Source organism: Ambystoma mexicanum, chromosome 12, assembly GCF_040938575.1.
Source record: "Ambystoma mexicanum isolate Mex_15411 chromosome 12, UKY_AmexF1_1, whole genome shotgun sequence".
Lineage (NCBI taxonomy): Eukaryota > Metazoa > Chordata > Amphibia > Caudata > Ambystomatidae > Ambystoma > Ambystoma mexicanum.
This window is the reverse complement of record NC_090936.1, coordinates 945,957,447-946,245,804: the sequence shown is the minus strand read 5'-3', so window position 1 is coordinate 946,245,804 and position 288,358 is coordinate 945,957,447. Positions and strand designations below refer to the sequence as shown.

Sequence of the window (288,358 nt, the reverse complement as noted above, 5' to 3'; positions counted from 1 at the left end):
TCCACATGGAAACAAAAGTGATAAATCTCATTAACAAGCCCATCTTCTTCTTTATTTAAAGTTACCTCATAGCATGTTTTCTATTTTGTCTGTTTCATGTTGCTTCATGTTAATAAAACTAGATATTAATTTGAGCCAAACCTTGTTAATGACCAAATATAAATACACAAATATTTATTGTATGAATTTCTTTATCTTTATTTATTTACAGTTCAAAATTAATATGCGTATTCACATTCATATTCTTATTCCCATTCGTATTCTTAGTTCCATCATCATCATTATCTCAAGTACCAGCTACAATGTTGACAAGAAAATTAATAATATCCTTAATAATGATGATAATGTTAGTAACAAAGAGTGTAGCGATGATAATGATGAGAGTGTTCTATCTTTGTAAGTTCCAAAGTACAAATACAATTGCCTGTTTCACCAATGAAGTCAAATTATGATAGAAACACGCACACACATCACATTAATATTATTAGGCTTAAAATGCTAAAAGACAGCTAAAAGTAATTATTGCTCTTTTAAAACATATAAACCATTTAGAGGATTAAAACAACAAAAAATGTCTAAAACGCCTGAAAATATTTCCAATCTAAATTCAATTCTAAAGCTATATCATATATAAATCCATCTAAATAGCACATACGCCGACAAAATGTTTAACAGAAGTAAATTTGAATCCTAAATTCAAATTCTAAGAACCCTACACATAATTCATAAATATCTAAAACAATTCCACAAACATTCCTTATGTCTGTACCTACGTCTTCAAACTCTTTAATGTCTTACATTTAAAGTTTTGAGTTATTTCCAAAGTTTTCCCATAGAATTCCAACCCCATACAGTGCCATGCGCAATTTTTCGATTCTGATTTGAGAATATATATCCAAAATGACTCAGATCTAATTGTGTCATAATTGTACACTCCCTCTTCTAATTAACACATATATGTCAGACCCAATACCTTACACTCAGCCATAACATGCTTCGCTGTTTACAAATGAGTGAGTAATTTGCATGGTGTTAGTAATGAAAGCTGGTTAGTTCTTAGCCTCAACAGAAAAATGAGTACCAAAGGACTCGAACCTTGGAGCTGGTATGTCTGTGTTTGGATATATCTATTTGTCACCTGTGCTACTGTGTTATAATTTCATAAATAAGCTACAAGTGGGTATACTTGTTGGTCCAGTCCCACAGGTTTGCTTTACTGCCTTCACTAGATCAAAGTTATTCCAGGATTCTGGTTGCATTATCCAATTGAAAGTTTGGAAAAGATCTACATTTGAATCTTCAAAAATGTTCTTATGATCCCCGCATCAGATTCATAATTGTTCCCCAACTTTTTCAGCAGTGGCAATGATGGGGTCATTTTGGATTATACATATAATACCCCCCTCTTCTTAAACAATTGGGTACTTAATGAGACAATCCCTAACTTACGTCTTAAATACTTACATTGGAGTTGTGGTCGACAAATATAAAGCCTTATGACAAAGTATACTCTCCAGAAAATTCAACCAGCCAAGAACCTTCATAGATAATGCCTTAGGCCCATATAAGATTATAGGCCTGCATATAATTAACTTTACTTTATTCATTGTGTTTTAGTTCATACAAACCTTTACACATAATGGATACAATATGAACAAAATATAAAATGTAAGTAAAAAAGCATTTACATGTTGTTCATGACTAAAAAAGCTAATGAACCATATTAAAATCCACCAGAAAATACATTGAAAGCCAAATACATAAACAGAACACACAGTTGAATCGTTAATTTGCAACAATAAATAGGATCAATGCATATAATACAAATCTCTCAAAAGGTCTCAATGAAAGACAGAATCAAAATGCCAGCCTTATTCCACACATAATAAACTGCTCCAGTATTAACAGTGCACTCTGCACTAATAATTGCTGACCAAATTTGATTGCATTTGATATGTGAAGAGTCCATAATAAAATGAGTGTAGCGTTTTATATATTACCTTTTCAGTTGGCCACATGGAGTTAAAATATGTTGGGCATATTCCACATCCGTCATACATAAACAGCATAATCTGTCTTCATGTGGAATCTTCTTCCATCTCGCTGTATGTTCAAATGTTGGCAGTATATTAAATCGTAAATATATAATAAATCTTTTCATTTTGGTGGAGCAAATTCTTGTACGATAAGTACAAGGTAATCTTGGTTTAAAGCTTTGCATTCTATATTCTTTTATATATGTTTAAATTAGACAATCAATATTTTCAGAACAATAATAATCTCTAGATTTATTTTTCAACAATGCAGTTGTGTTAGGATTAAACATTAGAACTTCAAATCCAATGTTCAACTGAGAGGTATAATTATTAACTGTATCATATACATCCTTCAAAAGCATTTTTTTGCTTCATTTGGCATATTGTTCCTCCAATAAACTATAAATTGTACTGTCAGCCGGAGCAGATGACACCGTAGCAAAAGAGAGATTACACGTCTGTAGCAATCGGAGCGATCTTATCAATGGAATACCAAGTTCAATTCGAAGTGCTGCGCAGTATAACTGCTTCAAGCTTTTTTATTCTGGTCAGCATTTTTTCGGGCAGAACAGTCAAACCATGTAATATACTCAAAATTATACTATTACTATATACAGTAATAAGTCCCTCAACATTGTTTCCACCTCTCTTACGAATAACATTTCGTTGCTAAAAATATATATTTTAAGACTTTCAAACGCATATTACTACAATGAGAATGTTTGCTGGGCAGATTTTTCATAGGGAAACCCAAATAGTTATACCTATCCACCACTTCGAGCTTGATGCCATTCATAAACCAAGAGGGGATGCACGTTTGTATTTTGGTCCCAAATATTATTATTTTGGTTTTGGTGCCATTAATTTTCAAACGATTTGTCATGGGCATATTTAGTAATTGCAGTCAAGGATTGTTGGAGCCCAATAGGTGTACGGTCCATTAACCGTCCCACTAAACTGGCATGCTACCTATTGTAGGTGGAAAATTACGAACTGTGTTGATGTTCTGGCTGATGTCACTGAAATATGAATTGTATAGTATCGGTGCCAAGACACACCCCTGTTTGATACCAATATTAGTGTTAATGTCTGGTGTAAGGTCACCCTCTCTATTAACTCTAATGGCTACAGTAGTCTTTGTACACAATGCAATGATAAAGTGTAGCAAATGTAGACCAATACCCCATTTCTTCTTCCAAAGCCGTTTTCTTGAGACTGCATCAAAGGCCTTTCTAAAATCTATAAAACATACATATAATCTATCTTGCCTCCTCTGATTACACACTGCTATAAAATACTGTAGTAAACTAATATTAGTTGAGTGCTATTACATGTCCCAATACCGTTTTGAAACAAGGAGAGGATTGTTTCTTCTTGTGCCCATTTGTTTAATTTTCTAAGCAAAATGGTAGTGAATACCTTTTGGCTTGCATCAACCATAGCAAGTAGTCTAGAATTTGCTGTTTTAGTTTTATCTCCACCTTTAAACACTGGGATCATAATAGATCTCTGTCAACTACGAGGTATACTACCCTCATGCAGTATTTTGGAGAACAATTGTTCTAATATGCAAAATGTATGATTCTCTTTCAATACCTTATTAGACATCATATCTGGGACATGGGCACGTGAATTATTAATGGTTTTGATAATTATAAGGATATACTCATGTGCGAACCCTTCTAAACAGCAACTGTTTAGGAGGAAACCATTAGATTCTTTATCAGGGCAGTCATGTACAAAATATAATTCATTAACTGTGCGTGTCCATTCAGGTTCACTAATGGAATTGGTCTTGATCTTAGTCAATAGATTGCTGTTCTTTCTGACCAGTGCATAAAACCTCCTGTTTCTTGAGCAACTCAAATATGTAATGACAATCAGCATTATTAGTAGAAGATTTATGCATCTCGAGCCAATTCTTGTATTTGGTGGTCAGCTTTTAAGCACAAGCTTTTTGGCCCATGTGAGGCACTGATCAGTGTTAATCCACCTATGCCTAGAATGAAATCTGCTCTTGGCTTGCTGTACCACCTTATCAAAGCGACCAATATGTGTCTCATCGTCTCTTTCCTAAGGCAGTAATTAAAATATACGTGGTCCTTTAATACCACCATCAATCTGGCTAAATCCCATTGGTTGGACAAATGCCAATTATAAACCCAATGGCTATTTGCCTGTACCAAGTGGTTAATTTTATCCCGATTTTTCTTGTTCCATATGATGCGGTTTCCGGAAGATTTTATTCAGACCCGCTCATTATAGTATCCAATTGTATGGACTTGGGGTAATGTGTCTGTCCAAGTAAATGCTGCATGATCACTTAATGCATTAAAACATATCCTGATAGGGTCACAATTATGCCAAAGGTCATAATCAGCATATACAAAGTATAGGCAAGAGGAACGAATCCCATTCAACCATGTCCTTAAAATAGAGTCAATCTTCCCTGTGTTTCCATTGAGACAATACAGGTCACCCATTTGGCATCAAGCTCATCTACTACAAGTGAAAGGGATTCAGTTTCAATAACTTCTAAGAAGTCTGGGTGCATCATGTTATACTTGTTTAAGTTAGGGGCATTTAAGTCCCCAGCTATTATGATGTTACCACCAGGGCAATAATATGACCACTTGTTTATTATTTTATCAATAAAATACAATATTTCACTTGCACCTTCCCTACCAGGGGGAGCGTATATATTTATTTTCAGTATGTCATTCTCAAACACATGTGAGTATAACTCTTCTGATAGTAAGAATATTGAATTTTCTTCTGGACAGAATAGACACATAGAAAGAAAAGATTGAACACCTATCGCCAAAACTTTCATGGGTCTGCCACGCAAACCATGTGAGGCATGTCTACAAATAATAATATACCCATCCATGGGAAGGTATTTAAGTGCCCAGGTTTCCTGGAGAATAAAAATGTGGCTTGCTCTAATGAGAGCGTTGCCCTCCGAATGATTAATAAATGTGTTAAAACCACTGGTGTTCCAGCTGATCCAATTTAAGGACAATCATTTATAATATGGTCAGTTGTCAGTGATGGCAGTGCTGCCCTTAGATCCATTTCCACAATCAGTGTCAGAATGACCATAATTGCATTTGATAATGGCTAGTTTTCAAGAACTCTGCAAATGCCTTAAAGCCAATTGCTTTCCTAAGAGAATATGATGCTTGTACTTAGCTACAAAGTTGAGACCCATATGCAATAGTACATCAGAGCATGAGCATAGCACATTTTTTATTCCTGGAGAGGCCAGCTCAATCAGTGCCCCATTAGATGAACTATCCCATGTGGGTAGTCCGCCTCTTATTAGGTCATTATTAGTAATTGCTTAGAGCCGTGGAATGTGTTCCCAGAGTGGTAGTGTAGGAGTTCAATTTAGAAATAGACTATCATTTGTGGGATTTATTTCCTCAAGCTTAACCAAATTGCTCAACACATCCACTTAATTCCCTCAGATATAATAATAGGTTTGGCCATATCGCAATTAGGTCCCTTATTGAGAACATTAAGTGGAGCTAAAATAACACTGGCAATGCGTTTCCAGTGCTAAAATCAGTAGTTGTTTAAGACTGATTTAGAACGTTATTACCGGTCGGGTTGTGTGGTTGTACAGATGGACAAGAGGCCGTATTCTAGTGACCCTCAGGACCTCTCTGCCCTTCCTCATTTTCCCATCACCAATATCACGTGTATTGGTTGTATGTACTGATGTTGATGGAACAGTTGATTTTATCGAGTCCAATTTCTTCTTTGTAAATTCTACCCGTTTTAAACATGAAGGTGTATTTGAATTAGCAAGTCTCTTTGATTTCTTATTAGTTTTGTCTGTTGTTTTCTTTGCCCCCGAACTTTACAGCATAGATATTTCTTGATAAAGAATGTCTATAGCATCTTGATCATTTTCAGCAAAGACAACCACTGAGTCTTTGTAATGCCTAGCAGAATTCTGTATTGAAAAATCACTCAAGATTGTGTTCTTTGCATGTTCAAAACCAAAAGTACCCTGGATAAATGTACAAACCTTACAATGCGATTCAATTAGGCTACAGTGATCGCGTTACCAAGGTCCTTGACCCCCAAAGTACCAGTGAAATCCGCCACGCTCTCTGAAGAAGATTTTATTCCTTGCTGTTCCTCAGCAAGTCTAGTGCAGAGTTCGAACAATGCCTCAATTTTTGTCAAAGTGGATAACATTGTAGAACAAAGGTTGGCAATATTATATTGAGGTAAATGATCTTTCGCTTGCTGCATATTAATCTCATTCTCTCTCTCATTGTATGAATATTCAGAAATGGATACCAGCCCCACCAAGTTAGGACTTGCTCATAGGTTTGTCTGCTTAATGTAACCTGTTTCAAAATGTCCTAGTCCAAATGAATTGCTCTTTAAATTATTGCACATATTTAAAAGAGAACCATCATTATCAATACATAGGAATGAGGCGTGTCACTCATGGTGAATTTACTCAGAGTGTTCCCCGCTAATATAATACTATGTGGATCTCGTTTTAATACCAGAGGTTGTGCTTTCAGGTTAAAAAAGCTGGTGATCATTGTCTAGAGTTTGTCAGAATTTTCCAAGATACCACCAGAATCTGGCTTACCCTTTTTTGTACAAAGGGCTATTTTTCATCTATCAAGATTCTTAGGGGGGCTTCTCAGTCGTTTGACAGGTTTTACCATCTTGCTTCACAATCCAGCTCGATGCTGTCTCTTTGGGTGTATTCTCTGTGATGTAAGGAGGCAGAGATGAAAATCCCTTGCTCAAGTAAGGAGAAGACCAGTGAGAACAAAGGAGAGCTGAGCAATAGGTGGCTGCAGACACAAGGAATCACAACTTTAACCCAGGTGGCCCTAGAAAACAAGCTCAGCCGGGGACAGTCTATCCTGTGGAACAGCCCCACTCCCCCAAAAGAGGCTCTGCCAGTGAAAGTTGCTTTTATAGGGTACCCCTCCAAAATCTTCTTGTGATGGCCACAGTAAACAGACTCTAGCTGCTGAGATTAGCAGGTGCCAAGCATGGGACTGTAGGACTGCTTGTAAAAGTGTTAAGATGCCCTCAATCATATATCCTGCTTTCCTTGTGGCAAACCTTTGGAGAAGGAGCCTAAATTGCTGGGCCTTTCTTATTTTGTCCTCTCTTACACATGAGAAATTGTTGTTATTACTCATTTCTAGCCCCAGGTAGGTATAGCTTTCGACATAATCAATCTTGCCCAATTTGGTTGTCATGTCCATCTTATGCACCTTTTTCCCAGTTAGCAGCATGCATTTTGTCTTAGTGAAGTTTATAACAAGTTTATTTTCGTGTGCATAATCACATAGCTCATTTAACATGTTTCTCATACCTCTATACCCATGACCAAAAATCACTAAGTCATTGACATACAGCATGCTTCTGATGTGTTCAATTCCTAATTTGGGTGGGCAATTGGACTTTGCTAGCAAACGGGCAGGGAGGTCTATCAGGTAAAGATTAAACAGCAGCAGAGCCAGCACTCATCCTTGCTTGACTCCCCTGCTGATGCCTATCACTCCCAACATGCCCCCTTTGTTATCCAAACGTGCTCTAGCTTGAGTGTTCTTATGCAACAGATATATTGCATACACCAACCATTCTGGGCATCCTACCGTCTGTAACTTTTGCCACAATCGCTCACGGTCCACCTGGTAAAAAGCAGCTTTGTAGTCCACAAAGGTTACATATAAGGATGGTCTATCTTTACCAACTCTCCCCCTCAATAGCATATCCAACATTCTTATATTATTAATTGTGACTGAACCGAGTCAAACAACTGTCTGATATTTAGAGCGGACTGCTGTTGTCTCGACCCAGCTTTGCAATTCCTTTAATAGGAAGGTTCCATATAGCTTTCCTGTTAGATCCAACATGGACAGCAGTCTGTAGTTGTCCAGAACATTTCTGTCCCCTTTCTTATAAATCAGAACCAACACAGACTGCTGCCATGAGGACGGTACACAGTGCTCAACACAGATGTTCATAAGCAGTACTAAGAGGATTTTTGGCCAAGACTCAGGGAAATTGTTTAGATTGCCCAACCCATTTGGGCCTGGAGCCCTTGAGATTTTTAATTTCACAATAGCCCCGACCATAAGTTCATATGTACATTTCACAGAGCACTGATGCTCGGGACTTCGATCTACTAGTATACCAGAGAGGCCTGGTTCATCCACTGATTTTAGATGGCACCCCCAAACTTTTATTGGATTTACAATCATCTTATCCCAATCGCCCTTGGCTTCGGATAAAATTTGCGATATTTACTTTACTTTCTTTACTTTAAGACATTTTTACCATGCACCAAATGAGTGTTTTGGATCTGAGGGCCCTTTTGCTGCCACTGGGCGTTCTTAATAGAAAATCTTCAGTGTCTGAGCCAATTTCGGTAAACTTTTTTTTTCCCTTTTTACCAAAACTAGCACGGTTTGCTTGGACTGTCTAATACTCATTATTGTACTTCCTAGTTTACTCTTGGCATCTTGGAGACTTTTCAAAGACAAGAAAACATAATGTATAGTTCCTCTATACATTCTGTTCTCTTGTATTTTGAAAGCCAGCTGGTCAAAGTCTGTGGGCCCTTTGTGTCATATTCTTGCGTCCAGACTCCCTCCTCCTCATTCTCTGTGACTTGGGATGAGTTTCATAGTTTGTGTTTGAGTTTAGAGGCTCATTTATTCTGGAGTTATGAAGATATGATAGACCAGCAAGTTTCTTCCTTTCTATTTGCTTCCTTGGCCCGATGAGACAGTGTTTAGCCATTCCTTTTGTTTTTGCATCTGAAAGATGGTTGATTCCTTCGATATTTCCAAGCCAGCAGGTTGCCCTATTTGTTGCAAGCCGGGTTTATCCACCAACATATTTGATGATCTACTTGTATCCTTTTGAAGGCCTATTTCGCCTGCAGCCTTATTTTTAAGTTGCTCTGCTACAGTTTCAATTACTGTGCTGTGCAAATTTAACTCCTGTAATATTTTGTCACATAACTTCAAAGGTATCTTAACAGTGAACTGTAATGTGCCAGTACTATCCGTGTTATCGATAAGGCTTTGAGAAATTGAGTTTAAATTTCTTGAAATTCCCATGTTCCCAAAGACATCTAATGGCAGGTAAAGCATGGGGGTTGTTGACATACTTGGAGATCGCTTTGGAGCCATAGGCCATTGGCAAGCTGGCGATGTGGAAGGCTCGAGTTGCGGCAAAGAAGTGACTTGTTTTGGTTTTAATAGACCAACATCCACTATCGATTTTGATTGGAGGAACCCTGATTTCAGTGTGTGATGCAGGGCGCAGCACAGATCAAGCAGGGAATTGTTGTCTATACTATCAAATTCCATTCAATAGTGTTCTAATTTGTTTTCTGTGCTTACTCCTCCTTCACTGGTGGTTCCGGGGCCTTACCAACCAGGCTTGCTTTGGCCTCTTGGTGGAAAAAAGTGGTAATCATTCCTTGGGTATCAGTACCCTCTGTGTTATCTCAAATCTGCTCCTTTCCCCTTCCAGATCGATTACTGTGTGAGTCTCAGTCGCTATTGCCCACGACTTGGCATCTTAATATAGGGTTTAAGTTGCCGCTGTCTTACAGATTTACGTTTCCCAGGCATTAACTGATGATTTATGAAATCAAATAACGATAAAGATAAATATTCTGTTGATTGTACAAGGTTTTAATCACAGATGCTATACCACAACTGTCCTGGGGTCAGTCAACCCCAACATCTTTCCTATATGCCCCGTGAATTACCCACTTTGTAAGCAACAAGGGTAACACCATTAACAGTTATTGCAAGAGTACATTTCCGGAAAAGAAGCAGGGGGGAGTGGAGTGCTACCATAGACGGAACAGGCAGGATAAACGTGACATAATATTTCCTGTTGGTGGGAAGATCACAGCATCACAGTGTCCTCCCTTTAACAATGTTTTAGTCATTAACGTTACTGGTAGACCTCAACCGTCAGCCTCTCCCAGGCCCGGGTTTAAAACGCAAAGCAAAATGTACAACACAATGCCTGCTTAGCCTCGACTCCTCTCAGCAATGTTGTTAATCAGTAACATCAATCAATAGGAGCAACCGTCATCCTCTCCAGAGCCCGGTATTCAAATAAGAGAGACAGTACTTACAGCTTGATGATAACCTTAAGCCCCCAAAGCCACTGGAAACACGGGTAAAACACACACACCCCACCAAAGTGGGGTGGGTTATCCAATTGGTTCCTCCTCCAAGTGTATAGAAATGAAAAGCAGACCAATCCAGTCAAGTTCGGCAGCAGAAACAAAGCAGAGAAGAAGTTGCACTGAACACTGGTAACAATGCTGCACACTCTGCCACGCTCAGCTCTAGTGTTTTTTTTTTAAAATAAAATTGGTTCTCCTTCAAGTGTATGGAAATGAAACACAGATCAATCCAGTAAAGTTCAGCAGCAGAAACAAAGCAGAAACTGAAAACTAGTAACACTCCTGCACACTACTCAGCCTCTCCAGAGCCTGGTATTCAAATAAGAGAGAGAGTACTTGCAGCTTGTTGATAACCTTCAGCCCCCGAATCCACTGGAAACACAGGTAAAACTCACACACACTCCACTATAGTGGTGGGGTTATCAAATTGGTTCCTCCTCCAAGTGTATGGAAATGAAAAGCAGACCAATTCAGTACAGTTCAGCAGCAGAAACAAAGTTGCACTGAACACTAGTAACACTCCAGCACACAACTCTCTAGTTTTTTTTTAAATTAAGTTGGTTCCTCCTCCAAGTGCATGGAAATTGAAAGCAGACGAATCCAGTAAAGTTCAGCAGGAGAAACAAAGCAAAAATGAAGTTGGGCGGAAAGCTGGTAACAGTCACACATTTTTAAAGATGTCAACATTAAATATAAGAGACACATCTACTTGATAACATTTCTTCATATTTCCAGCATCTAGAACATATAAAAATAATTGAGAACCAACTATAATACGTTGTGAAAGCTACATCAGCATGATAAGAATAATGAATAAGAATGAAATACAATAATATGAATTATTCAGTACAAGGCAAGTGCAATATTATATTTCAATATAAAATTATAATGAAGCAATAACAGTGGAATGAATCACAATGATTGATTATGCATAAATATAACTTCCAGTGAATTTAGATTGACTGAATTGGACTAAAGATTAATTTTCAGAATATACTGGACATATTTGAAATAATAAATATTAAGACTAGAAAAACTGCACTTGAACTCATTCTTGAACAACAATTAAAGTACAGGTGTGGGATACGCCGTTTATATCTTTAAACATTTGAGGCATACATGTTAATGTGAATTAAGCAAAATGAATGAGTACTTGGCAGAGCTATAAAATTAATATTGAGTTAAACATTTACAATAGAATATTTATATTTTTGATATTTATTAATTACATTATGAGTAAGGCAAATGCTTCTAACCAAAATCAATAACTATTTATTGAAATCTTTTTTCTTCTTTTTCTTTGTTGTTTTTTTCTTCCCATTAACTGTCTGTTCACACTGTTTATACAGAATAGAGCCCCGAAGAAGCTCACAGTGGGTAAATAGTAAATTAAGTAAATGAACACCCACTCTGTGAAATCAGTGCTTCGGCAAAGTGTGGGCAAGTGTGTTGGCTGTGTTACAGTACTGTAGAGGTGAGCAGTCTGTCCACTGTGTTTTCCTTGAGGAGGCGGAGTAAGAAGCTTAAAATACTTCTCCCAACGTAGATCCTAGCAGAGTGTGGTCGAGTGTGTCGGCCGTATTAGCTGTGTGAGATGGTGATTGTGCCTCTGAAGTGATTGAGGAGGAAGTGCGCAGTATGGACGCACCGGCAGAAATGCAGGAGGGCTGTCACCAGAGGACTAGGTGCCATGCTTGTTTGCAGTTGCTGGCGAGTTTGATCCACGCTACACAAGGAAATTACTCCCCGGTACTTTTTGAGTGAACTTTGCAAGGCTCTGCTCCCCAAAGAGGTGGGGGAAATGGAGGGGGCCTTGATGTTACATGGTGTCCAAGGGTCAGGGCCGACCCCGACCCATGGAGCGACCCTGACTAACTCAAGTGATGGTGAAGGGTAAAAATCATTAAGACAAGGTCCTCGTGAGAAGGCGATTGCCGAGGATGAACACAGAAATATTTTGAGAAGTGGAGGCTTCAGTCGCTCTGGGGGCCGTCACTTGTGATATCTACCCCGGTCCCCCCAGAGCTATCAGGGGTCCAGAATCCTATGAATAAGGATATTAATTATGGGATGTTTACTGAGAGTGGGGAGTGTGTGGGGGAGGTGTGCATTGTGGTCAGTCATGACTGGAAGGAATTAACGGACACTAACTTGTTGGTGGGCACCTTCCATGAAGTAAATTTGACATCTGCAGTTGCCCTTGGACCCCCGTCCCTGAAGATAAACCACTGATTGCTGAAGGATGAGATCTTGTTACAGACATTTCCTAAAAACATATTGTCTGGCAACGAGAGAGATAGTGTGTGCTAACCCTGAGACATTCCGGATGCCTACCTTGAATATGATTTTGGAGCTCCCCATTACGGGACACCCTCCTCCCTATCATGATGCTTGCATTTGTATACAGCTTCCTGGTAGAGGCAAGCTCATAGAAGGTCTGGGGACATTTAAAGGTCTGACCCTAACGGCTACACTAACCCGTGATATAGCAAATGTAACCTTGCAGTTGGAGGCAGGTATGGGAAACCATGCAGAAAAAGGACAGTGGAGAGGAAAAAGGTTGGCCCAAGCTATTGGTGAACCTGTGGGTTTAAGTACATCTACCCCCACAAAAAGACATAGGAGGGAGGTTAGATTGTTAGTTTCTTTGAATGCCAACGCCCAATGGATACCAACAAACACCAACCCTAATCCTAAACCCACTCTCCCATGTAGTCCTAAAGGGTGCTCGCCTGAAGGCCATATGGATTCTGCTGACTTGTCCTACTTGTATTCCTCCTGTGTCTCGAATGCCGCTCTGGGTGCAAAATCATCTCACATGCCCAGAATCATGTACCATCCGGTGAGCGGCAACTCTATTGAGAGTGTGTTGGGTTGACCATTTACCAGCCAGTCTTATGTTGGCCCTAACAATAATGGTGGCTCCTTTTTAAAAACTTTATGAAAGACTGAGCGATACCTATGAAGATCAGGTGACTTTAATGCCTCTGATGCACAGTAAACTAATTAACCTGGAGTCATTCAAGCCTTGAAAGAGAATATATTGCTGAGAAGGACAAAGAGGTGATGATACTAAAGACTCTCATTGATCTCACGATGGAAGCAAGTGACTAACGTTGACCCTTACGGAATTCATCCCTGTCAGGACCACTTTCTACCAACAAGTCTTTTAGTTCAGGATGGTCATTTGGATCAAATACTTCAGGTAAAACCTCTACCTCATTAGGTCAAGGTGTTTGACCAACTACCTCCTCCTCAGTGGTAGGTGAGTTAGGGGCAATGTTTTATGTCCCTCTTTTATCTTTCTTGACTCCTTTCGCAAGACCTTTCCTGGGACATCTCTCTGAATGCTTACTGGAATCCTGACTACTGTACCATTTATAGTAGGATTTCCAGGTATAAATGGGAACTTAAGAGGTGGGCCACCAGCCAACTTAGTGGGCATCAGAAGAGCTCTGGCAATTTCTTCTGGGTATACCAAGGTAGAATCCACTACAGTTCTGCTGCACCCACTATTCCTAAGAGCAGGAATATCTACTCCATTAAACAGCACACTGTCCTTAAAATAGTGCTTGGTATTGTCTGGAATCCTAGCATAAACCTCTGAGACTTAAGTCTCCCAGGAACCCAGGGAAACTAAAACTACATCAGAATCTATCCCACTGAGGAAGGAATCTGAAGAGAAGGATACCCCTGTAATCTCTTCTTCCTCATAGGAGGAGAAGGCCAGATTAGCAGAGTGGACCCCCCATGGTTTTGACCTTACATATGGGGTCCCGCTTCACATGGTCACTTGCTCCACAAGCCACACAAGATCCACTGAGTCTCTTGACATAGGGTAGCTTACTGTAACCAGACTTCTGTTTTTGAGGATAACCTCCACTACCTTGTGTGCTATCTTGTGACTTACCCTTAATTTTCTTTGTGTGACCCTTCTAGGAGGAAGTTTTATCAGATCCCAAACCCTCTTTATCTTTGGACTTTTTCCCCTCCTCCTGTTAACCAGGATGAGTTTTGTCCTTATGGGGCACCCTATGTGACACCCACAAATCTGCTGCAATGGCCAGCTTCTTAGGATCTTACTCCTTTGAATCTGCCAAATGCTGCTTAAGATCAGGGGAACACGATGCAAAATATGTTCAAGCATGACAATGCATATCATACCCTCAAAGGTGGAGACCTTATAGACTTCAACCCAGCCAGTCAAGCGTTTTAAAGAATCAGTCACATATGACATCCAACTACTTCCTTCTTTCTTTTTGTACTCTCTAAACCTCTTCAAGTATTGGGCAGGAGTCTTCCCAAACTTTAAGATGAGAGTTTGCTTCAACATTGCAAAATCTACTCTTTCAGCTTTTGATATTGCCATAATAGCACTGCAACCAGAATGGGGTAGTCTGCTGAGCAACCGTGCAATCGTATCAGCATTTACAACCTCTTGAACCTAACATGCATACTCAAATACATTCAACCGTCCATAATGTAATTCTTCTCATCATACACACTGATCCATTTGAAACTTGAAGGTTGGCCAGTTCCAACTGGTGATCCCTGTCCTTCTGTTTTTCTGCCTGCTCTATCTTCAGCTTAGCCATGTGAAATTCAAGCTCCTCCTGCCTAAACAGCAGCTCTTGTTTCTTGAATCCCAGCATGGCATCAGCATCAGCACTTGCAGAGGAAACATTGGACATTACATCATCCACATACTCATGGGCACCATGAATGAGGGCAGCGACAGAACTGTCAGTTCTGCCAGTGGGAGCAGCCCTACCTCCTTCTGCACCTTCATCAGAAGCTATGCCACTGAGTTGCAACTCTTGCCATTCCATGACTCTCTGGATCATTTCCAACTTTGTACCTTGAGCAGGTTAACCCCTCTCAGTACACATCTTTCTCAATGTTTCTGTTCTAGAGGCATTTAAGGTTATAAAGGTACTTGTTGACATTATGTTAGATAGGTCTATGGCCTTTACAGTTATCACTACAAAGTCACTATGTGTCCTGGGTAGTAATAACTTGAAATGCGGTCACTAGTGTGCAACACTGGATACCTTCAGTACTATCCCACCGCTGTACACCAATTTGTTAAGATGGATTTCTGAACTCTGAGCTGGTGGGCAGAGGTTCAGAAGGCCAGCCTAGTTTCTTGGAACAGGGTAACCTTCTGGACAAGCCAGACTATTCAAGGTAGCTTGGCGGTGGTCAAGACTAGGTCTCAGGACGGGTCAATTCAATTCACACTACTACTTTGAAGCCAACACAATCCTATCTAAATACGTATATACAAGACCAATGGGGTCTAAAGAGTTAATGCACGAAATAGGTCCACAACCTAAACGGGGAAGGAAACAGGCAGTGCAAATAGTCTTTAGCCCCTTCTACATCCAACACACTCCTAACTAAGAGGCAGTCCAATCCCTAAGAAGAGTGGAACCTATTGCCCAAATGTACTTTCACTGCTGGCGTACGCAGTTTTTCAAATGGGCAAAACGGGGTCTCTTCAGGAGTCTGTAGCAGATCAGGAAGGTGGATGATGCGATGAAGAATAGGTACCCACTATTCGAGGAGGGCCTCCACTTGAGGGCAGAGTCGATTCCAAGAGTTGGGAATAGTCTGCTAGCTTGCACTAGCAGGGGACAGAAGAGGGGCCCCCAGGGGCCACTCATGCCTAAAAATGGATGGTGGTGTTAGGGGCCACCGCCTAGGGTTCTGATTGCTCACTGACCCCCTAACACACTCTGGACCAAACTTCAGCAGTGGAGTCCACTTCGGTTGCAGGTTCAAGTGTGGCAATTTGCAGGTTGCAGGTTCAAGGGGCAAGAGTGGCACAAATGCAGTGCACCTGTAAAGTTTGTCACCACGGCTGGGCGAAATGCTAACCGCATATACACTGGTTCTGGCGCACTCGCTTTACTTCAGACCTGGAAATGCCAAGTGCATGAAATTTGATGTGAGGGTGCCATGAACACAGATCTAGCGATGTGCTAAGTTTTGAGGGCCTGCTGGTCAGCCCATTAGTTGGCCCAGGGACACTGCAAGAGAGCTTATTTTCAGGGTTTGATGAAGGTGCCGAGAATAGTTGGTCCCACTATTCCAATGGGTCGAAGCGTCTTCGCAGACCTTCTAGGATGACCAGATCCAGAGGAGTCCCACGGGATGACAGCGGGCTCAGGGTGCCAAACCTTCCAGCGGGTCACCACTTGTTCCTCAACTCAGCTTCTTAGTTTCAGGATACTTGGATGCTATCCTTTGTTCAGTGAGAACTCATCGACATGGAATGGGTTTTTGGGGCCTTCTCTTATCCAGAATCTCCTTCGCGCCAAAATGAAGAGGACCCAATGGGAGATCTGCTCACATACAGGCATAACATACATGGACCAATCACGGACCACAGTGGTCCCAGGCATTCACAACACTCCAGACTCTCTGGCACCCAGGATGTGTACTGGGAACAGACATCCCAGCCCACATAATGAAGGCACACACACAAGGCATGCAGAAGCCTGCGAAAGCTTGGCGCTTTGCGGGAAAATGCATGCCTAAATAAGGACTGACCCGGGTCGGCTCGACCTGGGGAAGGTGAAGTGGAAAGATGGCCAAAGGACAGGACAAAGAACCTCTTGCCATGGCCATTTTGGAGCCAGGCCACCTATTCTTGCCAAAGGTGGTAATCGCAGTTTACCTGGCAGGAAAGGGTTAAAAATATGCGAAATGATAAGCTGCCACCAGCCCTGTCCAAGTCACATTTGCACTTCTCCTTAAGAATCCTTCAAGAGTATCTAGGGCTTTTGGAAATGACTAATAGACCCAAGGGAAACAAAGTCTCCCAGTACTGACTGTCTTAAGGGCATGTCAGTTTCCCCATTAAAAGTGAACGAAAAGCCCAGAGGATTGCAGCAGAAGGCTGGGCTCCTCTGGTAAAGTCAGACTATGGTGTTTAACATCAGCAAGAAGTTGGGGGGTACACAACTGGAGGGAAAATTACACATGAAATGGAAATCTTTCCTAACACTCACAAACCAGGAACTGCTCAGACAACAAAGCTAAGATCCATTGAATCAGAGAAACATGCACCATCATGACACCACTCAATATGCAACATTATACAAAACATGTAGCTGACTAACACAATTTGTAAGGAAACATGTTAGCAACTTGGCTATGTTCGCAGTAGGATGATCAATTTGACTTCCAGAGTGAAGAGTGCATTTGACAAAACAGCTGGTACAAAGTAAGGGGGGCAACCCTAGTCTTAAGCTAATTTAGCCATCTATGCTATAAATACTAAAATGAACCAGTTGCAATTTTCAATTTAGATGAAGCATATGTCAGGTTGTTGGATATGCTTAGAAAATAGGGGAAGATTGTTTTTAGCACATGCCATGACAATACAGTCTCTGTTAACAGAGGGACACCATGCATCAATCTGTAACCCATAACGGAATTTGAAGTCATAAAATCTTATGAGTTTATGCCCCTCTATCTGGTGCAACCAAGCTAGAACCTTGTTTCGTAAAGCATCTCTAGGTTTATTTCTCATCAGCTTCTCCAGCTGTGTGATAATGGTGTTCCTATTATCCTGAATTAGTTGGGTTATTTTGTTATTTGCAACCACTGGTATATGATATTTCCTTACGTGAAGATCACTGGGCTCAGACGTTCTTTGCTTCTGAGTAGGAATTCTCACTGGATTTGTATGGGGCTATACAGGTCGACATAAAAGGCTAGTCATATATGGCGGCTCTACTCGTGGTGAAGATGGGGATAGAGGTTCTCGCCCCCTAACCCCCTGGCATTTGTCACCTATTTCTCCTCCAAACACATTTTTACTGTTAATTGCTGTTAGAGTAGATAGGATGGTTTGGCAGTTCCTGTCCACTGTTCTCTGGGAGGTCTTGGTCTCGGTCTCGTCATGATTGATAGTCTCAGGCCATTTCTGAAAATCTGTTAATTTGCCATATGGGTGAGTCTTATTACAATCTTCTCCCTTAAGCATTGCCAACAGGAGGACTCTTCAAGCTCAGAGATGGCCTTGAGCCAAGTTGAAGTGACATAACACCGGGAGGGGGGCTGGGATGGCGCTCCGCTAACCACCCTGATTTGGGGCTGTGAGGGGAATTTCTCTGTTGTTGGTGTAAGAACTGAATCTCCTACTGTTACTCTGGCTAATGTAACTCCCTTTTCTTTATTTTCTTCCTTTTGTCCCAAAAAACTGCCATCATTTTCACTGTAGTTCTCAGGCTTCATCTCCACTTTCCTAGATAGCTTGATAATCCTAGCTTCGAAGGACGCAATCAAGATCCACTCCTGGGAAAGTATTGAAGGAGCAGATTTCTCTGGGACGAAAGTAGGATGGGGTTTTGGAGACAGAAGCCTCCTCCTGTCTCTTGCACCCCACGTTGACCTCTCGTAGCACTAAATGTACTTCAACATCTTTATATCTCGCGTATTCACAGACCCCTGAAACCAGGCACACCACCACCTTCATCCACTCAACCCACATAGGCCCAAACACACCATGATGCACAACACACCACATCTTTCTCCATTACTCTGATCCATTACAATGGCACACACTCTAGAAATGTCAAACAACAACAAGGGATTTCTGAATTCGCATCCATTGCCTAATAATCTATTTGATGCATAGGCACTAAACTGCACATCCTATTTTAATGGTTTCCTAAATATTTACTAAGACTAAAACACTAATCGCCCATTCAATCCAATTCATATAGAAATGTATCCTAAACGTCCTCACTGCTCTTCTGCAATTCTAAACCTGTATATCCTCAAAGAGTGCATATCTAACAAGCACTGGATAATTCTCATACCGACATGAACTCCACACAGAATTCAAATTAATATGACAAACGCACATGCTATAGTTTAGCATACAAGAACATGTTAGTCCTATTCTACTTCGCTGGATATATTACAAATGTGTTAGCCCATACGTTCTTACTTATTGCTGCAATCCTAGCAAGAAGTGCTCTGCTCTACACCTTTACGATGCTTCAGTCAGCAGCTTTTGAACACAGATACCACGGCTCACCATCCGTGTGCAAACTCTTCCCTCTTCCATCCAGATCCTTGCAGTGCATGTTTCCCTAGCGCATGCATCCCCATGGCAACGCACTCCCAAGTGTGCCAACCTGGCTTGGTCCGTTCCTCTAAGATTTCATTATCTCCTTTCTAGAATGGCCGACACTGTCCTGGCCCACTGCACTCCACATTCTGCCAGGCTGCTAGACTGAGGCCCGCATAGCCGTCTTCATCACACAGCACCCCGCGCTCATCATTGCAATAGTGCTGTTCCAATGACACTGCAGCTTGCCTAACCACTCTCTCTTGTGTCACAAGGCCAACACTCCACAGGGCGCCCCTAGCACTGTGTCACCAGTCCTTATGCTACCAAGGAGAAAAGTGCATCTACCTTCTCATCGCTATAGTGACACTGGCCTTTCACTCCACTGTAAACTGCCCCTTCTGCCGCCCAATACTCCTTATGGCCATCCACCTCAGGGGACAGTTTCTTCTGCGCACAGACACCAGCCCTGTATTTCTCCTCTTCTGTGCTATAAACTACCAATCCTCTGCCAAGTACACCACTTACAGAGGGGCGGTGAGCTCATGCCAACTCCCTGGGTGCATTATGTCACTAATCCTGCAGGCCACCCTGGGTTTGTCCCAAGGCTATTTCCTATTTCTCATATAGTTTCATTCCTTTCCTTTCCCTCCTTCCTTTTCCTTTTCCTTTTCAGCAAGCATGAATCTGTTTCTCTGGCCTCTGGGAAGAGCACATCGTCACCAATGCTGTTAGGATACTCCAAAGCACTTCACGGTTCTTGTTAAGTTCCTGTATTGTAGTTTCATAGGAAGTCCGTAAGTAACAAGAGAGGAGGCCACTGGCTCCCACCACCGTGGCTACATGACTCCAACTGCCTGAGGTGGAAGGCCAGTGACATAACATTCTCTCACTCATGCATGAACCTTCTCACACTCAAACACTCCCTCTGACCTCATGCATGCCAGACTATCATGCGTCTGTCCATCCATACAACAAGTTACATCACAACAGCCTGCCTTACCATGGACCAGCTTCTTTTACTTGTTTTTCAGGGTGAAGTTTAAACGTAAAAATCGGATTTTTCAGGAGATACACCACATAATGGGCATAGTATGGGGCAAGTAAAAATATGGACAGATAGCTGGCTCCCAGCAAACTACATGCAACAGGACCTACTTGAACCACTATTTTGAGCAAGTGCAAGCCCCTGTTGTCTGACAAGCATATTGAGTTTACCATGTGCAGCCACTTTTCAGATTTAATCATGGTTGGAACTATGATTTTAAGTTGATTCTGATTTATTTTGTGTATTTGCCATGCTAAGTTTCCGTTCACTGAGTTTTTCCAACTTTAACTGTGTTAGCAAGATTCAGCATACGCACCAGTCTGAACCCTGTCTACTCAATCGCTTTTATTAACACAGTGCCAAAGTGTTATTTCTTTACTCAATTTGATATGCTTAATCCAATCAATACGAAACTATCACCTTGCAGAACAGTTTCCCTAGGTCAGAAACTATGTTTGCTTTTTCAGAGATTTATTGACCTGGAAATTTGATTTCAAAGAGTAATTTCAGTCTATTTTCTGAACCTGGAAACCTGAAAAACACACACCTCCCTGGAGCGAATTCGCATTATTTGTAAAGTGGCATTGGGATACGTTTGAGAGACTGCAGAAAGGAAAGAACAAAAAAATAGAATAGAAATGTTGGTTTAATGTAATTCCGTAAGAACCTGGGCCAGACTCCCTTTGGTGGATGAAAGCAAGCTGATCTATTTTGAAATGTGTAACGTAATGAAGCAATAATAAACTCTGAATTTAATTTCACGACACAGTTTCTCCCAAGTACTTTCGAACACGATTTTTTTTTTATTGCTGCCAAGACGCAGAACACGCATACAATAATCCCATTATTAGTTATTTTGGTACATTTCAGCGCCACTTAAAATACACGAATGATTTCTGCTATATCGGTTTCTATTTCTGTGCTGCTGCAAACATCCCCTGCTAATTCATTATCTCTGTTTTATTTTCATTAGTTCTACACTTTTTAAACCTGAACATGTCTCCCCAGGTGACTGCGAGCAGACAGTGAAAGGTATTTTATCAACAGCTCCGTGGCAGTTTCCGCTCTTAACTTTCACGGTGCGCGTGCATCCATCTTCCTTTCCTCTGCCAGCAGCAACCTGCTCGGCAGGGTCTCAGCTTGATTTGCTAAAGCAGGACGTAAACAGTCGCACGCTTCCATTTAACACGTTAAAATGGCGGCTCTGACGGTGGTAGGTTGAGAAAAGCGTTTCCTTCGAGCATCCAATAAACAATTCTGCACACAGTCCTCCTGAACTTCCGGGTGTATTATGTGTAGTGAGAATAGTCTGGACGATGGGGTTTACTAGCGTTTATGAACACATGGAGGTCAACAACAACATCCTGGTGATACCAAGGTTAATGAAACGTGCTGTTGCATCCTTGAGAGATGACGGTCCTTGGTTGAAAAAGCCACTGTTTTAAATGGACAGGTACTTGCCAGTTCCTGCACTTCTTTTATTTGAAAGACATAGTACTGGCACCTGTGAACTGGAAAACAACACTTATAATGGAGGAGTATAGGAACGTCTCAATAGAAATTAACAATTCTGGGATAGTAGTACAGCTATGTAGGAAATAGCGCGGACCTTTGAGATAACTTTAAACTCATGCACTCTGAACTACCCGGGATGGCCACTACACGGTGCTGTGTGTGACATGTGTGGTTACTAAAGTAGCCTATTCTAACCTCATCACCACATTTCAAAGTCGCAGCACGTTTGGAATATAAGGGAAATGTCTTGAGCTTGCCAACCCAATAAATGCTAAAATCTAGCCCAAGTTTTCTGAATAACTTACAGATACACAAATAGCATCTACTGAATTACCTATCCTGAAATTGGGTTTTAGATTTAGATTGTCTAGTTCAGCTGTATTTTGATCAACTTGGAATATTTCAAAGGCATATTTATGTATAATGAGACAATGCCTGCTTGCAAGAAGTATTTTCTTAAAACAAGATGGTTATTTGCTGGCTCATTCAAAAGTGCTGGACTTCATTCAATCATTTGTTTTGTAATTTGTATAGTGCCTTTCAGCATAATTATGGTCCCAACATGTTGGTTGAACGCCCTCGGAGAGACCGAAGTCAAAATTTGGGAGAAGTTGGGAGGTGTTATTATGCGTGTATGCATTTCAGAAATGAAAGTTAGGTGAGGGTGGCCAAGCCCCTCCTGGTCACACATGTCTGAATGGTGTGTGGATGGGCGCAGAGGAGCTATACTATGAACTAGACATTGGTTGGTTGTGTTTACAGTGATAGAGAATTATGTGAGAACCTACAGTTCACATTTTGGTCATTAAAGGTAGCTTCATTCTAATGGCAGAGGTGTTGTGCAGTAGTGTTTGTGTTCTAAGTGAGTAGAGAGTGTGTGGAATGAGTCTGTGCCTTCCGCTAAGTTACGAAGGTACAGTGGTGAGGTGTGATTCAAGATATCATGAATATGATCTTAAAGGAGCTTTGGGGATGAAGGGATAGAGGCAACAGGCACTGGTGCGGCAAGAACAACTCTGTGGCTAGGATAAAGAGTGCACTGCTGCTGAAAGATGAGCAATCCTTAATTGCCAACAGAGGTTCAATGCTAGGGTATTTGCCAAATACTTCAGAGAGTACATTTCCACAATGACTGTAAATAAAACGTGTGTTTTAGAAAAGTATATAGGTTAATTGCACCATATTTTTGATTTAGATATTTCCATTGCCAAGTTCCAACTACACTGACTCGTATTGTGGGGCAGGTTTTTGTCATCAATGGTTGAATCATGGTGCCTGTTGATGTAGGAAACCAACACTGGAGCAGTCCCTGAGAAGCAAAGGTTTGTAGGCCTGTCCAGTAACCTCTTGGAGTACAAAGTATGATCGTTGGGTCTGGATGAGAGCCTCCCATTGTTAAAGTGCAGTAGTGGAGCGTGTCATGGGGCATTGACCCCAAACGAGTAAGTGAGGAATTGAAAGTGCTCATTTGTATAGCCACAACATAAAAACCTACATGCTTTAGGCAGTGGTCTTTTCTTGAGGAAGGCCACACAGAGAGGGCCCAAATATGTTAAAAAGAAGGAACAAGAATAGAGAAGAAACTTCTCTTATTTAAGTACAATGAACATAAGGATAGTTTTTACACTGTCCAGTGATGGAGAGGGCCATGCTTCAATAGGGAAACTGTTACTGTATGCTTTAAAAAGCAAGCTTCTTATCACCTATTCTTCAAATGTTGATTTACAGTCAAGAGGACATACGCTTTTCTCCACCAAGCTTTTCTTTCTAGTGGGAGCACACCAATGGAGATGCCAATGTGAAATGTGAAGATTTCATATATAAAACAATGAAAAATGAGTTCGAGCCCTTTGAGAACAAAGCTCTTTTCCACTGGGACCGAATACAAGCTTGTTCCGAAAAATATCTTTGGATCATTGTTAAAATGTTTGACAGAATGTTCTACAATTCATAGTTTTTCCAATTAACCCTTTTAGCTGCCTCCATTTAGCCTGTCACAATAATCAAGATGTGCATTAAGTGTTGCCCCAGTTTGTATTGCTCAATTTTTTCATGTTTCCTAACGGAATAATCCTTTTTTTTGTCAGAAAACAGTTCTATAAGTGTATTAAGATTAAGAGCTTGAAAGCTGTAAGGATCAAAGGTACCTATGTTAGGTTTGCCTGATAACTAAGGAGTGCTCTGAATTTAAATGGAATTGTAGAAGGTGCGATTTGAGTTATGTCATACCAAACTAATAAACCAGGCTACATTTCCTAATTATTCAATGAGAGACACTTTTTATGTTTCCAAGTTTAAATTTAAGGTGGCAGGTTAAGAGGCTGATTCTTTTCACCCACTCCCGCATATGTAGACAAGGACCTTCAGCATAGGACTGGAGTGCTAGCTTATACTTTTTGACCAGGCGAATAAGTGAGAACATGAAAATGTAAATCTCAACCATTGATTACTCTCAGCAAGGGTCGATAGTACCATTCCAATGCTATTTTGTCTTTTTTCAAAGTGGTTGACAGCCAGGACATACGGAGCTCCTGTACCACAGTGGCAACTACAATTGATTGAGACAGGCAGATTGTTGAATTGATTCAACCATTCTCTTCGTGAAGGGTGTTGTCCACTGCTTTTAAAATTATGGTTTGCTGGTGGAACTTTAACCTTGATTTCAAAGAATGGAGGATATCATTAATGCCCAGATGTGAATCCATAAACCAGACAATTGCATTTCTCTATTATCTTAGCAATAACATGAACCTTTGAAAGGTGATCAAAATCAGCTGTATCATGAGGGCCAAGTTTGAGCTCGCCTTCCAAGGGGAACGTGGGGTTATGCCTTCAGTTAATGAAGAAGACGACTTTATTTTGTGGGTAGTCCCTGTGGGATGGAGTTCTTTTTCTACTATTTCCAGGGCTGAAACGCAGGGGGAAATATGTTGGTGTCCACGTCTAATATGGACAAAATGCCATCCCTTCTAGGCATGTCTAGGCATGTCTAGGACAGTGACCTGTTACAGTGGGCTGTTACATCTCTTTGCTTTTTAGTGATCTCAGGCCTCTATTACTGCTAAACACGTCTTCTGGGGGAATTATAAAGTGGTCCAGAGTAATGATTTTGAATTGCAATTTTACTTTGAATTTGTCATAGTAATACATCCCATTATTTGTATTTTTCTTAAAAAAACCCTATCAACTGGAGACTCTGCATTATGGGATAGGTGACACGGTAGAAACAGAGTATTTGCAGTTTAGCTACATCCCAGATTTATATATTGTCATTCTGGATCTTATTGGTCTAGAAGAACGATTTAAGTGTTTCAGAAAGGCCTTTTTGTGGTCTGTCATTACTTTTCTGTATTATTACTCAATACATGGCCTCAACATTTCTGAGTTTGCTTTCAGGTACTTAGGCCCCATGGAGTACTAGGAACATGAAAGAGTTTGAGTTATTTTTCTTTTTTAACATAGGGGGTTATATTTAAATATAGTCTCTTAATTGTTGGTGTAGAAAATGTCCAGAATATAACTTGTTCAACCTACAGGTGGTACATTCCTTCCTAAATGCATTACTGTTTGTGTGAACCGATTTATAGACAGACGCTTTCTCGCTTAAAAGAGTAGGCACCTGTTTTGACAACATTGTTTCTAACTTTAGGCATATACATTTAAAAAATAATTGTATCATACACTTTGCATTTTATTGATTAAGATGTAGGGCCCGTTTTATCACAGACATGGTTAATGTGTGGCAATTTGAATAAGAAGCGATTTTGATTAAACAGGAAAGTCCAAAGAGTTCTGAAATCAAAAGTAATGTAGAAGTAATTTGGTTCTTCAGGTAATCCAATCCATGCTATGTTAGACATTTATATGTATTCCCATAAAGGATAGAGTTGCATCCAAGGGGCTGTAACCTAAAAGGAAACTGATAGACAACTAAACTGACCATAATAGCTCTAAATGATAAAATCCCAATAAGTAACATTGAAGTTGAGGGATAATTGTGATGCATACGTTGCCTTCTGAATAACGTCTACATCTTCACCCATTCCAAATTCCTGCTCTTTCCAGGAATGTGTCTTATTTTCTAAGACCATGTTTTATAAGCAATCTGTCAGCAGTGGGAGCATGTAGGGATCCTGCGGTATTATATAATGATCTAATGGAATAACTTGGCATGCAAGAAAAACAAAGACTTTCACATTCTGGAACCTTTGAAAAGAAAGAGAAGTAAAACCCATACCCATGTGATGGTGCTCTCGTTACTCAATGTTCATGTCATTACGTCAGTGCAGAGAAGTTAAGTATCATGAAGCTGTGCACACTTTAAGAGATGGAAGCATGCTGCAAGAGTTCGTACTAATTCTCTGGACCCCCTCATGGGAATGGGTTAGCATCAGATTTCTAGTCATGCCCCAAATGTTCAATGGCTTTTCATCATTGCATCAATTTTGTCAAACCATATTCTCTGTATGGATTTTATTGATATTCTACCTGCAATGTTTGGATCTAAACTCTTTTTCATTTCTTGTATTGATGTGTTTATAACAAATGAAGGTTATTAAACCAGATGCAGGTTAATGTGCCATCAGTGTATCCTATGAAAATATTGGCAGTGGTGAATCTGGGAATATAATGTGGGTAGGATGTGCAATGGAGGAGAAAAACAGAGCAATGAAGAAAAACATGAGATAAATAAACTAGTTCATACATGTTTTTTAAATTAGAGGATTCCCTAAAAGCAGTTCCAAGATTGCTTAATACAATCATTTATTCTGTCCAGCTGTCAAATGTTAGGTTACAGGAGACTTCCTGTTTTGGTTTGCCAATTATATTATCTTTAAACCCAATGTCTGCCTTCAAATATGATACTTAGGGTATACATTTTTTGGCAGCATGTTAAACTGAATTATTGATTTGGTAAATGGGATGTTACAGCACTGGTCTAAACGTATTCTTATTCTATAATGCCTGACCAGTACTGCAAACATTGCCAACAAGGCTGAAACTCATGCCTGGGGTTGCTGACGTTATGCTTATTCAGAGAATTGCTTAACATTGCAGTGCTGGGCTGCCCTTGTAGATGGGACCTGACTGATATGCAAATTGATATTTCTTCTTTCTGGAGAGTGCAGTGAACTAAAACCTGGTTGTAGACCCTCCTCGGTGGAAGAAATGTCATAGAACACATAAGTTGAACCATGTCCATCCTCACTGGAGGGGCTCCCAAACTCTTGTTTAGCTCGTACATGTAGTTTGAGTCAGAGGATTCCCTAAAACATGTCCAAGGTAGCTTAACACAACTATTTCTTCCATCCAGCTGTCACATTGTAGGTTACAGGTAAACTTCCTATTTTGCAGCACTATGAATTTGCCAGCGATATTGACATAAAACCAAAAGCCTTCCTTCAAATATGATATTTATGATAGGATATGATTGACTATATTTATTGTTTCTATAATGGCTGGCCAGTACTGCACAACATTTTGGAACATAGCTTTCCTGGGATTGCATCCCCTAAATCAGTGTTGTATATATATAGTTTTTCAGGCATCTAGTACATTCGGAACACATTTTATTGTTGTGTGAGCCTCTCTTGCAGTCGTATGTCACTATTCATTTACTCCGATTTATGTTTACTAATATCAATTTTGAAACCTCTAGTCTAAACTTGTACACGCTTTTCAAAGCACTCCAATTTTAGATTGCAATGTCCTTCCTCATTCTTACTTTGGACAGATTGTATTGTCCGCAAAGATTTTACAAAGGAAGTCATTGCTTTGTTGCATGGGTGTAGACTTCTTCTGAGCTCTTGGATTTTATAAGTGGTGCTTGTTCCAGAGTTCAGAGTTTTAGATGCCAAACTCTCTCAGAAGCTTTTTGAATGTCTTGAGTCTGATATAGTAATGTTCTACATTGTTGAGCAGGAGGATACCCCTGTGTGTTGATAAGACAAATCGAGTTCTTTTCAGTGAACTGTCAGGTGGAGAGTATGCAATATTGTTGCATTTCCCAGCTTATTAATGTCTGCATTAAATCTCCTTGCTTAAGTGGGAAGAGTGTTTCCTTCTATCCCCAGATTGATAGAGGTAGACTGAGTTTGCTCTTGAGGAAAGTATGCACCATTATTAGGCATTTCATTTTCCAGTCTCACCCAATTCATGCTTATATCCCTCCCTCTTATAAAGACATAGGCGTGTGCAAGGCTGTATAGTGAATTTTCAGTCACAGCAGGCCAACACCTCCTGTGAGTGATGGGAACTGGAATATTTTCAGTGTTAGTCTGGGGTTTGTTGCTTTCCAGCTGTTTGCAAACAGTTTATCAAATGTCTTATTCTATATCGGTTCATGCAGGTTCGGGATTGAACATAATTCTTCATTGTGTTGATGTTTACCGACAGGTTTAACTCCAGGTTTATCTCCAGGAGACCATCAATCCATGGAACTGGAGAAGTCCTGTGTAGCTTGGTCAACATACAAGGATGACATCTTCAGCAAGGCAATGCACAGATACTTGAAGGACTGGCCTGCTAACTTCAAGAAGACATCCTGTAGGTTCCGGGCCATGGTTCTTGAGAGTGTGGACCTCGGGGGTGCAATTTTTCAGTTAATTTGTACTCTGCTATATTTACATTGGCCATGAGGAAGCTTAATATAATTGGGTGTGCCTGTTCATGATCATTCATGAACAGCAATATGTCGTGGGCATACATTAGAAGCTTCATCACCATCCTTTCTCTGCATCAGTTCTGTTTCTGCTCTAAGGTTTGTTGTGAAGACTTCCAGGGCTAAATCGAAGATGAGTGGGGTTATTGGGCAGCCATGCTTTTTCCCTGCTGGATTAATTTTTCTCTGACCTGTTGATCTTAACTTAATGTTGTGAACTGCTTGTAAAATCACACCACAATACATTTTTTGTTCATTGAGCACCAAAGTTCCTTTAATGAAATGTACTTTAAATGAAGTGATTGTACACAGAAACAAACTAGAGGGAATGTGCAGCATGTATTCCACAACTGCACATTTTTCCAGATAACACTTATACACAATAGAGGGAGTGATAGCCTGATACACACTCTTTTGTGTGTTTGAAACCCACCCTGTGCTTCAGGTAAGGCCCCCCATCAACAAAAAAGAAGGAGAAGACCCATTGTGTGAAAAGAGATGGGATCATCCATTGGTTCTTTACTTCATGTAAGGGATGCAACAATAGAAGGTCAGAAACCAAATCATCCATTTCCAATGGACCCTGTACTTTAACACTGCATGAAGATGATAGTTTACCAATGTCCTCAGATTGGTAAACGATTGGGTAACCTCAACTTTGCAATAGTTTACACTGCAAGTGTAAACATTTTGCAAACAAAAGTCTACTTGCAGTTTACACAACATTTCAATGAGTGTACACTATGTTTGCAAACATTTTACAACAATGTAAACTACGTGCAAAACCTTGTGTTTACAATGGTTTGCTTGTTTGTAAATCATACCCAACCTATGGTTTGAAAGGTTTACAAATGTTATGTAAACCATTAACAAAAGATTTACATAGTTTACAACAATGTTCCATACCTTTTGTTTTAATGGTTGACGAAAATGTGTAAACCTTTCAACTTTCAAACCATAATTTTGGTTAGGTTTACAAAAGAGCAAACATTATAAATGTAAGATATTGCATGCAGTTTACACTTTTTGAAAGCATTGGCAAACAAGGTGCATACTCATTTAAATATTGTGCAACCTTAAGTAAACACTAACTTTGTGAAATGTTTAAATTAGCTTTTTAAACAGTTGCAAAGCTGCGATTATTCAATGGTTTACAAATATGACAACATCGGCAAACTCTAATTATCATTGGAACACAATGTCCTTTTAAAAAAAAAAAACTTTTAAATAGTTTTATACAATGTCCTTTTTTTAGTTTTAACTTAAATCAATGATTCCCAGGATCCCATCACTTCTCTCCAGAGGGGAGACCTTCTCTATGAGCTTAAGGAGGTGAGCCCATAACACAATATTCCACTAGCAGTGGCGGTAAGTGGGACCTCTTGGGATAAGGACTCTCGTTCCCCTGCTCTTGAAATTATTGCCCTCACTGAAACCTGTATGTCTCCTTCTGATTCTGCTACACTTGCTGCCCTCAATTACCCCCTATATAACTTCTGCCATGCTCCCCGCTTCATGGGTGTGGGTGGTGGCGTGGCTCTATTTTCATATTCCAAACTCCCTATCTCTGCTTCACCCCAACCCCTACCAATTCTCCCTCATGCATTACTTATACTATCACTGCACGTTATCTCTGGTAGGCCAACTCTTTGACCAGCTCTCCCACTAATCAAATCCCTCTCTCCAAATCAGCATCTCATCTTAGACAATTTTAACCTTTCCTCTCGCTCCATGGTCACATCCAATGACTTGACCTGCCTTCTCCATCATCACTCTTTCATCCACTCCTTGCCCACCCATGCTAACGGGAACTGCCTCAAACGTATTGTCATTTCATCTCTAGTCTCAACCAGAAGAATCTCTGCTGCCCCCTCTCCATCTGGCCACTCAATAGTCTTTGCCTCTATCCTGACACAATCCTCCTCCACCCTCTATGACTGTTACTAACCGCAAGTTTCCTGCCTCTGAATTCTGTATCTACCTCTCTGACCTATAACACTTGCTTTCCTCATTTGCTGAACTCACCTTCCCAACCCCCGATAAATCCTTCTCCAACTTCAACACTGTTCTTCAGGCTCCTCACTGCACGCATTTCCCTCTATCCACTTTCTGCCCTAAAACATCCCTGCCATGACCATGGATCACACCTCTCAGCCGCAGCCTGGAAACAGCAATGTGACAAAAACATTGGCCAGGCAAAAATCTAGACTCACAGCTGATCTCCAAATCTACCTGTCTGCTCTTTCAATCTACTCCTTGGCTCTTGACACTGCCAAACGTGAAATTCTATGGCTCTCTTATTTCCTCTCATCCTAACAACCTAGATGCCTCCAAACATCTCTAAACTTTATTCTCTCTTCCCCTAAATCCTCCTCCATCTCTTCCACTCCCTCTGCTAATGATCGCGCCTAGAAACACTTGTGTACAGGTGCGATATAAATGCCATATCATATATCTCGCTGTCTACTTTGCTTCTAAAATATCTACCATTTGAGATACCCACAAAAATTACCTCCTGCCCCCCTTCTGCCCACTACACTCAGCCACCCCTATTCTCCTCTCTCGCCACGATGTTCACCTTCAACCCCACTGACACTTAAGACATATATGCACTTCTCCATGCAGCAAACCCTTCTTGTTCCCCCACTGAACCTCTCTCTCATCAACTAATGAAACTTATAGCACTCACTGTTTTCCTGTATCATACGTCCCTCTTCAATGCCTCCCTTGACATCGCCACTTTCCCTTTATCTAACAAATCAGTCACTGTCACCCCCATTCTAAAGAAACCCAGGCTTGACCCTAACAATCCTGTCAATTTTCATCCTGTCACTCTTCTACCTCATTACTCCAAAATCCTGGAAATAATGTTATTTACTGATTCTCCTAATTTCTCCTAAAGCCTTCGGAACCCACTGCAATCTGGCCTCAGACCCTTCCACTCTACTGAAACAGCCCTTCTCAATGTAAACAACATAATTTCGTCCACTCGCCATGCCAACCTGTTGTCTATCATTCTTCTTGACCTCTCTGCCTCCTTTGCAAAAGTCAAAAATGTTGATCTCCTAGCCACACTGTCTATCCTTGGCATCAAAGATAAAGCCCATGATTGTATATCCCCCTAACTTGGCCCTAGGCGCTTCAAAGTGTCCTGGAACAACCTTTCCTCCACACCCAGCCTTTTAGCTGTTGAGGTTTCCCAAAGGTCAGTTGCAGGTCCTCTTCTATTCACCCTCTATACCTCAGCTCTCGGTGCCCTCATCTCTTCCTACAGCTTCTCATACCTGCGTGCAGCAGATGACACGCAGATATTCTTTGATTTTCCCTCCCTGTCCGACAAACTGGGAGACAACATCTTTCACCGGCTCACCACCTTACAATATTGGATAGTATCTCACTCACTCATGCTCAGCTCCACGGAAACCAAAGTTCTCTACTTCCCTAACAAATACACGACCCCCCACTCTCCCCTTCCCTTATTTTTCTCCCCTGATTATCGTCCTTACTCTCCTTCTTCTCGCAACCTTAGTGTTATATTTGTCCCACCTGAGAATGTTTCGCTCTTTATCTTGAAATCTGCTATGGCGCCAGACCAAATCTCTTGAGTATCTGAAAAATAAACCCTCTCCTTCCTTTCAACACTACCGAACACCTAATAACCACTGTAGTCCTCTCTAAAACGGATTATTGTGCTAGTCTTTTTTACGGCCTTCCCGACTATGCTTTCTCGCCACTGTCTACACACTTTTGAACTTCCTTGATTTACCTTTACCTCCTTGGCCCGCCACTAAATTGGTTGTTGAAACTTAGAGCAAAATAAAAACTTCTTCTCATCATCTTCAAAACAATATATGTCGAGGCCCCTCCTTACCTAACTGCCCACCCCACCCCTTACACTCCCCCTTGCATTTTAAGATCATCCTCAGCCCACCTTCTGGACACCTCTCGAACCCCCTGTGCTCATTTTCATTTCTGATGCCTTTCTCTTCTCTCTCCCCAACTCAGGAATGGTCTTCCTCTCCCGCTGTGCTCAATTCCTTCTATACCACTATTTAAATCTAACCTTAAAGCCCTTCTACTGTCAGCAGAGTCACAGTTCTAACACCTCTTCACCTATCCTGCCTCTCTGCTGAGGTATCTACGCAACACCCACTGTACTTTCCCCTGTCCCCTCAACCCCATAAGGGTGCACTTTGTCTGCTCTCCCTTTTCTGAATTTTATGTATTTTGAGACAGGCATGGTAGCAAGAGAAATAAATTGTTACTTAACAAACTGCGGCAGGTGACTTTATTTCAGATATGTCCTCAGGTTTAAACGTGTTTCGGCCTGTGGCCTTTCTCAAAACCGGACATTTGCTAACTCATTCAGTGTATTAGAGCTATTGAGTATGGTTGACAGAGAAAAGGGGTTGGTATAGGGTAGGATTACAAGGTGCAAGAAAACAGAAGAAAAAATAATAAAGTATAGAGTTCATTGTAAAAGCGAAATTAATCATGGTTTACAAGAAGACCAACTCAATTTTGAACTGATCACTATGCATTAAGTACTTTTGTTGGGCCGCATTCTTGTAACCCTGATTCAAGCCTTCATCCATGTCCTTTCACAGCGCCTCGATGCCCGAGGGCTGTAGTGCGCTCTATAAATGTAAATAAATAAAAAGAAAAATTAAAATTTGAAACATTCACTGCCCCATCAATGGGCCCATTAGAAACTGTACTCAAGCGGTTATACTCACCCTAATAGTTCTAAGATCTTTTTGAATACTTTTGAATAATTCTCAGAAGTAGTAATTCTGGGTTAATCCCTTTTCTACAATAATAACATCATAATTTGAGCTTCATGATTTGTTCAGTCCATCCCCAGTCTTATTACTAAGTTGTTTGATAGTCTTATTTGTACACTCTGATGTCTCATGACTAATTACATATATCACCTGTCTATCGCCTAAAGATATACAATTCTTCTATACATGGACCCTAATATCAATACCATGGGTTTATTATTGAACCTCTAAGTCACACAGATTTCCCTTTGAGAATCTTAATGGTACACTCTAGATTCTAAGGCTCCTCCTCACACTCCCCACAGGTTGACAAGAACACCTTGTTATTTAATATGTGTATTGAATGACCCTTCAATACAATGCCATTATTTAGTTTCCCCAACCAAATTTTACAGTGGCTCCCTGACTGACGTGAAATGCAGGTTCTCCTCACGGCCGAGTTCCATTCCAAGACACACAACCGCCATTTTGAGTTGACATAAGTACACTCACGCGGCTGCATTCCCCTCCCACTCTTCGATTGTGCCATCTAACAAGCGGGTATCTCTTCTCTTATTATTGAAAGCAAATTTGTGCTCTAAAAACAAACTAGTGTAATTTATTACGGGTTCTCATCCCATTAAATGAAGTAAAAATCTCCACAATATACCATGCCACTCCCTCATAATTAAAGAGGATATTGGCACTCCAAATTGTGCTCATATCCTAAATAATAGAAACTATGTCTCTTTGGGTTCAACCACATATTCAGTCCTTCCATCATAGAACTTGATAGAAAGGATGGGCTGAGCTTATTTTTCAATGTCTGAGCTTGCTTGAAACCAACCAATGGCATCTCTCCAAAATGCTCCAGTATATCCTTATCCAATAATAACAGATGCCAGTGCTTTTTAAGGATTTCCCGAATTTTGAAATGGTTCTGACTAGATTTTGTTATAAATTTGGCTTTTTTCATTTATATATCTCGATTTCTGTCTCTTTTTTATCACAGTGTCTTTTCTTTCCATTGTTTTAGCTTTGCTTGGTGCTGCCTGTATACTGTATCTAGAATACCCTCTTTGGTAGAATCGGTCTGAAAGTAAGACACATTCACTTTCAAAGATGTTTGGCTCTTCACAGTTTTTTCGTCTCCAACTGGTATGTTAGGTAAAACTCCATCATGATAACAACTTGTCACATATAAAGTTGAGTTCACCTCAGTTGGTTTTCTGAAAATTTGAGTATCCAATTAATTTCCAGATGCATAGATCATTAGACATCGAACATCAAGTGTCGCCAACAGACATTCATGATCCCATTTTATTTCCTAATCAAAGATAACCCCCTTCATGCATAGTTCCCCATGATTTTACATCTATCTGAAAAGTGCCTTACAAATTTGAGTAGTATTTGACCATGCTCAAAAATGACATAAATGCTTGTCTTTTTCTAAGCGGTTGCAGTCATCTACTAACTCACTCTATGGTTCCAACCCGTTTGCGCTCAATTTTTGCCCCAGATAATGTATGCACCCTAACTGGAAACAGCATTTCTCCTTCCGAAGTGCATGCCCTACCCAGGTCAGGACTTGCAAAACTCTTGTAAGCCTATGATCATACTCTTCAACACTTACACTAGCAACCAATATCATCCTGGAAGTATACGACTCCTTGTATGTCGCTCAAGATTGTCAATCAGTCTCTGAAAGAAAGCAGCCGCAGACACCAGTCCGAAGGGCATTCTCTTAAACCTATACATACGCTCATGTGTGACAAATGTGGTGCACTCTCACTTATCATAGTGAAGGCTTACCTGAAGGTAGGTTGCGGCCAAGTATAACATGCTGAATACTTGTGCACAGGCAGCCATGCTATCTAACTCTCCTATATTAGGAAGAAGACATTTGTCCGCCACCACACACTGATGTATCCCTCTAAAGTCCACAATCAACCTTACTTGGCCATTGGTTTTACGAACCACAACCATGGGTGAAATCCACTCAGATGCCTCAAAGACCTCTATGACATCCTCTTTCTCACAAGCTTCTCGTTTTCTGCAGAGACTTCCTCCCTCAGGGATATTTGTACAGTCTTTGCTCCGACTGCCACTAGCACATCACCTTTCTTAAGGAGTATACAATGCTGAAAGCCCTTCAAACATCCAAGAGAGTCTTTAGAAACATCACCAAACTTGTTTTCAGGGATCTCACATTCCAGTGGAGTCACCGCTGAGACATGCCTAGGCATGCTGGGATCAGTGATAATACCCATACCATGCTGTTTGTACCAAACCAGCAATCTCCCACCCTCTTGGACACATAGACGCTGGACACGCTCTTCTTACCTTTGCAGTCCAACTCCTCTTGGAATACTCCCAAGATGTCTATCTTCCCACAACCATAGGCAAACACACTTGCATTTGGGGATGTGAGATTCACAGATTTAAAATCATATGATCAAATTCTACTGTCAGACGCTGAGTCAATGAGCATTGGTACATCAATCCAATTCACACTAACAGGAACATGGGGTTGTTCTCTCTTCTTGGTCTGGAGCCCAACTGGCTGCCAGACCAGCTCATGCCTTCCTTAGTTGGCTCATGGAAACCCTCATCAGGCTGTAAGTTGATTTCTCAAATTCACGTATGTGAAATGTTCTCACAACAGTGAGCAAAATGCCCCTTCCTCCCACACTTAAGACACTCATCTATGATGCCCAGACATGCACCTGATGGGGCAAAGTGGAATGTACTTACACACCTGAACACCTTTTGATTGTTGCTCTATCTGGACCTTAGTTATCTGCACTCATTCCTGTTTTGTAGGGCTCCCATTTTTGGTACCAAGATTGCCTTTTAGCTGACTTTATGTTGGGCTCCTTTGCTGCTTAATAGCCGTCTACCACAACCCACATATTTTCTTCTCCTTGAGGCTCTTTCTTGTCAAGTTCTTTAACACACAGCAACATGTGTTCCATTTTCTTGGCAATGTCAAAAACATCATCAAGAGTGGGATTTTCTTTTGCCACATTTCCTCTCAGATCCTTTCCTCCTTGACCTTTAGCATGGATTGGTCCCTCAGGCAGTCACTGTCGGCTGCCCAAAGGCACACCTATTCACCAATTCATTTAGGCCTGTGATGAAGTCCTCAATTGATTCACCCTTCCATTTTTCTCTGGTTACAAAGTATTATATTGCCAATATTATTCTCAATTTCTTCTCAGAGTGCTTGTCCAGTAGTGTCATAGGCATTGAGTGACACACCTCCACTGGACTCATCTACCCCCTCTGCAGTAGAGGAATGTGGTAACACTGGTAAACTCTTCAACAACCTACTTCTTTCAAATCCCAATATATGCATTAGAAGAGCTTTGCACTGCTCAGTACTGTACGATGGTTCATATATGGAAAATAAGTACTCCTGGAAGTCTTCCTTCAATGCTTCTCACTCGACTGTGGGCTCCCCTGAGTTAGGTAACAAATGTGTTGGTAGGTTGCTCATTGTGTATAATAAAATGGCACACCCAGAAACAAACCTGAACCTGAAAAAAACCACAAGGATCTAGTCCACGCTCCCCAGGCATACTATGCAATAGGTAGTATTAACTTGTAAAACAAGATAATGTTTGTACCTGAAAATGCTCCTAATGTGGAGGGTCAAATTATATGAAAAGGGCACCTGGCGGAGTCCTGATATGCCCAGGAGGGTAAATAATATTATTATCAAAAAAAATCAGGATGTGAGGTCAAAAGCAAGCAGTGATGTTTTGGATACATTTATTGAATCTCAAAACAATTTTTCGGCAAAATATTGAATGTTTGCATTTTTTAGACAAGCAAGACAGTAAACGGACAGTGTTGGTGTTTTAACAATGGGGGTACATATGGATACCAACCTCTTGGTTATCTAGGTAGAATTCCCATATTAGTGCACATTCTCTAATACAACAACTAGACACATCAAACTGAATATGAGTAAGTGCTACCCAGGGCTACTGTTAGTCCATGTTTTTTTGGACAATACACACACCAATATACATAAACATAAAAGGGGGGTCAAACAGTTGTGTCACAAATCATCAACACTGCAGTTTCGGCAAAGGGTGGCATTTTGAGCACGCTAATGTGGTGGCCTTCTTCAAGATAGAAGTGAAGAGTAGTTCATGCCGTGTGTATTATCTGTGGGGGAAATGGATAGCTGTCATGATCTCAGTAATGTATTATTTGTTCTTTTGGTTACATATTAGTGGCTGAATGATGTCTATAGAATACACAAACGTGTGTATTCAAGTCAAGCTTACCGTCAAGAGTGAGTTTGGCGTTATGGCTGTACTTAAGGGTCCCTCAGGACATCATGGTGGAGACTGTGGTGTATTAAATACACTGAAGAGAAACGACCTGCAAGGCCTGGATCCAATGCGTTCAACAGGAAAAGGAAGTGCCTATTAGTGGCATCCCATGGTACCAGGTCTGTAAAAAGAAGACGAGACAAAAAAGCTCATCTCAATACAGTGAAGAATTTCATCTGTATAGTCACGCCGTTGGCGTGTGCAACGGAATTACCGTGGCTTGTGTGCATGCTGTATGGTACTTGGTGAACATGTGGAGAGGCATTACTGGATGGGGGCTGATGGGGTGCGTGCCATGTGATGGCGGTGCCTGTCTCTCTCTAACACAACCTGTGATGACGTTTGAGCGGTGTGAAGTGCACACAATTGTGTGTGTGAAATGTGAGAGAACGTTACCTGAAATGACCAGGGATATGGGCGTGTGATAGCCTGTGTGGTACTATGGGAATAGAGGGCATATTGCCTGAAAAAGCCCCGCAGTTAATCCAATAGTGAAAATAAGACAAAATTGTGCTCGGAGATTGGGCTAGTAAAGCTCTCTGCGCGGACGGCATTGTTTGTGGAGAGTGCCGTGGTGATACATGTAGTACCCTCAGTAGGCTTGATTTGTCTACTTGTTGTATTAGAGAATGTGCACTAATATGTGAATTCTACCTCAATAACCAAGAGGTTGGTATCAATATGTACCCACCATTGTTAAAATACCAAGACTGTCCGTTTACTGTCTTGCTTGTCTAAAAAATGCAAACATTCAATATTTTGCCAAAAATTGTTTTGAGATTCAATACATTTATCCAAAACATCACTGCTTGCTTTTAATCTCACATCCTAATGTGGAGGGTACTGCTCTGTAAATCTGCCCCCCTTCCCGGACAGTTGTGCGCTTTGTGCCAACATCAGGAACCGTTTGGTAAGCAAAGTTGCTAAGCATTGCAGGGTTGCTAAGTGACTCATAAGATATGTTGGTTAGCATCACATGGTCACTGGCACATACTTGACATCCAATGGTACTCTCATTTGAACTCTGCTGGTGTCATAGCAATGCCCCGTCTGTCCTTCCATACTAGACAGAGGTGGTGCTGGTCTTCTTTTGCCACTCTCTCACACAGGCTGTGCTCGAGGCTGTTACTGTGGCCAGTGCAGGATGAATTTTCCTAGCACTTCTCTGGGAACTCGGTGTGCACCATATGTCAGCCGCCCTCCTCTGCTCTCGCCAGGTGTCACAGGGAGCTTGCCTTCTACTCCTAATGCAAAAGCCCCTAAGGCGTTACTCCATTAAGGCTCACAGTTGATGGGTGCCTCCTCGTTGCCAGCATTACAGAGGCAGAGACATTTGTGAGTATAGACATACTTTATTTGGACTGCCACAGGCATAAAGTGCATGGGTCGTGAGGACCTCAGCTGGAACACTCCTCTGCCACTGTCCTTCAGCTCCCAACGAAACTCTTTACAACATAAACAGTTTGCATACATTCTTTATACCCCAGCTGTTCCATCTTAGAATATAGGCATCGTTTTAACAATATACAACTAAAGAAATGTAATATGTATGCAGTGCGTGCACATAGCACCTTTTCATTTTGTATAATGGTCTTTTCAGTTACTGAGTTTTCATTTCGGCCCTCCCACGCCATATTAATGCCTGGTTAAATAATGGAGCAGAGACACCATGAATATTCTCATCTGCAACCTAATTGCTGATGTGGGTTGTTTGTGGGGGGGTCAACAGAACTTTACTTCCAATATGATTCGAGATTGACTGAGCAGCAGAATTAAACTCTCGTAAAAAGAAACTGCAGCAAGTATTACCTTGCTAAAGAAATGGCAACTGTTGTAAGAAAAAAAACAAATAATTGTATGTTCAGTGGTAATTATGCAGCTTTGTTTTGTGCCAGGAGCACACTGAAATTGATCACTCCGTCTATCCTCCTAACCGGAAGGGATGTGTTCAAGAAAGAGATTCAAATGATGCAAAGATCAAAGGTCTATGCAGCACTGGATGCCCATGTCTTGAGGGTAGGTATTTTTTAATATAAACATATAAACCAAAAGAGTTTTAAATGTGCCCTCTTCACAAAAAAAGAACCTCCAGCCTCTCAGGGCTCGCGAAAACTGACACAGCTATCAAGCGTAAATTAAAAATGTAATTGCATTAAATTGTGTTGATGGAAGAAAGAACTTCAGAAAATCATGCTAATGAAAATCTCTCTGGCCTATAACTGTGGAAATAAATTCATTATTCATAAACGCCTTCCTACGCGTGCCAATACTACAATGAATTAAAAGGCTTTCAATGGAGAAGAAAGCAATCTCGGGTTTACAGAACATTTCATTTCATGAAAATATAAATGTATGTCCCAGATGCTAAATAAAAGAGCATATGTATTTTTCATTCTTAATGTTACTTCCAAATTATGATGTGAACCAAAAGATTTCTTGTGCAGTTGTGATAAGGATGAGCTAACTGGATACAATCACCATAAATGACGTTAATCACTAACCTGACATTCTTGCTTTTTCAAAAACATGATGAATACAAATGGTTCCATGATTTGTTGGTTAACCAGTAATAGGGAGAGAACACACAGTCTGGGCCTGACCACAGAGCATTTTTTCAAGGGGATTGCCTTATAAAACGCTTCGATGAATCAGGCCCTCTGTTTCAAGTGTAAGTTAAATACTTGGAATCCCATTTTCCACAGTTTCGTCCTGAAACATTTCTGATATCAAATCAATCCCTCATATCACAAATGCTCGAATAAGAGTGACTGAGGAATTAACTGACAACAAGGTCTGGAATTGCTGTGCACTATAGACTAGGACACGTGCACCGTGAGAGGTTCACATACAAGGCACTGCAGTTGCTCTTGTTTGTATAAACACATGTTCAGAGCACTTTTTGTGTTAACTAGGTTTAAAGGCAGTTTAGGTGAGAGTGATCACAGTGGCTCCAAAAAGAGTTTGATGAACACCAGTGTTAAGAACACTGAACACGCTTTTTTTTTTAAGCATGCTTTTTTTTATGCATGCTTTCAACACGTTGTATTGATTCTCAATAAAAAGTGTTCAATTCTAAACTATCAAAAGCAAGACAAGGCAAGGAAGGCTTAACTGTCAACACACTCAAGAGAGCTTATTTGTGGCCCTCAAACATTCAAACAGGGAGGATGCTTACTGTCTCCTGAGATAGTGTAAGAGATGTGTGAGACCTTTATGTAAACTGAACTCACATATTCCTTTAACATCCTTTCATTTTCACATCATTGGTAAGCCCTTGGTGTGATCATGAGTACCTGGGAGACACCCTATCACCTTCACACAGATTAACTCACCAGTATTGTTCATATATAGGAAGTAATACTGTTGCCCTCTGGTTAAAATATAAAAAAGATGATCAATCAACAACCCGCTCCCCGTAATCACACAACTACCAATGGAAGCCTCTTACATACTGCCTCCCTAACAAACAATATCTAAGACAAAGTTCAAGACCCCTTCCACTGTATTCCTTCACCCTTTCCTACCTCCAGTGCATGCATGGTGCACACGTTTTGTAAATGCATATGTGCCTCCTGCAAGTATATGACTGGACACTCCTGCCGTAGCATGGTTTGTCGATGCATTGTATGCCCAGTATTATATGCCCAGTTTGGTATGCCTCAGCATTGTGTGCCCTAGCATTATTTGCCATATTTAGATCTAGCCTGCCTCATCATTGTATGCCCAGTATTTTGCCTCAGCATTGTATGCCCAGTATTATATGCCTTAGCATTGTATGCCCAGTATTGTATGCCTCAGCATTGTATGTCTCGGCATTATTTGCCCAGCATTATATGCCCTACAATTGTTTGCCATATTTAGATCTGGCCTGCCTCAGCAATGTATGCCCAGTATCGTGTACATCAGCATTGTTTGCCCAGTATTATATGTCCTTGCATTGTTTGCCATATTTAGATCTGGCCTGCCTCAGCATTGTTTGCCCAGCATTGTATACCCAGTATTATATGCCCTAGCATTGTTTGCAATATTTAGATCTGGCCTGCCTCAGCATTGTTTGCCCAGCATTGTATACCCAGTATTATATGCCCTAGCATTGTTTGCTATATTTAGATCTGGCCTGCCTCAGCATTGTTTGCCCAGTATTGTATGCATTAGCATTGTTTGCCCAGCATTATATGCCCTACAATTGTTGGCCATATTTAGATCTGGCCTGCCTCAGCATTGTTTGCCCAACATTGTATACCCAGTATTATATGCCCTAGCATTGTTTGCTATATTTAGATCTGGCCTGCCTCAGCATTGTTTGCCCAGCATTGTATGCATTAGTATTGTTTGCCATACTTAGATCTGGCCTGCCTCAGCATTGTTTGGCCAGTATTGTATGCATCAGCATTGTTTGCCCAGTATTATATGTCCTAGCATTGTTTGCCATATTTACATCTGGCCTGCCTCAGCATTTTTTGCCCAGTATTGTATGCATCAGCATTGTTTGCCCAGTATTATATATCCTAGCATTGTTTGCCATATTTAGATCTGGCCTGCCTCAGTATTGTTTGCCCAGCATTGTATGCATTAGCATTGTTTGCCATACTTAGATCTGGCCTGCCTCAGCATTGTTTGCCCAGTATTGTATGCATCAGCATTGTTTGCCCAGTATTATATGTCCTAGCATTGTTTGCCATATTTACATCTGGCCTGCCTCAGCATTTTTTTCCCAGTATTGTATGCATCAGCATTGTTTTCCCAGTATTATATGTCCTAGCATTGTTTGCCATATTTAGATCTGGCCTGCCTCAGCATTGTTTGCCCATCATTGTTTGCCCAGCATTATATGCCCAGTATTATATGTCCTAGCATTCTTTGCCATATTTAGATCTGGCCTGCCTCAGCATTGTTTGCCCAGCATTTTATGCCTTAGCATTGTATGCCATAACACTGCTTGCCATACCTCAACTCTGCACGCCTCAATGTGATATGCCACACCTAATCACCTCAACTCGACACAGCAGTGACATGTTAACCTCACTGCCACCCATGGCAAAACCATCTGCTTACCTACCACTGATGAGATGAAAGGCATGGCCAATTTACTAACCAACTCTAACACCATCCTCCCTTTTACATTCCTCCCTCAAATGCAGTGGTTTATACCATGCCCTAAACCATTCCCAGTTTCTTGACCAAAGGATTCATGAAACCTAGCACTAACCGTCCTTCATTCATTCCCAACATCACTAAAGCAGCTCCATGACCCAACAAGAACCATTACCCCCATGACTCTACAGAGAAACTAAAGACTTAGGGACAGGAATACTAGAGCTTCCAAGACCAACCTCTTTGCATCTGGTGTAACCCCCTGCCAGAGTCTGAATCCAAGAAACAAATCAACAGTGACCGGGAGAAAATCTTCCACACCTAAAATCACAGCCATACTGAGTAGGGAAAAAGTTTGCGACATGCCGACCATTATCAAAGGGGCCCTTAATAACGCCAGATTCCTTCCAGCACACGCCTTGGACATATCAGATCTGATTACTATCAATGATCTAGACTTCATCACCATAACAAAAATTTGACTGCATCCTGCAGCTGGCCCACCCCTCGCTCTTGCTATAACAGATGGCTATTCAATCATATGAAAAGACAGAACTATTTCAAAGGGAGACAGCATTGCCTTCATATCAAAAACTAACCTCAACATAAGAGAAATCCCAAACTTAGATTTCCCTTCAGGAGAATTGCTGTCTGCCAAAATCACCATCTCCGCCGCAGCCTCATTAACTATACATCTCAGATACAGGCCTCCGGGACCTACCTCCTCCTTCGAGGAGGACATAGCCGATCTACTGACCACAGACTTAAAACCAATGTCCAAAGTTCTTATCTTCAGAGACTTCAATTTAGGTCTCAATGACAGTACTGTTTCCAAAGCCTCATCCTTAGCCAACACTATAGAAACTCAAGGCTTTACCATACACACGGCAGGCCCCACACATACAAAAGGCTGCAAGTTAGACTGGCTCGCAGACCATAACTGTGCTACAAACATTACTAACAACAACCCATGGCCATGGTCAGACCACAATACTATTCTTCTCTCCATCCACACCGGTACTCAAGAATGTACCTCAACCATCATTGCCCCTGCAATCAAGACCCGCAATCACTGCAACATCACGCCACATAACATGCTTCCTATGCTCACACCGCTTACTACATACACCGGGAACATCGCCAATCCATCCTCCCTGGTAGCCACCTTCAACCATAACATGGAGGCAGCGATCAACAAAATATCCAAAAGGCACTTATGGACAAAGTCTCTTCCCTTCAAGGTAAGATTAATCTAAACAAATCTAAACTTGCCTCACCTGAACAGCTCACAGTGGATCATAACCCACCCAAACCCTTCCCCAGATTTGTATTCACACCTATCACTAGGAAGGAAACTATAAAAAACAATAAAAGGACTAAAACCCTCAAGATGCCAAGGTGACATCTGCCCAGCCACGCTAATTAAAGACTGTATAGATGACCTGGCACCTCACTAATAAACAATTCCTTCACTTCGAATAAAGTACCTGAAAACCTGAAGGAAGCCTGGATACTGCCCTTACTTAAAAAACGCAATCTAGACCCCAACATGCCAACTAATTACAGGCCCATCACAATGGTACCCTTCCTATTAAAAATACTAAATAGGGTAGATTATGTACAAGTCCAAAACTCGAAAACACAAACACAAAACCTGTTTGGCATACGCCAATCTGGTTTCCGCCCAGGCCATGGCATAGAAACAGTTTTGCTAGATCTTAAAATACAAATGCATCAAATTAGAGACAAAGGTGACCTAGCCATCCTACTTCTACTAGACCTATAGTCAGCATTTCATCTAGTGAATCATAATATTGTATGCCGTCACCTAGCTAGCTATGCCAATTTCTCTGACAATGCCTTAAATTGGATTGAATTGTTCCTCTCTCAGCGCTCCATGAGGGTCTTCTCCGCTATGGAGGCCTCACACCCCCTCCTGTCACCTGTGGAGTCCCACAAGGACCATGCGTCTCTCTAACGATGTACAATGCAGTCACAAAACCTCTCTTTGATAGACTAAAAAATATGGGTATCCCATACACAGACTATATGGACGACACCCAAATATTACTATCAATCACAGGCATTACAAAACAGATTCCAAATCCCTTAACTCCATTTACCTCACTATCCAAGCCTGGATGGCTCAACACAAACTCTGCCTTAATGATGATAAAACAGAGATCCTGATCATAGGCAGGCCTGCGAGACTCAAGAACCTGCCACCTTCCTACACAACCTTCAACATAGATGGCAACACATCACGGTTGCCAAAGAAGTGAAGACACTACGGATCTACCTACACTCATCCCTCACCGTCTCCCGACAAGTCAACGCCATCACCTTGGGTGCTACATACATGGCTAAACTTATCACTGCATGCAGACCTTACCTTACGGTGGAGAACCGTGTTACACTAGCTAAAGCATTGATCCTTTCTAGAATCGACTATTGTAATTCCATCTTCGCAGACTCTTCAGCTAAAAATATCAATAAGCTCAAAATCATCCATAATAATGCAATCAGAGCTATGATTAATATCCTAAAATCAGACCACATTACCACAACACAAAGAAACATCAATTGGCTTTCAATAAGAGACTGTATTCAATTTGAAATAATATCTCCTACTCATCAATGCCTAACTAACACCGCCCTGTGCTACCTCTCTAATCTAATCTCCAAATCTCAATCGGCCAGACCAACCCGGTCTGCCTACCTAAGGCAACTGACCACACAAAGGTACAAAAGACAAAAAGCGGGAAGCTCTAGCTTCTCGGTTATTTCAGCCAACCATGGGAATGCTAAGCCGCCTGAATTAAGAACAGTGCTTAACACTTCACTACTGAGTGATAGGCCTTAAGCTCAAGTTCATCTTCAAAATATACTATGGGCCTCATTACGAGTTTGGTGGTAGCCATGGAGCTAGCAGCTCCATGGCTGCCGCCAAACCGGGCTCCTTTACCGGGTTCCCTGAATGGGGAATTACTGGGTCATTCCGAGTTCGGAGGGCTCAGTAATTCCTCCCTCAGGGAACTCGGGCCTGGACCTTCCCCATTCCCATTTGAGCCCCGATAGGGCTCAATGGGAATGGGAGAGGGTGCTAACAACGACCGGCCTATTGTTAGCTCCCTCTTCCCCTCGCGGGACCCGGTAACGACGCCTGGTTTTACCAGGCGTCCTTACCGGGTCCTGCGAGGGGACCTCGTAATCAGGCAGAATGGTGTTAACGGGCCCGCCACCATTAGCGGAGCCTGTTAACCCATTCCGCTTGACTTGTAATGAGTCCCTATATGTTCTATTGAAAAGCTTGAGGTAGAGGAAACACTCAATTTAATGTGCACACTCAATAACTGGAGATATAAATTAAAAGACCCAAATGAAACATGCATTGCTTTGTGTTAAACCATGGCCGAAGGATAAGTGAAAAGTTCCACCTGGTACCAGTTTGGGGCACATGGTACTGATTTTTTGGCCTCTTCAGCCAATGGCTTAGAGGCCATATTCTGGAAAGAGAGAGCTGCCTCCACCAATGACCTTGTTGTCCCAGCCCAGAGCCCTCCAGACTTCATGTCCACAATGTGAACTGACAAGAGCTACCTCTCAGCCACATATATAGTCATACCCATGCCAACATGCTCTTCTGGCTCTTCCCAGTGGATAAGCAGACTTCACACTAGAAATGTATGAGTTGGTGAAACTAGATGATCCATCTGTACTGCCAGAGAAATATCTTTAGCTTGTTGCTCCTCCACCAACCCCCAAGACGTATGCTATCAAAAGGGATCAACATATATCACTTTCGTACAAATACACACACCAGTCAACCTTATGGGCACTTGTTACTCTACTGAGGTCTTTTCTTCTTGGAGAATTTAATCTCCACCAATCTACCCCTCAATCTTCCTTTCTGTTCCTTGCATAAGAAGTCTTTTACTATCTCCTCCAATATCCACCCCCTTCTCATTCATAAGGCTCTTCTCTTGATCTTGTCTTCTCTACCATTCCTACCTTTTCTGCTGTCTCCTCTTGTCCGTTGTATTCTTCCAATCATTTTCTCCTCTCCTTCCTTTTCCTATCCTCTACAACCACTGTCTATGCCTAATAAAACCTTCTTCTGTCGTAACCTTCATACATTTGACACCTCTGTTTTTCTTCCTTCTCTTCTGTCCCCTTCCTTCTCTGGCCTCATTTTCTTCTTGTTCTGTTAACTCTGGCCTTTCTACTCTCAATGCTGCTATTTGCCTTACTCTGGACTCGCTTCATCCTTAATGCCCATTTCATCATTCAGCCAAGCACACCCAAACTTGACTAACTGTCGAACTCCACTCCGCTTTTATTGGCTCCAGTAAAATAAACCTAATTCTCCCTCTGATCATACTTCACTTTCTACTATTCACTCATCCTATAATTCTGCTCGCATTGCTGCTAAAAATCTTAAAATGTACAACCGTATCATTTCATAGTCTCCTCATCCTCAGTGCCTTTTTTCATAACCTTAATCATGTACGGTATACCCTTGTCCTGAGCAGACCATCTCTTCTTCACTCTCTAGCTTCGACTTTGCTAACTTCTTTGTTTCTATTGTTCAGCTCCTGCGTTTTTCCTCTCTGTCTACTACTTGGACATCATTTTTTGTCCCACTGTCTACTTCGTCTTCTCTTCTCCTCAATTTCTGAATCTGATACTGCGTCCTATCTTGCACAAGCTCACCCTACTGCTTCACCTCTGGATCCTATCCCATTCCCTCTTATTGCTTGGCTCGTTCCTCTCCTGCTGCCTTATCTTACCTCTCTTATTGATCTTTCCTTTTGCTCTGCCACCTTTTCTACTGAATTTGAGAGTGTAGTGCTCCTACCTCTTCTAAAAAAAATCTTCCTTGTATACCTATGCACCTTCAAGCTACCGTCCCAACTCATTGCTTCCCTATATCTCAAAAATTCAGGAACATATGGTCTATTCTCATTCTATCTTGATTACAACTCTCTTCGCCCACAAATACAATCTGGGTTCCAGCCATTGAACTCCAATGGAAACAGCCCATCACTTTGCCAATAACTCTCTCCTATCTGCTAGGCACTCTAAACCTCCCTTTATTCTCATCCTACATGGTCTCTAAACTGCTTTTGATACTGTTGAGCGTTGTACCCTTCTGTCCACGCTATTTTCTTTGGGCATCTCTGTTAGCACTCTCTCTCCTGGTTCAAGACTTATTGGTTTGATCGATCTTTCCCTGTATCTTGGGGCGGTTCAAACTCCCCTTCTTTTCCTCATGTTCACAGCGTGCTTCAATGCTCTGTTTTGAGTCCTCTTCTTTTCTCAGTATATAGTTCTCTGTTGTCCTGTGTTGTTTCTTCATTTGGGATCTTGTTACATTTTTATGCCGATGATACACAACTCTATATTGGGTGACCGTGCCCCCCAAAGCCCTGCCAACCTCGTTCACCAACATCCGCCCATGGAACGAGTCTCACCTGCTGCCTTCACCTCCAATTTCATCCCACCTCACCCCCTACCTCAGATTCTTCCAGTGATTCTGCTCTCAGCAACCTCCATCTGGCCATCGCCAATACCCTCGACACCCTTTCCCCAGTCCAGAGAATCTCCCTGAAACCTGCCTCTAAGCGTAACACCTGGTATGACTCTGATCTTGCAGCTCTGAAATGAAGGTGCAGAGCAGCAGAACAAAAGTGGCAAACCTCAGGCTCAACCTTTGACAAACTGGCCTGCTGTTATGCTCCAAAGGCAATACAGACTCTCCATTCATGCCAAGAAAAAAAGCCCACATACAGGCACAGGTTTCAAGTGCATCCAACAACACGGCTGAACTTTTTAAAATTTGCAGGGAACTATCCAACCCTTCTGCAGTCTCCTTCTCCCGTCTCCTTCCTAGGCCCTCAGTAACGCACTGGCCACACTTCACCACAAAAACTCAGGAAATCCTAAACTCCCTTGTTACTCAGCCTCCCAACCAATCCCACAGCCCCTTCCTCCCTTTGCCCCTCACCTTCCTCCTTCCTCCCTCTCCTCCTTCTCCCCCATTACAACTGAAGAAGTTACCAGAGTTGTCAGCTCCATGAAGGTCTCTTATAAACAGGTTTCTCCTTGCTCATCTAGAACCATCATGGACAACATTGGCTCTTTTGCACCCTCAACTGCTGATTCCTGCAATCACTCTTTTGTGGCTGGTTATTTTCCCCCACCCCTCAATACTCTCCTGTACGCCCCCTCCTGAAAAATCCTTCAGCAGACCCTACCTGTCCGGTCAACTACTGGCCTATTTATCACCCCCTTCCAGGGGAAACTCCTGGAGAAACAGGGCTTGCCCCAACTCAACTCTCACACCAAACCTGTTGGTGGTCTCTACGACCATCAATCTGGATTTCGCACATCCAGAGGCACGGAAACTGCTCTTCTGAAACACCCATGAAGAACTGCTCACAACTCTGGACCCCAACTCCCCAGCTGTCCTCATCCTACTCGATCTCTCCTCTAAATTTGACACGGTCAACAATTCCATCCTCATCCAAAGACTACACGTTACCCTTGATATCTCAGATGAGGCACTGGACTGTCTGACATCCTTCCTAATTGACAGCTCATCCCAAGTCATCTTGGGCACCTTCTCCTCTCCAATTTCCTTCTCCACATGTGCCATCCCCCAAGGTTCTATCCTCTCCCCTTGGCTCTTTAACATCTACCTTGCTCTGCTGGCACGCCTCATCTCCGCATTTTCCCCCACCTTCCAGTGTTATGCAGACGACACTCAGCTCTTTCTCAAACTTCCCGCTGCCCCCCTTTCACCATCAATCATCCATGCTGCCTATCAGTCATTCAGTCCTGGTGGACCTCTAACGATCTCTGCCTCAATGCCTGTAAAACTGATATCCTTCCCACTGGGACCCCTGCACCCGCTTTCTCCCCTTCACTCTGGCCTTCCTTTATGGGCTCCCCCTGCTTCTTCCTCTGAAGCCAGAAACCTTGGAGTCATCTTCGACACCTCTCTCAGAGAATTTGCATGTAACGTTTAATCCACAATCACCATTAATATGTACTGCCACTCAAAAGCCACTCAAAAGCATGTAATGTACACATTTACGAGCACCTTTATCACCACGTGAGTGGGTGATTGCATTCTGTTTTTCAACAAGTTCATTGAGGGCAGACAAGTGAGGGGTAAATGGCTACCCTTGGACTTAGAGAAGCAGCTTTTCAACCAGGGAAACAGCAGAAAAAGCAGCCCTGTCTTTTCCTTTGTCTGCCAGGGCATTTCCCAGTGTAAAAGTACCTCTAAGTATGTGGTGTGCAGCTCATTAAACCACCACTAATTATTTGAACAACACTAATGATCACAGAAGAGAATCTATAAATGGCTAATTCTTAACCGGCATGTCTGTCACATTTAAGAAACACATTAAACCATCCAGAGTAGCTCATGTCGAAAGCATAACACAACTCAGTAAATATCATGGTCCTATTCCCTTCAGCTAGGGTTTATGCTTGTGTGAATGTGACTAATTCTGAAATCTAGAATAGAATACATTGACAAGTTCAGAACCTTCAACCACTTTGTGGCTGTGCATGTAGCATCCCCTGATTTCAATTCTTGATTTTCATTTTCAGACATGACCCAACTGCATGCAATTCTTCTTCAGGATTCTGCAATTGGGGTCACATCAAAATCTGTTTTGAGTTTTAGGAAGAGATGTTCTTACTGGGATGTTGTCAGAAGCTCACCCTCTGTCGGGCCTAGCAGTACAGATGTAGGAATAAAAATGGAACACTGTGTGTCACTGTAAAGTTTTGATACTTAAGCACAAGCTTATATTGTATTAGGCATGATGCAGAAATGTGCTGTATTTTTGTTCAGGTAACCTCTTGGTAAGAAAACAAGATCAAAAGTGACACAGGTAAATACAGAAACTATTCAAATACTAATTGATTCAAATAAATGTGGAGAAGGGAGAGGCTCAGTCAGATAACCAATTTTAACATCATATTTTAATATTATTCAAAAACATCATAACAGCATAAAAATATTTATTACATTCACACAACAACATCCTTAAAATACATTGAAATGTATATCAACACAGAAAAGGTATTCAAAAATCTCATTTTTTTTTATCGAAAAGCACCCTATCAATTACTGCTAGATGTAATACATATCCATCTATATTTCATAAACAGTAAATAGAAATCACTATAGAGGTGCTATCACAAAAAGTGATAAGTGCCTTACTGTAGATACAGAATACCCAAGTATCATCAAAAATACGGCAATGAAAAATATTTCGGCAACGAAAATGTTATCTATTTCAATCGTTGGAAATGATGGTCACCTTTGTCAGGGTGCACTATTGAGTAAACATTTAACATTAGAGACACACTGATATTGAAATTTGCATACAATTACAATTTACAACTAGACCAGTGGGTCCCATGGTTGTATCAAAGGGTATTTCCAACTTGATTGCAGATCTCAATTTCTATAAAAGCATCCACCCAAATAAACAAAAAATCAAACACAAACAAAAAAATCATTTGAGGAAAAAAAGACAGAAAATTGTCATTAAAATAAAATAAAATAAAAAATTGACTGGACTTCAACATACTCCACACCTAATTAGAATTCAATTTAATGGACTATCAATATCAACAAAAAAAAATGTTCACCTTGATTAGTCCATGAAGCCACTGCTTCATTCGCGAAGCCCATTAAGTAAACAGATGATAACCATATTGCATCCGTGGAGACAAAGACATAAATGGGATATAGCTAATTATCCCAATTTCTAACCAAATTGCACAAAAACACTAGCCCGAAGGTGTGCACAAAGCTATATATCCATAAATGTAGTAACCTCTATTTTGTGCTAGTAGCGAACATATGTACAAGTAGATCACTGAACCATGTTCACATCTAATGTTCAAAAGCACGGTATCCAAAACGACATCTCAATGCAGTAATAGTAACCCTCAATGAAATGAAGTAAGGAACACGGACGGGTGGTAAGGCCTGAAAGAAAGAGAAAGCGAAAAAAGAAAAAAGAAAATAACTTAGTTGGCCTCTTTGAGATATGGGGACACTATAATAGGCAGTTCAAGAGTAGAGAACCTGACCAATGTCAGGTATCTAGAATGTAATGCTACAATGGGACATGTTCACAACATTACAATTTCAGATGATTCTACTGCTAAAGCAGACACAGAAAATGACCATTAAGGCAGCAGCCAGTGTGAGACTGAGTCTAATGTGATATTATAATGTGCAAATGTCAATGTTTATCATATTATGTTGCTGCATCATTAATAGTTGTGAGTGCCATCTTTAATTGTTACTTTATAGAAGGATTTTTTTAAAAGAGATGGGACAATAAAATCAATCATTTTATTTCCATGAATGCTTCCTCTTCAGCTATTGTTCATACTAAGTCTCAGGTGTGTACACGAGTGCCATTTCTTGTAGATGGCTCACCATCGTAGCACGACACATTAAACATTGCAAGCAGCTCTTAGTTGCCCACAGGAAATACATCATTGTCCTTGTTTTTTGTTGAAGGAGCTTCATAATAACTTTAATTTGGTTGTTTTCTAGTCATTTAGCACTGACAGAAATGTTGTGACCTAAATAATGCACCTTTTCCTTAAACAGTGGAGGTTTTGTGCATTATGTTTTGCCCTTTTTCTCATTCAGCACTTTATTTTCGCATAACCAAAAGTTACAAGACAATCAAAATCAAATAATCAACATAAGGTCACAAATGAAGTCATATTTATTTTTTTATTTATTTGTATTTGTAGAGCGCACAAACAGCCTGCAGACATCGAGGTGCTAAGTCATAGAATTGGTCATCAAAAATGAACTTGTAAAGATGTATAACAAAGCAAGGAAAGAAAAGCAGAAAAAAGAGACTAGGAAAAGAGAAGAAGAATAGAAAAAAGGAAACCTAAAATGATCATTTAGCAGTACAGCTCATGAATAATCATAAAACATATTTCAACACAACAATTGTAATGGCTAAAATAACAATGGCCTATATGGACACAAGAGATGAACAATATACCTTGCAAACATCATTAAATTATAACAAAACCCATCAGTACATGGCGTCAGCTCTGAAACATTAACCATATACATCAAGGAAGTTCCTCCATATGTCCAAAATCGTTTCTGTATCTCTGTTCAGTTTGTAAATTGCCTTTTCGTAAGTGGAGACGGTAAGTAACTCTTCTACCCAATCGTCGATGCAAAAAGAGGCAGACGATTTCCAGGCCTTCATAATCATCCTTTTTGCAATCATACAGGCCGGAGGAACCATATTTTTTTCCTGAATTCAATATCCTCTAACAATGTCACATTTCAACGTACCAAAAGAGACGCAGTCATTGGAACTGTACAGCATAATACCAAGCCTAGTCTTTCACAAACTCCCTCCCAGAATACTTTTGTTTTCGGACAAAACCAGACCTGATGACTGAGAGTGCCTCTTGCTTGCTTGCATTACCAACACAGATCACTTTCCATCAGGTGTCTCTTAAACATGCGTACCAGCGTCCAATAAGTTCTAAAAAGTAATTTGGTTTGCGATGCTCTTAAGCACCAGTCCATGCTCACCGGTCGCACATTACCATAGCACCTTAGCCAGTAAACTTGATCAATCAATTCACCTAGTTCTGCAGCCCAAACATTTGCAACCTCTGGATCCCCCCTGTGATATGTTTTTAGAATTCCGTACATAGTGGCAGCAGGGTGAACTGCACATTTGCAAGTTTCTGAAGATGGCCAAGCTTTACCCTGGGTCGCCAATTGTGAAGGGCCCATAATCGTGGAGATGATGTTCTTCAATTTTCTATCCTCTGCATAGGTGCATTCAATCAGATAAAAGGTGTGGCGTAACTGTGTGAATGGAATCCATTCATCTTCAACCAGATCTTTGATGTACGTGAATCGAGCTAGGAACCACGCCGGCCAGAATAGTACTTTCCTTTGCGATTTCAATGCCGGATTGAGCCAGATTGAAGCATCCAAGAACAATAATGGATTGGTTCCAATACTATCAGATAGGCCGCACCAGCATTCTTTCAGAAACGCGGTCAGTGGATCTTGCCCTTTTGAATGTTTTGGCACTGTAGTCAGTAAAGCCACTGTAGTCAGTAAAGCCTTGCTAGCCAATTGAGACGACGCATTGCTTTCCCTTATTATTTCAGCCATTGGTTCTCCTTCCGTGTCAATAATTTGCACAGATGTCTAACCATGAATGCCAAATGATATTCAGTAAAGCGAGGTAGGTTCATTCACCATATTCTTGTGGAAGTTTCATTTTCCACAATGCAAGTCTTGGTGGCTTGCCATCCCAAATGATTTTAGCATAATCCTGTACATCTCTTTGAAAAAATGATTTGGCACTTTGATTGGAAGCATCGAAAGGAGATAATTTGCACGTGGCGCTAAGTTCATTTTAATACAATTGATTTTCCACTATGTTGTCTGTCTCAAGAATCTTTCAGAACAATTCTTGCTTACCAAAGGTACCAGGCAGGGGTGTCCACTATCCCCATTATTATTCACCTTGTCAATGGAGCCGCTGGCTGTGTTGCTGCGATCTGATGCCAATCTCGGCGCATTAATTGAGGAGGTTCATGAGAATAAAATCTGTCTTTACGCGGATGACCTGCTAGTGGCTTTACGTGATCCTGAACTTGGCATCCCTTATCTGATGCAAGATATTCACCAATTTTCTGCTTTGTCAGGTTATAAGGTAAACTGGGATAAGTCGGAAATTCTCCCAATCAATAACTTGTGTATGCAACAGACCTGCAATCAATTCAAGTTTACTTGGTGTCAGGAAAGAATTAAGTACTTGGGTATCTGGATAGGACTGGAGGTGGTGAAGTTAGCGAAAGTCAACTTTGAAATAACCTTGTTTTGCCCTTTTTCGCAAGTGCTGATAATATCCGGAATATGCCTTGCCTCATGTTTCAACAAGTCCCAGGGCTTCCTTTGTAGAGGTTTAATTCGGACAACCTGAATCTGCACTGGTTCAGCATTTCTCATTAAACCCATCTCATTTCGTGTGCTCACAGTACAATAGGTAACTTAATAGCAACATGCCCAAAGCTTAATATCATTACTCATCAGCTTGTATTAGTGCTGATTAGGTGTGTAACATAGGTATCAATTCATTCTCATTGCCAGTGGAACTGTCTAGAACACCTCTAATTTGCATAGAAAATCTCACCACTGAAGATTTGTTGGGGAGAGTGGGCTCAAAAGTAATATGTGCTTCTCTGATATGGTACATATGGTCACTGACAAAGGAGCTGTAACATGAATCACTGGACTATAAGCAATATCAATACCCTTAAAAATAATAGAAATGCAGCACTTATCAAACATGTTTGGACTGGTAGTTGAGTGATTCGCTGTTGTGCCTTTTTAACAGGGCACATGTTTACCTTCAATGTTACATTCAGCAAAAAGTCTGTACTGATCTGAAGGCATTACTGTACAGATGAGGTCATCATATTTTCCTTGGCCGTCTTAACCCAAACACAACATGTCACGTTTTGATTGGGTCTGGAAATTCTTTTCATTCACAGTTGGAAATTGAGGGACAATGCTGGCAGCCAAATCCTAAAAACAACACCAAAGAAACACTTTGGGTATCTCTAGAGGTCGGTATGAGCAGTGCATGGTGGGAATGTGAGTTATGGTGATGTTGATGACCATAAATGTTGAATTTCGTTGTTTTTTTTTTTGATTTTCCACTACAACCTCCCTTCAACTAAATGAGTTTTCACTAAATGTCCATGTTGTTTTTTAAATCATATGATTAACTATAACACTCCTTCACCCAAAGTTCATTTTTCACAGAATTTAAAGGGTTTAATAACTGAAGGTGTTTCATAATGTTGCTGCACTGAATGTCACTTATTAAAAGAGGATTTTTAACTGGTGTTTCATAATGTTCCTGCACTGTCTTTTAAAAATCCCTCTTTTGACATATGTCGTTTTTCAATAATGCTTCATAATGTTCTTTTAACCGTAGTGCCCATGAGCATGCAGTTGTGAATCTGGAACCTTCGTGGAACAGCTTGCATTGGTGAGTGCACAATTTTTTGGGCAGACCCGACTTGAAATTGAAATATCGTGCTTCAATGTGGAGTGCCGCGGGGTTCCGGTAAGTGTGCAGTTTGGAGGCTGGAATGTTTGGGAAGCAGCCTGCCTTGGTGAGCGGACCTGTTTCTGGGCAGACACGGTTTGAAATTGAAATGCTGTGCTTCAGTGTGGAGCAGTGCAGAGTGCTGGTGAGTGTGCAGTTGGGAGGCCGGATCATTTGTGAAGCCGCCTGCCTTCATGAGCGGACCCTTTTTCAGGTAGACCTGACTCAAAATTGAAATACAGTGCTTCAGCGTGGAGTGCTTGTGAGTGTGCAGTTGGGAGTCAGTTAGTAAGACACAGAGGCTACTATTGTGCAAGGTAACTGCTTTAATTTATTTGCTTGCTTTGGCCCTGTGCTGCTGTTCAATTATGTAAGACCTCCCGAGTAAATTCATGGCTGCTGATACAATGATGACCCCTGCACAGGGCGGCTTGAGCATCATACTTGGGCAAAGCACCAATGCCAATGTTACTGAAACCAGAAATTGAGCCAGCAGTCTTCTCAACAGATTATAAGAGTTACACACCTGGGTACTAATAATAGAGTGCTAATACACATTTTCTTTTATACAGTGCACGTTTTAAATACATTAAAAGTGTCCATCCTACCCTTTGAGAGTCAGCCCATAAGAGATTTACTAATGCAGCACAATACTGAGTAAAAGCTGATTCTCTCAGCATTGGTAGCAAAGTCGGTTTTCTAATCTCTCTGTAGGCCAGGCGAAAAAAACTTAAAGTGTGCAATATCTTCTAATGGTGCTTGGCACACCAAGCAGGTTTGATCCATAATAATATTGTTGCTCTAAGAGAAAGGCAGTTAAACCTTGCTGCGGTTTGTAAAACTCTCTGATTTGGGTTACATGCACATAATAAATATTTTCGGAAAGTACATTGTGCGATAATAGCATGTCTAGGATTGAACAGTTTTAGGAGCTCTACCACCTCTCTTTTTTCTTGAATGTGGGCATAGCCATCTTTGTTAAGTTGGTAACAACAGTTGAGTTAAAGTGTCTTATGGTATGGTAAAGTATGATGTGCATCAATTTCATCAAGCTTCAATTTTATAGCCTTTAGCCAAGGTATGCTTACAGCAAGATCCTATGAGTAAAATCCTAACAAGTGTGTGTGTGAGATCAGCTTTTTTGTTCCTCCACAGACATAGCCATTGTAATACTGGCTGTATAGAAATGTATTATGAATGTGGGTACAGCCCAGTTCCGTATGTACCCCAAGATTTGCAGCTGAATGAGGAAGCCCTGGAATTATTTTAAACATTAATTTCAATTACCTAGATCAAATTGGTACTCGCATAGCCCCACAACGTCATTCAATACACAGCAACTGAGGCAGCTTTGCTGTCATATACTTTTAGTGATAAATCTATGGGTTTGGTGTTCAACTTTGACATTGCTTGTTTAAACCTCATAGCCTGTTTCTTGATTTGTGGATCCAATGCATAGTTAGACAAGAAGTGGAAAATCACGTAATCAAACTCTTTGAACATTGGTATATTATCATTGTTACTGAGCATAGATGGAAGTGTAGGTATCCGTCTTCATTTATTACATGCCATAAAATCAGATTTCAGCGCATTCACTTTCAGGTAATGTGTAATCTGCAGGCAATCAGTAGTGTATCATCTGCATAAGCCAGTAATGTCAAGACTCTATTCCACAGTCTCGGGACATTAGGACTTTAGTATACCAAAGTTTCATAGAGGCCATTTATATATACACTGAACAATAGGGGCACCAGTACACAACCCTGATCCACCCCTGCCTCAACTGGAAAGAAATCAGTTCAATGGCCACTCTTTCTATTTCTGAAACAGGCTTGGGTATTTTGATGCAGAATAGTTAGGAGCTGAACAATACCCTCCGGGCACCTTAGGGACCTGAGCTCCTGCCATAGCGTAGATCTATTTACCATATCCATGGCCATGCTCAGGTACATGAAGGACAGGTAGATCAAGTCCTTTTTTTTACATATAAAAGATTGCCCACCATTAAATATAAATGCAGTGATTGTTCACTAATCCCCACACCAGCTCTAAACCCCAGCTACATCGAGGACAGTATGCTGTTCGATTCAGCCCAATCAAAAATCTAGAAAAGTGAGTCATCAGTGAGTCTCGAACGCCAGTCCCCTGTGACCATGTAGTAAGTGAAACCCCCTCCCACCGACCCGCTTCCATGTTATTGTGATTGTGTTCCCTCTGTTCCTCCCTCCAATCTCCTCTCCCTCTCAACCCTCCTACCGCCTCCCATCCCACCCGCACCTCCCAATATCCCATTGGGCCCTCTTATCGTGCCCTCCCTGGGCAGCCCTCTACCCGGCAGCCCCTGCGGCTAAGAGGCCCTAGGCAAAGGGCGGCACTAACAGAAGCAGTACCAGCTGGTGTCTACAGGTGTCCACAGAGGATGCCAGTGGCCAGCCTTCACCTTGGGTGGCCCGCACACTACCCTGTTACCCCTCTCCAGCTAGCAGACACTCACACTCAACTTAGGCGTGTGTTTTGTCTCCTGTTTTAAAAATTGCATTGGAAATTATTTAAAATTAGCGTTGTGAACCTAGGCCTTTTCCCACCTCTATTAGGACTCTCAAACTTAGGTGTTTCGTCTCTTTTTTAAAAGATTGCATTGGATAGTATTTAAAATGTGCATTGTGAACCTAGGCCTTTTCCCCCTCTATTAGGACTCTCAAACTTAGGTGTTTTCTCCCGTTTTAATAATTGCATTGGAAAGTATTGAACATTTGCATTGTGAACCTAGGCCTTTTTCCCCTTATAAGGACTCTCAAACTTAGGTGGGGCTTTTTGTGATAGTTTTTCAATCTGAGTGTCTGTCATCTTGTCCAAATGTTTCTCTTGGGTCGCCTCTCTGTCTCGTCTGCTTGCACCCTACCCTGTTTCCTTCTCTAGTGTTCTCCCCTCCCTTCCCCTTCCTTTTCTCTCCTCTCACCACCTACTCTATGGTACTGTTTCTCCTATTTTCTCTATCTGCTTCTCTATCAACTATCCTGCTCTCCTCAGTGAATCTGGTAGGAAAAGTTTAAAAAAAGACAGCCTGGTCTCCAACCCAGGCCTCCCTATTGCTGACACCTATACCAGTGCCTCCTCCAGGCAAACCTTCACCAACGACATCCTCTTTGTCGTTCCTTCACCAGACCTATGGACCCTACATATGGTCTCTGTGCTCTCTCCTTTCTCTTCTTCTCCCATTAATGGTGGCAGTGGGAGGCCCTCCTGGCCTCCTTCCACTCCTCCAAGGTCATCATTAATATTTATGTGAATGGCACTGTCGTGGTCCAAGGCCCTCAGGCCAATCTTCTCCTCTTCGATAGACGCTTCCTGCGCCTCATCAATTTCCTTTCTTCTCCTGCTGTCTCTTCTCTTCCCAACAGGGCTTCCTCGCATTCCCCTGCTGTCTCCTCCTATGCTACCTTGCCTTCTCCTCCTTGCCTTTCTGGCCCCCTTTGGGCTTCTTCTACACCTCCGCCGGGCATACCTCTGATTTGTACCCCTCCCTAGAAGTCTTTCAAGGATGGCAACCTCCTCCGTATTCCCACTCTAAACTCTCGCTCAGCTATAATCTGCTACCTTCTGGTGGAACTTGACCTCGATGTCCTCGGTCTCACCGAGGCATGGTTCACAGCCAGCCCTGTCACAAGATTTGACACTCTCCTCCCTGACAGCTGCAAGATCCTCTCTGTGCCCAGGTCCAACCGTTCTGGAGGTGGTGTAGACCTGATCTTCCCTGAGTGGATTCCTGCCTCGGTCATTCCTACGCAGGCCTACTCCTCTTTCGAATGCCTCGTCTGAAGGCTCCCTCTCTCTCCTAGCCATTCCCTTACTGTGGCTACTATCTAGCAGCCACCTGGCCAGATCTCCTCCTTCCTGTTGGAGTGGTCGGACCTCTTCTCTTTCCTCCTGGTCTCGCCCACTCAACTACTCCTTCTTGGAGACTTCAACATCCAGCTGGATGCTTCCTGCCCTTCCTAAGGACTCTTTCGCGACCTTTGTGACTCTCCCGCACTCCCCATTCTCCCCTCTGGCCCGACTCACTCTGCAGGGCATACTCTGGATGTTCTGATCTCCTCACACCTTCCCCTTTCTATCCCTCTCACCACTCCTCTCTCCTGGAGTGATAACTTTCTCCTTTTCTCCCAGCTCACCCTCTCTACCCCTCAGGCCAAGCCAACTCCATCACTGCCACCCACCTTCTCGGTCATCCGACCCATGAAGCGTGTGTCAGTTGAGGATTTTGCCACCACTTTATCTCCCCCCTCCCCCTTTGGCTGACTCACACCCTGGCACTGCTCTTTCCATGCTCTACTCTGCTATATCTGACAATCTTGATGTTCTTACCCCTGTCATGCGGATACGCCTGAAGCCGAAAGCCAAGGGCAACTCCTTGTATGACTCAGACCTCATCACCCTTAAACGCAAGTGCAGGGTGGCTGAGAGTAAATGGCATCTATCTCTCCTCTCCCTTCCCAGGTCCTCTGCACGGCACTGGCTTCTCATTTGATCTCTAAAACTCAGGACATCCTGTCCTCTCCCTCTCCCTCTCCCCCTTCTCCCTCTACTCTCTGCTCTTCCTCTGGCCCCTCTTTGGCCACCTCTCTTCCCTCCATCTCTGCCTTTCCCCTGTCCTCCCCACATGAGGTTTCTAGACAAGTCCAGTCTATGAAAGTCTTGTCAAAACAGGTTCTTCCCTGTTCCTCCAAAACCATCACGGACCACATTGACTCCCTGGCTCCTGCCCTGGCTGATTTCTGCAACCACTCCTTTGCCACTAGAGTCATCCCCTCCCCCTGAAGCATTCCCTTGTGCACCCTCTTCTTAAGAAACCCTCTGCCGACCCTTCCTGTACGGCTAACTATCGCCCGATTTCTATCACTCCTTCCCTGGGCAAACTCCTGGAAAAGCTGGCCATCTCCCAGCTTAATATTCACACTGAATCCGTTGGTTGTCTCCATGACCATCAGTCTGGCTTCGGAGCTGCCAGAAGCACAGAAACTCGGAAACTGCTCTCCCAGGTTCAACTCGGGTCCTTCCTCTCCTCCATCTCCATCTCTACCTGTGGTGTTCCCCAAGGGTCTAACCTCTCTCCCTCGCTGTTCAACCAATACCTAGCACTTCTTTCCCAATGCATTGCCGCGCTCTGGCCAAACTTCCAGTGATATGCGGATGACACTCAGCTCATTTTCAGGCTACCCTCAGCCACCTCTTCTCCCTCGCTCATCTCTGACTGTCTATCCACCATCCAGGAGTTGTGTGCCGCCAATGATCTCTGCCTAATTCCAGTAAGACCAAGATCCTCCTCATCGGCATGCCCACACCCTCCTTTCCTGTCACTCTCTGGCCGGCCTCTCTTGGCCCTCTCCCTGCTCCCACCTGTGAGGCTAAAAACCTTGGGGTCATCTTTGACTCCACACTCTCCTTCTCTTCTCACATCTCTGACGTCTCTAAGAAGTCACACTACCAGCTGCACCTCTTCAGAGGTATTCATCCTTTCCTCTCCTTCCCCCAGAACCTCACTGTCTCCCAGAGCTCTGGTTCTCTCTAGGCTGGACTATTGCAACAGCCTCTTTCTAAATCTGTCTGCTTCTACTCTCCACCCTCTGCAAATCATCCAGAACCGGACTGCGAGACTTGTCCTTGGCCTCAAGCCCAGAGATTGTATCTCTCGAGGACTGAAATCTCTGCACTGGCTCCCAGTGGCTGCGAGGATTAAGTTGAAAACCCTCTGCATTGCCCACAAGGCCTTCTGGGGCCCGGGGCCTCAATAACTTCAATTCTCTCTTACTAAATATCTTCCTTCTCGAGCTTCTTCGCTCATCCGCCTCCAAAAACCTCAGGGTCAGTCGCTTCTCCAAGCAAAGAGTTGGTGGTAGATCTCTTTCTTCGGCTGGGTCCTCCCTCTGGAACAGCCTCCCTGCCTCGCTGAAACTTGAGGAGAACCATCTCCAGAAGTACCTCAAAACCTTTCTCTTTGCTTCTGCTTTATCTCCTCCTCCCCTGCAGATTTCCTGGCTTATACTGAAACTGCACTGGTTTACGTGGCCACCCTTTGACCTTGGGCCCAGTTCCCCTCTTCCGCCATTCACACTCCTGCACTGCCTTCCTGGCAACCCCCGCACTTGGGGACTGTTTTTCTGCATCCCTTCAGTACCACTACCAGCACTTGATACCTGATGCCTGTGCTTTACCCTTGCACTTGAAACCTGCTTGCCGTACCTTACCATTGTACTATTGTTATTTATTCTATCTTCCCATGTACTGCCCTGTTGCCTCCCCTTTCCGCCCTGCACTTTCCCCTCCCCTCTTTCCCATGCACTTGCACAATCTAAATGACACCTAGCCTAGTAGGCTCATTGTCTGTCTTCCCTTTGTGCCCCCCTGCCTCGTTGTGCCATGAAACACTTGTGTATAGACACATTATAAATGCCATATAATATCATACTGTATCAGTCCAAAAAAGAAATTGACCTGTAAGAATTTGAACTATCGCTAGGACCTTTTTTGAAGATGGGCTGGATAATTGTAGAGCACCAAGAAAGAGGTATCAGTTACGTGTTAATGATAGCATTAAAAAAAATGGGGGCCTATAGGTCCACCTTAGAACTGTATAAATCCATAGGAATGCTAGCTGGTCCCTGGCATCAAATCCCTTTTTGGAACCTAATTGCTGTTATCATATAACTTCCTCAATATTGCATTCTATGTTAATGCCCAGCCTCTGATTGAGTTAATGTTAAAGGTTTTTACACCATGCACTGATGCCATTTTTGTGGTCTACAGGCACTCAGGCAGATCTGTAATACAAGGAGGGAGGGTGGATGGCTAGTAGGGTTGAGCGGGAAAGGAGCAATAGAGCTGTGATGTACTATTTGCAGCTTCAGTTCAGAAACACCTTTCACTGAACCTATATGTGAATTTGGGAAGTTGGCCACCCTGCGTTGTTGTGCGAGATTATGTGTCGTTTGTTTTGTTGTTGTGATGTTTTGAGTTATGTGTGGACTGTGGTGCTGTAGAGGTCTGGTTGTGCTGCAGGTGTATGCCGAGGTGTGGGTTTGTTCGTACATATTGTTGTTGAAAGTCCTGGAGATCCATCCAAGTGTTCCACGCCTCCCACCCCTGAAATCCATCCAAGTGTACCACATCTCCCACCCTATGAATCCCACCTTAAAACCACCCAAGTGCACCACTCCCCCATCCATGCAATCAACCTCATTGCGTCACAACTTCCCCCCTGAAAATCCAGCCAAGTACTTCACATCTCCCAAACCCCCAAAATTCACCCAACTGCGCCACAACTCCCCCCTCAGAAATACATCAAGTGTGCCACACCTCCCACCTCTGTTCTCCGCCTGAGTGTGTCACGCTTCACCCCTGAGGTGACAATCAAGGTAAAATGAGAAAAGGCAACTAGGGGGAGACCAAGATCACAATTGCCATGGGTGACGCAGTCAAATGAATTTCATGGGTAGGAAGTGTCATGTACTTAGATGGATTTCAGGGTTGCAAATTGTGATATACTTGGATGGATGTCAGGGTTAGGGAATCAGAGGCACTAAGGTAGTTTTCAAGGGTAGTAACTGTGATGCATTTACATGGATTTTGAGGTTGGGTCACGATTCCTAAGCTTCTCCGGGATTCGTTAAGCTGTCTGATTTCTTAATACAAGCCCTATTCCTGTTAATGTGATGTGTTCACTGGCCTAAGGGGAATCCACAGGGAGCGGTTAGTCATCTTCCTTGATACCCTACAGGCATTGTCTTCTAACTGTTGGGGAGGGTGCTGGTGCATTACTCCTGTTTATTTGTTGGTCCTCAGTAGAGGTACGCCTAGACTGAGAGTCTCCCTTCCCTGATTTCTCCTCCCTTGGTTTATCTTGAGGTTCCTTCCCTGGTCTAATAGTATCATGCCAATCAGCTTCTACTGTTTATTAGTGGTCCCTCTTCAGGGGGACAGGAAGAGGGGGCTCTCTGTTTAAGGCCTCACTTCGCAGTCCTATCACTCCTTCCTCATTGTTTTCAGGCTACTTTTCCTTTTTCAGTACTTGGCTGGTTACGAGGTGTGCGGGCACTGCTCAGTCAGTTTCATTGCGTGCAGAGCTGAAGAGCCAGGTTTTAAGAAGTTGTCTGAATTTTGTATGGTCCTTCATATTTCTCCAATAATGGAGTTCCATATTTTCACACTAAGTATGAGAATGCTGATCCACACAGTTTTTTCTTTGTGTATTGTTTGGGTACTAGCCAGATGTTGTTGCAGGATCTAAGGGTTCTGCTTGATTTGTAGATGTAAAGTTTCTTTTGAATAAATTCCACTCCCTGACCGTGTATTGCTGCTCTGCATGTTATTCGCATTGTTTTGAAATGTATTTTTTTTTTACCGTGAACAAATGTAACAACTTAAGAGATTTCTGTTGAGTGTACAGAGAAGTCTGGCTGCCGCAATTTGTATTTGTTGCAATTTCCTTAGTAGGTAGTCTGGCATTCAAAGGTACATGCTGTTAACATAATTCATCCTGGACGGTATCCCTACAAAATATCCCCACCAAAAATATCGCCGTACATATGGCCGTTTGTCTAGCCATAGGCGATATTTTGGGGGGGATAATTTGTGGGAGCGGGGATTGCCAGGGTGTCCCCCGCACATTTTAAAATAATGCAGGAGTTGCAGAGGTGTCCCCGCAGGGTCCATGGGTCAATATCACCGCAGAAATATGGCAATATTTTTGTATTGCGATATTTTTGCGGGGATTTTAACACATGGAACCTCCTGGACATGATGAGGGATATGATGGGCAGTGTTTTGTGCATGAATGAGGGGAATGGTAGGGTTGTTTTAATCATTTGTAGCAGAAAGAAGCACTTCTGGATTATCGTATTAACTTAGGGTTCTAGTGTTAACTCTTTGTCCATGATGACTCCAAGGTTTTTTACAGAGACACTCTGTTAGGGGTGCGTTCTCTTCTTGTGTGTCACCATATTTGAAAATGATTTGTACATCATCTGCATAGTTTTAGCATGTTAATCCAGGTTTTTTGAAGCAGTTGATTAGCACAGTCATGGAGATGTTGAAGAGTAGCAGAGAATGTGGAGAATGAGAACATCCTGATTTAACAGTGTTACTAAGACAGCCATTCTCACATGAATAAGGACACCTTCTGTATAAGTTTGAAAAGCTCTCAACCTGTAGATGGTCTGGGACTGCAGTTTCCAGTCCAGGGTTGTATATTTGAAATGCGGCCCCCTCATTACTATCACTCAGAATGTATTGGGTCCTTTTGTTCAGATGCGTTAACAAGATCGGACCATGTATTGATTCTATTTATTTTTTTCTATACGCGATAGTCTTTTTATCAAAGGCTCTAGTTCCTTGGGGGTAGTGTGATTCTTTAACAATGTGATCAGCCTGGTTTTGTCTTTAGTAAAATCACTGTTTAACCCACTGGGTGTGTCTGGCCTACCATTATTCCAACAAGCGGTTATAAATACATTCAATATATTCAATGGGTATCGCATTGTTTTGCCAACGGAAGCTATTTTGAAATAATTTATTAAAGAAGAAATTACTTAAAAAAACTCACTGAAATATATAGGGGGTAAGGACATAAAAGTGGTAAGGAAGGTTTGAGCAAGGGATACAAATATAGGGAAGGGCAGCTTGAGGGGGACCACCCAAATATAATAAGTAATGTCATCGAAAAAAATGACTTCTAAAAAACTCCTGTCAGCAATGGGACATAAGACCAGTCGATGTTAGTATTCAAAAATTAGAGACAACACTATTTGGATTAACTGAACATTCCAGTAATGAACCAAGGATATATATTTCTTGTAATATTTTCTCCTGTTTAGCCATTTTCCAATGCACATTTCCTTTGGAATTGGCCTGGCAGGTAGTTGCCATGTGCCCTACATTGTTATAATGAATTTTGCCCGGGGTTTCGAGTTTAAATACTAGTTGGTGATGGTCGCTAAATAGGTCCTCCAAAACATAAATGTCCAAAATGTATTTCCAGTACTTTGTTGGAAAACAAAAATAATCAATAGACAGGCTGGCTTGTGTGACACTGTACATAAGTTTTGCTGCCCTATCATTTGTTAATTGACCATTCACTGCTCCAATGTCAGTAATTAAGTTACGTTAAGTCATGTACAGTCTTCCCGAATTCAAATGAAGCAAATCTGGATTCCTATCATTTGTGCTCCCTTGTTGCCCAGGAGGTAGAGAGGACTTCAATGGTCCTCTCAGGGAATTAAAGTCAATATTCCGAGTCGAGGAGTATAATTAATACTTTGCAACTATATATAAATATGCCTCCCTCCTGTACCTCTTTTAAGAAAGACATAGGAATGGATGACAGAAGGAAATTGAAGATGAGCACACATCATTCTCTAACATACATTTTAAAGAAAAAGTAAACAAAGACTTCAAGCTAAGATTTAGACAAAAAAACAAAAATCAAACTAACACTGGTGCCAATTGGAAGTCATCCAGAACATTTCTGAGACCTCTCCCTCTTAAGGAAATAAGTAAAGTAGACAAACATTCCCTGGCAAGGAAAAGGAGAGGCCGGTTGGTATCGCTACTAATCCACTGAGTGCTCAAACAATTTTTTCCAAAAATGGGAAGAAAAAAGCCCATCCCCTGGAAAAATAACACTTTTTGGGGCCTACAAGATTAATGTTTAATCAAGGAAACTGTGACAACCGATTTAGCTCATTCTCCTTCTTTGAAGAAATTTGAACAGCAACCTAATCTTCCATCCAATATTAGCAATACAATATACATATAAAACATTTCTAAAAACAAACAATGCAAACACAGGGAATGATCAATAATCCACAATACTCCACAGTGAAATCCAACATTTCATTGCTCTCTCATAATAACTTGTTATTTATATAGCACATTTATCCAAAGCACTTTAGATAGAACTTTTTTTATATACAACTATAATTACCCGATCGAAATTGGTACTCATATAGTAGCAAGGAAATCATTGTTAGGGAAGCCCCTCACAAGGAATTCCTGGAATTTGTTTTGGCATCAGATCTAGAGATAGATCTTGGTTTTTTTTTCGACCCCTACAGGACGGACTTAGTGTCGATTGCGATACCTTCAAAAATCATTTGTGATCTCTTACTGTCAGCTACAGAAGCATTACATGTAATGGGCTATAACTTGAGACTTGATAATGAGGAGACATTCCATAGTTTTACAAGAAACCCAGACATTTGAGAATACTATTAAAATGCAAAATTGTAAATGCACAAAACATTTTGTAGGGTTGAAAGTCTCCTTATCAAAGTCTATGGCTGATTGGTCGTGATTACCTTTATATTATTGGGAATTTCAACGCTGAGGGGCAGCAAACTAGACGGGACCTTCAGTCAGGTTTCCAATTGTAGAATATTATCTTGGAATACTCAAGGTCACCAAAGTATGATGAATAATTCACACCTGGGCCAAAAACGTGAAAAAATGAAATGGTATCATGTTACAAGAGACCTGGCTTATTGATAATGTCACTATTGGTGGCTTTTGTACTTGCTCTCAATGAGCTAGGAGAGGCACCTTGGGGGGCAGTTTGAAGGTTTGCTCGTTGCTTTCCAATCTAGTTGAGGGTCTGAAGCTTCAATTTTTGACAGTTCATATGTTTCAACCTTAGATGTACATGTATATTGTGTCCCTTTAGAATGCAAGGTATTATTGGTTAATATTTACTGCAAAAACTAAAGTTCTGACTTAAATTCCCTTTATAAACCACCTCTCAAATATATTGCAGAGAGGTATGAGACTACAATGGTAGGAGAATTGATTATAGCTGATGAGATTCATTCAGATTGCCTTCGTGAACCAATCTCTGTGAATGTGAGTCCATCCTCTAATACTACTACCAAACTGCGCCCTTTTGCTCCAAGGTTCTTCTGGTTGCATGCCATTTCTGAATGGAATCTCCATAGACTGAATGGAAATATAGAGGGGGACCTGCCCCCTAGAAAAACCTGTCAGACATCATTTGAAATCTGGCTTTGTCTATATATTTTTCTCAGAATCACTCTTTTTTAAATGAAAGTCTTTTACTATAATTGAATCCAATAATAGTGACCAATGTTCCCTCTAATTATTTTTCTCTATGTGTGGAACATGTTGTCTGCCATGCGTACATTATTTTCCATGGGTGCAACTGACTAATGAGCTAAGGTACTTTGTGAGCATGCGTAGTTAGTGAGCTACTGCCTCTGAATAGGACATGGAAAGAAATTTCTGCTTCCCATCGACTGAAAATCTTTACAAATCTATGTAAAAGTTGGATCTTGCAACACTTTTTACAAGCATGTAGGCTAAAAATATATTTTATGTTATTATGAAAACAATTTATCAACTAGTCCAAGACTTCAAGATCTGCCACAGTAGCTAGCAAATGTACTCATGTGTGTAAAATGTGTGTTTAAAGCCACTGGAAAAACACTCATATGTAGTACAAAAAACAAATATCACTTATGATTGATGGGGCTGTCAAAACATTCAGACAGAATACAATATTTGCAGATGGAATAATAGCAACTAAAGGGAATGTGGCAGAATACATCACACTAGGAGTTCATGTGCCACATTGATGAAGTAATTTAAGGGCCAGGGGAACATGACTAGTTTGTGTAAGGATGTGTAATGTGTAATAATGATTATTGCATCATAATAATTGCGCCTCAGAATATGATGGTCAAAATTCCTAGGCCTCTGCGTACTATCCTCATTATGCTGTCCTGTGAGTTGTGACAACACTTAGTCAAAACAATCCTTAAAGCTAAGAGACAAATACACCAATCATTTCTACTCCCTGAAAACAGGAAAATGTGCCCAACAAATATGGGAAAGAATGAGAACATAGGGGCCTACCCCCTGGCTCTACCCATAAAGCAACACTGATATTTATTCAAGTTAGTTACCAGCTGAGCAGTGGCATATGAACAAACTCTAATAAGATTTCTGCCCGATCTCAAGAGGAACTGTTAAGATTTAAAGTACACTTGAGGCAGCAGGTAGGTTATGTAAGCTCCTTTATTCATAGTCTTCCATTAGGTGACATCAAGTACATCAATAATAGGAGATAGGAAGGGAGCTGATGGAATGGAACCCACTGACTCCCACCATCCAGGCTACATCCTGGTAGCTGCCTCAGCTGGAACACTCAGGATCTCAACAAAGGATCGAAAACGAGATTGTGCACAAGGGGCACGTGGAACAGTGAGTAAAAAAAGTCCAGCAGGGCGCAGAGGACGAGAAGCAGAGAAATATAAAAATAAGAGAAGCAAGATAATCAGGGGCAAGCCCATGTAAAGATTTGAATACTAAACAGAGAAAATAGAATTTCTGCTGAGAATGAAAGGAGAGTCATCTAAACGAGTAAAGAGAAGAGGAGATGGAATTGCGATAGGATAATAGGCAGAGCAAGCGGATAGAGGAATGATAGATTGATTTGAGTGGAGCTAAGCGAGAGCAAGGGAGACCAAAGAGTAGAAAATAGCAGTAGAAAAGTCGAGAGAAAATTAGGGAAGAGACTAAAACCTTAGTGGCATGAAAAGTGAGAAAGGGACGAATTTTACGAATGTTGAAGAGGTGATAGTGACAAGCGTGAGAGGTAAGTGAGATATGATAGCTAAAGGAGAGTTTGTGTCAAGATAGAGTTGAGATTATGGGCAGTAGGGGAAATCAGCAGGGTTGAGGGGGGGAAAGAGAATGAAAGGAGGAGGATAAGGAGGCAGAAGAGTAGTAGCAGGAAAGAAAAGAACTTCCGTCTTTCTGGCGTTTAAGGTGAAAAAGTGAGAGGTCATCCAAGACTTAATGGCAGTAAGACAGGAGGAAAGAGTAGCATGAATGTCTGGAGTGAAGGATGAGAAAGAAAGAAAGAGATGAGTGTCATCTGCGTTGAAATGATGTGACACTCTGAAGGACGAGATGACAGGAGCAAGAAAGGAAGTGTAAAGAGAAAAAAAGAAAAGGACCAAGAACAGACCCTTGTGGAAATCTGTGATCAAGAGAAAAAGATACGATGGACAATGTTGTCACCTACACCAGATTAGGCTCACTTACAGCGACGATGAGAAGAATATTCTGTCACTGCTGTATCATTTTGAAAGGATACAATTACAAATGGGTCACCCAAACCACTGCTAAATCCAACCAGAACCAGTTATCTCATGACACTCTCAACTTCAGTGGCACTACCTTGCAAAAGGGAGAATCTTCAGGTGACCAACTCCATGCATTTTACTTGCTGACCAATCCGATAAGTCGGTCAGTATTAGCATAAACACACAAACACACCCCATATATTCAGGATTATACTGTGGGAGGCGTCCCACCCAGAGCACCCACACTTATTCTCACACTACTTGAGAGAAACATTGTATACAATGTGCAGTAACATACAAGTACAGTAAAAAGTACATCTACAGCAACATCTTAAATCTAAACTCCATGTTGCATTTCACACTAAAGTGCTGAAATACCTCAAAATTCTTAATCTAAGAATGCACATTTCCTCCAAAACATTGTTACTGAACGTTCATGTTGCACTGCACAACCTGGGAGCTGCACATTCCTCAAAAGGATTAAAACTAACATTTTGAACTTCAACACACAGCACTAAAACTTAAGTTGCATTTCATAAGGAGAGTGCTGCAAAATCTTCAAAGACGTTGGTTTCTATCATGCTAACACTAAACAACAGCACACATCACATTTTATCTCACCAAAAACATTGCTGGCATCCTAAAAGTCCTTGCTGCATCTGTGCAACATAACACCGAAGCCAACGCCTAAAACATTAATCTGTTAATGTAACAAAAAGTACATGTTGCATTTTCTGCAACTATAAGCGCTAGAATTCGACAAAATGTTTACACGCTAAGCTCTAGACGCTCCTCAAAATGGTTACATGAAAACGACTGTGTAAAGCACCAACATCGCTCCTTAATGAGATACTGTCCTATGAAGTACTTGGTTCCAACTCCAAGTTGTTTTGTGGACCTGGAATACTGAAAACACCTGTGAGTATTTTAAAACAGTAGATTTCACACCTCCAGAAAAGTTAACCACATTAATCGTTTTGAAAGCCCACACAGATTTTAATTCACTTGTGAAATGCTAATAGAAATAAATGAATCTTACATTATGTTGGTCGTGAAATATGAATTAGTTTTAAACCGTCACTAAAACATAAGAATGTCACATTGTCTCTAACATTCACGTGATGAAGCATTCCTTTTTTTCCTCTTTTGTCAAGTGGCAGCCCGGCCTACCACTTGATGGAATGGCATCTTTTCATTTAAACAATTCTCTGTCGGCACACTTCAAAATTGGTGCATGCAGGACAGTTACCTATCCCTGTCCTCTCTCTCACAGGTACCTCTCACAGGTACCTGTCTCTTTTTTGCACTTCTTCCTCTGACTGGGCCCGTACTGAGACCAGCTTGTCACCAGTTGTTAAGATTGAAAGTACACTTGAGGCAGCAGGTAGGTTATGTAAGCTCCTTTATTCATAATCTTCAATCGGGTGACATCAGTTACATCAATCATAAGATATAGGAAGGGAGCTGAGGAAATGAACCCCACTTCCTCCCACCACCCAGGCTGCATCATGGTAACTTCCTCAGGTGGAACACTCAGGATCTCAAGCATACCCAAACATTCCAGCACTCATACAACATTCCACTTATGACCTCACACAAACAGACACCATGGAGGAAAGGGACATATCAGGAAGTAGGAGGGAAGAACAGTTCCTAGAAAGGGAAGGCAGATTCTAATACCAAATCCTAACAGGAATTTCAGGAGGCAAGACCATATTTTAACAAGCATAAAATATCCCTATTATCAAAGATAATTGCTTTTTTAATCCTTGAAAAATCATTTGAATCCAAGTAGGGAGCAAAATCGCATCAGAGCCCTACTCACACGCCTGACATAGGAAGTGAAATGACTGGGATCATAATACAGTCTATAGTTTTGCCTTCCCTTCCTCAATACAGTCTAAACAAAATTCAACAAGAGCCTTACTGAGGTTTCTTATGGAACTCTGTTGAAGAAAATCACATATACACGCCTTTTAAGTTAATCGCATTAATGTTTAGTGGTACAACAGATTGAGTGCCTTCGTCTGTAACCACGTACCTCTCTTCTGTAATTCATTGTTATCACTTAAATACATTGCAGGGAGTCAATAAACGAAAAACACAGGAGAATATAGAAAAGCCCTCAGCAGCAGAGCCTAGATGGAAAGAGAAAGCACAGTTTCCTACCACTTAGCAAACAACCACATTTTCTTCCCTGTACTGTACTGCTGAAACATCTGACTTGGTTTTTAAACTTTGCTGATTTGTCCATCACCAAGGAGTGTTCTCCTGTGCCCTTCCCCCTGTATCCCTACATTCACCAGGTCCTGCGCTAGCCTTTAATAATTGACAGAGCACTGTAAAAAGTAAGGGATTGTAGCAGTAAACACTCACTGGGATAGTTGCATACCATACTTTGCAAGCAAAACATATTTAATGTCTCATTAGGATATTATGTGCATTTTAAGACAATGAGGCTCATTACAAGTTTGCTGGGATCCTGGCGGTAAATACACTAGGATACCGGAAAACAGAAATACCGATACTGGCACTCAGTCGGCAGTATTACAGGCAGGTTACGAGTGCCGATGTTGGGTGTAAAGCACCTTTCATTGACGTCCCATTGGACTCCATGTGCGATTTTGCTTGTAAAAGGCACCAGTAATAAAAAATACCCGAGATTTTTGCTGATAAGGTGCCAGCATTACCTCTAGCTCTCTCTTAGCTGGAGTTAATTTGGGCACCTTACTGGAAAACTTGTAGATGACTGGCATGGAAACGTGCCGGTATAGGTTAATACCGTCACATTAATTCCACAACGGCAAACATGTAATGAGGACCAATGTCATGAATCTGCATGTGCGCAATTATTTTGCAGTGCTTACAAGATTTCTTGCAACATACCCCTTCAATCCTATAGTATTATGCAAGTGCTCAGTGAAGCCGTGCTTGTATAGAATTGATTTACCATATGCTTTGTTAAGGTGTTTGCCCAATGGAACTCTGAACTCTTGGAAAGGATGCATATTGTGTGAAAAGCATACTACTATCTGAATATCCATCATCCTAATATTATACAGGAGAATACCATATATAGTTCATACCCATTATCCCTTGCAGGCCAAGTAAATGATATCGCAATGTTGCTCTCTACTTATAGGGTAACGTTAGCAATACTAAAATAGGATATGCGTAGATGGCATTTGTCTACTCTAAATTCTTAGACGGCAAATTAATATTTGAGTTTCATAATGTGTTAACTTGGGGCCTGCTGCAAAGAACTTCTGTGATATATGTACAAAGAAGAGGAAGCATTGGATAAGGCTACACATCCAAGTAGATTGCTTAAAGCCAGTATCCAATATTTGGCTGATAGTTGGAATACATAGTGAGCTGAACAAAGGTCTAAGCCCTTAGGACTGATACTCCTCTGCGTAAACCACTAATTAATCTATTTGGTTAATTAGAGGGAACCACTATTTGATATTTTTCTCATGTGGTTCTGTAGCATGGACTACTGACACATGCTCCCAGTCCACTCGAACCTGACAAATAACACACATTCTATTGCTTAGTCTGTCCAATGCACATTCCACTCATACATTTCTATCACAAATCATGCATATGATATTTTGATTAATAAATGTCAATATTTCATACAATAAATCAATAATTCATAGTGTTCTTTGGTTTGCAATAGAATCTGGGATACACAGTGGAGGGGGGAGCTTTTGGTAAGGCACCATGAGCAACAGAAATTCTGGCGCTTGAACGTTATTCATATTACCACAAATACATAAAAAAGGGGATGTAGGTACAAGTCTGGTAAACTTTCGTAGAGGTTGAGTCAAGGTTGATATCTAAATGTATTTTGGGGCAGAATTTAGTCATAAAGTTAAAGCATGGCAGAGGTATAAGGGCATGGCTACCGCCAAACCCGGGTCCGGGACCGGGTCCCGCAAAAGGGGACTTACCGGGCCATCGCGACCTTATAGGGCCGGTAATTCCCTTTCACAGTACCCGGAGCTGGTACGTCCCCATTCCCATTTGAGCCCCCATAGGGCTCAATGGGAATGGGGAGGATGGTAGCAACAGTGCCGTTCACAACGGTACCGCTGCTACCATCCTGGACTCCTTGCGGGTGCTGCTCTGCACGCCTGGTATGAACAGGCGTCCAGAGCAGCCCCCGCAAGCAGACTCGTACTGTGGCAGCGCAGTATGAACGGTGCCGGTAACTTACCGGCACCGTTCATCCTGTGGCCGCCAGGGTTGTAATGAGGCCATATATGTGAAAAGGGACTCTGATTGACCTGCGTGGCTGCAGTGAGAGGTATCTTTAGAAAAGAACTCCCTGCAATCATGTTTCCATATTATTCATCTAACATCTGTCGATGTCAATAATTTTGCTATAATATTTGGAGATAAACAACAGCCATGAGACAAAACCTCAAATGGTCAAGCTAAGGTGGGCCCTGCTTGTGTTTTATATAATCCAAATGTTTGCAGCGTAACCATTCTGTTGCGAGGACACATCATGGTCATTGAACCCATCACCCGACTTACTCAGCCTTTCATGCTTCAAAAGAGCTCTGAAGACAATTTTCTAGAAATAATTAAGCAATATGACCCTCGCGGCGGGGGCATTACCGACTGAGGTAATGCCCCGGGGCCCATAGTTATAGGCCCGAGCGAAACGAACAAGAAAATGGCCGACGGGAAAGGGAAAACGGGAGTCCGCTTTCTCTTTCCATGGCGGCCTTCGGGAGCGGACGCGCTGGGAACACAAGTGTTCCCAGCGCGTCCGCTCCCGAAAAAAAAAAGGCAGAGGTAAGTGGGATTGGGAGGGCTGGAGGGAGGGGAAGGGGGAGAAAAAGAAAAAAAAAATGTACCTTCGTCCCTGCCAGTGGACGATGGAAGCCTCCAGCTGTGTGGAGGCGCAGAGTCTCCACACTGCCGGAGGCTGCCATCGTCCCCCACCAGGGACGCAGGAGCAAGAAGGTAAGTGGGGTAGGGTAGGGAGGAGGGATGGAAGGGGGAGGAGGAGGGAGGGAAGGGAAAAAAAAAAAAGCTTACCTGAGTCCCCAGCGGGGGGCAGAGGCAGCCTCTCAGCCGTGGTGAGGCTCGGAGCGGGGATGGCCCCGCTTCGAGCCTTCTCATTGGCTGAGGGGCTGCCATGCCCACCCGCCGAGGACAAGGCAGCTGGAGTCCCGGCCGAGAATCGTAAGGACCCAGCGAGAGCCAATCAGTGTTGCATTCTGCTTGACTCTCGCCGGTACTAATTCTACTTAATGAGTACAACTTGGACCTCATCATCTCGACATCTGGTTTCCACTACACACAAATACAACAACACAGTCGAAAACTTATAATTAAGCCTGAGTGAACATATGTGTTCATCTGAATACAGATGAAAAATTGACACGCAAGATATAGAGGTGGTAGAAACTTACCCATACCTGGGGATGCCAGTCAGGGACAATCCCCTAGAGATCATTATGTAGATAAAATAGAGAGCAAGGTTTTGAAAAAAAATGGAATGTTATGAGAGCCTATATATCTACTAAGGGGGGACCTTCGATTGAGGGTCTGTTGGAAATATATAAGTCCTGTATCATACCTGGAGCCATGTATCTGTTAGAGACAGTTGCATCTAGGTTCACTAGAAATCTAAGTAAAATAGCAGGGAAGCTATGGAAACCGGCAATGAGATTAGCCAAATCTACTCCCATCGAGGCCATCAGATGTGACCTAAATCTGATCTCCTTGTTGACTCTATGAAAAATAAGGTGTTGCGAACTATTTATAAAAGTTACACTGGAAGTAAACAAGGAAGATAGTCTGATGTATGTTATTGGCAAAAAAGCTATTAATAAAGATCTAAAACACTCACCTGAATTCCGGCGGCCCTGCAGAGGCTCGGAGCGGGTATTACCCTGTTCCAAGCTTCCTCGTTGGCTGAGCGGCTGCCACAGCCTCCACCAGGGAAGTGAACAAAGCAAAAGCTTTGAGGGATTTCCGGAAAGGTATGGACCAGGCTAGGCCAATCAGATGTTTGTTACATTCTGGTTGACCCTCGCCGGGTACTAATAGGGAATTCACCAGATTTATACTGTTGTTAAGGTTAAGGTTTAATATATTACCCAGTTATGGATATGTGGGATCTTGGAGTGGTATCCCCATCGAAAAAAGAACGTGTAGATTCTGCAATTTGGAGGTGGAGATGTCGAGACATTTATTAACTGCATGCAAAAAATTGGAGAGATGCTATCATGCAGGTTCCAATGACCTGGTCTCGGACAAAAGAATGATTATGTCTGATCACTTCTGGTCTGAAATTTACATGGCAGAACCTATTGTGTATGTTGGTGCTGCCTTTTATTTATGGAAAATAATTTTATTGGAAGGTAAAATTGCAACTGGTTAATTGGATAGATAACACAAAGGGAAAATAGAAAGTTAGAGACATTTTGAGCATATATGTATAATTAGATTTTGATGTATGATTTAAAAAATTATAGAATTTAATGTCACAATAGATATTTTAGTATAGATGGAGGGTACGTACATATCATCCATCTATGGAGGGGAAGTTGGGTTTTAAGGAAAGTTTTAATATTAGTATGTATATTTCAAGGCATTATTAATAGTAAATTTGAATATGTGTTTTCTTTTAAATGCTAAAAAAAACTGTCTGTTCTCCCGATAATGTTTTAGGGATATGATGTTGTACATTTATTATTTTTAGATTTAGATTTTGATAAGTGTTTAGGTTTTAATTAACCAAATACACTATAAATAAAAATACATAAAAAAAATTGAATCACCTTAATAGTGTTATTTTTTTAGAAACTGGTTTCGAGGCGTATTCATCTTTAGGCAATACTAATATAACTAGGACACGTGTGCTTAACTTTCAAGGTCAGTCTTGTGCAAGCACAGACAAAGGCAGGAGGTTAAGGAGCAGCTTAGGGAATAGACTTTAAGGGAGAGATGGAAATTTGATAGTAGATAGTTAAGGGAAAGGGAGAAAATTAACATAGGGCTGGGAAAATGCCAAGGGGAGGGACTTTTTTTTAAAGCCAAAGCAGCTACATCATGCATTGAGGAAGTAGGAATTGTGTGTGCTAAATTGGAGGCACTCTTTTGCATTCAGCCACACCTGCTGCACATGTGATAGTAGTACCTACTCAGGTATTGTTGCCAAAGGTAGATCACGTTCAGTCCCATGTCATTGAAGCATAATGGAGAGAGATAGCGACAACACACAGTGTAGAGGTTCTTGATGATCCAGGAAGAACAACACACATTGCAGAGGAGCTAGGAGAAACAGAACAAGGTGTACAGGGCAGGTTAAGGGAAGTTATTGGTCTCCACCACCCACATCCTTTGAGTCTGAAAATAGTAAGGATTATGAGCTAAAAAGTATTATGACTAATCCTAGTTTATACAGTAGCAAAACAAGATTCTGGAAACTAACTCGATGTCACAGTTACAGAGATGGCAGGAAAAGACAAAGCTCCTCCTCCACTTTTGAACAACGTCATTTAAGCACAAGCAATGAGATCTGGAAGTGCAAAATATCAGTTTGCGGTAGTCAGACCTTTCTCACCTCAACCATGCCATCAATTTTCAGTGTACTTGACCACATCTTAGTGCACCATGAATATCCAAACTATGAACAAAAGACAACATTTCACCAACTGCACTCTTTAAAAATCAGCTATGTGCCAGGAGAGGCCTGTGATCATTGTGCAGCCCCATATGATTTGACACTATGAGCATGATTGTATTGAGCATATAACACGTTACCAGAAGCCCTTCCTTCACCATACAATCCAATACCCACATTCTTGCTGAAAAACATTGCTTTTCTGTCAAAATTGTTCAGATGCCAATGCCCAGCAGCATCGGCATTGACTGCAGCAACATTACTCCTAAGAACAAGTTCAATGTGATGGTGTTGTTTGTGCAGGACCAAAAATATAGCAGATCACATGGCAGAGTGTGGTTTCACATTGCTAACTGGTGGGAATGTTGTCTACGCACCTCCTCTGGTATTTTTGTGTTGATAGCACCGTTTCAGTTGGTTCATGAATAAAGTTCACTGCTAGGAAATTCATAGGCTGTACCAAAGTTGTATGACTTATTTGCAGGGTGGCAGATAAGGAAACATGCACTATACAGTTAAAATATACTAATATAAATACTGCTATGATTGGAGAGCATCTGGACTGAAAACTATTTGCAACATGCAGAACATGACATTAGATAAATTGATCCTGTGTCCACAAACAATATCGAGGGGTCATACTGCAATGTTGTAATGAGTCGCAGTGACAAACAAATATGGCAGAGAGTGCAATGTTTCATACTTTGTTGACCAAAAAGTGTCAGGAGCATCACATGGTTTCTCAAGGATGTGATTAGTAAAATTACATTTTAGGTTTGTCCATTTACATGGAGAGATTATTGAACCAGGGGTAGTATCACAAGGTCCACACCCTCAGCACATGCGCTGCTTTTATAAACCATTAGCTGCACCCCTGCCAGGTACTGTCTGGGAGAAATTTGAGAGCTGACGAGGCTATTGTTTCTGACCACAATAAACCCTTGTAGTGCCCTGATTTGAACAATAAACTGTCTTTAAAATTAATCAAAACTACACAAAGTAAGACTATGGCAAGATATCTGTTCATAGCTCAAAGACCCACACTGATTATGAAGACTTGTTGTCGGCTGTAAATTATAACCTGAAATGTTGTTTAGGTGGGTTTAAGGCTTCTCATGACTGGCTGCCTGCTGGTAACATGTCTCTGTCATATCATGTTGAGATGCCATATTTGTTCTACTAGCATTTGTTCTTACACCTCATTCTAGAGCCTGTTATTTAAAAACTAGAGTGGTGGAGAGGAGAGCTAACTTTAAACATGGCAGAGAGGTGCCAACACCAGGGTCGGATTGGCCCCTTGGCCTTTCGGCCAGGCCGAAATCATCCCTTTTGAATGGGGGCCGGTTTCTGGCCATGCCTGGGCTGGTTTGGAGAAAAAAAAAATGAAAAAAAATATTTCTTTTTTCAATTTTCTTTTTTTTTTCAAAAAAACTTTCATCCTCCTTAGGTCGATAAATGGGTACCAACACAGGTTGGGTGATATTGTATGCATATTTGCTCTATAGAAAAGAGCCACAGCGTAAGTGCTATACAATAACATATTATCATTTGGCCTTGGACCTCTGCTTGGATTCACAGTAATTTAGTGTACTTAGGAACAATGCTATTTGATGCACCTTCCTGTTTTGTCAAGGGGTGAAAGGTCATGTTTCATCGCTTCCCGGGATGTCACTTTGGGGTGGGGTCAAATTACATCACTTCCGGTCATCAGAGGTCAAGGGCCATGAGGCGAGGAGTGGGCAACTTTTTGGAGGCGAGGGGTGGGCCAATTTTTTATTTCTCCAAACCGGCCCAGGCATGACCAGAAATCGGCCCCCACTCCACAGGGACAATTTTGTCTGGGCCATGGGCGAAAGACCGAGGGGCCAATCCGACCCTGAGCGCAGCATGCTGCAAAGCATGTCATAGCAGTCAGCTGACACAGCGATGAAGAGACACCCACAGGACCCACAAAGGATATAGCTGCGGACAGCTAACAGGACCCTAACTCTGCAACAAGCGAGCCCCTCCTTGTTGTTCGTTCTGCGCCAGGATACTTGTATTCTACAGCCCTCTGTTGTGTTTTCCTTGCCCCTTCTAGGAAGGCATCCTGTCATCAATTAGGTCTACTGTTGCAACTTATAATACCCTAGGTAGGTAGCTCTTCTGTTAGTTGTGACTGTTGGTTACCATGTTCTCTTTTCCACTATTTGTTTTATCTCCTTCTAAAGCCTGGGGGCTCTCACATGTTGAATATAGTTTTTGATCCAACTTTTCATTTCCCCTTGGGACACTGTTCGGTTTGAGGACTCTTTGGTGTGGTGAGAAGGTGAAGAGGGCAATCCTCCTGGACGTCCCTAGTACGTGACAAGTCTGCCAGTTCTGCCAGTTATGACAATAATGCTCTGTGCTCAGACAATAGGCACATCAACTCTTTCCACCACAGGAGGTTGGGGAGCTAAATGAGGCAACACTGACCTGAAAGCTGTGGCCAGAGCCATTGACTGTGGTTCCACGTTTTTTCTCAGACCTCCATACTCTACATAGTGGTTGTAATAACATGCATCTATATATGCCCTGGAAGATGCTTCATTTACATCACCATGTTGCTGGTGGATGAAACATGGATAAATAACGTTGGTTAATGCCATCAGGAAATGCGTTCATAGATGCAGTTGTTCCCAATGCACAATTCTAGGTCTCCTTGCCTTTCTGCACACTCATCTTACAGGGCTTGCACATAATGACACACTTTGCCTGTACCTTACCCTAGGCAGGGGAAATTAGTAGCAATCAAAGGATGAACCATTGTAAAAAATACTGGGGCACGACTTCTCTGGCCTGCCTTGCCATCTCCACAGGACAGCATTCATTGGCATCAACATGGTGTGCGTTCTTCTCATCCTCACCCTTTCTTTCCTATTGTTGCCAATCCTTTTTAACCTCTTATTTCCCCCTCCTCCTGCTACCCCATATATATGGTCTCCTCTTGCCCTGCATCCACCTTCAGTAACAAGTTCTGCAAATACGTCATTCAATTCTCGTGTCCACCCTCCAGCTCTACATCCATTTCCTCCACCAATGTATGCTTTACCTGATGCACCTCATCCATCTCCTCCTTGTGTTCCTCCTGACCTCAATACATTTCTTCAAGATCCCCCTCAAGCTGCCGTGCAATCTCTGACTCTTTGTGCTCCTCCTCCAGCCAACCTTCGTCCGCACGTGAAGATGTTGGGCTCCCAAAGAAAAGCGGCCGTAAAATAAGGTTTTCACAAGGGGTGGTGAAGCAAGGGAAAGAGATTAAAACAACACTGATGACAATGGGTTCTACAAAGGTCTTTCGCAAAGTGTTCCCTTTTTAATCTTTTTGGAGTAAAGGAGAAAAAGGCAAAGAGATTCAAAACATAAACAATCACAAAAGAGTTCAAAAGGGTTTCTCAAAGGGAGAATCAGAATTTAGGGAACTTCACAAAACAAGCAACATATACAATACAAAGCCACAAACAGGGAGTGAGACATCACATGAACACACAAAAATTGGTCAATGATTACAAAGAAAACTCCACAGAGTCATAGGCAGGGTACGTCCTGAGCGTGCAAGGCCCACCCAAAATCTGTAAAAGCCCACTCAGCAGCGATGTGTGGGCATTTACAGATGTTAATGTCACTGCGGTGGGCCCACGTACATTAGCTTCAGGCCCCACTTGTTAAACAATCTTGGCTACGCCTCTACCCACGAGGATCATCCCTATTCCTCCCTCAAAAGCTAAGCACAGCTCACAAAGAAGCCAGAAGTGAGCTTATCCTTTTATTGGGCTACCAATTCTCACCATAGATTGTGTGGTTCTGATTGGCCTTCTAACACTCTCAGGGATGTTGGACATGTTTTATTAGCCTGTTGGTCAAAGGAGATCAGGCTGAATCGCTTGTGAGAGAGTTCAGAGGTTACTTTGGTCTAGAGGCAGGACACATGAGACCAAATATCGGGAGCAATATTCTACTCATCCAGCGAGAATGGGCAAGTGGGAGTTCACCCACCCTTATATAATATTTTACAACAAGAGGTGAAAAATCTTTCAGCTCTTATCAATGCATCCTACAAGGGTATATCTGCTCAAAAAATTGAGTTCATCGATCAACAGCAGATACAAGATATATGTGCCAACATTACAAAACATATCAAATACATCATAGAGGTCAATTAAAAGGGAGACAAAACGTAAACTTCTACACTTGCTTATACTTTATTTCTACTATTTGAAGGCATTACAATATTATTGTGAGCTATTAACTGCATCTATTTATAAGTATGTGACGCTCTCGAACATTCATTCTTCTTTAAATAGGAAACAAAATGTAGCATCGCTTTACCACGCTGCGTCCGTGGGCTTTTAAGGACGCCGAGTTAAAATATTAAAGGACACATCTCACAGTTAGACGTATCGGTACTTTGATCATGTCTCCCACAACGCCCCTAAACACCCTCAGTTCTATATTTAAATACGGCGGATACCAGCGATTGCTCATACCACGAATACATGCTTCAGATTTAACAAGCAACTAACAACAGGAAGCAGCTTTCGTGTGTGCTGCTTTTTAAGGCTAGAAGGAATCCATCACTGCAGAAAGAGCAGGCACAGGAGTTATCGGTGGTAAGAATGTACTACCTACACACATAATTCACAAGCTAATGTCTGCAAAATGCTAATGTGTCCGTGACTAGTAGTCATTAGCAGAAGTTTGCAGTATGTTTTACCACTTGCTTGCTAATGTCATGCCTTAAAATATCACACTTCCGAAGGTGGTATAATCCCGGCAAGTAAGCAGAAGTGCACATATATTCATTTGTTTGCGAATAGAGTGGCAAGATGTTTGCAAAGTTGACATTGTCAGTGAGAATACATTGGACTATACTGTGTGTCTATATACTCAGCCTAAAGCCATGCCCTGTGTAGGCCACACTTGTATCAAGATGTCTTTGCTAATTGGGAAGAGAATGCCAAAGAAGAGTATGGGCCTCATTACTACCCTGGAGGTAACCATGCTGCTTTTTGCGGCATGGCTACCCCATTCCGGGTACCGGGTCCGGGTTCCCTGAATGGGGAAATACCGGGCGATTCCGACCTTGGAGGGCCCGGTATTTCCCCATTCATGGAACCCAGACCCGGTCCATCTCCATTTTCATTTCAGCCCACATAGGGCTCAATGGGAATGGGGAGCATGCTAACAATGGGCCCGTTAATTACAGGCCATTGTTAGCATGCTGGACCGCTCGCAGGACCTGCTAAGGAGGTCTCGTAAAACCAGGTGTCCTTAGCGGGTCCCGCAAGCAGACCTCGTAATGAGGCGGTAGGGGGTTAATGAGGCCGGCAGCTCTGCAGGCCCAGTCAACCCCCTAACGCCTTCCTCGTATTGAGGCTCTATGTCACCCACATCATAGAACCTACAATAATGGATAATCTAGAGGGGGAAGCTTTCAATAATGGAACGATCAAGGCTGAAGATTAAAGGAACACAGATGTACAGTACAGTGGCTTGCTCTGATAATTCTATGAAACTGTTCAATGTGTGACTGAGAGAAGGCACTGATAAATGAGACTATTTTAAATCAAAAATCCATACTGGTATTCTATAAAAAGAGCGTGTTTAGATGGCAAGCTCTATTACGTATACGTATGTTCTAATAAAAGAAACCATCTCAATTCAGTTCAGTCATTAACTACTCGGCATCAATGCAGCAGAAATGCATGACGTTTAGTAATATGTATTGCTATGTTGCCTGTTCCATGTAAGTTGAAACTACAATGTTAAATCTTTGCTGCAAGTGACTTCTAATGGAATATGCCTATTAACTGTGTTTTATGTTGCAATTAAACACCTAATGTAAAAAAGGTCTCCTTTCGTTACCCACAATATTTGAACTCATTTTAACAGACTAACCATGTTCTGTCTGACTGATGGGTATGTAATGCTTTTTAGATTAACATTACCTTTGATAGCTCTACATTCCTGAGAAAAGCACTTAAAGATGCACGGGGATTTACAAGTTCGATAATGTTCACAGCTCGTCCTTAGATGCACATTAATGCCTGGAGAAAAATTATAATAAATTAAGTTATTAATTGGAATTTAAAGTAGTTCATTCTGAGCAACATTGTATAATTTCTACTAGATTCATAGCCTATGAGAATTAAAAATAATACCATGTGCACCATGCAAACAGTCGTTCAGAGTACATCATAAATAAGGCTATACTTTTGAATGTTCTCTGAAACACTTGGAATACTAAATTATGAAATAGCAAAGTGTGGATAGTGAAACGCTATGGCGAAGTGAAGGCTAAATTAACAGTTTGGCAGAGTTTAATCACCTTTACACTGTTGGTCTGGACGGCTCGTTTTTTCTGCACTCACCTGCCTGCCTGTGCCTCTTTGGATCTGGTCTTTGATCCACTAGCCCAGTTTTGGAGCTCGGTGCTCAGCGTGGGCTGACTCGCAGCTAGCACCACACCCCATAAAAATCGAGAATGGTGATAAGCGCGTTCAAAGGTTAAGTGAAGGCTAAGAGAACAGTTTGACAGAGTTTAATTACACGGTTGGTCAGGACGGCTCTTTTTTTTTTTTGCACTCAGCTGCCTCCCTGTGCATCTTTGGAGCTGCTCTACAATCCACTAGCCCAACCTGGGAGCTCGGTGCATGGCTAGCTCACAGCAAGGATCACACCCTATACAAACCTAAAATAGAGTGAAACGCGTGAAGGGGAATTGAAGGCTAAGTGAACAGTTTGGCTGAGTTTAATCGCCTTCACATTGTTGGTCCGGACAGCTCATTTTTTCTGCACTCACCTGCCTGCCTGTGCCTCTTTGGAGCTGCTCTACAATCTACTAGCTAAGCCTGGGAGCTCGGTTGTTGGCGTGGGCTGGCTTGCAGCAAGGATCACACCCCATAAAAATTGAGAATGGTGCTAAGCGTGTGCAAAGGGGAAGTGAGGCTAAGAGAACAGTTTGGCAGAGTTTAATTACGTTTATATGGTTGGTCCAGACGGCTCTTTTTTTTGCACTCACCTGCCTCTCTGTGCATCCTTGGAGCTGCTCTGCAATCCACTAGCCCAACCTGGGAGCTCAATGCGTGGCTGGCTCACAGCAAGGATCACACCCTATAAAAATCTATAATAGCGTCAAGCGCGTGAAGGGGAAGTGAAGGCTAAGTGAACAGTTTGGGAGTGAGGAGCGAGGAGGGGGGATGAATGGATATAGCCTGAATACCCAACCAACGTATTTCTTCTGGGCTCTATTAACATTTTTGGGAAACTTGCAACATCTGAACCCCGACTTCTTAAGATCTGCCTATTTAGCTAAAACATAATGACCCCTCAGCTTTGCTCACAGAACGTAAAAATAAAGAAGAGAGATCATCTGAGTGTGGAGTCCATACATTCTCCCACCCCCTCAACCTGTACTCTAAGGAAAAAAAGGTCTTGGAGATAGGATGCACAATGAACTTGGGGAATGAGAAATTAGTAATGGAACAACCTAAAATGTCATGCTTTATGACAGTGCCAAAAGTAAAAGAAAGTGAGGTGGCAAGTGAGGCAATGAACGAGGGAGACAATGAGCGAGGGAGACTCAGTACCGCTAAATAACAGCACTATAGTTGATAATAACTCACTATAAAAAATGTGTCATGAATTTAGACGGCAATCTTTGGGGATTATAACAGGGTATGTGAATGTATTGGCAGACAGAAGTATTGAAACACCGAGACATATGGTTAATGTTATTGGATCCAATTTATATGGGGTGCCAGCCTTGGCGCAGGAGGATTCAATTATGGAGGATGAGAACAACTCTTGGAAAGATTCAAAAATGACACATGAAGGGTCAATGAACACTTCAAGCAAATTTGAGGCAATAGCGGCAGCCTTGGATGCTGTGTTTGAACCCTGTTCCAGCCTTAAGAAGGAACATCGAGAACTGAACACATTACTGGTAAGGATTGCCGATAATATCCAGTACAATAGCCAATGAGTAGAAGAGAGAACATTAGAAAATGTGGCCCAGGCGGTGGAATTTGTAGATAACTTGAGTGAGTTATGCTTAGCTATAGCAGAGAGTGAAGGGGGTGTTGTGAACGAAATAATAATGAATGAGGAACAAATCATCGAAAAGAGCCTTGAGAATTTGGCTATTAGCTCTGAGGGCGAGCAAATTACCTCGTATGGGAGTATAAAACAGACTCACTGTAAGCGGAATAATAAAAAATGGGCAAAGAAAAAGTTTAAATCTGGTAATATTGGTAAGGACAATCCATTTAGAAAGAATAGCGCCTCATTGGCGGAGATGATAAAGAAGGATGTGCTATGCGTGACTAAAGGTAAAATGTTTGATCTCAAGGTTGTCAATAATGATAGAATTGAAGTAAAGCAAATCCCAGGTTATGAGTGTGGGCCGATGGATAAATGGTTAAATGGGATGGAGAGTGAACCTAATAAGAATGCATCAGTACCTGATATGCGCACAGTGGATAGACCAAGGGGTGAGGAAATAATAGGCAAGTGAGCTATGTGAATATAACTATAAATTCAGTAAAAATCTTTGTTAAAGGGACGTTATGGTTAAATTGTGCTACTAAAAACCTATGAAATTCAGTGAAAAAAACTTTGTTACAGGGACGTTATGGCTCCAAGTAAAACCGAAAAACCCCTGCAATTCACCAGTTATGGTAAGCTAAGCGACCATAACTCGCGCCACCACCGTGCATGACTAAGACTAACACCCAGGACATCAAAGATGACATCACAAATGCCATTAATGACATCACTGATGACATCTCATGTCTGGCTCCCTCTTTTTTCCTTTACTGACATACCTAGGCCAGTAATAGTCAGGAACTTAATTCAAAACATACTATATTTGTAGACTTATACTTCAATTACGTTCTTACAGTAATTCACTTGGAGTTCACTCACAGCACATGAAACATATGCATAGCGGAAAACACAGACTTGGAAAACAGCAATGCTTTGTATGTATGAAGATGATCAGTAAGGTTATCAAGTTTTTTTTATAGTTCTGCTGTTTTTTTTATTACTGTACTTTCCCTGCATATGCTCATATTTGTATACATTGTATTCACACTACTTACTTTAGGGTCCAGTCACATTATGTGATACTTGTATGTAGTGAGGTAGTAGCTTTGAAGCAGAGCAATCGTTTCTGTGCATGAAGATAATCAGTTAGTTTATGATGATTGTCTGGTAATAAATTCTCTTTTTTTTACTTCTTTTTCCCTGTATATGCTCATATTTCAATGCGTTGTTGTCTTTTTCTGTTTTGTTTGCAATAATGCAATTCTATAGAGAGTGGGTTTTATTAGCTACTTATTAAATATTTCAGAGAACACAAAACTCTAATAAGAAAGCATTTATCAGTTCACTATTCAACATGGCAAGATTATTAATATTGCACCTCCATCATGTATGCTCCACGCAATTCCTATGTTTCTACGTGAGTATCTAAGTATACTAAAGAACTTATAGAATGCTATTTGTATCACTGCATTGCTTAATGCACTAAGTACCTCGTGATATTTATTTAAATAACCGTTGACACTTTATCAACATTAAAATGAGAACCCCTTGTACAGACTTTTCATGAAAAATAAAGGCACATGTGATGTCATCAGTGATGTCATCAGTGACATTTGTGATGTCATCTTTGATGTCCTGGGTGTTAGTCTTAGCAGTGCACGGTGGTTGTGCGAGTTATGGTAGTTTAGCTTACCATAACTGGTGAATTTCAGGGGGTTTTCCGTTTTACTTGGAACCATAACGTCCCTGTAACAACGTTTTTTTCACTGAATTTCATAGGTTTTTAGTAGCACAACTTAACCATAACATCCCTTTACCAAAGTTTGTTTTACTGAATACAGATATACATAGGGTGAATTACATATGTGTTTACTAGGATTCCCTTACTTTATATACATGTAACATAGAATATACTGAACCCCCTGCTAGTGATTTTGATATCCGCGGACTGTGCGTATGTCCGCGGACAGGCACGGACAACATCAGCACTACTCAGAAACTCAGGGGGTATCTTAGATTGTTGTATCATGCCATATAAACACTGAACAAGTTCAAAAAGCATCACATGAACACATCATATGTAATAATAAATAAGAAGTGGAACTTATATATGTAAGACATGTACCGTCATTTAAATAGCATATGTACTAGAATGGAATATACCAAAACAAAAAAGATATGTCACCAACATAATTACCTCACAGAAACTGCACAGCAAGAAGCAACAGCAGACCTACACAACAGTAACAACAAAACCTGCCAGAAACTAGTAAGTAAACTTCATTTTTCTTATATATTTCTAAACTTTCTGTATTAGGTACACCAAAATTATTATATGTTTTTTTACACAGAAATGTCCAATACTTTGGAATGGCTTGTAGAACATTTCCCACATGAGGAAATGAGTGAAGACAGTGATACTAATGGTAGACACTTCTCTTTATAAGCCAATTAATAACCATTACTTTATGTGTACTTAACACATTTTTTTTTAACAGACCATACAAACAGTTAAAATAATATAACAAAAGAGACATTAGAACATGCTCAGCAGTGAATGGAACAAAAAATGAATATGCTAATGAAAAATGTAAATGTTTTAAAACATTTTGTGGAGGACCACATGCAAGGAAACATTAACTATCATTGTCCCACATGTACCTGTTCCCTCTCTCCATGTCCCAGTCAACTATCCCCAAACCCTCACCACCAAGACAAATGTTATGATGATACTTCCATCCCTTCATCCCCTCCCATCCATCCTCTCCAAACCCCTAATTCCACTGTATTTGTGTAAGTTTCTGCTTCCTCCCTCTCTTTCATAAATGTTATATGTGTATATAATAATACACTATTATGTGTGTTGTTACTTCACTGCTTTGTGTCTTATTTTTTTTAAAAGGCAGTTAAGGTGTCCACGGACAGCACGGGTGTCCGGAATGTCCGCAATTAACCAAAATTGCGGTGTCTTAAGAACACTATACCTGTCCATACTGTCCGCAATCAAAATGGAACTGTTCTTAGAACACACACAGTTTCCGGGATGTCCGTAATTAACCAAAATGGAGGTGTCCTTAGAACACTATCCCTGTCCGTACTGTCTGCAATCAAAATGGGACGGTTCTTAGAACACACTCGATGTCCAGGCAATCCACAATTAACTAAAATGGTGGTGTCCTAAGAACATTATACCTGTCCGTACTGTCCGCAATCAAAATGGAACTGTTCTTAGAACACACTCGATGTCCGGGAAATCTGCAATTAACTAAAATGGTGGTGTCCTTAGAACACTATACCTGTCCGTACTGTCTGCAATCAAAATGAAGATGTTCTTAGCACACACTTGATGTCTGCGATATCTGCAATTAACCAAAATGGAGGTGTCCTAAGGACACAATACCTGTTCATAATTAAAATAGGAGTGTCCACACTGTCCATAGAACATCTACACACATGCGCACCACACCCAGAGGTCCTACGAATATCGCGCCTGTCCCTAACTGTCTGTCGCACATGTGTCACACTTTTAATTAGTTTGAGGACCCGAACACTATCCGTAGAACACCCGTGCGCATGCGCACATCCGTCCCTGCACATTTGCTTTCCTGGGGACAGCCATTGCATTTGTGAACGTGTCCGTGATGTCATCAGGTGACCGCACCCACACTGAGCGTGTGTCCTTATTTGCGGACAGTGTCTGGGTCCCTGAACACTTTAAAAGTACTCTTTTAAACAATCTAAAGTATTTCAGCATTGCACATGTCCCAGACAATGTCCCTGGCGATCCACATACTTTTTTGAACTTTTTGAATCTTCTCTTTGTGTTCGATGTGTCCGCGGACAGCGCGGCTGTCGCGGAGCACGCACCAGCACCACTATAAAAGGCCACACCGTACAATTGCTCCTCATTGTGCTTCTGGCTAGCTGACAGAGAATTGCTTCTTTTTGCATTTACTGCATTGCTGATGACTCTTGCCTGCTGTCCTGCAGATGGCTGCCATGGCTGCTTCAGCTTCATCTCCACCCCCACCCCCTCCACCACCACCACCTCCCCATGGGCCTGGAGAGGGGAACAGGCGTGAGGATGCAGAGGAGATGGATAAAGAGGATGAAGAGAATGAGGTAGTGGATGTCCCTACTACAGCGTTCTGCATGCACCTCCAACCAATGTATCCATGAATCTCCCAAAATCCAGATAATCTGTTTTTTGAAACACACATACATAGCTATCTGTTCTTCTCTCAACAAAAATACTTTCTGACAAACTCTCTCCTTACATAGCACACCCAGTAAACTTATTGACCAATCCCTCGCTCTGCTCATTCTCATTTGCATGCCTCTCCACCCCAAAATCCCTGTATGTAACACACAGTGTCCTCAGACAACTGCCATGCTTGCAGACATATCGAAAAATCTGAGCGTGATGAATTTAAATTTAAATAAGAGAGACACCTTTTATTTTATTTTATTTTTTTTTTCTTTTCTTTTCTTATTTTACTCCTAAAATCTTCACATAAGCTTCTCCAAAGCAACCCTTATGTTCCAAAACAGCATGACGTTTCCCATAAAAGATTAAGAAATACCATCTTTTTTAAAATAAACAGCATTACCAAAATCAATGTTCTCATTATTACAAAAGAACATACCAGCTCTAAGCATGAAAGCAAATATGCCTCGGTTGATTGCATACCAAGCAATGTTTTGCTGAGGACAAAAAACAGAACTATTGTCCCATATCGCTAACCAGAATAACTAACTTTGGCATTTAGAAGGACCTTCATTACAGTGTGAACCAAGTGTTCCGAATCTGCCAACAAAGTAGGGGCACTGACATAGCCCAAATGCAAAGCACCAAAGTGCAACACTACCACATGGGGACTGTTCATCCTGCCCATATCTTCACAAACTTTTACAATTCCTTGCACATTGAAATCAGACACAGTGCTCCACACCACCTCCACTCCTTTAACATCAAAATTGTTTGCCACATTCCTGCATGTAGCATGGTGCTCCAAACCATGCGCAAAGATATCTCCACCACCAACACCCTGACCTTCTCCACCTCTGCCATCTTCACTACATACAGCCTCTTTCAACACAAATCCACAACCTCAACACCTGATTGGCTAATCACTACAGTCCCCTTTCCATGCTGGATTTGCTGGAAACCGCCAGATGTGGCACGCCATGTCCACGGACAGTTGTGGTGTCCACGAAGCATGTAACTCTCAGACAGCCCTTGTACCCTTTCCACTTCACTCTCTGTGCCATTCCCTCATTGGATACAGCTAAGCAGTCACACAAACATCCACCCATCACATCCAAGAACTCTACATTTAACTCCATCATCATAGTTCAGCACTTCAAATGTACTGTTGATCACTCTGAGTACAGGTCTCATGTCATTGGAAAGCACCTACTACAAAAACTACTGTACAAGTCTGCAAGATTTCTACTTGCAGCTTCATGAATATCCACATGTATGAATGCAAACTACAGGTATGCATATTGTCTGCACAGTACATGTACAACTCTTATAAATGCATATAAACAGGGTAACTGCCACTTAACCTGTGTAACCTATAAAATGAACTTACTGTCATTTTTCCCATCTGCTATAATCAACTGTCACTTCCAAACCTGTCTGCTATCTAAATTCTTTTTTTACACACACAACTATCTAAAAAAGTGTAATTTCATATTAAAAGATGGGAGAAATAACATATAATTGAATAAAAACACTTAGTGCATTATAAAATTGCAAACAGCCAGGTTGAGTTCATGTAGCTTTATACACTCACACAGATAGACACTATCATTAGAAAAGCTCCCAGCTGAAATAATACCACTGCCTCTACATCACATCCTTCTGCTTTATTACGCACACCTTCACAAATGCATACATTCCATGCTTTTCTATACAGTTTCTGCCATTTACCCTGTAAAAAAAAAAATAAGTATATAAATATTTCTTCTATCTCCTAACATTCAATAACACAGACTTAAGAAACCATGTGAGTTTCATACGCTCAGTATTATTCTCATTTTCAAAACATGTTCAACAAACAGATTCTAAGTAAAATATACAGGTTGCACATAGGTAAAAGAAACTGCATGCAAACACTATGTTCAATTATCAAAAAACACTACTACTACAAAAACATAAAAATCAACGTCTAAATTAACAACAGTCCTATAAACACACATATTCACTAACATCTTTCTTTTACAACTGCAGTGAAGACCACTCTCCTGAAAAGCAGCAGCATGTGAAGTACAAACAACAACTCAGAAGACACATATTCACTCGGTACAAAAAACTACAATACTACCATACAGCCTCATTACAAATCAGGCGGTCCAGAAATAACGGTGGCGGTAAACCCGCCGCCACCGTTGTTTACGGACCGCCTGATCCCGACTCCTGCAGGCGGGAGGTGATGTTCCCGCCAGGTTTGACCTGGCGAGTTTAACACTGCCCGCCTGCAGGCGGACGAGGAAACACCGGCAGCATCACGAGACGAGATTAACACCATTCCGCCTCCGTGATTCCTGGGAAACCGGGGTTGTAATGCCCCGGTAATTCCGGGAATCACAGAGGCAGAATGGTAATATGAGTCCGGCGGTAACCAGGGGGTTTTACCGCCTCAGTTACCGCCGGACTCGTAATGAGGCCCACAATGTTCTAATTGTTACTCAAACTCACTGTGGGGCTGAATCATGGAATTTGTGCACCGAAAGAAATGGATCTGTACGCCATTCTGCCCACTAATCCCCATTTGATAAACAGTGTTTTGTGGGCCGAATGGCACACAAATCCCCGTTTATTGGCACACAACTTCCATAAATCAGCCCCTAGAATGTTAGTATTGCAGAACAAAGAACTGTTTCAATACTATACCATTAGATTTAGTATTAGTGCTTCTCCTCACCACTGGCTTACTTTGTATTGTCAGCCCTCCCAACTTGTTGTAGCTGGCCATTGCAAAATTACACACCTCCACATGCATCCTTACCATCCTACTCAGACACTCATGCGCACAGCACAAATACATTACACAACAACCCAACCCATACCTTCTCAACAGACGTCCAAGAATGCCTACCAAAAAGCTATTCCGTAGAAAGCAAAACAGAACTAGAGCAAATCAAAATAAAAGTGTCCAAAATAAGCATCCATATCTAGCAGAATTTGTACAAAAAGTTCAAACAAAACAGCTAATACAGTCCTTAAGCGAAACAAAACAAGCTTCCAGTACAGAAACTTTGCCTCCTCTTTCAAAATGTAAAACGAAACAGAAAGTGATTAACAAGAATTCAGTTACCACTACTACTAACACTGCTCCTACAAATCTTGAAGTAGTGGCAAGTAACCATACCAAAAAAAGTATTTTACAAAAAATATTCCATCACCGAGTCCTTCAGAATCTTATAAAAACAGGAGAGAAATCAAGCACAACCCTTAAAACCTACTGTAGAAAATGAATCTTAGAAGCTCTCACAGGCAGTGCAATCCTTCTGAAAAGGAAGTTATTTAATTTAGTTTTTAACAGAATAAAACCACTAACAAAACTAACTACTAAATTACAAAAATGACTTCTCAATAAACAAAATGTCAACAGAAATAACTTCTTAAATAACTGTGGAGGTGAATAGAGTCACACCACTAACACAGAACCATATTTTAATGAAGAAGCATACAAACAAAAGCAAACAAACGCAATTGCCATACATAGCAGTGGACGTGGGTATGAAAAACGTAATAATAGCATAATGGAACAAGAAATATTGTATACAAAAATATTCCCAGAAAACTTAGTATCACCCTGTCCATTCAACTGAACCAAAACGTCCAGTGTACAAATGGCTGTGCACTTCGATGTGTAAAATTGCCAAATAATCTTCCTAATCTTTACGCAAGTTCCTAAATCAGTATGTGAAACGCAAAGACACATTCAAAATGAAACTACTACAAAATATGGATAACTGTCCAGTGTGGAAATACACAGGACTACAAGGACATTCATTAACATACATTTCAGGACCTATTTGCAAAAGCACCTTCCATCATATCAAAATGATATCAACACATCATTCAACTATAGGAAATCTAGTCCGTAAACTGTACCTTGCTAAAAGTCCTGCTTTAGCACTAGCTAATTTAAATAGCAATCTTCTACATGGCACAGCCAAAGACCTACTCGAAGAAATAGAGCATATCCAGAGAAAATATTTTGGAAGTGAAAGCCACTTACAAAATGCAATAGCTTTACAACAGACTAGCACAAATGGTACAGATGTCAACCTTCTACTACACACATACAAAAAAGAAATACTAAAATTTTAAAGTACATCCGCTGAAGTACCAAACCATGTGTGTGTGTGTTGCAGCAGAACTTTTTATAAAAGTAGCACAAAAGCTATAGACATAACATACAAAATAGAAGACAATGAAGATTCTAAATGGTTCGAATTAGCTCTCTACTTTATAGCAGAAAAAAAATATGAAATAAAACCCCTTAATATTTTGCAGTTACTGCACTGTAAAACTTGACAACAACCGAACTCCTTCATGAGCTATCACAAATAACTTGGAATTATTCCCACTACCAAAACCCCTGCAACAACTCAATGTATATGAGAGCATCATAATTCAAACAGTGCACCCATTTCAAGAAATAATACACCTTCAACCAAAAACAGCAACTCTACCTCCCTCTGAATTAGTGAAAGGCATTTGTGGCAAAGTAGTTTATTTACCATTAGATCTGAAAGAAAATGTACACACTCTGGAAGTGCAACGTCCAATAGATCAATCTTTAATTTTCTTAGTAAATGATGTACCTACAAAAGACAAAAAAAAAGTGGTAACAACTTGTGGACTTACATAAAGTTAGACAAGCCTTGCAATATCTAAAAGACAATAATGAATACTACAAAGAAATTGAAGAAAACCTGAGTGAAACCACGGAACTAATTCAAGAGTCACCAGAAACCGGCAATATCAACTTTTAGATCCTGCTAGTGTATCCAATATTTTAGACCATTTTAGACCATTATACAATTCATCCATTACACTCTAAAGACTCCAGAGATGATGCACTGGAAACTTACCAAATGTGACAAACCAAAGGATCATCAATCAGCATATGGGAACTACCGTGGGGCGTGTAATAAGTTGATAGAATCGCTCTCCTCTATGGCAAATGAGATCTATACGGATGAAATGGAAAGATTAGCTTTGTGTAACATTAACAAGCATTATATTGGGTCACGATTGCATGAAAATACCAAAGGTGAAGGTATTTTGATGTATTTGGGCAAATCTATGAAGATTATGGAGATCAATACATCTGAGGAGAGCCCTTATTTAAATCAGAAGTGGATATTGGATCTTCTATACACGGTTCCCCAACTTCATGCCATAACAACATCAGATATTGAAATAGTGACGCTAACCGAATATGGCAGTTGGAAAAAATTGGCAATTGTCCAATTTTTTTCGCCTATCATTGTTGAGCTCATTGGTGCACATTAAGAGCCACTGTGGACGAATGGTTTTAAAATTGTTATTTGTAATAAAATAATGGGTAACATGCCTAATAATCAAAGACAAAGTTACAGCGGCCCGAATAAAGCCCTGCCTAAGCAAGGGAAAAGGAGTAGGGATATGTGGGTCCCTGACAGTGATCACTTTGAGGAGAAATTATAAACAGGGCTAGGCCACGAGCCAGTAGTGATCTCCTGGAACACTAGAAGGTTTTGCTCCTTTTTTCATAAAGATGGTAAGCACTTTGTGGATAATTGTGATATATTTGCATTCCATGAGACTTGGGTAGGCAGAACCATCCTGATGAATGTGTTCACTATATTTGTAAAACCTGCAGTTAGTAGAGAAGTTGGACAACCGGCAGTGGGACTTTGCATTGGTGCAAAGTCCCCTGTAATTAGAAGCGAGTATGATACATTTAGTAATTCACCATTTGCCTTATGTGCCATTGTTAAACATTTGGGAAAGTTCAATGAACTGTTGTTGATAAGTGTGTATCTACTTCCTGGGGGATCATTTGGAGGCAGTGGTTAAAGTTATCTTGGATACCACTGAAGGTCGGATGATGGAGTCACCCAACTTTGAGATCATGGTAGTTGGAGATGTTAATACCTGCTGTGATAAAGCTATGAATATTGTGGATGAATGGAAAGAATTATGTGGTGAATTTGATGTAATTGTAACTCCAGAACTGGGCAGAGGTGGGAAATACTTGCCCAAATAACCAATGGAATGGAATGGTTAGAATTGTTCCAAAACTGAGGACTATCCTATTTAAATCCAGATAGTACAGGGGAACAAAAAGCCACGAGGACTGATGGAAAAGTTGGTTTCCAGTGGACTATATGTTCGCTAGTTAGGGTATGTGTGAGCAGTTGAAATCATTTGAACTTATTTTGCCCCCCCACCTCAGTGCTTAAACATACACTAATAAGATATTTATTAAAAAAAGACTTATAATACGGGAGAAAAAAATGAATTTTCAGTCTATGGCGGGTGGGAATAGAATTATATGGACTGACAGAAATGTAGCGAAATTTGACAATATGTTCAATTTACTCCCGATTGATAGTGATAGATGGCCCATTTAGGGTTGAAGGGTTTTGGTGATATGCTTGATATGATTTTAATGACAATGAATAGAGTTACAGCAAACAGGGAAGAAGCATGTCAATACGTCTGATATAGATGTATGTAATCAGAAAAAAAAGGATGAATGTGAAAATAAGGAGAGTAAAACAGACAATGGGTATGGATTGGGACCAGAAATGAAAAATGGAATCAACCTTACATATGAAATACACAAACTGGCTGAAGGCCCACAAGCAGGATATCAAAAATGCTAATTGGAGAACGTGTTTTACATTATGTAAGACACATAATTTAAAGAAATGCTGGTATTTGTACTGACAACACTTAATTGAGGATGGTAATTAGGACATTAATGTTATACCTGTGGAGGAATGGTTCAAGTATGCTGGACAATTGTATTATGTGTAGCATAAAGAGCACTGGTTGAGTAAAAAGCTGTAGGAGAAAAATCAGCTAGAACCACCTTTTGGCTATAAAGATATTTTGAGGATAATTAATAAAATGAATATGTCCAGAACTCCCGGGCCCGGTGGGCTACCGAATGCAGTTGTTAAACGTAATTCGGTTAAACGAGCAAAATCATTTTTGAAATTTGGTCACCTCCATTTGGAAAACTGGGGAAATACCCAAGAGCTGGAGTAAAGCCATTTTGTTCCTTATCTTTAAAAACAGAGCTAGAACCAGTCTAGGTAATTATCACTTGCTGACCATGCCTGAAACAAGCTGAAATAGTCTTTGCACCCTCCTGTTGAAAATGATCAATATATGGATTGGTGAAAGGAACCTATTATCACCTCAGCAAACTGGTTTTAGGCAAGGATTCAGCACTCTGGATAGCATGATTACGCTCAAGCACTTTATCTCTGACACTGTCGTTTGTAAGCGCAACAACATGATGTATGTTTCATTGATTACTCCAGAGCCTTTGACTGTGTTGACAGGGACAGGCTGCGGGGTACAATGCAGAGTTGGGGAGTGTGCCCCATAGTATTGCACTTTCTAAAAGCTATGTATAAAGCTACTACCGTGACCATCTGTTAGGGCAAGGGTACCATTATAACCCCCCCTCCCGTGCTTACTAATATAGGCTTGAAACAGGGATGTGTAGCCTCACCGGTATTATATAATGTATATGTTGCTGATATGAAGGAATCCCTTGAATATGAACATGGCTACCCCCAGAATACTGGCAATATGGAAATATGATGGATGACATATGCAGATGACACAGTAATTATGGATAAGACACTGATTGGGCTGCAAAGAATGTTCAACGTGTGAATATATTTGCAATGAAGAAGAACCTCTGTATTAATGCAAAAAAAAATAAGAAGAGATTAGTATAATTGGGACACGGGTGTTTAAAAATAAAAAGCAAAGATTTAATTGGAAGATTAATAAGGAGGTATTGGAAGTAGTTGAAATCTACCCATACCTAAGCATTCCTATAATAAAAAACCCTAAAACATTCTATGAAAATATATTAAAGGAAAAGATGATGAAAAAGTGGAATGTCATTACAAGATACATGGTATGAAAAGGGGGTTATTCTATCAAGGGCTTCCTTGAGATCTATGAAAGCAGTATTGTGCCTGGCTTACGATATGCTTTAGAAAAACTTGAGGTCAAATATTTGATCTGGTTTGATAAAATGGAGGGGAAACTTTGGAGATCTGTTTTAAGATTACAAAAGTACCAGTAGAAACCATTAGATGCAAATTAGGCTTAGTATCCCGGACCATGCTATGGAAGATATGCTGTAGTAAACTCTACATTAAGATAAAGCTTTCACAGCGGAACCAGGATAATCGACTGAGTGTGATAGCCATGAATATGGATAATAGAAAAAAACAAAATGACCTACTGACAAATTTACAATCCACAGTAATTTCATTTTTTTCAGGATATTGGTTTGACCATGCCTAGGGAAGAAATTGAAGTAATTATACATAATGCCTACAGAAAAGGCAATGGAGTGGGACATAGCTTAAAATCATGGCTAATAATTTTGAGGCTCTAAGCACAAAGAAGCGATACATACAATACACTCTGCAGGGATTTAAGATAACAAAACCCTGCAATTATTTATTAACATTTTGTAATGAGGATTTTTAAGTTTCATATTGTTCCTTCATTTTAATAGTTTACCCTGTTTAAGGTATGTGGTGGCTTGGTCCTCTGTTCTATATGAAGAAAGAGTGTGCAGGCAACCCTGGTTATAGGGATCTGGTCAGTGATTATAGAATGGTAAACACAGACCAATTCTGGTCTGCTATTCTCATGGCAGAAACATTGTTGTATGTGGGATCAGCATATCATATTTGGAAAAGAATCATGGTTATTATTGAAGAAAGAAGATATGTTTGACTTTTACTAGAAGGGTTTTTTATTAGGATGATTTTAAACATTCCTATTGTTATCACCAATATGTAATATGATTTTATTTAAGATGTTATGTAATATGATGTGGTACAGCATATGTAATTAATGTAATGTAACGATTTTAGTTGTTCATATCAAATGTGTATGCGGTTTTAATTAACCAATTGCAAGTTACAATAAATTAAAACATTTTAAAAAAGGAAACGCTATGCCATTTAATAAGTAATCTGTATTAGGGGTGCTTGAACCTCCCAAAATGTTCCTCAAGGAAATTAGTGGATCTGTCCGTTGAAGAGCTATTCCTGTTGGATTTCCTATAGTCGAGACTGGACTCATGTCTTGAGGTGGGGCTCACATCCAGTTTAGTGTTTTGAGCCTTGATAAAGAATGTTGACCAGCCAATCTGTGCACTTGAGCCTGGGCCGGGTCATCCTTTCACTGCCCTGATTCCAATTCTAAGCATACAGAAGAAATAATGGCTGGTCTGCAGGAATGGGATTAGATGGTCGGATGGGAATGGTTCATGTTCATGCAGGCATGGGGATTCAGAGGCAAAGAAAAAAAAGTCAGGGATCACATTGGTGTCGCCAATGGGGAAATATGAAAAAAGAAAAAAGAAAAAGAGTTGGGGGTAATCAGGGTGTCTCATGTAACACCACCCCACAAGAGGGAATCATGGAGGGCACGCAATGGCATGGACTGAGCAGCAGAGCAAAGGGAAAAAGGGGGAGAAAGTGCAAATACACAGGGTTGCTGAGGTCTAAGGTGCTAAGAGAATGGTTGAATGGGAGAAGCAAGCACCTCAATCGCATGGAACTGATGAGGAGTGGAAAGATTGGTGGCTGTGTCACATTCTGTGGAAAGAGTACCATGGACCTCAATCTCTCAACCCATCCAGAAAAAAGATTCACATCCGGTAAAAGGCTCATCTTACATCCTGCTTACTGTGTGATTTGTGTTTGACTGCGGAGTGGAGTACAGGTCAGGCTCACAATTTGGTAGTGTGTGTTGAAGGAGATGAGACGTCTGTGAGTTCACAAGAGTTTTGGACGAGCACTATGCTAGTTGTTTGTGCATTTTTGGTGTTAACAGATCCCTGTTTTATCCCTTGTCTTTTTGTATATATTTGATACGCCCCCACTCAAAAATAATCCTTTTTCTGTACTCGTATTACCTTGTAAGATTTTTAAGAACCCCCAAAGGTCCCTTGTCTGGAATTCGTTTGCTTTGTGTTACCAAAAAAGGTTTCTTAAAACATTTATTTTTTTGTGTTTGTTTTGTATATATCCAATAACTGAGCTCAGTCACCGTCCATATGTTTACTGATTGTGTTTTGAGACAACTCTTTCCCTTTGTGTGGCTTTTGCATGAAAAAATTAGCTGTCACTGTGCTTCATTGCATATTAACATACTAAGCCAAACACACAGCAATGTATTATTTCTTGATAAGAAAGTGCTAAGTGGAGAAGTGGAAGAGATGGACTACTCCTCAACCACCATGTCAGAAGCAAGAGGTAGTCAGCGACAGCCACCAGCGGGGGCAGAGTGTGAGGAGGGAAAGACAGTGCCTGAAAGGTAATAGTAGTTGTGTTGGTGGTGACGGTAGTTGAGGGGTAAATACCAGTAATCAGGAGGAAATTGCATTAGACGTAAAGTCACTGTAGGAGTAACTGGAGCATGCAGACCACTATTTAGACCTTGAAGTTGGGGTGGAAGTAGTAGTGACAAATGTGCAGGGGTGGAGAAAGAGTGAGAAGGAGATAAAGGATAAAGTGGTGGTGCTGCAGCGGATTGAAGAGCACCATATGAGAGAGGATCTCTAGGCAGATGGCTCAGGAGGAGAATGGAGCCACTGCAGCTTTGCCTGCTCAGGAGGAGGGAGCAACACAGGCTTGGGGTTCCCTTACGTGGACAAGGGTAGGACATACATCACTCCAGCTACATAATCCCTCTCAGTTATTTCTAGGGAGTGGCTGTATTTTAGCATGCTAGAAAATGAGACTGTTGGGTGGGATTCTGGCAGTGTATTCTGCAACCTTTGCAGTCCCTGATAGTGTAGCACCCTCCTCTACTAGTGATGACAGCACCAGGAGTGTGTTGGATACCACTACCCCGTATTGCCAGACATGCAAGAAGAGATCATGATTCCCCTTGACTCTGGGCCAGCACAAATGCCTTCATGACTCTCAATAACTGACTCAGCACAACCTGACCCATTGGCACCATCATATAGCAGGGCCATATCATAACCACTGCTAACAGTGTGGCTTCCTGTTGGTCGAGTTCAGGGTGTGGTGGCAATTGGGCAGTGAAAGAGAGATTGATTGATGAGGCATGTAGTTCATACTGCCTATAATGCCACACATCTGTAAGTCAGGGGGAGCAGGACCATTTGGCAAAGGTGGATGCTGTGTTGAGCGCTTGTTCCAGACCCATATTGATCTCATGTAGGTGACTAGGCATGAGAGTAGGAAAAGGGAACACAAGAATCAGTGGCGGAGGGCAGACCAAATGGGTCAGTCTGGAAAAGAGTGGCTCTGCTGATAGAATGGGCACATACGTTGGAGCCAAACTACCATTTTGAGAGTGCAGTTTTAGATTGTATCTCCACTTTTATTTAGAAACAGTCTGAGGCAGAACCACCTGGAAATACAATGTCACAGTTAACTGGGAAGAATAAAGAAGGTGTTGAAAATGGGGCACCACTGCTAGGTAGAGGCATACAGAATGATGCTGAACCACCAGGAACATTGAATTCTACAAATGGGCAGGGCCATAGAGTTTTGTGGTTAATTTGACCATGTGAGTCTGGGTGAGGATAAGCAGATCCTCCAGTGAGTGCAAAGTAAGTGTTAACCTGGATGAATAAAAATAAACCAAATGTTGTGCATCTTTGCTATGCAGATAGAGGCAGAACTTCCATCTTTGTTGAATCCTTGAGATGGGCTTTGCTTTGGGAATAATTCAACCAGGGTAGTCTGCATGGAGGCTGGCACTTGGTTGAGGCAGAACCACCAGGTACAATGTGATTATTAACTGGGTAAAGTAATGAAGTCTAGAAATTGGGCGGTAATGCTAAATATAATTACTTTTAAACACAAGGAAAAATTCAAGTTTGATTTACTTTAAGGAGGAGAAATTGAACATAACTTTAAATAAACGTTATGGAAGGAAAAAGTCAAATTTCATTTAGGGACATTGGCTGTACTTAATGTGATAATTTGATGTTCGGCCTCCAAATTCCCGGTCCTGGATTTCCTTCCCTCCAAACTCTTCGGATATAGGTTACTATGCAAGTACATTTTGACAGTAAAGTCTTTCACATGTGTGCCCTGGAGATGTCTCCTCTGGTATGAGACAAAAACCCCAGTGGGCTAAATACCTGTTCACATTGCATACTCTCTGCGGACAAGTTAGGAAATTCATAGCCAATTGCTCTAGCAAAACAAGGAGACACTGACCACTTCCCAAGCCAGAATTATAGCGGAACATCATCACAACAAAGAGGATATGTGTTCGAAACATAGACATAATCCATTGATCTGCATTGGGCCCACTGAATTCTTGTGGCACTGATGCATTCAGCAACCCCAACTGTGGAAGGAGTATTCTGATATATGTTTATGCTGCTAAAAAGCTAATTGTGGTGCTCCATTAAATACTGTCCGAAGATGAGGGTTGTACATAGATGACTTTGCAGTGAAAGGGAACTGCACAGTATTGTTCTCTGACCTTTGTCGCTCTCTTTCCATTTTATCTGGGACTTTAGACAACTCTGTAGTGAATCATTTTATATAGCTAGCATGCCCCCTCAATAAACCAAAAAATCCTATGCTGTCCTCATTTGAATGCACATTTTTCTATAGATGTTGACATACTGAATATAGACTGTGAAAAGGAAGGTGCCAGAGGGTACTCCATATTCATCTTCATTATACCAACCATGCATTGATCCTGTCTAAAGGTTGAGAGCAGTTTCATGGCCATTTGCTCTACATCTGCATTGTCAGAGATGGCATGTTCCTTTTTTTCTGTTGGATAATTATAATTCAACATATACGCCATTGCCAGCACCTCTCTGAGTGACATATAGTACGTCACAGGATAACCCACTGAGTAGCATCTTCAAAAACTGCAGTAGAAAGAGGACACATCCAACATTTGCCACTGTGTAGGTGTTAAGTAGGTACCTTCCAATTGGCAGCATTGGCTATAGCAGTAGTCGGTCCCTGTATTGCATTGTGCTCACTGATGCTCCAGCATATGGAGGGTGGAAGTTTACTGAGTTGTCATTGCAGTGCTCAGCTGGTTCTAAGGGGGATGGTGAAGAACTTCAGCTTTACTAACACGTTCCAGGCACTGTGCAAGTGGTTAAAGTGTGTGCACATTATCTTGGCCACACTATCCATCTAATCTAGTGGAGGGTAGATTTTTATGAAGTCGGTCACCACAAGATGGCAGACCTGGGTAAAGCAGAGTATGTGCATAGTTCCATCTCTCCTCCCAGAAGCCACAACATTAAATCTAATGCTGCCGTAAAGTCTTTTTCTAAACAATGGGGAATGAGCCAGCGTTCCCTAAGCACCTTTACTTTCTCCCAGAGATCAACTGTTCTGTGGGATTTGCTGTCAAATCCTTCCATAAACAAAGTTGCCTTTTGGCAAATTATGATAAATATAATTGTTTTTTAAAACGCGCTTAATACCTAAACCGGTCCTAAATGTGAACCTGAGATTCAAACCTGTGTTGCTATGAATTGTCTTGCTTCCAAGACAAACACGTTGCCCCTAATCTATCGTCCCAGTTCTGAGCAAATTGCATTTGGTTGCTGCTCTTGTGGACTTTTCTGCCAAAAGGTTTGGGGGAGGTGACCCAGTGTTCAGTTTTGGGTATAAAATCTGTCCCTTGAGCACTGCTCCACATGCACATTATCAGGTGGATTTCCTTATGTTCAGAGCCTCCGAGTTTCATGTCCACCAGTTCTCAAACATGCTTGAGGAGGTATTGTTCGGTAGTGCGCATCGGGTAGTAGCCCCTTAGAATTTTCCAGAGAGGATAATCTAGGCCAACTATCCATCTGAAGATGTTTCTGTAAAAGGAGTATATCAGCAAATCTGTTACAGAAAGTTACATTACAGAAAGGTTATTGAAAAGTTAAGCTAATGCTTGTCTGATATTTTAAAACACGTTAGAAAACATCAGGAATTCTGGGTCAGTGCTTTGAAGGGGAAATAAGTGGTCTGCATGCTGAAGGACCAGCTGGTAAATATTTTGTTCTGAAATGGCTTCTGAAAATCTATGTAGTTGAAAGATTATCTGATGTAATGGTGCTTGGTGGTGATGCTAAACTGTTCAATTTCTGTAGTACAGGCTGACCTGCCACCTTTTGATTTTGTCAAACATTTATTATAACACCTCCTGTCAGCCCACAAAGAAGAGATGCCCCAAAAAGCTTGTGGGATTCCTTTTCATGGTACATTTCTGGTATATGTACACCTGAAGATTAGGTTCAGACACACCCACCAATCCAAACTATACTCAATAGGATACAGGTGGATCAGCGCATCACCACCAAAACAAGTCGGGCCTCGAAGAACCAGCAACATCTGAATCCACAGGTTCACAACTCTAACAGAATCATAAGTACCTGAACCAGGATACAGATCCCACTAACCCAACCCTCAATCTTATGCATACTTAAACTCACACAAAACCACACAACCATCTCTCTCCCAGCAATCCGCACGCACTTTACAACACTGCATCAACAACACATAAACTTCACCCACAGCACTCGAGGCCTTCCTCTGATCCGATACTAGCACCAAAGCCCAGCACTCGGTGTATACCGAGCTGAAGCTGCCAACAGCACACCACTTCTCCCACTCTCCTTCTCCCCTCCTCCCGACTAACCCTACCCACCTTTCCTGAGCGCCTGGGGACCAATTCCATTGGTAACGGTGCGCTATACAAGTACCGCTAACATAACATAACATAACATATGTAGCAGGAGGCTGTATGTTGTTGTTTCTTTACCACTGTGAAATAAATCCACACACCAGTCTTTTGAGATGCAAGACAGGTCTCCCTTTTGAACCTTGCTCTGCAGGCTGTGTGGGGTCTGTTGATGTGACTGTTTGCAAAGATGAACAACCACTATCATCCAAAAATATGGTTCACTAAAGCAAGTGTTGGATCTGGAGTTTGCATCCTGTGCGCAATGCTGGTATCTAACAAAATGATGGCATCCTCAAGGCCTGCACCCTATTTCTCTGTCTCAGTCTATCTCATGTATCATAAAGGATGACGTGTCTGGGTCTCAGTCTTGATTTAGGGGACAGAGCACCATTGTCAGCTTCAGCATTGTCAGTTTATTCCGAGGAGATGCTTATCATCTGTGGATTGCTCTGTTTCTTTGTGAAGTAATTGTGCTGTAGATGGTGGGGGCATTACATCCTCATCCTGAACTTTCTTCTATGTCACTGATTGCAAGTGTCACAATGTTACACACCCAATTACAATCTCCTGGTTCACTTGAGGATGATGCCATCACTATTTACAGAGGAAGAGATCTGCCAACACAGATTTATCAGTGTGGCCTGCACACAGACGGACGTAACATTTGTTATTACCCAACATATACTGCCACCACTGTAGTTGGTGAAAAAGGCCTAAAGGATGCATTCTTCACCCAATGCATACCCAGTCCTATTTGACATTTGGGTACTACAGCATATGGAAACATGTTATATGTGTAATTCAACTGTAGAACACTAAGCAGACCCCACAATTGGCCTGCTCTCCTCAATCTACAAATTGAACATAAGTATGCATGCTTTGGCATTCTCTCTCCTGCCCTTTATGAATGAATCTGATTAAGAATGCTTTGGCAAGCTGTCTGTCAATAACATTTGCGATGTCATCTTTGATGTCCTAGGTGTTAGTCTTAGCAGTGCACAGTGGTGGAGCCAGTTATGATTGCTTAGCTTACCATAACTGGCAAATTTCTAGGGGTTTTCGGTTTTGCATGTAACCATAATGTCCCTTTAAGAATATTTTTTCAATTAATTTCATAGGTTTTTAGTAGTGCAACTTTACTTGAACATAACGTCCTTTTAACAACGTTTTTTCACTAAATTTCATAGGTTTTTACCAGTGCACCCTTAATCTGCTACACGTTCCTTATATTGTATTCACCCCCAATGTAGCATCTGTACAGTCTGTAGACAGAAGAACAGGGGAGAACAGAAAATGTTCTACACATCAACCAACAAACACACATGCATAAACCAACGTTACTTATATTTACTGCACCCAAATATACCTTTTTGTAGAAATGATTGATTGAAAAGTGACACATCATTTTTTTTATTTGTAACACACAATATAATGGTACGCACCAAGCATAAACCATAAGTGCACACCTCATATTACCACTTCACTATAACTATTCATAGAGACTGACATAAACCAAGCACTTATTCTAAAAAAAGTCTCTCGCCACACAGTAAGTACACTGTATTTATTTAATCATCATTAGCATTTATTATGTACACATGTATTATAAAGAAAAGGCACTATTTGTTCATTTGACAGAAAAGGCAAACGCACTTGAATGGTTAGAGAACTTCCCACAAGAATAAATGAGTGATGATAACATCTCTAATGGTATACAATACATGTTTTAATGTAAACAAATAATGTAATTTGTACAGACCTCACTAAAATAATAATTTATTTTTTTCTTACAGTCCATAGTTGTCATGAGGGAATCGCGCCCCCGTTTAATTATACACAATCCCAAGAATCACAAAGAAAAGCTCTATCCCCAACTGCACATAATCAAATCATGAACTTGTCTACAAAATTGGATGAACTAAGTAATGATTTTAAAGAACTTTTACAGTATGTGAAAAATCACTTCATTAAAATGTTTCCCTATTACTATCCTTACACCTGTCACCCTTGTCCCCATCAATCATCCCCATCAAATTCTGAGCATTTAAATCAAAGACGGTTTGATAAAACTTCACTCTCTTCCTCCCCTGATCATTATTTTACAGACATTATTAATGATCCTATTTATGTTTCCTGTTCCGATACCTCATTCCTTTTATCAAAAAGTGTATTTTTCTATACTATAAATGTGTAGTATTTCATTGTGTGATATTTCTTTTTTTTTAAACCCATTTATGAGTCCATGGACATACGACAGTCCGGGGTGTCAGCACTCTAAATGGAGGTGCCCCTGGACAGGAACTGTGTCTGGACATGTTCAGTTTTTCATTGCACACTTTTAGTTCTTTCACGGACATTGTGCATGTTCTACAGTCACACCTGCGCATGTGCTCTGTGGTTCCCGCCCCATGCCTCTCAGCAGACGGCCAATCCGGGCTGCGGACGTCCCCGGACATCATCATGTGAATGTCCCCGTGCACCGTGACAGCCTGTTCACAAACACTGTTTGTCCTCGCGGACAGTCCAGAACAGCATTTTTAGCAACACTTTACCCTTCCACCACTCTCTGACCCATTCTTGATTGATCTGGCAACTTTTTACAACTTTTTAAGGCCTATTTGTGACTCGGTAGTCCCCACAACTGTGCGTGGAATGTTCCTCTAAAGTGACTCACCCATCACTTTTCCTCATTCTCAATCTCGCTATCCACAAGACAGTAGCTATTAGCTTGGCAGAACAGCTACTTATCCTGCAATCGCATCTCTTATGGCGTATCTCCTTCCCAACCGCCACCACCACCTGAACAACCTGGAGGGCCTGGACAGGGGAATAAGTGCAATAATTCAGAGGAGGATCAAGAGCAAAACAAAGATGAGGTAGAGTAAGTGCCTAGCTCCAGCACTATGGGTGGGGTCCCATAGCAAAGGCTGCCTGTGTTGAATGCATTGAGTGTGGGGTGAAACTCTGTCGCGGACACCAGTGTCACTACTCCTTCGGGACCACATCAATGCTCTGTCACGTCTGTTCTAGCCACCCGGTTGCACTGAGAAAGACTGTTCCTTTCTCAGGGAGGTGCATGCTATCTTCCTCTGCACCATCTTCCTCTTCAAACGCTCCTGCAAGCACACATGTTACTCCTGTGGGCAGAGGATCCCACCGGCCACCTTGCAGGCCATACAGGATGCTGGAGATTCTTACCTTTTTGAGGGTCACAGTGTTCTGCATGTACTGCGAGACACCACCCTGCAGGGGGGAGCAGTTTCGAAATGCCTTTGAGGCGTTGTCAAGGAGCACGATAAACACTGCCCCCTACCTTAAATTTAAGGCACAGACAGCATCTTCCCTGTCCATCTGCCCCTGCGTCTCTGTGGTTGGCGCCCTGTCCATCCCTTTCCTGCCATCCCTTCCCCACCTTACCTTCCCTCTCCTGCAAAAAACCCTCAAAAAATTGCGAACAAAATACAAGACGAAAAAACACAATAAAACGGTTCCTTTAGGAGCCACCGTTCACGGTTAAAATATAGAACTGAGAAAAACTCACAAGCCCCTGTGCAGCCTTCATGGTCCGTAGACAGAACAGTGGTCTGCAGAGATCTGAAAAAATTCCAGGCGTGGAGTGGGAGAATTTAAATCATTTTAATAGTTTTATGTTAAAAAATGGTTGCCCTCATTCCGAGTTTGGAATCAGTCCGTCTCTGGTCTGGTGAAGGGAGTAATTACCGTTCCAGTCCGAGGTCGGTGGGACCGGTAATTCCCCATTCACCAGAGCCATTCCCCATTCCCATTTGAGCCCCCATAGGGCTCAATGGGAAGGAGGCAATAACGGTACCGCAAATTGCGGTACCGTTATTGACCCCGGTATCCCTTTGCGGGTCCCGTCCATAACACCTGGTGAAACCAGGCGTTAAGGGAGAACCCACAAAGGGACCTCAGAATAGGGCGCAAAGGGATTACTGGCACCAGTGTCATTACCGGTGCCCGGTATCCCTTTGCGCCAAAGTCGTAATGACCCACAGTGTCTCTTAAAAGAAACTTTTTTGTGTTTTTGGCTTGCATACTTTTTTTTATTTTTGGTTTTATAAATTTAACTAAAGAACATTTTACTGAACTTAATTATTTCTTCAAACTTTCACAAAAAAGTGTGTATTTCTTTTCCGGTTTTTCTAATACTTAAATCCATACTTTATATGTTCACAAAAAATGCTTCAAAGCATTGAGTATTTTATAGAAGAATCTGACTACCCACATCAGATAGATGGACTCCATCTCTCCGAAATATGTTGGCAATGTCAATTGTAAGGTTTTCCTTATGATAAGATGTCATGCCAACATCTCGTAAAAAAATACACAGATTTATTGACATTGCTACTCGCGTTTTCCCTTTGTGGACAAAATAAATTCAAGCACATCCACATTTGTCTCTGAGCAATGCACGAAAACATAATTTTCAAATTTGAAAACATTTCCATCAACTTTCCAAATTGCAATGAAATCCTGGTAGCATACCAAAAACTGTTGCCTCCACAATGATCAACAATAATGTCTGGATGTTTTAAGTGAACCATATTTGTACAAAACGGGAGTAAGCCAGGTCACTTAATTTCTCGCACTCCACACCAAAACACACACCTTCAGCCAATGGATCCAAAAATTGCCCAAAATCCACACAGCCTGCCTCGTCAAAGACATAGCCATAGCCATTTTCACTGCATTATTAACTCCTGCAAAGAAACTCGTGCTACCCTCTCTTCCTGTATTGGAAACCTGATTGGCTGATCCCCCGATGTCCGCAGACAACACGACTGTCCTCAGTCTCCACAGTCCCATTTCCAATCCAGGCACACTCAAAAGACCCAGATGTGGCACGTGCCGTTTGCAGAATGTCATGGTGTCTGCAGACGTTGTGGCAACTTAAAGGCGTAGGGGGAAAATTAACCACAATTTCAGTTATTTATTCTTTAGTGATGGCTCTGAAAATAACCTTCTGTGGGGGAGGGGTTTTTAACAAACACTTGTTTTTACTTTTATGAACAGTGCTACTGTACTATCTACATCTCCCCTTACAATTTTCTCACATTAACTTTTTCAATGCATTCCTAACATTGTAAAGGAAAATTGAATTTCCGACATCTGTTAAATGAACTCCATCCTGAAAAAAGAAATTCACACCACCAAACCGTATATTGTCATTCTCAAAAGATGACATACCTGCAGCATATAAACAAGCAGATAGAGCTTTATTGACAAGCTGCCTCGATTCTTCCATTTGTGGAAGAAAATGTGTGTTTGACATCTCCATGTTTGCCTCTGATTTATTTCAGAAAAAAATAATCTTGTCAACAGGAAACAGTTTCCTTAGGCTTTAAAATAAATCCTTCAGGCCATCCAGCAAATACACTGGACTCAGGGCCTCATTACCACCCTAGCACTCTCTTAATGAAGGGTGCCGGTACGGGACCGGCACCCTTCATTACGGGAGCGCCTAATACGAGGTTCCCTTTGCGGGACTTGGAACAGACGTCTGGTAAAACCAGACGTCCTTTCCGGGTCCCGCAAAGGGAACAGGGAGCTAATAATGGGGCATTATTTACATGCCCATTATTATCTCCCTCCCCATTCCCATTGAGCTTTATGGGGGCTCAAATGGGAAGGGAGAATGGTTCCTTCAAGGAGGAATGACTGGATCCTCCAATGTTGGAATGACCCGGTTATTCCTCATTGAAGGAACCCGGTGTTGGAGCCCGGTATGGAGGCAGCCATGATGCGAATAGCACCATGGCTACCTCCATACTTGTAATGAGGCCCTCACAAACCCCAAACTGTCCCCTCCACAATGCACAATTACAATATCTGGATAATTAAAGTGAGACATAGGGCCACAATACGAGGCTGACAGTAAGGGGTTAACGGCACCGGTAAGGATGCCAGTGCCGTTAACCCCCTTCTGCTGCATTCCAAGGTCCCTTAGTGGGTCCCGCTAAGGCCGGCTGGTTTACCAGCAGCCCTTAGCGGTAGCCGCTAAGGGACCATGGAGCTAATAATGGGACCGCTATTTGCAAGCCCGTTATTAGCCCGTTATTAGCTCCTTACCCATTCCCATTGAGCCCTATGGGGGCTTGAACGGGAATGGGGAATGGTTTTCAGAATGGGAACTTATCGGGTCCACCAAGGTTGGAATGACCCGGTAAATCCCCATTCCGACTACCCGGACCCGGATACGACTTTGGAGGCAGATATGCTAATAGCACTATGGCTGCCTTTAAAGTCGTAATGACCCCCATACTCTCACAAAATGAAAACAAGCTTACCCAGTATAAGCCACAAACTGCATGCCACACAGCTTCAATTTCTGCCAATCCAATACTTCTAAAGATGCCATGATTTTCAGAGTACACCTTCATTGACTGAATTGAAAAGAGTCCCCCAACATCCACACAGTCTGAAATCTCAAACACATGGCCATAGCCATTTTCAGTGCTCTCACAAATCCTGCAATCAATACTCCTGCTACACTCTCTTCCACACCCATCAAACCTGATTGGCTATTCTCCACCATCCCCTTTCCATGCCAGGCATCCACAAAACACCTGGATGTCGCACATGTCGTCCACGTACCCCATAGCACATGGGCAGCCCTTCCACCCTTTGCACCAATCACATACAAAACCTCTGCACCTAACCCTGTCATCTCACTTCAACACTTAAGATGTACACTTGAACTCTCACAGTACATATCTCCTGTTAATCAAAGGCATATGCATCAAAACCTACTGTGCAACTGTCCAAGATTTCTATTTCCAGATGCATCTAACAAAACATAGTACAGCAATGCTTATATTTTTTTTAAAAAAAACTTAAGCATATTCTCTTGTTTAACCATTCTAGCAAATGCCATGTATTGCAGCATTCATCACCTGCTCACATGAAACAGCAATTAGAATGCTCTGCGTTTAAAAAAAAATCTTTTTACAAGCATTGTGATGAAAGTAAAAAAAAAATGCATATGTGCATATACAGCAGCACTGTGTCACTTTTTCATAAAAGAAAGGAAAAGCAGATAAAATAGATCTGTAGACCATTTGTAAGTGGTGCTTAGTGTCTGCCAGTTTAATATGTTGCCAGCACATGCATACATCCCAACATCACCCACTCCAATCCATAGGTGCTTATTAAGTCTTTATTTTTTCCTTTGCATTCTGTCACTTCAGATTCCAGTTCACCCATTATAAAACTCAAACTACAAGTTCTAGAATGCAAAGAAAAAAACATGACTGAACTTCAGGTTTTGAAACTGTGACATGTATATCAAATAATAATACAAAATGCTTTCATTTTCAAAATATTTTTGGAAACATTTTGAAGTAAAAATATGCATATCTGCATGTATGGCAGCACTGTGTCACTTTCATACGAGAAAAGAAAAGCAGATAAAATAGATTTGTAAACCTTTTTTCTGCAATCTGGGACTTGTACTCCAAATTTTATAATGGGAAAAGTGGAACTACAAGTCCCAGAAAACATACAAAAAATCTAAGACTACATAAACATCTACAGATTAGAATCCATCATGTTGGCAAGTATGCATATAATCCTAACGTATTAAACTTCCATAAAATGGTACTTCAAATATTTTCCATCAACTTTTCTTCTCTTTTAAAAAACGTTACAGAGCTTCTATAAAAGCATATATGCATTTCTTAACTTTCATGAAAATGCTCCTACAAGCAAACATTTTTGACCATCCACCAATTGTATTAACTCTTTTTCCGCACCACTCCTCTTTCCTTCATAAATAACAACCTTTGTTGCTAAAAGTACTACACCATAACCACATATACCCACTAACTTTATTTTACAATTACTGGAAAGATTCACATTACCGAAGACAAGAACTGAAGAAATAATACCCTTCATATACAACAAAGTAAGTACATTAATGTACAATGTATATGTATGTAATTGTAGCAGAACAGTACACTATATGTAACAGACTACTCTTTTCAAACCAGCATTTATTTCACTATAAGCCATTATATTCCACCCTTCACTCTCTTCCTATTCCCATCTAAATACCACCATTGCAACACCCACTCTGCTCTTCAAAACAGCACAATGTCCCTACAGATTGCATCAGACCTCCACTCCCTTACTCACTTACCCAACACCATCACATCACACCTCTGCAGACTATTAGTCTCACAACCTTCCAAACCACACCTAATATACCACCTCACAATCAAACAGCACTCGATTAATCTCTCCTATCATACCCACAAACCCATGCACCATACATACATATACATTGCTCAACTTTCCAACCCAAACGTTCTCTTTTCCTAACAGACACAACTAAATTCCTACTAAAAAGAAACGCCATAGAAAAGAAATAAAACAATAAAAATGTGAGGATTTTGAGAATACATCTACACCATGTACCTCTAAAACAATTTATAGAAAACATTAAAACAAAAGAGCTAGTAACTTCACTCAACAAAACTAAACCAGCCATGACGAAAAAAGGTAAGGCCCCTCTTGCAAAAACTAAAAGTAAAACAAAATGTACAAAGAAAAGCAGACCTGCTAACAAACCTAACACTGCATCTACCAGTGTTAACATAGTCTCTGTAAACCAATCCAAAAGATGAATGTTACAGAACATGTTCTACCGCAGAGTTCTTCACAATCTTATAAAAACAGCTGAAAAGTTATGATCTACACTAAAAAACTACCATAGGAGACTAATCTTGCAGGCTCTAATTGACAGCCTGTTTCTACTCTAGAGAACCTTGTTTATATTGATTTTAATCAGAATGAAATTGCTAACTAAATTAATACATTTCAAAAAGCATTTCTGAACATGTATTAATATACAGACCTTTTCAAAATTCTGTGGTGGTGAATGGATTCACAAAAGCAGCACAAAACCATATTTCAATGAAGAAGCTTATAAACAAGAACAACAAAAATAATTGCCAGATACAATATTGGTCGACGGTATGAAATGGTGGAAGAAACCATTATGGCAAAAGAAACCCTTATAGAAAAAAAGTCCCAAACAAACTTTGAACCAAATGCTCCTTTCACCCAAATAAACCATACAGTGTACATACAAATGGACATGCAGCTCAATGTGTAATGTACTCCAGCAATCCTTTAAATCTTTATAACAATTCCTCAATCACTAAGTGAAACTAAAAGATAAAGTAGAATGAACATTTTACAAACCATGGACTCCTGTCCAGTGCGCAGCCACACTGGTGTGCGAGGACATTCATTAGCCTACATTTTAGGAACTGCTTGCAAAAGCACTTTCCACCACATCAAAATGTTAGCAACACACCTTTCTATTATACAAAATTTTGTTCGACTACACTATGCTAAAAGTCCTGCTCTAGAACTGCAAAATGTAAATATCTGTCTGTGCTGAACTTTTTATAAAAAGAACACAGAAATAGTAGATATAGCCTACGATATAGAAGACATAGTAGAATCCAAATGGTTCCAATTAGCTTTATATATAACAGCACAAATTATTTACAAAATAACAGACTCCTCAAATATTTGTACGTACTGCAATACAAAGCTTGCCAATAACCAAATGCCATCAAGTCCTGTCACTAATAACTTAGAAATATTCCCACTTCCAAAATCTCTCCAACAACTTAAGTTGTATGAGAGCATTATAATCCAAGCAATGCACCCATTTCAAGCTATAATACTCATTCAACTGAAATCAGTCAAATAACCTCCATCTGAGGTACTGAAAGGCATCAGTGGCAAAGTAGTATATGTGCCATTGGATCTGAAAGAAAATGTACAAACTCTAGCAGTACAATTACCAATCCATCAAACTTTGATTGTACTACTTAATGGTGTGCCAACAAAAGACAAAGACATGTGGCAACAACTGGTCAACTAAAACAAAGTTAGACACACTGTAAAATAGCTAAAAGAAAACAATGAATACTACAAAGATATAAACATAGAGGAAAACATAAGCGAAACCACCCAAATAATTCAAGACTCACCAGCAACTGACCAATTTGAATGTGTAGATCCTGTTACTGCAGCCAAATACAATTCACCCACTGCACTCCAAAGATATCATTGACAGTGCATTAGAAACATATCAAATGCATTAAGCCAAAGGATCCCCAATGAGTATTTGGGAAAAATGTGTAGAAGCACGTTATTTTGCTCTACTCTTTCCTACAGGAAAAGGAGGAAGATATGATGAAAGGTTCACACAAATTAGTGCATAAGAATATCAGTTTTTAAAAATGTATTCTGAAGACCCAAGTTTCAGACAAAATGTCGAATACATTTTCCACCTCCTCTTCAAAAGTGGAATAGCAACTCTATCTTATAGAGTTGCACACACATTAAAACAGGCTCTAACGTTTTAAACATATCTGCTAACCAACTGCTTATTACACGGATGGCGGTATTAACACATGGACCATATCGGTCCATGTGTAAAATATCGGCACCGCCTTGGTGGAAGGGGGAATTACCGCCAAATTCCAAGGTTGGCGGGGCGGTAATTCCCCCTTCCACCACTGCCCTTCCCCATTCCCATTTTTGCCCCATAGGGCATAATGGGAATGGGGAAGGTGCTAATTACGGCACAGCAATTTTGCGGTGCTGTAATTAGCACCAAGGTCCCTTAGCGGGTTGGTTTTTAACGCCTGCAAAAAGCAGGCGTTAAAGCACCAACCCGCTAAGGGACCTCGTAGTAAGGCGGTAATGGTTAACTGTCACCGTTACCATTAACGGTGACCGTTAACCATTACTGCCATCCGTGTAATGAGGCCCATAGATTAAGTTTTGCAGTCAAGAATTACAAAACTCTTGGCCAACATGCGTGGTTCAAAAGAATACTGGGCCCGAAATCATGCTGATATACATTGTATGCTAATGAATATAGGCCCATCCATATTGTTTGTTCCTTTAAGTTGTGCAGAGTACGCATGGGATGACCTGCATGACTTCTTACGCACTGCAAGCCAAAATAAAGACATAATAGATATAAAAACACCAGTAGAACTCTGTTCTCTTGACCCTGTCAATGTCTCAAGGTACCTTCACCATCGCTTCATTGCCATGCTGTTCTTTAGCTGCTATAAAGCTAACCCTCTACTCGGAGAAGTGTAACACTTCTTTTGGAGAAAAGAATATCAATCCAGAGGAGTACCACACATCCACACAAAATGTGGCCATGATGTCACACCACTGTTTTACAGATAATTGAAAAATACATTACATGCAACATCCCTTTAGAAACCACAGCGAGTGACCAACATACACAAATCTTACACTTCCAAAAACATACGTGTCGCAAATACTGCTGACGTAGATATAAAAACAAAGGCAAATACTATATCAAATGTCATTTTGACTTCCCTAGACCAGTTTGCCCAAAAGGGCAAGTAAATAGCATGATGTATTCTGTTAGACACAGCGTAAAAGGCAAATCCCCTAAAAACACATATAATATTGAAAGGAACGAAGAATCCAAGTGCATCAATTATTACAATGCAATCATTGCCATCTTTTGGAATGCAAACATAGATATACAATACATTGCAGACAATTCCACTGCAGTTTCAAGATATGTCACAGACTATCTAACTAAAAATGCTATCCCATAGTTAATGCGGGTGCTATACAGCTGCAGACCATTTGACAGGTAAAGCCTAATGTGGCAAATCTGATCACATTGGGCCTCATTACGAGTGCGGCGGTAAGGGGTTAACAGGGCCGGTAAGGATGCTGGTGCCATTAACCCTTTACCGCTGCATTACGAGGTCCCTTAGCAGGAGCCGCTAAAGAAACAGGGAGCTAATAACTGGCGCGTTATTAACAGGCCCGTTATTAGCTCCTTCCCCATTCCCATTGAGCCCTATGGGGGCTCGAATGGGAATGGGGATGGGTATTTTGAATGGGGAGTTATCGGGTCCTCCAAGGTTGGGATGACCCGGTAAATCCGCATTCAAGGAACCCGGACCCAGACCCGATTTTGGAAGCACCATGGCTACCTCCAAACTCGTAATGAGGCCCATTGTCTGACTGAACCTTTGACCAGCTTCATCCCAAAAAAGAGTACACAAATTCTACCAAGAAATAGAAAACATAGCCACAAATGATTCCAACAGCCAGGACATTTTAAAAAAAAAGTGTCATTGATACATGCTACCCAAACAGAAGTACTGATTTGGAAAACATGTGTCTGTACGTCATTGCCCAAAACTACACCTACAAAAACAATGTCACACCAAATGACACAACTGGCCAATATTCAGTCTCAACTTGTGAATGAAGCCTAGTGAAACTTACCAAACTCAGTCTAATTAATCATATACAGTTATTATTTATATCTCCACAACATAGAGAATTGTATTACATTACCCTACTCCAACTTTATATACCTTGGAGAAAAGAACAATAATTATAAGGTGACTATGGGCCTTATTCCAAGTTGGGCGGTAAGGGATACCGGGCACTGGTAAGGAGACCGGTGCCAGTAATCCCTTACCGCCCAATCCCGAGGTCCCTTAGCGGGAACCATAAGGGACATGTGGTCTGACCACACGTCCCTTACAGGTCCCGCTAAGGGACCAGGGCGCTAATAAAGGGCTTGCTAGTCGCAAGCCCATTATTAGCACCCTCTCCATTCCCATTGAGCCCTATGGGGGCTGGAATGGTGAATGGTTTGTTCAATGGGGAATTACCGGTCCCTCTATGGTCGCAATGCACCGGTAAATCCCAATTGAACAAGACCGGCCTTGTACCCGACATGGGAGGCAGCCATGGTGCTAACAGCACCATGGCTACCGCCCATCTCGTAATGACCCCCTATGACTCACTTGAAGCTGCATTCAAAGCAGTAAATCACATGCCAATTTCAAACAATACAAAAAAATGTTGGACAATGAATGCCAACAAGAGGAAGACATTGAAGCTCAACTACATAAAGACACTCCTAAGGGGAGTCAACCTTCACTTACAGGACACCAAGAACCACTTGGATAACCACTCATTCTAAATGAAGCAGTAATTGCAATGACTGAGGTAGAAAATACCATGGGCCTCATTACACGGTAGGCGGTAAGGGTTTACCGGTACCGGTAAGGGCACCGGTACCGGTAAACCCTTACCGCCTTACTACGAGTTCCCTTTGCGGGACGCGACCTTAACGGCTGGTTTTACAAGCCGTTAAAGTAGGGTGCCGCAAAGGGACCTTGGTGCTAATTACGGTACCGCAATTTGCGGTACCGTAATTAGCGCCTTCCCCATTCCCACTGAGCCCTATGGGGGCAAAAATGGGGATGGGGAAGTGCCTTGGTGAATGGGGAATTACCCCCCGCTCACCTTGGAGTAGGGCGGTAATTCCACCATCCACCAAGGCGGACACGGTAGTATACCGGCGGCAACCATGGCGCTAATAGCGGCATGGTTACCGCCTACCATGTAATGAGGCCCCATGTATCAATATAAAAAATCCGAGGAAGACTTGTCAGTGCTTGAATCAAAGCTAAATGATGAACATCTCACCATTTATCTAGAAGTCACTAAAAATTGAACATGGTTTTAAACATGAAACTAAAACGTCTAGCTCTAAAAATTATATGCCTCTGCTCCTTTATGTAAGTGTTGAAGTTCTTTCTGGAAAAAACATTCTTAATTAAAATAATCAGCCCATTTATACAAAACTTAACAAACAACACCATTTCGGATGTAGTAACAGCCTCCGTAGGTTTAGCTGCCTACAACATAGAGAGTTGTGACTTTACACCGACTACTGCTACACCCTGTAGAACACCAACACAAATAAGAACACTACAAATTATCAGCAGAAGCTTCTACTGAAGTATACATAATTATAAAATAAATGAAAGTGTGCCTGTTAGATGAAGTAAGCATGGTTTCCAACCTCATGTTTGCTTGAAATGCAAAAAGTCCTAAAAGCCAAATACGAAGATCTGTTTGGAGGAAAATGTGTCCTCCAGCAGTTAAAGCCAGTGAAAGGACAACCTATTTTCAAAACATTAGCACACAAACATTGCCAAAATACCCTCTGTAGCATTGGAATTGTAAATCTCTGGCAACATTTTCAGTACAGAGAACAATCTCAAAACATGCCTTAGTCTGCAAACCACCACCTATGCTAACATTTGTAAATGCACTAGAACTGGTCTGCTTACTAAAGATGCTAAATCCATATTAAATAGTAGACTAATCCATGAGCTATGTAGATGAAAAAAATCTGCTCTTGATGTCATGGAATAATTAACTCAACACAATCAAAAATGCATGTCCTGAATGCCAACCCTTGCAAGCTGTAGTCAATTCAACAAGACAGTGTTTAAAAATGAAATGCAACCCATACTGCATATCAGCTTCACAGACAAACTAGAAGTGCATGGCATGATACTTCCTATGTGTCAACAAGCAATAGCACAACTAAATAGCTTAGAAAAATGTCTCACCAACACAGCTGGATTGTTGCAAATATTGACTTTGTGTATAAACTGTAGAGTAATTCTAAAAACGTAACCTTGATGTAGAACAAGGTTTAGTCAATGGAGCAACTGGTACAGTTGTTGGATTCCAAACATATCAACATGACAACAACATTCACAAATCACAAGGTCAAATTCTAGATCAAGCATTGATTGGCATTGGCAGCACCGTCTTTGAAGAAGGTATGAGGTACCTAACACGTTTTTGTCTGTGTACACTCAATGGTCTAGTCCTAGTTAAATTTGAGGTTAAAAAAGTCAACGCTGACATTCCTTGCATTCTCGACAACAACAGGTTACATGCACAATACACCCCAATCTATATATGTACACTCTACCTCAAAAAAGAAACCTTTACAAAGACAAGTAATGCAAACAGAATCTATCACAGATATCCAAACATAACAGCTAAAGAAACAACCACCAACTCCTTCTGCATCAAACAATACAACCACAAAACTGTCAAGTACAAAGTCAACTACATGTCCATCAGAAAACAAAGACACACATGTCTCTTCTCCAGAAAGATCTGCAGGCCCAGCAAATGATCCACAACCAGAACTATCTGGTCCATGTAAATTCAGCCACACTACTGGAGTAAATTGTTATGATAATGTAACAATGAATCTTCTTTTTCAATTGAAGCCAATTGTTCACAACATTTACTTAAATTGCTCAGACCAGCTGTGTTTGCAAATGCTCGTCCTTCATAGAAATGCCACAAATAATCCTGACAACACTTAAAGTGTCCCAGGTATAAGGCAAGAATTTGACTAATGTACAGGAATGGTAAAATGTACCGTAAACACGCAGGAGGATACACACACATTCCTAATGTGCTTACTACAAGCACTGGAAACCAAAAGCATCCCTATGAATGAAATCTTCCAGATTTCATACACATGGAGACATACATCCACTCTCTGCAACCATGTTCACAAGACCAAATCCCTATTGAACGATTTGTATATGTATTCATACCAAATTCGGAATCCATTGCATTTCACCAGCTTCGGCAGAATGCAAATCATGGCATAGTATGCCCGTTTTGCAATTCAGACAATCACCATCACCACAATGCAAATGAATTCACATAGCCAATATGTCATACTAATGCTTCAAAGGTACAATGAGGATGGTCCCAAACATGACTGTAAGCTTGCATGCTTCAAACATGGCCAAGTATCTCTTGGAAAGAAAACCTTCACAACAGTAGGTATAGTATACCACACTGGTGCTGCACCCACTTCAGGGCACTACACTGCTTGTGTTAAAAAAGAAGTGGTTGGTGGTTATGTAACAATACCTCTGGTACTCCAAAAAATAGTTTACCAGCAAATTTAACAAATGCCTACTTAATATTCCTTCAACCGAAATGTAGTCACTAAACTGTAACACAATTAACAGTTAGAATACACCAACAGGTATCTAACTACATCCATAATACTACAATCATGCTTTTCAAAGTCAATCTAGTTAGAATATGGCAACAGGATACTAACTACTTGAAAAATACCCTTCATTCCAAAACAGTTCAAATAAGCCATCTCAATTGTTATACAACAACACATCTTCTAGCCTCTAATGTAGTTAGAATACGCCAACATGAATCTAACTACTTCAAGCATTCCTTTAATCACAACATACTTCAAACAAACATACTATCACACTTACACTCACATAATTGTAATCCAGTGTTTTTAATCCAATACCATTTTTTTCCCAATGACTTAATGATTATTTTATGTCAAGACAACAGCAGTATGCCATACACTAATGCTTTTATCAAACATAGTACTTAGAATGTACTGTTTATGAAGGTCTAAACACATGTATGTGTGACATTGCAAACAAATAAAGCTTTTAAACTATCATGCTTAACAAATTGTACTGATTGTACTATGTCTTCACACCGAAAATAAACTAGAGATTCCAGCTTCATAATGGAATGACTGCTCAAAGTGGGTGGTAGGACTTGGGAGCTGTAGAGATTGGAAACAAAGGGGTGGCGTCCTGCCACGTATATTTTCATTCAGTAATACTTTACTTTTCTGATTACTGTGAGACTTTTCTCATTTCACATATTGCGTATCCTAGAGACTGTGAAATTGTGCTATTTACAGTGCAGAGATACAAGAGAATGATGCAAAAACACAGGTGACTCTTAGCTTGTTTATTCAGCTAAAATCACAAAATAAAGAAAAAATGGGGATGGATTACCCGTGATATTAAGGTAGTTTTTTAGAACAACACTTTTCTAGCAGTTTAGTGTACATGTAAAAGTGGGAGTCTATGTAAAGTAGAGTAAAGCCACAATACAGAGCTCTCATGACATGAACTTGGAGGTGCCAAAAGACTTGTACATAAAGTTAGAGTGGTAACAGTAAGCATGTACAGTAGGGCACAGACAGTTTCACATTTGTAGTAGGTTCGTTAACATTACTTCTTTACAAACATCATCCTAATACTGGTTTCAAATGGTATATTGGATGTCTTTCAAAGAGGAGAAAACCAAGTCTTTGGTCGAAGGGAGTCAGACTAATGGCTCAAAAGAGGACTAGTCAGGGTGTCCCTATTATAGCTACTGCTATATCTAAAGTTACGTAACTGGAGGGACTGCTCAAAGTGGGTGGTAGGACTTGGGAGCTGTAGAGATTGGAAACAAAGGGGTGGCGTCCTGCCACGTATATTTTCATTCAGTAATACTTTACTTTTCTGATTACTGTGAGACTTTTCTCATTTCACATATTGCGTATCCTAGAGACTGTGAAATTGTGCTATTTACAGTGCAGAGATACAAGAGAATGATGCAAAAAACACAGGTGACTCTTAGCTTGTTTATTCAGCTAATATCACAAAATAAAGAAAAAATGGGGATGGATTACCCGTGATATTACGGTAGTTTTTTAGAACAACACTTTTCTAGCAGTTTAGTGTACATGTAAAAGTGGGAGTCTATGTAAAGTAGAGTAAAGCCACAATACAGAGCTCTCATGACATGAACTTGGAGGTGCCAAAAGACTTGTACATAAAGTTAGAGTGGTAACAGTAAGCATGTACAGTAGGGCACAGACAGTTTCACATGTGTAGTAGGTTTGTTAACATTACTTCTTTACAAACATCATCCTAATACTGGTTTCAAATGGTATATTGGATGTCTTTCAAAGAGGAGAAAACCAAGTCTTTGGTCGAAGGGAGTCAGACTAATGGCTCAAAAGAGGACTAGTCAGGGTGTCCCTATTATAGCTACTGCTATATCTAAAGTTACGTAACTGGAGGGACTGCTCAAAGTGGGTGGTAGGACTTGGGAGCTGTAGAGATTGGAAACAAAGGGGTGGCGTCCTGCCACGTATATTTTCATTCAGTAATACTTTACTTTTCTGATTACTGTGAGACTTTTCTCATTTCACATATTGCGTATCCTAGAGACTGTGAAATTGTGCTATTTACAGTGCAGAGATACAAGAGAATGATGCAAAAAACACAGGTGACTCTTAGCTTGTTTATTCAGCTAATATCACAAAATAAAGAAAAAATGGGGATAGATTACCCGTGATATTACGGTAGTTTTTTAGAACAACACTTTTCTAGCAGTTTAGTGTACATGTAAAAGTGGGAGTCTATGTAAAGTAGAGTAAAGCCACAATATAGAGCTCTCATGACATGAAAAGTCTCACAGTAATCAGAAAAGTAAAGTATTACTGAATGAAAATATACGTGGCAGGACGCCACCCCTTTGTTTCCAATCTCTACAGCTCCCAAGTCCTACCACCCACTTTGAGCAGTCCCTCCAGTTACGTAACTTTAGATATAGCAGTAGCTATAATAGGGACACCCTGACTAGTCCTCTTTTGAGCCATTAGTCTGACTCCCTTCGACCAAAGACTTGGTTTTCTCCTCTTTGAAAGACATCCAATATACCATTTGAAACCAGTATTAGGATGATGTTTGTAAAGAAGTAATGTTAACGAACCTACTACAAATGTGAAACTGTCTGTGCCCTACTGTACATGCTTACTGTTACCACTCTAACTTTATGTACAAGTCTTTTGGCACCTCCAAGTTCATGTCATGAGAGCTCTGTATTGTGGCTTTACTCTACTTTACATAGACTCCCACTTTTACATGTACACTAAACTGCTAGAAAAGTGTTGTTCTAAAAAACTACCGTAATATCACGGGTAATCCATCCCCATTTTTTCTTTATTTTGTGATATTAGCTGAATAAACAAGCTAAGAGTCACCTGTGTTTTTTGCATCATTCTCTTGTATCTCTGCACTGTAAATAGCACAATTTCACAGTCTCTAGGATACGCAATATGTGAAATGAGAAAAGTCTCACAGTAATCAGAAAAGTAAAGTATTACTGAATGAAAATATAGGTGGCAGGACGCCACCCCTTTGTTTCCAATCATAATGGAATGAAACTAAGTAACCATAGCAAGTATAATCAAATACATATTCTATGAGCACTATCCTCAATTGTACTAAAATGATAAGTACCATATACAGTTCAATTACATCATTCCTCCATATTACAAACACTTTGTACTCCCACTACATTACCCAAAATTACTGTATACATATTGCTACGGTGGTCAATCTGGCCCTACTACATTACCTATAACTACTACACACATATTAGTACTGTGATGGCTGTGACCAGTGGCAATATTCTGGGGGGAATGGCCTGTGGCAATGACCCCCAGAATGTTGCCACAGGCTACAACCACCAGAATACAATTAACCATATAACAAGTACGTACCATACACCAGCAACTAATACAACTCAACCTGACCCCCCCTGCAATCAAAATGATGTCTGTGGATACCGAAATTTACCGTGGATTTAGCAGCTTCTGCAGGCCCTTTTTTCTACCTATGGTAACAGCTCCATATCATCTTTATTCCACTCCCCTACCCTTTCCAAACCGTCTTTCACACACCAAATAACCCAAAATGTGTAATCGGTGATGTCATCAATGACATTTGTGATGTCATAGTTCATGCCCTGGGTGTTAGTTTTAGCAGTGCACAGTAGTGGCACGAGTTATGGTTGCTTAGTTTACCATAACTGGCACATTTCTGAGGTTTTTTGGTTTTACTTGTAACCATAATGTCCCTTTAACAAAGTTTTTTTCATTGATATATGTTGTATAAATGTTATTCTTTCTTTACCGCAGGATCTAAGGACAGGCCCCCCTGCATGCGTATTGAAATGCTCTCTGTCTCCCAGTTTCTGCTTACTCCATGCATAGATAGTGTTCATGTTACATTTGCGGTTTTAACATTGTGGGCCTCATTACGATCCTGGCGCTAAGTGTTTAACGGTGCCGTAAAAGGCTGCGGTGCCATTAAACACTTAGAGGCCGATTCATGGAATAATTAGCGCGGCGCAAGTGGGCAAAAACGTGCGAATCGCAGTGGAATAGCGAAAATCGCAGTGCAAGTGCGAAAATCGCACGAAAAGCAGCGCACATCGATTCATGGAAGTCTGTGCGCGAGAAAACCAGCGGATGTGCGATAAAAAAGTGCACGGCGCACGTTGGCGCACAGGCCATCTAACAGCGTGCGCCAGGTCACAGCGTAAATCGCACAGGCCAGAGCGAAAATCACACATAGCGCGGCGCACGCAACAAAAGTAGGCGGAACACGGGCGTAACACTCGGAATGGGGAACAACTTGCCAAAACGTGGGCGTCACGGGGGAAGTACAGGGTACAAGTGCGCGGAACGCCCACACGCTCGCCTACAACACGTATTCATGGAATAGAATAGGGCAAAAAAGCGCACGCTCAAACCAGCGCACAGGCACAAACACGACCGCCACAAGAAAGCAGGCGGTAGCGTCTCTGCGGCTGTAAGAAATGTGCGCCAAAAGGTGCGCCAACAAATAGCACCTATATACTGCCATGATGAATGTCCTATACTGTGGCCCTCCATGACAAATGACGTGCAAAGGGGTACCCACAAACACGGACCCGCTGACAAAAAATACGTGTGCGTGTATACCGGGTGCGCGGGAAGTCTCACACGCGATTTGGCCGGGTACGTGGATTTCAGGGGTGCGCGGGAAGTTCCACACGTGATTTCAGCAAGGTATGTGTATTTCAGGGGTGCGCGGGAAGTTCCACACGCGATTTCTGCAGGGTACGTGTATTTCAGGGGTGCGCGGGAAGTTCCACACGCAAATTCTGCAGGGTACGTGCATTTCAGGGCTGCGCGGGAAGTTCCACACGCGAATGGGCCAGTGCGAGCAGGGTACATGTATTACATGGGTGCGCGGGAAGTTCCACACGCGATTCCATCAGGGTACGTGTATTTCAGGGGTGCGCGGGAAGTTACACACGCGATAGTCCCAGTGCGAGCAGGGTACGTGTATTTCAGGGGTGCGCGGGAAGTTCCACACACGATTGGCCCAGTGCGAGCAGGGTACGTGTATTTCATGGGTGCGCGGGAAGTTCCACACGCGATTGGCCCAGTGCGAGCAGGGTACGTGTATTTCAGGGGTGCGCGGGAAGTTCCACACGTGATTTCAGCAAGGTATGTGTATTTCAGGGGTGCGCGGGAAGTTCCACACGCGATTTCAGCAGGGTACGTGTATTTCAGGGGTGCGCGGGAAGTTCCACAGGTGAATTCTGCAGGGTACGTGCATTTCAGGGGTGCGCGGGAAGTTCCACACGCGAATGGGCCAGTGCGAGCAGGGTACGTGTATTACATGGGTGCGCGGGAAGTTCCACACGCGATCCCATCAGGGTACGTGTATTTCAGGGGTGCGCGGGAAGTTACACACGCGATAGTCCCAGTGCGAGCAGGGTACCTGTATTTCAGGGGTGCGCGGGAAGTTCCACACGCGATTGGCCCAGTGCGAGCAGGGTACGTGTATTTCAGGGGTGCGCGGGAAGTTCCACACGCGATTGGCCCAGTGCGAGCAAGGTACGTGTATTTCAGGGGTGCGCGGGAAGTTGCACACGCGATACCAGCAGGGAATGTGTATTTCAGGGGTTTTGGGGAGTACTACACGTGAATTGGCCTTGTGGGTCCTCCCAGGTGTACGCTCCACAACCTCCACGGCCCCTGCAGGCAGCCCACACCACGGGGGACTACCCTGCACCCCTGCTCATGTCCCGCAGGCAGCCCATCCACCATGGGCATGCCCCCAGCCAACACACATGTAACCTTGCACTACTGATCAACAATGCATGTCTCCCACCACCCCCACCCCCCAGCAGTGCAGGGGCAGCCTCCACCAGGCCCCCACTCATGTCTCCCACAACCCCCACCCCCCTGCCACCATGGTATGCCTCAACCAGGCCCCCACTCATGTCTCCCACCACCCCCACCCACCAGCAGTGCAGGGGCAGCCTCCACCAGGCACCCACTCATGTCTCCCACCACCCCCACCCCCCAGCAGTGCAGGGGCAGCCTCCACCAGGCCCCCACTCATGTCTCCCACCACCCCCACCCCCCTGCCACCATGGGCAGCCTCCACCAGGCCCCCACGCATGTCTACCACCACCCCCCAGCCACCAGGGGCAGCCTCCAGCAGGCCCCCACTCATGTCTCCCACCACCCCCACCCCCCAGCCACCTGGGGCAGCCTCCACCAGGCCCCCACCCATGTCTCCCACCACCCCCACCCCCCTGCCACCATGGGCATCCTCCACCAGGCCCCCACTCATGTCCCCCTGCACCCCCACCCCCCAGCATCCAGGGTCACCCTCCACCAGGCCCTCACTCATGTCTCCCACCACCCCCACCCCCCTGCCACCATGGGCAGCCTCCACCAGGCCCCCACTCATGTCTCCCACCACCCCCACCCCCCTACCACCATGGGCAGGCTCCACCAGGCCCCCACTCATGTCTCCCACCACCCCCACCCCCCAGCAGTGCAGGGGCAGCCTCCACTAGGCCCCCACTCATGTCTCCCACCACCCCCACCCCCCTGCCACCATGGGCAGGCTCCACCAGGCCCCCACTCATGTCTACCACCACCCCCACCCCCCAGCAGTGCAGGGGCAGCCTCCACCAGGCACCCACTCATGTCTCCCACCACCCCCACCCCCCAGCAGTGCAGGGGCAGCCTCCACCAGGCCCCCACTCATGTCTCCCACCACCCCCACCCCCCTGCCACCATGGGCAGCCTCCTCCAGGCCCCCACTCAAGTGTCCCACCACCCCCGTCCCCCAGCCACCAGGGGCAGCCTCCAGCAGGCCCCCACTCATGTCTCCCACCACCCCCACCCCCCAGCCACCAAGGGCAGCCTCCACCAGGCCCCCACCCATGTCTCCCACCACCCCCACCCCCCTGCCACCATGGGCATCCCCCACCAGGCCCCCACTCATGTCCCCCTGCACCCCCACCCCCCAGCATCCAGGGTCACCCTCCACCAGGCCCCCACTCATGTCTCCCACCACCCCCACCCCCCTGCCACCATGGGCAGCCTCCACCAGGCCCCCACTCATGTCTAGCAGCAGTGCAGGGGCAGCCTCCACCAGGCACCCACTCATGTCTACCACCACCCCCACCCCCCAGCAGTGCAGGGTCACCCTCCACCAGGCCCCCACTCATGTCTCCCACCACCCCCACCCCCCAGCCACCATGGGCAGCCTCCACCAGGCCCCCACTCATGTCTCCCACCACCCCCACCCCCCGGCAGTGCAGGGTCATCCTCCACCAGGCCCCCACTCATGTCTCCCACCACCCCCACCCCCCGGCAGTGCAGGGGCAGCCTCCACCAGGCCCCCACTCATGTCCCCCTGCACCCCCACCCCCCAGCATCCAGGGCACCCTCCACCAGGCCCCCACTCATGTCTCCCACCACCCCCACCCCCCGGCAGTGCAGGGTCACCCTCCACCAGGCCCCCACTCATGTCTCCCACCACCCCACCCCCCGGCAGTGCAGGGGCAGCCTCCACCAGGCCCCCACTCATGTCCCCCTGCACCCCCACCCCCCAGCATCCATGGTCATCCTCCACCAGGCCCCCACTCATGTCTCCCACCACCCCCACCCCCCGGCAGTGCAGGGTCACCCTCCACCAGGCCCCCACTCATGTCTCCCACCACTCCACCCCCCAGCCACCATGGGCAGCCTCCACCAGGCCCCCACTCATGTCTCCCACCACCCCCACCCCCCGGCAGTGCAGGGTCACCCTCCACCAGGCCCCCACTCATGTCTCCCACCACCCCCACCCCCCGGCAGTGCAGGGGCAGCCTCCACCAGGCCCCCACTCATGTCCCCCTGCACCCCTATCCCCCAGCCACCATGGGCAGCCCCCACCAGGCCCCCACTCATGTCTCCCACCACCCCCACCCCCCGGCAGTGCAGGGTCACCCTCCACCAGGCCCCCACTCATGTCCCCCTGCACCCCCACCCCCCAGCATCCATGGTCATCCTCCACCAGGCCCCCACTCATGTCTCCCACCACCCCCACCCCCCGGCAGTGCAGGGTCACCCTCCACCAGGCCCCCACTCATGTCTCCCACCACTCCACCCCCCAGCCACCATGGGCAGCCTCCACCAGGCCCCCACTCATGTCTCCCACCACCCCCACCCCCCGGCAGTGCAGGGTCACCCTCCACCAGGCCCCCACTCATGTCTCCCACCACCCCCACCCCCCGGCAGTGCAGGGGCAGCCTCCACCAGGCCCCCACTCATGTCCCCCTGCACCCCTATCCCCCAGCCACCATGGGCAGCCCCCACCAGGCCCCCACTCATGTCTCCCACCACCCCCACCCCCCGGCAGTGCAGAGGCAGCCTCCACCAGGCCCCCACTCATGTCCCCCTGCACCCCCACCCCCCAGCATCCAGGGTCACCCTCCACCAGGCCCCCACTCATGTCTCCCACCACCCCCACCCCCTGGCAGTGCAGGGTCACCCTCCACCAGGCCCCCACTCATGTCTCCCACCACCCCCACCCCCCGGCAGTGCAGGGGCAGCCTCCACCAGGCCCCCACTCATGTCCCCCTGCACCCCCACCCCCCAGCATCCAGGGTCACCCTCCACCAGGCCCCCACTCATGTCTCCCACCACCCCCACCCCCCGGCAGTGCAGGGTCACCCTCCGCCAGGCCCCCACTCATGTCTCCCACCACCCCCACCCCCCAGCAGTGCATGGGCAGCCTCCACCAGGTGCTCACAATCCCCAATCATGTGCGTAATGGACAGCCTCCACATCCAAAAAGCCCTACCAAGTAACCCATTCACCCACATGGAAATGGAAATCACATGTTACACCCCCAATGTTCATGAAGCTAATGAACCCATGTCCGTCACCCACAATGGTTGCAATAGAATGGGAAAACACACAACATGACATGCATGAAACCAATGAGATGATACCACACAGTGAAGTATGCTAACAAAATTGTATTTAAAAAAATTAAGAATGCTAAAGAAAGAAAACTAACTACAATGTGAATGAGAAAAAAAAAACATGCATGTCCGTATAAAAAACTACCAAGGGTCCATGAGCCCAACTGAACAACGGAAACCTACTAAAAAACCTACCTAAAAATCAACTATACACAAAAACTGGAGCAGTGTCCGTCGACTCCAAATCATAATTAGAAAGAAAGGAAACCTAAAACTAAAGAACTATATACAAAGGCGGCGGGCAAGTCCAGCGGCTCACTCTGTGGTGTCCCGGGCCAGGGCATCATCGAACTCCTGTTCGATGTCCCGGAGGCGGTCCAGTTCCATGGCCCCGAGGGTCCGCAGGGACGGCGCTGTGTCCTCCTCCAACCCCCTGCGGATTGCCTCGAGGCACTCGGCCCGCCTCATGGCCCTCCACATGGAGTTCTCCGCCCTGACCATTGTGAGCCGCGCCTCTTCCGCCCGCCGCCACTCCGCACCTATGGCGTGGCCCAACCGCTGCCACACGGAAGACACTCTCTGTCCGGGGTCCCCCTGCCCTCCGGCCGATGCCTGCCCCTCCGATGTCGAAAGCCCCGAGCCTTCATGTCTCCCACCATGTTGCTGCTGCTGCTGCTCTGCCTCTGCCCGTGCACTGCCTCCTGCTGCCTGCACATCCTCCGCCGGCTGGGGTGCACTTGTTGCTGTGGCCACCCCTGCTGGACCTCCGACTCCCGACTGTGGCAGGGATGCCTCCTCCACCAGCCTGGCCGCACCGTCAGAGGCAGCTCCACAGGGCACCCAGGTGACTGATGGGTGGGAAGATGGCACAGAGGACAACTGGCCCGTAGGGGGTCCAGTTGAGGAGGGGGTCGGAGCAAGCCCCATCAGACGGAGGAATCCGGCCTGGGTGACCTGTCCCAGCAGGCTGACGTGGTCAACGAGCCATTCGAGATGACGTGCAGTCTCTCCATGAAAAGACTGCAGGTCACCTCGCATGGCCCGTTGACGCAACGCCACACCAGCCAGGACAGGCTCAACCCGGACCTGGATGGCCACGTCCGCAGGCAGAGGAAGGCCAGTTGACGTCAGCTCATCCCCTGCCTGAAAACGGGTCTGGACGTAGGCATCCCTGCTGGTGCAAGATGATGCAGGGACAGGATCGGGGACAGGATTGCACACAGGCACCTCCGCGGCCGCCTGCGCTGCCTCCTGTCCCTGGTCCTGCACTGCACCACTAGCACCAGTGGGATCCCCACCTCCAGACCCCGTTTCTGGTGCTTGCGCGGCCCCCTCCTCCACCAAACCCCCCACCAACCTGGATGACTCCGTGCCATCTTCCCCTGTTGGGCCCTGTGGGGTCCCAGCTGCCCCTTCTGCTGCCGAGGAGTCCAACTGCAACCTCCGCCTCTTGGACCTCCCCCCGGCAGCTGCGGCCTGGGACGCGGCACCAGACTCCTCACTCCCCGACAAGATGACAACACGGGAGGGGAGCCGGGCCTTGCGTCTCCGGCTGGCGGTCGGATCCCCGCCGCTGTGCTCCACAGCACCTTCTCCGCCCTCTTCATCAGTTGACGCTGCAGACAGGGAGTAACAAAACACAGGCATCAGGGCACTGTACAATGGACACATACACGCATGACAGTTGCACATGAGTGGCATTGGCAAACCTCAGACATGTCATCACAATCCCCAACACACATGTCATTGCAACTGGCACACATGAGCCATACCACAGCCATTTCGCAACTGCCACCACCATCCCTACACATACAACAGCATCAGCAGCCAAAGGGGAGCCAGACATCACATGCAACACAGGAAGTGCACCACACATGTACACACACCACCACACTTGCATGCATGTCTACACCTCTGCCAAGTGTCGCACTGTTCAGACGGGCATCCATGTCACATCTGCCAATCAGGCTTCCACATACTGCTGTCACATGCATCCATGTTGCATCACTGTTGCACCCTTGACAAATACACACACATGCACATGTACACAGTGCTCATACATGCAGCCGAAAACAACATACATGCCTGACATCACGGACATGTCTACTTACATACACATTCATCCAAACATGTGTGCACACACAACTGCATTTGCCATGCAAGCCCACACACACAAGCACCATCCATGTCTCACACATTACAGCCCTCACATGTGTCAGCCCCACGGCCCTGTACACCCCCACCCATACTCGACCCCATACAAACACAAGGCACAATGGCGAATGATCACCACACGCCCTGCTCACAACCAGGATGCATGTACACTCACCGCTCGACTCCAGACGGGTCTGCTTCTCTAGGACCTGGACGTGGAGCGCTGGGGATATGCGTTCCAGGACCCCCATCTGTTCTTCCGACAAGTGGCCCCGGCGCCCCTTGGCATCCGCTGCCTTCAAGAGGCGCCGGGCCTTGTTCAGGGTCCTGGACCTGAAGTCCTCCCAGCGCTTCCTGACATGTTGTAAGTCCCGGACTGCCGACCCCTCCGCGTTGATGGCAGTCACGATGTCAGTCCAGATCCGAGTCCGTCCTTCCTTGTCGGCGCAGGAACTTCCAAAGAGGGCATCATACTGCCCTAGGACTTGCTCCACCAGGACACCAACTTCGGTGGCACTGAAGCTGGTGCCCCTCTGGCCGGGGGTTGTCAGTGGTCACAGATGGTGTATGCCCCGACATGACAACCCCAGAGGCAGGAGTGGGTGGGCAACTGGGTCCTGGGGCTGGGCTGTGGAGCGATGGAATTCCAGTCGGGAGTCTTCGGTTCCAGCAGGGGTGGTCACAGCAACAGCACCCCTGGCTGATGTGCAGGCAGCAAATGGCAGTGCACGTGGGCAGCAGGCAGTCAGGCAGCAGCGGATGGCAGGTGGGAGCGTGCTCGGGGCTCTGGGGGGCAGTAGTTTGGCCTTCTGGGCAGGAGAGTGGTCTTCTGTGTGCTTACGCGTGGCCAGCTTGGTACGGAGTGATTTGGCACGTGAAAATCCTGCACGTCAGCGTGAAAACCGAGGAAAGGCCCTTAGCGCGTAAGCGCGTCAGCACGCATACGCGAATCCATTGGACCAAAGGCCCTCAGCGCGTAAGCGCGTCTGTGACGTGACCCGCATGGGTGTTTCCCACACAGCACGTGATGACAGAGCACACGTGGAAAGACTGCACGTCAGAGTCTCATCGCGTGTAATTGGACAGCACGTCAGAGTCTCATCGCGTGTAATTGGACAAAAGTGCGTGTACACGCGATTGGCCTATGTACGTGTATATCAGGTGTGCGCGGACACTTACACACGCAAGTACGTCAGCGCACCTGTATCCCGGTGTGCGCGCCAATTTCCACACGCTAATGGACTGGGCACTGGATTTCAGGGGTGCGCGGGTCACACGCTCGCCTACAACACGCGCAACGCATTAATTTGCGCGCTAACAAAATAACTAGCTCAGACCCAGGATGAACATACCGTTCCTAGCAGCAGTGGGCGTGGCCTACCAAAGGAGGAGGAGGAGGATAGTCAGGGCCAGAATATTCACACCCAGAACCAGCCTTTTCGGGATGCCTGATGACCAGGTGCATGGGAGGTACAGGTTTCCACCATACATCATACTGGACCTGGTGAGTGAGTGGGAGGACGACCTCACATCACCCACCCTGTGCTCCCAAGCACTCAGCCCCCTGGAGAAGGTCCTCAATGTACTGCACTTCTTAGCCACTGGATCATTTCAGTGGACAAGTGCCATTGTGGGTGGTGTATCACAGGCCACCCAGTCACGCTGCCTACAGCAGGTCTTGAACATCATCACTGCACGCCCATCAGTCCGCAGGCACCTATACCTGCCCAGAACCCCTGCAGTAAGGCATGCTGCCGCCCTGGATTTCTACGCTGTGGCACGATTCCCCAAAGTGCTAGGTGCCATTGACTGCACCCATGTGGCTCTACGTCCCCCCAGGGCAGCTGAGCACATCTATAGGAACCGCAAGCACTGGCATTCCATCAACGTGCAGGTACTATGTAATGCCAAGGGAAACATCACCTCAGTATATGCCAACTATCCTGGGTCAACCCACGACAGCTTCATTTACCGAATGTCCACCCTAAGCCGGGACCTAGAAGCTGGCCGGCATGGCGATACATGGCTGCTTGGTGAGTATGAATGCCACTGCACATGCATGCATGTCAGATACTGAGCAAGGTCACAACCCCACCAATGATACCAATCACCACCTCCACAGGGGACAGTGCCTACCCTCTCAGCCCCCACATGATGACGCCAATTCAGAACCCCACCACGCCACCCCAGGTAAGATATAACGCAGCCCACATTACAACCCGGGGCATAGTGGAGCGCACATTCGGAGTGCTGAAGTCACGCTTTTGCTCCCTTGACCGTTCTGGCAGGCAGCTGTTGTACGCTCCCCCAGTAGTGTGCAGGATCATAGTGGCAGCATGTGTCCTGCACAACGTTGCAACACGCCGGGGCCTGGCCGTGGACATGGTGGTGCCCCCCCATCCCCAACCACATGCACAGCCGCTGCGCATGGGAGGGGAAAGGGCACGGGGGGAGGCAGCCCGTACGCAGCTAGTGGCTAATTACTTCACATAGAAATCACACCCCTGTGGAGTGCACACTGCCCTGGCACATTCCATCTGACAATCAATGATGACTCAACCTGACACTGATCCTGAATGTCTGGAGAAAGAACCGTGAAAAGCATATCAGACTGAGATTGTTCACCTGGAAGTGTCACAATGTGTGCATCCCTACCCACACTGACACCACCAATGCAGTTTTGTGAAGTTACACATTCAAGCAGCTGAAATGAATACCCACTTGCAAAATGCAACAAGAGGACAGTGCCATGTCAGCCAACCCAACCCCAGCACCGCCACACGACACACCGTGCCATGTCATGCTATTTGCACGTAAACAAAGTAATCCCCACAACATGACACTAGTGTCACAATGTACAGTGTCCCTATTAGAAACTTGCAACACCTGAAATGCTCACAGTAATGCCGGACCAACAACAAACTTGAGCACGTACTACCATTAACATGACATCACTAATGTATAATATTAGTAGTCTCACCACCTGGAAATGCCTGCACTCCCACCACTACCAACTGTGCAGTGTTGGCACCTGTAGAGTTGTAGGTGCACTGCTGCCAACATGGACCACATCTCCAGACTAGAGGTCCTTGTGTAGACATGAGGAAGGGACCTGCAAATTGGGAGGTAGACACAGAAGATGAGTTACACATCAATGCAACATGCAGTGTACAACACAACAGCAATATGCACTAGGAATGTATACACAATATTGACTACAGACTGCCCACACAGCTCATGGGAGTCCAACGTCACTGTGTAATTCACTGTCACTTGGGCACACCCTTTGCAAGCCCATGGAAACGGGAAGCAGGAGGGGTGTGTGTGACTCAAACCCAAGCATCTGAACCAAATACATTACAAGCCTGCATGTGCCCAGCCACAATGCAGCGTATGCCCACAGGAACCACGGAAGCCAACAAATCGTCCCAAAAAAATTGGGAATAAAAGAAATAAAAATAAAAATAAAAAAAAATAAAAACAAAAATCGAAAATGGCCATTGAAGGGCCCGGGGGGGTTGGGGAGGCCACCCAGGAGGTCCGAGGACAGGATGCACACCAGAACCCACCTGCGTGGATCCTGGGAAAAAAAACACCTCCATGGGCTCATGGCCCACACGGCTACCCTATTGTGGGAGTATCACTGCTGTAGCTATTATCACCCTGTGCAGCTGCATCCAGAGGTGGTTGCACTATGCGAGGCAGCCCACCCAAGGCCCTAGTCTGCTCCTCCATGGCTGCAAGCATGCGGGTGTGGTAGGTCTGGTTCTGGAGGATGAGTGTGCGGAGGTCCCCATGCAACAACTCACGGGATGCCCGGACCTCCGCCCTCGTTGCCTGCATCTCAGCTGAGAGCGTACGGGTGAGACGCTCCAGCTGCTGTTCTGTCCTTTGGTGTGTAGAAGCCTCAAGCTCAACAAGAGTCGTCCTGAGGTGAAGGAGCTCCTGCCTCAGGGCTTCCCTGTGGCCCTGGGACTCAATGGAGATGGCCTCCTGCAGAGTCGCCAGTGCCGCCCACCTGTCCCTGTTGGACCCCAACATGTCCTCCCTGTGTGACTGGCAGATGGTGTCGGTTGCCTGCTCTAGTCGCTCCATCAGCCTTTCAGGGGGGACAATGGAAGTGGCCACCCTAACCATGGCCTGAGCCATCATCTCGGATGATGCTGCCTGTTGGGTTGCCATACCGTAAATGGATTGCTCCCATGCAGTATTGCCAGGTGCCGTACGGCCACCATGTCGGCGGGCACCACACCTGTCTGGGGCAAGGCGAACTGCGCCTTGCTGTGCCGGCACTGCCTGAGGCTGCAGGACTGCATTCCCCCTCTGATCTGCTGGCCCAGGAACAGGATCAGATGTCGCGGAGTGTGACCCTGCATCCGTAACCACCAAAGGCGTAGCTGCCAACACTGACATCCCCATTGAGGGTTCTGACCCTGGTGCAGGTGTGTGAGACAGAACAGAATCCCTCCCTGGAACACTCACCTGCGACGGCACGTAGGTCTCATCCGAATCAACACCTGAGTACAGCTCGGGGGAGGTGCAGCCAGAGACACCCCTTGAGAGCAGGACCTGCAGCACTTGTGGGTTCTCACCCACCACCACACCACGTCCCTCACTGGTGGTTGGTCGGCCCTCGGGCCCCTCCTGGGTCTGCACCATCTCCACAACCCCAGCAGTATCAGGTGCGTCTTCCCCTGCAAAGACATAAAAACAAAGAAATGGAAACAGGCATTAGCACCATGGCACACAATGAGGGCTGAGAAGCAAGAGAACCAGTACTTGTTTGACACATGTCCCACATGACTAAAACCCTCCCATGCATGCACCCTCACTGCGTATGAAGGGCAGGCAAATGGCACACACTGATGACACCAAGATTGAAGATGAACATATTTTCTGCATGCTGCCTGGCAGTGGCATCACACATTGGCCTGTGATTGGCAGGTGAAACACACATGCCATCACACAGATGGCATGTACCATTGCTATTGAGTGAAGATGGAGAGGAGGGCAGCACCTATGCATACTGTCCAGTTCCCGCATGTAATAGTTTTTCTAATTCTAACAGGTCAGATTCTTCACCTGGAGCTGCCAGTCCGAAATGGTGCAATTGCACAGGGACATGTTTGAACAAATGATATCCAGGTAACAAAGTCACTCCACTTTACCATAGCCATGTCAGACATGTGACTAGAGGACTGCGACATGCCTAGTAAAAGTGGTGGAATGGAAAATATCTGACTAAATGAACAGTGCTAAATTTTGCAACAATGTTGTGGCAAGGTGACACTTCAAGGGCAACTGGCGTGCAGTTGGCCTACATGTCTACTGTTGGCAGAAGGGATACAGCTATGGCCAATTGCAGCTGCGCAGGATGTATTGCATGAAGCACATGGCTGACCCATACGACTCAGGCGCACACACTCTCACCTGGCACACAAACAGAAGCCCTCACACACACCATGCACATGGATGACACACACATGCATGTGCACTCACCGGACAATGCCTCGTAATCAGGCAGATCTCCCACGCCTTGGATCTGTTCCTCCGTGACGTAGGTCCCAGCGACTGACTCATGTGGAGTGAGTTCCATGTCTACTACTGGAGACCCACCTCCAGTCACTAGAGTTGCGGCATGACTTGAGGCCAGTTTACTCTTTGCCCTGCGCTTTAGGTCATTCCAGCGCTTAAAGCAATCATTGGCTGTGCGCCTCACGATTCCAAGGGCACTTACGATGTCCGCAACGGTCTGCCAGTGTGCCTGGCGTTGTGCAGGTGTGGTCTTGGATCCTGCAACAATGACCATCTCGTTGTCATGTGCGGACACATACTCGACAAGTGCATTCAGTTCGTCATCCGTGAAGCTGGGCTTCCTGGACGGGCCGGACTGTGTAGCCGTGTCTGGGGCATCAGCCTGTGCCGGAGGAGCACTCTTCCTCTTCCGCTTGGAAGGTGGTGGTGATCCTGAGTGTCCTGCGCTGCTCTGGACACTAGGGGCAGGAGCCCTGGTGGACTCTGTATCAGGAGTGTGGGATTGCACACTCAGCATGGGAGTTGGTGCAGGCATTGGCTCTAGTGTGATGGTGTCAGGGGGAATATCAGCAGCATGGACTAGGACTGACACTGTCCGGGCTGGGTGTGTGAGGGCTGGGGTGGATGGAGCCGCAGCTGCCCCTGCAGCCTCTCCGCCCTGCCTACTTGGTGCAGCAGATGACCTTGCTGCCCCAGATGCACGTGGCATGGTGACATCAATGTGCACCAGCGCACGTGTCATAGGCCTGCTGACCTGGAAGTCAGCCATGGAGTCAGCCAGGTCTGGTGCCCCAATGGGCTGGTCCAACAAGGGCTGAGCATGGATGGTGTCAGCCACATTAGCCTCAACGGGAGGGGGAGCGGGGGGGGATTATGGGTGCCCTTGACTGGTCCTCCACACATGGGGGGACAGGCTCACCCTGCAAGTAACGACCACGTCCCCTACCGGATCCACCACGGCCACCACTTGTGGCTCTTCCACCTTTGCCACCCTTACGGAATCCTCACCTCCCAGCCATGGCACTGATGTTGATGTGCGTATGGGAGTGGCTGTAAAATATTGTCCTGGGCAATTGGGGGTCAAAGGGGTTGGGTACCAGATGGTAATTGTACCCTAGTGCTCTTGCAAGGCTGATGGTAACCCCTGGGGAAAGATGACGGGTCACGCTACGCACAGGAGCCCCAAAAAAGGGAGATGACGTGCACGCCACCCCTCCTAGACCACGTGTGCAGAAAGAAAAACCTGCACTACGCTGTGGCACCCAGTAACACAAGAATGAACGTATGCGTGTCACACGCAGCCTAGAATGACCTCTGAAGGGGTAGGCTACACACGGGGCAAGCACAGATGTTAGATACGTGCGTGACTCACCGTCTGCCAGGTAAAAGAGCGTGAAAAAGGAGCACGTTTGGTTGGCAACACTCCCGCCAAAAGAAGATTTGTACGCTGTCTGAGGAGACAGGACAACAGTAGAAGGGAACACTGTTTGAGGGAACAGGCCCAGGTAAACCAGTAAAAGAGAAAAAAGAGAAAAATCTGTCAGAGGTAACAGGGAATATGAACTTGAAAAGCCATGAAGTAAATCGCGTGTGAACCGACAAGAAGTACAGAATTCACCCACTCGCTCTCCACGAAAAGCACGTACAAGGAAATGGTGTTCTACGCGTACCTTTTATAGAGGCCCACACGTCCAACGTCACTTACGCGGCGTGTACGCGCTAGGGCCATTTCCACCAATTACACGCTTTGTGACTTATGCGTGTACGGCCATTTCCACCAATTACACGCTTTGTGACTTCTGCGTGTACGGCCATTTCCACCAATTACACGCTTTGTCACTTCTGCGTGTACGCCCATTTCCACCAATCACACGCGATGAGACTCTGACGTGCAGTCTTTCCACGTGTGCTCTGTCATCACGTGCTGTGTGGGAAACACCCGTGCGGGTCATGCCACAGACGCGCTTACGCGCTCAGGGCCTTTGGTCCAATAGAATCGCGTATGCGTGCTGACGTGCTTACGCGCTAAGGGCCTTTCCTCGGTTTTCACCCTGACGTGCAGGATTTTCACGTGCCAAATCACTCCGTACCAAGCTGGCCACGCGTAAGCACACGGAAGACCACGCTCCTGCCCAGAAGGCCGAACTACTGCCCCCTAGAGCCCAGAGCACGCTCCCACCTGCCATCTGCTGCTGCCTGACTGCCTGCTGCCCAAGTGTACTGCCATTTGCTGCCTGCACATCAGCCAGGGGTGCTGTTGCTGTGACCACCCCTGCTGGAACCGAAGACTCCCGACTGGAATTCCATCGCTCCACAGCCCAGCCCCAGGACCCAGTTGCCCACCCACTCCTGCCTCTGGGGTTGTCATGTCGGGGCAAACACCATCTGTGACCACTGACAACCCCCGGCCAGAGAGGCAGAGGGGCACCAGCTTCAGTGCCACCGAAGTTGGTGTCCTGGTGGAGCAAGTCCTGGGGCAGTATGATGCCCTCTTTGGAAGTTCCCGCGCCGACAAGGAAGGACGGACTCGGATCTGGACTGACATCGTGACTGCCATCAACGCGGAGGGGGTGGCAGTCCGGGACTTACAACATGTCAGGAAGCGCTGGGAGGACTTCAGGTCCAGGACCCTGAACAAGGCCCGGCGCCTCTTGAAGGCAGCGGATGCCAAGGGGCGCCGATGCCACTTGTCGGAAGAACAGATGGGGGTCCTGGAACGCATATCCCCAGCGCTCCACGTCCAGGTCCTAGAGAAGCAGACCCGTCTGGGGTCGAGCGGTGAGTGTACATGCATCCTGGTTGTGAGCAGTGCGTGTGGTGATCATTCGCCATTGTGCCGGTTGCACATCTGTTTGTATGGGGTCGAGTATGGGTGGGGGTGTACAGGGCCGTGGGGCTGACACATGCGAGGGCTGTGATGTGTGAGACATGGATGGTGCTTGTGTGTGTGGGCTTGCATGGCAAATGCAGTTGTGCGTGCACACATGTTTGGATGAATGTGTATGTAAGTAGACATGTCCGTGATGTCAGGCATGTATGTTGTTTTCGGCTGCATGTATGAGCACTGTGTACATGTGCATGTGTGTGTATTTGACAAGGGTGCAACAGTAATGCAACATGGATGCATGTGACAGCGGTATGTGGAAGCCTGATTGGCAGATGTGACATGGATGCCCGTCTGAACAGTGCGACACTTGGCAGAGGTGTAGACATGCATGCAAGTGTGGTTGTGTATGTACATGTGTGGTGCACTTCCTGTGTTGCATGTGATGTCTGGCTCCCCTTTGGCTGCTGATGCTGTTGTATGTGTAGGGATGGTTGTGGCAGTTGCGATATGGCTGTGGTATGGCTCATGTGTGCCAGTTGCAATGACATGTGTGTTGGGGATTGTGATGACATGTCTGAGGTTTGCCAATGCCACTCATGTGCAACTGTCATGCGTGTATGTGTCCATTGTACGGTGCCCTGATGCCTGTGTTTTGTTTCTCCCTGTCTGCAGCGTCAACTGATGAAGAGGGCGGAGAAGGTGCTGTGGAGCACAGCGGCGGGGATCCGACCGCCAGCCGGAGACCCAAGGCCCGGCTCCCCTCCCGTGTTGTCATCTCGTCGGGGAGTGAGGAGTCCGGTGCCGCGTCCCAGGCCGCAGCTGCCGGGGAGAGGTCCAAGAGGCGGAGGTTGCAGTTGGACTCCTCGGCAGCAGAAGGGGCAGCTGGGACCCCACAGGGCCCAACAGGGGAAGATGGCACAGAGTCATCCAGGTTGGTGGGGGGTTTGGTGGAGGAGGGGGCCGCGCAAGCACCAGAGACAGGGTCTGGAGGTGGGGATCCCACTGGTGCTAGTGGTGCAGTGCAGGACCAGGGACAGGAGGCAGCACAGGCGGCAGCGGAGGTGCCTGTGTGCAATGCTGTCCCTGATCCTGTCCCTGCATCATCTTGCACCAGCAGGGATGCCTACGTCCAGACCCGTTTTTTTAAGGCAGGGGATGAGCTGACGTCAACTGGCCTTCCTCTGCCTGCGGACGTGGCCATCCAGGTCCGGGTTGAGCCTGTCCTGGCTGGTGTGGCGTTGCGTCAACGGGCCATGCGAGGTGACTTGCAGTCTTTTCATGGAGAGACTGCACGTCATCTCGAATGGCTCGTTGACCACGTCAGCCTGCTGGGACAGGTCACCCAGGCCGGATTCCGCTGTCTGATGGGGCTTGCTCCGACCCCCTCCTCAACTGGACCCCCTACGCGCCAGTCGTCCTCTGTGCCATCTTCCCACCCATCAGTCACCTGGGTGCCCTGTGGAGCTGCCTCTGACGGTGCGGCCAGGCTGGTGGAGGAGGCATCCCTGCCACAGTCGGGAGTCGGAGGTCCAGCAGGGGTGGCCACATCAACAAGTGCACCCCAGCCGGCGTAGGATGTGCAGGCAGCAGGAGGCAGTGCACGGGCAGAGGCAGAGCAGCAGCAGCATGGTGGGAGACATGAAGGCTCGGGGCTTTCGACATCGGAGGGGCAGGCATCGGCCGGAGGGCAGGGGGACCCAGGACAGAGAGTGTCTTCCGTGTGGCAGCGGTTGGGCCATGCCATAGGTGCGGAGCGGCGGCGGGCAGAAGAGGCGCGGCTCACAATGGTCAGGGCGGAGAACTCCATGCGGAGGGCCCTGAGGCGGGCCGAGTGCCTCGAGGCAATCCGCAGGGGGTTGGAGGAGGACACAGCGTCGTCCCTGCAGACCCTCGGGGCCATGGAGCTGGACCGCCTCCGGGACATCGAACAGGAGTTCGATGATGCCCTGGCCCGGGACACCACAGAGTGAGCCGCTGGACTTGCCCGCTGCCTTTGTACATAGTTCTTTAGTTTTAGGTTTCCTTTCGTTCTTATTATGATTTGGAGTCGACTGACACTGCTCCACTTTTTTATTTAGGTAGGTTTTTTAGTAGGTTTCCTTTGTTCAGTTGGGCTCATGGACCCTTGTTATTTTTGTACATAGTTCTTTGTTGCATGGAGATTTTTTTACATTTGACTTTGGACAAAATTTTTTAGGATTTGGATTTCCAGTTTTGCATGTCATGTTGTGTGTTTTCCCATTCAATTGCAAAAAATGTGTGTGACGGACATGGGTTCATTAGCTTCATGAACATTGGGGGTGTAACATGTGATTTCCATTTCCATGTGGGTGAAGGGGTTACTTGGTAGGGCTTTTTGGCTGTGGAGGCTGACCATTACGCACATGATTGGGGATTGTGAGGACCTGATGGGGGCTGCCCATGGTGGCAGGGGGGTGGGGGTGGTGGGAGACATGAGTGGGGGCCTGGTGGAGGGTGACCCTGGATGCTGGGGGTGGGGGTGCAGGGGGACATGAGTGGGGGCCTGGTGGAGGGTGATCCTGCACTGCCGGGGGGTGGGGGTGGTGGGAGACATGAGTGTGTGCCTGGTGGAGGCTGCCCCTGCACTGCTGGGGGGTGGGGGTGGTGGGAGACATGAGTGGGGGCCTGGTGGAGGCTGCCCATGGTGGCTGGGGGTGGTGGGAGACATGAGTGGGGGCCTGGTGGAGGGTGACCCTATACTGCCGGGGGGTGGGGGTGGTGGGAGACATGAGTGGGGGCCTGGTGGAGGCTGCCCATGGTGGCAGGGGGGTGGGAGCGGTGGGAGACATGAGTGGGGGCCTGGTGGAGGCTGCCCATGGTGGCTGGGGGGTGGGGGTGGTGGGAGACATGAGTGGGGGCCTGGTGGAGGGTGACCCTGCACTGCCGGGGAGTGGGGGTGGTGGGAGACATGAGTGGGGCCTGGTGGAGGGTGACCCTGCACTTCCGGGTGGTGGGGGTGGTGGGAGACATGAGTGGGGGCCTGATGGGGGCTGCCCATGGTGGCTGGGGGGTGGGGGTGGTGGGAGACATGAGTGGGGGCCTGGTGGAGGCTGCCCATGGTGGCTGGGGGGTGGGGGTGGTGGAAGACATGAGTGGGGGCCTGGTGGAGGCTGCCCCTGCACTGCTGGGGGGTGGGGGTGGTGGGAGACATGAGTGGGGGCCTGGTGGAGGGTGACCCTGGATGCTGGGGGGTGGGGGTGCAGGGGGACATGAGTGGGGGAGGCTGGAGGAGGGTGACCCTGCACTGCCGGGGGGTGGGGGTGGTGGGAGACATGAGTGGGGGCCTGGTGGAGGGTGACCCTGCACTGCCGGGGGGTGGGGGTGGTGGGAGACATGAGTGGGGGCCTGGTGGGGGCTGCCCATGGTGGCTGGGCGGTGGGGGTGGTGGTAGACATGAGTGGGGGCCTGGTGGAGGCTGCCCATGGTGGCACGGGGGTGGGGGTGGTGGGAGACATGAGTGGGGGCCTGGTGGAGGCTGCCCATGGTGGCTGGGGGGTGGGGGTGGTGGGAGACATGAGTGGGGGCCTGGTAGAGGGTGACCCTGCACTGCCGGGGGGTGGGTGTGGTGGGAGACATGAGTGGGGGCCTGGTGGAGGGTGACCCTGGATGCTGGGGGGTGGGGGTGCAGGGGGACATGAGTGGGGGCCTGGTGGAGGCTGCCCCTGCACTGCCGGGGGTGGGGGTGGTGGGAGACATGAGTGGGGGCCTGGTGGAGGGTGACCCTGCACTGCCGGGGGGTGGGGGTGGTGGGAGACATGAGTGGGGGCCTGGTGGAGGGTGACCCTGGATGCTGGGGGGTGGAGGTGCAGGGGGACATGAGTGGGGGCCTGGTGGAGGCTGCCCCTGCACTGCCGGGGGGTGGGGGTGGTGGGAGCCATGAGTGGGGGCCTGGTGGAGGGTGACCCTGCACTGCCAGGGGGTGGGGGTGGTGGGAGACATGAGTGGGGGCCTGGTGGGGACTGCCCATGGTGGCTGGGGGGTGGGGGTGGTGGTAGACATGAGTGGGGGCCTGGTGGAGGCTGCCCATGGTGGCAGAGGGGTGGGGGTGGTGGGCGACATGAGTGGGGGCCTGGTGGAGGCTGCCCATGGTGGCTGGGGGTGGGGGTGGTGGGAGACATGAGTGGGGGCCTGGTGGAGGGTGACCCTGCACTGCCGGGGGGTGGGGGTGGTGGGAGACATGAGTGGGGGCCTGGTGGAGGGTGACCCTGGATGCTGGGGGGTGGGGGTGCAGGGGGACATGAGTGGGGGAGGCTGGAGGAGGGTGACCCTGCACTGCCGGGGGGTGGGGGTGGTGGGAGACATGAGTGGGGGCCTGGTGGAGGGTGACCCTGCACTGCCGGGGGGTGGGGGTGGTGGGAGACATGAGTGGGGGCCTGGTGGGGGCTGCCCATGGTGGCTGGGCGGTGGGGGTGGTGGTAGACATGAGTGGGGGCCTGGTGGAGGCTGCCCATGGTGGCACGGGGGTGGGGGTGGTGGGAGACATGAGTGGGGGCCTGGTGGAGGCTGCCCATGGTGGCTGGGGGGTGGGGGTGGTGGGAGACATGAGTGGGGGCCTGGTAGAGGGTGACCCTGCACTGCCGGGGGGTGGGTGTGGTGGGAGACATGAGTGGGGGCCTGGTGGAGGGTGACCCTGGATGCTGGGGGGTGGGGGTGCAGGGGGACATGAGTGGGGGCCTGGTGGAGGCTGCCCCTGCACTGCCGGGGGTGGGGGTGGTGGGAGACATGAGTGGGGGCCTGGTGGAGGGTGACCCTGCACTGCCGGGGGGTGGGGGTGGTGGGAGACATGAGTGGGGGCCTGGTGGAGGGTGACCCTGGATGCTGGGGGGTGGAGGTGCAGGGGGACATGAGTGGGGGCCTGGTGGAGGCTGCCCCTGCACTGCCGGGGGGTGGGGGTGGTGGGAGCCATGAGTGGGGGCCTGGTGGAGGGTGACCCTGCACTGCCAGGGGGTGGGGGTGGTGGGAGACATGAGTGGGGGCCTGGTGGGGACTGCCCATGGTGGCTGGGGGGTGGGGGTGGTGGTAGACATGAGTGGGGGCCTGGTGGAGGCTGCCCATGGTGGCAGAGGGGTGGGGGTGGTGGGCGACATGAGTGGGGGCCTGGTGGAGGCTGCCCATGGTGGCTGGGGGTGGGGGTGGTGGGAGACATGAGTGGGGGCCTGGTGGAGGGTGACCCTGCACTGCCGGGGGGTGGGGGTGGTGGGAGACATGAGTGGGGGCCTGGTGGGGGCTGCCCATGGTGGCTGGGGGGTTGGGGTGGTGGTAGACATGAGTGGGGGCCTGGTGGAGGCTGCCCATGGTGGCAGGGGGGTGGGGGTGGTGGGAGACATGAGTGGGGGCCTGGTGGAGGCTGCCCATGGTGGCTGGGGGGTGGGGTGGTGGGAGACATGAGTGGGGGCCTGGTGGAGTTTGACCCTGCACTGCAGGGGGGTGGGGGTTGTGGTAGACATGAGTGGGGCCCTGCTGGACACTGCCCCTGCACTGCCGGGGGGTGGGGGTGGTGGGAGACATGAGTGGGGGCCTGGTGGAGGGTGACCCTGGATGCTGGGGGGTGGGGGTGCAGGGGAACATGAGTGGGGGCCTGGTGGAGGCTGCCCCTGCACTGCTGGGGGGTGGGGGTGGTGGGAGACATGCATTGTTGATCAGTAGTGCAAGGTGACATGTGGGTTGGCTGGGGGGCATGCCCATGGTGAATGGGCTGCCTGCGGGACATGGGCAGGGGTGCAGGGTAGTCCCCCGTGGTGTGGGCTGCCTGCAGGGGCCCTGGAGGTTGTGGAGCGTACACCTGGGAGGACCCACACGGCCAATTCACGTGTAGTACTCCCCAGAACCCCTGAAATACACATTCCCTGCTGGTATTGCGTGTGGAACTTCCCGCGCACCACTGAAATACACGTACTCTGCTCGCACTGGGACTATCGCGTGTGGAACTTCCTGCGCACCCCTGAAATACACGTACCCTGCTCGCACTGGGACAATCGCGTGTGCAACTTCACGCGAACCCCTGTAATACACGTAGCACGCTCCCCCAGGCCCGATCGCGTGAGAAACTTCACGCGAACCCCTGAAATACACGTAGCCCGCTCCCCCAGGCCCGTTCGCGTGAGAAAGTTCACGCGAACCCCTCCCCCAGGCCCGATCGCGTGAGAAAGTTCATGCGAACCCCTGTAATACACGTAGCCCGCTCCCCCAGGCCCGATCGCGTGAGAAAGTTCACGCGAACACCTGTAATACACGTAGCCCGCTCCCCCAGGCCCGATCGCGTGAGAAAGTTCCGCGAACCCCTGCAATACACGTAGCCCGCTCCACCAGGCCCGATCGCGTGTAAAACTTCACGCGAACCCCTGTAATACACGTAGCACGCTCCCCCAGGCCCGATCGCGTGAGAAAGTTCACGCGAACCCCTGTAATACACGTAGCCTGCTCCCCCAGGCCCGATCGCGTGAGAAAGTTCACGCGAACCCCTGTAATACACGTAGCCCGCTCCACCAGGCCCGATCGCGTGTAAAACTTCATGCGAACCCCTGTGATACACATAGCACGCTCCCCCAGGCCCGATCGCGTGAGAAACTTCACGAGAACCCCTGAAATACACGTACCCTACTGAAATCGCATGTGGAACTTCCCGCGCACCCCTGAAATTCACATACCTTGCTCGCACTGGGCCAATCGCGTGTGGAACTTCCCGCGCACCCCTGAAAAACACGTTACCCGCTTGGCGTTTGCTGTTTGCCAGCCCGGTGAACTGGTCCAGGGTTAGCACAGCCCTTTGCGATGATTTAGCGATTTTGATGGCTTTTCCTTGCGCGAGGGCGTTCTTCGGGGCGTTACTGGCGCTGCTGCAGGGTCGCTGCGATTCTCTGCGCCATGGCTGGTTTGGGAGCCTAAAATCCATGAATACGCTGTGCGCGGAAATCGGTTTTAGCGCACGTGCCTGGCGCAGACAATCGCACGCGGACACTCTGCGCCAGCCGCTTGCGACACTTTTCTGCGAAATTCTATGAATTACCCGGTTAGCGCCTTACTACGAGGTCCCTTTGCGGGACACGACCTTAACGGCTGGTCTACACCAGCCGTTAAAGTAGGGACCCGCAAAGGGACCTTGGTGCTAAGTACGGTACCGCAATTTGCGGTACCGTACTTAGCACCTTCCCCATTCCCATAGAGCCCTTTGGGGCGAAAATGGGAATGGGGAAGGGCCATGGTTCAATGGGAAATTACCGCCCCGCCAACCTTGGAATGGGGTGGTAATTCCCCATTGAACCATGGTGGACCCATTACAACACTGGCACCAACCATGGTGCTAATAGCGCCATGGTTTATCGCCGGTGTTGTGATGAGGGCCTGTATCTTTCTCCATGCATGCAAATCTGTTATGTATCAATTCCAACAAACAGTAACACTGAAAGTAACATATCCCATCCATATTTACATGCTCGATACATACGAAATTGCAGCATTGTGCCTAATTTGCTTCCACCCCCAGTCATTTCTACTGTGCATGCAACATGCCCCCCTCATAATCATGGGGACCCTTCCTAATACCCCAACATTCCCCCTTTAGTTAATACCTAAACTAACAAATAATAATCATCTTCTTGGTGAACTACCTTACAATCATCCCCATCCCTGTTCCAACAACCCCAACTTGTACCCCCACCATTTCTGCAATCTATCTGCAGCTCCACACAAGCATGCCAATTTGGTGGAGGACACAAAACAACTCCAGTTTGACTAACCATATGGGATGAAGTATTGGTGGCCCTACCCCTTGACAGAGTTACAGTCATCATGGCAGCACCTATTGGTATCTGGCCAGAGCAAGATCATAAGAGCATTTGACAGGAACAGAAAAGAATGAGAACAAAGAAAAAAAGGGCAACATAATCTTCACAGCGAGGCTCAACCAGGAAGGTACCCAAGAAAATATGGCATTGATCCATCACTACTTGGTGATCCCAGCCTCAGTCTCCATGATAACTTTCAGTTTATGCAAGGAAGCAATAGTTCATGTGAGGTTACCATTCTTGGTACCATCGGGGGGAACAAATGTGCAGCAGGTACTCCTGATTGTCTGGCATACTCCACCCTATATTTCTGTCATGAGGTCCAGTATATAACGGTTTTGCAAAGTCATGTGCCTTTGTGCCTGCAACTCTTCCCTAATGGCATTAAACGCTGATTCAGAAGTTTTCCCAAAAAGCAACATTTCATATTTGATCACCTGGAGCCATTTGGCATTGGGCGCCAGGTTCCAGAATGGAGGCAAAGAAAGTACTGTTGTGGCTAAACAGTCAGTATCTGTTGGGAATGTCCGCTAAAGCCTGCAATGATGCTGCTGAAAGGTAATTCGATGGGCTCCTACATTGCAATTGTTTGTGAGTTTCACTGTCAAACGTAGTCTTTGATTTGTCCATATAAGGTGATGAAAGGGATGCAAGGGGCACATGGGAAAAAGGGAGCATAGATGTAACATTGTGCTTTTGATGGGCCAAAACCAGGAGTTCCTCAGGGATCCCAAGGATGGGCACATTAACTGTAAAGAAAATGCACACACCTTGTCAGGCTGCATTCAACTGCCTATATGCATTTTGTCCACAGGTCCAAAAGTTATCTAGAAGATCAGCCGTACCTCCATCCAGGTCTGCGTTGTGAAGCATGCAGCTGCAGTTCCCATTTGTGGCAACGGGCACTGGGACATTGCATTTAAAACACAGAGCAAAACAGGTAAGTGTCTGTATCTTAACAGGTTTTTCTGGCTCCTTGAGCCACTTCGGGAGCTGTGAATAGTTTCTACACACAGCCCAGCACACTTCATTTATTCATGCCACAACCTATTTGGAGAATCCCCTATTTCCTCCACCTCTGCAACTCTTCACCTTTTTCTCCCATCTGTTTGTAGAGAAAATAGCCCCTACTAAAGTCAATTGGGCTCTTTGAACACACCTCGTGTTCTTATGCTCTTTTTGGTCAGTCACTTAACAATCTTCATCGATTGGTATGATTGATGCAGTTATTGATGGCCCTTTAAACTGCCCTTATACCCTGCACAGGGCCAGGTGTACTAGGCATAGTGCATCTGATATTCCTACCTCACTCCTGATAAACACCCTAAGAATGCCAGAAGCATTGGGGAAGACAGAGCAGATGTAGCAATACACTATGGATCTCTCTCTCCCCACCTTCCTCATAAGGCTACACCATATGTGATCTGCTGAGAAATCATGTGCGTTCATTATGGGTTCTAGTTCATCATTCAATTATCTGAAAAGATCATTGTCAACATTTTTTTTCCCCTTAACATTTTCTCCTCAGACTTTATAAAACTAGAAAGTTGTATATGCTGTGCATATACAATGGTTGCCATCCTCAGACATGATGACATAAAGACCATAGACACCAAAAACATATTCATTTACACAAAATGTACAAATCTAGGCATTTATATTCATACACAAAAATGTTATTTTTTGTATTGGATATTTGATGGTGTCTATACACAAGTGTTTCCAGGTGCCACAACACAAGATGTGGGAGGACGGGACACATGAGCATCCCAAAAGTGGAACAACAACGGTTATATTTGCCTTGTAAAAATCCTACCGTGCAAGGTGGTAAATGTAAGGGGCGGAGGTACAGAGAGTAGTGCAGTGGGGTGCCCCCAGGTGGGGGTAAGGAGGAAGTTCTGGGCTGGCCAAGGTGGCAGGTGCCAGGGGAAAGGGGGAGAGAGAGGATACATGCAGTGGACAGGGAGGACCAAGTTAGGCTAGTCTGGGAAAGGGAGCCTGTGGGCAAGTGCTAGCAAAGGATGCTGGTGGTACTGGCAGGGGGTGGTCTGTCCCCTGTATTACTCTGAATGGACCAGGCCCCAGTTGCAGCAGCATAGGGAGGGTTAGCATGGGAGGGGAAGAAGGAAGGAAGAGGAGAAACGGAAAGTCTTGAGAAGTTTCAGGAATTTAAGATGATCTGAATCAAGTCTGAGGGGAGGAGAGAGGCTGTTCCAGAGGGAGGAGCCAGCCAAGGAAAGGGGTCTGCCTCCCACTCTCTGATTGGAGAAACATTTGACCGGCAGAGAGTTGTATCCAGAAGACTGAACAACTCTGGCTGGGAGGTATTTAGGGAGGCAAAGCTGGATGTAAAGAGGTCCCAGGCCCCAGACAGCCTTGTGGATATAAAGGGTTTTGAATTTGATCATTGCGGTCACCAGGAACCAGTAGAGAGATTTTTGGACTGGAGAGATGAGGTCCCTGGACATGAGGCCAAGGATAAGTCTTGCAGTCCTATTTTGGATTAGTTGAAGGGGACGAAGGGAGGAAAGAGGCAAATTGAGGAAGAGGTTGTTGTTGTTGTAGTCTAGCCTAGAGAGAACCAGGTCTCTGGAGACGTTGAACTTCTGGGGGAAGGTGAGTAAAGTTAGAATGCCCTTGTGAAAGTGGAGCTGAATGTTGGACTTCTTGGCAAGGTCTGTGATGTGTGGAGAGAAAGAGAGAGAGGAGTCAAAGATGATCCCAAGGTTCTTTGTCTCACAGGTGGGTTAGGGAAGGGGACCCAGGGAGTCTGGCCAGAGTATGCACCCCATTGAGCATTTCCTTCATCCCCTTGCCTGTGGGTAGTACACCAAGCACCACCTGGGCTTTATCCCTAATAGTAAAGTGATCTCTGTGAAAATGGCATTAAAACATTGGGTTCCATTGTTGGATTTTAAAACCTCACTAATTCCCCACCGCGGAAACACCTCCCTCACTAAAAACCTTGCTGCTGATTTAGCATTGGGATGTACACAGGGACCAACATCAAGTCACGGAGACAATGGAGAAGCAACAACAATTAAATATCTGAATGTACTGCGCCTCGTAAACATGTCCACAAAATCAATGTGAAGACCCCTGAATGGACCAGAGGGCCTTGGCAAGCCACCCTCAAAGACCTCATGTTATTTCTGGGATTTAACTCCTTGCGCTCTACACAATTCCCCACAAATTGAATTACCCGTTCTTGTAGGCTAGGAATAAACTAGTCCTCCTAGAGCTCTGCTGCAATTTGTCATCAAGAAGTATGTGACGGGTAGTGTAGTTGCTCTAGATCCAAAGGAAGTAGCTTCAACTTCACCATCACCTCCTGTCTCTAGAGAAAATCTGTTGGTGAGAGAACACATCCTCTCTTTTTCTAGAGCTCCTGTTCTTCTCTAATGGCTTTCCCTTGCATTTCAAATATATCTGTAGCACTGAGACTGCAGTGTATGGGTCTGGTAACTCTATCTGTAAAAGGTAAATATGCTGCTTCCTTCACTTCCTTGTCTGAGGCATCATTCCAGAGAGCTATTGAATTAGTGTGGTTAGTGTGGGCAGCACATTTATCCAAACCTATCTCTGCTGAAAAGGTCAGTGCTTCAATAAGGACCGAAGCATTAATAATCGCAGCCTTCAATTCCCGAAAACAAGTCCCCATTTCTTCAGAATTCTCTCACCTTCTGTGCTTGCTTAAGTCCTTGAAGTAAGGGCCTCACATAACTAGAGTAATCAAATATCCATAATCTACTATAGTTACCGAGCACCAGAAACTGCTGCATCTGTTTCACTGTGACTGGCTGAGGCGTATTCTGAACTGCAGTGGCTCTCTCTGGCATTCTTTGTCCACTTTGTACCCCTTGCCCACGAGCAGGGTGAGGAGCGTCATTGAGTCACCTCGTCACTGCTTCTCTGAGGTGGGTCAAAAAACGAATAGATCATCCACGTACTGAATAGCGGTACTGGACACATTTAAATTCACCAAATCCGTCTGAACCATCCTGTTAAAATATTCAGAGCTGTGCAGTACCACCAGGGCAACCTTGTGTGCTCAAATCTCCAACCACAATACATAAATACTTTGAGAACTGAGAATCAGAGTGCAAGGGAACAGAAAAAAATGTGTTTTTTAAATTTTAAATTGGGTCGACCCCATAGGAATGTTACAGAGAATGGTGGCAGGATTCAGTACGATTAGAAATTCCACCTCAACAATATTAATGAGGAGGCGCAAATCCTAGGCCATATTCCAACTGGACCCCTTCCCTTTCTTCACAAGGTAGATACCCATATTGCAAGGGGGCACAGAAGGTTGTATTATGCCTTGCTTCAACCACAACATAATGGTCTCGTAATTCCTGTTGTCCTCCTCCCTAAACATGGGGTACTGTTTAACCCATGGTAATATTGCACCGGGTTTCAATTTTATCCTAACCACTCCAATGCATTTTAGCAGCCCAACATCCTGAGGATTACTGGTCCACAAATGGTCTGCCACTTTTCCCAAATCCTCCTTCCAAAATGGCGATGTATGTCTAACAATGAGCATGGTCTGTCATACTTCCCTTTGCTCTATTGCTATCTGGCAAGGCACCCCAATGTCACAGTCCATCTCTCCTATGTCTTCAGTGTCTTTGAACAATTGCTTGATGGACACGTCCCTCAGCGACAAGCTCAGATTGATGCACAGAACTGTGTGCCATTCTCCACGTATCCTCATCTGTACCTGAGAGAACCACCCTGTTCTTCTTTATTACTACACACTCTAAGAGAATCATGACAATAGTACCTGGAGTTACTACCTGCATCACATCAGCCAAAAATAAATGATCCTGAGGACCCAACTCAACAAAACCATCCAAAGAGAAAATGTTGTATGTATGGGTACCCCCCTAATCATGCTATTGCTACAATAGTTCTGAAATCACACTGCTTCCCTTACCGGATACATCCCTGGAGTCAAGCATACAATACCTTCCTCTGTGAAGGCAATCTACATCCCTCCACCTTCCTTCTTCTACATCCTTTATCTGGCTGTCCTCCTTTTCTGGCTCTTCATCTCTTTGCCATTGTAGCAGGCCTATCTCTTCTTCCGCTGGCCTCAGCGCTTCTTTCATTTTCTCCCACTTGCATGTCTCTACCACTTCCTGCATCCTATCCTCTATCGCAGTAGTAAAAGGCCTGTCCTCCTCCTTCTTACTCATTCTTGAGTCTCAATCCACTTCTATCTGCTGGTCTCACTTCCTCTCATTCTTTAACCCTTCACCCATCTGCTAATCTAGCAGTCGAAGGAGTTACTCCCTTCCCGTTCTCCGTTCGTAACCTCTCTACAGCCTTAACCATTGAAGGAGTCTCTTTTCCACTTCCTTTGAGATCCCAATTTCGAGAAATCACAGCTGATGGAGGCGCTACCTGTGTCCATCTCATACCCACGGGAGTAGCAGCTGGGGAAAATGGAGGTATGAACTTAGGGTATGTAAACTGTTCTGGGGGTGATGAAGGATAGCACCCATATGAGAATGGTGAAGAGGGAACTCCTACTCCCTCCTTTTTTGGCCCCTCTGTCTGATTTTAACACTATGGCCCTTCCCGCCTTTTGCTTACATCTGTCAGAGTTCTAAAACATTTAGCCACTTATCTAATTTCGAGCCCTTATGCTTTATCGTCAAGAAGGAATGCAAATTCTCCAGTATCCCTGTATCATAGGTTCCCTCAACAGGACAGCAATTAATAATATCACCCTAGCTTTACTGCAATCATTCTGTATGGTACTTTAAGATTTTCACCTTATAGCCAGGTATCACATGGCACAAACGATTAATCAGAGTCTCCATACTTCAACCCAAGTTTATCAAAACAGATTTTCACAAAAATCTGATACAGAGCCGAACCTGCGGCACACAGATATTTCATCCAAATAACTCCCCTTTTACCCTTACCCAATGTCTTAGGCATGCTTCACACTCACTCACCATATTCGTTTACACTGCAATTACCTCCCTCCACTGTTTGCTTCAATTCTACTCTACTTTTCATTCATACACACAAGACAACATCTTATCCAAAAACACTCCACCGGCCATTATCTCTGAGATATTCCCACCATTCGAGCATAGCAGTGGCACATTGCTTTCCACTTCTCTCGCTTCTCGTCTGTTTACTAATACAGCCTTCTCTCCTACAAAGCTGTCTTTTCCTGACTACAGGAAGTTTCCCCTTCACTACTTCGAGTAACCACAATGACTGAGGTGAGGACTCTGCCCACACAGCTGATACACCATAAAGACTAGCAAGAGAATACTTTTAAAAAATATATATTTTGTATTTTTGTTGCATTTTTAGCATAGAAGATACCTTATACATCAAAATCAATACAAAATAGTTAACAATCCTTAAAATATCAATACACTAAACATTTCTTTCTTAAATATACACTCCCATACAATTACCATAACAGTAAATCTGTCTAATTCTTGCAGGATGCACAGCCACTTTATTGCACAAGCAACTCTATGTAGTTGTCTTTGCCCTGTAAATCCTCTTCTAAGAAAGAGACTACTATAATAAAAACATTTATTTCCCTAAAAAGACATTGTTTTCCTACAAACACCATTTCAAAGGTGTTGTGCTGTAAATTTAAGAGAGCAATATTGAATCCTAGTTGAACTATGATTTAGGTGCAAGACTCCAGAAGTAGTTTTCCCTCTGTGATTATTATGTCCAGATGTTCAAATGTTACTATTAAAAACTTGACCAGTGCCAATAGAAGTGAGACCTACTTTCCAGTCAAAAACCTAGTGAAGAATTATTCTGTTATTACTGCTGTCACTGAGTGAATGTAGGGCTCAAAAGCTACTATCCTGTCCTTCATAAGGTATGTACATTCTATGGCCAGATGATGAGAGTTTCTGGAGCCTGAAAGTTACAGAAATGACAATTGTGAAGCTCAGATTGACTATGTATTTGAGGACCTAATATCTCCATAGTGGCTAAACAATGTTGCCTAAAGTTTAGATACCATTGTCGGTACTTGGCTGATGGAAACTTCTTGAGGTAAGATATAAGTTGTTTTTGAGAAGAATATAGATGGGCTCAGGTCCGATACTTTTTTAGTCTCTGTAGGTCTTGGATGTCCCAAATCCTATCCCATTTCTTCACAATTATTTTTAAGACTTCGACATTTCCTATGTTTGACAAGTCCATTTTGTCCATGAAAAACCTACATCTCCTTCCCAGATTTATGATTGCATTGTTCGAATTAGAGAAACTGCTTCTCAAAGTGAGGTGACATTGCATTTTGTTCTTCATCTGTAATTGTGGCAAACAATCTTATGCTTTTAATTGGTACATGGACCACCAGGATTGTAGACCCAATACTAGGCGCAAAATACTAATGTACACAAACGTGGGTATGCCCAAGTCCTCTCTCAGAATCCAACCTTCTAATGAATCTATAAACCCTCTGTCTTTGAAATCCCTGAGTTTGACACCATACAAAATGATTGGTGTGACCTTAAGCCTATAGAATTGAAGCAGAGGTGCCAGTGAAAATGTACAAAATCTTGACCTCACCGTTTTCATCATTGCTATGCAGGTTCTTACTTTATGATGCATTCTGAGGTTCAAGTGTAAATGCATTTTTTTATTGGTGAATACAAAAACCTAGAAAAATAAATGCATCAACCTGAGGTACCTTTATGCCAGAAAAGGTCCACAAATAACTCTCGGGCCCTCATTACAACCCCGGCGCTAAACCATGGTGCTATTAGCACCATGGTTGGTGCCGGTGTTGTAACGAGTCCGCCATGGTGGAATGGGGGAATACCAGCCGTTAAGGTCGGTTACCCCAAAGGGACCTCGCAATCAGGCGTTAAGGGTTTAAGGGCGCCAACACCTTTTACAGCGCTGTTAAACCCTTAACGCCAGGGTTGTAATGACCCCCGCGGTCTTCCTTTTGTTAGTAAATATGATGGTCTTAGATTTGGCTGCATTTAGAATGAGACCATTATCATTTAAAAAAGGTCAAAACTCCATTCAGAACTTGCTGCAGACCTGCGGGTGTAAAGTCCAATAAGATTAGGTTGACTGCGTAGCCAATGCAGCTCACCCCAAGTTGGCCTATTTTAGGAGGGTATCCGCTGCTTAGCTCTTTATCTGGCCAAGAGTCAAAATGTATAAGTTGAATACAATTGGGACCATCACACATCCCTGTCTCACCCCTTTATTCACCATAATTTCCCTAAAGACGTCACCTGCAGAGTTCAATTAACACTTATACTATTGTTTTCATACAGTAGTTGCATCATCCCTAATAGTCCAGCTGGCATGCCCCATTTGGACAATTTGGCCCACAGTGAAGTACTGTTTACATTGTCCAAAGCTGACTAAAGATCTAAAACCTCTAAATATAGAGTTCTATCAGTTCCAGGGCTGGCTTGGGCTATACAGGATTGTAGAGTTAGGCCAGAGAGCGTAGTACTCATCCTTTTCCTATAGCTCATCTGCAGTGGATTGAGTCTCCTTGTTGTTTCTGCCCAAGTAGTCACCTCTGTTAAGACAAAATTGGGTAATAATTTGGAGGATATGTCAAGAAGAGAAATCGGTCTGTCAAAGTCAGCGCGTCCCTCTGCCCCTTTTTCTGGGTTGGAATCATTATTGCTTATTGCCAGGTGACTGGAAATTCACCACTATTTACCACCTGACTAAAAAGGTGACATAAGACATCCGACCAAAGGGGAATGTTGTCTTTCAAAAGGGGATTGACAAGACCGCTCGGTCCACAGGCATGAGATTTGTTCTCTTCATCTTGTTTGCTAGGAAAGTGAGTCCAGAAGACTGAATAGAGATGTTTTAAGCAGTCTTCCTCTGACATGCAGCTTGTCTGAGTCATCAATTGAGACAAGCCACTGGCATTCAATTTCCACCATAAAGACAGCAAATCACAACTCAAGATGTCCTTTATTGAATCCTGATTAATTTGTATATATTTGGAAAGTCTGTGGTTTCTCAACCATCCCTCAAAGCCATTTTTAAGAGTTGCCATTGTTTTGGCCTTTTGCTGGAGTTCTTTTTACACAATCTAGTGGCTGTCCTCAATGTCAGTTTCTTTAGACTAATTTCCCGATCAAAGACGTTGGGCTTCTGCTCAAGCAGATTCTTGTTCTCCAAGAGCAATGAGACTTTGGTAAGATCTTTCAAGGTCTCCAGTGTTTTATTAAACTCACTTGTTTTTTTACAAACTCAGAAATTATATTTCCTGCTGAGTTAACAATCAAATCCTGGCAGTGAGACTTTCTAGGATCAAAGGTTGTGAATACTTGGATGAACGTTGCGACCAATTTAGAATGGTAGATCTTGCGTGTGTTAACTACCTCAAAGGATTTGATCTGGGAATAACTGATACTTACTGTAAATATGTAATCAATCGTTGAAGAGGATCCCCGACCAAACCACGTAGGAAGGGTCTTCCCAAGTCTCTGCTAGGAATTTAACTGCAAAAAACCCCATCTTGCCATAAAGTGAGACTATTTTCTGCCCAATATGGTCCTTTTCTGAAGTAAGTGATCTATCACCCAATGGGTCTACTCCAAATTCTATACTAGGGCAGACATATTTAAGTCTCCTGCTATGACTATAGGTTGATGTGTTATCAGTCCATTTTATGAGATTGTCCTCAATTTCAGATAGCACAGTGTCTATATCAGCTTTCAGCCAATTAAAATATATGTTAATCAGCAACATTTCTCTGTTAATCAGATCTTTGCATGTTTCCTTAATCTTTACTATGAGAATAGAGTCAGATTTTGAGTGTGATTTGATTGCAGATCGGAGCTGGTCAATCTTTATCACAATCATCAGTCCTCAAAAATGTCTTCCCTGTTGTCCTCTTTTGGCATAAGTTTCAAAGATGATGTACCGTCCAGCAAGATAGACTTTTGGAGCCAGGTTTCCTGTAAGAATATACACTTGCACATGTCCCAAGAATCTATCGAATTGTAATCCATAAACCTTCTATAGCCACTTGTTTTTAGCAGGAAAAAATCCTGCATTCTTGATTGTTATCTTGATGTTTATTTTGATTAAAATCTTCTGAAGAGTGAGGACAGGAGGTCCCAGGCTGCTTGGTCAATTTCCATAGTAACGTGGCTCTGTCTATCTTCATTTTCTGTACAGAGAATGTCTAAAGAGTTCAGGAGCCCGTCCGGTAATCCATTGTTGACTGTTTTTTTTTATTTAAATCACTCTTCTGATAACAGTCGCAGCCGCTTTTTATCAACTCTGCTTGATTGTTTAGAACTGTGTCTCTAGCAAACTGAGAAAAAAAATACCTCACAGATTCCAAGTGCATTGCAATCAAAAAGATGCACACATTTAAAATCTTGCATTGTTAAACTTGGCAGGTCTGGTAGGATTGCGAGAATTGAAAGAATCTTGGGTCTATTCAGGGAAATATGTTTTTCATCCTGGATAAGCAACTCAAAGATTAGGTTACTGCTACTATTTGGCTGTTCCTTCCTTTCTTCTTTATTTATCTGTGTACCCAGTCTTTAGGTTTTTTGATAGTCTCTCGACCAGGACTGGACTGGGAACCAAATGTGGCCCTGGAAAAGGTTTTTAAAGTGGTCCTATATTTCACCAAAGGAGTGAGAACATTGTGTGAGCCCAACCCTTCAATCAGGGGATTGGGCATATCCCCAAAGAAAAAACAAAGACAGAACAGATCAGCGCAATCAGCAGCAGCGCAAGACTCACTTACATTGAACTGGTACAGCATGGGCAACAGCCAAGCATGCTTCCGTCAAACACAGAACATATCAGCATAAGCAGCAGCAGTAAAAGGCTTTCTTTCATAGATACAGCATGGGCCACATCAATTCACAATTTCTTCATACAGGGCAAATCAGCATTGACCCTCCGCAGGGCAAGCTTGCCTCACATAAAAAGGGGCAGTGTATGGGACATAGCAGACACAGCACGTTTCCCTCAAGCAGAGAACAGGCCATCATAGGCTCCAATCTCACATGTTTCCCTCACAATGAACAGGCAGAGAAAATCTTTAGCAGATGATAGAGTAACTATTCATTAAGCATGACATGAACATCAACCAAACCCCTGTAAAAACATATGCTCGTTGCCACGCAAATGGCAGATATGCAGAATACAGAGAGAGAGCGTACTGTAGAAATAATCACACCAATGTTTAGCTTGTTCTGTGCTGGAAACCAATTCTTCTTAAAGGGTGTAAATATGTTAGTTTTGCAAGTTGCTTTATTTTTAGATGTGTAGATTGCAACAGAATATTGTCTTCTGTACTCACAGCACTTTATGGGCCTCATTATGAGTTTGGAGGCAGCCATGGTGCTAACAGCGCTGCGCTCCATTACTGGTTCCTTCAATGGGGAATTACTGGGTCATTCCAACATTGGAGGACCCGGTAATTCCTCCTGGAAGGAACCATTCCCCATTCCCATTTCAGCCCCCATAGGGCTCGATGGGAATGGGGAGGGAGGTTATAACGGGCACATTACAAATGGCCGTTATTAGCGCCCTCTTCCCCTCGCAGAACCCGGAAAGGACGTCTGGTTTTACCAGACATCTGTTCCAGGTCCCGCAAAGGGACCCTCGTAATCGGTGCTTCCATAATGAAGGGTGCCGGTCCCGTACCAGCACCCTTCATTACGTGAGCACCAGGGTCCTAATGAGGCCCTATGTTTTAAATAAACATCCTTCCATAAAATAAATATATCTTATTCTTAGTTAACTATATTGAATTGTAAAGGGTAGGCAGTTCAGAATGAAGGGATCTGAAAAGTGACAGCTGGTATTCTGCTCAGGGACCTGCTTTCAATATTTTGGACTGGCTTTGGCAGGCCAACATGCAGTTTGCCAACACAGCTGAACTGTTAAATAATATTACATTAGGGTAATAATGACATGTTCTTATTGCAGGTGGGCAGTGATCTAATAAGACCACTACATGGATGCTAACATGCCCTAATCTATTCTGAAGATGATAATCCAGTCCTGGTTTTATTGTTGCATTCTCAGATTTATAGTTCTGGATTCATGATTGGCAATTCAAGGATAATTACTCTCAGAATGCAAAGAAAAAACAGGACTGATATAGCATCTCCCAAATGCAATGGAGACATGCTGGCACTCATGCTGCTAGGAAAATGTGTTGCAGGTTTTAAAATAGATAGTGCTGGTTAGATGTAAATATACATGACTGTATACAGTATACCCCACTGGTGAAACACTAATAATTGCTAAAATCACACTGATAGCAAATAAATGAGCATATTACCATTTACCCGGGGATGCTTCGGGTATGCGGTTGTGGGATATTAAGTTGATTGTAATTGATTTAGTGTTGGCTCAGTTCCTACTGCTGTCATCATGCACCCAATGAGTCCCCACACTCTGTCTCTGCTCCCCCAATAGTCTATGCATGGTAGGTGGCTGACTTCCCAGGGGGCTATTGGCCCCTGTTCCCTGTCTCCCTCTGGCATAAAGAAAGAGGTAATTTTGCCATGTTGGCCCTCATTCCGAGTATGGTAGTAGTCATGGCTCTATTTGCGCCATGACTGCCTCCCATAACGGTACCGACTCCGGTTTAGTTCAATGGGGACTAACCGGTCCATTCCGACCTTGGAGGGACCGGTAAATCCCCATTTACCAAACCATTCCCCATTCCCATTTGAGCCCCCATAGGGCTCAATGGGAATGGGGAGGGTGCAAATAACAGGCCAGCATATACCAAGCCCGTTATTTGCGCCCAGGTCCTTTCACAGGTCCCGTCCTTAACACTTGGTCAGACCAGGCGTTAAGGAAGGGGCCCGCTAAGGGACATCACAGTACGGTGGTAAGGGATTACCGGCACCAGTCTCCTTACCAGTGGCCGGTATCCTTTGCCGCCCTACTCAGAATGAGGGCTGTCGTGTTATTGACCATGTGTTCAGGAGGCATCTCCTCCAAGGTGATATGGAAAATGTTAAAAGGGTTTTGGTGAGCTGCTATCACCTTCAGAGTCTTGTCTACATTCCCAAATGGCTTATTCTTACTCAAATAGTAGTATTTGTTTTTAGCCACCGCTTTACCAGGCATAATAATAAAGCTGTCTCAAAAGTCTGTGCTAGACGTAAAAGGGAAAAATACTCTGAAGAAAATTCTGTTAACAAAGGCAACAACGCTGCTTTTCCCACAGATACTACACTGACCCCCCAACGCGTAGGTGCAGACAAGCGAAACAGTACCTTTTGCAGAGTCATTGGACTCCAGAATCCAAAGCCTTGGCAACCTAACTGTTAAGCTGCAACTTTGCAAAAAGGACCTCCTTCTCATCCTTCTAGTCTTTTGCGGACTGCACTGACAGCTCCAAACTCATTCAGCAAATGTTCCTCCACTTAGTTTTCCCATGGTGTCTTCATGTAGGTTTCAACCTGTAAATCCATGTTGTCAAATCTGTGTGTTGTGCCGATAGGCAATAGGGCAGCAAGATTGGTCCACATCACTGTTGGGTGCACAGTGTTGCGGGGCAGAGAAGGAGGAAAGATAGTCCTGTGTGGAGTGGGCCACCGGAGCCGGGAATTGGCTGTTGTACTGGAGCTGGGGGGGTAGAGGTCCCAGAGGATGGGGAGGGGTTGACTTGGGGAAGGTGGGGCCAGGAATGAGGAATCAGGAGTGTGGGGGGGGTCTGTGCACCAGTAAAATGGAGGTTACAGAGGGTAAGGGGCAAACAGGGGGCAATGCAGGGTGAAACTGTAAAGGGGTGCAGATTTAGTCAAAGGGGGAAGTGACAGCCAAGGGGTAGTCATAGGGTTAAGGGTGCCACTAGAGTAAGGGGGTAGAAGGAGTTCAGGGGGCAGATGCAGTGGGGGTTCATAGAGGGCAAGAGCCAGTAGTATTCAAAGGGCCAGAGGCAGAGTAGGAAGTAGGGGAGAGAGCATTGTCTGTCAGAGGTACAAGGTAAGTGGCATCAGCAAGTGGTGGAAGTCTGCAATTTTCTTTGCTCCTGCTGGTGACACTATCTTTAACTCTACTGCGGCAGCCTACACAACATCCTGCATGGTGTGCAGGCTGATGAGCCTAGCGCTGGATTACTAACTGAGGCTAATGCTTGCTTAGAGTCTGAGGCAGTTCGGCTGTTAGTTTCTGACCTGCAATTCAAACTTCTCTCCCTCATGCTCCGCAATATGTGTGTCAAAAGATGCAGCTGCTAAAATTACATCGAAAATATGAACAGACAAGCATAATTTCATGACAATGAGATCCTCTTGTGAAATTGGTTGCATGCAAGATGAGTAGTGGCTTCAACCATCTAGCTCTGAGATTTGTGTACAATGGGTAAAAGAAGATGAAATGTGCTGTGTATTCGACTAGGGTGGGACATTTTGGACAATATGGAGACAGTCCTTTTCCCCAATATCTCGTGATTTTTTGCAAGTGGGAGGATACCCAGTCGAAGTTTTTTGATCAAGCATTTATTTGTTTTCCCTGCTGGATAATCAAGATAAGGCTCCACCGCCATGTCAGGTTTAACCACAATATATATGGAAGATAATATTCCCATATACCATCTATACAGTAGTGTCTCTAGTATCCAATCATGAAATTTCATCTTTAACAATTTTTTCAATTGGGAATTTATACTTTGACGATCACGCCACAGGGAATCAAGATCTAAGATCATAAGCAGCTGCTTGACATGCTTCAACCATGGTAAAAGTTGTGCACCTTCCACTGATTAGACCTCTACTAGGCCCTCTCTATATGTCATAAGTTCCGTAGTGCTCCAGATCCTTATCCAGTGCAACCAAGGTTTCAGCATTACCTCATATTTAATTTCTACATGGCCAAGCTCTAGAGACACTGTGGTAGACAAGCACTAGCTGATAGGCCCAATAGACATTTCAGGAATGTGTTTTCCCTTATCTGAAGGGAAACAGTTGGCATGTGACCCCATAATTCTGCATTGGAGATGATGGCTGGGACAGCCTGGCTCCTGTATATCACCATTGCGGAGGAAACAGACCTCCCTCTAAATCACACTTGAAAGCTGGCCACCGCGTTAATTTGTCTGGCCACTATTAGATTGCTTTTTTCAAATAGTTTGTTTCATTTTAGATTTTTTGCAAGAGTTAACCCCAACAACTCGAAACTCTCCACCAAAATAAGCAGATAGTTATTCAGATAAAATGTTTGTTTGGTCCAAAATGAGCCAGATGTGGGACAGCACACCATGATTTTCGTTTTGGATGCATTTATGGTCAAAGCTTAGGCCAAGCATCGCAACCCAAAGGTTGTCAGCCATTGTTGTAAACCCTTGGGGGTCTTGGAGAGAAGTACTGGGTCATCAGCAAATAGCAGAAGACTCAATTTCGCTGCACCCAATTTAGTAGTGTTAGTATTGACATATCAGCCACAAAGCTCTTGAAATAGAGAATAAATAAAAGGGGATCCAGGATGCATCCCTGTCTTACCACTATATTAACCTCAAATGGATTTGTTAAGTTTCCCCCTTCATTTCATCTTACATATGCATGATTGTCAGAGTATAGAGCCATAATTGGTTTAATAAGAGATACAGGGACCTGAAGGTCGATCAAAGCCTTCCATAGTTTGTTCCTAGGAACATTGTTGAATTCTGTCTGGAGGTCGACAAACGGCAGGCAGATGGGCAGGGATCGGAGTGTAACACATTTATGGAGGATAAGGCCCAGCCTAAAAGCCTGGTCGATAGTCAATACTCCTTTTCTAAAAAAGACCTGAGAATTGGACAAGATGTTATGTTCTTCTACTGAACTTCAACAAAAGGAAAGCTCCAAAATCACTTTCTATCAAGGGCACTGTGCTAAGCAATGAATAATGTATTTAATCATCAAATAAACTCATAAATGAGATTATTCATTATCACAAAATAGATTTTATTACATATATATGCAATTTTTCTTAAAACTATATATACAAATAAAAAAAACATACCATTAACTACATCTTTCACACATAAATTGAAACCTGACACATGAGAAGTTGTTCAGTTTCTTATACACCATTTTTCTAAATCAACTGCACTCAATGTACAAATTATTATTCATTCCTAAACCCAACTTGTAGCAACAGCCAAAGTTGGAGTTTGTTGTTAAAGAAACATTTCTGAGACTGCATGGTAAGATATGGAGCATTAATCCACCATATCTGTATCATGAGACTAAGGGTTTAATGATGTTTTTATAAGAAAGTCACTGAGAGACTTAGTAATTAAACAAATTTGTTTTTTGTATTTTAAGGGTACACACTGAGAAAACACACGTACAAAAATGTACAGCCCCCGATGAATGTCCAGCATTTGAAGCACGAAGGACAGTAACTTGGACAAGTTGGGTTTAGGAATGAATAACAATCTGTACATTGAGTGTAATTGATTTAGAAAAATTGTGAATAAGAAAGTGAACTATGTCACCTGTGTCGGGGTTCAATTTATGTGTGAAAGATGAAATTAATTGTATGTTTTTGTTTAATTCTATATTTTTATATATCGTTTTAGGAAAAAGTGCATATATGTGTAATACAATCTATTTTTGATAATGAAATTGTATTTACAAAATTTGATGATTAAATACATTATTAATTGTGTAGTACAGTGCCCTTGATAGAAATTGAATGTGAAACTTTCCTTTTGTTGAAGTCTAGATTATTTACCCCATAAGGTAGGAAGGCTTGTATTCCTTAGGTGGGGAAGCCATTTTTGAGGCATGTTTTTCCACTGAACATTTAAGAGAGTGAAGAAGGACTTTTCCATAGATCTTAGCAAGTGAGTAAATTAAATATATGGGTCTGTAATTTGAAGTGTCTCCTTTTTTATGAATTGTAGTTATTGTCGCTCCCTTCCAAATGTAAGAGATGACAAGTGTACTATTAAGTTCATTGAAGAATTTAGTTAGGAAAGGGACCCATATGCCTAAATTGCTCTTATAAAATATCAATCAAGATGAAATCAGGTCCTGCGGCCTTGCCAGAAAGCTGTGAAAAAACAACTGTTTCAACTTCGGTCATGAAAAAGAGAAGTATAGCCTGGGCTGAACCCAGGAGTTCTATTATATCAGGCTCACTAGGGCTCATGATCTCTTCTTCCCATTCTTTTATGTCTTGGTTTATCGAATATAAGGAACCAAAGTGGTCTACTCATGTCCTTGGTGAGATGATGCCCATACAAATATTCTTCTTTGAAATTGGGCCAGATCTAACCAGACCCAAAACTCTGTGGTGTTTTATGTCTGTGCTGCTTGCAGCAATGCTGCCTGGTGATTCTCTATGTATGTAAACTTGTTGGTGGATAGCGGGATCTCATATTCGTATCTGAGGTTGCTAATTTCATCAATGTTTCTTCCATCTTGTTATTTGATAGCTTTCACAAGAGAGGTTTTGGTGATTCTGCATTTTTGGTCGAACCAGCCACTTGGATTCTTTTTTTGGGGTTTTTGAACCATATTCCTACTAGTAAGAAAGGGGGACTGCATGTCTATCAGGGAGTGAATATGGATAAGACCACTTTTTGGATTTGCATAGTATTCTAAAAGGGGGATTATGGATTTATAATGTTTCAGAAGAGTTTAATCAACACAAATTGCTGTCCATACTCATAGTTACCTCTGGTTATCCACTTATTAAAACTTTTGGTTCCCTTAGACCCGGTACAGTGGCGGTGTTCTACCCCACCCTCCCCACTCTGCCCCTACCCCTATTCCCCCTCCCCTTTCTTCTCAACACACACACCACACACCTGTTACACAATAACTCTCTTCATACACCTCAACAACTACCACTCCAGAATACAACAATTCCAAAAACACCTTAAAATACAATTCAGAAAAACACAATTATATACACAATGGTTTAGACCCCTCCTCAGCCTCCTCTTCAAACAAGGAATTTACCTCCTTGCACCCCCTTATGCTGGGCAAAGGGAGCCCTGGTGTGCCATATAATGGACCTACAGAAAAACATCACGCTTATTTACACTATGGTTTAGACCCATCCTCTGTCATCTTGCCTTGGGACAAGGGAATTTACCTCTTTATTCTCCCCTATGCCGGGAGAATGGATCCCAAGTCTGTCATATAATGGACCTCTCCTCTACTTGCAGCACTCCCTTTCCCCCATAATGGAGGAGAACCTGTTTCCTGTCTCTTATATTTTTCTCACACTAGACTACTGTGACTTCAACTTTCATCTAAGTGGAGGAGATGCCTCTGGCCACCTCTCTATATATAAACAACCAATATATATATTGCCACATTTTCTTTTACACTCCACACACTCACAATCAATGCACTCCTCAGGCCTTTTCCCCTCATTGTTTTCTCTTCTCTGACGAGCCTCGTATACGTGGTCCCCATCAATTTGCCTCCAAAACTGGGAGCAATCCCCCTCCAAGGAGCAGACAGGACTTCTGGCAACATGGCACCTGCAAACCTCTTCAAGTCATGGAAGGAGGACTGGTCACTGCAGACAGGCACCACAACCGAGGATGAGCGGCTGGGACACTCCTGACCTCACAGAGAGTCTGGGATCATGTTGGGGTCACCAATTGCATAGAGAGACGTGACCCAAAACCTGTACGATAAAAATAATCCAGAACGCTAAATAACCCCTACTCTGCTTTGCAATGGAAAACAAGGGCCCATAGAACCGAACTGATATGGAGCTCATCACACCCCAAGAAGATACAATTTATATGGCGGAAAACCACACATTATTATACGTAGGTTACAAAGTCATCCCACTCTCATTGTCTAATACATATAGGACATGCTAATATGCCCCTATAGTCCCATGACCAATTGGAAACACCTTATCTAAGCCCATTCCCCTAGGCTCTTGGCCCACTACATTGTCACTAATGAATCCTAGTACATGATTGGCGATAGGAATATTGATACACTAACAAATCTCAACAGTCATGTGATGTGCACCCTTCTGACCCAGAAATGTTCAAAATATGACTGGTGAGGCCAATTCTGCTTTGATTAGACAATGGGCCTTCTCACACGCAAGCTGCACCCCACCAACCTTGAACTAAATTTACTGGCATCCGCTCTGCTCTTCCTATCCAAAATTTCGGTATATTCCAGACACGGCTCTCTCTTATCTCCTTTAGACCCCAAGTGACCAGTAATGACGTGACCAGGGCACCACCCTTGGTCTTCAATTTTAGGGATTTAGTTGCTTTGGTTATGCGTCTATTTGTAGTTCGGATGAGATGACCACTCCTTGGGTGAGAGCAGTAGTGCTCTAAATTGTTGCTGAGCCAGTTGGCATCACAAAATCTTCTGCACTGTTCTCATGAATGTGTCTTTCAAAGGGTGCATCCCTACCTGCCCTCCCTGCATCTAACATTCCATTTCCACCACCTGTAAGCTCTGCATCTGGATGCAATGTATGTTTATCTGTGCAGCAGGGTGCCTCAGACCTTGGCTTCTCTCATGGGGGATGGAAAGGGGATTTTTCTTGGAACTGAGCTAAACAGAGCCATAGCTCTACATCAGGACCTTAATTCTGCTGATTGTCTACTAGGACTTAAAATCCAAAGTGGCAGAACTCTTGCCATGTTGACCTACTGACCTCGCGTTTACCACAATACATTTCTGACTCCATCTTCCACCTACTTCAGATCCCTTCTTGCGTCTCACTCGAAACGTGACTTTGTGTACTATTTCTAAACACAGGGCCTATAACACAATGCCCTGTTGATATCCACTCCAAGTGCAACATTAATAACTTTGTTGCTCATTCAATATATTGCCATATGATGTATCTAATTTGTGTCAAAACAGTCTATAAGTGATACTTGTGCCTTCTGCCGTGCAACACTCAAACTGCTTATACTTTGGTACTTACTAATAGATTTTCCTCAGCCTATACCTTTTGGCTGTCTGGGAAAGTGTACGCGTGTCTCAAAAACTGAAATGGTTTTAAATATGAATGCATTTTGGTGTATTGTAAAAGGAAACAGGTTTGCTAGCAAAAACATGCTTCTACGTTTGTGCTTTCACTATGTTGCTTTAATTTGGATGCTAACTGTAATGTTGAATCTTCTTCTTTTTTTATTGTGCTCTTTTGTATCTGTGTTGTATCTTTTTACTGCTTATTTTGTTCTGTCTTGGACTCAGAAATCCAGTTAAGAATGTAACTTGTTTCCGATAAATTATTGTTTTTCATTTAGCATTAATTCCCTCTCATTTTTTATTGTTTTTATTCAATGTGATGCATTTTCTATAAACCTTTAACAAAAAACGGAAAAGAAAAGGTGAAACATTGCTTCAACTACAAATCAATTATTTTATTTCATAAATAATTTTATAAAACATTATCAACATTAAAATGTGTTCATTGTAATTACAATGAATCTACATAACAAAAATGCAATAACATTTGCTGAATTAATTTCTTTATCAATACCTACACATCTAAAATACCTAATCAATCTGAAATCTGTAATTATTATTTACTCATAATACACTTGAGTAATACATTTGATCATTACGTTCAATATATCAAATACATGGTGCAAGTATCGTGTTGCTGCTAAAACAAGTGAGATCTGAAATCCCATTCATGAACGCTGCCAAATACTTTCTGGGGAAACCGTTTATTTGCAGTGTAGAAATTGTATAAAACATATGAATCTCAGAAAAGTGATGTAATACCAAATGTTTCAGGGTTTGCAGCTGTTAATTAACTCAACATAAACTGCTATTTGGCATGTTAACCGGTAACTTACTTCTGGGACCAATGATCTCCAAGGTTGGTAACATATTAAAACAGAATCCCAGGAATAGATTGCATTCTCTGGAAAAAGGAATTGTCTCTAGATAATTAGGAGCTGACTCTAATTTTGTCCCTTCCCATATACCATCAGGTATAGCCTATATGCTGAAATCCAATATATTGTCCGTCAAAAGTCGCCACCCCTTAATTTACATTTTATGGAACTGGGGTATCCAAAATGATGCTACTTGAGGCATACATTTGTTTCAAGATTACCTTAAAATAATCTATAAATAGTTAAGTGGATTTGGTGTTTTAAGTAGCAGCCAAAAAACAGACCTTTATATAAGGAGCCACCTGGAGAAAATAGAATCTTAAAACAGATCAACAATGATTTCCAAGAAACTATGGCTTGAAGAATCAAAAAGCCAAGCTCATGACTATTAACTGCTAGGGGGACACGCGTGGGTAGAGATAATATAGAGCACCAAATAAGGGTGCCTATCCTCATAAAATGTTACCAATCAGCCTTGACATTAAATTCAAGGCAGTATGCAAGGTCAGTAACAACTTTCATTTTTTTTTAAATTTAATGTGCATCAGCCAAAAAAAACATGAATGTTCACACAGTTCTTAATAAAAAGTCAAACAAGAAAACAACAATGAAACACACACAGAAGCAAATGAATATAGAATAATAAAAAAGGGAAAAGAATGAAAAAATAAATCAATTAATATAATCCAAACTGTTATCATAACAATATAGGAACACTAAAAGGTGCCACCTTTTTTGGTAAAAAATTGAGTTCTTTCAGGACCGAAACCACCTCAAACGTAATAAAACTTCACTTCCTGAAATTAATCTGCCCCAAAACATATTTGAGAGTAAAAAAAGAGGTTTGTGGACAAAGCGCTGGAACCTTGATGCTCTAAGGGGCCAAGTTCCAGAGCATTCAATCAGATATGACGAGTTGTCTGTGTTACATTTGCATTACATTTGTCACAGATATCAGTTGGATAGATCTCCCCATGGCAAACATGAAGAGTTTCCAGAGTTGGCAACAAGTTTCGTCTTAACATTAGAAAGTCCATCCTTGTTGCCAGATCCGGAAATTTCCTTAAATATTGAGGCACAAAAGATCTAAATGTGTCAATCAACAACGGTGAAACTCCTCATTTTTTCAATAGTCCTGATCCAATCCATGTGGTTCAATTTGTCCATAGTTTTCGATGGATTTAACATGAGGGTGTCAATGTCGATATCCGAGAGAGCCAATAGATTATTACATCTAGATCTCAATTTGTTAATCAAAAGGTTTGTTGATTTATGCATGGAGACTGCAACTTCCCCATAGAGAGAGGATTTCGGCATATCCAAGATAAGTATGTAGATCGAAACCCATTTCCACTACATCCAACCACTTAATGAGGTGAAACCCAATTCAAATCTAATGCACAAAGTGGCCACACTATCGGGGTGTCGTAGAGAATTTTTCCAAATTTTGCTTTCAATCTTACCCCATTCAATGTCAACATGTTACACTCCATACCAAGAATTTGAAAAGAGACGACAAGGAAAATATACAGTATTGAAGACAGATTTTCTTCATTTGTGTGACCAAGTTGACTATTTCCAGGTTGATGGTTGACAGAAGGGCGGTCCTTCTGGGAGAAGCTGTTATAATAGAGCATTTCCTAGGCTTTGAGGCACCGTTCAGACACATTGATGCTCTGTCCTATGCACCATAACAGCAAGTTAGACTTTACACCAGCCAACGCTTAAGTTGACAGCGTGATATCCAGTATCCACAGCGCCTTGGTGTGCTCTGTTCCCAGACATTTCTGAGCACTGACGTTTCTCAGTACAGTGCGGAATAGAAATAAACACGTAAGGGTGCAAGACAGCGATCCCAGACAGGGAGTCAAGACCTTACAAAACAAAGTCCTGATGAAGATGACCAGAATACGATATGGTTATGAAACCGGTCGACCTTGATACAGCATGAGCTGGTCTCATGTTTTTTTAGATCTGTGTATAGAATTGCCTACATAGACGGTGTTACACATTTTGACATTATATTGTGTCTTTTGTCTATACAAGTATTTAGATGTTAAAAAAGGACCCTTCCATTGAGGTGTCTTTATAATCCAAGCATCTTGTGTTATCGGTACAAGTGATTGGATTTTTCTAGTTGCTGGCACCCTAGTGGCCATTAAATATTCATACACTGGTTTGCAGATATAGCACTAGAAAATTCCAAGTACATTGGCATTATCGAATGTAAAATCCCTTATGTGTTTTTTCAGCTCTTATTTATACACTTGGCACTGATTTTTAATTGTTGGAAGTGAATACGTGGAACTTTTCTCTGATGTTGGAAAGAACCATTGACAAACTGAACAACTTTTTTACTGCTATAATAGCCTGATGAAATGTTTATACATATTAAAATGTGTTTTGAAAAATCACTTCCTCTATAGACCGTGATTGAGTGTGACACTCTCATACTGGCACCTTTTTCTGGACCGGCAAACTATGAGTTCTCCGGGCGGATGCCGTCCCGCCAGCCAGGTCTGACAAGGCAGGTGGAACGGCACCTGCCCACATAGATGCACAGAAACACCGGCACCATTACGACATGGTGCTGGTGTTTCTGCGGTCCTCATTCCCATGGAGTCCTATGGGACTCCACGTGTATGGGGATTTACAGAATTGCTGGCGTCAGATTTACCGGACCACCAGGGATACAATGCCCCGGAAATTCCGGCAAGTCCAGTGCCAGTAATTCGCTACGGGTCCGGGGGCAGCCTGCCGGTTTTACCGTCACTGCTACCGCCAGACTCATAAAGAGTCCCACTATCTGTGGTAACAGATAAAACTGACACAATCTGTTCTGATCTTCTTTATTTCTACTATATACAGAGCCAGATGAGCATACATGTAGCTGCTTTATCTGGTCTATCCCTTACTGTCTAGCCCAAGTAAATTATTTGTTTAGTCACTTTTAAGATGTTACCATCCAAATGCCAATTCAGTTTCTGAATAATCCTTGACTGGAAGAAATAAGAAATTATTGTTTATATGTATTAATTACTAACTAGTTTTCTTTAGCTTACCAATGCAATTCATTTAAACAGTGCTGCGAACAAATGTGGGTCGAATTGAATATGGCAATTTTGTCTGCACAAGTAGAATTAAAAATATATGGGGTTAGAACACACCCGTGTCTTAAGCCTTGGGACTTTGAAATAGGTTTGGTAATTGTACCCCTACTATTTAGCTTGAATCTAATTGTGCAAAAGAATTTGCAATTTTAGAAGACCATCACGTTTTCGCTGTGCCATCATCTTATTCTACAAGACAGATTGATTGACTTGATTAAAGGCTTTCAAGAAATCAATACTGGCAAAATAAGAGATGTCCCTCTACCCATGGCACGATTCTGGAATAGGTTTTTAATGGAGTTGTATAGGGAAGGTTCCTTGAAAATGGTGAAAGCCTATTTTATATTTTGAGAGTCTGTTTGATTCCTTAGCCCATTGTTAAAGATGTTGAAGAATAAGTGATGCAAAGAGTTTACTAGTAAAATCAAGTAGGATATAATTCTAGTGATCCGCACTGACTCCTTTTTTGTAAATGGGCATTGTGTGGCAGGAATACCAAGAACATGGGATCTTATAATGTATTTATTTTATTGTTCATGTATAACACACTTAATACCAGCGAGTGGTTACTAAGCACGGGATTGGGATTCAAACCTGTGTTGCACCGCATTGTCTTGCTTCCAAGACAAACACGTTGTCCCTTAGCTATCCTTCCTACTATCCGGCATACTGTCTTATGATACACTATTTTCAGAGTCAGGCACCAATAATCAATGTCACCTTTCAGTGTTAAATTTGAGAGCCAATCAGGGCCTGTAGCCTGATAATTGTTTCTTTGTTAATTAAATCTAATATGTCATACATAGCAAATACTATTATTATTTGTATTTTATTGACATTTATAAAGCACCTTCCCCAAACTGTTGTACAGGGTTTATAACAAATGCTACAGAATATGGATTTCATAAGATACAAAATTATTAAGCAACCAGGAAATTAATTAGCAGAAAAAGAGGAAACAAAATTGGCTTTTAACCTAGTATGAAAGATGTGAAGTGCAAGTGCAAAATTAATGTTGGGAGGAAGAGTTTTCCAAAATGTAGGTGCAGGAAAAGAAAAAGTGCAGAAGTGAGAAGGGGGATAGTGGGGTGCTGGGAAGGAGGGAAGATTCAAGTGTTGTGAATGAAGAGTGCATGGGGGGCAGTAGTGTGATCCAGCACAGATAAGGAGAGCTTGACCATGGTAGCATTTGAAGACAACAGTAAGTAAATGGAAAAGAAGACGAGGTTCAAAGGAAAGGAAGGAGATCGAGAGAAAAGACAGAGTGAAAGAAGATTGAGGGTTGGAGGTAACACAGATTGCGGAAATAAAGACAGAACAGAGTGGATTAAGATAAGAAGGAGGAAGGCTGACTAACATAGAAGAGCAGCAATCAAGTCCAGAAAAAATGAAGATGTGCTTAGCAGCTTGAAAAGGTAGAAAAGGACATATAGGATATAGATTATAAAGATAGTCTAGGCAAATACATGCAGTGGCAGAAATATGATGGGAAAATGAAAGAAAGTTTGCAAGCAAGTAGGGAGAAAGGGAAAAAAGACTGGAGGAAAGAAAAGGCCAGAGAAAGAAGGAGACATGGAATGGAATGGAGCAAGGAAGAAGAGAATGTCAGTTTTTAATAGGTTAAGATGCAGAAAATGAAAGGACATTCATGAATGCAAAGCAGAGAGACAGGTCAAGACAGTGGAATAAAGAGAGCCAGTGAGGGGGTTAGGAGAAGGTAACATCACCAATCTGACTACTCAGGGGAAATCAGATCACTATCTATATTTTTAGGACAGAGTATAATTCACTATAGAATTTTTGTTCATTTTTAGTTAGATGCTAATATGGAATTTTATTGGAGATGGGTTTGAATATCCATTGCTTGATTCAACAATTCCCAAAAGTATTTTAAATGTTGTGTTGCCAGTACAACCAGCATAGAATGATATCCTGTGTGACAATAGCCAATTTATGATGATATAACCAGTGTTTGTAACTTTGTTTTAACACTTTCTGTCTTCACAAAATGGGATCTCAATTTAGAAGTGGATCACTCGTCTAATGTTAGAGTGCAGTCCATGTTTTTTCTTTTTAACCAACACATCAAAAACCTGGTTATGCTTGACTGCCAAAGTAGCGTTCACATATGAGTTAGTACAGAGCTTTGGCATGGTGGTGTCAATCAACACTTCTGAGACCCACTCTGGAGAGAACAACCGATATATATGATTGTCACATAATGAAGATCAGAATGCATAGGCTTTTTTATTGAACCTAATTACATTGGTACTCTTGTTCAGAGGAGAATTGCCTAGCATTTCGGTGCTGGACTGCCCCTTGGCAGGACAAAGACTGATATGCAGGGACATTTCTTCTTTGTGGAAAGAACAATGAGCTAAAGACTTGGTTGAGACTCTGCCAGGGGCCATCCACCCAAGAACAAGTCAAAAATATGATGGGAAAATGAAAGAAAGTTTGCAAAGCTGACCCCAAGATTGCAAGCAAGTAGGGAGAAAGGGAAAAGACTGGAGGAAAGAAAAGCCAGAGGAAGAAGGAGACATGGAATGGAATGGGGCAAGGAAGAAGATAATGTCAGTTTGTAATAGGTTAAGATGCAGAACATGAAAGGACATTCATGAATGCAAAGCAGAGAGACAGGTCGAGACAGTGGAATAAAGAGAGCCAGTGAGGGGGTTAGGAGAAGGTAACATCACCAATCTGACAACTCAGGGGAAATCATATCCCTATCTATATTTTTAGGACAGCGTATAATTCACTATAGAATTTTTGTTAATTTTTAGTTAGATGCTAATATGGAATTTTATTGGAGATGGGTTTGAATATCCATTGCTTGATTCAACAATTCCCAAAAGTATTTTAAATGTTGTGTTGCCAGTACAACCAGCATAGAATGATATCCTGTGTGACCATAGCCAATTTATGATGATATAACCAGTGTTTGTAACTTTGTTTTAACACTTTCTGTCTTCACAAAATGGGATCTCAATTTAGAAGTGGATCACTTGTCTAATGTTAGAGTGCAGTCCATGTTTTTTTTCTTTTTAACCAACACATCAAAAACCTGGTTATGCTTGACTGCCAAAGTAGCGTTCACATATGAGTTAGTACAGAGCTTTGGCATGGTGGTGTCAATCAACACTTCTGAGACCCACTCCGGAGAGAACAACTGATATATATGATTGTCACATAATGAAGATCAGAATGCATAGGCTTTTTTATTGAACCTAATTACATTGGTACTCTTATTCAGAGGAGAATTGCCTAGCATTTCGGTGCTGGACTGCCCCTTGGCAGGACAAAGACTGATATGCAGGGAAATTTCTTCTCTGTGGAAAGAACAATGAGCTAAAGACTTGGTTGAGACTCTCCCAAGGGCCATCCACCCAAGAACAAGTCAAAAATATGATGGGAAAATGAAAGAAAGTTTGCAAAGCTGACCCCAAGATTGCAAGCAAGTAGGGAGTAAGGAAAAAAGACTGGAGGAAAGAAAAGGCCAGAGGAAGAAGGAGACATGGAATGGAATGGAGCAAGGAAGAAGAGAATGTCAGTTTTTGATAGGTTAAAATGCAGAAAATGAAAGGACATTCATGAATGCAGAGCAGAGAGACAGGTCGAGACAGTGGAATAAAGAGAGCCAGTGAGGGGGTTAGGAGAACGTAACATCACCAATCTGACTACTCAGGGGAAATCAGATCACTATCTATATGTTTAGGACAGCGTATAATTCACTATAGAATTTTTGTTAATTTTCAGTTAGATGCTAATATGGAATATTATTGGAGATGGGTTTGATTGTCCATTGCTTGATTCAACAATTCCCAAAAGTATTTTAAATGTTGTGTTGCCACTACAATCAGCATAGAATGATATCCCGTGTGACCATAGCCAATTTATGATGATATAATTAGTGTTTGTAACTTTGTTTTAACACTTTCTATCTTCACAAAATGGGATCTGAATTTAGAAGTGGATCACTCGTCGAATGTTAGAGTGCAGTCCATGTGTTTTCTTTTTAACCAACACATCAAAAACCTGGTTATGCTTGACTGCCAAAGTAGCGTTCACATATGAGTTAGTACAGAGTTTTGGCATGGTGGTGTCAATCAACACTTCTGAGACCCACTCTGGAGAGAACAACCGATATATATGATTGTCACATAATGAAGATCAGAATGCATAGGCTTTTTTATTGAACCTAATTACATTTGTACGCTTGTTCAGAGGAGAATTGCCTAGCATTTCGGTGCCGGACTGCCCCTTGGCAGGACAAAGACTGATATGCAGGGAAATGTCTTCTCTGTGAAAAGAACAGTGAGCTAAAGACTTGGTTGAGACTCTCCCAGGGGCCATCCACCCAAGAACAAGTCAATGGGCTGTGTTCGTGCTGGTAGAGAGTTTCCCAGACCCCCCTCTATTTTTCATACCAAGTAACTTTGGGTCTCACCCTAAGTTACCAGGGGAATCCAGATGTGGACCCTTGCTCACTGCTCTTAGAGAGGCACAACTTCACCTCACTGATGATGCCCAACTAGGCTGAAACACGTGTATGGGGTTGCTGTGGTGCTCTTGTTCAGAGGAGAATTGCCTAGCATTTCGGTGCTGGACTGCCCCTGGGCAGGACAAAGACTGATATGCAGGGAAATGTCTTTTCTGTGAAAAGAACAGTGAGCCAAAGACTTGGTTGAGACTCTCCCAGGGGCCATCCACCGAAGAACAAGTCAATGGGCTGTGTTCGTGCTGGTAGAGAGTTCCCAGACCCCCCTCTATTTTGCATACCAAGTAACTTTGGGTCTCACTCTAAATTACCAGGGGAACCCAGACGTGGACCTCTTGCTCACTGCTCTTAGAGAGGCACAGCATCACCTCACTGATGATGCCCAACTAGGCTGAAACACGTGTATGGGGTTGCTGTGGTACTCTTGTTCAGAGAAGAATTGCCTAGCATTTTGGTGCTGGACTGCCATTGGGCAGGACAAAGACTGATATGCAGGGAAATGTCTTCTCTGTGAAAAGAACAGGGAGCTGAAGACTTGGTTGAGACTCACCCAGGGGCCATCCACCCAAGAACAAGTCAATGGGCTGTGTTTGTGCTGGTAGAGAGTTTCGCAGACCCCCCTCTATTTTACTTACATTGGACCATGTCCAATTCAGCCTATTACTAGTAGAAATTACTTCTAATTTGGTTGGTCCAATATCCGAGTAGTCATTCTCAGTAATGTTCTCTAACTTAAGAATTAACCAAGCATGGTGACATTTTGTTTTTCTGTACCTCAAAATGATTTCAGACATTAAAAACAGACTTAGAGACAAATATGTCTACAGAATGTGACAATGCATAACACCATGTTGGAGCACTTGGCAAGTTTGTGTTTAAATTACCATGTACCATGTGCAAATTCCAGCTTCTCATCAGCTCAGCCTTCCTCTTACCCTTTAATATTTGTCCTTTAGCATGGTGAGGCATTTCTTTCCAGAGTATTGTAGAATGTCCCTTTTGGCCGGATTAATTTGTGACTTGCTCAAAACAATCACAATTTAAAATGTTGTTATTTTGTATGTATTATTATTTGTTTATAGTTTAATGTAAAGTTGAATTTGTATTGAGGATTAGGTCTTAAGAGCTTCTGTCATTTTTTTACAGTTTTAGTAAGTATCAGTTATTTATAAGATGTAAAGATTTTATTGTGTTTTATTCATAATCTATTTCACTGCTTATTTTATCTAAATTTCTAATGCATGATAAACATAAACACAATCACGTCCTCCAAGCTAAAATTAATAGCAAAAAAAGCCTCCTCTTGGATTCAGCGGGTAACCCCCAGTTTTACAATACCCCCGATCCAAAGCATTCATTCAAGCCCTTCAGCTTCTCACCCCTTTCCATCAAGGAAGTTGAAAACATCATCATGAAACTTAAGCCTTCCAAATGCCAAGGAGACGCCAGCCCCGCACTGGTCGTAAAGGAAGCAGCTCATGACCTTGCACCTTTCATTACCGCCTTTATCAATTCTTCATTCAAATCGGGCACAGTACCCGACAACCTTAAGGATGCATGGGTCATCCCTCTAATTAAAAAACCCAACCTTGACCCCAGTAATCCTACCAACTACAGGCCGATCACCACAGTGCCTTACCTACTCAAAATCCTGGATCATGCAGCCTATCTCCAAATCCAGGACTACCTGGAGTCCAACAACTTATTAGGGCTTAGACAATCAGGCTTCCGTCCAAGACATGGCACGGAGACAGCCCTGATCAACTTAAAAACCCAAATCGAGGACTTGAAAGACAAGGGCAAACTTGCTCTCTTGCTCCTTCTTGACTCTCTGCCGCATTTGACTTGGTTGATCACCAAACCCTTTGCCATCACCTCAAGATAGCCGCCCACTTCTCTGACACAGCATCTTCCTGGATCAGCTCCTTTCGGGCAAATAGATCTCTGAGGGTCTTTTCCGCCTCAGCCGCAGCCGACCCAGCACATGTCCCTTGCAGAGTCGTGCAAGGCTCCTGCGTATCGCCCACGTTGTACAATGTGTTTACTAAACCGCTCATTGATATTCTTGACTATCTGGGTGTCTCTTACACAAATTATGCAGATGACATGCAGATACTCATCCCTATCATGGGCAACTATGTAACCGATGTCAACGCACTCAATTCAGTCTACTCAGTCATCCAGGCCTGGATGGCACACCATAGGCTCTGCCATAACGCCGAGAAGACCGAGTTACTCATCCTAGGCTCTCAGTCAGAACTCACTAAACTTGACCCTAAATATAACTCCTTCATTATTGATGGAAATGTCATTAAAGTCACCAACGTCATGAAAACACTTGGAATCTACCTAGACTCCACTCTCTCTCTCAACAGACAAACCAATTCAGTAGCCTTAGCTTCATCGTACACATGCAAACTCATCACAGCTTGTCGCCCCTTCCTCACTACTGACAATTGCCTGATCCTAGCCAGAACCCTTATCATGTCGAAAATTGACTATTGTAACGCCCTTTATTTAGGGACTAGTCAAAGAAACCTTGATAAACAGCAGGTCACCCAAAACAACGCCATTAGGGCTGCCCTCAATATCCCTAGGCACTCGCACATCTCCTGCACCAGGCGCAACCTACACTGGCTACCCATTACGCAATGTATCTCACTCAAAACACTTGTTCTAACACACAAGGCACAAAACAATGCTGCACCTGCTTACTTGTCCTCGCGCTTCACACAACATACAGCATCTAGCCCACTAAGATCAGCACAGGTGCACACACTAACCATTCCTAGCTTCAAGCTTAAGACAGCTAGGGGCTCGAGTTTCCCAGTCCTGGCTGCTAAATTGTGGAACTCCCTACCGAATGATCTCAGGAATGTGCCAGCCACCCAACCTTCAAAAACAGAACTAAGCGTTGGCTTCTTGAACAAGATGCACTGACTTCCGCCGCATAATTCTCGCAGCGGCCACCTGTAATCAGGCCTCCCACTGTACATACTGTATATTTGACCTTTTGCCAGTCCCTGCATTATCTCTGATCCTTGTTACTATTGCTGTAAATATGTCTATACAATGTAATTTTTGTATCTATCTATGTAACACTTTTCTGTAACTACCTTTCCAAACAAGCGCCCTGATGCCCCTGGGCAGGTTGCGCAATACAAATAAACAAATACAAATGTACTCTATTGCCCAATAAACACAGGCATACTGACCCAAGAGCACTACGTTCTGTCAGTACATGCCTTGCGGATTCCAAATAAACATTTGATTTGCAGATCTGACACAGCCTCATTTCCGTAATGCCCAATTGTGGTCCTTTGATTGTTACTAATGGGAGTAACTTGATTCTCAATCTCAAAATAAAATGTATCACCGCTGAGCTAGTACTTCAAAGGAGATAGGGCTCCAGTTTCAGATAACAAGATGCCCAAGCAACAGGATTATACATGCTTAGGGTTGTCAGGTGGGTGTAATTTTAAGTCCAGTCCTAAGTATTAGACTTTCTGAAAAACAATGTTTTTAAGTGATCAAATGTATTCAAAAATCTTGGTGTGGCGCACAGCTTACCTTATCGAAAAAGGCCAAAAGTATTCCTACTAGTTGTTCCTTCATTTTCATCTCCCATACCAAGTTTGTTCAATAATGGACATACCAGTGACATTTTAGATTTGATATATAAAGCCCTTCTCCTTTTAAGCAATTGGCTAGTTAATGACACAATGCCCAATTCAAGCCATAGATATTCCACAGGGCACAACGATGGTATATTAAGTGCACTACGCCAGAACCTGCCCTCAAGGCGATTCAAGCTAACTAACCTCTCTCATCAATATAGCCTCCAACCCATAAAGTATCATGGGGCAGAAGCATTGCTTGTAAAAGGTCAAAATTCTGTGAATCATGTACTCTGCAATATTATTATTAACACATTCCCATTATTATAAATATATTATTAATTAAGATTATTATAATCTTTAAGCGTTACACATTCTGTAGTTAAGTGTTCAAGAGTTTCAGGAGTTCCCTGACAGAGCCGACATGTGTAGTTTTGCATTGCTACTGATAGGCGTCTCTCCAAGACCTATCTTGTTGGGTACAGCTTAAAACGGAATCTCATAAAGTCTTGTCTCAAGATAGGAGAAGGGAATTTTCTCAAGTATCTAGGGATTTCTCCTCGTGTCCGTTTTTCTCTCTTTATCCTTCAACCGCTTTTCATAGTTCAAATCCGTTCGCCTGTAGACACCCAATCCTGGTCAAATTCCTGACATGATCGGGGTTTGCAAGTAGCAGCTCTTCACTTAAGGCTTTTCAATATCTCCACGCATGTGCTCCTCCATTAATTTAAAGTCTTTTCACTTGTAATCAATTTTTGCCCCTACTATTGCTCGTGCAATTGATTCTGCATTGGCTTGTGATATATACGGTCTGATGTGAGCCAGTAGTTTCACATAGTAGATAGCTGCTGATACCATGCTCCCCACATGATGTTTCATGTTTAGCAGCTGGTCCAGAGTTACGCCAAGGATTTTTTATTTGGGTTGCAGCCTGATAGTCACCTCCACCAGTTGGAAGTTCTTATACGCAGGATCTAGTTTTGCAAGGGTTGTTGGCGTAACCACGATCATAAGTTCCTTCTTCCATTTATTCAGTGCTAGGTTGTTACGCATCATCCAGTTCTCTATAATAGTGAATACTCTATTGAGTTCAAGTTGATCTTGAGAATGGGAGCCTGTAAGAGGGATAACACACTGATTGTCAGTAGCATAGTTAGAGAATAGGATCCCCTCCTGTCCAAAGTGAGCGAAGAAAGGGGACATAAAGGTGTTAAATATGCAGGGGGAGGTACCTGCTCTCTGTGGTACCCCATACTGCACTGAATAGGAGGGGCCATTGCCTCCTCAGAACATACCCTGCTTACCCTATTTGCCAGAAAAGATCTGATCCAGTGCACAGCAGAAGGTGAGAAGTTAGACACTCCCTCCATTCTGGCTACAAGAATAGTGTGGTCCACCAGATGGAATACAGCTGATTGGTCCAAAGTGATCAGGACGGAGGTGAGGCATTTGTCAATACGGCCCCGTAGCCTAGATTTCAGCTCCAATAGGGCTGTCTCCGTGCCAAACTCTTTTCTGAACCCAGCTTGATTAGGGTTCAAAATGTGGCTCTGGTTCAAGTGCTGCACTATCTGAATATAGGCAACGTGATCAAAATGTTTTAGGAGGAAGGGCGTGTCTGTTATAGGCCTATAGTTTAGTGGATTGTATTGATCATGGCCTGTTTTTTTCAGAATGGGAGTGATCCATGCCAGCTTCAAGTCATCAGGTACTATGCACGAGAGTTGAGAGGAATTGGTGAATTTACAAATCGCCTCCAGAAGTGCTGGAGGGCATGTCTTGATGATAAGAGAGGAGCATGGGTCACTCTTCTGCCTTGAGTTGTACAATCACCTCCTTCAATTCCTCCACGTAAAATGTGACTGAAATTGAAGACAGGGATAGATGGATTACTGATAAAGGATTTAGGCTCTCTACTGCCAGAGTTTTTGATGAGAAGGTCTTTTTTAATAGTGATGCTGTCTCAGTACGTATTTGGTGCATAGTATTTTGAATAAGTTGACACCAATTAGAGTCTTTTATTAGTGTAGAGGCCTGGGGCTGGTGGGTAGTCTCTTGCTCTTTCAGGATTTTAAAAACCTCTTTCGCATCCGATTTAGCATTGGAGATTCTCGAGTTGTGACTGTGTTTTTAGCTTCCAATATTGCAAGTTTATAGGTGTTGGAGGTCTTTTTATAGGCAGCAAGAGCTGAGGGGATCGGATTTGCTTTCCTCAAGAATAGCTTGGGCGAGGAAGATTTCACATTTTGGAGCTCAGGAGAGAACCAAGGTTTGCTTTTTTTTCTCTCAATCTGTTTTTTAGGCTTCAAAGGGACTAAACAGCTGATTGGGATGCCGCGCCTGCCAGCCCCTCCTCTCCCGCTTTAAAGGGAGTGTAGGCAAACCGCCAGGCGAAGCCACTGACTGGCGAAGGCCTGTGGATAAGGCCTAGGCTGATCTCTGCAACTCCGCTGCGAGAGCCACCATCCGTACCCCATGCACACTTGATAAGAACAAGGAGGACCATGTACCCACTGCAATCACGATGCACGCGGCCCCATCCGCATTGTACAACCAAGAGGAGCAGTGCCCCTCCCTCACTACCAGCAACAACACAGCTGACTGGGAAACAGCTGATTGGGCTGCCGTGCCTGCTAGCCCCTCCTTTCTCGCTTTAAAGGGAGAGGAGGCAGACTGCCAGGCGAAGCCGCTGACTTGTCGAAGGCCTGTGGATAAGGCCTACGCCAGTCTCTGCAGCTCCGTTATGAGAGCCACCATCCGGACCCCATGCACACCTGATAACAACAAGGAGGAACATGTCCCCTGCCGCCATCATGATGCATGCGGCCCCATCCGCATTGTGCAACCAAGAGGAGCAGCGCCCCTCCCTCACTACCATCAACAACACAGCTGACTGGGAAACAGCTGATTGGGCTGCCGTTCCTGCCAGCCCCTCCTCTCCCGCTTTAAAGGGAGAGGAGGCAGACCACCAGGCAAAGCCGCTGACTGGCGAAGGCCTGTGGATAAGGCCTACGCCGCTCTCTGCAGCTCTATGCTGCTCGACAGTGTACAAGGCGCCAGCAAGCCATCCTACACAAGGTAAGGCCACCCGCTTCCTTACGAGCGACACAGCTCACAATCCGTACCCAAAACAGAGTAAGGGTCATGCTTATACCTAGCGGCCACCTCTGTGCTGCCTCAGGAAAGCATGACTCCGGTCGCGCACCCGTCCCCCCATGCCTATCACCTACTCCCCAAGCCCGGCAGTCCGCAACTCAAGGGTTGGTCTCAGATGTCCACCCTTCTCATTCCGCCACCACCATATTTATTACCATCGATCTGTGGCTCAGGCCCTGAAGCCTGGCAACTCAAAGACTCAGTCACAGAACACCCCTAGCAATATAAATGCCTGGTCATCCATGCATGCCCCCCCAGCAGCACGCACGTCCGCCCATGCAGCTGAAGCATGGCATCTGCCCACACCTGCAACATTCTATGAGCCTCTGCATTTGAATCTAATCACTGTCTGCCCCATGTCCATAATATCTGTGCAACCTATTTCACCCATGTAATCACCGGCCACCTATGTTGGCAATACCTTGTACCCCATGCCTGCTCCTCCTGAGGTGCCCTTGGCTAATAATGACAATGCCATTTATCCTGATAATAACAATGCCATCTACTCTGTGGTTGTGCCTGAGGTGCCCATGCCTAATGTTGATGTTGCACTGTATTCCATGCCTGAGCCCCCTGAGGCGCCCATGTCTAATGTCGATAATGCACTGTATTCCATGCCTGAGCCCCCTGAGTCACCCATGTCAAATGTCGATACTTCACTGTATTCCATGCCTGAGCCCCCTGAGACGCCCATGTCTAATGTCAATACTGCACTGTATTCCATGCCTGAGCCTCCTGAGGCGCCCATGTCTAATGTTGATACTGCACTGTATTACATGCCTGAGCCACCAAAGCACCCATAACTGCACTGTCCAATTGTATTAATACTTCCCTGCCGGGGTCATCTACCATACCTGCCCTGCTACCTGCCTCTACACCTTTAATGATCCATACTCTTAGCTGTGCTTTGGTCAACGCCTGCTTGGTACCTGCCCATGCCCTTGACATAGATGACCTTATCATTAAGGAGAACCTTTACCTCTTAACCATTACAGATACTTGGCTTAATGAAAGCTCAGGCCCGGCACTATCTCTTGCCATCCCCTCAGGGTACTCTATTTTCAGAAAAGGCTGTACCTCCCAGAGAGATGGGGTGTGGCCCTCATTGCCAGGGAAACCTTTGCTATCAGAGAAGCGGAAGGGCAACTTGATCACAATTGTGACTACCTCCCATTAAAAATTAATGTCTCCTCCAATTGCACTATAACTATGCATATTGTCTACAGATCTCCTGTTCCCATCACAGGCCCTCATTACAACCTTGGCGGAGGACCATGGTGCTATTAGCACCATGGTCCATGCCGCTAAGGTTGCAATTCCGCCATGGTGGATGGCAGAATTACCGCCCCATTCTAAGGTGAGTGGGGTGGTAATTCCCCATTCACCAATGGCCCCTTCCCCATTCCCATTTTTGCCCCATAGGGCATAATGGGAATGGGGAAAGGCGATAATTACGGCACCATAAATTACAGTGCCGTAATTATCGCCAAGGTCCCTTTGCGGCATGGCTTTTAACGCCTGCAAAAAGCAGGCGTTAAACAGCCATCCCGCAAAGGGAACCTTGTAATCAGGCGTTAAGGGTCGGCGCCGTTTACGGCGCCGTAAACCCCTTAACACCTGAGTCGGAATGAGGCCCACAGACTTTCAGCACACCCTCATCCTCTCATTGTCTGACAACATCAAAAAGACATCCCAAATCATACTCCTGGGCAATCTAAACCTAGGGCTCAATGACCCCAAGCACTCCCACGCTAAATCCCTCAAGAAAGCCCGATCCACCTTGGGCTTCTCGCAAACTATCTCCAAACCTACCCATGTCAAAGGACGCACACTCGACTGGATCAGCCACCACAACTGTTCCATTTGAATCACCACCAACACTCCCATACCATGGTCCGAACATCACTTCATTCAATTCAACCTCAATACGAAAAAAGGGCTCACTCCAATTGACAGATGAAAACATAGCAGCATATCTTCTCATCCCTGCTCTGCAGGCCCCATTTTCCAAAAACCCAGAAACCCTAGCCAACACCTTTAAAGAGATTGTCACCCAAGCAGTTGATGCCATTGCGCCACTCACCCTTAAAAAAGCCAAAAAAGCCAAACATTCTAACACATAGTTCTCAAAAGAACTCCTTGACCAACGCTTTCAGAAGAGGATTGCCCTCTCTGTATGGAAAGCCAACCCATTTGAAGCCACCAGAAGTGCCTTCAAAGCCATTTCCTTATCATACAAAGCCAACCTCACCCTAGCCAAAGCTGCATCCTTCAATTCAAGGATCAATGACGCCGAATCAGGGTCCAAAGAAATCTTCACCATCTTTAGGGAATTGGAAAAACCATCCACTCCTCCTCCCTCTCTCATCAAGGACGAAAGCTGGTGTAACAGTATTCAATCTGCCATGCTAGACAAGCTCAACTCTCTTCAGACCAAAATTTGCAGCCATCAAAAAGCTCTTAACCGCCTCATAGCCAACCTGCACAGTAAAACGCCCACACCCACCAAGACTAAGTCCTCCCCACCGTTTAACTTTAAAGATATGACTGAGTTGGAAGTTATTGCCCTGCTCAAATCCATCAAACCCTCCAACTGTAAGGGAGATGCCGTCCAGCCCAACTCATCAAAGACTCGGCACATATACTAGCACCCTTTCTAACTGCATTCATAAACTCGTCCTTCCAGGCTGGCCACATTCCAACTGGACTTAAGGAAGCGTGGGTACGCCCACTCCTTAAAAAAACATCCCTGGACCCAACGGTCCCAGGGAACTATACACCCATTACCACCATCCTATTCTTACTTAAAATTCTGGACACAGCAGCTTACCTGCAAGTCCAAAAATTCCTGGTAGCTAACCGTCTCCTCGGCCTGCTGCAATCTGGCTTCCACCCACAACATGACACCGAAACAGCTCTCCTAGCAACTGAGGCCAACTTCTCCCCTAAAGCGTGTGAATGGATTACCTCCTTTCTCCAAGAGAGGGCCATGAAAGTCTTCTCTGACTCAGCCTGTGCTACCCCTAGCCACATCAAATGTGGTGTTCCACAGGGCTCTTGTATCGTGCCCACGCTTTACAACCTCTTCACAAGGCCTCTGATCAGCATCCTTGACTCCTTCTGCATATCATATACTAACTATGCGGATGACACACAGGTGCGCATCCCGCTCACAGGGACTACAAAGCGGACACGAACACGCTCACCACCATTTACTCCACCATCCAATCCTGGATGGCAGACAACTGGCTCTGCCTCAACAGTAAAAAAACTGAACTTCTGCTCATAGGGTCACCCACCATCCTGAGCAACCTCGATGAACAGTACATATCCTTCACTATTGATAATATTCCCATCAAGGTCTCTAACAATGTTAAGACACTCAGAGTCTACTTGGACTTGGATCTGACCATGGATAGACAGGTTAATGTCATTGCCTCCTCGTCAGCCTATTACTCTAAAGTTCTCAACGCAGCCAGACCCTTCTTATCACGCCAGAAGTGCCTCACCATTGCCAGGGCAATAAATGGATTGAGGCTGGAATATTGCAATGCCCTCCTCGTAGGGACCTCTTGCAAAAATCTGGCCAAACTCCAGCTGGTCCAAAACAACGCCCTAAGGGCGGCCACAGGGACCTCAAGAAAAGACCACATTTCCAAAGTGAGAGGCAGGCCCACTGGCTCCCAGTCAAAGAGAGAATTATATTCAAAACCCTTGCCCTCACTCACAAATGCCTCCATGAACTTGCACCTCCGTACTTGACTCAGAGAATCACCAAGCACACCACCACAAGACCTCTGAGGAAGTGCTATTCCAACATGATTGTCATGCCTATAACTCGGAAAGTCTGCACCGGGGGCTCCAGTTTTCCCACTCTGGCCACCATTGGAATGCACTACCCACCCACCTAAAAATGATTGAGTCCCACAAAGCATTCTGCAAAGCTATCAAAACCAAGCTCTTTGTCTAAAATGAAAATGTTATCACCCTGTAAAATTAAGTCATCCTATTCTGCATCTGTATGTAACTCTGATCACATCTGTATTTCTTACATCTGTGTTTTTGTAACCAAGAGACCTCTGGTCGCCCATTAACTTCTGAATCAAAACTTCCTACAAAATTCTTGTAACAGCGCCTCGATGGCCCCGGGCTGCAAGTGCGCTATACAAATGCAAATAAATAAATAAAGTATTTGAAATATAGTCCAGAGTGGCAGTGAGACTGAGGGACATAGAGTCAGGGCCTCATTACGACCCTTGCGGTAATCCGCCGTCATTACCGCCATGGCGTAATGAACGTTAACGCCGTGGGACGATGGCGTAAAGTGCGCCACATTAGGACCCATCGCGCACGAGCATTACGCCATGGCGGTAATGTAAACAGCGCCATGGCGGTAATGCCCCCAAAACGGCACCTACCGGCATCGTATGCGGCGCAAGGTGCACCACCGCCACCGCCGTACATAGCGGTGACCGTAGTTAGCGGTCACCGCAATTAGCGGTGACCGTAGATAAGCGGAACCGGAAGTAGCGTCACCGCGGCGGAACGGGAAAGAGCACGGCGGCCATCTTTAAAAACACAATCCATTGCCATCCTCCGAAACCACTGGACATCCGAGCCTGAGACCCCGCCAATACCGTCTTCAACCTTCTACCTGCAGGAAGATGCCTAAAGTTTTGAAAAAAGCCTGTGACCGCCAGCGGCAAGACCGCTTCTCCAGAGAGGAGCTTACCATTCTAGCGGAGACCCTCCAGGAGAACGCTGCAGTGGTATTCTCCAACCAACTGACAAGACCGGCCATATCCAAGAAGAAGGCCATATGGGCACTGGTAGCTCAGCGGGTCAGTGCCGTGGGAACAACACCCCGCAATGTCAAACAGTGCCGCAAGCGGTGGGACGATCTCCGGCTCAGAGTCAGGAGCATACTATCAGCCAACATGAACCTGGCAATGGCAACTGGGGGAGGATCGGAGTCCCCTATAAAATTGCAGCCATGGGAGGAAATCTGTGCCTCCACAATCGGAATGCAGAGCATTGAAGGACTAGGAGGAATGGAGAGAGGAGCCCCGACATCGGGCGATGCAGGTAGGTGGCTCAAATCAAGGCATGCAAATCTCACCTAAGTCCATTCATGTGAAGTACAATGTTGGCCCATAGTGTGAATGCAACACATCAGCAGGAGACTGCCGACAGATACATCCGATCTGCACCCTGTACACATGCAGCACGCACACCCTAACTGCAGGCACCCACATACCTCCATGCTACTTCCACACAAAAGGGAGACAACTTTTTTCCCCTGCATGAAATGTGCCACATGTACTAACTGATGAGATGCCAGTCGCCACAATGCCCGGCCAATGTCCGCAGACCCATCAATAACACTCTCCCTCCTCTGTCCCACCACAGGCTCAAATTCCGACCTTGAGGAAGAGGACACCACAGCCTCCACACCCACCAAGAGGGCCAGGCCAACTGTGCCAACGCCACAACCCTCCACCTCTGTCGTCCCGAGGAAAACACCACAGCAGGCAAAATCCCTGCAAGGGAAACAGGACAGGGCACAGACAGCCACCCCAGCAGGCAGTACAGCAGCAGCAGCAGCAGCAGACATCACACCAATCATGCCCACAGAAGCCACAGCCTCTGCTGCAAGCAGCACAATTGGGGAGAATGCTGCCATTGCTGCCTCCTCCGATAGCGAAGCAGGGATCTTTGAGGAGAGTGATGTCAGAAGCCCCACAGGCCACCCTCATTCCCCCTACCTGTCCCTAAGCAGCCCGCATGCGGATGCCACACAGGGTCAGCCAGAGGATGACGATTGGCCAGCCACTCCATCCCCGCTGCAGGGGCAGATCAGCCCAATGGGAATACCACTGCCATTAGCCATGGGCCAGAATTCCAACCATTCTCTGGAGGCGATTGCCACCCGGCAGCAGCAACTTTCCTCGCTGCTCGAAGAACATGTTGCTGAATGTGGGGGGTCAAGTGCAGCAATGGAGAAATGTGCTGAGACTGTGAAGGCAGCTATAGAGTCGTCCACAAAGGACATCTGCGCGGAACTAGCTGCTGTGCGGCACGCCATCACTGACCTTGTGCAGACAATACGGGCCATGCGTCCAAATGAGCAGGCAGGATCCTCCTCGGTTGCCAGCTCGACACCGAGCAGCCCCATCCGCCGATCGGGGAGGAACCTCCGCAGCACAGGCAGGGGTGCCCCGGGGGCCAGTGGAGGGGGCTGCCAATAGTGGCCGGACAGTGTAGGAATCCTACTACTGACACTGCTGCACAGACCAACTCACACCTTTGTTGGGATTCCAGGGGGGGGGGGAGGGTGGAGGGGGGAGTGGGTGTGTTGGGGTGTGCAGGGGGGTGGCGGGGTGGTGTGTTGGGGAGTTAAGGGGGGAGTTTGGGGGGGTGTGTGTGCAGGGGGGAGGTGGGAGGTGGGAGGGGGTGTGTTGGGGTGTGCAGGGGGGAGGTGGGAGGTGGGAGGGGGTGTGACACGACAGTTCATAGTTCAAATACACTTTTTCGTTTCAAAAAAGGAAATGTGTGGACATTTTCATTGCGTATGTGTGCTTCATTGGTGTCCAGTCCTCAGTGTGCATGCCCCAGAGTCACACAGTGCCCCAAGTGCAGTCTCCATGCGATGAACACCAGCCGTGTGTGCTAGAAGCAGTGGTTGATGATACTTTGGCGCATGGCACGCCCCTCCTGTGCATCGCCTCCTCCATGTGGTGGCGCCCCTTCTGCACCCTCCTCATCCTCATCCTCATCGTCAGGTGGTTGCAGTTCTGCGTCAGGGGGCAGGGGCACATTCCGTCTGACGCACATATTGTGCAGCATGACACATGCCATGACGATCTTTGCCACCTTCTCATGGCCATACAGGAGTGCCCCACCAGACCTGCTGAGGCTTCGGAATCGTGCCTTCAGGAGGCCGAATGTCTGCTCTATGACCACACGAGTACGTGTATGTGCACGGTTGTAGTCCTCCTCGTGCTGGTTCTGCGGGTTCCGGACTGGCGTGAGGAGCCACCTCTTCAGGGGGTAGGCTGCATCACCTGTATGTAGGCGAGAATGTATGTGTCAGTCATGTTGTCTGATCAGGAACATGATGTCCCACCATGGCTGGCATGGAACTGTTACCTTGGCTCACTTCTACATGCACTAATTGATTCACACTATGCAACCAGTATATGCTCATTGCTGCCATGGCCTGTTTTGCATGCCATCACCCTATGTATGCAGAGGGGTTTTGTGCATTGTGAGTGGCCTTCCTCTGTATCCGTTCTCTGTGTTACTCACAGCCAGGTGGAGTATGCATCATTCCCCCCCCCCTTTCAGCCAGGTGGAGTATGCATCATCCCCCCCCCCCCTTTCAGCCAGGTGGAGTATGCATCATCCCCCCCCCCCCCTTTCAGCCAGGTGGAGTATGCATCATCCCCCCCCCCCTTTCAGCCAGGTGGAGTATGCATCATCCCCCCCCCCCCTTTCAGCCAGGTGGAGTATGCACTGGTACGTCATTCCCATGCCCACTTCCATGACATCGCACTCACCGAGTAGCCAGGATCTTGGGCCTGCATGTCGCTCCATGTAGCGTGGTATTGTGGAGTTCCTCAGGACCATGGAATCATGGGTTGATCCGGGGAATCGGGCACAACAATGTGTGATGATCTTGTTGGAGTCACAGACCATTTGCACGTTGACAGAGTGGAACTGTTTCCGGTTGCGGTACGGTACCTCCATGGCACGTGGAACCACCAATTCCACATGGGTGCAGTCGATGGCACCAATGCAACCGGGTATGCTGGCTAGTGCATGGAAACCCACTTTGGTGTTTGCAATCTCCTGGGCAGTCCGTGGTAATGAGATGTGGTCGTCTGTGTGCTTGAGGAGGGCATCGAGCACTTGGATGAGTGTTCGTGAGAATAATGGTTGTGAAATGCCATGCAGGTGCCCCACTGTGTGCTGGTAGGTGCCTGTGGCCAGGAAGTGGAGTACAGCCACTACCTTCAGTAGGGGGGGGATGGCGGTTGGACTTTCTATCATGCTGACGATGTCGTTGTGTGTCATGTCTACGATGGCGGTGATGGTGTCCCTGTCCAAACGGTACAGGGTGTGGATCTGCTCAGCAGTGAGGTTGTTTGGATTGGCTCTGATGCGTGGGATTGGGGGCTGCCTGCGTGGTGGCACTGGCTTGCTGGTGGGGCTTGCTGGGCCTGCCTTGCCCTCCTTCTCCTCCTGCGTCTCCTCTGTGCTGCCTGTTGTTGTTGTTGTTGCTGTTGCTGTTGTAGTAGCACATGCATTGCTATCAGGTCCTCCAGCCCCAACATTGCTAGTCGTATTGGCATCATTGTGGAGTGTGACTGGGTGTGGGTAGGGGTGGGGTGTGCTCTTTTTATACTCCCCTGAGTCTGTATTGCCTTCACCTGTGCTGTTTCTGTGCACCTGTGGCAGCTGCATTCACTTGAATTGGCCCTTTACGGTTGGTTCGCGATGGCGTTATTTGCACCATGGCGGTAAGGTACTTAGCGGCCTCATTGATGGCGTTAGGTGCATGTCCGCTTGGGTCGGCATTTGCGTGCCTTTCCGCCATGGCGCTAAGTACGGTGTGGGCGGTCGCGTGCGCGCACCCTTAGCGCTGTTTGCGGCAGCGTTAACTACGATGCCGCTATTGGCATCGTAGTTAACGGTCACGGGTCATGATCGTACCTGGCGGAAAACGATGGCGGTAAGCATTTACCGCCATCGTTTTTCGCTTAGCGCCAGGGTCGTAATGAGGCCCACTGAGTCTAGATGTGCAGGTACAGGCACTTGGTCCAGTAAGGGTATACTTTTTTCTCAAGTAAGCTTTTTGAAATTTCGTGCCAAAGTGACGTGTGGGCTCTTGTGCTTATGTTTAATTGGGAATGGCACTGTGATGGACAACTTCACAAAAGCGTGATCTGTCCAGGGACAAAGAGAGATCAGCATATCGTGAATAATCACATTAGTGATTGAGATTCAATCCAATGTATGATCCAAGAGATGGGTTGGAGCATTGACTTTTGGTTCCAGCCCCAGGTCTGATTGCAACTGTTCTAGCTCAGACGCTAGGATGTCGTCAGGGTGGCCTCGCCAGTGGTTAAAATCACAGAGCAGAATAAAACGTGCCCATTTAGGGCATCCGAGTATTCGCAACTTAGATCACAGTCTATCTCAGTCTAACGAGTCAAACGCTGCCTTAAAGTCCACAAATGTGACATATAGAGATGGGCTATCTTTACAGGCCGATCTTTTGAGCAAAGTATCCAGCAGCCTAAAATTATGTACAGTTGCAGGACCAGGCTGAAAGCCTGTTTGTTATTGATAGAGCACCCCTGCTGCGTCCACCCATCTCTGAAGTTCCCCAGCAACAGTGAAGCATACAGTTTGCCTGTGACATTTAACACTGACAACAGCCTATAATTGGCTGGGAGATTCCTGTCCCCCTTTTTTTGTAAATGGGGACCAATATAGACTTCTGCCAGGAATTCAGTATCTTGTGTGTAACAACAATTTTCTTAAACAGGATCTATAGAAGCAATAGCCAGGTGTCATGGGAGATCTTCAGGACCAAATTGAACAGGCCATTTGGATCAGGTGCCTGTGAGTTTTTTAATTTAACAATAGCTTCTATCAGTGAGTCGTGAATACGTTTCACTGGCAACATGCACCCGGGATCTGGGTCCAACGAGACTGATGTGTTAACTTTGTCGTTACATGTTTTTAAATACTCCTCCCAATCTCCACCTCGTTTGGGGTTCATGATATTTTCGTAGCCTTTACCCTTGAATTGCGAGAGGATTTGCTAAATACTGTGTGAGTTCCCAGCATTTGCTGCCATTCTTTATAGTCAAACCCCAATGCTTAAGCCATATACTTTTCTCTCACCGTACCAGACTTAATATTTAGGGCGAGTCTGCCTTAAAGCGTTTAATAAATCGGATGGACCTTCTTAATGTACGCTTGCCATTGCGAATGGCAATGTCAAAGGTCTTCACATGGCCATCCACTGGGATGGCCAGGCGATTTCCCCTGACTTCCCCTGTACCCTCTGCCAACTCTTTTATCCATTTTTCAAAGTTGTTTGGGGCCAAAAAATCAGCACCTCGTGACACTTTGTGCAGATTCTCCACAGACCAATAAATACGATTTCCTGCATGATTTCTGTCTAGGCCCCCATTTATTTTCCGACTATTCCCAAATAACTGTCCATGCTCAATGACACAACTGTGTGATCACTATGTGCCTCCGGGGTCACCCTCAGCTCTGGATCCGGTTCAGGAAAATTGCCAAGATAATAATCCAACGTGGCCCTGCATTATCGCTCACTCCAAGTGAACTGACCTGGGATGTCTCCTGTGGTCCTACCATTGATTAGGGCCAAATCCCATTCTTTCAAAAACCCCATCCAGCTCTTTCCCTTCTCATTTCCCATTGTTTGACGCATTAGATTTTGATTTAGGACATTTTAATTATCAGGACCCTCATAGTCGTCCAATCTTCCAATCATCTGACGTTCAGATCACCACCAAGTAAGATAGCACCCTGCACCCGCTACTGTCCCACTTGAAGAGCATTTCCTCAATGGACTCATGAATTGCATCTGATGTACCAGCATCAGGGAGAGCATAGACATTCATAATCAATAACTTGTCCTTAGCCTTTCCCTTTCCCGTTAGAATATCCACAGCCATGACATTATGGAATGGTATAGTGAATAGTATAATTCTAGATTTTAGAGGCAAAGTGGTGTATAAGAGAGTAGAGGCGGGGTGGAAGAAAGACACAGCGTGAAAGCAGCATTAAAAAGAATGAGGCACAAAATTAACCAACACTGTGTAGGGGACCACAGGCTTCAGTCGGTGTTCAGATGGGAATCCACAGATCAAGTAGCGCAACGTGGTTGAATCATAGGACCAACATAGAGGCCACAACGTTTGCAAGCAAGACCTGGTGTAATGCCAACAGCGCTGGGCCTGTAGTGAGCAAGTGAGAGTGGGCAGGTTATGGCAGTCCATTAGATGGGGAGGGATAGACATGAGTTGCGAGGAGTTGAGGGCTTACCCGTGGTGCAGGCTAGGAAGTCGCAAGCCCAGTGTGGGCAGAATCCGGTAGCATGGCGCGGCCCACACAGGCCCAGACAGGACAACACACGGGCCTCAGGAGAGGGCTTTGGTAAGGGGGGGAGCTCTCACCTGCCAGCTCCACTGGTTAGGCCTAAAGAAGGTGGCTGGTCCCAATCAATGCAGAGGATGGTCGGGTAGGACAGGCACTCCAGTGCCAGCAGTTGCAGCAGTGGCCATGATGGAAAAGATGGGCAGGTTCATTTTTGAAGCAGCACGGCGGTGCTTTGCAGGGAAAGTTCATGCAAAGGGTAACCTGACACCAGTGAGGCTCTGCAATGAGTGCTCGATGTTCCGCTCTAATCAGTGGTGCTACCAGATCTCCACCAGACCTACCAGATCCCCATATCTACACCAACTCATCATCCGGAGATTCAACTTGAAAACAGCAAGTGGAACTAGCTTCCCTGTAATAGCAGCCAAAACCGGGAATGCTCTCCCTACGATAATCAGGACTGAGACCTCATTCTGGTCATTCCGAGCCAAAGTAAAATAACTCTTCGCCACTCAACAATAGACAGTTAACTTCACTTAGCTAAATCATGTGTCCGAGCATCTTCATATTTATGTTTATAACATGTTAAGTGGGCCCCCATACGAGGGGTAGGGACTGAATTTCAGCCCACAATTATACACCAGGATGTTAGATTACACAAAAAATCCTATGTGTAGTGCTGCATCCCATACATCTTGCACAATACAATCGGAATCAAAGACAACAACATTCAATGACAGAATCATGTACAGGTACACCAGCAAAAACCAGAACGGATACTGATACTATGTGCAGTGCCCCAAACAGTCTCACATTCTCTATGGAATATACAAAACAGAAAGGGCCGTAATTATAGGTGGCATGTCAGTGACCAACGGCCTAACTGTTACACTTTCCATGATAATCTCATGCACGTTTCCAATCACCATCAATTCAGAACACCTCTAAATATTGAACTCTGAAGAATGGCCTTCAGTTGACCACTTGAGACTAACAAAGAATGCCGGATAGGGGATCAGTCCCCACATTAGTTGAACTTTAGGGTTCCTCATTTTCCCAGAATATTTGATTGCATGCTGTTTAATTTCAAGTCAGCCAAAGAGACAGAATGTGATATGTAGATCAATATAAAACCCACATATTGCCATAGAAACCATAAAGTATAATGACCAGCAATAAGACACAGACTTTCTTTCAGAGACACTTGGCACAGGATAAGAAAATAGCAAACACTGCGCTCAATGACAGAGGCAAATTGCTGTTAAGAAAGCACACACACACACACACACACACACACACACACACACACACACACACACCCCCCACCCCCCCCACCCCCCCCCCTACACACACACACACACCAACCTCATAGGTACAATCTTCATAGTATGTCTGTGTTCATGAATTACAAACCCCAAATGGTTTAGTGACACGTGACAGTATCCACATGACTCAGCAAAACATTTCTTTGGATACAAGTTGGCGAAAATAACACCAGCTACCTAGGTTGACAAACAATTCAGGGGATTGATTTCAGTGCAGTAAGCAAACACACAATAACATTATGCCAATCTCTCTATATATAAAACGGAAATGTGTGGATATGTGTGTCTGTTTGAAATGTTCAGCATACTTCCTAACATGCTGCAAACCTGAAATGTGGCATGTGGGTAGGATCCATGATGTAGACAATGGAAAAAATATAACATATACATTGTTCTAATGTTTGCGGTCTGCCATCCTTGGATATGTGTGTGTGTCTGTTCCAAATGTTCAGCATACTTCCCAACATGCTAAAACCTCGACTTAAGCCCTGTTCAGCCATACAGGAATGGGTATGCCTCTTCAAGCTTACACGCTTCAGCCCTACATGTGCGCCACTTAAGTTTAGGTTGCTGCTGCCTCGGCTGTTTATAAGGACAACAATAATGTTGCTGTGCAATCTCAATGCTCCAAATCAAAGTAGCTGGAACCAATTTACAAAATTCATGCTTTTCAACTTTATGTGGCTTGCTACAAAGTTGTAACCAAAGACAATTTGCTCAGACTAGCTCTTCAGGAAATACTATCAATATTGTCTACAGAGAAGAATTGGATTACTTCATTAAATACACTTCAAACTAGGACTGAAGAAGGAATGGCCATGCACAGCACGGGTACACCTGCAAGTCATATCATAAATGAGATTAGATTATGCCCAAAAAGTCTGTATATAGTGATTGACACAATACTGGATCTCCACCTTTAGTGGACTTGAAGTTCCTACTGTGGTTGTCCCACAGCATAGTTCAAGCAGGCATTAAACATGTATGCAGATCAGTATGCAAAACAAACATGTTGGTATTCCACACTCATATCACACACACCACTCTTTCTTCTCTCCCTCTTTCCCTTATCTCAAACACACAAGATGTTCTGGTGTTACAGAAACAACACACTTCAACATATTAACATAATACCACAACATTCTGGACCCAATGACCTTCCCCAGTCATCATTTCTAGCCTTTTAAAGATGACAACTGTAGGAATAAAGTGTGTCTACCCCTGTCAATGACAAGCAGTTCAGTGAATAGTTCTACATATCAATCTTTCCACATGTCACTAGTAGCAGCCAGCAAATTTCAGAACAGCAGTGGGTGGCAAAGGTGGTTAGGAGATGAAGACTGGTAGTCCAGCCTGTGGAGGACCAAAGCTCTGGAGACATTACATTTCTGGGGGAAGGTGAGGAAAGGGAGAATGCCTCAGAGTATGTGCAGCTGAAAGTTTGCCTTTTAGGGAAGGTTCTTGATGAGAGAAGAGAAGGAGTGAGAAGTGTTGAAGATAACACACAGGTTTTTTGCCTCACAGGAGGGTGAACGGAGGGGGCCCATGCAGGGCAGCCAAAGTGTAGGAGTGAAGGAGAGAGCTGGAGTCCCGATGAAAAGGTTCTCAGTCGTAATGACATTAAGGCAGAGATTGTTAGCAGTGCACCAAGCCTGAATAGCAGACAGACAATCGGGAATGAGCGAGGAAGAGGAGGAGGCAGCAGAGGGAAGTTGTGTGTTGTCCCCATAACAGTGGACGTTAGGAGAGAAGGCAAAGATGTGATGGGCTAGGGGGGCAAAGTAGATGTTGAAAAGCCAAGGCGAGAGAATAGAGCCCTGAGGGACAGCACAGGTGGAGAGTGAGATGGAGGAGATAAAAGGGCCCAGATGAACCTGGGAAGGTCTTTCAGAGAGGAAGGAGGTCAGTCAGTCCAGTGTCAGGTTTACAATGCAATGGTATCACAGAGCCGATTTATAAGGGTGGCATGATTAACCGTATCAAAGGCAGAGGAAAGGTCAAGAAGGATGAGAACGGCAGGAGAGTTGGAACCAATGTTAGAGATCAGGTCTTCAGGGTTGTTCAGGAGTGCAGTTTCTGTGCCTCTGGCAGCTCTGAAGCCAGACTGGTGGTCGCGGACACAACCATCAGATTCAATGTGGTGGATAAGCTGGGAGTTGGCCAGCTTCTCCAAGAGTTTGTCCAGGAAGGGAGTAATGGAAATAGGGTGGTAGTTAGCCAGACAGGAAGGTTCTGCAGAAGGCTTTTTGAGGAGAGGGTGCAAAGGGGAGTGCTTGAGGAGTGAAGGGAAGGATCCAGTGGCAAAGGAGCGATTCCATAAATCAGCCAAGGCTGGAGCAATGGAGACAATGGTGTCCATGATAGTTCTGGAAGATCAGGTGAGCACCTTTTTGGATGAGACTTTCATAGAGCGGATGTCTCTACAGACTGCTTCAGGAGAGATGGGAGATAATGAGTATAGAAGGAGGGAAGGGTGGAGGGGGCTCAGGGGAGGCCTGAGAGCAGGTGATGGAGAAGGATGTGTTGTAGAGGAGAGAGAGGACAGGGTGTCCTGAGTTTTAGTAATGAAGTGAGAGGCCAGAGAAGTGCAGTGGGCCAGGGAAGGCAGAGGAGAGAAGGACACTGCAGTAGTATTTGCGATTTCCTTGCCGATTTTGAAAGTTCAGCTGTGTTGTTAGTGGCCCCAGAGATGCATGCTTGGATATAGGCCCACTTCCTTGAGCAGATGAAAAGTCTGTATTGCCTTTGGAGGAGGCGGCAGACCAGTTTGTCCGAGGATGTGCTAGAAGCCTGCCACTTCCGCTAAGCTGTTCCGCACTTGCGTTTCATCTTAGAAGGCACATAACGAATATTGCACAAATGTTTTAAAGATGTATCCTGATTATGCTTCACAATAAATCCTTCCATATTCAAAGAGATTGTACTACACCGTAGGTTTGGACAGGTACCCGAATTTCGCAATGTAATTCAGCAAAATTCAATGGAAGGAATGGAAAATGGAAGGAACATCACAGACTCTGTGGCCATTTCCTTTGGCCTGGATGACATTGCAGGAAGTGGAATTGTGCTTGTAACAACACTATTTAAATAGAGATACAATTAAAATAACACAAATTACTAAAGCAGGTAAAATTATCTTTACATTAAATATCACACTGTAAGTGTACAATTGACCTGAAATGCCATTGGTGGGTCAAGATCTATCAAGAGTACACCAAGCAGCCAACATAGGCCATTTCCACAGCAGTCACATACCTTCAGTAATGCCATTTTATGCCAAGTGTAGACTCATAGATCACCTTTGGTCATTAAAGACAGACCCACACCCAGTTGATGCAATAGTATGCCAAGTAGAGTCTCCTGTATGTGGATTCTGCCATTTTATGTCTGTGTTGTAGGTGCTGTGATGAATCTAGCAACATTGTCACAGGTTGACTGGAGGGAAGCTTCTATTACATGGCAAGGGAAAGGCAGAAGCTACCTGGACCTGACCCTGGGCGTGGCTATCTGTGGGAGGGCCACGTAGGGGAGGACAAACTCCAGAGAATTAGGAAAGTACTAAAACAAAATCAGGCTTCAGATGTAATTCTTAATGACACCCATGTGCCTTTACAACATGCATGTATGGCCTACTGTAACGTGGATAGAGAATTCAAAAATCATCTTTGCCAACATCCGTATTTACATTTCCACTTCTTTTATACTTAGTTGAGGAAGAGGGATTGATTAATGAGGATGACCAGAAGCAGGTAGCCAACGCTGCATTCTAGTCTTCGGAATATGTTAACCAATTCCAGGAAGTTTAAAACTAACAAAGCTGAACAGAATGAGAGAGAGAGAGAGAGAGAGACAGAGCAAGAGACAGAGACTGCAGCTGAACGCAACCTGTGCTGATGTTGTTTGAGGCACTGTAGGTGAGCAGGCTGCAGGAGACAACACAGAATCTGACCTAAAGAGCGTGCAGAAGGACGGGGCAAAGAGAAGTTTTTTGCATGATTGTCACAGACAGCTGAACCAGCCAGAAGCAGAGGAAGGCAAAGCGGGAACCAAGCGGCTAACGGGACGCAGTACCAGTCAGTGAACCGGAAGGGAAGAAGGCAGAAAGACACAAGGAATGCCAAAGCCACCAGTGAATAATGGTAATACCAGGGAGATCAATTGGGATACTGGGGCACTTCAGGGTGAATACTGCATACCGTGTGCAGCAAGAGTGAGTCCAATTGAAGTAATTGGAGGAATTGATACGAATATGAACATTTTTAAGAAAGGGTCAGTGACTCATTACTTGAAAAGAGGAGTTAATACAAATATGAACTTTGGTAAGAAAATGTCTATGATCCAATACTGGAGAAGTAATATTTCTTGGAGGAAAGAAAAAGTAAAATGGAGAATGGAAAAGCCATGGCCGGATAGTGAAACAGGAAAACAGTGAATCTGAGACTCCATCAGGGGGTACAGAAAGCCCTGTAAAGGAAGTAAACCAGGTGATGTGTAAGTCTGAGACCCTCAACCAAGCGTGAAATAGTTATAGTTATATTTCCTAAATGTGAAAGAAAGCTACAAGTACAAATCCTCAAGAGATTCCCTTTTCACATTATATTGAGTTTAGCGTCTAAAGGTCAGTTTAGGGTTTTGGGCACAGGACGGAGGTTGCTCTTTTGTTCAACATGCTGACACATACCTTCCTTAGTTTTGTTGAGGCAGGGAAATTCCTACTAGAGTTAGGGATAGATAGGTTTTCCCCCAACCCCTCTTATTATTTTGTGATAAATAAAAGTCTATAACCAACACTTAACATGCCACTGAGTCCGAGCCTTACCATTGATCTCTTAAATATGGTGTTGGAGTTGGGATCTGGTTCAGCTGATACAAACTGGGGGACCCCAGTAATTGCTGAATTAACTAAAAATATTCTCAATCCATACACTATATATCAGGAAAAGTTCAGGTCCAATCTTCTTGTCTACTATTTGATCAGGACCTAAATGGAGAAATCAAGAAACCATTCATCATCCAGGTCATAGAACAAGAATCAGGTGTTTCCCATTGACTTACCAAGCAATCTTACCCATTAGGGAAAAGGTGGAGGGAAATACGTATAAAATGTTCTTTCCCCACAAGTACAAAATTCGAAGTAGGGACAAAATCAACATCTCCCTAGAACTTGCAATAGAGTTTCCCAACAATTCTGCTTTCTATCTTATGCCTCTGGGAGGGATTAGGCGGAAGAGGACATTAAGAACACTGTATCTCCTATCTAGCAGAGAGGAGATGGACATTGCCCTTCTGAATTTTTCCTATAAATCGATACAGGTCAAAACAGGTGAGCAGGTAGGATCCTTGGTATATGAAACCCAATGAGAACCTCCCTTCCAGCATAGCTTTACACAAGGAGGAGGTGAGAACACAGAGAACCAAACCAGGGGGAACTGGAATCATGAAAATGATTTCTGTAACTTCAAGCTGGAAACAGAGTTAAACCCTGACTCTAATTACAATCAATAGAGTCAGGATGTTAATGGAGAGTGTTGAAATCACTGTTTGCCCCAATCTCACAGTATATCACTCTCCAATTGAGAAATTAAGGTTGTGACAGTCCAGAACTGACAACCTTAAACCTTTCACCCCAAAAGATTGAATAACACCCTTCCCTATAATAATAGGTTGGAAATACCCAAAGAAAAATACCAGGTTACTTTCCACAGGAAGAACTCCCATCATTTGATTTCTACTGGAAAACCTGATAGCAAACAACACCTCACATCCTCACTGTTCTCTTGTCTTAAGTAGATATCTTTATGTAACCTGGGTAAAGATCTGAACAATGAAAAACCTAACCCTTCAAGGGCACTAACCTGTTTTGAAAGTTATGTACCTTTGAAGAGAGAACTCCTTTGAATTGGGGAATTTAGAGCTTTCATGTACTCACATAAAAATGACAGACCTCCAGGGTTTGGGGAAGGTGATAGTATCACTCAAAATCTAGAAAAGGTTAGTTCTCCCAACCATCAGATGGAAATATCCCAACATATGAAAGCAGTGGCCAAGGCCTCTACAAGATACATTATTTGCCTTTCTGATTCTCTACCCTCCTCCGAAATTTAAGAGGGCCTCAGTCCTAGGTTTTTTCCCCTTGGTAAACTAGGGATTTTTGAGAATCCTATTCAGAGAACTCACACTAAGACTACCTTCAGGAAGAACTAGAAGAAGGGACACCATCCACTCCAGAGACAACCCCCTGTTGTTTCTTGAAATCAGAAGATCAGGAAAGTCAGAGTCCTCCTTTGACTAATATAATACCAGTTTGTATATTACCAGAAAGAACATCTGATCTCTCTTTGGCAGATGATAGACAGCAAACCATCCCTATCGCTGATGAAAAGGTCACGTCCGCTCCTAGGTTCATAATGGAACAGGAAAAGGAAAAGATATCGCTCTACCTTTTCCCATCTACCATAAAATATGAACTAGATCCCTCCCTTCAAAGTACTACCCAGTAGAACAGGAGGAACAAGAAATATCTACATGTGGACCCACCTTTGTGCTTTATAAAGATCAGAGACACCTGACAGATCAAAAGATAGTGGGTTGGGCCCAGATACTATAATGAAAGAGTGTGAAACGGAAGATATGCCATCTGTTATATCTCCATTCCCTATATTAGAACAGCAGGGTTAGTCTTGTTGATAAACTGGACACTGACAAAATGTTGGCCATTAAGTAGGATAGATTCCCCAACTGTACTGCCAGTATAATATTTGGGCCTGGCAACATGCTCTTCTTGGAAGCAAGATGACACAGAGCAAAACAGGTTTGATCCCCGGGGCTGCGCTTAGAATCCTCTGGGTATTAAGCGTATTATAAATGACCAATTACAATAACAAGACCAAGAGAAGGGAATTAGGAAATCAAAAGTTGAACCCCCCTAAGCTCGTACCCTTAATGGTCAGTCCAGTGAGATAATGACTAGCCTGGAAAAGAACCTGAGGAAATCCTGAACAAAGGGGAAACAAAATAAAAATGGGAAGAACAAGACCAGATTTCTCTATGTGAAATGTAACAGTATATATCAGTGACCTGTAACGATCCAGCAAAAACGGATATGGGCACAATTGAACAGTGGTAGTAGAAAGTGTGCTATCAGACCTGAGTTGGTGCCTGAAAATTGGAGACAGTCCACATTGAAGAAATTTGCTCTGTCCATGGTCAAAGAGACGTACACTTTTGTAAGGTTCCCTTTCACCATTTTTAAAAAGGAAACCAGGATAACAGCAGTTGTGATCCCACAATTACCAGCCCAGAAGTCATAGGGAGTAACGCACCACAATTCGATCAATGGGTATCCCAGCTGGCCTGGATAGGGATAAATATAAAAACCGAAAACCAAAAACCAAAAGGAGAATATAGAAGGATAAGGTGTTTGTCTCTTGACCTTACATTTTTCAAAGAATGCAAACATTGTGAGCAACTGGGAAAATTAGATCACCTATATCCATTTCCCCAAAAGGACAAATAGTTAAACAACCTTAGGCGAAGGATATGTGACGAATCTAGCAACACCAGCACTGATTCTCTGGAGGGAAGCTTCTCTTACATGGCCAGGGAAAGGCAGAAACTATGAGACTCTCACCCTTGGGGTGGCTATCTGTGGGAGAACACATAGGGGAGGACAACTCCAGAGAAGCAGAAAAGTACAAAAGCAAATTCCTGCTTCAGAAATAATTCTTAATGACACACATGTGCCTTTACAACATGCCTGTATGGCCTATTGTAATATGGATAGAGAATTCCCAGATCCTCTTAGCCAACAACATTATTTACCCACACCCCCTCTATGATACTGAGATGAGAAAGAGGGGTGGAGTAATGAGGATGACCAGAAACAGTAAGCCAATGCTGAATTTGAGTCTATGGAAACTGTTAACCAATTTCTGGAAGTTTCAGATTGACACAGCTGAATAGAATACAAGAGCGAGAGAGAGCGAGACAGAGGTTGCAGCTGAACACAACTTTTGCTGTTGAGGGTTGGGACACCGGAGGCAAGCAGTCTGCAGGAGAAAACACAGAGGCTGACAGAAATGGCGTGCAGAAAGGCCAAGCTGAGAGAAACTTGCCACATGATAGCTACAGGCAGCTGGAGCTGCAAGAAGCAGAGGGAGGCAAAGCAGGAACCCAGCAGCTAACAGGACAGACTCTTAGTCAGTGAACCAGAAGGGAAGAAGACATACAATGTAAGGAACTCCAAAGCTGTAAGCCCAGGTAGAGCAAATGGGACACCGGGTACTTCAGGGCGAAGACCACATACCGTTGGCAGCATGAGAGAGCCCAACTGAAATAATTGGAGAAGTTAATATGAATGAGAACACTGTTAAGAAAGGAAACAAAGGGGGGTCTGGGAATCTCTCTACCAGCACGAACACAGCCCAATGACCTGTTCTTGGGTGAATAACCCCTGGGAGAGACTCTACCAAGTCTTTAGCTCACTGTCCTTTTCACAGAGAAGAAATTTCCCCGCATATCAGCCTTTGTCCTGCCCAGGGGCAGTCCAGCGCCGAAATGCTAGGCAATTCTCCTCTGATCAAGAGTACCATCAGTAACCCCATACACGTGTTTCAGCCTTGTTGTGCATCATCAGTGAGGTGAAACTGTTGCCTCTATAAGAACAGTGAGCAAGGGGTCCACGTCTGGATTGCCCTGTTAACTTAGGGTGAAACCCAAAGTTATTGTATGCAAACCAAGGGGGGTCTGGGAATCTCTCCACCAGCACGAACACAGCCCAATGACCTGTTCTTGGGTGAATAACCCCTGGGAGAGACTCTACCAAGTCTTTAGCTCACTGTCCTTTTCACAGAGAAGAAATGTCCCCGCATATCAGCCATTGTCCTGCCCAGGTGCAGTCCAGTGCCGAAATGCTAGGCAATTCTCCTCTGAACAAGAGTACCATCAGTAACCCCATACACGTGTTTCAGCCTTGTTGGGCATCATCAGTGAGGTGAAACTGTTGCCTCTCTAAGAACAGTGAGCAAGCGGTCCACGTCTGGATTGCCCTGTTAACTTAGGGTGAAACCCAAAGTTAATGTATGCAAACAAAGGGGGGTCTGGGAATCTCTCTACCAGCACGAACACAGCCCAATGACCTGTTCTTGGGTGAATAACCCCTGGGAGAGACTCTACCAAGTCTTTAGCTCACTGACCCCCCTTTGTTTCACTGTTAAGAAAGGGTCAGCGACCCAATGCTTGAAGAGAAGAATTGATACAAGTGCAAACATTTTTAATGAAGGTTCGGTGACCCAAGGGCAAAATGGAGAACGAAAAAGCCCATGCAGGATAGTGAACCAAAAAAACAGTGAGTCTAGAACTACACCCATGAGAGGATACAGAAGTCCCTGGAAAGGAAGTAAACCAGGCACTGTGTGAGTCTGGGACCCACACACAAGAAACAAGTTTGTAATACCCTGGAAGGATAGTTAATCAGGGGTAAGAAGAAACATATGAAAAAAAGTCAGTGGTAAAACCCCTGCGCTGAAATTGTGGTACAAGTAATAACGAATACAAAAGCAAAGAACCATACCCCTTTTAAGGATAAGTGATAAAGTCACAATACCCTGGCAGGAGAGTATACCAGTGGTAGGAAAAGGATTGAGAGAGCTCAGGGATCAAAACCCCCCCCTGAAAGTGTGAAATTGTCAACTGTATGTTTAAATGAGATTCAAGGGAAGACGTGTCCCCCTTGACCAAAATTAAACTGTGATGAATTGACATTCAAATCACTAGAATAAATCTAGGGGAAGGGAGAACCCCCTTTCCTGGTGGGACGTCATTTATTTTATTTTCTTCACCTTAAAACCTTATATTTTGAAACTGTGAAAGAAAGCTAAAAGTACAGAGCATACAGAGATCCCCTTTTTCACATTATACTCTGTTTAGCATGTAGAGGTCAGTTTAGGGTTTTGGACACAGGACGGAGAACACTCTTTTGTTTAACATCCTGACACAGACGTTCCTTAGTGTTGTTGAGGCAGGGAAACCCCTCCTAGATTTAGGGAAAGATAGGATTTCCCCCAAACCCTCTTATTATTTTGTGATAAATGAATGTCTATAACCAATATGTAATATGCCACTGTGTCTGAGCCTTACTCTTGATCCCTTACAGTTCATACCAGGTGTAATCATAAAACATAATAAGTATGGTTCAGTAAAACAGTTCAAGGGGCTGCCATTATATGTCAAGTAGAGGTAGCCAAATATGCTGTTCCAGGAACTATGAAGAGGTTTGGCGGATTTGATGCAAAACCTGCCCCCTGTCCAATTCCTCTTGAAGTACAGAATTCCGATGTTGACCCCATCAGCCTCTCAGATTGGTCAAAGTTCCACCAAAAACGAGAGCACTAGTAATAACTGGGTTATAATATGCTTCATGTCTTGATTGACCAGAACACATTCTACTTAATAGTGCTCTCACTTACTTCCCACACTGTCCATGAATAAATGGTTGTTTGAATCTTTAAACTTTTTTCCGAGAACCGAGCCAAATCAGAGAACGAAATCCTGCAATTCTGCTCAGCCCACCAAACATTCCCTACACCTAATGTCAGGATTAACTTCAAATTCCTCAGTACACCATTTGATGACCGATAATGCAGATGGTGCCTGTTATTGTTACTATTAGGGAAGAGTAAGCTTAGATGTTCAGATATTGCTAACATTTTCCAAGTGCTGTCTATAATGCCTCAGTAAGGCCATCTAATGGCAGGTAAACCATCACTTTCCTGTAATGACAATACTTTAATTCATTGTTATTATTTTATAGAGACCTTTTGCCCTAGCAAGAATAATGGCTGGTACAAATGTATAGAGAAATACCAACAAAATAAAGACAATTATAAGAGATGATGGGAACACAATGGATACAATTTAGGAAGAGTACAATGAGAGAGTCAAAGAATACACTTGCCTTTGCATCTTGGTACCAGCTCAATGCTGTCAGATTGTGACCGCCGACTGAACCTGGGGACCACCTGATCCCCATAGCGTGATTACATGACTCAAGACCGCAGCCAGCTTCCGTTCAACCCTGGCTCGATGCTAGCTTGCTACTGGACAATCGTGACTGCTGCATCCTCGACCTGAGCCGACACTGCATTCTGAATCGTAAAGCCTGGTTCAATGCTGTTGAACCACCAAGACATTACCAGAGGTACTCTTGATTCTGCCACCCAGTCCATCCATGCGCGCAAATGACTGGACAGGCCATTTGAATCCCTTTTGTAACCCCAAGAAATATTCTTTCTGAACATTGGCGTCTTTAAAGTGCCTCTTCCCTCAGCCTGTCTCATTAGCCGGAGTGCTGCATCTATTATATCCTTGCATATTCTATGTTGTTCCAAAAGTGGTGGGTTGTTACAGCATTTTCTTTTTATGTATTTTTTCTACATGGTGTGTTTGATTTAAGTATATATTTTTATAGAACCTTGATTGGAAATTCCTTTATTTTGGACTCTTATACTTCGCTGTTTGGGTTGCTAATGAACCACATTTACACCCATCTTAAGAGTATGGCATTGCCTCGGCCCACAATACCATAACATGTGAAGGCGGTGTATCTCTTAACTGTGTCTGTTTTACCTTTATGATTGTGATAGTTTTGGTTTGTAGAAGTGTGAGGGCTGGGTGGGCATTTTAGCCACTACTCATTCTTGAGTAGAGATCAATTTGTCACAGCTGTGTACTGTGACATTCAGCAAAGAATCAAACGAGCTATGCTCTAAGTAGGCTTACTGATACTCTGCATGTGCAATCCCAAAGGTGCTGTTGAGGTCGGGGACACATCGGCTTTTAAATACTACCCGGCCGTGGGTCGGGTCGCGGCCTCCCAGCCATTGAGGATGTTTGGAACGTGGTCTTTACCACACCGGTAAAGACCAAGCTCTGAGCCTCCTCAGACAGAGAGGCCACCACTGGTGTTCCCAATGCAGCACCGATAAAGCAATGGCCGCCATGGAAAGGGAGAAGGGACTCCATGTAGGTCCCTTCTCCCCAGCCCACGGTCGCCGTTTTTTTTCTACATTACCTCGAGTTGAGAAACTGTTTACATGCTGTTTCTCAACTTGAGAAAAATAAACTATTAGTACCCCGGTACAACATGGCGGAGTACTATTAGTTTACTAGTTATAGAGCCCTCAGAATTAACAGTGTGGTAAAGCCGTGAGGATTATGTTAACTGATGCACCAATGCGTTTAGCAGACTGGCAATGCCCCCCCCCCCCTTGAGTTCTATTGCTTTAGTTACTCTGCCATCCAAGAGGGTAATCTCCCACGGTTATAGACTATGAGACAGTGGAGACACACGATGGAGGTGCACTTACATGAGCTTGGGGACAATAACAATGATTGAAACTGCAACCTCTATAAACATAAGATCCAGAAGGAAGCATGATTGAGTTGTAACACCTGAGGAAAATCCATAAGTGCTTGCCTTGGGTACATAGTGTATTTATGAAGGGCTCTGACAACGAGGATGTGCTAGCATTGTTGTATACATCTTCCCCCCTTTCACTGAGAAAAATATGGATACGTGTTACTATTTTCATACAAAAACCCATAATAGTATGCTTTAAAATGAACAGGTTTACATGGCATGCTGGATTACTTATGTATATGTTTTAATTAAAGAGAAAAAGAGAATACCAACTATGCCGACAATACCCAAATCCTCATCCCCTTGACTGGAGATCACATGAAGCACACGTTCAAAATCAACCAAATCCACAAAACCATCCAAGCCTGGATGGCTGAACACAGTCTCTTTCTCAATGACGGGAAAACAGACCTCTTGCTTATTGGAACCCTGTACCTTCCTCAAGACTACACCTCCTCTGTTATAGACGGCCACAAGATTCTTGTTGCACCCCATGTGAAGTCCCTCAGGGTCCACCTAGAATTGGCCCTCTCATGTCCCCCCATGTCAACCACATCTCCTCCACATCAAGCTATGCAATCAAACTCATCAACGCTTGCAAACCCTTCCTCACTACCCCCAACCGCTTGGAAGTGGCACAAGTCCTTATTTGCTCAAAACTTGACTACTGTAACTCTTTGTTTGGTGGCACCTCCAGAAAAAACCATCAAAAACTCCAACCACCCAGAACAACATGATCAGTGCCGCCCTAAACATCAGCAAACCGGATCACATATCAGCCACCAGGAGATCTGCCCACTGGCTCCCAGTCAAAGACAGAATTTATATCAAAATCTTGCCCCTCACGCACAGTTGCCTCTCGAATGATGGGCCTGGCAACCTGGTGCACTCCCTAAAAAGAACCGTCTCGTTAGACCTACCAGAGAAGCCTACAGCCACTGCCTCCTCACCCCCAGATTCAAACGGGCTAAAGCAGGAGGCACCATCTTCCCTGTCCAGGCACCCTCTCTATGGAACAAGCTGCCCGACACCTGAGATCGGAGCCCTCCTACAACATCTTCAGAAAGCACATCCAAACGCTTCTATTTAACTGACTGTCCTTCCTCTCTCCCTGCCCCCCTTGACTTCTGTTCCCTGCAATGCAACTAGCACCTAGATTCCCAAGGGCTGTGTGCGATGATACAAATGTAAAAAATAAATAAATAAATAAACATCTAAACCCACTTCATACATTAACTACTTGCCATCAATGCAGCAGAAGGGTGTAGCTCTTTTTCTTGTTACATGTAACTTGGCACTGCAGTGCTAAATCTTTGCTGCTGGTGGCTTCTAATGGAATATGCTTATTAAATGTGTTTTATGTCATAATTAGACACCTAATGTAAAAAAGCTATCCTTTCGTCACATAAACATGTGAACTCAGCTCCTTTTAACAGACTAATGCGTTTCTCTCTGAGAGATGCTTATGTAATGCCTTTTAGACTAACATTATTTTTTTATAGCTCTGGATTCCTGGTTAAAACACGTAACGATTCATGGATATTTACAAATGTCATCACATTCACAACTCACCCATAGTATGGCCGTGTTGTACATTAGTACCTGACAAAACATCATAAAAAACGAATACCGACTTAATTCACTGGAATTTAAAATAGACAATTCTGAGCAAATGTATGCCTTTTCTGTTAGTCTCTGATTCTGGGAGAATTAAACATAACACCACTTACACCAAGCGATTTCAAAAAGAATTCAAACAAAACACTTGCATATGGAATTGTGAATCACTCCCCATCTCCAAGAAAGGTATTGGAGATTTTTCCACGTGGGTCAAAATATGTAATGGACGGTAAGGATATAATCTGGAATGATCTCTGACACATTTGAAAGAATAAAGTGTACAATACCAAGTCGTGGATGGTGATTCCTCCTGCTCTTTAGTGAGTATTCTGTGTATGCTCCCATGTGCAAGCTTACTTTCTCCCATAACCCTTACAATCTCAGTTGAATTGACCCTTGGACAGGTAGCACCTGCAGGGAGCTGCTGAAACTCACGCATGGATTCGTTTGCACACTTGATAAAGGGGAGTACTCTAAACATGTTATGCTTTGGGATATTCTCATCCATTTGTTAAAGAATTTGTAATGTGCAGAGTTACTGATGATTTAAATGGAAATACGATATGAAGTCGATAAGAAATTGAAATGTATTTCTAGAAGACGTTACATTTTTCATTATTTTATAAATCAACAGGTGAAAGCACAGAATGAATAAGTCAAACAGTATACAAATTTGACAGATTTTATTTCAACATTTTTGAATGGCTTGTTTATGGGATAGTGCAGATAAGACCAGTGACGTGTAAGGTCACGCCCCCACCTGTTCCCAATTGACAGGGAACATACAGAATAAGGAAAGTAGAATAAAAGTGCCATTTTGTGTATGCCGCCGCCATGCAGAATGTAAAACATGTAGGATAGAGTCAGTTTGCCACACTGTAGGGGTAAGCTGTTATATTATAGCATTATAGGGAGGGTTAGGTTGCTGAATACAAAACAGGGAACATAGTGAATGGCGGTATGCACATGGCAAAAGGTCTCATATGCTGGCTTCCCACTATATGTATGCATTTTTATTTCTAAAGCGCTGGAACGTGCCCATGGGCATAGAAGCGCTGAGACAAACTAGCTCATATGAAACAAAAGCAGGGAGAAAGACGAGACTAGGGATCAGCAGTGGTCATCGAAAAGAATAGTTTTCAGTTTATGCTTAAAGGTTGTCATGGAGGGGCAAGACCTCAAATCGAGCGGAAGTGTATTCCAAAGGCACAGGGCTGCTGCAGGGAAACACTCAACCTCTACCAAAGATAAACTGGTTTTTGGTGTTTGCAGTGTTTTTGGTGTTTGCAGTAAGCCTGAGTTGTTATACCTCAAAGTGCACCTATTCGGAAGACAGGATAGATGTTTGGATAGACAGGCAGTGCTTTTCACATAGAGGCAAGCATAAGAAATGCACAGTGTTCGGAAAATAATCCTGTTCTCAACAGGAAGCCAGTGTAGGGATCTCCTTGCCATTGACACATGAGCTTTCCTTCAAGGACCCAGGACCACTCGAACCGTGCAATTTTGGACAACTTTCAAACGGTTAAGTTCACCTTTTCCCACACCTTGTAGAAAACAAGAGCAATAATCAAGGCGAGTACCGCCAATAGCTCTAGCCAAAGTGGAGCAGTTAGCAGAATCCAGAAAAGGTCCGATTTGAGCTAAGAGCTTGATGTAATAAAATGAGCTTGAGACTAGGCTACTGATATGGGCCTTCATGGTTATCTCTTGGTCAATGACTACTCCAAGGGTCTTAACTTTTGTTAGATTCAGCAGCAGGCAGTCAGCCACTTTAAAGGAGCGATAAGCGTGATCGGGTTTGTGCAACCAGGGTGCAGTACCAACAATCATCTCTGTTTTTGCATTATTCAGTGCTAGGTCATTGTACACCATCCATTTATTAATATGATTGTAAACAATACTAATTGTCTCGGTATCCAGGGACTGATTGCCAGTTAGAGGGATAAGACACTGTGTGTCGTCCATGTAATTGGCATACATTATGCCCTTAGAATTCAATAGCTCAAACAAAGGAAGCGTGAAGATGTTAAATAGATTCAGGGATACTCATGATCCCTGTGGCATGCACCATGTTAGAAAATTACCCTCTGACATGGCATCTTCATGAAAGACTTTGGATGTTCGGTTCAATAGGAAAGAAAGAACCCAGCTGGCCGCTTCCTTCGAGAAGAAGGCAAAATCGTGTAATCTTGCAGCTAAGATGGAATGATCCACCAGGTCAAACACTGCAGAGAGATCTAAGAGAATCAATAGAGCTGTTCTACCTGTGTCCAAGTACTGCAGGATATTTGTTTTTAGATCTAATAGAGTAGACTCTGTGCTGTGAGCACTTGTAAAGCCTGATTGCTTGGGTCCCAGGATATTGTACAGTGTTGAATTTGGCGAGAAGCAATCTTATCCAGGATCTTTAAAAGGAAAGGAGAGTTTGTAATAGGATGATAGCTACATGCCAAGCTAGGGCCCAAAGATGGTTTATTAAATAAAGGAGAGATACAAGCATGTAGGAGCTGGAACCAAGCTCTCTCTGAATGAGAGGTTAACAAACTTAGTGAGAAGATGGGTAAGTAATTGACAATTGACACTGGACAGATATTCCCTCTACAGTTAGTCGGCTTAATCCCAACTAAGGTGTCAAAACCATTGGCTTCAGTCACATCAATGAAAGCAAAAAAGGGAGGCAAGACAGTCCGATCTCTAGAAGAACAGGGAGGGAAGGGACCTTTTAATGTGCCCATTCTGTTAGCTATGTCGCCCTTAATCTTCTCGATCTTAGGCAGTGTGGAATTCTGAATTTGAGTACACCAATTAGCGTCCTTTGCGATTGAGGAGACAGATGGTCAAGGATCTTCTGGCTCCCTTAAGATATTAAAGAGCTTTTTGATGTCAGAAGAAGCTCCCATAATTATTTTATCCTATGAGACTTTCTTGGCAGAGCAGATTGACTTTTTGTGTTCCTTCACAGCACAGGAATAACTTGTCTAATCTTCCATAGAAAGGGCTTTCTTCCATCTCCGGGATGCTTTATTATTCTGACATTTCATTTTTTGAATTTCAGAGGAGTACCAGGTTTTAGAGAGACCTGTTTTTATAAGTCTTTGTTTCAGTGGGTCCAACCAGTCCACAGCCTAAGACATCATCTCCTCGTAGGCAGAGGCCACTTTAGCCACTGAGTCATAGACGGACAAGTTGTCAAGGTCTAAGGCAAAAAAGGTTCCAAGGCAGAGGGAGTTAGTCTCCGCAAATAACGACAAAACACCCTAGCTGGTGGATCTTTTACTTTCATAACTGGTGGAGTCCAAGGTATCTGGAAATCTATGAAGGAGTGCAATGGGCAAGAATTGATTTCAATATTATCAAGTGCTAGGACGTGTGAGGCAACCCAATCAAGGATCCTTCCTCCTACATGGGCCAGCTGGTTGATGTGCTGGGTAGAGCTGAGGCCTTCTATTGCAAGTGGACAGCTTTGTCTGTCAAGGCTAAGGGATCATAAAATCCCAAGTTGAGATCACCTATGATAATCATTGTAGCTTGATATTTTAGGGTAGAGGCGACCAAACCACAAACGTTGTATAGAAACTCGGGCATGTTGTTAGGAGGACAGTATAATACAAACACATTAGGTGTAGTGTTATGATCAAGTGATAATATAGCTTGTAAAATTTCACAATCAGGAATATTAATAAGGTTAACTTGCTGGATGGCAATGTTGGCATGAAAAAATCGAGACACTCCCCCTCCATCACCCGAAATGTGGTCTGTTCTGAAGATGTTATAGCCCTGAGGCAGGGCAAGTGTCAGAGACGGACCTGATGCAGCATTAGAATAATTAGGCTATGTACTTCATGACCCAATTAGCTAAAACACCTGCAAGCAACAGTATGTGTTACAGGGAGTATGGGACAAGCTGAGCAAACTATTTGGGATACTGGGGCCTGGTGTGAAATAATGAGATGGGAGTGAATTTTATTTATTGTTTGGCCAAGGCAGCATTTTGATCTCTCCTTTCCCATCAAAGTTAATGGGACTGTTGTGGATACGTGTAACATTCAAGGTCACATCAGTAAAAGGCACCTGCATTTTAGCAATGTCAGCATAATTTGATGCCAACCAATTAGAGCACGGGCTAGTGATGTCCCGGACAGGACATCTCGCATAGTGGGAAGGACTCTGGGTGGATGCAAGCTAATGATTGACCAATGAAAGAAGGGAATGTATACAACAATGTTTGTGACTTTATTTTAACAGCCAATAGTAACTTGTAGATATTGTTTTTATGAATATGATGATGTCATGTGTTTAGTTTATAACCATTAGGGTACCAGGAAGTAGCTAAGTACGTCTGTGGACATTCCTCCTGCCGAGAATATTAAGAAAGCTGGTTTCTTTGTGCACCTTGGTTTGCTCCCTTATTTGATTGTTGTGGGCTATTGGGATAAAGTTTACATTTACCAAATATATTAAACGCTTGGTAGTAATCACATTTTTAACATAATGAGTGCAAGTGTGGGTATCAAGCAACATTTTGATTTTATGATTATATATGGAATTTCAAGATCATTTTATGATTAAAAAAAATGTGACCATATAGACAGCGTATAAGGTCAATCAAATGTTGGCTGTTTGTAAATGGTTATTTAAAAATGATTATTTAAAATACTGCACATACTATTTGTGAAAGAACATATATTTTACTTGAAAATACTGACCAACGTAAACACTAATTGTATTCCCACAACAAGCTAGTTCACTAAAAGCAACGGCAATGGTTGACTTTCACTAACCTTACTGATTGTTGCACCAGTCCCGTATTTCAATGGGGACAATTGCCTCTAACCTAGATCTAGAAATCTCTCTCTCTCTCTCTCTCTCTCTCTCTCTCCCTCTCTCTCTCTCTCTCTCTCTCTCTCTCCTCTGCCGCTATCATTGTTCAGTTCAGTCACAAATGGTACTTGGTGAACATTTCAGTACACCAGTCGCAAATGGTTTCTACTGGATCCAATTTCTGACAAATGGTGTTTGTAACAATTACCGAATTGTCAGGGGAACATTTCAGTTGCTTTTCAGACATGGCGGTCTAATGGTGCTACACAATTATACAACAACGATCATAATGTGATCCAATGTTTGGCCAAATAAAATACCATGTTTTAATTGCCCTTGATTTACTGACCTGTGGATCTGCAAATTCTGTTGGCTGATTTGTTATTTTTGTAAATGTAAACCTCATTTACTTTTCCTTTCACACTAGCACCCTTTGTGCATGTTCTCAAGAGAGACGGAGAGGAAAGGGCAGTGTTCAAGGCAAGAAAAGCACATTAAAATCCTCATGCTTAGGCAGATCGTTTATATCAGCAAATCATTTAGTAGACCAATTCTCGATTTCTTCCAATGGAGATATGGAGACTTTTCTGTTCTAAATAATTGAACATCATCGTAATTGGTATTTAGGATTGAGTTGCTTTTCTTATCTTTCACTGTTTGAGAAAGCATGAGAGATGGGGGCGGCAGCTTGGTGTAACACTCCTTGGTGACCCTCGGTGGCACACAGCAATGCTGGGTATGTATTTTCAGAAACATATTTTTATGATAGTATAATATTCTCCTTCAGATTGTATCGCGGCTCCCATTTTACATATCCTCATCTTTTCTTAGCAGGGTCGCTATAAACTTGTCAAACAATTAAAAATGTTATTTATTAACAAGGGCGTAAGAAGGAATCCATCCGCAATGACAACTTGTTCAGCATCTCCAGGGGTCGTGAGCACAGGTTTCTCTAATGGGCAGGAATCGCCCATCCAGACACATCGGGGAAAAACTATTTTACAAAGTTGGGGGCTTTTTCAGTATTTACCTCCATCTCTTGGGTGTAGGTAAATATTGGCAGATATGTTGAAAGTATTACATCTCATAATTGCGTACTACTTACTGTGTTCATTGCCCCAAGGGTATAACACATGCAGTATGTTTCTCCATCCACTGAATGAGGCGGGGGATAAAAACAATCAGTATTGGAAATACCACTGTATTCATAATTATTGCCTCAGTGTCTCATCAGTTTCAGTATGTTTATTTCATACATTTTTGTCATAGGTAGTGTTATGGATGTATTTTAGGGAGCAGGTGACTTGAACCCCAACACCCCCTGTGTGTGCCTTGTTTTATTTATTAAGGATATTGATGTTCTATGCTCTTATTTATTTCATCAAGGTGTTCCTATTCACTGTTCATTAGGTTTTCTGGATGGCATTTTAGTCCCCTTTTCAATAGCTGCGTACACATGTTTGGTATTTTGCTGAGTCATCAAATGTGTTTGCTCAGTTTTGTCTCTTATTACACTATTCCCTGGTTCTGTTTCCCTATTGTGTACATTTATTTTTTATTTCCTTGATTCAACTGGTTAACAGTTTTTACAAGATAGAGCATAAAAATTCCTTCCATACAGTATGAACAAAATAACCTTATTGCAGCTTGAGACTTTGATCGTCAGCCCAGGCCAACGGAAACGAGGTTCCCAATAAGGACCAAAAAAGAAAAGAGAAGAGAGAAAAGATAGTAAAGAGGAAAAAAGAGAAAATTTAAAATTTAACATAAAAAGAATAATTTCTTACCGTTGGTACCACTGTCCCAATGTGGTCTATGCATAACTGTCCTCATTTCTTTTCCTCAATTTTCTGCCGAGAGTATATTTTGGAAATAAGACACCACGGCTATGGCATTTGAGGTTTTCTCTCCAGACATTAAGTAGTTCCGCCATGTCTCTTCATCAAAGATTCAATGACTGGCGAAAAGATGTCCCACATAAATGGTTCTTTTTCCTGTTAGGCCTGGGCATGTCAATAAGATGTGCCTTAATGTTTCCACCTGGTCTTGGTTATCGCAGTATCGGCATCTGTTTAACATTATCTTTCCTCTAATGGCGATTATTTCATTTGTTGCCAATAGGTTTAAACAAGCTCTCAGATAGGTTGTTCTGTGGGAGTGACTTGGGAACTTCTTCATGTATTCAGGAAGTTAGTTCAGTCTCTTTAGGTTTGCTGGCCGATCCACTGTCAACTTATAGATGCTTGCTGCGTTGTTGGTGTTGACCCAGTCCTGTTCTTCCAACTTTTTTAAATTCTTGTTGGATTTGATACAAGGTCATCCTCGGAGCAACCAATCTGGGCAGGGCTGATGTGTTTCGATTAGGCCACCCCATCAGCCGACTGTCGTTTCCTTTTTTAAATTCAGTGTTAATGATATTGTATATCTCTGGTCTATTCTGGATGAGTAACTTTCTGTATAACATCAAGGTGTTCCGTGCCACCACTGCTTTTAATGAGCACAGAGATCGTTCTTGATGAATCAGGGCTATGGGCACTGAAGTTGGAAGGCCCAGTACACAGCGCCAGAAATAACCTTCCAATATTAGCCATACCTTGTGTGGCATCAATGGCATTGCTTCGACTCCATACGTTAAGGCAGGAATAACTTTAGTCTTATAGAAGTCGATGACTGGAATAACAGAGAATCAACCAAACTTTCTATCCACTGCTCTTGCTTGTGCGGGTAGTTTCTTTACCTTCTCCTCCAGTGTTAGTTGCATGGGAGATTCAACAAAGCGATTATTTAAGGCGATACCTAGATATTTAAAATCCTTGAAATGTTCTATCAAGGACCCATTTAGAAATAGTTTTGGTCTCTTATAGTTTTTTCTAGGGTCATTAATTTTGTCTTTTCCATTTTAATTTCCAAGATATTGGATTCAAGCTCACATTGGAGTCCGATCACTGTCTGATCAACCAGGATCAAGTTGTCTGCGTACAGGAGTCTTCAGATTTTCAGCACTTCTATGTTGGAGGGAACTATTGAACATTTTTCCCATGATGTTGGTAATCAGCCATGTTTGCGTTAAACAGCCCTGCTTTATTCCTCTCGATGTATGTATTTCGGCCGATAAAGATCCAGAGTGATCTAATCTCACTCTCATTGAGGTTTCATTATAGAGGGCTTGGATAGGTTCCAAGATTCCTGGTGTGCATTTCTGGTTGCACAGTTTCTGCCATAGAGATTCACGATTGACCTGGTCCAATGCCTGGGCCAGGTCAATAAAAGCCAGATGGATGCTTGGCTTCCCCTCCATGACCTTCCCTTTCAGGACACTTAAAAGTAAGATCTTAGTTGTCGTGCCCACGTTCCTCACAAAAACTGTTTGGAGGGGGTCTGCACCACCAGCCCTTTTTACCCATGATTGGAAGCAGTCAAGGATTAGTGAGCCGAAGATTTTTCCTGTGACGTCCAGCAATGCTATTGGACAATAGTTTTTAGGATTGTCTTTCATACCCTTTTTGAAAATCGGGACTACCGTGGACTGACTCCAAGAATCTGGGATAGATTTTGTTTTTTTACATCTATCTAGGACTCACTGATGAAGTGATTCCATTCTCTCAGATGTTGTTTAAGATCAGAGTTGGTATTCCCGCCCGGGAGTTACTTAGTTTGTTGATCTTGGCTAGTATTGATTCTTTGTCGGTCGGAATTTCCCATGATGTCTCAGTTTTTTCTGTGCCAGTGCAACCAGTTTGAGGTGGTTGCTGGAAAAGAGTTGAGAAATGGCTGACTGTCATGATCTCTGCTTCCAAAAGGTCAGGGTTTTCCCAACTCCCTTGGAAGCAGATCCATAACCCAGGTTCTGAGTGCCAACCAGTCCCAATTGGGACCTTTTGGACCCAGTCCTGGCGCCAGTGGCACCAGGCTCATAAATATGCCCAGTCCCAGCGCTGGAAGCGCCAGGCTCATAATGCTTGGGTGGACTTACCTTCAGCAGACCATGCTGCTTACTTGCCTGCCAGTTGAGCCTCTGATCCTCTTCTGTTTGGAACTACTTTTCCTGTTGGGTGGGGCTGGAGCCACTCCCTAGATTCAGAACACTGGAACTCTTCTGGAAGGCAGGAACTCTTTTCTTACCAGGAACTCTTTTCTTACTTAGGCGTGGCTGTGGAAGGAGACACCTAAGCACTACAGGAGGCTATTTAAACCACACCCGGTGGATGAATCTTGCTTTGCGTTATTCTGCAACCTCTGCAGCAGAACGCTCATCGTGTCTTCTGCATCCGGTCCTGGGCCTAAGGAAAAAGGCTTACCATCCTGAATCCAGTCTTCAGCAACACCTATAAAGACAAGAAAGAACAGGTTAGCATTCCGGCATCTGAAAGGCAAAGGCTTACCATCCTGAATCCAGTCTTCAGCAACACCTATAAAGACAAGAAAGAACAGGTTAGCATTCCGGCATCTGAAAGGCAAAGGCTTACCTACTCTTCGTACGCTCCGGAGGCCTTCGGCGCTGCATCCCGCATCTGAAAGACAAAACAAGGTGCGTTTAAAGACATTGGGGAACTTTAATACTCACGTGCCATTACTCCTTTCCACATCTAATCCAGTGGGTATTCCGGCACCCTGCAGCCGCTCCGAACTCGTACCTGCAAAATAAAAAGACAGTTAGAGCGCATAGTGAAGCAGGCAACAAGCGCTTACTTACGTGCTTCCAGGCGCTTCTATTCATCACACGGGCTCCATCTTCAACTCACTTCAGCCCGTCATCCGCCATCGCCGGAACCCTGCAAAACAAGAGACATCATTACTAAAGACTTTAAAGACATTTGAATGACTCGAAACTTACCGTTCGTGCAGTAAACGACGGACAGCAGTCCTCTGAAGTCAAGAGGCCTGCGCTACCTATCCAGTGAAGAAACTGGTTACAGCACCCTGCCCCGAGGCAGATGGAGAGCTCGGCATTCACTTACCTAAGGTGAGAGGGTTAACCTTTGGGGGTCTACAGGAGAGGAGAAGAGGAAAGAGATAGGGACACCCCAATAACCCCAGTTCATTAACCCCATATTTTCTATCTGCAGACATCTTACTCTACACGTCAGGCATACAGTGCACAGAGGTCCAGCCCAAAGAGCCAACCGGGTGCTACACATCACCTTTGAAGATACGGTAGTCGCCCAGTCAAGACCGGCGCCTCTGCGAGAATCAGGTGAGCGTTACAGAACGCAAAGCCTACCGCAAAACTCTCGCCCAGGCGCTATGGAAACCTCGGATACTGACCCCCTAGCCCGGTTACTTGTGGAACTAAGGGCAGAAGTGCATGCAGCTCGTCAGGAAACGAATGCTCTAAGAAGGGAACTCATTATTTCCAAGGAGAGAACAGACAATCTTGCTAGACAAGTGCTACAGTCACAAGCCGGACAGACCCCGTTACCCGCATCAGGGGCAAATCTTCCTTCAACATCCTCTATGAATCCAGTGCAGATCAACCTACCTGGGAATGTACCTCTGGCTCCGCCCGAACGATTTTCTGGTGACCCAAAGAGGTTTGCAGTATTTATCAATCAGTGCCGGTTGCACTTCTTATGCCGGCCAGCAGCCTTTCCAACTGATCAAGCAAAAGTAGCTTTTGTACTTTCGTACCTTAGTGGCAATGCGGCAGACTGGTCGATCCCTCTAGTTAATCAAGATGATCCGGTTCTCCATGATTTTCAAGCCTTTCAGCTTAGTATGGAAAAACTGTTCGCAAGACATTCACAGGGGCAGGCCTTGGACAATGAGCTTCTTTCGTTGCGACAGGGTAATCAAGACCTTTTGGCTTATATTGCATCTTTCAATAGACTAATAGTGGAAACTCAATGGCCTGAGGACAAAAGGATTACGCTGTTTTATAGAGGTCTACGAGGTGAGCTCAAAGACGTTTTAGCCCAAGTAGTGAATCCCCCACAAGACTGTTCGGATTATATAGACTTGGTCGTTCAAATAGATCACAGGCTGCAGAACAGGAAGGCCGATCGTTCCAAGTTTGATGCTCGAGTATTTTCCAAACCGCCAACTCCTTCCAAAGGAGTAGACTCCGGGGAACCCATGCAAATAGGGGGTCTGAATGGTCCTCTAACACAAAGGGAGCGGGAAAGGAGGAAACAGTTGCAATTATGCCTATATTGCGGAAACTCAGGGCACTTTCTTCGAGACTGTCCGGTGAAACCTGCCAAGAAGGCAGTAGGAGCTGCAGTTACCAAAGTTACAAACTCTGAGCAGGGAAACGACCTCGCCCGACAAGAATAGAGGTCCTCTTGCCGAGCGTGAAAACCAGTTCTGTGACCTCGCATTTCGTGATACCTATGGTCCTCATTAGCCCTGATAATCCGGATCGATTACATGCAATTGAAGCTTACGTCGACAGCGGTGCCATCGGCAATTATGTGGATCATGAAATGGTTTTGAGGATGAATCTAACTCTTTGTCCCAAGGCTGTAAAGGACGTCATTACTACGGTGGATGGTACGGAGATAGCCTCCGGGCCAGTAACGCATACCACTCAAGAGGTGACGCTAGTAAGTCAAGATGGACACCATGAGAAGATCGTGTTCGATGTGATCAAGGCCCCTCAGTTTCAGATTATTCTAGGAATACCTTGGTTAGAGAAACACAATCCTCTGATCGATTGGCGAGCAAGAACGGTCCAGTTTCCAGAATGTGTCTCTACTTGTCACCCTCCACCTGGTGTTGCACTGGCCGCAATTTCTTCAGAGACTCCCCAGTTACCTCCCGAATACCTAGAATACCAAGATGTTTTCCGGAAGGATCAGGCTAACTCTCTACCTCCTCATAGGTCTTATGACTGCCAGATAGACCTGATACCTGGATCTACTCCTCCTTGTAGTAGAATTTATGCCCTCACCGAGCCTGAGAACCTTCACCTTCGACAATACCTGGATCAATACCTGGCAAATGGGTTTATTCGTCCTTCCAAGTCCCCTGCTTCTTCAGCTTTGTTCTTCGTTCCAAAAAAGGAAGGAGACCTTAGAACTTGTATCGATTATCGCTCCCTTAACCAGATCACCGTTAAGAATAGATATCCGTTACCTTTGATCCCTGAACTCCTGGACCAAGTCAGAAAAGCATGCATATATACAAAGCTGGATCTTAGAGGAGCTTACCACTTGGTACGAGTAAAAGACGGCAATGAATGGAAGACGGCCTTCCGCACCAAGTATGGGCTATTTGAATATCAGGTCATGCCCTTCGGACTTTGCAATGCCCCGGCCGCCTTTCAATATTTTATGAACAATGTCCTCAGAGAGCTCATAGATGTATGTGTTGTTGTTTACATTGACGACATCCTCGTTTATTCTTCATCGGAATCTGAACATCGGAAACACGTGAAAATGGTCCTCGAAAGATTGCGTCAACACAAACTTTTCGCTAAGTTGGAAAAATGTGTTTTCAACGTGACTGAAGTTGAATTCTTGGGATTCATATTATCTCCTGGCGGAGTGCGTATGGATTCAAAGAAGGTCGATGCAGTTCTCAAATGGCCATCACCATCCTCCGTAAAAGGTGTGCAAAGCATGTTAGGCTTCGCTAACTTTTACCGCAGGTTTATCCCCGAATTCTCTCGAATAGTCCAGCCCATCACTGCCTTGTTAAAGAAAAACAAACGTTTTGAATGGTCTACCGAGGCGGAACAAGCTTTCCAGGATTTGAAGACTAAATTTATCTCTGCACCAATCTTAAAACACCCTCGCCCCGAACTCCCCTACATCGTGGAAACTGATGCTTCAAGCCTTGCCATGGGGGCAGTTCTATCACAAAAGGACCCGGTAACCAATCAGTTGCATCCCGTGGCATTTTGGTCCCGCAAATTCTCGCCTCCTGAAATCAATTACACGATTACTGACAAGGAACTTCTGGCTATCAAGTCTGCCTTTAAGGCTTGGCGGCATTATCTGCTGGGGGCCCGACACACCGTTACTGTGATTACGGATCACCGAAACCTGCAATATTTGAAGATCGCAAAAGCCCAATCCTCTAGACAACTCCGTTGGGCATTATTCTTTGCCGAGTTTGACTTCATAATTACCTATCGACCTGGTACAAAGAACGGTAAAGCCGATGCCCTTTCTCGGATGGGAGTGGAAGAACACTTGGTCAACCCTAAACCTGTACCAATCATTCCCGAACAAAGAATTCTGGGTGTAATCGCCACAGAATCCATAGAGGAAGTTAAGGATAAAACCAGGCAACTTGTAACTCCAGCAGACATACAGAATTGGCATCTGCAGGGAAAGGACTTTGCAGTAAAGGACAACTTATTGTATTTCCAAGAACGATTATACCTACCCAGCACAGATTTACAGAAAAAAGTAATCTCTTGTTATCACGACTCTTTAATGGAAGGTCATCCCGGTATAGCCAAGACCTCAGAAAAGATCAAGCGCTACTTCTGGTGGCCGTCTTGGAAAAAAGATATCAGAGACTTTATAATGTCCTGTGGAGTATGCGCCCAAAACAAGAGTCAAAAGGAAAGACCAGCAGGCCTCTTACGCCCTATTGACATCCCACCTCGCCCTTGGCATACGCTTTCTATGGACTTCATCACCGATCTACCTCCATGCTCCGGATACAATACGATTCTAGTAATCGTGGACTTATTCTCCAAGATGGCGCATTTCATTCCGCTCAAAGGCTTGCCAACAGCAGCAACTCTGGCCCGAGAATTTCTCGAAAACATCGTCCGACTGCACGGTTTTCCTTCGGTTCTAATTTCGGATCGAGGTAGTCAATTTATTTCTCATTTTTGGCGAAGTTGCTGTCGGTCGGCTCAAATTGATGTGAGACTATCGACCAGTCGCCACCCTCAGACCGACGGACAAACCGAGAGGACCAATCAAACTCTGGAACAGTATTTACGCTGCATGCTGCAACAAACTGAAAAAACTTGGAAAGATATCCTTTGGATAGCCGAGTATGCCTACAATAACTCTGTCCATTCGGGAACTGGGAAAACCCCGTTTTTTCTTTTGTACGGCAGTCACCCTCGAACCTCGGAGTTGGATCCCCTCCAAGATCTTGAAACACCAGCAGTAGACTACCTGCATTCTACAATCACCCACGCCTTTAAGGAAGCTGTTTCTCACCTTCAAAGGGCTAAAGAACAATACAAGAAAGGAGCAGATCAACATCGGAAGGAAGCCCCTCACTATCAAGTAGGGGATCAAGTCTGGTTATCCACCAAATATCTATCTCTAAAAGGGCCACGCACATTCAACCCAAGATACCTTGGTCCCTATTCCATCACTACCATAGTAAACCCAGTAGCGGTCAAGTTGGACTTGCCCCCGCACATGAAGATACATCCGGTCTTCCACGTCTCTCTATTAAAACCCGTGCAACCTCAAACCCGACTAACCAAATCTCCAAAACCTATCCTAGTGGATGGAGAACTCGAGTTTGAAGTCAAAAGCATTCTGGACTCCAAGATCTCCAAATCTAAACTATTCTACCGAATTGACTGGAAAGGCTACGGCCCCCAAGAGAGATCCTGGGAACCTGCTGAATATGTCCACGCTCCTCGCCTAATCAAAAGATTTCACCGAACATTTCCTGACAAGCCAAAACCCCCGGAGAAGCCCGGTTTGGGAGGGGCCTTGAGGGGGGGTACTGTCATGATCTCTGCTTCCAAAAGGTCAGGGTTTTCCCAACTCCCTTGGAAGCAGATCCATAACCCAGGTTCCGAGTGCCAACCAGTCCCAATTGGGACCTTTTGGACCCAGTCCTGGCGCCAGTGGCACCAGGCTCATAAATATGCCCAGTCCCAGCGCTGGAAGCGCCAGGCTCATAATGCTTGGGTGGACTTACCTTCAGCAGACCATGCTGCTTACTTGCCTGCCAGTTGAGCCTCTGATCCTCTTCTGTTTGGAACTACTTTTCCTGTTGGGTGGGGCTGGAGCCACTCCCTAGATTCAGAACACTGGAACTCTTCTGGAAGGCAGGATCTCTTTTCTTACCAGGAACTCTTTTCTTACTTAGGCGTGGCTGTGGAAGGAGACACCTAAGCACTACAGGAGGCTATTTAAACCACACCCGGTGGATGAATCTTGCTTTGCGTTATTCTGCAACCTCTGCAGCAGAACGCTCATCGTGTCTTCTGCATCCGGTCCTGGGCCTAAGGAAAAAGGCTTACCATCCTGAATCCAGTCTTCAGCAACACCTATAAAGACAAGAAAGAACAGGTTAGCATTCCGGCATCTGAAAGGCAAAGGCTTACCATCCTGAATCCAGTCTTCAGCAACACCTATAAAGACAAGAAAGAACAGGTTAGCATTCCGGCATCTGAAAGGCAAAGGCTTACCTACTCTTCGTACGCTCCGGAGGCCTTCGGCGCTGCATCCCGCATCTGAAAGACAAAACAAGGTGCGTTTAAAGACATTGGGGAACTTTAATACTCACGTGCCATTACTCCTTTCCACATCTAATCCAGTGGGTATTCCGGCACCCTGCAGCCGCTCCGAACTCGTACCTGCAAAATAAAAAGACAGTTAGAGCGCATAGTGAAGCAGGCAACAAGCGCTTACTTACGTGCTTCCAGGCGCTTCTATTCATCACACGGGCTCCATCTTCAACTCACTTCAGCCCGTCATCCGCCATCGCCGGAACCCTGCAAAACAAGAGACATCATTACTAAAGACTTTAAAGACATTTGAATGACTCGAAACTTACCGTTCGTGCAGTAAACGACGGACAGCAGTCCTCTGAAGTCAAGAGGCCTGCGCTACCTATCCAGTGAAGAAACTGGTTACAGCACCCTGCCCCGAGGCAGATGGAGAGCTCGGCATTCACTTACCTAAGTTGAGAGGGTTAACCTTTGGGGGTCTACAGGAGAGGAGAAGAGGAAAGAGATAGGGACACCCCAATAACCCCAGTTCATTAACCCCATATTTTCTATCTGCAGACATCTTACTCTACACGTCAGGCATACAGTGCACAGAGGTCCAGCCCAAAGAGCCAACCGGGTGCTACACATTACCTTTGAAGATACGGTAGTCGCCCAGTCAAGACCGGCGCCTCTGCGAGAATCAGGTGAGCGTTACACTGACCCAGGTTGACTCACCAATGTTGTTTTGTAGGGTGTCATTTGTCAAGTTGAAAGTTGACTTAAGTAGAGTCCAGAATTCTCTTGATTTCCTTGTGCATACTACGTGGAGCATCTGTTCCACGTCCGCTTGATACATCTTAAAGCAGTGTTCGGTCAACCATCTGTTAAATGTTTTTGTTGCCGCGATTACTACTTTGCCTTGATCTGTCGTAGCTGCTTTTTTCGCCTACCTCTTTAGTCTCCTGGGCTCTCTTCTTTTTTCCACCACTTGTGCGTCATTTATGTGTGTTCTTTTGTTTGAAGTTGACGCAACTTTCTTTTTGCTTCAGTAGGCAACAAGAAAGGGAATATAATCGGTTGGGTTTCCTACTTGTTTCTCGTCTTTTGTTGTCATTTTTTATCATATAATTTAATATTAGATTTTGTATTGCCTTGCTGGTAAGTCTTAAGCGAGTTCTTCCATTGCAAGTCTATTGGATTTGTCATTTTCCTTCTTGTTTCTTCCATCTGACTCCATGACACGGTCAATAAATTGCAGTCACTATTTTTGGTTCTTATTACACCAAAGTATGTGATTATCGACAGAAATTCTCTTGAGACAAAAACATAGCCCAAAAAAGCGCTCTGTCCTTCCCTCTCCCATGTCGGTACTAGAGGGGCCTCTTCTGAAAGATTTGATTGCAGGCTGTGCAAGTCACGTGAGTCCATTAATAATCTCCACAATTTTGCACTCTCTAGAGCTGCAGGATTAGTATGGCGGTTTGTCTTGGAGCCGAGACGCTTGGCGCAGATGGCATTCAAATCACTGCATATGATCATGTATTTAACTTGATGCATGATATTAAATTTAATCTATTAGCATTTCCACCATCAGTATGAATTCAGCATTAGACGTGGTTCACGGGTTCCAGTGTGTATTAATCATTGCAATGGTTTCAAGTTGGTCTTCCGTTGCTCGTGTACCTGGATACATGCAGTTTATTAATGAATCTTGCAGGAAAGGATCTGTTGTCAAGATTTTTTTAACTGAGATTGCACTTCCAGATCATATTGCCATCAGTAAACCCGACTGTGGGTGCCCCTTTGTGCCTTTAATTGCTGGTTAGAAGATAATCTTGTAGCAGTCTAAATTGGGTTTATCTAAATGCCAGGTTTCTTGGGGGCAAAGAATGTCAAAATCGCCCAAATTTACTTCACTCGCGGCCATCAGGTAGCTGAAGCCTCTTGCATTCCAAGATCCCAGTTTTAGAGATTTTGAAGTTTGAAATTCATTGTTTGAAGTTCGTTATTTATTTTGGTAGATTGCCGGAAATCCAAGGTTTTTAGGTGCAAATTCTGCACCCTGCTGTTTTTATGGTCGCCGCCATGGCTATCTCCGAGGTTGCATCAACAGTGCTTTCGGGATCCTATCCCATGTTTCCCGGTACTGTTCTTTTGGGCTTTTGTGTTGAGACTTGGTGGAAGTTACAGCGTCCACTGCTTTAAGGTCACCTTCAGTTTCGGTAAGTACTCGGCCTGTTCCTAGAGGACCTTGGAAGCTATCTTTCCTTCTTTGATTATTGATTGGGTTCCTTTCCTCTGTTTTATGGCGGTGGTGGTCAGAATCTGGAGTTTTCATGACTCGCTCTTTTTCCCTTGACGATTTTACTATGTTTTTGTCTCGGTTTATGTCTGTTAGGTCATATCCCAGCGTTAACAGGTTCTGAGCTTCCCCCAACAGCATTTTATTCACTACCAGTGATGATATATGCAAATAGACACTATCCAAGTATCTCTCATTCCTCAATTCGATTATGTTTATATCATCAGAATTTATTAGCCTGAGATTGGGGATACAATGGAAAAAAGTCAAAATAGTCTTTCTATTCAAGGATCTCTTTGTTATGTCCAAATAATGTTTCGGTTGGACTGGTCAATCTTGCTGGAATCGTCTATCCAGACTTGTCAATGGGCAACTACGAGAGCGTGGTCTTTCGTAGCCTCTCCTTCTATTGTTTCTTTGTGCCTTTGGCGTTTCATCCCTTCTTTGCTTTCGTGCTGTCACCCTAGATGAATATCTTATGCTTGAGGGTGAGGGACATTAGTCTGGTTATTGTAGTTTCTGGGCGGCGACTTGTCTTTTGCGCACTTTGTCTGCCTAGCACTAGCCGTGCAATGCAGAGCTTGCTTAGCTGTCGCTTGTGTTACCTTTTTACGTTGTTCATCCTTCGTCATGAAAACAGGAGAAACCCAGGTGTCTCTAGAAGGAGATTGCTTTGAACCTTTGATTGATACTGGGTCTTGGTCAAGTGCGCTTTCAATCTTCTTTGGTTGCACAGTGAGAAGATCAGATACATAATGCTCAATGGAATAATGGCTCATGTCCATCAAATCTATAGATGCCTGGGATTCATCCACTGTTATTATTGGTTCGTAGGTAGTTTCTTTTAAGCTGTCTTTCAGTGCATTAGTCTGATTATGAATTTTAATACTATGGAGGTTCATTCTCGGGGCCGGTTTAGGCACTTCAAGTCTTTTCAGGCCATCCACGATGGCTGCTTCTGCAGACGATGTATTGGTTTCAACTGATCTAGCTTGGTCCTGTTTAGTATCTTCCCCTTTTTTTATTTCTTGTTTTCTGGAAATTTGAGTAGTCACCTTTAGTTCTTTTGTTCAATGGAAAAGAAACTTATGTGACCATTCAATATTGATGGTCAGTAATACTTTTCATGTGTCCCACTGTGAGTACACAGCCATTGGAAGTCTTTTTTTGGAGTGCTGAATCTTTTGCGCTCGGGTCTAGGGCTGCTCTCCTTGATCGTATTGCTGATTGGCTTAAATTTGATTTAGATGAAGTGGTGCCTGCATTTTGTCTTTTTGGGGTAGGGTGTTATCATTAGCCTTAATCTGCTCACATTTTCCTAGATCCTGTGCTGTGCTTACCACTTTTTGTCGTATACAGGTTTGGGAAGATGTTGAAGTAAGTGTTATCTTGGTCACTTTATGGGCTGATTGATCATGATTTAATTCTGTGGGTTGGTTCTTCGATAAGAACTGGCTTAGATGCTGAATCTTTTGTATGTGGCTCTTTAGTCGTAACATAACGTTCAAAATATGTGAGCTTTGATTCACCATGGCTAGCAATGTTGTATGGTCCTTTAAAGTATTGTTTAGTGTCTCATACAGTTTTGCGAAAGGGGCAATTGCAATGCTAATGGCCACATAATCGTAAACATATCCGTTTTTTTTACTGGTGTGTCCTTGGCTGATAATTGGTTTTGGTCTCATACTCTTCTGCCTCTAGCTAATGAGGCATGATATTGATGTAATGGATTCACTGATAGAGATATCCACCTCTGGTGAAGGGTCAGCTTCCTGTGCAATCGTTTTTACTTACTGGTTGAACCGATTGAACTGGTGATTTTATTTGTCCTCTTACTTCGCTTTGGCTTGGTTTCATAATACTCTACACTGGGACTTCAGGGTCAGGTTGTATGTGTGAGTTGTTATTTAAGCTTCCTCCTACATCTCAGTCTCCTATATTTGGACCCAATAGTCTGTGAACGTCAGATAAGCTAGGTTGACATTGACCTCTCTCTGGTTTTGACTGAGGGCATTTTGTCAGCTCATTGCTCAAAGGAATCTGGTCTGTGCCTTTGGGATGGTTAGAGCTTGCTCCTGCTCTCTCATTCTCTTGATTGTTAGAGAGTGGGAGGTTACAGCTCGGACTCTGCATTAATTTTGGTAGATGCCCAAAGTGCCATTTAGCAACTGCTGAAAAATAATCTGTGAGAGAATTTTGATCTTCGTTACTTATTTGCTCCAGTTACGAAGTTGTTAAATCAGCGGATGCCTCTAGCATTTCTGCGTCGGATAGCTCTCCAGTAAACTTCATTACTGATGTGCAGTTCTTCTGGAAGAAGTCCATCAAGATACTGGTAGATGGTGCCCCACTAGGGATTATTTTTCTATGGGTTCGAAGTCTATTTCCTGTCATTTTTAAATTCGACTGCTGTTTATTCCAAGCCATTTGCTTAGCCCCTTGTTTTTTTGGAATGTTTTTGGCACTTGAATAAATCTTGTCTTTATTTCTGTAGGTAGCTGATGCATTTGATGGCTTGGTAAGTGCATGTAGAGTTTGTTTCTTTTCTGTTATCTTTTGCGCTCTTTTAGGTTGATCTCCAATGAAACTTCTGCTTTGGGTCAGCTTGGTGTTGGTGGGTTTTTCATCATTGAATCCATCCCTCCGGCTGATAGAGAATTAGGCGCACTTACAGCTTGTGGTTCCAAAGGAGAACTTACCAGGTCCTCTCTTGGATGGGCGTCGTGCATGTCTATTTGCACCAGTATCAGCAGTGCAAGCCCCCCCGAAAGAGCCATCAGGCTATCTGTTGGACTCACACTGCTTGTGAAGTCCTCTCTAACTTCCATCAATGGAAATGTTTCCTTTGTTCCAGCCCGTCCGGGCTTTGATCAGGCGTCCACGCTCACAATGTGAATGGAGCCTAGTTTGTCTTGTGTGAGCTGGGAGCTTGTCTCAACATCAATCCGGACTATTCGAAGGGGGGCTGCCATCCCCTTCTCAGTGTTTATAACTGGTCAGACGTTTGGGCCCTGCTCAGTTAGGGGTCCCCCTCCCGCCAGTGCCTCGTTATGATTACTGCTTTCATCGACAGTCAAATTCGCTGCAATGTTAAGTTTCACTACGCTTGAATTTGAATTTGGGTTAGACTCCCGCAAGGAGCTATTAGTTAGATTTCTCTCAGCAGTGTGGAGCGGCGTGCTCCAGCAAGTTTCTTTATAATATTGTGGGGATTGCTCATTGTCACGGCACGGGGAGAAAGCCAGGGGCAAGTATGCAATAGTCTTACCTGGCTGTTCGCCTCCCCTTCCAAATATCGATGCTTCCTGGAGTCTGTTAGATGAGGAGGTTAGAGATAGCAAATCTGTACTTGAGGCCCGCCGCAATGTTTCGCCTCGGTCCTCCCATCATGAACAAACAGTTCTCTGGCAGCCGGCTTCCTCCTCCAAGTTTTGCCGCCTTGTCATGGACATCCAAGACTGTAGTTACAGAATATCATGCCTCGGCTGCCTCAGTTGGTGCGGTGGCATAGAGCAGTCTTTCAATTCCTCACCTCCTCACAGGCCGAACACCAGAACACTCAACCTCACTCCGGAGAGGCTCCGCCAGCCACTGAGATTTTGTTGGTGCAGTAGCACGTAGCAAGTGTCAGTGTAAACAGACTCCGGTCTCAGATGAAGGAAAAAAAAAGTGAAGGCAGCTCCAGGTACTCCAGAAGTCTCAACCTCACTGTACATTTTCCTGGGCGACCATACCTGCCCTAAGTCCCACAGTCCCTTCCCTCATAGAGATCTTCCATCTTTTTTTGAGCAATATCTTTTTCATGAGTCTTTTGATCTTATATTAACTTCTAGAATTGCCCCGTTATGTTTGGTATAGTGAGTTGGGCATCTAATTATTACCTAAGTCTTTAACTATTTTTTTTGTTCTTCCATTTAACCAATCATCTTCCATTTACTCTTTTTTCAACCGTTTAAGATTTCTCACCACCATAATCAATCTTTCTTAGAATCTCCCAATTGCATTTTTCTTTAATTCTTCTAACATTGTTGAACACAATGGGCCTCATTACGAGTCCGGCGGTAACCTGTCGGTTTTTTAATAGAAACAGATTTAATGCTCACTGCTACAAATACCAAGAAGGAAACTAAGGTATACTTTCCCAAAAGGAGACATCAGAGATTGGGGGAATTAATCGCAGGCTCACCGGATGATAGGAATTCATCCTCGAAACCGGACCTGGGCACAGACATGGACTCCAATGCTAAGGGAAGAGGTTTCCCCAATGAACAGAATTTGTCACTGATTCAAGTAAATAAAAGGCAACATATCTCACTGGAATCTAATTTGATAGCCCAACTGCAAGTTGGCACACAGGATCTGGGGTTACCTATATAATATGATATGGCATTTATAACGTGCCTATACACAAGGATTTCAAGGCGCAATGAGGCAAGGGATGGGATCAAAGGGAGGACAGATAACAATCCTTTGTTCCCTTCCCTTGGCTCGTATAGGGGAGCTACAAGTCAAAAAGAATTGATCCCTGAATACAAAAGCCAATGATGCAACTTTGGTAGCCCCCGATTTCGTTTTGAATTCACTGGTCAATGTATTTGAGCCACTGAAAGGTGAAATCCAGATCCACTCAGGGATACTCCTGAAGCAAAGTGAATCTTCAATGGTTGGTCTTAAGAAAGCACTAAATACATCAATATTACTGACTCCTTGACAAATGAATTGGTAAAACAAACCCTTGAAGCAAATATGTTAAGACAAACAATGCTGGAACTAAAATTGGGAGAAGAGGAGACACAAGCTATTGTCACAGATCTCCTGAATCTCGCTATGAGGAAAAATTTACCCAGCCAAGAAAGGCGATCCATAGGGATGGAAGGGAAGCCTGTAAAAAGCTTTGATGATACTCCTCTGTCCTAGTCAGTCCTGGAAGAATTTCAGAGAATGGCCCAAGTGGGGGACAGTGAGACACTGGAAAATACTATTACACCAAATGCCAGCATATCCACCCCTGAATAAGAGGCCACACACGATTGGAGAGGAGGCTTGGCATGAGAGTGCACAGCAAAATCTTCAAGAATGAAAGAGAGCTAAAAGGAAGGCTAAGCTAAGGGACAGGAAGACACCCCTACTCTCAGAGGAAGGGCAGAATAAAAAAGAAAAAAGTAAATAAAATCAAAAACACGGTCACATCTACCGTCATTAAATCACGCATCGATCCGAGCAAGACGGATCTGGACAGCAACGGAAAGGATCACTGTGGCCCTAATCAGAAAGGTGCAAAGAAGCAAGCAAAAAAGTGGACAGATGCATTGGGGAAAAATAAATCAGAGTCACTTAGCAAAGGGCCTAAGGGAAAAGAGTCTGAAGAACTTCAAATTACTAAGGCAACAATTGTGATATAGACAGAAGAAATACCGGAACTAAAAACTGATATAAGAAAGCCTGGCTGCCTAAACAAAAAGGAACAAATTGGAATTACAGGGGAACAAAAGATGACTACCCACCCGGAACCAAAGATAATGAAAGACTTAACCAAATGGGCCCCTATCTTCCATTGTGGTAAAGTAAAGACGCTACCTGGAAAATGGGGGTGATTTGACCTGTCGAAGTTATTCGACCTGGTGAATAGAGATCGCCTTTGGGCAAAGTCGTCAATCTGGGGGATACCAAAATCATTGCTATCCATTCTGATTGAACTGTATAGAGATAATACAATACAAATAAGACTAGATGGTGAAGGCTCCCTCTGCAAGTACATCAAGGTGGAAAGAGGAGTCAAGCAGGGTGGCCTGGTCGTACCCTTCCTATTCAATTTATATTTTGCAGATATGGGAAGGAAATAAGAAGCTTCCACTTTAATAAGCCCAAAGGTGGGTGGCAGTGCCATTAGATGCCTTACATACGCAGACACTATTGTCCTTTTGGATAGGACTGAAGTGGGTTTGTAGAGCTTGTTGAATTCACTGGAGGCTTACATTAAGTAAAACAATGTTTTGGTTAACCCAGGGAAATCAAAAATAGTTACCTTTGAGAGTCGAGGCAGATAAGGGACTAAATTCACTTTGACCCTGGAAGGGCAAGTTATCGTGGTGGCTAACGAGGCTATCTATTTGGGTTTCCCCATTTTTGCATCCCACAGGCTTGCCCAAAGTGGTCAATATTTTTTAGGGAAAGCATCTCAATTATCTGCCCAAATGGCCAAAATTAAGAGGAAATATTGTAAATTCTCAGTTGTACCTCTCATTAGATATTATACAGCAAAGGTGATTCCCATCCTTCTATATGGGCTGTAGGCAAAACCATTGGCCTGGGAATTTAATATGGAAAAGGGGTTGGGTCTTCCGCAGAGTCTCCCTAAAACAAGCTTACGGGATGAGCTGGGTCTCAAGTCCTTAGAAGTACAGGCAAATTGGAAGCTCATCTCTTTATACCGACAGATAATGGCTCCCCAGGCGGATTCCCTCTATGAAGATTTGTAAGCTCACTGGAACCTACAACAGTCACCCTTCTTGTGTAACCTACAGATATTGGTACCAGGAGCCCTCACAGACTGTAGTAGTGATGTGGAGACTCTCATTGGCAATCCAAACAAGAGCAAAGGGGCCCTAATGCAGATGGACTGGATCCACACTATAAATCAAATGTGGAAACTCGTATTGACAAGCTCAATAAAAAGGGTGTTTCTCCGAGGATATCTGAGAAAGTTCCCAGACCCCAAAGGAAGACAACATTTCTTAAGATTTTGACTGAACCTGTTATATACGGGGAGGTCTTCTCCTGTTGGAGTTGTGGTAATGAAGTAAAAGAACTGTGCAAAGGCTGTGAGGATCCTCGAAACCGGTCCCTCAAACATCTCATGATGGAATGCAAAGGCACCTGGGAAGTCAGAAAGAGGTGTTTTTGTCAGTCAGTTGAAACTGAGGATCGCCTGCTCTGAAATGTTTTGGGGTATGCTCATAAAGGATCACTAAACAGTGTTAAGTATCAATGCACTGCAGGTTTTGCATTTGAGCGGGATCCTCGCATTTAACTATGGCTAACGGGCTCCTATTATTCTGTATATTAGAATGAAGAGGATATGTGGGGTAATTATCCCCTTTTTTCCACTCTCTGTTATTCTTTTCCTCCTTTTCCTTTGTCTGTGAGCAATTGAACTGTTTTATGAAAAGCTTAGTATGTTTTAGGATTTGGGGGGAAAAGTATGTATTTTTAATTTCAGGTTTTGATTGATTATTTTTATTTATTTTTTCATTTTGTGTTGTTGATATTTATGAATTTTGTATGGACGTTGTGTAAAAATCGTTTTTTCGATTGTAACACAAATAAAAAATAATAATACAAAAAACTAAATTCAATGAAAACATGTTGTTAAAGGACATTATGGTTAAGTTGCACTAATAAAAACCTATGAAATTCACTGACAAATCTTTGTTAAAGGGACATTATGGTTAAGTTGCACTAATAAGAAGCTATGAAATACAATGAAAAAACAGTGTTAAAGGGACGTTATGGTTGCAAGGGAAACCAAAAAATGCCAGAAATGTGCCAGTTATGGTAAACTAAGCAACCATAACTCATGCCACCACCGTGCACTGCTAAAACTAACACCCAGGACATGAATCATGACATTGCAAATGTCATTGATGACATCACTGATGACATTACATATCTGTGCCACTTGTTTTTGTTTACTGGCATGATTAGGCTAGGTTTTTGTTTTTATTGACAATGAGAATTTCCGAGATTTAAAAGGTACACATTAACCTTTTATATGTTCTTAAAGTATTTACATTAGAGTTTAATATTAGCTCATAGTGCATGCATGGGGCAATAAACAGGCCTCAAAAACACACTGAATTTGTGTAGATGATGATTAACTTTTTTATTTTCATTTTTTTGTGCTGTTGTTTCTTTCTTCCTTACTTTAGTTTCCCTGTATGTGCCTCGAATGTGTATGTATTCTGGGTTTGTATATGTATATTTTGACAAACACACATGTGTGGTAAGTTTTCAATTGTTACCTATTTATTCTATTATTAACATTACCCAAAACTCTCATACAGTAGCATTTATTATTTTACTATGGAAAATTACCAGATTAAACATAGTGTGCTTCTATGGTGCATGCTGCAACCATTGCCTATATGTATGTATGTATGATTAGGTCCCTCTATTCACAACAACACTCAAATATAATGTTTTGTTTACATGAGTACATTATTTAATACATTAAGTGGTTCATGACAGGTCTCCCTGACTACTTGCTACCAAAATTATAAACACAACCACTTGTAGGGACTGTTTATTAAAATTAATGTAATTTGTGATGTCAGTCATGTCATCAATGACATTTGTGATGCCATCTTTCATGTCCTGGTTAATAGTCTTAGCAGTGCACTGTGGTGGTGTGAGTTATGGTTGCTTAGCTTACCATAACTGGCACATATCTGGGGATTTTGGTTTTACTTATAACCATAATGTCCCTTTAACAACGTTTTTTCATTGGATTTCATAGGTTTTTATTAGTGCAACTTAACCGTAATGTCCCCTGAACAAAGTTCTTTCAGTGAATATATATATATATTTTTTTTAAGGGAAAAATACTTTAGTTGCATGGAGGTTAGGGGGAACAGTACATGGTAAAACATTTGTTGACATTCAGGGAAAAACCTTTTGTTGCAGGGGCGTTAAGATGAAAATGTAACACAATAAAACCCTGAAATCTATGATATGATATAAATGATGTCATTTGTGATGTCACCAGTGATGTGATCAGTGATTTCATCTCTGATGTCATAATTATGGTCATATGCTATGCAACATGTGGCCGGCAATTTAAGGTGGTTTTGGCTAAATGATCTTCCAAATTTCAGGGATTCTGTTGCCGTATATGTTCACCTTAATATCACTGCAACTAAAGTGTTTTCCCTCAATTTGAAAGCTGCTGTTACCATGTACTGCTCACCTTAACCTCCTTGCGACTTAAGGTTGTTTAAACTTAATTTCAAAGGTGTTTTTACCATTTACTGCTCAACTTAACATCCCTGCAATTAAAGCTGTTTCCCTGAATTTCAAAGGTTGTATTATCCTATAGATTATACATTTCATTTGCTATATTCAATAAAACTACTTACACAAATTACTAAAACAATTATTTTCGAGAAAAACAATTCCAAACAAATTGATAAAAAGCAAATATTCTTCATTATTGCTTACCTGACATCCTCATCATATCTTTATTTTTTAAGCTTACTCAGCAAGAAGTCTGTCAATGATAATGGAACACATTTCATAATGGAAACAAAAGGAAGAGTTTCCTCTGTCCATAATAGTACTGTATGAATACAGAATGTATTCTTAGTACACAAACATTTAAGGGTGGGACTATTAATAATGTTGCTTTAGAGGAAAGAATCTACTTGTTAGAGAGAGAGAAAACACTCTACTTTCAGTACATAGGGCCTCATCACGACCCAGGCGGTAAGTTACCGCCTGGGCCGTGACTTTACCACCATGGCGTAAACTATGTTTACGCCATGGTGGTTGGCGGACTTACCGCCCCATTCCGACCTTGGCGGGGCGGTAATTCCCCAATCCCCATTTACCCTTCCCCATTCCCATTTTTGCCCCATAGGGCATAATGGGAGTGGGGAAAGCGTTAATTACGCCACCGTAAATTACGGTGGCGTAATTAACTCCATGGTCCCTTAGCGCCATGGATTTTAACACCTGCTAAAAGCAGGTGTTAAGTCCGCCATGGCGCTAAGGGACCTCGTACTCAGGCGGTAAGGGTCGGCGCTGTTAACGCCGCCGTAAAACCCTTACCGCCTGAGTTGTAATGAGGCCCATATTCTTAGTTTGATATTCATAGTGCTTATAATTGAAAAAATACAATTAAAGAATAACATGATTAATAAAGGTCATGCTTGAATTATTCAACAGTTTCTAAAACACATCATTACTATTTGCAATAACTACTGCTATTTAAAAAAAGAAATACACACACACAAATTAACCTCTTAAGTGCCAAGGTCGAGGTATCTCGTCCTTGGGATTACCTCCCTGTTTCACTTAACTTAAGGGTTTAACGAAACAGAAAACATTAGAAGGCATTGAATGACAAAATACCAAAATCACTAAAAAAAGGCCTTGGCACGGGGGGAAAACCCATGGCAGAAATAACTACTCTACAATAACATTTTAGAAATGTTTCCTTACCTTAATTGTACACTGTGTATGTGTATTTACACAAATGTATACACTAACAACATCTTAACAATGAATAACTATATACACATAGCTTATGTTTAATATTTGTACAAATGCTCTCTTACTTTACTGTATATACATGTTGCTGTGTAGTTCATGTAAGAAAACCGAGAAACATAACTTAACTATGTCATCAGTTTTACTAAAAATATAAATCCATGCCAACCTTGTAGCATTATGTTAAGTGACACCGTTTTAATGTACAGTCATACTATTATATAAAATAATAGGTATACAAAAACAAGTTACCCTATCACTGAGCACACAGATAATTACTACAAACCATAGTGATTCTCTATTCATTGTCATTAGAATACTTCTAGTACAATCTTTGTGCATCCTTATTTTGGACACCTACACACATAAGAAGTTAATGACAATATTCTACAATGCATACTTCCAAATTCCAAATTCTTTTTAAATCTGTCTTCATTTTTAATACTTTTCTCTAACATTTCGTTATAGATCACTTTGCTACTGTTTACTTGTTTCATATGTAAAAGGTTATCTCATAATATAATCCCTAACACTCAAAATAATGTACATGCAACCACTTATGCAACCCAGTAGGTACAGGAAACACGAATACATGTACACATATGCATAGTGTTTTACATAATAAAACAGAAGTAGAAGATTGGAAAATGCTCATTTTTTATAATTTCTAGGATATTGACATTTTGCTGAACAAATAGTTGTATTACTAATACCATATTATACTCAAATAGTTTAAAACGTGCATTCTAATAACATTAAATAGGCATTTTTTTAAACCCCTAGGCAATCTAGCTTAGAGTGAAACTGTAGAGTAATGCTCACAACCCAATCTACTTCTCTATGCACCCATGTCATGTCCAGTATTAATGAATGCACACTCGTGAAAGATAATTGCAAATGTTTACTTGGAAATGGATGCCTGGCCAAGTTTAAAATGCGGGTATTAATCTCCCTACAATTCATTGTGTATCTCGGTTATATCACCAAAAGGTCCTCATTATACTGTACATTTTGAAGTGCTTATTGTAAATGACAACCACCCTGCCTACAACTCATTTCATGATATGCATTTATCATCAAATCAGCAAAATCAACAGTTTTCTGATCTGGTACTGGGAGATGCAAACACCTTTCGTGAGGATTGCGACAAATGTCTACTTTATGGCATTTGGACAAATCTGTCCACCCATAAGAGATTCCTATCAAATGAGCTACACTCACTGTCTCCTTCACTAACACCTCAAAAATACTCACAAGAAATTCCTGAGCTTCATACAGTACACAAACCTATTGTACTCTTAAATACATGAAATGTCAGCTGTCACTGTTGTCTCATCAAAGTTTAATAAAACAATCATTCTGTATTTTTGTGGCAATGACACATATGAAATGTTTGCTTTAAACAGAGTGTGAACTAGGTCTATTAGCACAGCTTCAAAATTCAATCCTTGTGATGCATGCACAATTATTGCATATGCAGAGCACTATGGAAATTGTTTTATTTTCACAAACCTATCTTTAAAAATCACGAAGCATGCAGTGCTATGAGAAATCAACTGAGGTACGAAGACAATTAAATTTCACCAAAATATATTCTATATTTGTACTGTGTGGAAAAAAATGCGTCACTTTTCCCATTGCTGCCTTCACCAGACCAATTTCAACATGCATGTTCCGCTTTAACATAACCCAGGCATGTATGCACTGTTTAAAAATGGACTCTAAACCTGTAGTTTTGTTTTAATTGATTTTTATAATTGAGTTAATCATGCTTTTGTTTTTAAATCTAATTCTAGTGGCATAAGAAGCCCATCTAAATCATAACATGATTTTATCGCTATATGTTCTTGATTTTCCGACTGCATCATTATAAAGTTGAAATTGTAACACTCCGCAAGTGTGCACATCAAAGCAACACAAGGAATGCTCTTTTCTTGTAGATTCAACATCATATCAGGTCCACTGAAACCTGCATGAAACATGTTAAAAACCAGTCTATCTTTTAAGACACCTTTCATATCATCCTTAAATAAACCTTTACAAATGTCTTTTAGCATGTCTGCATACTTTAAATCTGCAGACTGCCTCATATTAAAGCTAAGCTCATTACGATGGAAATAATTCCAAAGGTTCACATTACCAATGCTACCTATTTTTTTTGCTATCCATTAACTGAAGAATCTTGAAGACTCGTAAACCTTTCACAGGAGTTAACTACACCAAGGACATCTTTACCTCCAAACAAAATGTCATAATCAATACTCAAGACCTCTTGCATTCACAAGTGAATGAAAGCTAACATGAAGTTAGACACCATACTCACTTCATACACAGTCAAAATATTGAATTTTCACAGTGCTCTACTTACTTGTTGTGCTGCATTTGATGCAGATTTCTGGTATTCCAGTTTATTGTCATGCTCCACTCGTAGCATAAACAACTGATGTAAATTAACACCACCTATGTTAAATGCTGATAAACTTGTGGGAGCAGTCATGATACATGACAGAGAGCACTCAGTCGCATGTTTTATCATTGCTCTCAATGCATGGTAGAAAATATGTTGCTGTCACAGCCTGTCCACTAAAATACATCAATAACGTGGGCTCTACAGGAACATTCATGCTTATCATGTTTAAGAACATGTAAGAAGCTATCTTTACGTTTGTCATACATTTCCGTTAGTTCTTCATTTAGCTTACTCACTAATGTCTCGTCATTTTTATCTCATAGTTTTGTTTGTTCCATTGTGCTCTCCACTTCCTCCATGGTGAGCTCAAAATCGCTTTGAATATTTTGACTCCCTTCAGCTGATTCCTGAGTACCCTTGGGAGTCACCCTTGCCAATTCAGCTGCCAAAAGTTCCTCTTGGCATATTTCTGTTTGTAATAGTTCTAAATACTATCCACACTTTGCAAATTTAATGTTTTCTTTTTATGCCAGAAATATGTGATACATGCTTTATTTGAAAGAAATTACTGTTCAAAAGTTTCTAAACTTCCAAGCAAATCACTGGCATGCAAAAGGCAAAATTAAAATAATTCCCTTTTGTATGCAGTTTGCCAAGACATTTTCATGTGGTTGATTAAACTTAGATTCCATGCATCACCAAACAACCAGTACATCCATGTACTTTAAACCATCCTGTATCATTATTCATTTCCATTTTCCAGTATGAGTATCATTCTGCTACTTCATACAAACAAATGTGTGCTAAACTTTCCATAAAATGTATCAATTAAATTAGATTCCAAAATGTCTTTGCTCTTTACTATCAGGTTCTCTTTCAGCTAACTGTTCAATTTCAGTCACAGGCTTCAGCACTCATTTTCTGTGAATTGCCGGACCAAGGCTTAGCCAAAGTAGATTGGTTCTACATCCATACAGAGGCAAACTAGTCAGCTGATATGCAGTTTTGTAGCTTCGACACTCTCTGTGTGAGAGCATTTTGACACCAAAACTTACTAGTTTCTGACTAAGACTGTTGTCTGCAGATAAGTCAACCCACACCACACCTTAGCTGTATTGCTCTTTTCAGCTTTGTCAAATATGCTGTAACATAATGGGCAACAGTTGTCGTGTTATCTGCAATATACTGTACATCAGTATTAGCATTACAAAGCTGTGAAATCACGATTGTAATCATTAAAAAATTGGCATTCCTTATCTCTTTGTAAGTTATATTTATCCTTAGGTGATTTACCAGTTACATGGTATCAAACAGACATTAACACACTATTTATACTTAGTATACTTGTCTTTACTTGTTTTTACAAACTTTCCACATGCATTTGAAACCTTTCCATATTTAAGATCTGATTTTAGAGCTGCTGGTTTTAGATGCTTGGGTGAAGTTTTTAAACTTTGTAAAAATACTTCAGAACTCCATGTAGTTTTCGCATCCGCTTTCTATATTTATGGGGCTTGGTTGTGTAGAGGGAAAATCATGAAATTATTGGGCAACAAAGGCAATTCTCATGGTTGGTTGTGCTAGTGTTCTGGCAATTTATGGAATTTCCTAAAGAGAGCGACCTGTGAGGTTGCAAGCTTGCTCTCATCCTGTTGATTTTGTTTATTTGTTTTGTTTTACAATGTATTTAAAGATGTTGTATTTATTGGATAGTTATAACAATACTTTTAGTGATTGTATTGTTATTTATAATGTGCGTAATGGTTGATATGCTGACTAAAAGCTAATGAATGAATAGGAAACCTTTCCACCTTGTTCCGTACATCAGTATTCACATGCTGAGCCAGGATAGAACAAGTAACATATTTGTCAATAAATTGCGTTAGCAACTATCACTACCTTTATCAAACTGTAGACCATATTTAATCCACAAAAGCATTTTTATATGTGGATCTCCACTTGCCTAGTACTCTTTCCTCCAAATGTAATGTTCCACATTGCCTAGTGGACCATTTTCCTTATTACATTAAAAATTGAACATTGCTAAAAATCAGTGATGGAAGAATCTAGGTACACTAACAAGGTCACTGGCACACAATTCTGCTGGTGTCATGTGTAGTATACTTTCTTTAGTTGGTTTCCTTTCTCATATCCACTCTGCAATATCACCCCAGCCATACTCAGCATAACTTAAAGTCACAAACCAAGTTGGAGGGCCCAGGTTTCAGAGCATGTATCTAACATTCAGCATCTAAGATTCAGTATTTGGATGAATGTGTTCTCCCAGGCTTACCACTATCTTCCAATGCCGGGGAATTCACCCTCAATTCTACTAGAATACCAGCATATTGTCTACAGAAAGAGCAAAACAAGCTGCCTGCTGTTGTCTCATTAAAGTTTTCATTCAAAATACAGCGTCCAAGTTATTTTGCATCATCACACACATATAGATACATGCATATCACATACAAATGGATAATCTAGAGATTTCTGTTGGAATACCGGCAAACAGAATTACTGATACCGCCACTTGGTCGGACGGTATTACAAGTGATAGTTTTCCAGTGTAAATCCCCATTTAATGGACTCCATAGAACTCCAGTGGGGATTTCTGCCGGCATTACCTCTGGTGGTATTATGACAAGGTAATACCCATGATTCTTGGAGGTAAAGATGAGGAGTTACCGCCAGCTTGAAGCTGAAGGTAACTCCAACTCCTCCACTTTACCTTAAAAAATGGTTGGTATTACCATCTGATTATGCCGGCAGCGGTAATAACGGTAAACATGAGGTTTAGCAGTACCAGAAAATGGAGGTGCATTGTATTTAACCTTGTATTTAGTGCTACTTTTTGGGTTTGTCGAAGAATATACGACCAGTCGTCATCTGAGAATCTTGTTGAGAGCAATTTTTACCATCTTGCCTTTGTGCAGGTATTTTGGGGTGCTGTGTGTGTCAGCAGGGATCTGTATAGCATAGAGATCAGTTTACCATCGCCTTGGGCCTGGATTGTATTGGGCCTCATTACGACCCAGGCGTTAAGGGTTAACGCCGTCGTTAACCCTTAACGCCTATTCTGATTTTAACAGCTGCTCTTAGCAGCCGTTAAAATCCATGGCGCTAACCTGCCATGATGCTAATTACGCCACCGTAATTTACGGTGGCGTAATAGCGCCTTCCCCACTCCCATTATGCCCTATGGGGCAAAAATGGGAATAGGGAAGGGAAAATGGGAAATGGGGATTTACCGCCCCACTCACCTTGGAATGGGGTGGTAAATCCGCCATCCACCATGGTGTAAACATAGTTTACACCATGGTGGTAAAGTTGGCGCAATTAGCGCCTGGGTCGTAATGACCCCCATTGTGCAACAGCTGCCACGTGGGATTGTTGTGGGAAGGTTGGAAAGGCTGCTTGCAGGGTGTACCGTAGTCTAAAGTACACAAATGTGTCGTGTGATGTCTCACTTCCTTTTTCCTTGGCTCCCTGGGGTGTTATGAATGATTTGTCTATGAAGAGGTCGCCCATGGTCTGCAGCTCTAAGTTGTCTGCCCATTGGTGGAAGATCTTCTCTGCACTCAGCGGGATGCCTGATATGAACTTAATCGGTAACAGGGGGAAAAGTGGTGCGAACGCCATACTTCTGTGCTAATTTTTTCCAAATTGCATATGTGGTGAGAACCGCATTCTTCGTGGTTGGGGGCACTGGAGGTTGAGAGATGCCAGGGCTCGCTCCACTTGCATGTACGGTCTGATGTGTACCAACGGCTTAGGAACTGTGCCTGGGCTGCCTAGTAATATCTCTCCATTTCCGGGAGCGCCAGGCCGCCCCGTTGTGTCGGTAGTATGAGTGTTGTGTATGGTACCCTTGCTGGTTTATCTGCCCACATCAGTTCGAGAATCAGGCTCCTGATTTTCCTCTTTTAGGTCTGTGGTAGTAGTAATGGTATGTTTACAAACAAATATAGCAGTTTAGGGAGAACCATCATCTTGACCAGCGAGGCCATACCCCATAGTGTTAACGGGAACGTTTTCCATCTGCCAATTTGTGCTTGGAGGGACCTCAGTACCTTCTCATAGTTGTCTTTGACATTATGATCCCCAGGCACCGAACATGGGCATTTTACCACGCAAACCCGTAGTTGCCTGGTCAAATTTTAGAGTGTCTGAAGATTAATCAGACGAAGTCTACTGACTTCGTCTGATTAATCTTCAGGCAGGACACATTACCAAATTTGATAACTTTGCGCATGAAGGGGTTTAGATTTGTGTTCGGGTCTCGAATGAAAACAATGACATCATCTGCGTAAAGGGTGATCATTAGTTTGGGTGGTCCGAGAGTGAGGAGCCCTTTGCAGCTGGAGGGAGCGATGTCCCGATGCCAGGAGTTCTCTCTCCACCCAGTAGAGTTTGGTATCATTCAAGTAACCTTGTAGGTATTCAGGAGTACTGGTGTGTCTCGAGCTATATAGTTCCTGGTAGAATGAGTGGATTGCTTTAATGATTTCATCCTCTGTGTGGACCAGTGTGCCTTGGGCATTGCGCACCCTATCAACCCTGGTGGGTTTCCTGTCGCCAGCTATTAGTCGAGCCAACAGAGCTCCAGGTTTCTGGCCCTCCCCGTACTGGCAGATTTGGTGTCTGTGGCCTAAGAATTTCAGCTCCCGCTCCGCTAAAGTGCTGAATTTGAGGAGTTCCTCTTTGAGTTCTGTGTGAGTGTTTGGGCTAGCAGCGTTGGAGCATTTGAGTTCTAGATCTTTCAGTTGGGCCTCGCTTGTGGTTAGTTAGCGTTTGATCACCATTAGGATCCCGTTCTCCTTTGCAATGCACATACCTCTTACCAAGCATTTTAGAGCTTTCCAGAGCGTTCCCGCCAAGGGAACGGAATCTAAGTTGGCCATCAGGAATGTTTTGATTTCCTTCCGTAGTTAAGCAGCAAACACCGGATCTGATAGTGAGCCTGGTTTGAATCTCGAGTGGGGTGTATCTGGTCCGGTGTTCGGGAGCTCACAATTCAGATCTACCATGGAATGGTCAGAAAAAGTCCTGGGGATAATTTTACATCAGCCCCATTGAAGCGGGCTCCGTGACGATACTAGGAGGTAGTCAATTCTTGAGCTAGTGCCATGCACAGCCAAATGAAAGGTATACTCCCTTGCATCCCAGTTAGTGTTCCGCCATGCGTCGACCAGGTCGTATGCTTGGCAGATTTCCTGAATTTGTAGGCTTGCTTTAGATGGACGGGTGGAGGTGTTATGTGATTTGTCCCTCAGAGGGTTGACTGGCGTGTTCATGTTAGCCCCCCATATGATTGAAGCGGAGCCCAAGCTTTCGAGTCTGGACAGAACCCAGTTAAGTTGGTGGTACTGTCTACATTGGGGGCATACGAGTTCACAAAAATCACTTATTTTCCTGCCAGTATACCCCTGACTAGCAGCGTTCTGCCCTCCTCGTCTTTCTGTGATTTTATATTAGACTGAAGTTGTTTTTTCCGTCGATGAGGATGGCAACTTCTCTGGTGTACTACGAGTGCAATGAAAAGTACCTGTGGCAGCCCCACCGGGACTCAGTCAGGGAGGATATGTGTTTCTTGCAGCAGGGCCACATCGGCTTTGTGTCTCTTAAGGTATTGAAGAATTTTCCGGGTCTTCCCTGGGAGGTTGCCTCCTCTAATGTTCCTGGTGACTACCTTGAATTTAGCGTGTGTGATCTGCAGACAGTGAAGTGCTTGGCGGTGGCGGGCTCGAAAGCTGGCCACAGTACTGGGGTGGCACAACGACAGCTCTCAGTGACTCTTGTCTGGTGTAACAAAGTGATGGAATTGAGGTAACTTAACTGGCGGGGTGGCGGGAGGTCGAGGTCCCAGGGTCACGTAGCCCTCATGGTTTGCAAATTACCTCCCCTGCCTGGGCAACCCCCAACTGGCCCGAGGTACATATCTCTCCCAAATAGTGAAAATGTTAACATTGCTGCGCCTGGGGCGCTAGTAGCCTCCCAAGGTGCAAGGCCCCGTTCTTAAATCAGGAGTTTGAGACCCTGATGGAGCTGTTGAGCATTGATATTTCTCAGTGTGTTCCTGTGTATTGTTTCAAGGCGAGTTCCTCCCGGCCCTGCCTCTTTGTGGCTTTAAATAACATTAGTATCACCTTTGAAGCAGAGAGGTTGCTCAACAGGGTTCCTGCAGCACAAGGGGTACCCTACTCATGGGCATGGAGGATTGGAGGGCATTCTTGCCCTGGTTTGGAGCCTGGCCCCTACTGCCATGGTGGGGGAGGGGCCTATTACTTTTGTTTGTACGTACCCTTTGAGGGTGAGCAGACATTGCCTCCTGCTTTAGCCCACTAACAGCTCTGCTTTGCAACTTTATCACACATAGCTGTCCGGTGGCATTTAACTCAATGCTACTAATGTTATCAGCCTCAGAAGTCTGGAATCCTTTGCCACATCAACTAGGGTACAGGCTTGCCACCTGAGACTTACCCATGGCTGAGTTGGCATCTGTCACCCTGTGGGGAAGACACACAAAGAAAGAGCAGGGCACAATGCCCTTGTGGGTTCTTCACAGTTCTTCCTCGGGGTGGGCACAATTCACTCCTCAGAGAAAGTGGCACATGCTGGGCAACATTCTCCCACTTTGACAATGTCACCCAAAGAGCGAAATTGGCCATTTGAAATACCTCTGTCGACTTATTATTGTGCAATCCACACTGATCGGTTTAAGCACCTGCTTAACGCGAGATGGTAATTAAGGGCATTTGCCAACGCACTCAAGAAGCACAGGACACCCTCTTACCAGCGACATGCCATGCTCACTCATTCTGATCACAAATTGGCATTTATCCGGGGTCATGTTAAATCTATTCATTTATTAATTACATGTGTAGCATCACGCAAAAACCCCCAAGCATCAAGGCATCAAGGCGCAAAGTAAACTCCATGGAATGGACCACTTCCATTGCCGCATGTTTTTACTTTTCCGCCACAAAATGGAAGATTTTAGCATAAAAGGCAGGTGAAATCACATTGCTTTTCAACTTTGGAAGAGTGTAAATACCTCGCGGAATTAGCGATTGCTGGTGGAATTGACAATGGCTTCCTCCGGACTCTGCCCACTTTTATCAGGTTTCATTTCCAAGCAGATCCCAGAGGAATCCCTTTCCTTATTTCCAGCATGAGAATCCATGCTGGCAGTAAGGCCGCATTTGTCTGGTGGAGCGGGAAATAAAGGGGATCATGGTGTGTCCACTCGGCTCCCAAACTCCACCCAGAAAATGCATGAAAATCTGGCCAATTAGAAAAAGCAACAGTAAAAGTGTTTGCCGGGGATTGTGGGTAATACATTCTGCGGCGATTCCCACAGGTGTCCTCTTTTTGGAAATGTATGGGGTTCCCTGTTTTCCTTGGTGGCTTCGACACCCTAGGCCCAAATCTGTATGTTGTCCACATGAGCAAAATCTGGTCTGCCGAAAGGCTTGGGGTTACCAGTGGGTTAGCCTTTTCCCTTTGCCCCCAGGTAGGTGCACCCAAACATGTGAGATACTGTTTTCGTTGGGACACCTGTGAGAATGCAGGATGGTAGGACATGTGTTGTTGGCGGCGTGTTTCGGTGGGTGGCCAGAGCGAAATGTCTGAAAATTGTGTTTTTTTCCACCAAATTTCAGAGACAACAGATGTCCTACCTTCCCGCATTTCCACAGGGGTCCCGACAAAAACGGTACCTCACATGTGTGGATGCACCTACCTCGGCGCAAAGGGAAAAGGCTAACCCACTGATAACCCCAAGCCTTTCTGCAAAGCAGATTTTGCTCATGTGGACAACCTACAGATTTGGGCTTAGGGTGAAAAAGCCACCAAGGAAAACAGAGAACCCCGTGCATTTCCGAAAAGAAGACACCCGTGGGCACCCCCCTTTTCACTAAAAACATCCATGGTGGTTTAGTGACCCCACCCAAAACAAGTAACCTTTTTTTTTAAAATGTTTGTTTTGTTTTGCCTCTTTCCTAGGGGCAGATTGTGCTCGCAATCTGCCCCCAGGGAGGGCTACATAAGATGCCCCCCATCCATTTGGGGTGGGGGGAGAGGGCCAACCCCCTTTCCACTAAAAACATCCATGGTGGTTCAGTGGCCCCCCACACCCACCCAAAACAAGTTATCAATTGTTTTATTTTTGTTTTGCCCCTTTCCTAGGTGCAGATGGGCACATGTGTGTGGTCATCTGCCCCCGCGGGGGCAAAACGTACTGCTCCAGGCGTGCGGGTGGCTCTGCCAATATTTGCAGTGGCCTCCCCCCCACCCCAAATGGATGGTGGCATCTCATGTACCCCTTCCTAGGGGCAGAAATGTGCCCCCAGGGAAGGCTACATAAGGTGCACCCATCCACTTAGGGTGGGGGGAGAGGGCCACCCCCCTTTCAAACACAAAAAAATCCTGGTGGTCTAGTGGGCCCCCTACCCCCACCCAAAACAAGTTAGAATATATATATATATATATATATATATATATATATATATATATATATATATATATATATATATATATATATTGTTTTGCCCTTCCCTAGGGGAAGATGGCACATGTGTGTGACCATCTGCCCCCAAGTGGGTGGCAAAACGTACTGCCCCAGGCGTGGGGGGGTGGGGTGGCTCTGCCAATATTTGCAGTGGCCTCTCCCCTCATCCCAAATGGATGGGGGCATCTCATGTACCCCTTCCTAGGGGCAGAAATCTTCCCCCAGGGAGGGCTACATAAGGTGCCCCCATCCACTTAGGGTGGGGGGAGGGCCTCCCCCTTGCAAAAATCCCTGGTGGCTAGTGATCCCAACCGCACCCACACCACCCCACCCAAAACTATGTTTTAAAAAAAGAAAATCTATTTTTTTTTGTTTGCCCCCCTTCCCTGGGGGCAGATGATCACCCATCTGCCTCCGGGGTATTGCCCCCATGCTTTCGGGGAAAGGGGGGAGAGGACAGCTTACATAGTAAGCAGCCCCTCCCCACTTCAAAAACAGATCCCTGCACAACATACCAAACACATATTCTGGGGGGGGATAAATGACATTACATCCCCCCCACTTAAAATGTCCTACGCCCATGCCCGCTCCCACCCGGGTAGCATTGTTGCGGGCGTAGCTGCTAGGCCTTAGTCTTTCCACCGGTCCTCTACCGGCCTACCAGAGTTGCGGCGTCCCCGATCGCCCCACCACTGCGCCAGGGCCACTGTTTAGGTCTGTCCTGCCGCTCACACCTGGGTGATTAATGAGGTGTGTAGGAGGTGGCAGCTCTACGGTGGCGAGGCTACCTTTCCTCGCAGAGATGCTGTATCCCACTGGTCTTGTGTGCCGCCGCCAGCTGTTTGTGCTGAGAGCGGCAGTCTGCAGGGCTTCGGCGCGGTCGGGTGCTCCCGAGGGATCTCGGGCTTTGGAGAGGCTCGCCACGACAATTTTCGATTTTGGTGCATGTATCTTCTCCTCCTAGCCCTTCTGTTATCAGAACGGGTTGCTCGATCATCAGGGGGGCAGCAATTAAGCAGGATTTACTCAGACCCTCTTCGGGAGCTCACAGGGGAGCCACCATGTTGGTCGGCTCTCTAGCGCCCTCTCAAACAAAAACAATTGGTTCTTATCTTGGACATAGAAATAATTTGATTTAATCGTTTATGATGTTGGATTGCTTGAACATAATTGGACTTGGGATTTCTTTTGCTTTGATAATGCTGGTCAAGTAGAGCCTAACTCTAACATTGTTTTCAAAGAATAAGATTCACCATCAACATCACAGCTCTAATAATGCATTTGAATTACTTTAGTGACTATGACAGCCACCAATCAAAGGACTTATCATTTCACATTTCAATTTGAGATGTCTAAATATTCCAGAAATTGCAAATTGCAGCAGTAAAGTCCTATTATGATGATGATGTTTAAGATTTCAATTGTAATCAGAAATCACAAAGCATATATATATATATACACCTTATCTTATATTCCCTTTTTCCATGGTATACTTTTCAATAAGCTTACCAAAACACATTTAATTACTTTCTGGGATTGAATTCATATTCATGAAATATTTCTAAATAATCTGGGGTCATGTGTAATCACTTTTTGTGCACATGTGGCATCCTTTGAACATGCACACAACAACTGGTGGATGCATTTGCAAGAGATAAGAAACACAAATATTGTGTGTGTTTTATTTGATAAAGAACAGGGTGCCCCCACCTAGAAAACATCTATATTTCTCCCACCGTGACACCCTTGCACCACTGAAACCCCCAAATACCGAACATGGGGAGTAGGGGAACCCCGCAGCCCCCACTCCTCATGTTTGGTATTTTTGTATTCAAATAAAATGGTAAAACCCAATTCGATCAAAAAGGCCATACGTTCAGTTTTTATTTCCTGATCAAATTCGTTGTTACGTTCTTGCAACACTAATGGCCAATGTGATATGGTATGATATGGCATTTATAACACGCCTGTACACACATGCTATTTTTTTCTTTTCACAAAACATTTGCTGGATTAGCTTGCCATTATCTCAGGAATATGGAGTGTGTCACAAGAAGAAACCAGGGGAAGATTATACTAGGACAGGCGCTGAGGGCAGTAGGGCAGTTTTACTAAAAGGAGGATGTGGGGAGACCAAACAATGAGGAGAGATGAATAGGGAATGGGGTCTTTAGAACTAATATTAATTTCATGGTGCTTTTATCATGTAATGAGAATAAATAGGTATTACGGGGGCATGGCAGCTGCCCACCTAGTCCGCAAGAGCTTGTCTTTGAAGTCCTCAATCTTTGGTATAATACCACTTGCTGCATTAAATCTACCCCAGGAAAGAGGCAAGAGTAAGTGACACCCAGGAGCAGGCCCTAGGAGCGAAGATGAGGAGAATGTAAGCTGCCAAAGTGAGACGCTGAGGTGGGGAATCAGAATAAAATTGCAGGCAGAACTCAATATGGGGGGCTAAATTCAAACAAATCACTGATGTACCTCTATCAGAGAAGGGGTGCCCGTTCAGTGAGGGGAGCGAACAAGAGCATGCTGAAGTCTGTGGGGTGTGGCACTGGTAAGCTCTGGTGTCACAGCGGCGCTGCGCTGGGCAAACCGGATGAAACAGAACATCTTGCATTAACATGGGTGGTGGCTATCAATATAAAACAGGAAAAGCTTAGGGAATGCATAAAGCGACCTCATGCCGGAGACAGCGGTTAGCCCACCAATCTCAAGCAGGCAGGCAGCAGTGAGGACCCATCGCAACCATCTTGGTAGGATTACATGAGTGTAGAGAAGTAGGAGGAACAGCCCTAACTGCCTGGGTGGGGGGCTTACCGAGGCATGTATATAAGGGTGCCAGGCACAGGAATCCGACTACAGACAAGCTTAGTCAGCAGACAAAGGTTAAAGGAGAGGGGAAATTAATCATGGGGACCTGGTCCTAACCAGTCTCTGCTTCCGGAACAGGATAGTCGAACGAAGCTGCAGCCTCTCCAATAGAGAAAACCCCATAGGAAAGTTAGCCCCCTCAACATCCTGCAATATAGAAGGACATTACCAAGAGTTCTGCATCTAACAAAGCAAGCTGAATAATATCCACCTTGGCTGCAGGGCTCCTTCACAATGTACTGCCCTGACACTGCTAAACATAAAACTGCTATGGAGTCATCTAAGATAAACTTACTGCGGCAACAATTCTCAAAACTCAATGAGATGATTACTGCCATAGATATGCTAATGAAAGGCACATCCAGAGATGCTGATGGTGAAATCAGACACCAATAGATACAACAATAGACTTTCAGAAGTAGAAGAGAGAATAGGCTGCATGGAAGAAATAGCTGACAAATTATTACCACTGCAGATTCAGCCAGATAAGCTAAAAGTGTCTAGAAAGGATCTGGAGGACTGAGGTATGTGCTGCAATGGGTGCTTTTTCAGCTTCTCAGAGAGGGAATAAGAAGGAGATGCAATTTCTTTTCTGGAAAAGTGGATACCAAATGCACTGAAAGTTCAGCAAGCAACTTGAAATCTAAAGGATGTACAGTCACCTTGGCAGATCATAGCATGCCTTTTGAGGTACCAACAGGTGGAATACATCGTGACCACAGTCAAAATGGAAAGGCTGATCTTGTGGTAAGGGTGGACGATCAGCAGACTACTCCAAAGAGAGGATGGAAGTGAGGTAAGGATTCCTGATCGTGAGACCGCTTTTGAAAATAAGGTATGGTCTGCTGGAGCTGTCCACCATGTTGGTCATAAAAGGTCAGAAGATCAGGGAGTTTATGGACCCAGAAGCATTTTAGGAATTCCTACAAGACCAAAAAGTGCAGCCCATGGACTTGGCTCAACTGCTACAGGAAGGAGAGGAGAGAAAGGTAGACACCTCAAATAGTATCAGAGGCTACTGGAGGTGTCGGACTGTGCCAGACAGGCACCATGCATGCAATTGGAATCTGCCAGCCGGTAAAACTTTGGATATGGAAGAATCCACCTTGTACAGATCAACAGAGAAGTCCAGATCACTGAAAAAACCATAAACCTGGAAGACCAGCTTGGGAAAATATGTCAAGTCCATGAGGGGGCTGGTGGGGGCTGGGAGACCTGAGCAAGGGGATGGATAAAAAATGGGAACTCCATGTTTACCGAAGAAAGAGGGGAGATACAAGAGGGGGAGATTCATACCCTGCATAATGTCTCAACTCTCAAGGGGGACAAGAAAATGTATGTAAACTGAAAGAACTGAAAGGGGAGGAGGGAGAATGTAAGGAGGGGAATTCATCAGAATATTGTTTGTTCTTTTGTGTTGATTTTGCAAATGTTGATATTTGAGAATCGGGGTTGGTGGGAAAAACACAAATTCTGCCCATGCCCTCGTGAGGGAAATGATTATTGCAGACACCCAAACCAAGACGCCCACTTACTGATAAATCATGCAATGATACAAATGGCAAATAAAGACTTAGAATAATTTCACTGTACATTAATGGACTAAACAATTACATCAAACAGAAGAAAATCCTTTCTCATTGGACACTGAGAAAGCATTTGATTGTGTACAATAGAGTACTTTTCTAGGACTATGGGAAGGGACGACTGAGGCCCGGTTTTTAGTGGGAATGTAAGGTCACTCTATAATCAACCAAGTGCCAACATAAGCTGTGCTGGTTTCCTGTCTGCAGGTTTGAACATAAGCAGGGGAACAAGACATATGATCGCTCTCACCCCTGCTATACATGTTAGCACTAGAGCCCCTTTCCATGTCCATCTCCCTTGCACCAATCATGGGCAAAGTCCTGGAAAAGCTGTTCATCTCCCAACTGACCCAAAACACTGAATATGTTGGCTGTCTCCACAGAGCAGTTTCAGAGCAGCCACAGGCACATAAACTGGTCTCCTGAACACCTGTGGTAACTTAATCTCAAATCTTGATTCCAACTCTCCATCTTTACTTATGGTTCTAGATCTTTCCTCTGCCTTCAACACAGTCAATCATTCCACCCTGATAAATCTACTCTCGGACACCCCTGGCTTCACGGGCTTGACACTGGACTGGTTGACTTTATTCCTCTCTGACCAATGTTCCCAGGTTCAATTGGCCGCTTTCTTTCCCCTATCACACCCAGTCATGCCTAGAAACACTTGTGTACAGGCGCGGTATACGTGCCACATCATATCATATCATATCCACCTGCAGCGTCCCTCAAGGCTCTATCCAATTGCCGTGGCTTTTTAACATCTACCTTGCCCCCCTGGCCCACATGATCTCCTTCTTCTCTCCTCACTTCCAGTGTTATGCAAATGACACAGAGATCTCATTCAAGCTTCCCTCCACTGCCTTCCCTCCTGACTGCCTGACAGCTATTCCGGCATCGTGTGCTGCCAATGGTCTCTGTCTTAATGTCAATAAGACTGAGATCCTTCTCTATGGGACCTCAGCTCCTTTCCCGCATACCCTCTGGCTGCCTTTATGGGTCCACTCTCCTCACCCTCTTGTGAGGCACACAACGTTGGTGTCATATTTGACTGTTCTCTCTCCTTCTCTCCTCACAGCGTGGACCTTGCCAAGAAGGCCCACTATCAGCTGCACCTCCTCAGAGGCATTCTCCCTTTCCTCACCTTCATCCAGAAACTCAATGTCTCTAGAGCTCTGGTCCTTTCTAGGATGGACTACTGCAACAGCCCCTTCAACTAATCCGGAATAGGACTGTAAGACTTATCCTTGGCCTCAAGCCCAGGGACCGCATCTCTCCAACCCTAAAATCTCTCCAATGTCACCTGGTTTCTGCTACGATCAAGTTCAAGACCATCTGCATCACCCACAAGGCTTTCTGGGGCCTGGGACCCTGCTTCATCCAACTCTCTCTCCCTAAATACCTCCCTGCTAGAGCCCTTTGGTCTTTTAGCTCCAACTCTCTGCCGATCAGACATTTCTCTCCGCAGAGAGTGGGGGGTAGATACATCTTCTCTGCAGGAGCCTCCCTCCGGAATGGTTTCCCTGCCCCTCTCAGGCTTGAGCCAGATCTACTTAAATTCTGGAAACTCCTCAAGACCCTCCTTTTCTCTTTTTCCTTCCCTCTTCCAGTCCCAAGGTAAGGCCTCCTTCTGTCAGAGTGCCTGGTCTCCCTCTGAATTCTACAGAGCACCAGCCACCCCCTGCCCAGTCCCTCCCGGGCTTGTACTTAGCATGTGGACCCTCACCTCCTTCATCCCGTGCTATACCTGGCCCTTGCACTCCTGGCCTCTCCTTAGCACTCACCTAATCCTGTGGCCCTCCCACCCACACCCCCTCTATCACTTGCACTCTCTCCTCTTTCACTGCACTACCCTCCCCATCCTAGCACATCGCCTTTCATGCAAACTGCACTCTCCCCCCACCTCACTCTTCTTGTTACTCCACTTGCATGATCTGAATGTCACAAGGCCTAGTAGGACAGTTATTGATATTGTTTTCTCTTGCCCCCCCCCCCTCCCCAGAACTCCTTTTTTGTCCTGTGGCACCTGGAAACACCATTTGTTGTATAGGCACCTTACAAATATCCAATAAAATAAAACACAAATAAAATAAACCAAAAATTAAGACGGTTGCCAAACAAATAGCTCTATAATATGCGGATGACGTTATGCTGACATGCCCAGATGCTTCAGTTACAGAACTGTTGGAGATGATTCTCAACTTCTCAGCATGTACGGGCTACGCGATTAAATTGGTATAGAGTATCACCTGAAATGCATCAGGTTATATCTGAATAAAGCCTTGGCAGGAATGGTCAGTGATAACTTGGAAACCATGTCAATTTAAACAAAACAGGAATTGTTTAGATGGACTGTGCTGAACCTCTCCATTTGGGGGCACATTCAAATCAATAAAATGGTGGTAATAGCAATGAGTCAAAGTTAATTACTTGCTCAGTATGCTACCATTTGAGATTCAGCCCCCACTCCTGAAAAATATTACAGAATGCATCAAAGCTTTAATCTGGTGGAACCTACACCCAAGGCTGAAACATGATAAGCTTTATGCTTCCACATACTCCGGGGGACTATATGGCCTCATTACGAGTTTGGAGGTAGCCGTAGCCATGCTAATTAAGGCATGGCTACCCACAAACTCGGGTCCGGGTCCAGGTTCCCTGAATGGGGAAATACCGGGCCATTTCGACCTTGGAGGGCCCAGTATTTCCCCATTTAGGGAACCCGGACCCGGTACATCCCCATTCCCATTTGAGTCCCTATAGGGCTCAATGGGAATAGGGAACATGCTAACAATGGACCCGTTAATGACGCGCCCATTGTTAGCATGCTGGGCCGCTCGCGCGACCCGCTAAGAATGTCTGGTAAAACCAGGCATCCTGAGCGGGTCCCCGAGTGGACCTCATAATAGGGCGGTAAGTGATTAACAGCTCTGTCACCTTTAGCGGTGCCGTTATCCCCTTAACTCCCTTTCGTAATGAGGCCCTATGATTCTAAATGTGGAGCTTTATTACCTGGCCCACCAGATGTCCCACTGTTGAAACATTTGGTCTGTTTTAGACTTGGCGCTGTTGGAACAGGATGCAGGTAGTCAAGGCTCAAGTTCACCCATACCACAATACTCCAAGGCTGGTACTGGATGACTAAAAGATTAGAATCTGCGATGCTAGCACCTCATGCAATAGGGGTGCACTTGTAGTATGACTCTGGCTTGAGAACATACTATATACAGTAATTCGCCAAAAAGGACAACACATCAAATTTTGCAAGTAAACAGGCCATCTTTTATTTCAGATTTTTTTACAGTACTTACAATGGTACCAAATAGTTCTTTTACATCTTGCATCATCGGTTACCATGACCTCAAACTCTAGCAGCCCTGCCAACCCACCAGATGCCTGTTGGCCTACTGGCTGGCTAAGCTGCCCTACGGTTACTTGTATAAAATCAATGTCTAACCGGACAGTCCAAATGCCCAAGCCTGGGCTACAAATCCACCCAATGGGCAACCAAGGGGCTACCCCTGCAGTCCTCATCTGCTTGGCCAGTTGGACGCAAGTGGACCCCTCAACCCACAACCTGGCTAGCAAATTCATGGTTCTTGTTAATGTAACATTTTGGTCATGGTCCAAACATTTGATATAATCCATTGGTAAGGTCCCGGTCCACAAAGCCACCATCCATAAAATGCAATGTAAAACAGATATATCATAATTTTCATAACAACCGCTAATACAGTAAAGAGGGTTGGGTGGGAGAGATAACTTTGTGGATAAATCCTAGACAGAAAAACGTGGGAGGACAACAGCGGGAAAGTAAGAGGAGGATTTGGGGTTGGACCCACTTATATACCTGGTTCCCTCAAACCCCCATCAGATACAGGTACAGACCAGGAGCGCCTGTTGCTGTACTCCATCTCCCCTCCTCCCCCTGGAAATCCCCACTGAATGAATGAGCCGCTGCCATATCGCCCAAGGCAGCCCCTAATGGCACCATTCCTGCAGGGCAGGGTGTCACCTCTATAGGGGTGCACTCATAGTATGCCCCTGTCTTCAGAACATAATATATACAGTAATTTACCAAAAAGGATAAAACACCAATTTTTGGAAGTAAACAGGACACATTTTATTACATAATTATAAACCCTTCTCCCCAATCACCCTTTGGGATAATTTCCAACCATACTACGACAGTACCCCTAAAATGGTGCACCAAAAAAGCCAGTTCCTTAACGATCAATTTCCTCATCCGCTGTCTACCCCACATGGACATGTCATTCCCCCAACAGGAAGCACCAACGCCTCGGGGTGAAGCAACCGGCCCTGATCTAAAGACTCTAACAAAAATTCCCTGAGCTGTTTAAGTCGCAAACCCCCAGCTCCAAGCCAGTAACATGCAAAACCCTCCTACATTTTGTTTGTCATACCACACCAGGTCTATCAGCCTTGCAACCGATCTCGATACAAATGTATGGCCGCATACCCAAGCCACTTTTGGCAATGGCATCACCCGTGCAAGAAAACATTGCTGAGTTAGAGCAGGGCCCATTTAATGCAGTTTTAGTGCTGTACAAATGGACTAAAATTCAGCTACACATAGGGCCTCATTACAACCTTGGTGCTAAGTGCACCAACTTTACCACCATGGTGTAAACTCTGTTTACACCATGGTGGATGGCGGATTTACCGCCCCATTCCAAGGTGAGTGTGGCGGTAAATCCCCATTTCCCATTTTCCCTTCCCCATTCCCATTTTTGCCCCATAGGGCATAATGGGAGTGGGGAAGGCGCTAATTACGCCGCCGTAAATTACGGCGGCGTAATTAGCACCATGGCAGGTTAGCGCCATGGATTTTAACGCCTGCTAAAAGCAGGCGTTAAAATCAGAATCAGGCGTTAAGGGTTAACGGTGGCGTTAACCCTTAACGCCTGAGTTGTAATGAGGCCCATAGCGTTGAAAACATTCCGACTTCCACCTCCCAATACACTGCAATACTTGCAGAGGCAGAACCACACCTGCGGTCCAGTTACCTCCCCTATGCGGAAGGAGTGGGAAGTGAAAACCGCGGTAGGTAAACCCAATGCCTGGCATGCCTTCTGCATAACCTTTGTAAATTGGAATTGCATCAAAGGACGCCCCCCCCCAGCGTGAATTAATAAGTTCGGATGACCCCCCGCCGACCTCATCTTCAAGTAGCATTCCAAAAGGAATTTTGGGCACCATTCCTGGCTGGAGGCAGCGAACAATTTTCTATTTGGTCTATTTCAGACTTGGGCAAATGTATTTATTTTATTTATTTGGCATTTATAAAGCACGCTTAGCCCAGAGGCATCAACCTTACTTCATCGGCGAAAAGCTGCATGTGAACCCATTTCATCCCCCCCGCCTGTTCTGTTCTGGAAGAAGCCACTATCTCACTCACCCTAAATGCACCAAAAAATGGCAAACTATATGCAACGGAAAACAGTATGCCCTCATATGTAGATTTGCACCCTACTGGTAGAACCCCCAAAATATTCTACAGGAGAGCCATTGTAATCGGTCTGCGTAAATCGGGGGGAACCGAAGCCGTCCAAGCCCAACCCTGGAATTCCTTCTTTATCGTGAAATGAGCCATGAAATCAGCACCACCCTGCAAATTTGAGAAGAAATGTATGGCTGAGGCCTGCTTCTTTGCGAAGGCCAGGGACCGGCCCTAGTCCTTTAAACACTGCAGGTAGGCAGCTACATTACACCAGTTACCGCCGCCTCATATGCCTTCTTAGTATTCAGATGGACAGCAGCGGCTATTAATGCGCCAAGCACTGGGCTCCAATGCTCCATATGTTCACTGGGAACCCAGCCATCTGCTCGTCCGCCAATGGACACCACTTCCGAAACTACACCATCTTGAAACAAGACAAAGCATCTTCTGCATAATTATGGACATGGCACACCCTAAACACAATGTCATATTGCAAACAGTACAGTATCAGCTTCTCCAGTAAGCTCAGGACCATCTCACATTTCGCTGTTTGCAGGTTAATCTAAATGCTGTGTGACCAGAAAATAATACTGTTTGACGCCAGCTCATCCCCCCACACCCGGACCGCCACCAGTATTGGGAACAGTCCAAAAATGTAACATTCCTGGCTAAACCAGACTCTGGCAGTCTGCTGGCCAGAAATGCATGCAACACCATGAACCAAACACTGCCCCAAAACCTAGGAAGCCAGGTGCATCCGTGAACAGGGCCAGCTCACCACTCGTGGCAGGCGAGGTGGGCCACACCACAATCCCATTAAAGTTTTCCCAACAAGTCAATGACAGCCATATGTCTTCCTTCACTCTTTTAGTCAGTCTGGTATCGTGGTGTTGTTCTAGTACACCAGACATGGAACTAACAATGCTTTGAGAAAAAGGCCTGCCCATTGGATTCACTCTCCAGGCAAAATTGAGCTGGACCACCAGCACTTGAAACTACTTAAGGGTCACTTCCTTTGCTCTCATGCACCTCTCTACAGAACTTTGCAACCTTGTCTTTGGGTAGCCTAGATTTACTGGCAACTGAATCCAATTCAATACCTAGAAATGTCTAACATGTAGCTAACCCTGCTGTCTTTTCCATTGCCAATGGTACACCCAACAATGCCTTCATCTCAATGAATGCTCTTAGAGCCTCCTCACAAGGCACCTTCCCTGGCCCACCCAAAAGAAATCGTCCAGATAGTGAATTACTCCTTCAGGTGCGGTACTGTTAACACAGGACCATTCAAGAAAACTGCAAAACTTCTCAAATAGACACATGACATAGAACACCCCATCGGCATACATGTATCAAAATACAGTTCGCCATCAAATTGGAAACCCAGGAGCCGAAAATCCACCAGATCAACTGGCAATAACCTAAAAGCCGATTTTATGTTGGCCTTAGCCATCAGGGCCCCCTTCCTCGGGGCCACCAGATTGCTGATTGCCAAGTTGAGCGATTCATAACGCACTGCAAACAATTTTTGATAAATTCCATCATTGACTGATTCGACCCTTGGGTATGATAGGTTATGAATCAGCCTGAGCTCCCCCTCCTCTTTTTGGGTACCAAACCTAAAGGGCAAAAAATAAAACTTGCGATTGGGGGGCCTTGAATGGCCCTGCTACCCTACCCAAACTAAATGCTTTCCAGATCTTTTTCCTGGCTGTACCTTGATCTGACTGCAATGACTCCTGATTCATTGGGATTGACCCATTACTGATGGCGAAGAAGGAATCCTAAAACCCTGCTGAAAGCCATGATACAAAAAAGCATGCATCTGCTGCACAGGGGTAAGTACTCAACCTGAATGCCAATGCCTGAAAATTGATAGGCGACTTTGCCACGGCAAACTCAGCCAAATTTGCCATCCCTGATTCCAACCTAGCCCGACCATCACTTCTTCTGTTCTCTATCTTTTTGCATCTTGAAACACTTGCTTTCAGTGAGGGAGGACCCTCTGCAAACTGCCAGCATGCAGATTGTGGGTCGAACATACTATGTGCTGGGCAGAAAGTGTTGCATTCTGCTGAACGTAAGGTGGTCATCTCATGCACTCCTGTGGTGGCCATCTCATCTAAGCAACTGTTCACATACTTTTGATCCCATCTCATCTCTGGCTGATTGGTCTCCATCTGATGAAATTAGGTGTCCTACTTGAGCCAAGCTGCCTGATTATACTTGCGCTGAGCGGACATGATGGTGTTAAGGTAATAAAATAGCCCACCACCCAGCTATGTTTTTTTTCTATCAGGACGCTGGAATATATGGCAAGACCTGTGATCCAATTTGATAGACTTGTATCTACACATATCTTCTTAGGCTTGGAAGATGCATCATTCTCCTCATGCCTCTTCTCGGAAATTCGCCCCCCTATGGATCAAATCAAACACATCCAGATATTCGCCCTTCCATACCTCATTAGTTAAATGCCAGCATAAACTACCCCCCCGGGGAAAAAAAGGGGGGCAACATTCTCAGATGCTGTAGCTGATAAAGACACTGTCAGCTGACCCCCTGACTGAGACTGTGCAACTGTTGATTGTTCCTCAGCTTTGCCATCCCACACCTGGGTGGGAGAAACCACACACCCCCACCCGCGACTTGTATTGACACCGGAGGAGCAACTCTGGGCACAATGTGGGGGGAAGGGGCAGAGCCCCCACCTCATAAGAAACCGGCCCCTGTAGCTTGCAAGTGGACCCCTGGATACTGGCCCCTGCTACTGGCTGCTCAACCACCACACACCCATAGGCTGCCCTGGGGACTGGCTCGGGGAACTCCCCGGTCCTGTAAACATGCTGCCCCAATTGCAGGTGGGCAAGAACAATGAACTCTGGTTTGGGGCGAGAAAGGGACCCTGTGTCGATCCCCAAAGGAATTTGGCACATTCCACCCAAACATTGTATGAGGGAATTATAAAACCGGCCAACCCGTGACATGTGCCCTACCTAGCGCAACACTGGGAGCTACCACTTCTGTTACATCGGGACCTGGCGACACACCCACAGTCTGTCCCATTCCTGGCACTCATGCCGGATGCCCTGGTTTGGTAACTGGTGGGAGCACAGGTCAGTTCGCTGCCGGGACTTCACTAGCTGGTGCAGCCAGCTACGACCCCCCTGATGGACTAGCTAATGGAGCATCTGGGGGTGCGGCTGCTCGCCCCAGCCTTTTTATTCTCTTCACTGGAGGCTCACTGCTGGTGCCCGGGGCTTCCTGCAGCACCTTAGGTTTTCTCACTCTTGCACCAGGCACCCTTGTGGGTAGCCACTGCTTGGGTGCCTCTACCACATTGCTTGCCACATCAAGCATATCATGTACCAATTGCATGCCCTTCTCCTTGGCCTTATCAAGAAACCTAGCCATGACTGCTAATTGTTCCTGCTGCGTGCTCTTCGTGTGCACCTGCGCTCCTGATTTGCTTTTCCTTGAGCTCATACCCTATGGATTGTCGCTGCCCAAGTGCGCTGTGCCGTAAAACCTAAAAGAGTAATATAGAGGATACTATTATAATTCTTGCTCTTCACAAATATATACACCTACATTACTGCACTGTGCCTACAAATGTCAGCAATTGAACCATATGTAACCCCATGTAACCCGGCATTCTAATTGATTTTTAACACATGGTACTACACACAGACCGGGCCTAGCAAATGTGCTGCTCTGCGCCATCCTGCGTCCAAAACTTTAGAAAGATTTTCCGTATACACCTGTGATGTAATGTTACTTGTGGCTCGGTTACTTTGATAATCAATGTCATTGTGATATTTCAAACTAATGAAAACTATATAATAAAAAAAAAACATACTGCGATCGCGCGGGAGCCATTCTCATAGAATGAACAGCCATACAAGGGTGCTCATAGAATATTGGCATAAATAATTGTCAGGGGCAACTCTTGCGAGTGTGAAAAAAGGGAAACAAAAAATGACTGGTATTTTACCCTACATGGTGCAAAGTGGCTAGTGACCACAGTCCTTTGAAATAATTAGCGAAAAGTGGCTAGTGTTTGTCAGTCTTTTACTCTAAATGGTGTAAAGTGGCCAGTAAAGATGGGGAGAGGATACAAAATAAAACAATCTTTGACATTCATTGAAAAACCATAGAGCTAGTTCATTTGAAACCATTTATCATAAGAAACCCAAGAAATTTAGAGGGTGCTGGAAGTGACAACAACTTTAACTCTTAGTCCCCATTGCTCAGCCGATGAGAACATAGATGAGATCACAGAAGCATCAGCAAAGACATAAAAAATGACATCCTGAATAAAATCAAGAGGGTAATTTAAGTTTTAGGCTGCAGTTACCTCTAACTCCTTTTAAATTGTATGTGTTTTGTTGTGATACATTTTTTCACCATAACTGTCTCTTAAAGAAAGTGTTTCAGTGAATACTATTACTACTTTATACACCTAGCCCGAGAGCCATAGCTCGAGTTATGGGCCCTGAAGACCAACTTGAAAGGCCCAATGACAAGGTCTATAAATCTGGTCATATACCCACTTATATTTAAATAGTTGTCTTTACAAAAACCTACCCGGGTGGTTGCAGGTAACTGACTGCAGGTACCCTTGGCATATATCATTCAACACAATCTGCAGGATATAATCGGAATGCTCTCATGGATATATTTATAGATATGCATATATTACAGGGTCTACAGTAATGTGTCTATAGTTATGGTTAAGTTGCCTTTCCCATAAGAAAAACAGTCTTTGGGTGGCTTATAATTTTGCCGCCATTCGACATATCTGACTGAAACATTGCAAAGAATGTATACACCTGATTCTGAATTGTTTTGAAAGGTTTGGTGCATCTCGGGTGGGGAAAGTTATAGGGGGGTCTCAAAACATTTGAAATACAGATAGACATAAATGGAAAATATTTTCGCTCCTGGCTACAGTCCAAAATGCTGGATGGATTTGCACAAATCTTGTGAGACGAGAAGCGGCCTGGCCCTGAAACCGTGCTTTTGAAAATTTGATGTTAATCCGTTCAGAAGATTTTTTTAAATGCCCGAAAAATAGGTACATAAAATGAATGATATCTCGGCTCGAAGCAATCAGGGTGATGCGTAACGTATGTGTCACTGATTGGTCAATTGAAAAATAAGAGGTGCGGCAAAGGTTTTGAAACAGATGCCATGTTGGATTTGCGAACTGTGCCCGTAGTCCACGAACATTGTGGTAAAAACATATTGAAATACACAACATTACACTTGTCAAACCAAAAAATGAAATAATATCTGGAAAGGTTAGGGGTGATGGGGATTGGATGGCATATGTCCAAAAATAGCCCAAAATGTTGTGTTTTTCCTTCTCCTATGTCAACAAACACTCAGATGTTCAGGAACATTGCTGTAATGTTCACTAATTTAAAAAACGTTCAAGGACATCAATGCAAATGAGTACATTACAGGGTCGGTGAAGAGCAGTTTTTGGATGGCTTATAACTTTAGCGCGGTTCAACGAAACTGCATGACATTTTCCAATAACAAAATAAACCCAACTTTGAATGTGGTTGCAAAGTTTGGTGTCATTTAGCTAAGAGTGAGCAAAATTGGGGGGCTCCCACGATTTTTGGGTGGCTTATAACTGTGGCACCTTTTGACAAATCTATTCAAGAATTTGCAAAAGGACTAAAGACCAACATGTCAATGTTTGTTCTAAGTTTTGGCAATAGTGGGCAAAATTGTAGGGGGTCTCAAAATGTTCAAAATGGGAAAAGTCTTCAATGGAAAAAATTCTTCTTCTTGCAGCTGCAGCCCAAAGTGCTGGACGGATGTGCACCAAACCTGTGCGTGTGGCATTAGCAAGAACCCAAAAGCTTGCTTTTGCATATCTGTCCTGTGTTTTATTTTTTGAAAAGTGTGAAAATGTAGATACAAAAAATAGTGATATAATTTTGGTGCCTGAGGCATAGCCTTTGGCCCTAGCCAATGATGGCCCAGTTAATCTGGCCACTGCCCATGGCCACGAGGGACCGGCTATGTGGTTAAAGTGGGCAATGGGCCTGGCATCCTGCAAGGACAGGTGCAAAAATAGTGATATAATTTTGGGCCATTCATCAGACAATCTGGCCACTGGCCATGGCCACCAGGGTCTGGCTATGGGGTTAAAGTGGTTATGACCACCAGGGACAGGCTATGTGATTAAACTGGGCAGTGGTACCGGCCTTCGGCAAGGACATGCTCAAAACATAGTGAAATGAATTTGGACCGTGCACAGACAATTTGGCCAATCGCCATGGCCACCACTGGGGTTAAAATGAGCATGGCCACCAGGTGCTAGCAATAAGGTAACATTTTCAAAATTGAGAACATCTAGAATGAGATAAATATTCTGCTCACAGCTACATCTATATCTCAAAGTGCTGGACAAGTTTGTGCGAAGAGCATTGGCACAGAAGCAAATGCATGCTTTTGCAAATCTCTCCTGTGTTTTATTTTTACTAAAGTTTCAAAAGTGTCAAAATGTAATGTAGGTACACAAGATAGTGATATAACTTTGGTGCCTGGGCAGTGTGCCGTGGGCCTGGCTAGGCCAAATGTCTACTCTGAGTTGCTTATTTGGGCCTGCAGCATGGCCAAAGCCCATGCCCTGTGGATTGTGGACAGTGGCCATGACGGCAAGCCATTAACACTGGCCATTGGTCCCATTATGGCAATACACTGCACTACATCTCCCGACTTGCCTGTGCTGTCATGCTCCAGCTCCCTCATTTCTCTGTGCCCCAGGACTTGCATCAGTGCAAAACGCTGAGACAAAGCCTGATTGTGCCTTTTCGGGCAGTTCGACAGTCAGTGCAGGACGCTGCATGACCTGTATCTCCATTCTTCTTTCTAATTGAAATGGTTTGTTTATTTTATTGATCTGATTTTATTGTGCTGTATTCAGTTTTAATTACTTTTTGCTGATGCGGCTATACTTCGATATAGGATTATGTCTAATTACACTAAAAATAAACTTAATAATGAGCACAGCTTGTTTGACTTATGTACCATCAAAAAACTCTGATACCTTAGTATCTGTAAAACCACTGATGATTTGCAGCCCTAAATACTACGACCATATTCATAGCCTGCCTATATATGCTGCAATGATCAATGCTAGATCAGCTGTTAAACACAATAGTTGAATCTCCGAAGACCTATTGTTCCTGACCCTTGTAACATTTTTCTTTTCTCGCTATCACCTCTGTTCTCTGCTGACTTCTTTCTCGGATCATTTGTCATTCCGCGCAACTTGCGCTTTCTTTTCGTCTCCATTCCCAATTATTTGCCTAAGCATATCTCCTTCTCGCATTTCGCCGGGGTTGTTGTGCCTTGTGCTCTCTGGTTACAGTAAGTCTGTGTTGCGGTCTCTCTAACATGTGCTCCGCGTGTCTTGCATATTCCATCTGCAGCCTCTCTAGCATATGTTACTCACATTCAGCTTAATTAAGCTGCAGCCTCTTTAACACAGGTTCCTCGTCTTTTGTATCCTTCAACAGTGACATCCCTGGGGCTACGCTCCTTGTGCCTTGTGCATTAATCTACAAGCTTCATAATGTCACATTTCATGCTCTTTCTAACTTCTACCTTCTGTCATCCTGCATCGCAATCCTCACCTTCTGTTAATTTCACTATTAGCAGCTTGTATTGCCAACCTACCACTCTTAATCTGCTCTTGGCTAACAAGCTTCTTTGGTCTTCCGCTCTTCACTTCTAAACCACCTGGATTCCATTATTCCTATTCTTTGTATTCCTTCTGACAAGATCGCTCTACTTGGGATACTCACAGATCATTATGCCACCCAGGTATTTCCCACGTCTGGGGACATCCAAAGGAACTGCTCTTCATACTCTGCCAGTATTCCATCTCCACAAGGCAAATAGAAGATTGGAGGATCTACAGCTTTTCCCCCTCATTCAGGGTTTTTCCTCAATTCTGCATGACCCTTTGTCACCATCCAGAGGTCCGAAATAGTCGGGGATAACTAAACCTCCACCGAGAATACCACCGACGTCAGGTCAGTGCATTTCCTAAGCCTAAATCTTCATTGGAATAAGTTTATTCTCACACTTTAAACTTGAACGATATGCCCCAAATCTATACATTGAAGGTGCACAATCCCTACATTGCAAATAGAACTCAGAATAATGGCCTCATCCCCGTAGGGAATGAGACCAGGAGATTGGTTGTGAGGGACAACAAAGTCTTTATGTAAAATTCAGCATCCAGAGAACTCTGCTGCCTCGAGAGTGCTCTCGCAAACAATACATATACAGTACATTTTACAAGGTTACAGCATCATAGATAACGTTTTCTATTCAGTTACATTTTGATTGGTGAGGGAATGGGTCCTAGTATGGTTCTATAGGGGCAGGTTCCACAAGATTGGCTGGCAGCTGGGCGGGTTGGTAGGCATCATGTGGTTCAGCTGGGCCAGGTGTAGGTCAGGTTGGGTCCGGGAGAGGCGGCTGGTACTGTCTAACTAATCTACACACTATCGCAAGGCATGCAGTAAATAACAACCCATAAACTAAACCTTTGGTATTAAGAGAGGCCTATGAATTGTACACACTTATTTACATCATCCTGATTCAGGTCATTGGCGAGGTAAAAGGTGTGGGGGTCTTGTCTTCCAAGTGACTTCTTGGGGGTGTGATTAACAGTCGTCGGGTCTGGCACTTCAGAGCGGAAGGGGATGGATTGGCACATGTTAGTTTAGGACAGAATATGTAATGACAGGATCTCCATTTTATTGGGGGCACTCTAGGGTGGTGAGCAAGGAAGGGGCACAGAGGAAGGATGAAAAGAATACACTGTTTGCTTGCAACAATTTTCACCAGAGCATCTGTGAGAAATGGGCTTGGGTGGCACAGGTGCAGGAGGGAAAAGGTGAGGGCAGTCAGTGCTTGCTGATACCAGAATGTGGCCTAGTCCAAAGATAGAGTCTGGCGTACACAAAATGGAGTCCAAACATATCTTGCAATAGCCCTGCTTCTGTATGTGCCAGGGACTTGTCCACTGCGGCCATAGAAGGGCAAGGAAGGTGTCCCCCCACTATTACAAGAGCAGGTGGTGTTTTGTATCGAATGTAGGGGAGGGGGCATCAAATCGACCCCCTCCTTCTTTACAACATGTACCATCCCATAATAACTCTTATCAGTTAGTGCTTTGTTACAGACCCCCAGGCTGTACCGAAATGCTTCAGAGAGGCAGTCAGGCTGTTTGAGAGGGAGGCACCAGCCAAAGAAAGAGATCTGTCCCCCCCAAGTTGCTTGGAAAAGTGACTGACCCTCAAGGAGTTGGAGTTGGAGGAGCGAAGAGCTCGAGTAGGAATATATTTCCGAAGAGACGGTTGGAGGTATTGCAGTCCCAGGCACCAGAAGGCCTTGTGGACAATGCAGAGGGTGTTGAACTTGATCCTTGCAGCCACTGGGAGCCAATGGAGAGATTTCAGGGCTTAGAGATACAATTACAGGGCTCCAGGCCAAGGACAAGTCTTGCAGCCCTGTTCTGGATGAGTTGTAGAGAACAGAGAGTAGATGCAGGCAGATTTAAAAATAGTCTGTATCAGTAGTCCAGCCTTGAGAAAACCAGAGCTATGGAGACAGTGAGGTTCTGGGGGAAGGTGAGATAAGGAAGAATACCTCTGAGGGAGTGCAGCTAGAAGTTTGACTTCTTAGTGACATCAGAGATGTGAGGAGAGAAGGAGAGTGTGGAGCCGAAGATGACACCAAAGTTCTTAGCCTCACATGTGGCAGCAGGAAGAGGGCCAATGGCTGGTCAGAGAGTGACAGGAATAGAAGGTGCATTTGTGCCGATATGGAGGATCTCTGTCTTACTGGCATTGAGGCAGAGATCATTGGCAGCACACCACTCCTGGATTGCGGAGAGACAATCTGGGATGAGAGAGGGAGAAGAGGCAGCAGAGGGGAGCCTGAAAGCAAGCTGAGTATTGTACGCATAGCACTGAAAAGACCTCAACACAATTACAAGCACCCAATTATCCAAGGGATGCATCCACTTTTATCCAGATTTGAACTGTACAGATTGCATCAAGCCAATATGGTACATTTACAGAAAATCTGCAATTTGAATCTTAAATCCATCAAACAATCTAAAAATAAGAGTAATCAAAGGTAGAGTGAGACGTTAAAATTTCATGTGAAAAACTATCGCAAAAAAGAAAAAGAAACAAGCTAAAATCTAGAGATCCAAATGACAGTCAGGCTGCATATACAAAAAAGAATATTGACTCCCAGCTTGCTAATGATCAAGCTTCTATGCCAGATATTGACTCTGCTTTGACATCACCAACCTTTACTGTCAACCCCGACTTCCTCAGACGAAATCCAGGAACTGGCCAGGGAACAAGCTTCTCTATTGACTGATTTTATCACTGCTTTTGTTAACACCTCTCTATCTCAAGGTTGTCTGCCACCTGGCGTTAAAATGTCCTTCTTAACTCCCTTACTTAAAAAGCCATCATTAGGCCACAATCATTTTTCCAACTACTGACTCATCGCAGGCCTGCTGTGGCCCTCTAAGATTCTTGATACATTTCAATCCGAATTAAGGACTGGCCACGGCACTGAAACTGTGCTTGTGGCAGTCCGGTGGGACGATATCCTCAAGGCTGATGATACCTTAGCATGCTGGTCATGCTTGATTTATCAGCAGAATTCAATACTGTTGATTTCTATATCCTTATTTCAAGGCTGTCCAAGGTGGCGTTGGTTTCTGAGGAGTCTTTGAAATTGTTCATTTTGCCTTTATCAAATCAGACCCAATAAGCGAAAAGGTCAAAATGGGATCCTATTATTCAGACTCCCTGCTTGTTCTTTCCAGCGTGCAACAAGGGGTCCTCTCGTCTCATTCCCCATTAATATGTAATATCTACATCTGGCCATTACTGAACCTTTTCTCCCAGTTTAACTTAAGCTTTCACTCTTATGCCGATGATACCGACATTTATGACAAGCTAAATAATACCCCGGAAGCAGAATACTGAGTGCCAGCTTTGATACACAAAAGATACAAAGCTGGATGTTAGAAAATATGCTGCAACCAAATCCCTCTAATACTGAGGTGATTGTCTTCGGCTTAAAAAATCACGTGGCTGATCCACACTCCTATTTCCCCTGTCAAACCGTTTTTGAAGGGCAGAAAAATTTGGCAAAAATGACCACAATTTGTGTGGAAATACACATATATTCTTTTTCATGTACAGAAAATGATTCATCTTGTATCTCATTATATGTTTAATATTTAATGTTTTCTGCCTCAGTACCTTGTTGTATTAGTGTCTCATTCTAGACTGTTTAATTAGTGTCACTAGTTTTTCATTGACTTCATTTGTTTTTTCACAAATGTTTTCACTAACTTTTGCAATAAAATATTTATTGAAACAAATGTTGTCCCCCTTTCTTTATTTCTTCCTTTTTTAATATTGTCTTGATTGCTTCCAAGGTCTGACATAGCCACACAACTTGCTTTACAAGTGATATCAGTATATGATACACTCTATATTCAGAATATTATTTTTAAAAATATTTTGTCTAATTAATTAACCAGCAGTTTGGACCTTATTGTTAATAATATATTGTAGTACTGCTCCAGTGCTGACTTTGGGACACTCCCCTCCTTTTTTTGTTTTGAAAGAGGAATTATGTACAATGCTGTAACATAATGAAACATTTTCACTCGTAAAAACCTTTGAAATTCAGAGAAAGAACTTTGTTAAAAGGACGTTATGGTGAAGCTGCACTAATGAAAACCTATGAAATTCACTGAAAAATCATTGTTAAAGTGGCGTTATGGTTGCAATCTAAAACTGAAAAGCCAATGAAATTCACCAGATATGGTAAACTATGCAAACATAACGCGCTACTGCCATGTGCTGCTAAGTCTAACAGCCAGAACATCAAAGATGACATCCCAAATTGCATAATCGATTACATCACTGATGACATCACATATGACATTACTAATCTAACATTCCTGATGGGAGGTCCCTACAAGAGGTCCTGTTCAGAGGTTTACTAGCAACATATAAAGGGTGATCGGAAGGCCTCTAATGAACTACTCCATGAAAATGTACTTATTGAAACAGAATTGTTCTACTGAAGTTTTGTTGCAAATACAGAAATCTAATAATAAATAAACAGAGACAATGGCTGCAGCATGGACCATAGAAGTAGAAGAATCTTTATCTGGTATGCCTATCAGAAACATGAATAATATTGAAATTGGAATCAACAGCTAACAATACAAGAATTACTATTCACATGTATTAATTAATATACAGAGTATATGTAAACCATCAATGCATACTAATCTGAGGCAGATACAACAAAGCTCTAGTAAGGGAGAAACAAATAAAATAATCAGAAAAAGAAACTAAGATTAGCGTCCATCATTGTCTATAAAAATTGTATAATCTGTCCTGGGCTTGCTTATTGTATGTGCGCCATGAGCTCAGGGAAAACCCTAAGGATAGTAACTTAAGATCGCAAAACAAGTTTAAGGCCTACATATACAACACCGTTACGGTATGTATATCATGTTTTCAATGCAGTATGACTAGATTAAGTCCTCTGTTTAAGATTATTACTGTCACTGAAGAAAAACAACTTTCCAGGATATGTGATGTCATCAATGATGCCATTTGTGATGTCATCTTTTATGTCTGGGTGGTAGTCTTATCAGTGCATGACTTTGGCATGAGTTATGGTTACATAGCTTACCATGACTGGAAAATTTCTTTGCAATCATAACATCTCTTTAACAATTTTTTCCCCATGAATTTCATAGGTTTTTATTGGTGCAACTTAACCATAACATCTGTTTAACAATGTTTTTTGTATACATACACCCTAACACACTTTCTTAGTGCAGGATCATGTCCTATAATCACTCTGTTTTAACATTTGTTTCAAGCTAGTTGTTAACGAATTGTCTAAATGTGCAAATGTCTCAATCCGTGGCAGTGTGTCAAGAAAAACAGTACATTGGTATATCACATGTCAGGGTTATAAAACATTCTCTTGCCTTTTCATTTTCAGTTCATTTATCACCCCAGCAGGGAGTTAGTGGATAGGTCAGTGTACTTCCCAGCTAAGCAGGATCCTGGGCATGGGGGCTTTACCTTATGAAGCCAGAATTCTGAGCCTTCTCAGCCCAGAGGCCACCATCTTCCCTGCAGTCAGGACATCATGTGAGTTCTCCTTCGTGCCCACTTCCCCCCACCCCAATTTCCACATCCCCCGCACACTCCTGCCTTACATACCTCAGGCTTTCTTGTCCCTCACCTGAACCAGGAACACTGAGGCTTCCCGGTCATGGTAATGGCCACCATGGAAAGGAAGAAGTTGATAGGTGAAGTTCCCTTTTTCGCTTGTCTATTGCGTCCATTTTGTTTTTCAGTTTTAGTTTTATGTTGAGAAATGGCAAATAGGCCATTTCTCAGCTTTAAAAAAAATCTATTTGCATCCTGGAAATGCCCAGAAGCTAATGGCATATGCTAAAGGCGGTAATGCCCTAAGGCTGTTGTTATAGCCCTCGCTTTGCTTGACTCTAACTCAGCCCCAGGGCTTTTCCTGACCCAAGAATCCCCAATCCACTGGGATTTATCACATAAATTAAGTATTTTCCTCCGACTTTTCAAATTTATATTTCTCTTCCTGAGGAATCTCTTGGTCTGTTTCCAGTCTGAAAATGTGTGTACTGTATTTCCCATGAACCTTTATTTCCGTCTGCTCTGTTCAATCTGTAGGGATTCCTTGAATTTCTGAATGTAGCATGGGTATCTTGTTGTGTCTATCAAGCATTCTAACTTCCAATGCTCATATTGTTGTTTTGATGAATGCTATCTTTCTTAGAACTATTACCTTGGTCCTGCTTTTCAGGGATTTCTACTAAGAGTTGTAATAATAAGGATGATTATCTCAGATAATTGTTGGGAGGTCCATTTAAGCATAATGGAAATAGTAGTAGCATTTTTGGAGTTGTGGTGGTGAAGTAATACAAATAAATAATGAGTAAAGTTAGTAAGAAAAATATTTTAGTGAATGAATTGTAATTTAATTTTGTAGTAATTAAATAACAAGGTTGTCTTTATATGGTAAGTATATTAACTGTTAACACAGCTGAACTTCAAATGGTTTTAAAATAAATATACATTAGGTTTACTGTAAAAGGAAATGGTTTCTCTAGTGAAACATTTGCCATGTTTTATATTTCAGATTGGTGCATACAACTGTATGTTTACTGTCATGCTGAAGGTTCAGGGAAAACAGCATTGGGACATCTTGCTAGGATATTGTATTGCTGCTCTTTAAATTCAGAGAAATACTTTCTGTTGTTTCCATGCCCGATTCTGATTTCAGAATGTTTGGAATACAGCCAATACCATTAGTTATTGACTGTATGTTGAATATTCAGATTGGCGGATAGCAGGTCAGTAATTATTTTCATGTGCTTATTAGTATTTATAGTGCTGGACAGTGGCCGTTGCTTGGCATTATGGGTCCTGAAGACCGAATTACAGGCCCAAGAACAGCAAGATTTCTGGGCCTGTAAGACCTGGATTTAAATGAGGTGCAGGACTATAAGCTATATATGGATTTTGGAATTAAAATTAGCATGGGTATAGACAGTCCTTAGAATAGTATGTGAATCCATCTGGCTGGCTGAAGGGAGTTTGTTGAAGGTACAACCATACATGTTGCCGCTGGTAGACTTGGAACACAGTGTGCTGGGAAATTAATGGACTATACCAGTCTGTGGGCTGTGCATGGCACAATAACACCTGAGAAATTTCACCTGCTTTCACTTGATATCCATTTTAGACAATGTAAGGCTACACTTTGCTGATTGGTGAGAATATTCCACCTTCACCACACGTTGTCAGGAAGGCTTTAGGAAATGTATTCTGCAGTGGATGACTGTTCCAACTTTTCAAATAATAGCATGAAACTGTGGCCATGAAAATGAAATGTAAAAAGCATGGTGCTCATAATTTCTAGTGCACTTTCAGCACAAATAATACATGATGGCCTGCAATAGTTGTATACAAACCTGCAATGTTCTTATTACAGGCTAGATGTGACCTCACTTCTGACATGTAATATGAAAATGACATCATGACTGCTCTGTAATCAGTCATTATGTTTCGCTTGGGATGTCACAATGCCTGCTGCTTGAGCCAGCAGAGAGCAGACAACCAGCTGTCAATGTGCCACTGACGGCGATGACAAGCTTTTCAAAGCCGTTGCTTCTAAAAGAGTTTTCTGTTATACTTTACAACCATTAATTGACGAGGAACTCTTCATGGTAGAATCTTAAATGTGTGCACTGCTGGAGCGTAACATCTTGAGCAAGAATGCATCTGTTATTAGCCATTTGAAAGCACAAAACGGGGTCTTATTTTTGCATTATATTAAACTGCTTACATTATTTTTCTGCAGCGCATTAGGAGCTGTGTAATTAGCTTTTTTTTTAAAAAAATCCCAACAGATTCAGCAAAGATATTTTACATTAAGGTTAAACAAGAGGCCTTTCGCTTCGTTCCACTATTTGGTCAAGGAACTCCTTTCAATATCCTTATAATGCGCGGTCGGGGGTACTTTACCCCATATATTAATCACTGATCTCCAAAATTATGCATGCATCACCTTACTGTTCTTTCTTATGATTGGACATTGGTCAAAATAAGAATGAAAATGATTGGTGTCTTATCTGAAAATATTTCTATAAAAGCAAGCCTGAGGCAATGTTATATCCTTGCCTGTGTCGCGTTTTCTCTATTTACTGTTGACCTTTCAGAGTCATTGCTAGAAAAAATGGATTAGGCTTCCCAGAATTGGAAACACAGATATTGCCATCTTGATGTATGCTGACAACATGATTGTTCTGGACAATGCTCCAATCACACTGCAGCAGTAGATTGCCAATAATCTTGCAAACTCTAATCAAATCTCAGGTTTTCTTTGGAGATATATTAAATAACCTTTTTTGTTGAATCCTTGCACCACCAAAGAAGAAAAGACAAAACATTATCTATATTTAGTGTAATGCTTAACTTGCAGCATCAGTAAACCCAATTCTGAATAACGTAAAAAGACAAGAACTATTTGTAGAGCGGATAATTCATTTAGTAACTAAATAAAGGCAGTCACACTTTGTGATGTATTCCTATTTTCCAATTTACCCTGATGACAGTGACATTGGGAGGAACGGCAATGAATGTTGTATTAAACAGTTAAATAATTGTAAATGATCTGTAGAACAGTTCAAAGCCTTGAACATGTAATATGTCCTGATTTGAAAAGTCACATTAATCGCCACTGTTACATTTCCAAACACAGTGAAGTTTATATAAAAGTAAATTAAAAAAGTGTCTTAATGGAAATATATTTATGAACGTGTGGAGTCGAATTCAGAATATTTTGATATCTTATTTGTTTCCAATTTGTTGTACTGCAGGAAAGGAATAATATTAATTGTTTAATACTTAATAGCAGAAGATCCTTGTCACAGGATCAGACTTCATACACTAAACCTTATGAGCGTTTCTATTAGCTGAACTTGTATCCCCCTACACAAACATGATATGCTGTTCAATTAGTCAAAAAACAAATGTAGGAACAATGTTTAGTATGCCTATTCTATATTTTGGACACTGGGAAATGTTGTACTATGCTCTGGTGCTGGGGTTCTGTGTCCCCAATCACCACATAAAACAGTGAACTAAACTGAACCCCCAGGACTGCGTGCAGTAGGAGAAATACTTTAGACAAACACACTCTTTCAGCTGGGACCAGCATCACCCCAGTTATTCCCTGGAAACACAATATTATAATATCATAAAATAAACACGTTGAAGTGGATACCAATACAAGGTGTAAGGAGTCCTTTTCAAACGACAATCATACACCTGGCTGTTAAAACACATACATCATTCCATGGACAGTGCTGCATCCAGACACCATGCAAAATACATTCTGAATCATAGGCAAGTACATTGAAAAAGACAGCAGTGTACACATACATTAACACACATCAGGAAACCCGTACTCTGTGTAGACCTCAAGACATTTCACATTACCCGTGCAATATAGAAGATGGAACTGGGTTTACCTGCAGCATGTCAGGGACGTAATGCCAAATGATCCACTTTCCAAGTGGGACCATGCATGATTCCCATCACCAGCAATACAGAACACTGTTAAAGAGAGCACCCTTAAAGTTGGCCTTTTTTGCACCATGTTATACAATAGGTAACCTATGGAAGAATGCTAAAAATGTGATTATACCCCAGCCCAAGGTTGACTCGAGGTTTCCTAATTTTTCCAGAACATTTGAACTCTGTTTACTTTCTAACCCTCCAAAGAGACAGGGTGTCATGAATGGCCAGATATAAAACCCTGAACATAAATAGCAGTTTATTTCTGGGAGATGTCATTCTATAATAATCACAAAGGATTTTGATCAATAATCAAGGCCCCTCTTTCTTTGAGAGAGACTTGGCACATATTAAATAATATAATGATGCAGTTAATTCCATCTCAGAAAGGGTGATCTGCTAATCAGATCCCCCTTTCAGAAAGCTCCATGCAAACGGCATATGGTTCACCTGTGTCCTGCTGCTAAATACTCCTGACCTGCAGCTCCTGCTCTTCAGTGGCACAGATCAGGTTCAGAAGTCACAGATGTCCTATTTGACAGCTGTGGCAACAGCAAAAACACTACAGTATAGATTTTACATTTAGATGCGCACATCTATCCAAAATGATAACGATAATTAACTATTGTCTGATGGCAGGATTACCTGGAAATATAAGCCAATGTTGGTTTTGGTATGGAGCTTGAAAGTTCAAATACTTATTGAAGTCACAGCAGATCTGAATCATATGCTTGTGAACACTATAAGTAGATAGGCCTGATGTGGAAGGGCTTTGTGTGTTCCATCAGACTGATGTCTCAGCTCAGCCAGCAGAACAATGGACAGGAAGACTGTGCCTCTCTTTGATCCTTTGTGAGGTTGGATAACACCTTGCTCCAGTCCAGCAACTTACCAGAAGTGGATTTCTAGGAATTGAGTTTCAAAGGGCACACCCTCAACAAAAATATGAAGTTGCAAAGAAAGTGCAAGCTTAGGTAGGTGGCAGAGTTAGACAGTCACAGCAGGAAATCATTGAGCAAGGGTTCCTCCATCTTGGTTTTCTGTGGGCTTCTCTTTCCTTCATGCCTCCCTCACTTCCTGCCTAGCAAAGCACTTTGGGTATGATGCAAGAAGGCAAGTGTCATGTGTTACCGTAACAGGTATTGGAACTGTTAAAGCAAGCTCATTTGATGATCTTGGACAAGTCCTTGATTTTCTTTCTGCTAAACAGTAACCTTCCCTCTCCAACCACTTCTCAGAAATCTGAACTTCAGTCTTTTCTTAGTGTCCACACTCTCCACTCTATCAATGGCCTACCTACCCACACAGGTGCAAGACATAAAATAACCGGTATCACATCGCAATTTACTGGACAAGAATGATTAATTGTTTTTCATTTTATAAATCATGTAGCACTTACTGCAATGTAATTTCAGAGAAGGTGAGCATGTTTATTGTTCTCTGTAGCAAGTTCCAGGACAGTACAGGGCCTATACATAGAAAGCAGAGATCCAGACTGCAGGCTGACCCCAAAGTTCACTTATAATGAGCATTTTGGCTGATGGAAACTACAGATAAGGGTGAGTGTGTGAGAGCATGTCTGTCTTTCACTGTAATTAAGACACAGGATGGCACTTTAGCCCTTTCTCTCTGATCCGTCATTGCTTCCACCTCTGCACCCCAGCATTTTTCTATTTCATAATTTGTTTGCTCTCTTTTGCACCCTTAAAAGGTCTACCTCTTTTTTTATTTTCACTTCACTCTCCTGTATCCACGACCCTATAACTTTTTCTCTTGCTCATCTCCCCTCATCACTTCTGAGAGGCTTTTCTTTCATCTATATCTTTCTCATACATCTTGCCTTCTAAATCAATTGTCTAATTCCCCTCTCTTCCCTGTCCACCTTTGCTGAGCTCTATATTCCACTCAGACTGCAATGGCCTTAAACATGATAGGCCTTCGTGTGCGCATGCAAAATCAATTTTGTCATGCCTCTGAAAGGATGTGAAAGGCTGAGTGTGCACATGTGTATTTTTCATGTTCATGCATGTGAAAGGCTACAGTTGTGTGTGCCTGTAAAGATATGCTGCATATGAAAGGCTAGTTGTGCACATGTAAGGCTGAGGTATGTGTGCATGTGAAAGCCTGCATTGCTCATGCTAAGCTGTGGTTCCATGGTATGTGTTGCTGTGTGTATTGTACATGTTACCATTTGGAGACCATCTTAATTCAATGACTGCACCAAAAGCTAAGATTATGCTTAATCCATCTATTACCAGTTTCTATTGTACAGCCAAGCATGCGAAGCATAGACTAGACTTGTTTTAATGTATGCACATGCCATGTGATGGCAACTTGACATGCATGCTGGCATTAAACTAATGACAAACATGAACTTTGCTTTCCATTAAAAGTTGCCAGGTTTATAATTTAAGTGGCTGTGCAATACATGAAGCCGCCACTTATTTGCATATGTATTGACATCGCTGGAAGCCATACCACAGAAAATGAGCGCATATGTAGCCTTGGATATTAAATGTGATGATGGTAAGTTGCTTTACAAAGGTTTTTATAGGTAAGCCAAGTGGAAAAATAACTTTGCTGTTCAGATTAAGTGGCATTATCATTATTATATATGAAGCATTACCTTGAGTGAGCTTTTTTGTGTAGCATACACATGTCAACTGAATGGCTCGTGAGATCAAATGATTTGCCAAGGATCACACACGTTAGTTAATTGTGAAGCCGGGATTTGAGACCAGTATGCAACATAAAGTTCATAACCAAATATCTTCCGAGCTTCAGTTGGTAGAAATAGCACTTTGGTTTTAAATAACACTCTGTTTTGTAGAGATGTTTTGAAACTTACAAAAAAATCACCATTCAAGCTGAAAAATATATAAACCCATGTTGTGAACAAACACTATGATCGTAGCTTTAGTGACTAATTCTTGAATGGACAATTAAAAGAACACAGTGTAATTGTCAGCTAAAAACCATCCTAGGAGTTTGGTAAATGCATGTTTAAGACTTAGACACACATAAAAGCTATTGTATGATAAGGTCACCTTCTTGTAGTCATTGTTTGACAGAATCAAGCTTGCTACTGCATATCATGGGATGGGAAAGTGAACACTGGTCAGAAAAAATGGTTCGTCAATGAACCAACACTAATAAGGAGCGTGCCATTTAAAAGCTCTGCCGACAGATATGTTTGTTTATTTTATTTATTTTTACATTTGTATAGCGCACTAAGCACAAGAGCATCAAGGCACTGTTGCTTGACCAGTTGCTCAGAAATGTACAGACAATGGGATAAGCACAGTGTAATAGTTATCCAATAAAAGTTACTGTAGCTTCGAAGTTCAGACCAGGAAAGGGCCTGTGTCCCGCATTCAGGCAAACAGTAGTGTTTTTAGAGTTCTTCAGAAAGTCCAATAGAAGAGCTCAGCATGAAGGGTAGGAAGGATGAGGTTCCAGTGTTTGGCAGCTGTGGCTGGGAAACTAGAACCTCCAGCTTTGGTCCTCTTGAATTTAGGGAGTGATGCGGTTGACATAGGCAACACTGGGAATTGTTGACTATTGTTGACTACTTGCAAGGCACTAGTGGGAAGCCCTGTTGAAACTGCAAGGTTAGTGGTGTCCAGTCACATGTCCAACAAAAGGCATCCTAATTATAGCACCAGTGGTGAAACAAGCCTGCAAGGTCCCTATGCATTGCTGCCGTACAGGTGAATCATGTCTTGCATTGGTCATGATTGAAAGTAAGGATATACAAATTTGCTAATCATATACCTTGAATTGCTAATCAAAATATTTTTGTTTAGCAGTCTCGACTAATCAATTTTGCAAACTAATTTATGACTTGCAGGGGTAAATCTGTGGTTCATGTATTCATCTCTGCCTCTCTCTCAGCCACTAACACTATTGTCACACTATATATATCTGGTCACTCAATTATTTCACGCATCATCTCCTTACCACCCTCTGAGCTTTCCTCACTGCTTTCTTTAATTATTACTAAAAGGAAATTGTAACCTTTTGTCACTCCCCTCTTTCTCACCGGCCTACAGTTCCCACTGTAGCCCTTCGCACCTGATGCCTGTTCCGCCACCATTGCTTTCCCCGGCTTCCAATTCTTACTATATGGCTAATTCTCCTCTCACTTCCCACTGCTTACTTTCACCCCTAAATCTCAGCATCCTCAGCGATGGTCCCCCATGCATATTCTCTCTCCCCACAGACATGTGTTGGCTGCTGCATAAATGAAGGTGTACTCACTCACATGAGGACCTGCAACTCTATCTCTCTGCCCTGAACTTTCTCAATTCCAATCTTGATACAGCAAAAAGTGTATTCTACTTAACCCTCACTGACTCTCATTCCGACCGTCCTCGCCGGCTACAGGGCCCTCTAAACTCTCTCCTCCTAACTCTATGATTATCATCTCCACTCTCACAGTTTATGACCTAGCTGAATACATTGCTGGAGACTGTTTCCTGACTTTCCTCACACTCCTTCCTCATATATTCCACAGTGTGCCTACTCTACGGTCATCCTCTGCCTCTATATCATAGTTTAGTCACACTACTACTGACAAAGTGCTGTCTCTAATGATGAAGGCTTATCCCTTGTGTGCCCCATCAGGCCCTCCTGCTCTTCAGCTAGTCAAGCTTATTTCCCATTTAGTGCCCTCTCACCAAACTGAACTCTTAAACCTGTCCTTTGACTCAATTTGCTTTCCCTCTGTTTTCAAAACAGCCCCGGTCATCACTCTTTGAAAAAAACAATGGGGTGACCTGAATCTATTAGCTAACTTTCACCCTGTGTCTCTCCTTCCACACTATTCAAGTTCTCGGAATAGTTAGGTTGAACCATCTTATCCATTTCTTCCCCAACCTTCAAGACCCCCTATAAGCAGATTTTTGCTCCTATGACTCCACAGAAACCACTCTTATAAATGTGTCCAGCATCATCACCTCTGCTAAGCACTCCAACCTATCCTCTATCATATTTCTCCTTAAGCTGTCTGCTGATTTCGACACTGTTGATCCTTCTGATCTCCTTAACACTCTGTTTCATCTTGGGATCACGATCGTGTCTGGATTGAATCCTACCTTGCACCTCGCCAATTCTGTCTCCTGGAGCAACAACACCTCTCAACAACACCTCTCAACTCGCTACTCTAACTGTTGGTGTTCCACAAGGCTCGGTCTTGGGTATGATCCCGACACTAAAATCTTCTTCTCTTTTCCTGAACTTTCCTCTGATCTCTCTATCAAAATGTCCAACTGTCTCACTGCCGTTAAATATTGAATGAATTTGTACTCTTTGATGTTAAACTCTACCAAAATCGAGATGCGCTTCTACTCTGTCAAAAGCTCTCTCTCATCTATTCTTCTACCTATCCTGTTCCCACCTGCAACTCTCCCCTACTCTTCTTCAGCTAGAAAACTCTGTGTCACCTATGAGCGTTCTCACACCATCTGTACTTTAATCTCCAAAACTGGAACATCAGCTCACCTCAACTTCCTAAATAGTCGGAAGATTAGGAGCCTCCTTTCTTTCAACACCATCAAGCATCACGTAGTTACTCTTATCTTCTCTATACTGTCCCAACATCCTCTTTGGTCTCCCCAACTATACTTTCTGTCCTCTCGACAAGATCATTAACTTTGCTAAAAGGACTCGTTCTGAACTCCCACACTTCACACCTACTTCTTCATACCGTCACAAGGCTGGATGGCTCACAAGGCAAAACATGGCCAGATTAAAATGTCTTCTCCTGGTTCACAAATCTATCCACAGTAAGGGAGCACTCTATCTATCCTCCTCTATCCAACTCTACAAGCCTCTCGTAATCTCTGCTCTGCCTCCTTGACTACCATTGTTGCTCCTCGACCTCCCTATGCTTTCCCTCACTTCTGCTCCATCTATATTTTTGCCCCACTTGCATGGAATTCTCTTCCCCTTGGCATTTGAGAAACAATCCACACTGATTAGTTAAAAATCAAACTAAAAGCCTACCTCCTCGCCTCCAAGTTACCTTCTTAACCTGCCTCTCATTTGTCGGCTTGATAACATTTTCCCTCACCTCTAATCTTCCCCTGTCCCTCACTTCCTCTGTCTCTGCGCTAGCACATCAACCATCATAGTTGAATCCTGAGCACAGCTGGTTGTACCGCTACCTGCACTTAAAAATGTACAATGTTCATTGTCCTTAATCTATGTATTTCTACTTATGTATTGTCCTGCATGACTGTTCCTATTACTCCCCTCCAGAACCTGGTCAGAATATCCCTCAAACTCACTCCATTGTAAGAGCGTCACTGCTCGAGTAAGAGCAGAACTTCTGGTATGAAGGCAAACCTACTGGAGCAAAGCAACGCACCGAGGGACGAGAGTCATGGGTAAAGAACCCCAGGAGTTACCTGCAGGAGGTTGTTGCCTCCAAAAGGCTGCGAAAGATGAGTGGAGAAGGCTGAATCGCAAACAAGAAAGCTGCACTGTGTTTCAGGGATGCCAGTGACCCTCCCAGGTGAGTTGGGGAGGCGAGGCCAAGCCTGTGGTAGTAACTTGACTCATTAACTGGAAGACAGGAAAGACAAGAAAGAAAGGCCCAGCCGGTGAGTTGGCAGGAAAAATGAGAGACCTGTGTGTGCTAAATAAAAATTGAAGTGGCAACTATATACCGCACAATTGAAGGCTGCATACGTGTGGGTGAGATGCAAAGAAAGGCAGACCTGCAAATTAACTTTGAAGTAACGATAGTTATAAAGTCGGCGGTACTGAGTAACAGAGTGGTCAGGTGAAAGGAAGTAGCCACTCAAAAGTCTCTGTGAAAGGTGAAAAGTTTGTAGCAATAAAATTAATGAACTGTAAAAGTGTGGTGATCAAAATTGACCGAAAGAGAAGGGAAAAGTAAAAGGTGAACATTGAACTTTGATGCCAAGACAGTGAACTATGCAGACCAAAAAGTACTGGGGCAAATAACATAAAAGTGTGAGTTGAAAGCTGGAAAGCCGAACTGGTACTGCAGAAGTCTGTAGAAAAAGTCACGCACATTCGAAAGTCTTTGACATCATGAAATGGTCAGAGCCCTACTGAGGGAGACCGGAAGTGTAATAAGTTATGAGTAATATGTTGTGTCTACAGGGATCGCCTTACTCCGTGCTGTCCAACATGGGGAGGAGAGCTGACTCAGCCACATTTATTCTTTATACTTAAACACTAACTTTCCCTTGCACACATATACTCATTTTCACACTATTGTACAAGTTATAGGGCAGGCATTAGGTTGTGTTAGTATAGGCCATTTTGAGTTGATGGACACAACTAGGACTCTTTTATTATTTGATGGTCGAGACTACTCCCATCCTAGCTACAGGGCAAAATAGGTGTTTCTCCAATCCCATTGAAACTACAATAAAGGTTTTACAAACTCTATCTTTTGTATCAGTGTCATACTTGTGATATCAGGCCTCCCTTACAATAGCCATATAGGGTATTGTCTGCAATGATCTGGCAAATCAAGAAGTGTTGTCACCATTTGTAAATGTTGAGCAGTTTCATCGCCACTATCCCTGATACCTGATAAAAAGGTTTAATGACAAGTTCAGGATTAGTGGAAAGGGCTTGCAGAGCTCCTTTTTCTTCCAAGGTGATGTTATGATGTAAATGTTTGTTCTTCATTTTGAGATTAGTAAGACCATTCAAGATACATTTTTCAAAGGTCAGAGGGAGCTTGGGTATAGGATTATCTTGAGGGGTGAAGGAAGAAGGTAAATGAAGACCTGAATCAGTGTCTTCGGTTTAGTCAGAATCTTCTTTAAAGAATGGTTTTAACGAATAAGACTGCTTCTCCAGAAACAACTCCACACTCATAACCAACATCAACGTCCATGCCACCGTGAAACAATGCAAACTCAAGCCGGATGTAAGTCTTTACTTCCTCAGTATTCACTTTGCCATACATTAATTTTGTCACATTTACCTCTTCATACCTTTACTTCTTCATTCTTTCATTTCTTCCAACATTCACTTTGACATTACAGGGAAATAACTCCTGAACCCTCCTTCTTTTCTAACCCATATTCTTCCCCATAACACCATCCCTGACCAATATTGATCCCCTTAGCCTCTCCTTTACCCCAACTCAAAGCGTACAGCTAACCTTACCATATCAAATGCTTTTGACAATGTGAACATGCAGACAAAGTAAAGGTAAGAAGCAGTAAGAATAAATGTCTGATGAGTGAATGCTCAATAGGTAAATGTTAAAGATGTGTTTATGATGAAGAAAGGAAGTTAAGGGGGCATAACCCATCAAACCTAAACCTTTTCCACTCAACTTCAACAAAAGAGAACACTAAAACAAGAAAATACTAGGCAAAAATCCTGAAGCACATCCAACCTGCCTCTGATCCAGGAACTGTGAAACATTCAGATAAATGGTGCACCACGGATAAGGACAACTACTACCAAAACACCATATTGAAGGCCAGCACTGAAAGCAGAGCCCTCTTCAAAGACATCAACCATTGCATTAGCCTTCCGACTGACACACATGTACTGCACTCCATTCGAAAATGTACCGCAATCAACTCTTCCTTCATTTACAATACCAACATGATCCACCAACACATAGACACCAATGCCTCAAATGACACAGCCAATCTCACAAAATTATCACTATCTGGACAAATTTCAAGACACGTATCATCAAAGATCTCATTGCCACCTTAGCATCCCTCAGCACTATATTGTACACGGACAATGTCCTTCCTACTTCCATACTCAAGACCCTTCCAATGGAAGAACTCTGCCCCTAGCTAACAATCATTAACAGTCTCTCAATGAAGGCACCTTCCCTCATCCCTCAAGACCAGACAGATCCTCCCATTTCTCAAGAAACATCAGTAGACCCCGACGACCCAAGCAGCTACCACCCCATTTAGGATAGAATCCATGAAAATGCAGTAGGCACGCATTTACTCCAACACATCAAGACCAATAAAATCCTTCAGTCCTACAAGTCTTGTTTCAGAACCTGGTGCAGCATGGAAACAGCACCCATCGAGTTGATTGATAATACCCTTAACATCCTTAATGATCTGTGCCTCCTGGTTCTCCATGACCTATCAGCATCATTCTACACATTAGACCACCACACAATCACTGACATTCTACACTTCCTCATGGGGCTCAGCTAAACGCCATCCAATTCATCAAAATTGATTCTTCTGAATCACCAACTATACCCATGATCTGTGGAGTCCCGCAAGCATCCATTATCTCCCACTTGATTTTGTACCTTTATATGGATCTGCTTGGAACTCTTCTGGCTCAACACAACATACATATACAGCAAAACACAGATGACACACAGCTCTACCACAAGATATCCTCCATCAATGACATTCAAAGGATCAATGCCTGCTTCATATTTATCCAGTCCTGTATGTCCAGTGCTTAACTGAAGCTCATCCCCTCCACGACCAAATGCCTACTGCTGACCAACATGGAGTTCCGGGACATCCAGACCTGGCTCTCTGCTATAAACTTAGAAGGCTTCACACCCCTGCTGACCAATACCGCCATGCCCCATGGCTTCAACATACACCTTTCCTGCAAGAAGCACAAAGCAGGGAAAACACAAATGGCTTCCTGACAAAAATCAAGCCCTATCCCAGAAAACAATCTCAGATCTTCGGCCCAAGCCTTTGTCCTCTGCAACCTAGATGGTGCCAATGCCATTTTGGGAGACCTTCCGGAGCATAGCCTAGCTGCTGAGCTGTGTCATGCATGCTGCAGCATGACTTAAAGGACTCCACAAATTATACCACATCCCACTACCCACTCCCGCCTTACATACCTCAGGCTTCCTTGTCCCTCACCTGCACCAGGAACACTGAAGCTTGGTAATGGCCACCATGGAAAGGAAGAAGTTGATAGGTGAAGTTCCCTTTTCGCTTGTCTATTGCATCCATTTTGTTTTTTTAGTTTTAGTTTTATGTTGAGAAATGGCAAATAGGCCATTTCTTAGCTTTAAAAAAATCTATTTGCATCCTGGAAATGCCCAGAAGCTAATGGCAGATGCTAAAGGCGGCAATCTCCTCTGTGTGAGAGTATTATCAGGTCTGGTAATACCCTAGGGCTGTTGTTATGGCACTCGCTTTGCTTGACTCTAACTCAGCCCCAGGGCTTTTCCTGACCCAAGAATCCCCCATTCACTGGGATTTATCACTTCAATAAAGTATTTTCCTTCTACTTTTCAAATTCATATTTCTCTTCCTGAGGAATCTCTTGGTCTGTTTCCAATCTGAAAATGTGTGTACTGTATTTCCCATGAACCTTTATTTCCGTCTGCTCTGTCTAATCTGTAGGGATTCCTTACATTTCTGAATGTAGCATGGGTATCTTGTTGTGTCTATCAAGCATTCTAATTTCCAATGCTCATATTGTTGTTTTGATGAATGCTATCTTCTTTAGAACTATTACCTTGGTCCTGCTTTTCAGGGATTTCTACTAAGAGTTGTAATAATAAGGATGATTATCTCAGATAATTGTTGTGAGGTTCATTTAAGCATAGTGCCAATAGTAGTAGCATTTTTGTAGTTGTGGTGCTGAACTAATACAAATAAATAATGAGTAACGTTAGTAAGAAAATATTTTATTTAATGAAATGTAATTTAATATTGTAGTATTTAAATAACAAGATTGTCTTTTTATGGTAAGTATATTAACTTGTAACACAGCTGAACTTTACATGGTTTTAAAATAAATATATATTAGGTTTACTGTAAAAGTAAATGGTTTCTTTAGTGAAACATTTGCCATGTTTTATATTTCACTTTGGTGCATACAACTGTATGTTTACTGTGATGCTGAAGGTTCAGGGAAAACAGCGTTGGGACATCTTTCTAGGAAATTGTATTGCTGCTCTTTAAATGCAGAGAAATACTTTCTGTTGTTTCCATGTCTGATTCTGATTTCAGAATGTTTGGAATGCAGCCAATAGCATTAGGTATTGACTGTATTTTGAATATTAAGATTCGCGGATAGCGGGTCAGTAATGATTTTCATGTGCTAATTAGTATTTACAGTGCTGGAGAGTGGCTGTTGCTTGGCATTATGGGTCCTGAAGACCGAATAACAGGCCCAAGCACAGCAAGGTTTCTGGGCCAGTAAGACCTGGATTTAAATGAGGTGCAGGACTATAAACTATATATGGATTTTGGAATTAAAATTAGCATGGGTATAGACAGTCCTGAGAATAGTATGTGAATCCATCTGGCTGGCTGAAGGGAGTTTGTTGAAGGTACAACCATACATGTTGCCGCTGGTAGACTTGGAACACAGTGTGCTGGGAAATTAATGGACTATACCAGTGTGTGGGCTTTGCCTGGCACAATAACACCTGACACATTTCACCTGCTTTCACTTGATATCCATTTTAGACAATGTAAGGCTACACTTTGCTGATTGGTGAGAATATTCCACCTTCACCACACGTTGTCAGGAAGGCTTTAGGAAATGTATTCTGCAGTGGATGACTGTTCCAACTTTTCAAATAATAGCATGAAACTGTGGCCATGAAAATGAAATGTAAAAAGCATGGTGCTCATTATGTTTAGTGCACTTTCAGCACAGTTAATATGCAAATAATACATGATAGCCTGCAATAGTTCTATGCAAACCTTCAATGTTCTTATTACAGGCTAGTTGTGACCTCCATTCTGACATGTAATAAGAAAATGACATCACGACTGCTCTGTGATCAGTTATTATGTTTCGCTTGGGATGTCACAATGCCTGCTGCTTGAGCCAGCAGAGAGCAGACATCCAGCTGTCAATGTGCCACTGACGGCGATGACAAGCTTTTCAAAGCCGCTGCTTCTAAAAGAGTTTTCTGTTATAGTTTACAGCCATTAATTGACGAGGAACTCTTCATGGTAGAATCTTAAATGTGTGCACTGCTGGAGCGTAACATGTTGAGCAAGAATGCATCTGTTATTAGCTATTTGAAAGCACAAAACGGTGTCTCTTTTCTGCATTATATTAAACTGCTTATATTATTTTTCTGCAGTGCGTTAGGAGCTGCGTAATTAGTTTTTTTTAAAAAAATCCCAACAGATTCTACATGGATTATATGGAAGATATTTTACATTAAGGTTAAGCGAGAGGCCTTCAGCCTCGTTCCACTATTTGGTCAAGGAACTCCTTTCAATATCCTTATAATGAGCATTCTGGGGTACTTTACCCCATATTTTAATCACTGATCTCCAAAATTATGCATGCATCACTAGACTCCTTACTGTTCTTTCTTATGAATGAACATTGGTCAAATTAAGAATGAAAATGATAAGTGTCTTATCTGAAAATATTTCTATAAAAGCAAGCCTGAGGCAATGTTATATCCTTGCCTGTGTCGCGTTTTCTCTATTTACTGTTGACCTTTCAGAGTCATTGCTAGAAAAAAATTGATTAGGCTTCCCAGAATTGAAACACAGATATTGCCATCTTGATGTATGCTGACAACATGATTGTTCTGGACAATGCTCCAATCACACTGCAGCAGTAGATTGCCAATAATCTTGCAAACTCTATTTAATCAAATCTCAGGTTTTCTTTTGGAAAATGGTTGGAGATGTATTAAATAACCTTTTTTGTTGAATCCTTGCACCACCAAAGTAGAAAAGACAAAACAATATCTATATTTAGTGTAATGCTTAACTTGCAGCATTAGTAAACCCAATTCTGATTAACGTTAAAAGACAAGAACTATTTGTAGAGCGAGTAATTCATTAGTAACTAAATAAATGCAGTCACACTTTCTGATGTATTCCTATTTTCCAATTTACCCTTATGACAGAGACATTGGGAGGAACGGCAATGAATGTTGTA

General features: G+C 43.7%; 2 long non-coding RNA genes across 2 annotated transcripts; one reads left to right on the top strand and one right to left on the bottom strand.

Moving 5' to 3' along the window:
• Window positions 1-50,792: 50,792 nt before the first annotated feature.
• On the bottom strand, window positions 50,793-83,795 carry LOC138514128 (uncharacterized). Its single transcript, XR_011281876.1, has 3 exons — window positions 80,804-83,795; window positions 77,249-77,378; window positions 50,793-51,779 (listed from the first exon to the last, which is right to left on the bottom strand). It is a non-coding gene; the product is annotated as an uncharacterized lncRNA (long non-coding RNA).
• Window positions 83,796-84,472: 677 nt separating this feature from the next.
• LOC138514127 (uncharacterized) lies at window positions 84,473-282,826 on the top strand. The gene is made up of 3 exons (XR_011281875.1): window positions 84,473-85,696; window positions 148,749-148,874; window positions 281,735-282,826. It is a non-coding gene; the product is annotated as an uncharacterized lncRNA (long non-coding RNA).
• Window positions 282,827-288,358: the final 5,532 nt, after the last annotated feature.